This window comes from Tubulanus polymorphus, chromosome 3 (assembly GCF_964204645.1).
Source record: "Tubulanus polymorphus chromosome 3, tnTubPoly1.2, whole genome shotgun sequence".
NCBI lineage: Eukaryota > Metazoa > Nemertea > Palaeonemertea > Tubulaniformes > Tubulanidae > Tubulanus > Tubulanus polymorphus.
The window spans coordinates 25,577,706-25,866,063 of record NC_134027.1 but is presented as its reverse complement, the minus strand read 5'-3'; the positions used below and the strand labels follow the sequence as shown (position 1 = coordinate 25,866,063).

At 38.7% G+C, this 288,358-nt stretch overlaps 11 protein-coding genes, 1 long non-coding RNA gene and 2 other non-coding genes across 24 annotated transcripts in view; 8 read left to right on the top strand and 6 right to left on the bottom strand.

Moving 5' to 3' along the window:
• LOC141902644 (protein Wnt-16-like) overlaps nucleotides 1-4,361 on the bottom strand; it is a 6,598-nt gene extending 2,237 nt beyond the window's left edge. The window contains exons 1-3 of the mRNA XM_074790467.1: nucleotides 4,211-4,361; nucleotides 2,922-3,151; nucleotides 274-557 (exon numbers count right to left, since the gene is read on the bottom strand). Of these exons, the coding sequence (XP_074646568.1) occupies nucleotides 274-557; nucleotides 2,922-3,151; nucleotides 4,211-4,308 (612 nt within the window). The 5' untranslated portion in view covers nucleotides 4,309-4,361. The remainder of the gene's footprint in view (nucleotides 1-273; nucleotides 558-2,921; nucleotides 3,152-4,210) is intronic.
• A 2,407-nt stretch (nucleotides 4,362-6,768) lies between these two features.
• LOC141901959 (properdin-like) lies at nucleotides 6,769-26,801 on the top strand. The gene is made up of 11 exons (XM_074789568.1): nucleotides 6,769-6,989; nucleotides 15,413-15,540; nucleotides 17,520-17,649; nucleotides 18,124-18,270; nucleotides 19,730-19,900; nucleotides 20,820-20,990; nucleotides 22,238-22,411; nucleotides 22,806-22,985; nucleotides 23,576-23,713; nucleotides 25,228-25,556; nucleotides 25,944-26,801. Exons 1-11 carry the CDS (start codon nucleotides 6,926-6,928, stop codon nucleotides 26,013-26,015), a joined length of 1,704 nt encoding a protein of 567 aa, XP_074645669.1. The 5' UTR covers nucleotides 6,769-6,925; the 3' UTR covers nucleotides 26,016-26,801.
• Trnap-agg (transfer RNA proline (anticodon AGG)) lies at nucleotides 22,434-22,505 on the bottom strand. The gene has a single exon. It is a non-coding gene; the product is annotated as a tRNA-Pro (tRNA).
• Nucleotides 26,802-45,749: 18,948 nt separating the features above from the next.
• LOC141902250 (uncharacterized) lies at nucleotides 45,750-56,886 on the top strand. Its single transcript, XM_074789895.1, has 21 exons — nucleotides 45,750-45,771; nucleotides 45,911-46,135; nucleotides 46,597-46,787; nucleotides 47,289-47,444; nucleotides 47,851-48,007; nucleotides 48,087-48,259; nucleotides 48,549-48,798; nucleotides 49,004-49,438; nucleotides 49,792-50,080; nucleotides 50,612-50,766; nucleotides 50,845-51,012; nucleotides 51,386-51,499; nucleotides 51,586-51,705; nucleotides 51,921-52,010; nucleotides 52,100-52,279; nucleotides 52,440-52,556; nucleotides 52,639-54,207; nucleotides 54,558-54,699; nucleotides 55,174-55,238; nucleotides 55,705-55,943; nucleotides 56,449-56,886. Exons 2-21 carry the CDS (start codon nucleotides 45,922-45,924, stop codon nucleotides 56,587-56,589), a joined length of 4,965 nt encoding a protein of 1,654 aa, XP_074645996.1. The 5' UTR covers nucleotides 45,750-45,771; nucleotides 45,911-45,921; the 3' UTR covers nucleotides 56,590-56,886.
• A 630-nt stretch (nucleotides 56,887-57,516) lies between these two features.
• On the top strand, nucleotides 57,517-59,071 carry LOC141902249 (monocarboxylate transporter 14-like). Its single transcript, XM_074789893.1, has 3 exons — nucleotides 57,517-57,742; nucleotides 57,858-58,001; nucleotides 58,077-59,071. Exons 1-3 carry the CDS (start codon nucleotides 57,517-57,519, stop codon nucleotides 59,069-59,071), a joined length of 1,365 nt encoding a protein of 454 aa, XP_074645994.1.
• A 1,244-nt stretch (nucleotides 59,072-60,315) lies between these two features.
• On the top strand, nucleotides 60,316-61,865 carry LOC141902248 (monocarboxylate transporter 14-like). The gene is made up of 3 exons (XM_074789892.1): nucleotides 60,316-60,544; nucleotides 60,670-60,813; nucleotides 60,889-61,865. Exons 1-3 carry the CDS (start codon nucleotides 60,316-60,318, stop codon nucleotides 61,863-61,865), a joined length of 1,350 nt encoding a protein of 449 aa, XP_074645993.1.
• A 17,931-nt stretch (nucleotides 61,866-79,796) lies between these two features.
• LOC141901305 (glutamate receptor-interacting protein 1-like) lies at nucleotides 79,797-121,756 on the bottom strand. Of its 3 annotated transcripts, none has more exons than XM_074788460.1 (21): nucleotides 121,621-121,756; nucleotides 98,641-98,703; nucleotides 96,624-96,695; nucleotides 95,973-96,036; nucleotides 94,199-94,344; nucleotides 93,491-93,650; nucleotides 93,065-93,210; nucleotides 91,723-91,873; nucleotides 90,219-90,565; nucleotides 89,754-89,936; nucleotides 88,758-88,796; nucleotides 87,463-87,631; nucleotides 86,898-87,037; nucleotides 86,581-86,728; nucleotides 85,862-86,007; nucleotides 84,124-84,262; nucleotides 83,736-83,884; nucleotides 83,605-83,639; nucleotides 83,165-83,339; nucleotides 82,243-82,808; nucleotides 79,797-82,068 (listed from the first exon to the last, which is right to left on the bottom strand). In XM_074788460.1, the coding sequence occupies exons 1-21, from the start codon at nucleotides 121,709-121,711 to the stop codon at nucleotides 81,853-81,855; spliced, it is 3,345 nt and encodes a 1,114-aa protein (XP_074644561.1). In that variant the 5' UTR covers nucleotides 121,712-121,756; the 3' UTR covers nucleotides 79,797-81,852. The 3 variants fall into 3 exon arrangements, with proteins under 3 accessions (XP_074644561.1, XP_074644563.1, XP_074644562.1); XM_074788462.1 differs by lacking the exon at nucleotides 121,621-121,756 and adding an exon at nucleotides 103,313-103,834; XM_074788461.1 differs by lacking the exon at nucleotides 88,758-88,796.
• Nucleotides 121,757-126,845: 5,089 nt separating this feature from the next.
• On the top strand, nucleotides 126,846-129,514 carry LOC141902642 (uncharacterized). The gene is made up of 5 exons (XM_074790464.1): nucleotides 126,846-127,039; nucleotides 127,817-128,065; nucleotides 128,158-128,310; nucleotides 128,608-128,742; nucleotides 129,315-129,514. The coding sequence occupies exons 1-5, from the start codon at nucleotides 126,958-126,960 to the stop codon at nucleotides 129,389-129,391; spliced, it is 696 nt and encodes a 231-aa protein (XP_074646565.1). The 5' UTR covers nucleotides 126,846-126,957; the 3' UTR covers nucleotides 129,392-129,514.
• Nucleotides 129,515-133,918: 4,404 nt separating this feature from the next.
• On the bottom strand, nucleotides 133,919-240,125 carry LOC141901324 (plasma membrane calcium-transporting ATPase 2-like). Of its 9 annotated transcripts, none has more exons than XM_074788490.1 (27): nucleotides 240,100-240,125; nucleotides 239,101-239,156; nucleotides 236,763-236,811; nucleotides 211,332-211,379; nucleotides 188,189-188,387; nucleotides 187,440-187,637; nucleotides 179,677-179,913; nucleotides 174,597-174,722; nucleotides 173,062-173,241; nucleotides 169,742-169,756; nucleotides 166,620-166,649; nucleotides 158,679-158,912; nucleotides 158,041-158,243; nucleotides 156,674-156,809; nucleotides 156,244-156,350; nucleotides 155,501-155,742; nucleotides 154,837-154,979; nucleotides 152,359-152,394; nucleotides 150,303-150,424; nucleotides 149,512-149,691; nucleotides 148,920-149,114; nucleotides 148,276-148,467; nucleotides 147,646-147,859; nucleotides 146,831-147,042; nucleotides 146,548-146,655; nucleotides 146,137-146,319; nucleotides 133,919-135,730 (listed from the first exon to the last, which is right to left on the bottom strand). In XM_074788490.1, the coding sequence occupies exons 5-27, from the start codon at nucleotides 188,349-188,351 to the stop codon at nucleotides 135,554-135,556; spliced, it is 3,633 nt and encodes a 1,210-aa protein (XP_074644591.1). In that variant the 5' UTR covers nucleotides 188,352-188,387; nucleotides 211,332-211,379; nucleotides 236,763-236,811; nucleotides 239,101-239,156; nucleotides 240,100-240,125; the 3' UTR covers nucleotides 133,919-135,553. The 9 variants fall into 9 exon arrangements, with proteins under 9 accessions (XP_074644591.1, XP_074644595.1, XP_074644597.1 ...); XM_074788494.1 differs by having other exon boundaries at nucleotides 173,089-173,241; XM_074788493.1 differs by lacking the exon at nucleotides 133,919-135,730 and adding an exon at nucleotides 137,470-141,677.
• A 534-nt stretch (nucleotides 240,126-240,659) lies between these two features.
• Nucleotides 240,660-240,731, top strand: Trnap-cgg (transfer RNA proline (anticodon CGG)). The gene has a single exon. It is a non-coding gene; the product is annotated as a tRNA-Pro (tRNA).
• A 2,394-nt stretch (nucleotides 240,732-243,125) lies between these two features.
• Nucleotides 243,126-247,674, top strand: LOC141902247 (reelin-like). The gene is made up of 5 exons (XM_074789891.1): nucleotides 243,126-243,334; nucleotides 243,765-243,835; nucleotides 243,932-244,028; nucleotides 246,889-246,985; nucleotides 247,492-247,674. The coding sequence occupies exons 1-5, from the start codon at nucleotides 243,126-243,128 to the stop codon at nucleotides 247,672-247,674; spliced, it is 657 nt and encodes a 218-aa protein (XP_074645992.1).
• A 265-nt stretch (nucleotides 247,675-247,939) lies between these two features.
• LOC141902246 (reelin-like) lies at nucleotides 247,940-272,086 on the top strand. Its single transcript, XM_074789890.1, has 47 exons — nucleotides 247,940-248,155; nucleotides 248,638-248,789; nucleotides 248,965-249,113; nucleotides 249,365-249,480; nucleotides 249,846-250,057; nucleotides 250,559-250,668; nucleotides 251,028-251,091; nucleotides 251,194-251,427; nucleotides 251,983-252,144; nucleotides 252,466-252,705; nucleotides 253,139-253,438; nucleotides 253,768-253,905; nucleotides 254,278-254,467; nucleotides 254,835-255,058; nucleotides 255,643-255,799; nucleotides 255,872-256,048; nucleotides 256,284-256,498; nucleotides 256,737-256,888; nucleotides 257,040-257,247; nucleotides 257,478-257,719; nucleotides 257,786-257,980; nucleotides 258,402-258,675; nucleotides 258,859-258,999; nucleotides 259,069-259,243; nucleotides 259,636-259,841; nucleotides 259,928-260,004; nucleotides 260,331-260,602; nucleotides 261,073-261,296; nucleotides 261,573-261,805; nucleotides 262,055-262,205; nucleotides 262,372-262,736; nucleotides 262,808-262,918; nucleotides 263,203-263,371; nucleotides 263,769-263,903; nucleotides 264,431-264,602; nucleotides 265,123-265,316; nucleotides 265,764-266,309; nucleotides 266,677-266,860; nucleotides 267,352-267,625; nucleotides 268,232-268,623; nucleotides 268,846-268,953; nucleotides 269,034-269,167; nucleotides 269,622-269,776; nucleotides 269,860-270,076; nucleotides 270,322-270,436; nucleotides 271,080-271,258; nucleotides 271,946-272,086. The coding sequence occupies exons 1-47, from the start codon at nucleotides 247,940-247,942 to the stop codon at nucleotides 271,983-271,985; spliced, it is 9,096 nt and encodes a 3,031-aa protein (XP_074645991.1). The 3' UTR covers nucleotides 271,986-272,086.
• A 179-nt stretch (nucleotides 272,087-272,265) lies between these two features.
• LOC141901797 (uncharacterized) lies at nucleotides 272,266-281,428 on the bottom strand. The gene is made up of 7 exons (XM_074789273.1): nucleotides 281,325-281,428; nucleotides 281,057-281,162; nucleotides 279,883-280,053; nucleotides 279,365-279,458; nucleotides 279,044-279,081; nucleotides 276,629-277,920; nucleotides 272,266-276,149 (listed from the first exon to the last, which is right to left on the bottom strand). Exons 1-7 carry the CDS (start codon nucleotides 281,359-281,361, stop codon nucleotides 275,950-275,952), a joined length of 1,938 nt encoding a protein of 645 aa, XP_074645374.1. The 5' UTR covers nucleotides 281,362-281,428; the 3' UTR covers nucleotides 272,266-275,949.
• A 1,128-nt stretch (nucleotides 281,429-282,556) lies between these two features.
• Nucleotides 282,557-283,793, bottom strand: LOC141902878 (uncharacterized). The gene is made up of 3 exons (XR_012618967.1): nucleotides 283,676-283,793; nucleotides 282,971-283,041; nucleotides 282,557-282,667 (listed from the first exon to the last, which is right to left on the bottom strand). It is a non-coding gene; the product is annotated as an uncharacterized LOC141902878 (long non-coding RNA).
• Between the last annotated feature and the right edge of the window lie 4,565 nt (nucleotides 283,794-288,358).

Here is a 288,358-nt window from a genome sequence, read left to right as displayed (position 1 = left end):
AGTTAACCTTTAATGCTATATACTGTACACAATGGGAATAGCTATTAGTTGCCTCAAAGCCTTATGGATCACTTTAGATCACACTATCCACGGTGCAGTATACTGACTTAAAAGTTCATTAGAAAAATATCAGAAATATATCGGGTGGTTACTAACCACTCTTCTTCGGTCTAAAGCTAATTTCAGATTACCCGAAATATTTCTAATAATCTTTTTTTTCGTTAATTTACAATTGCGGGATTTACGTTTTAGAGTCGTATGTCCATGCATTACCTGTCGCCCGACCTCATTATTGTGTAGATTGGCCATGTTTTTGACCCCGACGCCAGTCACCGGGTCGAATATATCTGGAGCATCGACGAACGCTTTCGCGAACCAGACTCCGTAGTTGATGTTATCATTGCATCCGCCCCACTGCCAACCATCGGCGGTTCTCATGCCGGCTTTAGACATGTCGCAGGAACAGTCGGTTAGATTTCCAGCGTTACAGGATTGAGTGACGGCGTGTACGACCCCGGCGCTCGTGATCCCGTGGATAAATGCAGTTTCCCGTGTACCTGAAACAAACACCAAATAATTATCACGCAATACAGATTGAGTCAAAGATTCCCGTATCGGGACGGATCTAGGGAAATCTGAAGGCCGGGGTCCAGAAAAAAAGAAAAAGCGTTTCTCGGATAAAGCAGCCTCTATTGGGGTTCCGCGTGGTCCCACTCTCGGTTTTAAATATGTTTCAAGAAATACAAACGAAAGGTTGCAATTTATGAGAGGATCAGATTCAAATTAACAGGTTTTAACGATTTCAGTATTGACGAAAAGGGCCATCTGAATGGGAAGGGAAGGGGTCCGGACCACTGAGCGTACCGCGGGTTTGGGGGTTTGAACTAACCCTCCTGCAAAGTCAAGTACATAAGAATTTACATTCACAATTATTAGAACGAAACACGTGTAATTATCAATTCATCAAGACCTTTGTTACATTGCGCTTTGAGGCTATATCTGTGGATCAAATCTTGAGAGTTTTCAAAAATCAGACCCTCCTAGTTCCAAACGAGTTAGAAACGAGCACATCCACATACTACTCACGCTACGGGCCGTTAGAGTCAGATTTACTGACAAAACTGTTATATGGCTCGCCCCAGCATTACCCTTTCCTCTTCTTACACATAACTTACTTAAGGCAGTTATAAAAAAAGTCTCTCAGGAAGGAAACAAATAAAGATATATCATAATTACATTTAAAAGGTTTAAACGATTTGTAGACACTTCGCTGACAGAATATAGTATGATTCATAACAAAATTGCACTAATTTTCTTTTCTTAATCCAATGGGAATCGTGTTCATGTAATCTTCGAATCGGAATTCTAGCTTATTATATAAAATATCTGTATATGTGGCTGCATACGTATTAATGACTTTTTAAATATTTACATTAGAATCTTTGTCAATAAAAAAGTTGACGTTTGTTGAAACGACAGTTTAGACAAGCAAACATTTAATATACATTTTGACGTCTTTTTTTGTCTTATTAGGCAAAGAAATGAAATGTTAGTTTTTCTGTATAATAGCCGAAGTTGAATAAACGAAATTTGATTTCTGTTTTGAAAAAAATGTGGGTCGTGTAAAACGACTAACTGAAGTGCCACGGCCTGAATTACAGGTATAGTAATATCTAGAATTTGTCGATAAGTTTAAAAGCAAAATAGCAGAAGAAATTCATAATGCACAATGAAATATCGGATCTAAATAGGTGGAAATCGATTAAACAGGTAAAAAGCAATCTCCACATGTTCGCTGAAATAGAACATAAGGTGTATACAAATGACATACTTGTCTTTTATATCGCGATTGTTCGTATTTGACACTTTATTTATTGGGCTTCGCTGTGCGTGAATTGTGACGGCGAAAAAAGTGGCAAACCATAGCGAATTGTTCGCTGAAAATTGCATTACAAAGTCATGAATAAAAACAGTAGATTCGCAGCGTAGATAAAACGCTTTAGGACGTGTAAAAACTGCCCGTTTTAGGAGAGAGAGAGAGTACTTGAACACGTTATCGCGATCAGTGAACGTCTTTTTAGGCCAGTCCATATATTTCACATTTCATCCATTCATGCTCGTGGCATTGTTAAATGTAAATCGTGCAAAAACGTTAAAACGTAGCGACATTTTCTCATCAATATCAGTAACCTGCGGGTCAAAGGGATTAACTGAAAATGTTAGAACGACTTTATCTTTGTCAACCGCGATTCATAACCGCATATAGGTGGTGAGTTCACACAGCAATTTGTCAAATTTAATTGCTATTACTGACTATTGATCATTCTCAGTGAAAAACGAACTGAAAGGAACGAAAATATTTAGAAGAAAGTCTGATATTAATTTCCCAGACTTGTACGAGCTTTTTTTAAACCGCATGATTACATAATATCCGCTCGAAGTGACGCGAAGACAAATTCAGATCCGTCGAAAACAATATGAAGGAAAAATTTGTTTCTCCATTTTTTCTTTAATATTCTTTTTTGGCCGATTGGGCTGTTTTCATTTGTACAAGCTAACAGTTGCTTCAAAGCAATCCGAAACAGTCCTTCATCTATCGATAAACCACTAATGGCTAATTAGAGCAATATATACATGTACGTCGTACATTAATTTTTTGAAAATCCTTCACGAAATTAAGACTATCTTTTGCCTACGCTTCGGGAATTATTAGCTGGTTTCCCAATTGAGGGGTGGGATACCAGAGAGGAAATTCGACGACGAAACTCCGTCTCCACCCCTAGAATTCGCACCCATGAACCACGGATTGATAAGTGACCAGAACGTGAAAGATTGACAGACTGCATCCACAAGGATTCGAACCCATTAATGAAGTAAGATATCGAATAAGATCATTAATATTACCATCACCACACACATACCAGTGGTTAACATGGGACCGAATACTGAGAATTGTCTTGTAGCCGTACAGTTCCATCTTTCACCTCTGAACTGATACTGACATTCACCGATACCCTGACGCGCTCCGTACCCGATACACGGTATCGCACGAGGATTCGCCCGACATACTTCCTGTTGCTGGCGCACTAATCCGGGCACCAAATTACACGCGTCTTGGTTGGCCGAAGCTATCGAAGCAACACCGAGATATCTGAAATGATACAGAATATCAAATATTAAAAAAACTACCCTACATGGTGTATGCCTATAAGCGATGTGATGAACTCGAATCGGTAAAGATTCTGACTCGATGCATGATTCAGCATACGGTGATAAAATGAAAATAAAAACCTACAGGTAAATAGATCAATTCTACCCGCCGCATCCGGTGACTGATTCACAGGTTAAAACTACGACATAAATCTTCGGTAAAATCCGGTCGTTATCCCGACTCTCTGACTAACGCTATCAAAGCTTCATCGCGACGAATTATCGTCCTGTTAATTGTTTTTTACGACTCATTTCCGCCGTAAATGTTTGAGGACAGACGGTTTCACCGCATGGACGCATAAACTAGATACTAGTTCCTAGGTTTTTTTTTATTTTCCCATATTACTATATCAGATATGTTAGATAAGAAATGTAATGTTTGTGTGGTGTATAGGTTGAGCATGGACTCTAAATAACGAATTTGTTTTAGAGTCCATGATGAGATATTAGCATTCATCCTTGCCTGGCCATAGCACCATTATATCTGGCTTTGCCTCAGTCTCTTGTTGCGTAAATACAACTGATTGTAAAACATTGAAGAAAAAGATTACTCTTTTTTTTTGTTACTGAAACTGCAGGAATAAACGCGTATTGTAAAATGTTATCACCAACCACGATTTTAGTTCCACAGTTGTGAGTTAAGAGTTTACTCATAGGGAAAATAGTTAATTTTCAATGAGTTAACTCTGATTCGAATCTAAACTCACAACTTTGGAACTGGTCCCAGAAATCTATTGATATAAAACCACAGTGATAACCACATGATGTGAAAACTGGACATGATTTGCCATGATATCGTTTTCATTCATCAAATGGTGACTTGAATTAGAAACACAGTGAACACTTTGGAATAAACTCCAATAAAATTGAATTAGAAATACAAATTGAGACTTAGAATAGTGAATTCATTTCAATAAACTGAAATACTACAACTGAACTTTATTCGGAAATGATATTTTTCTGAATGTCCGTCATGGATAAATGAGTTTGTTGTACTTACAGCCAATTTTGTCGCGTACAGGTCAATAAAGTAGCGTAAATGATCAAACTATAGATCCGACGCAATCTTCCCATGCTAAGTATTTTCAGTGTCTTCATCCATCGTCCGGTTATTTTCCTGTATACGTCTTACAACACACGCGAGCCCAAATACTGTGTCCCGGGCTAGTCGTATCGATACGACGCGCCGATTGGTCTAGATCGTTCGGTCACGTGGTGCGCAATGTTTGAGTAGTGTCGTTCATTGATTCACGAAGAGTGATTTTTTACTATCTCTCTGTCAATATATATCTTACAAACACGTGCGCGCTGTGTTATTGAAATCCCTCTCGAGTTCGACAACTCATTTTTATACTTGTTCAGTTTCTTTTGACGATTGTACAAATTTCCGTAAAGTATACGTCTGCCAGAGGGAAGTTCATACGTAATACATAATAATCATATCATGATGAATATGAAAGAAAATTATGAAACATTTTTTTTCAACATTTAAGATAGTTTTAGAGGTTCGTCTATTGTAAGGAAACTTTTCAGATTTGTTTCTCTTTTTGTGGAATTTGGTCTTATTTAACAAACTACTACTTCATCAATCTGTAAAACCCTCATAACATAATCTTATACAATGTAATTTGTTGTTTGGAAAAGAAGAAAGACTTATAGTTTTAATAGCTGATGATAACTATGCGTCCGTTGATGGAACACTATGAGTCCGTGTTGCAAGGATGATTTACATGATAAAAACCCCACAGTCCAGAGTTTTTCCTTGAGCTATAGTTTCAACGTTTCGACTATACTCTGATAGTCATCTTCGCGATTACTAGATCCGATCTGAAGCTATCAACGAATGTTGCCTCGTACGAACTCGTAATATCTGAATGACGTTGACCGATGTTTCTGTTTGTGGGGTCGGCCAATATTCCGGGCATGTTCTCACAAAGTCAACTTTTGCGTCGATAAAAACGGTCTATATTAATATTTACCCAGTGCGTAGAATTCGATAGAAATTGAATGAATCTAAGATCGTGCTGTGAACGATATTATTAATAGTGATGATTAATCGTTCTTCACTGCGCGTATATGAATCAGTGGGATTTATAGAAGTAAAGGATATTATTCGGCGATCATGACTTATTGAATGCTTTCACGAAAGCAATAAAACCCTCTCGCGACCGAACCACGTATTTACTGTTCGGTCGCTAATTACGGTAATTATCGCCTCGTTCATTGACTCACTATCCGCCGCGTGAAAATACCGCTTTCAACGATCTCCAAAATGTGATAAATTACTTTGAATTAGAAAAATATCTTAAGGCCCCCACAAATGCTGCGGCAAGCGCGTGTTTAGTAATTTTCACTACGTTGCGGTTACATTAGTGAACTAAGCGAAAATTACCAAACATGGCACTTTCAGGGTCAGGGGTTGGCAAAAATACAAAAGATTGAAGCATCTTTAACAACTGACAGCAATGAGATAAAATGAAAAAAAAAAATTGCAGGAAATATCTACTGCGATGTGGTTTGTTGATCGATAGTCGTATGGGGGTGTGCCAGTGTGCGTAAACCTGGGAATCCGGGATTCGAAACCGATGACACCAACCGCTCCACCAGGGGCTCAGCTGATTGACTGCCGGTGACCAATCACGCATGACGTCACGCGGAGCTTGGTGAATTGTGGGACGTGTAGAGACTAACGTATTTTGGCGATTCGTGCAAAATGTGTTTTAGAATTATCATTTTACATGATGCGGCGTACGTGTGCGGTACGTGTGCGGTGTACTCCTATTTTCACTCGTGTGCGGCGGGTTGAAGAACAGACACAATAAACCACGCATTAAATGAGAAACTTTGTCACAAACAGGCAATAAACTGTATATTGTCACTTCTTGTAGCAGAGACTCGGAAATTGCTACATATCCACTTCGTGTCTTTTGCCCGATTGGCAAACCACAGTCGAATGCGCCATCTAGCGCAACGGGTGGTTGTCGACAACGATTTGATTAAGAACGACAAATAAATGAATTAAGTCACGAGAGATAGCAGCGTGCAGAACTTTGGGTATTGATATTTTCGCATGGGTATTCAATACGGATATAATATAATACGTACAATTACGTTTGTTTTGTAGAGACTGAAGCTGTATACCTGCTGCGAAATAAACTATTTAGATCTTAATTTTTGTCATAGTGGAAAATTGCGTAATTCATGAAATGAGAAAACATATTTTTCCTCACTTGAAAAAAGGGCGCTATCACTATGGCCTGAAGTGCACTATGTTGTTCGCACCCTCGCCCCGACCTCGGGGATGTCCACGATTCGGAAATTTGCTTTAAAAATACTCTAGATCGATCAAGTATTTGCAGAACAAGAAATGCCACGATGCACACACGTACAAATTCAATTTCATCTTGAAAGATGTCGCTCTTGGCATGCGAACCTCGCGGGCAAATTCATTTCCGCGCTAAATTTGGAGTTTATCGACTCAATACGAGTAGAAGAACGAATCGAGAGGAGGTTTCTCTCGACAATTCACAGAACCATCAGTTACTAAGGATACCGAGCCGTGTGTCTGCCACGCAGCGAGCGCCGAGTTGCCGCCATTATTCGTCATCCCATCAGGCGCGTAGGAATACGTCGCTAAAACCCGGATTTACTCGCGCAGACGAACTATAAGCCTTTCTACGGCAAATGTAAACAACGGTTTCAAATACAGGAAAGAATGGAACAAAAAAGTATCTGGTTCGTTTGGATTACAGTGACTGTCGTTTTTCTATCCACCATTGGTAAGTGAGTTTATTACACTTGTCGCATAAACGCAACATTATCGCGGAACCACCTTAAAAACAAATAATAAATTTGCATATCTTCTTACGAACTGAATTTCCTTTAACCATTAAGAACAATTTATTACTGATATTATGCACATGTATTTGATCCAGTATGTCAGAGTATGTACCACAGGGGCTCGTAACAGAGTTGTAGGTAATGTAAAAACGATAATCTGTTAATCCAATGTCGATAGTATACATAAAATAAATTATGTTATATATACTATATACATTGGATTAACAGATTATCGTTTTTACATTACCTACAACTCTGATACGAGCCCCTGTGGTATGTACAGTCATATGTTATTAAATGCATTTTGTGTAGAAGTATCACTTTTTGCGTAGAAATTTGATCCGTCATAAACGTTTGAATTATATTGAGGCACGTATGGATACGTTTTGAATTATGAATATATTCTCGAAAACTATTCGATGCACTGTAGAAGCATGCTTACGTATACAAGTTGGTTATCAACGTTTTCAACGGGAAACTTAGCATTTTTTAATCGTGATAAAACACTCTGAGTCCGCGTCGAAACGATAATACGGTAAAAATCCCGTTATACGAAAAAAAACTCTAGTCAGAAATGTTTCCTTGAGCTAGTAGTTTATTACGACTATATCTTGATAGTTATCATCTGTGTTTGTTCAGTACTTCTGAAGATGTCGATTAGTATATAGTCAAAACGTTGAAATAAATATTACTAGCTCAAGGAAATATTTTCTTTTTGTATTGTGGGGTATAATAGAATAAGGATTTTTTTGTCAAATTTTTTTAGAAATAAAAAGTAGCTTCTCTATTTGAGTTGGCGTTATAGCTATTTTTCCAGAAATTCAGTAATAAATCTCTTGGCAAACGGATCTAATCCTATCCTACAAAACCCGCATAGATTGCGTTGATGACGAATATTCAGATGATGTTTCGTGGTATGATGCCTACATAAGCCACCAGTATCGACCAAACTGATACAGGGGCGTACGGATAAAATGTCACACATGATTTCCACGTATAAATAACGTACAGCTCAGAAATCAATCCACACAAATCCATATATATTATACACAAGGATACCATCGAAATTAGCATAAAATAGCGTGATTTTCCTATAGTTATCCACCCGAAGATAATGACTGAAAATTGAGTATTTTTATAAAGGAATTTCATTTATGTTAGGAAATGTTTTATGAGAGCCAGCGTATAGTTTATCTATCACGTGATCAACGACGTGTCCTATCACTTGTTGAATTCCGTCCACTGAGTGACCTCATGGCGATTCAGTCCGAGTCTGAGTTTCTAGAACCATATCATGTGTTCATAAAGAGATCGAATAGATATAAAATACTCTTTCCTCCTATCTACTAATTATAATCAAGAAATAATTCATTCGAGAATGAATACGTTTAGGATGAAAAAGGCGATGAAATTGGATAAAGCGTCGTCCCCCAAATGGTTGACACAAAATGTGGAATCGTCCTATGCCACGCTATGACTCGATATTGCTGGATAAAACCAATCTTCTGACCGAAAATACACATCTCATCTATGCAAAATTCGAAATATTTTGAAAGAAACAGAATACATAATGCAATAGATAGCCGTTTAGCACCTAAGTGTTGTTGACACCCTGTGGTTGAACTGTTATCCATGTGTCTGGCAGCAACATGCGGGATATACATTACGAAACGTATACGGCTGATCTTAGATTCCATATAGTTAGGTTAAACAGAAATGTCGTAGCGTCGAAAGTCAATAATTTAGATGTTAATTTCTAGGCTGGGTCGTGTATTCTATTGTTTCATGTAACTTAAGTTTGAATTATTAATTTGATTTATCGTTTCTGCTTGAAATACAAAAACCAATGTTGCCTTCGGGAGGTCAAAGACCAAATATCTAAATTACTCTTTAGGTTTTTTTGTAGCGAGCTTATCTAGATTCTCTAACCAGACACATCAGACCATTGATCTCGGCGATCATTGATCTCGGCGTCCAGACTTAATTAAACTTCCATGTGCTACAAAACGTGACGAAACCCCGGAATGAGATCGAGTCGGCAGTGTGAAATAACACACGTTCGATTCGACGTCGCAATTTCTCTAAATCGTGATTGAAAACGGAGGCAAAATGAATCATTTTCTGATTCATGTTCAAATGTCAACAGTTTGACGAAAATAACCTTCAAAAGCAGGAAGGAACCATCGACTATAGGCGCATGTTGAAGGAAGTGAGCACACTTGAACCATTTAACGAGTCTATAGTATGCGCTGTTAAATGAAAGCGTCACTTCACATTATTTTCCCGATAGAAACTGTTGAACGATTCGGATTCCAGGTAAGGTGTATAATAGCTGATGAATATTCCGTTTAAACCGGTGTTTCACGTCTGGCCCACGACGCCAAGGCTGTCTTCAGACTGACGACGCTGTTTCTAGTGAAATTAGTCTGAAGTATTCTGGTACTTGTTTGAAGCCGTCGTGATTGGAATTCACCGTTTCATCGTTACACGAATAATGAAAATAATGTCGACAATTCTAAGGAAGAAGTCTAACGGCGCGGTGATTATAAACAACAGTCCCTCTGATTTACACACCCATTCAACTACGGTAATTAATAAAACGTAAGAATCCCATGTTGGATTCTAACCGAACGAAAAAGTTAATTTAGAAAATAGAAATATTTCGAATGGTTTCTACCACCTTTCATCAGTCTAGAAAGATATGTGAAATAAATGCAGCAAATAAGAGATATTATATTAATCTAGTAGATTGAATACTAGATCAAGCAATACATATATGATTTTCACTGGGGCTCGTCGTTGAAGTTTGGAGGTGAATAGTAACTTGGGTCATCTTATATAGTTTTCACATATATTGCTGGGATAATGGAGAATCTAAGCTACTATCCACCAGCAAACTTCAATGACAAGCCCCTGTGATTATTTCGTTTTCTCTCGTTGCTGACATGTAAATTTCGCAGCATCTACCGAATTCTCTGCGAACCGGACTGCTGTGGTCAGATGTAATGGAAATGGATGACCGCCATTAGCGGGGTTGCGACACATATATGTATATACACGAGTCTGTACACACAAAACCACCGAATACTGCGATAGCAAAACTTGAGCTTCAAATTGTATTAAAGCAGTGAATATTTCATATTCCTGCTGCTCAGCGTTCATTAAGTACTACTAATACTAATTCATACTAATGTTAAAAAGTTTTCATTGAGAGTAAAGGGTCCAAAACTTTGGAATCAAATTAGTCATAAAAACCAGTAAAAGTTTGAATATTTTCAAATCAAATATGAAACGCCATTATATATCCACTTATTAATTGATTGTCCTCTTTTGTTGATCCTTCTTAAGCTGCTTTATATCTATTTAGCATACTAGTGTATTTTCTCGTAAATCTCTGTATTTATCGCAGTTAATTTAAAACAGCAGTTTATTAGCCAACTACTACATTTTATATATTTAACATTCCTTTTCAGGGTTTCAGTTTATACAAGCCTTGCTTTTTCTGAAACCCCAGTTTTATATTACAACATTATGTACTAAATATAACATTGTACACATTGTTGCAATTTATTTCTGAAATAAATAAATAAATAAATAAGTGTTAATTATTGTTTGTCTCGTTGTCATGTCGCTATACTCCTTACTTTTAGCTTTCGTCGTCAAACGGGCAGAAAACCTCTCAAAATGGCGGCATCACCGCGAGCTTTTTTCCATTTCAAAACATCTTATCGCACGCGTAAAAATCTAACACGAATCGAGCGCTGAGCCTGTCGGCGATATCGCAATCCGAATTACGAAATCGGGAAAATTTGCTTCATTAGCGCTTAATGTTCACGCTAAGCAGGAAATGAATCTCAGCTGAGGACGTTTCATAATCATCTTCTTCTCTGATATCGAGGATGATGGTATTTTATATATAAGTACCGTTGAATTGAGTGTGATTTATAGACTCCACGGGGGACCTACAATATCCTCCTATACACTGATTGCCAGAACTCCTTATGGTAATCAATTTTATAGAAATTTTTTATTTTATACATCGTCTGGTAACCGTCTCTTGTTAGGCTGTATAGGCTGTCACACAGTCGATCGGGTAACGCATCTATTCGACGACGAAGCCCGTAAAAACCTACGCCTCGTCGGCTCAGCATTCGGGAACGACTTCATTGTCTTCATCGCACGAGGCGACGGGTAACATTTATTCGGAGATTAACCCAGCTACCAAAATACGATGTTTCATACATTCCGTAAATATCTTTTCATTTCATGCGATACTTCTGTCCCTTAGTCACATCGCTGTCACTTATATCCTGCAACTAACTATCCTGCATTCGCTGCTAAATATGTAAGTCCATAGCTCTCAGACTTTATGCTTGAAGATTCATCTTCGGCGGGAATAATTGAGTTGTAACCTGAGTATTCCTGAAAATGACAATTCTGATAATAGTCGAAACGTCGAATGAAATATCAGCTCAAGGAAACTTTTCAAAATCGTATTGCGGTAAATCTACATACATTTCATAAATGCTTGTTGTAATTCGAACTGTTCTCGTTTCGTGGGTGAGATTTTGAAATGATTTCGCTCTTGATTCACGGATTTTCGTCTCGATGATGAATATTTTTATTGTTATCGTGTTTGACGACGCTCGGTTTGAAATACGACCGTGTAATGTATTCCCCGGCATACTGCTCACACACACCGCCGACCGACTCTATATCTCCCATTCTCATTCTTCTCCTCGAACCTCGTTATTTCACTCGCAGAAATAATTCTCCTCTCCGCGATCATCGGTCTGGTGGTCTTTTGATTTTCCGTCACGCAAATCATCGCTGCAGCATTTTATGATGCTGTACAACTCGATATCCGTCGCGCATCTTCCGATTATCACACAGATTACCGTATATCGGTCTCGACTATGTGTCGTTGAATATACCGCGTCATACGTCGTCTGCGAACACGACATCCAGGGGCCGATCCAGACGGCAGCACAAGCTGCACGTGCTACCTGTTTTTTTAAGTAAAAGACAAATGTAAAAAGTGCCAATTATTATGTACGCTGCATGAACGTATTTTTATAGAATTCCTGTACATATTTCAAGGTTAGAATAAACTTTACTTACTTACTTACTTACTTACTTACTTACTTACCGTCGCAATTTTCCAGTGCCCTTTTGAAAATACAATGACACAATTTTCAGTGCACTTTTTACACCATAGCAACTAATGAGACAGCGCAAGATTTAACTTATATTCTCTTATATATACCTCATATGCCTAGAAGTTGTATGAAAATGCACTGAAATTTCAAAATTTTCCAGACCCTTATTTTGGCTGTGTGAATATTTGACTTGCCCTTTTTCATTATACCCGCCTTTTCATTTATTTGTGCTCTTGTCAAAGTCTGCCCCTAGATCCGCCCTGACACCTTGACAATATCTACCACCACAAATCGTCAGAACGATTAGGCAACAAATTATAGAAAATCAAAATTATTCAAATTGACATTTAAGTTTCATTATTGCCGGTGTTTTATATAGATTTCTTGATATAGATTCTGCTGAATTAGCATTGAAAATCATCTTCGCATAATTTCGAAATATCTTAAAATTCCTTCCAGTGCAACTTTTATCAGCATTAAGCATTATTTCGATGTATATCCTTTCTTCGATAGAAAGGCATACATCAAATTATCATATACATATTTGGACACGAAATACATAAGCCTATTTTCTAGAGTTTCCTAACTTCCTTTTGAAATCCCCCATATCGATCGCGCGTGAATCTATTTTTCGATATAAAAGCCTATTTCAAATCATCATATACCACTTATACACGGAACAGTATGTATATATTTGAATACGAAACACGCGATGCCCGGGGAAATGAATATGAAGTTTCTCGTTTTAACTATTCCAATATCGACAAGATACAAGAGTATGCGCCGTTGTTACCGAGAGCGTCGCTTTGCATCCACTCTATCGCGATCTGGCTCTACTTTGCCCGGCATTTTACGATATTCAACAAGAAATGTAATTATTCGGAAATTGAGTTGCATGCGATGTTCTGGTAAGGCTCCTCCTGAGTGGCGACGCGATTGCTCGATCGTAAATAGGTACCGTTTGGTCGTAGATTCGGCTAGAATTGACATTTATCCCTCGCCTGATTTCGCCTACTTACTACTAACGTCGTCGAATCGCTATTTGCTTCTGGACCTCTCCTCTCTGCAGACATCAGATAATATGTCATACTCGTTTAGCTAGATCGACCGATCCTTTACATTTGCGCAGAGTAGGAAGTAGATTTTTATTATTCAATTGTGTCTCGTTTCACGACGGAAAAAGAAACGTCTTATCCCACGTACGATGTATGGTATTATGTTTTATGATCGCGAAAGAAATTCGCCGAGGAAATCCTGAATTTTTGTTCGTCTTCTAATTAAAGAATTGATTGGAATCCGAAACTGGTAATCTGTGCCTCAGAGGGAAATTTATTAACAGTTTGTAGGAAATCCGATGCGCGGGTTTAGAGATTTATTGATTTTACATCATCGTGAAGCGTTTATCTTGAATTTGAAGAAGAACGGAATTTGAATAACGGTATTCTGATTCTAAAACAGTCCCCGAGTCGATATCTCACTAGAAATAACCATTACGCGTTTAGATGTACCGCATCCCGTCAATCTAAATTCTCGTTCACTCTCGTTCCTGTCGCCGAGATTTTACGAAATTCCGATAGTATTTTGTTATGAAACATCAATAAACACCATGTAATTCCAATAGACCGAGTTCAGATCAATCCAATTTTATCGTAACAAAAATATTAAAACTTTTTTTTTATATATCGGGACTACTGGGCTATCTATCTTCTGGTGATATTGCACAACTTAGGATTCATAATCAAAACGATGACTAACCAAGTGACATCAGTCGAATAAAGAAACGGTTTTAGTTGCAGGATATAAGCGACTAGTGATGTCATTTAGGGACAGAATTATCGCGTGAAATTCTAAACCTGTCGTCGACAGTAAACAAATTATGACTATTACTCATTGAATAAACAAAAATCGCTGTATTCTCGGAATGTCCAGTTAAGCCCGCGAGGAAACACGGAAACTGGAGACAGCCACATGTTTCCGAGCGTTTCCCTGTGGCGTGTCCGTTTACAGGAAACATGGTTTCGGGAAACAATGTTTCCAAGATCAAGATCTTTGATTATGTGTTTCCCTGCGTCGTGTGCGTGTGTTTGGGCTTTTAAGACGGGTTTGAATGAATAATTTGGTAATCTTTAATTTAGTCATTGTATTTGAACATTGACGTCAGGTTTATCAATTGAAATGGCGCCGGCCATGTCGACTCTGGTGTGACGAGGGATACGACTGATGAAGTAACGGTTATGGCTTTATCTGTAACGGTCTTACGAAGGCACGTACTTCATCGATCCATCAGCTTTCTTAAGCCGAGCAGAAAATATATACAGTAACCATAAAAAACCCTGGGTAATTGTCTGAATCCCCGGCGTAACACATACAAATGGTAGATAATCACACCAGAATTATACGATTAATTAGTAAATAGCGTCTCTAAAGTATCATAACCGCGGCATCCAGCTGATAGTATCTTTATCATACCATATCAACTCAGTGCATAAAACACGCCAGTTCAACAAACGAACATTTCCCTCCAAGATACAATTTCCTTATGGAAATTGCGATGTAATATCATTATCGAAACCAAAACTTTAAAAAAATGGTCCAAGCAAAACGTTTGGTATCTTAGAAAAAAAGTGTCAATATAATCCTACTGAAGTTATGATAATCCATGGTTTTACTGTTAGACTAGTAGGATGTGGTGAGTTAACTGTTTTGTACGGGAAGCAATTTGAGGCCAGCTATGCAGTTGTTTTTGTCTGAGGAATAATGACGAAAACAGATGAGTTTGTGGCGGGGAATACTGTCTATTCTCGTGGGACGTATCAGTCACAGTCAATCGATACGCCCAAACGTCGCCGCCGCCGCCGCCAGTATCGTTACAGGATCTACACGAGTAAAAACAGACATACTGTCGTCGCATTTACTTGCCTTGATACAATTCAATTTCAAACCGAATATTTGCACTCAGAGCATGTATTCCGAGTCTCAACAGTCTGCGGACCCCAGTTCCATGTTGGATTCTAGTCAAATTCAACTGTAGAGTCAGTTTAACCAATTCAAACGTGAGACTAAGCCCTGAGTTGAGTTTCACACAAATTCTAGACCGATTTGTTTTTATCATTACTTCGCTTTATTATGAATCGATTCAGGATTATGAATACTTTCATTGGAACTGGAATCTGTGGTTAATATTGCTGTATTTCTATTTTCAGATGCTGAAGTTTGTTTCAGACGATTCATTCCGAAGAAACAAGGATGTCGTAGTCGAATGAAGAAGCACTTCCGGTCTGCCGAAGCATGCTGTCGACAGAACAAGGCATCTGGTTACGCATTTGTTGAGGTAGAGACAGATTAGGAGAAGGGGAGAGAGGGAGAGGGAGAGGGAGAGGGTGAGAGGGGCAGAGGACGTCCCCATTCTCAAATACATTTCATATTCAATGATGATAAAGAGGCCGTGCAGCCATGTGTATTTGTCACGTGACAACGCCATATTGACGGCCAAACACATTAAAGCATGAAATATCCCTGAAATTCTGTAAATTTGTAAATGAACGTGTTATCATTTTTTGCATGGCACTAGCGGACAAACATACTATAACGCCAGAATTGGTGTGAGGTGCATGACCTCTACAGTGCCAAGAATACACGTGTATTTGGTGTCACCCATCTGAACAGTGTTTATATCTGTCGTGTCGTCTCTGATGTACCAGACATTGCGAGTCACTGTCATGCTGAAGTGTGAACGCACTACGACTAATATACGTATGAATAGGCCATAAGGATCACATTATCACCATTTTGCGTATTCTTCAAGTAACATTTCGCGACATGTTAACGCTGATCCAACTAGCAATACGATATACAAGATTCTATCCGCCGACGAGTACCCTGGACCATACTATTTACTGCCTATTCATCCCCGGTTACCCTGGACGGTAAAACATGCTTTTTAATTGACGAATAAACTGCTTATTTATCCGTACAAAGATTATATCCATCGATGCGAGATCTTCCGTTATTCCATGCGTGGTATATCGTGACATCTAAGAATATCTTTCGTGACCGTGAACGCGCTATCAAACTGGTTGAATAGAAGAGTGACATTGACCTTCACAATACGAGGCACGCAAGCGATCAGAGATGAAGTTTTCAGTTTTGACATTTTCTTAATATATAAATAAACGAGGACCTGGGTTCACTCTTCAGAGTTAAGATTTGACTGTAAAGGGGCTAAAAAGTGGATTTCCATGGTTTTAATATGAATTGAAAAAAATTTCCATGGTTTTAACCTGAAGGTCAAACTGTAACCGTGGAACTGGATCCGGAGGATATTAGTTTGAATGAATGGACAATGATTCAGTTCCACATTTGCGAATAAAGATTTGACTCAATAGTTAACTCATTAAAAATGAACTGATTTTAACTCAGAGTTAACTCTAACTCATTACTGCGTAAATGAATCCCCTAGATCCATTTCCACAGTTGTGAGTTAGAGTTAACTCGAAGAAGTTGAAATCAGTTCATTCTCAATGTTTTTAACCCTAGAGTCAATGTATGTTGCGAAAATCATATTAATGATATTATCAATTTCGAACAATGAATAAATTGGACAAAATGAACCATACTTCAGCTTTCGTCGCCTGTTGAAACATGTATATACCTAGGGAAGTTCGGTCACACTCTCTCATCATACGAACTGTAGCCTATAATGACTGGTATTTTTCAACAAGTGTCTTGTCGTGTGTCGTCATCTCGTTAAAAATGTATCTAATACTCGCGAATCTCGCCCGACAAATTGATGAATCATCCTTAACAATCCTGACACTTTAACAACATTACGATCGATAGCGCGGTAGGAGATAATCTTCCCTCGGTCTTTTCAACACGTGCAATGATTATCTAGAAAAAGGCGTTCGGAGACGGAACTTCAGTAAAAACTGATAGTCTAGAGATTAATGATTGTCTCATCTCAGTTCTCGTCGAGATAGCGCGGCAATGCTCGGCAATTATTTGTTCTATCCTACGATGCAACGATTTATCAAGTAAATGGTTATAGACATTGTTTGACATTTAGTTTTCTGTTAGTGATCAGATTCCGTCACGATGATACCTTAATAGAAAATTTCTGGATGATCAATAGTCGACTCATACGACAACAGATGAAAGGAGTGTCTTATGTTTCCAAAACCAATCAACGAAATGAATCCCAGATTCGTATCGGCGCATGTTTTATTCACCGATTAATCAAATTTACTTTACCTATACATGCACGCACGAGGGAACGGAGTTGTTTAAACAGCCCGGCTCTTTTTTTTTCAGGATCGAATCGGGAAGAAGTTGTTCTCGTGTAGACCGTGTACTCAACTTCCTCATCAGTCAAACGTCATTCAGAATTTCATTCCTTCGAGCGGCGTACATGAAACTACCATACGGGAACCCGTCAATCCAGGTATGAACCACTTGCCAGGGCAGGAATCGCCATTTGATTTGATTTGATTTATTGGCCATTTACCTAATCATTTTACAGAATCAGCTTGTTGGTTTTCTGCAACAGAAATTCGAATTATCTAGAAAATATTCGTTTACGCGACAAGCAGAAAAATTATGGCATAAAAAAACCCGACACCAAAATAAAGTCCGAAATATTTCATTGAGTTGGACGTTTCCGCCCATACTCTAATGGTCATCTTCGGGTCTACTGAAAAAATAAAATTAACGTTTAAAATGCGTGTTACAATATTCCATGTTTTACTGAATTTCAGTATTTATTTGCTTCATATTTCACCTAAAAAATGTGCACGGACAATTATGTCGTACAATTCACATTGCAAGGTGGCCAAAAGCTGGCAAGAAAAACAAAAATTATTTCGCAGGAGTTTTTGCAGGTATATATCAAGTATACTACAAGTTTATTTGTATTCAGAATGGGGCCCGTGGTCGGACTGGACAGCTTGCAGTGCTTCGTGCATGGCCGGAATACAAGAACGAAGGCGATCGTGTAATTTAGCCAATAGATGTAAAGGTTTATCAGTACAAACCAAATCCTGCAGCGTACTGGCTTACTGCCCAGGTAGGTAAACACACACGTCACCCCGAGGGCGATATTTTGTCTGTTATTGTCACAAGTCGCTTCGTCAATGGAACTACGACGTCGTTTGTACCCCGAGTTTTGCATCTCGCAACAAAAGAAAATGACCTACGACGCTTTGGAAATGGATTATTTCTGTAATAGTGATATGTTGTTTTATGATCAAAACGTATCGATTGTGATTGATGATGGTGTTTCTAGTATAACTCAGTCCGCGCATGCGCGACAGGAAATTAGACAAGTCTTTTAACAGCGGAGTATCTCGATATACTGCTAGACGTGATAGCAAACACGTAATAGATTGAGAACCGTAAAATGGCGTATCTAGTTAGGAAAGAAAAACATGAAAGCATTTTTCTATATCGAATCTGAGCAAATATTTAAAAATAACAGAATAGTGTTCTCGAAGTGGATCGTGATTTTATGCAATGACATTATCGTAATGTCTAGAGTTTAGTATAGGTATATTCATTAATGGGCGATCGATAGAATGTTTAATTGATCGCGTAGTTCGCTTAAGTAATTTCTCGACGCATATAAAGCTGTATCGATGTGACGTTCTAATTGACTTCCACGCGTCGCAGCAATCAGTGCTCGACGTTTAAATGTGCACCGTATTTGCATAAACCTCGATGTTATGTATATAGGCGTTAACGATTCGCTATTCGACCATAGCGACAGAAAGGATCACAATCCACCTATGACTGATGCGAAAATAAGTTTTATCGTAATGCCCGACTTTTCGCCGACTGCGTATCAAGTTTTTTCGTTCTGACAAGAAAAGAACATGATCATATTTTCTCTGATCACGATCACGAACCGATGTAAACGTTATGTTGGATGCCTTTAATAATCATCATCATTAACGAACTTAAACGTCAAAGAAGTTTTTATTCTATGACAAAATAATCATGATAAATGCATATCAGAAAGATGATGAGAAAAAAGCAATTATTGAACATTAGAAATGATAAACATTTCACGAAATTAATTTATGAGACTGTAACTATTGAGAGACGCTTAATTGCTACCTTTAACAGGAACTAGGGAAATTCATTCATATGATCAGAGGCTGATTGTTTGAAGCTTTAACCAGTAATTAAGGAGTGTTTAGCCATTCACCCTAAAACGAAGTCTCAGAGTCCATGGTTTAACTAAAAGACTGGTTAAGCAATTCAGGTGAAAATTTTCGTAATATTAAACGCTATTCAATTCTATTGCAAGTTACCTAAACAGGCAGCTGATTCGGGCCACGAAATTTCAGATTGATTACAAGAATAATTTGTGTAAAAAAGCCTTTTTTTCCACTGGTAAAGCTTTGAAGGTCGGCCCATGGTCTTCACAAATACGACGCTTTAATTGATGCAATATTTCTCACACAGTAGCGAGAACAATATTATTATTTATTGCCGTCGCCAATTTCTGTTTTTATATATTAAAGTCGATGGTAATTGGGCACCTTGGTATCCATGGAGATCGTGCAGCAAATCGTGCGGCGGAGGAATACAGACAAGATTCCGTCGCTGTAACAATCCGCCACCCATGAATGATGGCAAATACTGTCCGGGAAATTCGACCAGTACCAGGTCATGTAACGAGAGGAAATGTCCAGGTAATTGTGACCAATGCCCCGGCAGTTGCTCCGGCTAAAAACAAGACAAATCAGAAGAAAACCTGAATACTTATAACTCGATTAGCATTTCTCGGGAATTAGAATTTCAACTGATCATGAGATTTCTTAGTTTTGTACAGCAAATAAGAGACAGTAGAGATGATATACTACATATACTTCTAGTAATGCATGATAGTCCCTCATCATTAGGCAATAGTTACACTTATATTTGCCATAAATTTGCATAGAAAAGATTTAGCTTTAACTTACGCGTAAAATGCTTCGGTGACCTTGTCAGTCTGATCTCATTAGACCTGCCCGAATAAAAGATCTTTTAGAGGACTAGAATAAGTACAGAAATCCAGAGACAACGACGATGTATAATCGTTTACAGTCCTATATTCCTCCGCCATTTTGTATCATGTTTGTGTATATTTTAATCTGTATCATCAACTAATTATACGAGAAATTCATAATAAGCGTGACTCTAAACCTGTCACCGAATGAGTTATTTTCTACATGGGAAAGAATATCCGTAAACCTGATAACCAAACAAGAAAACTAATTTTAAGGTGTGGGGTTTATATTATGTTAATCATGATTTTTGGATTTGAATATATCGATTATTGAATTGAATTGACCGCCAACCAGTCTAGCCCCGATATATTGATGACGTGGTCCACGTGCTCTCAAAATCAATTATTAGATTTTATCAAATAAAGCTAAGAGTTTTGAAATATATTTGATTACACAAAATAAACGCCAAACTCACCTTGTAATTGACATTATTAAACGCCAATATTGATGACGTAGTGCACATCGACTTACACAGAACCCCTAGAATAACGCATACTAGGTATCAATGTATATAAACATTATTGTAACGGTTTTATAATCTTGTCATTTCTGATATTCGTAGTCGATGGCCATTGGACCGAATGGAATGCATTTACACAGTGTACGGCTACGTGTGGACCGGGGGTTAAAGTTAGATTGCGCCAATGTAACAACCCTCCACCTGCTTACGGCGGCCACTACTGCAAGAATGCACCGTTCGAGCATAAAAAATGCCAGGAAAGATTGTGTCCGAGTAAGTTATCGTCAGAGATGAAAACAAATATGCAATAAGTAGAAAATTCCATAATAGAAATGACGAAATGTTCAGTATAACTAAGCCGCGAGACGTTTCGGTTTTATCCCCATAGTCATCATCAGTATTCCTGAAGATGACTATTGGTATAAAACCGAAACATCGAAATAAAGCTCAACGAAACCTTTTAGACTCATTTTCTTTTCTGTATTGCGGGGTTTTCCGTATTATCAGGAGACTAAATCAGTTATTAAAAAGCTGAAAGGCGAATACAAGTTGAAGACTTTTTTTTGCGATAAAAAGTATTCAATAATGAGTGTTGACAGATAGATTGAAACTCGCCATTCATCAAATGTTCAACATCGATCATCTCTCATATTGCGATCTAACTAGTTTGTGTACGCAACGAACGCTTTACTTGAATTTCTCAGAACCGACGACGACACAAACCACGTTACGGATAAGTATGACGGCTAAACGATAGCTCAATTCATAGACATTTTATGAGACGTATTTGCTGCGGTAAAGTGTCGACTGTGTTTAATATGTATAGCCTCGTGGTAAAGATTGATTACTGTGCTTATAGAGTTTCCAATTCCAGGCGAGTGTTTGTTTTAGATGCAGTCACGATCAAACGAGTATTACTTACCGCTGAGAGCTACCTATCCGTCATAGGCATTCACTCCTGGTAACCGCAGATCTGCTCGAAGATAGACAGGAAATTAATATTCGACATTGAATTCAAATATGGTCATAGTTTTTCAAAATATAAATCATTGCAACGTCGGTTTTGAGTTATTCTGTCATACTGTTACGAATATTAGGGTTTTTTGACCATTCGCCATTGTAATCTTTTTGACATTTACAAAAGTTTTCTTGTTTAAACCACACTCAATGTGCCGCGAAAGTTCTATATCGGGGTAAACAGATAAAGTACCTGTTTGCACCTATGGAAATATCGTGTTGATGTTTTCTTTCAAGGACTAACATAGATACAGATCGTACGATAACCACACTCAAACGTGGTGAACGGATAATAGGATAAAAACCCACTATGTATAATTAAAAGAATTCGTCAGGTGTGACGTCATCGTCATCGTCACCTGACGATGATCTCTAGTGTGAGATCGAAACGTCGTGTTTTGACATTTTAGAAATAAATTCTCGATTTTAAATTCTTTTAATTGTACATAGTGGGTTTTTATCCTATAGATACAGATCATACGTGGCTACATCATTGATTTCAGTTGACGGTGGCTGGACGCTGTGGAGCAGTTGGTCTAGACTGACGGTCACGTGTGGCGAAGGCGTTTCCAAGAGGACACGAGTGTGCAACAGTCCTAAACCAAAACATAACGGGCGCCCGTGTGAAGGAGATTCAGAGCAGTTCAAAACGATCAACTCCAGCAAGCCGTGTCCAGGTTAGTCACACGAAAAAAGTCGGGGCTCGTCCGGGAGTCGAACCCGGGACCTCTCCCACCCTAAGGGAGAATCATACCACTAGACCAACGAGCCGATTACTTTAACGATCGATCATACTTTATTTTGATAAGTGACTTACTGAACGTCATTCGATCTATAAGTGACAACCTTCTTTTAAAAGTACGGAACACTGGATAAAGCGAAATGTATGAAATATGGCAGCAAAGCAGCAAAGCAGCCATATAGCGTGTGTTTGCTTCGCTTGTTTGAACGCCCGTACCATGAAGCATACAAAGTTTTATAGATATCAGTTTATGAAATACCACTATTTTAAGTGCACCACTTAAGGGTCCTAAAGAACAGTATGATAGATGTATCTGTATATCTATGCAGTTAACGGAGGATGGTCGAAATGGACAAGTTACGGAGAATGTCAGGCGGCAGCTTGTCAGAAAGGATACCAACTCAGATCGCGCACCTGCACAAACCCTCGTCCTCAACACGGTGGTAGATACTGCGCCGGTAATCAGATTGATAAACAGGAATGCGTCAACCACGTCGACTGCGTGAAAGGTTTGTTAGTTAGAAGACAGGCGTCGATCCAGTGTTGACTACCTCGCATGGGGGAAAATTCTAGAGAACTAATTAAAAGAGGACAATATAAGAATCAATCCCACGTATAATCAATCACAGTATAAGTCATTTTCCACCATTTCTATGATTAAGACTCCGTGGGCCGGTTCCACAGTCGAATCTTAAGTTCAAAAGTGGGTTTAAGTCGATTGGTCTTAAGTTGTTAGATTGGCTATAGAACTAACGTGGTCTCACACTAGTCTTAAGTCTAAGCGATGACTGTGGACTGGTCCCAAGTTAGATAATTGTTTTGGGGACAAGGGCACACACCCTCCACCTCAAACTCCAAAACTCACCGGAATTAGTGTACTTAGAAATTTACTCGAGGAATGTTGCCTCATAAAAAAGCAATTCAAACGTTCCCAAAGTTTTTTTGACTTGTGTCTACCTTTCTTCAAGAACAGCATTTCAAATTTTTGAGTGCCTCACGGGAGACATGCGAGGCACTCTGGACCCGCACCTCTTGTAAGGAAATGTATTAACGTAACTGATATTTAGAAAACACTAAATGGATTTAAATTTCATTGAAGTAAATGGAGGATGGTGTGATTGGTCAGAGTGGGGCGTCTGTTCGTTAGACTGCGGAGATATCGATGACATCAGTTTCCAGAAGAGGATCAGACATTGTGATTGTCCGGCTCCGAAAAACGGCGGTAGCGACTGCAGCGGTAAGAATGTATATAAGCCGCGAGAGCACACGGGCGTTTTTAACCCGGACCATTCGCTCACACCGGGCGAACTTCGGTTATCTGAACCAGTCGACTATATTCGAACAAAGTGAAACCGATTGTCAGTTAGTCGGAACTATATTCTGGAGATAGTTCGCAAATTAAGCGCATTCGGTTATTGGTTCCGACCACTAGTCGACTAGATACGAAAACCGAATTTGGCCCTGGTGCCAAATGTGGTCCGCGCTCATTAGCACCGGTCGATTTACAGCGTCTTATACTGGTTCTGGAAGTGATTCACCTCACTTGCTACAGCATCATTTTAGTAACGAGTGAATGAATACGGTAGAACGCGCTCTCAAATTAAGCAGGGGCCAAATTTGAACCGGGCCAGTTTGACACAAATCATCTCCGCGGGATCTTGGCAATAATGTCATCGTAATGTAACGAGTCAAAGGGTTGATTTCAATCGCTAAAGCCTCTCCTCGAAAACCAATCATCACGGTCGTCTGTCTCAGAGAGTGATCTATGAAACTATTGAACTCAAATCGCTCTTAAGAGATTAACTCTTACAACGTTACTTTACAACGTGATTCGCATTCACGATATTTACGTCCTCTTCAGGGACAATCAACGAGTAAGTGTGATAGGCCATTTTCAATGCGCTCATTCCGGAAGACGAAATATTCTTGGTCGCAGATATCTGCCGTCACGGAGACGGAAGAATCTTCTAAGTGCGGCAATCGAAAAATAAAGTAGATAATTCCTCTCCTAGAAGAGCGCACTCGAAAAGGGACTTACGATCATTAATGAAAATCCTGCCCGTGTTGTGATGATGATAAACATAATCTTACAATAATGATGAAAAATAAAGTCCGGAATGATAAGTTTATTCGATTCAACGTTTCGACTATAACCTTTGACCGTACCTTCAGGAATTCTGAGTTTACAAAAATATGAGATTTGTACATGTACATATTATCAAGAACAAAGGGACAAATTTAGTAATCAGAAATGACGTCAACTGGGGTTGTTGCAACCTTATAAGAACAACTTCGAAATAAACAAAATTAGGCAAAGCTAAGTAGAGCTATACGGCTAAACAAAAATGATACTTGTTTCTCCGCTGCGGCAGGGTCATTTTTGTAAAATATGATAGAATTTGTTAACAGTTCATTTCTACAGCGGCCGGGTCTGTTATGGTAAAATTGATCACGATTTAAAAAAAAGTAATGTATAGGGTAGATTGGCGGCCGGCCGGGTCAACTTTTAAGCTCAGCAGAGCGGAGATACAAGGTATCAATTTTTTTTAGCTTAAGTTATCTAAAACAAAAGTGCTATCCTTTAAAACAAATGAAGACTAGAGAGCGTTGAACCCAGAATCTAACAACCAAGAAATATCTCTTAAAAGCATTTGAAAGTCGAGTGATTTGAAAAGGAGCTTATGAATGAATGAATTTTATTTCGCAAAATAATTGCACCTAGGTTTATGAACTATTTCTTCTATATTCAAGGTGTAAGATTCGAGACGAGGAATTGTGAAATAAAGCCGTGTAATCACACTACGTTCGACGACAATATAAACACCGAGGAGATGAAAGATCTGGAATTCGTATTGAGATCTGACACCGAAGATGATAAGATCGTCATCGACGAAACAACTACTGGACAAATCCAACCGACAACCGCCACGCCAACTCGACCATCAGCGGGAGTACGAGTCGTTCCGGTAGGCGGCGCTGCGGCCGCTGGATCCGGAAATGGACCGACGAACAAACCGGAAACTGGTTCCGGTTGCACTTCCGCCGGATCTGGAGATGGTAGTGATGGATTATGTGATCAGGTATTGTTCATTGTTGCGAACAGAAATCGTCAGCCAATTCTGAAAATGTATTCGAAACCAACCTGGAATATTCAAGACTTTATCTCAAAACACATTTAGCCAAGTCAATTGCTCTGTTTCACGGTTCTAAGTTTAGATTGGACTCAGAGTTTAAACATTGAAACAGGACTTCTCATAGTTAACTCAAAGTCGCACGTGGAACTTGGCCCTGGACCTGATTCTAAAGTTGTTGCACAATACTTGACTTATCAGATGAAATCAGTTCATTTCCAAAATTCTGATCCTCGAAATGAAAATACATAAGCCTGGAACTGATGTGTAACTGTCTCCTGAATACTTATTTTCATTGTTTTATCATTAACTTAGACGTATTGTATTTTTCATAAGGAGCCTGAAGACAGTGAAGCCAATAAAGACGAAGATATGACGGAAATGAAGACTAACTTTTTGAATTACTGAATGTTTTAAATGGTGCGTAATTTTGCTATTGAATATCGGGAAATGTACATGGACCCAGTGCGTCGTGTATGCGGTGCGAGACCGCAGTGTTCTTGGTGGAAATTTTCAAATAGAAATCTAATTTCTGTAATTAAGATCATTGGTATAGATTAAATTGAAACTCTAATTAAGATCTGCACCAAGAACACCGGATTAAAGTCCAGATGAAAATATTATTTTCTTGGCCATATGTGTGTTGACAACGGTTATACCTGTGTTATCGTGCTAGAAACTAGAAATAACATTTTTGAAAAGGTACTTATGGTAATTCTAATTGCGTGAATACGATCTTGTAATGTGAGAATCATAAACATTTCTCGTAACCTGTCGAGTCCGTGTTATAGTGATTAAATAGCTGGCACTCAGAGATTCACCAATATCCGTGTATGTATCAATAGAAAGACGATGTTAGTATTTGTACATAAATTACCACCGAATCTATATAATGATCATTATTATTATTACTATATGTGATATGGATGTATTTAATCATACTTATATTCATCAGAATCAAATGTTTAAATATAAACTGTTATTTTGATTTGTTGTAAATGTAAATGAGGAGTAAACTACAAATCCACAAATCTTTTAGCATCGCCGACCGGTAACGCGTGCATAAAATTCAGATATACAGAGTATCAGATACGGTATCAAACGATATTCATACTATCGATTGATACCGTATCATTCGTTCAACAAATTTAACGCTTTCAGAATCAAGATTTTTCATGAGAAAATACTGAATAATTCGATGTGATAAATTTAACTGTAATAAAGTTTGTTACTTTTATTACCAAATTTCTGTTTTGTTTCTAGTATTGTCGTTACAGGATAACGTCCACGCTTATCTCTAACCCTGCTTGATTACGTCTTATATCCATAACTCTTCAATATCAGACATTTAGCGGTTAATTATCCTCAATAAAGTCATTCAACCTCGAGTTTTAATCTTTTAAGGAAACACGTTACTACACCGTCAGGTGCTGCCGCTATGATCAACGTTAGCGGATTTGTCTTACACTAACACGAGGCGAACCTGGCAATCAACCGGCAGTGGTAACGCTGATCACTAATTCAATCGCGCTATCGTTCTTAGAATAGTCTCATTTATATCAGACATAGCGCATTAGTGCGTGTGAAGGCGTAACCAGAGTTGATTTATGTTTGAAAAAATCCGCTGCACGTTACAGTGTAGCGAGGGCAGCATGGTGATTAAGACCCGTTAACGACGAGTATCTCGCGGTACGAGGCAGGACCGACTTTAGACAGCACTTAGTCGGCTTGCATCTTGTAGTTTAGAGTTCCCTTTGTGCAAAAGAGGATGTTTGAGTTGTCTGTAACTGATACTACTGTATTTAAACTTTCGATCCGCGAGTACGCTCTCATTCAAAACGAACGATTCCTACGGTATTGATTTTATGAGTATACATGCGACCTTTTTGAAGCCATACATACGAAACTCATTATAAGCGGATAAGAAACAATCCAAAATTAATGAACAGATATATACGGACAACGTAACGATCCGATCGGGTGCACTTACTTACCTACGCATTAAAAAAAATCGTTCAAACAGAAGTCATTAGAAACTTTTTCATTGTATAACCATTTTAAAAAATGAAGTAAATAATGAGTTGAAAGCCAGTGACCTGAAGAAAATTTGCTCGTTAACGGCTGGTTCTAAATCTAATAACCATCAATCGACGCTTGAACTTTGAATATAAAACCGTTTCTCTTGTGTGAATTTTATCGATTATCGGACGCGACGGTGAAAAGAAATTAGAAGAGGCAATGGCAATCGAGGATTCATTACCGCAATTAAATCAAACGGTGAAGTGTATATATATCCGTATGATAACGGTTAAACCAGTCATTAGTTTCGGAGTTGATTCTCCGTGAACTTGATGCCGATGTTAATACATTCAGTTCCGAGGTAAGTTGGACATTTTATGTAGCTGTATTACGTATTTATGACTATGCCGCTCGGAAATCATCAGAACACCTTCTTGAGAATTTCAAGAAACACTTGATGTTGTTATATTATGTTTAAATTTTCAGAACATGAAATTAATTGAAGTTCTGTTGTTTTTGATTATCCTGAAGGTAATGATATTTTCAAACAATTTTTCATTCGTTTCGTCCTTTTCGATCATGGACTTTATCGTTTTTTAGTGTTCATAATTCAATGTTTAACGGTTGGTTCTGGATGCAGGCACACCGGAAACGCTCTTGCGGCAGTGACTATTTCAATATAAAATAACCAAGAGATTTGAGACTTCCTCTGTGAATTCTTTTTTCTAATTCAACCAAATTACTTAACGTTAGTTCGTCTATTAAATTAACGTAACTTTAGTTTTATCGATATATGGATTGTTTATATCTACGTATTTTCTTATATGATATCCCGCTCCGTGAGTAATGGAAAACGACGACGAACTTTGTTTGAAGCAAAATAAATAAAAAAGACATGTAGTTGATTGATAAATTAAAGTTAATTTACGATAGAAACCTGTCGTTTGTTAACTCTTTTAACCCTTAAGGAACAACGCATTTGTAAAATTTGTCAAATTCACGTCACTTCTGTGTCCAATTTACAACGACATAAGAAGGGACCTACTCCCAAAGAGTTATTATCAAGCTCCTACTAGAATAAATTTCATTGATATCATCTCCAGCAAATCATCTAACCTTATAAATTCGCTGGGCTTATATCTCAATAAAATATTCAAACTCAGGAAATTCCTCCTTGTGACATAACGCCATAAAATACTTAATGATAATATTCGTATACCTACTATTGATTAATTATCATCTCTGTCAATATTACGTCCATCGTTGTGTAAACATCGAAGTTAAATAAACAATACAACACAATACAACACAACACAACACAACACAACACAACACAACACAACACAACACAACACAACACAACACAACACAACACAACACAACACAACACAACACAACACAACACAACACAACACAACACAACACAACACAACACAACACAACACAACAACACAACACAACACAATACAATACAATACAATACAATACATTACAATACAATATAACACAATACTTGAATAAACAACAGATGAAACTAAAGTGGTTTTCGGTAAATAAAACATATTTTGCGAAAGGTTCGGTCAAAAAATCGCCAGATATCCTATGATATCATCAACTAAGTACGATACGTGATTTATACAAATGTTTACATAAAAAAGTGTAGAAATAAGGATCGGATAAAGAAATGAAGTCGGTATCATGTTGCCATATAGTGGCTTCTTTGCTAAATCGCGAGAGAATGCTTATCCACGTTGTCGGAAGGACCGGCGGCGAAAAGTAACCGACAACTGATACGTATCACGTGACCTCACAAAACACTTATCTGCCATAATAAAACTGCATTTTTTCTCTCGATATATCTGTATTTTTTTGTGCGAAATAAACACTTTGATATTATAACTATCTGCAATACACGCAAACCTAAGAAAATGCATATTTGTTTCGTGTGCAAGAGTTATCATGAAGCGTCTATAGTGAATAAATATGTCTTGTTTGATATTAATGTTGGTCGTGTTATCATCGTAGACATTCTATCCATATAAACTTATCTATTATGTTTCTATTCTATTTGCAATGTGTGATTTTTTCACAAATAATTATATCATCTATCATTTCATTTTGTATTTTGTTTCATCGAGGGACATGTGTTTTTAAAGGCCATAGCGTGACTGGTTTTATGGGCGGTTCATTGAAGTGAGGTCTTAACGGAACTTCTTGAAACTACTCGCCGGTCTCTGGTCTCGTCAATCCAGGGTTTACGGGTTCAAACCCTGGTGGCAACAGAGTTTCTTGGTCGAACGTTCTTCTCTGGTCTCTCTCCCCGCGCTCTGTGGGTTGTGGGTATTAAAAAAAACTCGCAGGGAGTGAAAGACATCGCGTTTTGGTGGCTAATACACTCGTAATTCTAGTCTCACTATGGAATTCAATGCCAGTCAATACGACCACAGGCCTATAGGACCGGGAATACATAGGACAATTTCTAAAAATTCTTTTTTCAAAAGTAGACCTTTGTCGGATTTCGGGTGGTTCTTCGTAACCTCCCCCTTACTCTGCGGCGGCCCCGCTTTATTATAAGAACGTTTCTCCGTAAAAACTGTTCATGTCACTTATCGATACACGTCAGACTCAGACGGAAAGTAACCCGCGCTCGCGCGTGATAACGGGAAATCGAGCGCCGCAAAATCGACGCATTAATCAAATTTCACCGCGAATTCGGAATAAAGAGAAAACGTTAATGAGTGACGTTTGAAACGAAGCCGGTCTACTTCAACTATTTTCAATGTCCGAAAAAAATAACCCAATTATTTCATTTATTGATTGATACGTCAAGCTTTTAGTATTTATTAGCCATTGATTGTAGGTCTGCTTTCAACCTCTTGTTACGTGTTACATCGATAAATAAAACTCTTATAGCAATACTGCGTTTGTTAATGCTTAATCGTAGCCACGATCGCCGCAGGGGACGATTTGGCTCGGGTCAACTGGCCCGGACCAGACTCGAGGCAAATTTGGCCCGTGCTTAATCGGAGAGCGCGTTCGCACGTTTATCACTCACTTATTGATAACATTTTATCAAAATGATACTGCGGCAAGTGAGGTGAGTCACATCCAGAACCAGTTAAGCATTCACACAAAATTTGATCTGACCGATGCTAAAATTTGGCAACGGTCTGGTGTGATGCTTTAACCTAATTAGGCCCCGGGCTAAAAACGCTCGTGTCATCGCGGCTTAATTTATTGTCTTTTACATTTTTTCAACGTGTAACATAAATCAAAATAAATTTCTCAAACGAATTGAAGTGATATTAAAGGATTCTACTTAAATCAAGAAAGTATTTCCTTATTTTTTTTAATTTTTTTTTAGGAGATATTCGGGTTTTCTGGCCAGGACGAGTTCGGTAAGTCAAAGGGCTCCGTAATATGGAGATAAGAAATCCATTACTTTCTATTCTTCAAAACCTTAACTTGATATTCTTTTTATTCGCACTAGGTCTTAATGATCCACACGTAGTTGTTTTATTGTATTGTAGAATGTAGTTTCGAAAATGACTGTTCGTGGTTGACGTACGAAGGGTTTGAAATCTATTCCGGTGTCGGTCCTGGCGGTTGGCCGTCTACGGACCACAGCCTAAAAGAGTCCCAAGGTACGATACTTAATCAAAGTTTTCTTTAATTTTTCCAAATATAATCTACAGCATAGTGTACAAAAGCAGAATACAGAATACAGTAAATTAGACGGTGAATTAGAGGGGTCTGTAGAAACTAAGAAATGGTTTATATAAAACAGGTCCCTCAAAAGAGGGATTAATTTTGCTTACGAGTAGGCAAAGAAGGTAATTAGACATTATTCATTCATTTATCAATTTATTCATCTATTTACTTATTTCCTGAATAATTTACATCAATAAATACCAGATTCACAATAGATAATTAATTTGTTTTACACATACATATATAAACTTATGTAAAATAACAGCAGGGCAACCAGTATCCAAATTACTGAGTGTCGATAAAAATGAGTAACTACTTTAAAGTCTGATTATTTCTGTCACTCGGTAATTCAATATAGTTTCTGATTAGCTTAAGTCATATCTTATATAAATTTAATCACCTCGACTATTACATGAGGGGGAAAATTTAGCTCCCGAAAACATTTACGACAAGAAATTCATTTACCCGTGAGACTTTTTATACTTTTTTGCCAAATTATGGATTTCCAACTATCTGAAGATCTATTTTCGTAGCTCACAATGTGGCGAAGGATAAAGAAACGTTAGCCGTGATGATGACATCGAGTCAAAGCTCGGATTTAACCTCGAATATCGCTGTAGACGGGTTGAGCTTTCGAGATATGCACGACAGTACATGTTACCTGTCCGATAAGGGTATCGCTAATCCGTGGTTCATCGTTAATTTGGGCTCGAAATATAGAATAAGACATATTGAGATCACTGTTCCAAAAGGTAAGGTTCCGATAGGTAAGGTTTCCGCATAATCATGAATTGAAATATAGATTGTATGTTGGTAGTATGTACGTGTATATAGAAAACCCCTAATATCAACGATTAATAACTGTTAATAAAACTGTTAAACTGACCATTTCAAATGGATTACTTCTTTGATAAGATTGAAGTTACATAGATTTGTTATGGTTTTTCACGTATACCAAATACAGTGCGACTGAGACTATTTCGATATGTTGGTAAATGGTTAATCATCAAATGATCTGTTTTATCTTGTCAATACTTTATTTGTTTCGTTTCATGTTTTACAGATATGGCACTAGGATGGTTTTACGTGCTGATCGGTTCGAACAACTCTGAAATCACCTCAAACAATGCAGATCTACTAAAAGACTTCGACGTTTGTGAATATATCGAGCAAGCTGTCGGTACTTTACACGTCGACTGCGGACGCTGGATGCTGGCTGAAAAAGTAGCCATCTACGTTAAAGGCGACCCCAAGTTGAAAAAACCAAGAGGTATTTTGCCTCTGTGCGAGTTGGAGGTGTTTGGTTATAGAGGTAAGTTTGCGCACAGCTTCGCCATGAAATTACGGTTGTTATCAACATCAGTTCATTCGCGCGGAAAGATTATTGAATGTTCATCGATCATTTTAACTTGCATAACGTTGACTACATTAATCGGAATGATATTCGTAATAGTAACGTGCATTTTCTGTGGTTCTAACGTATCGTATATTAGTTTGTTATTAAGACATGTAGTTACGATGTCGTCTTATACATAGACATAGAAAAGTGCACGAATTAACCCAGCCCTTAACGAGCTTATAAGTCATCATTAAAACAAATTAAATGCGTAGATAGATCAGGTTCCATAAAAATAGAATGATGAATTCCTTTTTGTTCCGCTTTAATTCAGTAAGTGTTACAAGAATGGTTTGATATTGCACACTTTTGTCGAGAATTTCGAACGCCTTTTTCTTTCCACTTTTCTCACCAAAATGTTTTCAATTTAGGCCTGTATCTTACTGCAAAATCATTGAATGCCACGCAATCCGGCAATATGAGAATTATGATGACCAACAGCAGCGAAATCTGTTTGAAGTTTTGGTACGTGTCACCATCGGGCGGTATTACTCTCCAGATCCGTGATAGTAACGAATCTCTACTTTATAAAGATGAGCCCGCGGCATCTAAGATTTGGAGGAAAAAATCCATTCATCTCTCAACTCTAACTGGCATCACGTGGCTCGAGGTATGACCACTTTTTGCACGAACAATCGAAATGTTAAAATACTTCTTTTCTATTGCGGGATCTAATATTGAATATTTATCAAATTAACAAAACAATATTTCAGATGCGAATTACAGGAATAACGGCGAATAATGGCTTCTCAATCGACGATTTTTCGATGTCAGAAAATTGTTGTCCCAATTCAACCACAATACAACGGATCACTGGTAAACAAGATTTAATCTGTAATATACGAATTCAACTGTTGCTTTCCCTTAACTGTATAATTTGTTTATTTACAAAGGGGACTGCTGCAAGGAACTATCGCAAATATCTATAGATTTCTCAAATCAGAAAACAGGAATGATTCGACTTGACAGTTTTTACAAAGTGATCGGAATTCACGTCAAAACAACGTCAAATTTACCGATAAACGCCGAAACGAAGTTCATTGTGTCAAATAGATGCCAGAATACAACAGATAATCTGAACATCAATGAGGTAATGTAACGGACCCACAGTTGCGCAATCGTGGCTTAAATTCAAGACCAGTCTTGGACCAGCTTTAAGCCTATCAAACAACCTAATAAGTTAACTTTATATCCCATGAATAGTCTTAAGATTTAAGATCACTTTTTGGACTTAAAACACTACTGTGCAACTGGTGGATCCAGGGCCATTCCCATGCAATATAAGAATTTTTACCAGTTTTGTTCTATAGCCATCGGTCTCAAAACGCGAGACCATAAACCGGCCACTACTAAGGCCCATTATGTGACTTCATTCTGAATTTCAGACCTTTTTCCTCGTAAATGGAAAATCAGATGCGTTCGTTTACTTCCATCGAATCAGCGCCGTTCAATGTTTAGAAATCATGCAAATATCGAGCAATGAATTCAAAACGAAGTTGGACATCGTTGCGCTCGGATGCAGTAAGTGTCGTTATCGTTATCGAGAATTCCTCGCTAAGAATGGAAAAAACAAAGTCCGAAATGTTTCCTTGAGCCGAAGCTTATTAAATGTTTCGACTATATCCTAATATTCCTCTTCAAGAATACTATAAGTAACTGACCACAGTCAGGAGTTATATCTCATAGTTTTGTCATAACATGTAGGTGAGTGGGTCAAAGGATGTTATAATATAATATATGATATATTTTATTTCCACCAATTATTACAATATATCATTATACATTATAAAAATGAAGTAAAATGAAATATTCTAATATTAAGCAGGGGAGGCTTGAAGAAGCCAGTTAAGACTTATGTCAAACGTACAAGTCCCCCAACACGCAAAGAACCACACTCACACTCCTCCTTATTGGGATATTGACTATCGGAAAATAGTCAAAACTTTGCTAAAACTACTATCACCATTAACCAGATTCCAAACTGTACACCCCAATCCGGCCTATGGTAACTTATTTTGTCACTATAAACCAGATTCTCAAACCGTATACCGGGGCCTCCTATCCCAACCTAACGGGAAATTTCGGATTATATTGTTCATTCTTAGAATGGGATTTTTATGTAATCGTTACAATCTGTGTTTGGTCAATGGTTTTAACAACCAGTGTTCACGGAAAAAGCAAGTGTTTTGCCAATGTTCAGGATTAAACTCTCCTTTTGATCTGTCTTGATTGTCTGTACACTGAAGATTAGTTTTCATCGATTAATGTTGTTGTTCAATTCAGGTTTTCGGTCGTGTGGCGAAAGCGTTCAATACGGATTAGGAAACATAACGCGTTACATCAAAGTCGAAAACAAGCACAAAACGACAGTTGTTGAAGATTGTACTAAACCAACGCCGTTCATAGGTACAAATATAGATTTGTCACAAATTACTCTTCAGAGAAAATCCTTAAATAAGAAAGAACAGTGAGTGCGTGTAGTTTCCTTCAGCTAATACCTAATTCAACGTTTCGACTAAATCCTAATAGTCATCTTCAGCAATACTGATGTTGTCTACATTATAACCATTGATGAAACACTCTGAGTTCGTCTTGTGTTTCCTTGAGTTAGTGTAGTTTATTCAAAGTTCCGACTATATCCTTATAGTCATCAATTCTGAAGCTTAGTATATCAACTAAGTATTTAGTAACATCTTCAGTATTTATGAAGATGACTATTAGGATGTAGTTGAAACGTTGAATGAACCACTAGCTCAAGGAAACATCTCAGAAGCATTTTTCTTTCGTTACAACACGGACTAAGAATTTTCATCAAAGGTTACTAAAAAACTTAAGTCAAATGTTGATCGATGAGATCACGTTTTCTGAATTCTTCCCAATTATTCCCACAGGTCGGAACTGTTACAGCACGTGGAAACACTTTCCGCAACTAGACGCTTGTTATTCGGCCATCCAGCCTCCAGCAACATGGATGTCTGCTCGGGAAATATGTCGCAATTTCGGCGCTGAGTTGTTCGTACCTGATTGGTACCACGAGTTAGATTACCTATTAAGCAGAAGTCCAATTGATTTTCTGGGATACCTGTCACTTTTAGATGAGGATTATTTTACGTGAGTACATCGAGAGACCACGAGGACACCGAGAAAGCATGTGGACACCGAGAGACCACGAGGACACCGAGAGACCATGTGGATACCTGGAGACTATGAGGACACCGAGAGACCATGAGGACACCGAGAGACCATGTGGACACCGAGAGACCATGAGGACACCGAGAGACCATGAGGACACCGAGAGACCATGAGGACACCGAGAGACCATGAGGACACCGAGAGACCATGTGGACACCGAGAGACCATGAGGACACCGAGAGACCATGAGGACACCGAGAGACGATGTGGATACCGGGAGACCATGAGGACACCGAGAGACCATGAGGACACCGAGGGACCATGAGGACACCGAGAGAGCACGAGGACACCGAGAGACCATGAGGACACCGAGAGAGCACGAGGACACCGAGAGACCATGAGGACACCGAGAGACCATGAGGACACCGAGAGACCATGAGGACACCGAGAGAGCACGAGGACACCGAGAGACTATGTAAACCAGTCCGACGAACAGCACTTCTTCAGGCATATTTTGTGTATACATTTCATTTAAAAATAATTTTATGCTAAACATTTCTTTTAGCACCGAAAAAGATATAACAATATGGCTGGCCGCGACTGACACTGGCACTGAAGGCACTTGGTTAACCGAAACGGGCCGTCCTCTACCGGACTTCCTGAAATGGAAAGCAGGCTATCCCACAAGTCGAAAAAGACGAAGCAACTGCGCGGCTGTGATAGTTAACACATTCGCTAAGGAGACGCCTTCAATTGCCACTTGCGCCATCAAGAAACAGTCAGCTCAATTCAAAACCAATTTGTTTCATAAGTCTATATTCAGCGGTATTTGTTTGAATATGTCTCTGGTAGATCGACCTTGCAATGATAATGAAGTACAGTACAATTTCATCTGCAAGAAAAGTTCTGAAAGTGAGTTACGTTTTTAATGATCTTAGATCATTAGCCCACGTAGCCCCAATTTTATGTTCTGCTGTTTTTATCAGGTTAACCAGCAGTACTGCTGATGATGTTAAGGGTGCTTTAAAAATCCATTTTTTCAAAGGCATATTCAGCGCATAACAGCCTTATTTGGATGAAGCGCTTTATAATTACAGTAAAAGAATGTTCTCGTAGTAAAGGAAATATCTTTTCTTTTAGATTTCGATCCTGAATTTAGTAACTTGCTTACCGATTATTCCCAACACGCGTTCAGTGCATCGAGCGAATACAAGTATCAGTGGAAATACTGGTCATCTCATACACAGAGAATGATCTTCTACACCCAGCGAGCCGGCGCGGACGGAGCTGCTATAACCGCCGGGGACGTGGTGTCACTTAATCTCGGCCCTACGGTTTATTTCATTCACGATAAAATGGATATACAAATTAACGCTTGGATACCGAGTATGTCGGACCCCCGTCCATATCTACAGGTAAATAATCATACATAAGATGATAAAACGCCGGATCCGTATTGTGATGACAGAATCCCATAATTACAATTATTATACAGATTAAAGGCACCAGTTAACAACTAGATTTCAACGATCCCCATTTATCAAAATTATGGCTTTTAATTCAGATTGATTTGAAAGGACCTTACGTAGTGAGTGGCATCGCTGTGAAACCGCATCTGTATATGTCCTATCACTCCGTAACGCTTTTAAAAAATCTCGACATGCCCAATATCATGTTTAAGATCAGCCATTCTTCGGATACTTTAGAATGGGTTTATATAGAAGAACAGGGCAGCAATTCATCAAAGGTAAAGATAATTACGAGCTTTAAAGATAGTTACAATGTTCAACAGTGATCGGTTTCTATAGACTAAGTGACTGTCTAATTGAATTGAAGAAAAACCCATAATGACCAAGTAAAACTAATAGAGGTTTTTGTCGTTTCGATCCACAGCCATTTTCTAAACTTATTGATAAGTATTGGTAGGTGTTGATCCGAACATACGTCAAATCCTCTATTATTTTGAAGGCCTTTCCTGGATTCACTTCGTCGTAGACTCTGAAAGCTTGTGGACTTGAATCCAAAACGACTAAACGTCAGATGCGTATGAACAATTTGTGATTCAATCTCTCCAACATCTCCCGCAGGTTTGGAAGTTTATCAACCCGGCTGACAAGAAATACTGTCAAACGCATTTCTGTCGGTTCAATGATGTAGTGTATTGTCGCTATATCAGAATCAATCCCGTCACAACACTCATCGGCCATCTACAAATGTACAACGTGGATGTAATCGGCAAACCCAGTAAGTTTACATATTCAAAAACCCACTATAAGTGATGAAATATTGACTATGAATTCCATTTTCCTGACGTTTCGACCATCTTAGAAGTTTATGAAATAAAAATGTCAGGGGCCAGTTCCATAGTCAGGGCTCAGACTTATGCCAGTCGAGACCATCTTAGTTATACAGCCAATCTAAAAACCTAAGACACAATATTGAGATTTAAGACCTCTTTTGACATATGTCTCAACTATGGAACCGGCACCAGGAAATCAGAATTTATAGCTATTGTTTCAATTCTATTTTCGGTTTTTAAATGCCACTAGTCTGAACTAACTTCCAGGGGCCGGTTGCATAGTCATGGCTTAGCCTTAAGACCAGTCTAAGACCAACTAACTTCTGTAGCCAATCTAACAACTTAAGACCAGTCTTAAGATTCTAAACCACTTTTGGACTTAAGTCACGACTGTGCAACTGGCCCCAGTAGGTTCACTCTGCTTCACGGCTGCTGTGCAGATGAAACTCGAGGTTTATTGGTTGAAAATCGCTCAATATGTAATTGGCAAAATATTCTCGTTACAGCGGGTAAATTAAACGATCATCTTTGGGATGGTATAACGCCTATCAAAAGACAGAGGAACGCCTGCGAACGAGGATGGACGATGAGGAATGGACTGCGAGGTTGTGTGCGCTACTTTAGAGGCGGAATGGACTGGTTCGACGCGACGGTAAAGTGCCGCAGACTCAACGCTGAAATGTTATACCCCTCCTCGTATCTTCTTACTAAAAGCCTTGACATAATTACAAAAGGTGATGTCTTACTTTTCGATATACCAATGAATAATTGAGTTTTTATTTGAAACCTATACAAAGGTACATCGTCGCCCTATCATACTCGATATGTGATTCGAACCTTTCGAAACTAAGTGAAACCGAATATCAGTAAGTCGGATCTAAAGTCCGGAGATGGTCGACCTCGGTAGTGCCGGTAGGTGCAATGGCCGAATACCTCCGACATCGAACAGCCTGAGATCGAACATCACGTAGTAGCTACTTGAAATCTGGTTCATACTCCGATAATTCAGGATACACTGTAAATAACTATGATTGAAAAAATTGGAGTAAAAATTATTGTTATTTCAGGTGATCTGACCTGGGTCGGCGGACACTTTGATAATGGCTTTTGGCAGGACACGACAGGACGAAAACTATCGAAAAACGCGACGGAAAACAGCAAACTCGCTTTCACGGTTAGTTTCAGATATCCTTTCTCACGATTATCCAGGAAGCCTATAGAATAAACAGTTAACTATTTCTTTTCCTCATTTCCAGGAAAAGTCTGTTGATGGTATAAGTAACGAAAAATGCCTAGCTTCATCTAAAAGTGTATTCAGTCTGTTGACGATCTCTAACAAGCCTTGCAACATGAAACTGGCGTTTATATGTATTCGCTATTCGAAAGGTTAATAGTCATTTAATCATTAGGAACCAACACTTTGTCTATTTGTAATACATGTACTGTCAAATCCGCTTAATCCGGATCGGTTTAATCCGGATTTCGGTCTTATCTGGACATAACATTTGCATTCCTGTTATTTTGTATATATATAATTTAACAAAAAATAATATCCATTTTTTTTTTTTTTTATTCCAAAATTCCCTCAAACCGTACGATTTTTTATTAGTCCTAAATGATCCGAATTAAGCGGGCTCTAATGTATAAACATCTGGTATTATTTTTATTTTCAACTTTTATATTTGTGTTATTTATTCAGTGTGGCGAGAAGTGCCTAATATCGCAATTGCTAAACCGTTTTCGGCGAGCTCGTGTCTCGGTCTCAGCGGTCCTGAGCGCGCGCTGGATGGTTCGCATAACGAAGGAGCTTACTCGAAATACCGCTATAGTTTGCCTTGGAAACAGTGCTTCTTCTCAAATCCGGAAGATAGAAATCCGTGGTTCAGAGTCGACCTCGGAAATATTCACCAAATTGATATCATTTTCTTACAACTACGGAGACTCACTGGTAAAGTATACTGGAACTATAAGCATAAACCATCTTAAATGTAAAACTCCCTCGAATTCAAAGAATTCCCGTTGAACACGCCCCTCGCTCGAAACTCTAAGAATAATAAAGATGAAGAAAGATATCTGGAAGATGAGCAATATCGAGCTAAGGATAAACCTAACTGCTTAGGACATTTCCAGACCAAGGGAATTTCATGCACAAAGGCTCCATAATTACGCAGTTAATACCACAATCTACAGCCTGTAACAATCACAAATTCTTCGACTATAAATCATAAGCTTTTTGATATTTTCCAGATCTGAGAGGACCGTGCGATACGATTACCTATCCCCAAAAGAACATCGTCAATACGACACCGGTTGATATTTGGAAAGATGGCGGTAATCGAGATAATTGTACCTTAGCGTGCAAGTTACGTGAAACTTGTCGCGTATTTGTAGTGAATTCTGACACTGGTCGATGTGTATTCTACGGAATGAAAGAGTTGTTGTTTTATCGCGACACTTCGCGGTTTGTTGACGATGTTTCGAGTAATGTTTACGAGTTAGACTGTCACCAAGGTATGTATCATAACCACTTGCAGCTCATATCAACGATTTCTTCAAACTCCGATTACGGCGACAATGTATCATTCGCATTTATTTCTAGATGAAGGTTTACTTCTTGAACCGAGACAGTACTTTGAAAATATTTACAAAACGCAAGGTACTTAAGCCCAACGCTCACGATGCAGCAAAACACAGAAATCAAACGTGTTTGATCTCGGAAACATTGTTTCCCGGTCATTCGTTTCTCGAAAACGCAAACGTTCGGAAACATGTTTCTGTCTCATGTTTCCGTGTTTCCCTGCGTCGTGTGCGTTGGGCTATGAGATGTTTTCTAGGATACACATTGTATTATAGACATGTTGATTTAAAATGTAAAATCTCACAATTGTAACTGAACTAGAAAGTCTATAAATAAGTAATGAAGTAACCACCCATCTTCCAGTCTGAAAATGGTATCTTGGATTTATGTTATGAATTTGCGGGGATGCTGAATTAGTACAATATGGAATAAACCAATCATAGACAAAGTACAACATGAAAATGCACAACACGGAAATTATACGACATGAAATTGTCCTAAAAATCCAGTGTTGGACTTAAATAGAATTTTCACGTCTGGAAAATGCACAACATGGAAATTAGCTTCAGTGAACACCTTGGAAAAAGATAAAAAAATCCAGTACTGGAATTTGATAGAATAGTGACATTCAGAAATTGACCATCAGGGAAATTGATAGAAATCTATTATTTTCCATGTCGGTCAATTTCCATGTTTGTCTATTGCAATGAATAACATGCACCCTCGTTAGTAGGTTCAAAAGAGATATTTTTAACCAATATCGATACAAAATAGATACTTATACAAAATACTATCCTAATTCATACACGTCTGCGTGATTTAAATTCATCTTAATTTTTCATCAACTCATCCCTCTTCATTTGTTCTTTTCTTTAATTTGTTCTTTGTGTTCAAGGTGTCTGAACATCCTTTTGGATATACAGCCTTTATGGCTCTGTTCAGGCTCCTGTCACCTGATTGTTTGTAATTTACTATTGTTATTATTAATCTTGTACATATTGATGGTGACAAATAAACTACTAGACTATTTCAGATTGTAAAATGGAAGATGGTGGAATGTACAGGGGAAACCGTAAATGGTTCGCACATTCTAAAGCAGTGTGTGATTACTGGTTTAGGTACGATCAGATATATCCCCGCACTGGTCTAACGACAACCAACGAAACATTTAATACGGTCCGTAATCGATGTCGTCTACCCGCGAACTGGAGAAATGTAACCGATGAACTACTGGCACCACCTGCCGACAATAGCCCGAAACCGTACTGCGTCAGTCCTAGGAAAGGAATAGGAGATTGCTTTGATAATATTCCTTATTGTCAGGGTAAGTAAAGAAAAGAGGTTTAAACACTGATATTTGTTATCAAATCCGTGTACATGTGCGTTTTTGTAATTCGCAATTACTTCTCACACTCTCAATTATATCACACTCCATCCTCGCTTGCCAGGGGTCCGGTATCGCTCCCCGAACTCGCTTCCACCAGCGAACGGGGAACGACTTCAGCTTAGTGAGTTCGATTCCCTTGACGGGTGAAGATGTCCACACTAATACGTTTAGATTTTTCACACCTACGAAGTGTATCTATATATTGATAATTACTACGCGTTAATTAATGGGAGAGTGTGTACGTGAGGCGATATGTGCACTACGTCATCAATATTGATGTTTCGAAATGTGACGATTACAATTGTGCATATTATTGGCTTTCAATTTTTGATTAATTGAATTTCATGACTCTTATTCTCTATTTTTTCTAGATTACACGAGTTATTTATGTGATCTGAATCGAATGATTCCGAATTTGATCTCGGTTTCTTCCTCAGCCGATCACCTGAGTCCTATCAATCAGAGCCAAGCGATAGTAAACGCCCCCTATATTCCGGGTCTTACACCAGGTGGCTGGTGCGCGGAAACTAATGAAGTCGGCCAATTCATTCAGGTTCGAACCCGCATTTTATGTTCGTTGCGATATTCAAATAATCCGGCTGCCGAAATCGCGGATGTGTATTTCAGGTAAATCTTCCAGTGCGACGGGCAGTGGCTGGTATTCTTACGCAAGGAAGAAATAGTTCCAATAGCTGGGTGACGGCATTCGCAGCAGCCTGGAGTACAGATGGAGTTATCTGGAATAACTATACAGAGAACTCGAAACTCAAGGTAACGCGTCTATATTTCTTTTGAGAATAGATGAGAAATACTGTGAACTATTCTGTAAAATGAAACTGATTTAATTCCGCAGGTTTTCAATGGTAACTCTGATGCGGATACTATTGCCCGTCATCTGTTCTCTGATATCATACATCTCAGATATATCCGACTGTATCCGCTATCCTGGCATACTAACCTATGTATGAGAGTTGACATCCTCATTTATAAAGGTGAATAAATTTGTCAAATGTAGATAAAGAAGTCAAAAGCCGAACGCAGGTCGACTTGCGACGCGATCGGTTGCAACTGGTCGCTGATGAGTGATGGTGTGCGACTAGTCTTTGTAAATCGCTTGTACAGCTTATGTCGATCACGGAAGGTAGAAGGCTGCCCGTCGCAGCTGGTCGTACCTCAGTCACAAGGTTGCGTAGGTGCGACGGGGCTTTGCGATGCGATCGTCGCTGACAGTCTAGGTTGACATACGACCGCCTAAAAGATACACCATATAGAAACTTGTCTTTGAAATTATCAGTAATTTGCGGGAGTTTACGCTTTTTCAGACTCGGATTGCTATTTCAAACAAGTTCCCGATCATGTTATAAAAGCAGTAGTCCAGGAAGGCTCCTCGACTGGTCAGTCTTTACACAGATGTCGTTCTAGTTGTAGACGAATAAACACGTGTTTATCGTTTACCTACGAGTACGAAACGAAGACATGTAATCATTACGATATTAGACGCCGCAATACGACAGACGATGCGTTCATTTCTACACTTGGAGTCGATTACTTTGAAAAACGTTGTAAAGGTCAGGGTCATTTCAAAGGCTTGGTCGAAGATTCGATATAGTCTACACTGCTTTCTCGAAAGCAAATATGATTTTTTTTGAGATAAGAATTCCACAATACAAAAAAATTAATAGTCCTAAAATTGTCATTGAGCTAATATCGATATTGCGACCATATCCTAGTAGTCACATTCAGGAATGCTGAAAAGAATTTCTAAAAATGACTATCAGGATATTATATTATCGAAACGTCAAATAAAATATTAGCTCAAGGGACATTTCGAACTCTTTTTTGTATTGTGTTATTTCGTCATTTATCAGAGATATCGTTAAGGTTTAATATGATTTCTATTTCAGATTATCGCTGGGTAGAAATGAATGACTTCGAAATTCTGTTGCACGACGTCGTAACACCTAAAACGTATCTGACTTGTTTTACATTCAGCGGTGTTTTACCCTATAACAGGAGTATATCTTTACAATGCACGAAATCTGCTCTAAAAGCGAGATATATAACGATAAAAACAAGAGATCCCTGGAGTCCGCTTACAATCTGCGACGTGGACGTCAAAGGATTTTCTGGTAAATTATACTTATAGTTCTTATTCAGAATAATAGTTTTTACTAAAATCTTAATGATATGAATAACAATATAATCAATTAATTTCTAAATCAATTAACAAAGGTCTCCAATAAGAAAAATAACAATATTAATCAATTAACTTCTAAATCAATTAACAAGGGTCTCCAATAAGAAAAATAACAATATTAATCAATTAACTTCTAAATCAATTAACAAGGGTCTCCAATAAGAAAAATAACAATATTAATCAATTAACTTCTAAATCAATTAACAAAGGTCTCCAATAAGAAAAATAACAATATTAATCAATTAACTTCTAAATCAATTAACAAGGGTCTCCAATAAGAAAAATAACAATATTAATCAATTAACTTCTAAATCAATTAACAAGGGTCTCCAATAAGAAAAATAACAATATTAATCAATTAACTTCTAAATCAATTAACAAAGGTCTCCAATAAGAAAAATAACAATATTAATCAATTAACTTCTAAATCAATTAACAAGGGTCTCCAATAAGAAAAATAACGATATTAATCAATTTACTTAATGCATGTAAGCTTAAATAGGATCGGTTATAATTTTGATTCTGAAATAAGGATACGAAGGACCCAGTGCAAGCAAACAAAACGAACTTCGGATATCGAGTTAGTCGACTACTAACGATACTGTGAAATGCGTTAAGATCGAGAAATGCGATTATTAGTTCCTACCGCTAGTCTAGACCATCTTCACCCGTCAAGGGATTCGAACCCACTACGCTAAAGCTGTTCCCCGAACCCCTTGACCTCACGAGTCGTTGGAGTCGTTACTAGCCGACCAGAATCCGGTCGTACCAATCACAGCGCTTGTAACAAACCGTCAGCAGACTTATGTTGGTTTTCCCGTTAAATTGACCAATCAGCGAACGTTTTACCGACCAAAGAAGTATTTCGCAAATCGATATATGACGACTGGCGCAACAGCGCCAGTAATGAAATCACGCTTCGTGAGGCCAGGGGGCTGGTGGAAGCGAGTTCGGGAGTGATACCGGACCCCTGGCAAGCGAGGATGGTCTAGACTAACTACGAAATTCGCGCAGGCTTTTCTCAATTAAGGCAATGGGCCCAGGGTACACGGTGTTAATATCAATATCTTCAATTTTCTCATTCATATTTACAAACAGTTGACGTAGAAATGCAAGATTTGACTAATCAAGCCGGAGTTGATGTGAAAACCGAGGATAAATACGCGGTCAGCGACCCGAGATGGTTTTATATGATCGACGACGATCCTGAGACGTGTTACACAACCGAAGCGGTCATTCAACCGTGGATCAAACTTTCATTCAATCAGGATATGATTATCTACTATATTACGATAAATGGCGAGTTATTTCAGTTTTTATACCCCATTTTATTGAAGATACATACAATAGACTCCGCTTGCTTCGGATATCCTGGTTCGTCTTTGAAATACATACGAATTCTGGGGTAGTCGGAGCACGGGTGAGCTGTTACCACGATGAATTGGGTAAGAAAATTTGTAATATGTTGTCCGGGGCACGTGGTAATCCGAGGCAATCGACTCCAGGGTATAAATGGAGTTTGCTGTATAAGAAAGGAATATTGACGGACTATATATATGAATAGTACACGTTTTTCATTTGTAGGTTCCGCCGGCATGTTCGACATCCATGTAGCCAATTTTTACAATTTGACAAGTGATTTATCGTTGGATTCGCTTTGCCTGAGACAAATAACAGAAATACAGGAATATAGCACAGTTAAACTGGATTGCTATAAGCCGGAAACAGGATCGGCGTTATGGATCATGAAAGTCCTCGGGACACGGAAACAGATTATGACAATTTGTGATCTTAAAGTTTGGGGATTAGGTAAAATCCTTTTTGTCCCGCTTCAAGTTTTAACATATTTCATATCAACGATCATTCACCTGATAAAATTACAACGTGTATAAACACTAGCAGCGAAAGCGTGCATTTCTAATAAATCTAGTGCGCCTTCAAAATACTATCTATTTTCTCGTTTAGTTGCATGTGCAATATCTTATTCATTTTAATCAATAACAATGATATTAAAAGTAATATTGATGATAATAATAATGATCATATTTATTTGTGTGATCTATAACAATAAACGCATGTGCTGAATTTTGACGACATGTGCTACAATTGAAAGCGAACCCCCTAATCTAAAAGCTGTACCAAAAAGGTGGATGCCGTGGAAAAGAAGAAAGAATATCCAAAATTAATAAAGAATGTTAACACCAAAAACACATTACTTAGTTCTTCATCGATATTAAGTAATGATATATTTATTTGTTTCTTCACTTCAGAAGCCGGTGTGTATCCATTAGGAATGGCGTCTGGTGAGATACTATCGCGTCAGTTGACCGGCAGTTTTCACAACGGGTTACAATGTAGCGGAAACGAGTGCGTCACCCCGCACACTGATGCGCGCGCATTCGCCAAACCGTTATCCGGATTTTGTTCGATAGAGAAAGTTGAATCCCCCGTCTATATCATTGTAAGATATCCACGATATATGAATCGATAATCTTGAATTCAACCTCCTTTACTTTTTCTTCGTCACTCTTTACTGTTTACCCTCTTTACACCATGGGTTACAACGGCCTGCCGGCGTTTGCTTGGTCCTCATAAAAAAGCCTTCTCAATCTTCTTCTTATAATTGTATTTTAAATAATTTTCATCACGATGGCATATCTAAAATCTGTATACCATGCTTTCGTGTTTGACTAGACTCGTGTTTGAATCATTCATTTTTTATTTGAAGTTTATTTCTTTTAAAGTTCAGGGGCCAGTTGCACAGTCGTGTTTTAAGTCCAAAAATGGTCTTAAATCTTTAGACTGGTCTTAAGTTGTTAGATTGGCTATAGAACTAATTTGGTCTTAGACTGGTCTTAAGTCTAAGCCATGACTGTGCAACCGGCCCCTGATTCATGAATTTTTGTGCATTATGAATCGTGAGAAATGAAGTTTACGAGGCACTTGTGATTCTTTAATTCAGGCGGATCTGTTAGTCCCTCATGTGATAAGCGCATACGCTGTTATGAGCGGAACTCTAGACGGTTCTAGAGGTCGAGTTGGTGCTTTTTCCGGCAATCTACTTTATTCAAACGACCTTAAAACCATGGAATATTACGACGTTGGACTCAATATGGGGGTATGTTCAAAACGCAATTTCAGACGGATAACCAGGACCCGGTTTAATAGACTGGTATTACCTTTAACCCGAGGGCTAACTCTATTGATAATGAATTGAGTTAGCCCCCGAGTTAGAGGTAATACCAGCATATAAAACCGGTCCCTGGGGTATTGAAGATAATGAATAATTCCATAGTGATCACATATTAGATATTTTTACCGCTTCACTGAAAATTGGATTTAGAAAAATCTCAAATGATTATGGTAATATAGATCTCCACTAGAGTACAACCTCCTGGCTTGCCTATTGTCCTTTCCCTATGTTCATACACAATTTACTGTATATATCCATAAAAGATTTCAATAAAAGGATATCATCACTGAAATATCGCCACGTGTGCTTAATAAATTGTCTTTTTTCACAGGCGATGCAAACAACGGCCACGGTTTTCTACGCCACTGAAGAGTACTTTTATATAGCTCTCGATAGAAGCGTAGTAGCGCGTTACGTGAGGTTCAATAACGAATTCTGGAATATCAAACCGTGTTTCAGAGTTGAGTTCTACGGCAGGCGATTACACGGTAAAATCATACTTCTTTCTTAAACTTCTTTCTTGTCCTTGCACTTTGAATTATATACGAAGAAATCTTTTCTTTGCAGAAAGACAATGTCAGTTCACAATTACCGATTCCGGTTATATCGTCTCCCCGAACTATCCCGAGTATTACGGTCAAAATCTGAAATGTACATGGCAGATCAGAGGCCGAAATGGAAGTTATCCAGATTTAGAGTTTGAATTCTTCAAACTTGCGCCAAAACCTGAGAGTTTTAAGGTTCGTTGTGATACGATACATGTTTCAAAAATGAAAAACGAGTCAAAAAGGTTTCTTTTTAGCTACAGTTTATTTCCACATTTCTGACTAAATGTAATAGTCATCTTACGATAGTCAAATCGTCGGAATAAAACCTAACCCAAGGAAATCTTTCGAACTCGTTTTTGTCTGGTTTTTACTATCGATCATCGTCACAATCAACATGGACAGAGTGTTTCATCGAAATTATAGACCAAGATCAAATTATTACTCGTAAAATATGAAATTATTTCCGAATCGAATTCTTCAGGTCGGTGATGATAAGATAATGAAATCGTCGTTGACAAAGTTCGATCTGCCTCCGTGTCGAGATACACTTTTCATTAATGAAATGAATGATAGCGAACCCGTGTACAGCGATCCACTGTCATTCAACAGTGAATCAGTACCAGAAATAATATCTTCATCGTCTCAACTCGAATTACGACTGAACACGTGTTTCAAATACACGTTTGAAAAGTTCGCCGATTATGGTTTCAAAGTCAAGCTTAGTTTTCGGGGTAAGTAAGGTATAGTTGAGACAACTACATCATTCCATTCGGATTTACAGAATCTTTTTTTTTTAGGCTGACGAAGGATGGTAGCAAACACCCGACAAATATATCTTAAATTCTAGTAAACTTTTAGGTCAATTAATACGGGGAATTTAACGATTTATTGCTACATCACTAATATCGATTCTTATAAATGTTCATTTCTTTATAGATTGTCCTGGTTGCGGTCGTATGGGCTCGAGTCGATGCGGAACCCGGGAACCGTGTCAGGAACAGTGCGGATATCTGTTATCACCGAACTATCCGTACGCCTATCCGGCTCGTTCGGAATGCCGCTGGACGATCAAAACTAAACAATCTCACAACATCAAACTAGAAATTCTCGATTTCAACATAACCGGCGATACTTCAATATGCATCGGAGATTCGTTGGAAATATACGATTTCAACCCGTACGGCGACGACTTTACAGTGTCTAAATACTGCAACGATATCAGGCCGCCGCCAGTGATTTGGTCCGGTTTTCAGTCGATCGATATTCTATTCAGATCTGATCTCCTAAAGGAAGGAAAAGGATTCAAAATCAAATACGAAACGCAGAAATATGATCCGCCTTTGAACATCAGTCAGATCCAACCCGGGAAAGGTTCGTACATTGTCTACTTCGAGAAAAATAGTACAAACATCTTCTTCAGATTGAAATTCTAATCCTTAAATGAGTAAAGGAAAGTCCCACAATTTTAAGCGATGATATTTTGAAGAAAGACAGAATCCTAACAGAAGCTAGAAAAAAACAAACATTAGCGGGAACAGATTGTGCTAATTCGCTATGAGTCATTTTCACCTGATGATTGCTGTTTAGTCAACAGCCGAAAAGTTGTCGTTTCATTTTGCTAAATCTTTCAAATTTGATCTCATGAAATGTCGTTGAACTTTTTCTTGACATGGATAACAGTGTTCCAATCGACTGACTATTTTATATTGTTTTATTTTGGCTAGCGTTTGGATGTTTAGACGGTTGGGTCTACTATAAGAAGAGTTGTTACGGATTCTTCGCCGTCAATGACACTTTAGATTGGTTTGACGCTGAATCGATGTGTACAGATTACGGTAAAGGTTACTATAACCTGGTGGCGATAAACACCGAAGAAGAGATGATCGTTTTGCATTATTTGCTACTGTACAGATGGGCTCCTAAACGTAACGAAGTGTTCATAGGTTTAAGTAATAGAAACCTTGAAAGATCGTGGAGGTGGAGCAATGGTGAACCGATGAGTTATTCTGACTGGTAAGTTCTCGATGTCGCCACAACGAATACAACTTTTATCATTCCTCTGCAGGGGTGGATCTCGGAAAATTGTAAGGCTGGGGTCAAGAAGATAAGAAAAGGCATTTCTCGGATACAGCAACCTATATGTCAACTGCCACTAGCAGGGTCCCAACCTCGGTGTTAACATATTTCTGAAGGAATACATCCTAAAAGATGCAAATTCCTAGTGGATGAGTGTGAACTTTGCAGGTTTTAATTGGCTTTGTCTTGGCGAACATGGCAACTTCAGCGTGAAGGCAGGCGTCCAAACTCCAAGATTAGCCCAATTCCCTTAATTCGGCCCTGCTATCACTTTAAAAGTTGAATCAGTTAAATCAATGACTGATAGTTCTTTGTAGGTTAACTTTGTTTTATCAAAAATACGCGCTTTCGATACAGGTGCATAGTGGCTATTTTGATAAAATCAAGTTAACCTGTACAGTACTCCTTGTCCTCTCGTTCACTAATTTGACACCAGGTTAACACGGCTCCTCTATAACTACTTTGAAGGTCTATGAAGTCACCAGTCCAGCCTGATGGAGGTGACGCCGAGGACTGTACGGCTATTATCATCGCTGGAATTCAATCTACACAGAATTGGCATGATATTCCATGTGCGCAAAAACGTGCTCATCAATTCATTTGCGAATTCCGACCACAACAAGGTATCAATCATTAACTATCAATATGAACATATTGTGGCTTCGGTAGTGAATGTTATCGATGATTACTGTTGTTTTCAGCAGAGGTAAAAGTACCTTCCCAACTACCGGTGCTTAACAATACCGAATGTGCAGGAATCGACGGACAACTATTTCAGTGCAAAACATCGAAAGAATGTATTCTGAAAGTTTATCAATGTGATGGTTATAAACAGTGTCCTGATGGTAGTGATGAGTTCAACTGTACAGGTATGTTGTTCACTGCTAGATGAAAAGGAATATCTTCAGCTCAAAAAGTTAGGTCAAGGTCTGTAGTCCTCCTCAGGACAATTTGAAATTTTAGCGTCTTCCGAGCCATTTTCTATGCGCTCTAAAAAAGATCCTGATCATGGATCATGTGAAGATTTTCCAAAAGTGTTTGCCTTCATTTTTTGGGCATCTCAGAAGTGCTAAAAGGGCCAGGTATATTGCTTTTCCCCGTGTATCCACCCTTGAGGTAGCATTGCACCATTCAGGATCAGGCATTTTATTAATCATGTTAGAAACATGATTAAACAAAAGTTTGAAGCATGTTGTAATAATATTCCATATACACAAATTGTTCTAATATATCTTATTTCAGAATCTCATTGTCCTGTAGAGACATTTAAATGTAACAATGGACGATGCATTCCAATGTCGTTTGTTTGTGATTTCATCAATCATTGTTCTGATAATTCAGATGAAAGTTGGTGTGGTATGTTACAATCATTGGTGTTTGCGTTGATTTATGAATTCCCCTGAGAAAATGATTAAACATTCTTTCTTTTTTTTATGTTTCAGTTAATCAGAATTGTGACGTAATATCGGAATTTCAGTGTGAGAACAAGCAATGCATACCGATAGAAAAGAGATGCGATCTACGGCGAGATTGTGCGGATGGCTCCGATGAAAGGGCGTGTAGTATGTACAGCTTTTAACATCTGGAGCCAGTTGCATAGTGACGGCTTTAAGACCAAAGACCTTCTTAGTTCTTTAGCCAATGTAACAACTTAAGATAAGTCTTGAAACCTGATCCGTTTTGGACATAAGTCACGACTGAGCAACTGGGCCCAAATTGAGAGATTAATTCCATGCGATGTGATCTCCAAACTGTAACTATATATATTCTCTTGTAGTTCAATGTCGTCCTACAATTGGTTTCCAATGCTTTGATGGAACTTGTTTGCCAATCAGGACACGTTGCGACGGAATAAAAGATTGCCAAGGTAAACAAGTCAATTTCCCAGTTCTCATACCGTTAACAACGTCTACACAGTATACGAAGTATTGTTCCAATTTACTTTTTTCTATTCAGGTCTCGCTGGTGAAGATGAGTTGAACTGTTTAGCGCTTCCCTCGAATACAAGCGTTGATGGTGATAACATCAAGTGTAAAACCGGTATTACAGTGGATGACAAAGTAAGGTGTATTTACGACAAAGATTCGTCGGGATATATGCTAGGCTGTCGTGATGCTAATCATTTGATAAACTGCAGTAAGTTTCTATTCTCTAGTGCCTAGTGAACCTAATACAGATGATCATCATCTTCTTTGATCTGTTAAGGTCATCAAAATACCAATCCAAATTTCGTTACACTATGTATTTTTGTCAGGCGTAATTTCACCGTCGTTTTATCAATATTTGTTGCTTTTAGGAAATTTCAGCTGCCCGCCCGGTTACTACAAGTGTCCTAATTCCTACTGTATCCCGGTAAGAATGGTTTGTGATCGTATGTTAGACTGTCCGTACGGCCAGGACGAACAGAAATGTGGTAAATTGATATCTATGCCGCCCTTCGGAAAACAGATCTTTACAATAAAATCGTTCAGTTTCTTTTCATTTTGTTATTTTAGGAGAATTTGTGTGCCCGAACTACTACAAATGCAACACTGGTGAAAACTGTGTAACCATCGGAGATCGTTGCAACGGACGCCGAGATTGCTCTGAGGGAGATGACGAATTTTTCTGTCATTCATTTTGCCCGATTGGATGCGTTTGTTTTGGATTGAGTTATTTCTGCGGAAACAACGATTACTTTCAAATTCCGGCCAACATTTCGTCACAGTCGAGGCAACTTGTCTTCAGTCACAACCGTTTGACATTTCTAAATTCTACTCTGAACCGTTTTCACTTTCTCGTGAGTCTCAACTTGACTCATAATCTAATCGAAGATCTGTCATCATCGGCTTTTCTGTCCCAGGTAAACCTGAGGACCTTAGATCTATCGCAGAATCTGATATCATTCCTACAAAATGGTTCATTCCACGGTCTCGGAAATCTATTGAATCTTCACCTCTCCGGGAACCCGATCCAGTCGATATCTCCGGGTTCTTTCGTGGGATTGAGATCCTTACCCGAGGTTACCCTACTAGATATGCCGGTAACAACTCTATCCGAAAATGTATTCGACGGTTTAGAAACTTTGAAATTACTAAATCTATCGTCCAGCAATATCAAAACAATCGTCGGTAGGATATTTACGAGTTTATCAACGCTTCAAACGATTGATATTCGTGGAAATCGAATCATACATATAGTTACCGATCTATTCAGCGGCCTTGACCCGAGTGTCGGCGGAAGTCTGAAACGTCTTTATAGCGATGATTTTAAGTTTTGTTGTCTGGCCGATTGGTTACCCCCGGACGCCTGTCTACCTGCAGCCGATGAGTTCTCGTCGTGTACGGATCTAATGAAAAACCAAATTCTGCGTATCTGCCTCTGGGTTTTAGGATCCGTATCTCTGTTAGGTAACGGCCTCGTCGTCGTCTGGCGACTGGTTGACAAAGCGTACAAGAAAGTACACGATTTCCTCATCACGAACCTGGCAGTTTCTGACTTTTGTATGGGTATCTATCTGATCACAGTAGCAAGCGCTGACGTTCACTACCGAGGAGTTTACATCATTCACGCCGATAGTTGGAAATACAGCGCTGCTTGTAAAACGGCCGGTTTCCTGTCAACTTTAGCGACTGAAGTTTCTATGATGATTCTGGTTACTATAGCATTTGACCGATCTAGTCATATCATATTCCCGTTTAGTCGGCACCATCTGAAGACTAATTCCGTGTATATAATCGTTGCTTGTGTCTGGGGTTTAGCGATAGTTCTTGCAGGAATGCCGTTAATGGGCATCCCCTATTTCGGTGATGGATTCTACGCCCAATCCGGCGTCTGCCTCGCTTTGCCTATAACCAGTAAACGGCCTGACGGTTGGATGTATTCGGTATTCTTGTTTTTGATTCTCACATGTGTCGGGTTCTCGATGATCGCGGCCTCTTATCTGTGGATGTATCACGACATCAACGAGACCGTATCCAGTGCTGGTAACAAGGGAGGCAACGCCACCCAGGTGGCGCTAGCTAGAAAGATGACTCTGATCTTGTTTACCAACTTCTGTTGTTGGGCACCGATTATTCTACTAGGTAGGTTAAATCCCAGCCAAGGTTTATCAATCCTACAATGTAAATCAAAAATGAATCCGATAAGCTTCCTTGACCTAGTAGTTTATTCCATCGTTTCGACTATATCCTAATAGACGTCATTAGTATTCTTGAGAATGACTATAATCATGATATGGTCGATAAGTCAAATAAAACATTAACTCAAGGAAACATTTAGGATTCGAGCCAAAATGTCGAAATAAACTATTACTTCAAGGACACTTTGGACTCATTTTTCGTTTGTATCGTGGGAGATCATCGTAACAGCTCAACTCAATGTGTTTAATTAAGGTTACTGGTTTATCATGGCTTATTGATTTACTGTATTGAAGGTATTCTTGGATCGACCGGTCGGGTGACGATACCAGGTGACGTTTATGCTTGGATTGCCGTGTTTGTTCTACCAGTAAACAGTGCTACCAATCCCATATTGTACACATTGTCTTACGCTACGAATCTACGAAAAAAGAAAAAGTAAGGCCAAAAAAAATTGATGCCTTGTTTCTCCGCTCTGCTGAGCTTAAATGTTGACCCGGCCGGCCGCCTATCTACCCTATACATTACTTTTTTTAAATCGTGATCAATTTTACCATAACAGACCCGGCCGCTATGGAAATGAACTATTTATGAATTTTATCATATTTTACAAAAATGACCCGGCCGCTGCGGAGAAACAAGGTATCATTTTTGTTTAGCCTAAGCGTATAACAGGGGCGTAGTCAGGAGGCTTTTCTGAGGGGGGTTCATTTTTCGAATTAGTAGAACTGTCATCTGTCGTTGGAGTGCCAAAGTTGATTGTTTTAAGAATATTTTTGAAGCCTTGATTGACTAAAACTTCTAAAACTGCTAAATCTTTCACGTGAACCCTGTGAACCGCGGCTACGACCCTTATTATTTACTTACTATTTCTAATAACTACGAATACAAACATTTTTTATTGTTTTTAAGGAAATCCAGTACGACAGCTTCTACAGCGATCAGCGCGACCAAGACTACAAACATTGCCCAAGAAAGTACGTAATCTCTATAAGTGAACAGTCGAATCGGGCTTCGCGGTCATTCATTATTCCTCGTTTATGACAACAACCTTTATGATAATTGACATTCATATAGTGCAGGTATCCTCACCAGAGTGCGCTCCCAATTCGGTATCATTACCCCCAGCCTATAACTCTATTCCGTGTATCAGTCATCTCTCCCGAGGGAGAAGTTACACCCGAGCTACTACTAAGCGCTTCTGCAGTCATCTATCAGGCCAGGTACCCATTTACTCTGCTGGGTGGAGAGAGAGGCAATGAGCCGATAAAATGTCACTTTATGAAGCCACTGTTAGCGTAACGACATTTCTCAGAGAACAAAATCTAGAAACTCATATTCAATGAAAGTACCATTATTTAAAACGCCTATTTCGTTCTAACGCCATATTTTTGCCATCCAATTAACTGGCATTATAGAGAACTTTCACTGTAATTCATTCAGATGGGGCTGCGTCAGCAGGTGCCCGCGTTGTCGCGTGTCCTCGACTATTCTACGATACATCCACGGAGCTGCAGATGCAGAGTCTGTCGTCGTATCTGAAAGTTCACGGATCTCTGAATCCACGCGAGATGTTGGCTATTGTGAAAGACGTCGCCGAAGTGATGAAACAGTTGCATGGCTCTGGAATTATCATCCAACCGATTGAAATAAGCCATATAATGCTTCAAATTACTGACAAGGTGAGCTTTTAGTCTCGATGCAACCAGGAACTAGCCAAAACTAGTTAAAACCGGGTTCAGGTAGGCCTTGCGACGCTTGTGACACCTCTACGGCCGTCAGCGACGATCGCATCTCAACGCACCCTATTGACTGCCAGCGACACTATTGGCAACCGATCGCACATTTTCAATTTTTTTCCAGAGCCAGTCTTTCCCACCAGTCACAATCGACTTATGCTGCTCTTATGACAGTAGTCATTTTTTCAGGGACGAAGCCAGCACGTATTCCCGTCGCAATTTTCCTGAGCCCTTTTGAAAATACGATTGCAATTTTTTCAGGACACTTCTTCCAACCGCAACTCATAAGACGAAAGCACAGGATTCAGCTTACATTCTCTTTAATATTCCTCAATAGCCTGTCAAAGTCTGCCCCCATATCTACCCTTGTTTTCAAGTTAGTTTATTTCATAGAAAAGATAGATACCGTCACTATCATTCACGGCAATTTAATCTATTCCTTTTACAGGGTATCGCGGGCGCGTACTTGAGTACACCGACAACACCAGCACCCCCTAGCGACGGAGAGTTAATGTTTTGCGAAAACATGCAAGAATTGTCGGCAATATCGAAGAAACTTTTGCGAAATTATAAACCACCCAAATATTGAAGATACATGCAATGGGGTAACGAGCACTCACCAGATGGCGCAAGAATACAGTGGGTTACACTGGAAATCAGGTCATTTTTTGAATTGGATCTCTAGGCTTACAAATATGAATATCATTAGAAAGTTAACCAAAAGATGTAAGACTGACTCTCCCACGCAATGTACAAGATTGATATTTTCAATAACTTGAAAAGTTTATTCGAATTTGATTGAAATGTAAATCGATGTAACCTAGTGACCACACTTGCGACACCTGGCGGATCGTCGTGGAATCTACGCCTGTCACGGTAGCGGTGCTGTTACCCCTTGCTGTCTATGTTACAAGATTGATTTCCGTTGTGTTTTGAAATGACACGGTTAACAAATCTGGGTTACTGTGGAATTGTATCACTTTATCTTATCTTGGCATTATATATATATAATAAATTCTGAGTCGAAAAGAAATTGTTTGGGCGTTGTGGACGGATGATGGATTGGATGTCCGTATTGAAGGGAAAGTAGTTATCTGTCCACTCACAAATGGAAATTAATAAAACATTAGGACAAATAGAAACTGAAGCTAAATTCATTTGAATTACGAGCCTTCGCCACTAGCGCATAGTAGCTTCATTAGGAAAATGAGTGAAGTTTATAGAGAAACAACAGTATGTATACTTAGAATGACACTATTAAACGACACGTTTGCTGCGTCGTGTGCGTTAGACGTTGAAGGCATTAGACATAAGCCTTAAAACTAATTTAACCCCAGGTTAACTCGTCTGGAACTCGCCAAAAATCGACCCAGATGAATGTGATCAGTGTTCCGTCGCAAAAATCGTGTACAACCATAGAATGTCACATTTCAATGAAAATAAATGACACTGACGTGAAATAGTTCAATCTATTCATTTTTTACCTGGTCTCCGTTTTTAGTGGAAATCGCTGAAAATGGCTAAAGAAACTTGCGATGTGTCTGGTTCGACCAGTAAAACCTGTCCGATGCCAGAGACACGTTGGATTGTCGTCATATCAGCGTTTATTGCAGGATTCGTTACATGTGGAATCTCATACTCTACGAGTATTTATTATGTCGAATGGATTGAGTCGTTTGGTGAGAGTTATTCGTTAACGAGTATTGTAGCATCGTTAAATATCGGTTTATCAGCTTTGCTCGGTATGTTTTATTAAACTATATACAATATTTATTTATAGAACGTATTATCTGAAAAACAAATTAGTCTACTTAAACATATGTACCGTATATTACTATTGATTCGTTCACTTTGCAGGTCCATTAGCTGGTGTCCTAGTCAGTTATCTCGGCTATAGCTGGGTATTCATAATTGCCGGACTTGTTTCGTTTACCGGGATGTTGTCAGCCGTATTTGCTAACAATATCTACGTTTTAATGGTTACATTCGGTATAATAACAGGTAAGGGATGGTCATTTGAAGTTCATTTAGATCAAGAATCGGTCAATGCTGAACCTACCTATATATATTTTTCAGGATTTGGTTATGGTATCGCATTCTCACCGTTAATTGTCATGGCACCTACGTTTTTTCCTGAAAAACAGTCATTAGCGCAAGGATTTGCGATATCCGGAATAGGATTAGGAACGATTGTAATGCCGCTTATAATTGAATCAACCATTGTATCATACGGTTGGCGCGGTAGCGTGTTGATTCTAGCTGGTATTTCTCTTAATCTGACTGTATGCGGAGTAATGATTCGCCTGGTTCCTAAACTAAAACACCACGAACAACCAAAAACCAAAAAGAACGTCTTAAAACTTTCGATGTTGAAATTTGTTCCTTTCATACTATTGCTAATCAACGGAGTTCTATTTTCGATGGCAATGTCAGTAATGTTCGTGCATCTGACGGCTCTGGTGCAGTACCAAACAAACGTCAGTAAACTAGATGCCAGCCGCTTTTTAATGGGATACGGTATTGCTAATTTTACAGGCCGTATTATCCAAGGTGTGATCGCTCATATGAAGAGAGTACACATATTTTCTCAGATGCTATTATCCTATATGATAATGGCGATATGTGTAATACTAATGACTTTAACGAAAGAATTCTGGATAATGCTTATATTCGGTTGTGTAACTAGTTTTATGTCGGTACCTTATGGAGTATTATGGCCAGCTATAACGAGTGAAATTGTTGGCTACGAGCGATTAGAAATTGGATTCTGTTATACTAATTTCGCTTGTGGTATAGGACTGATCGTCGGAGCCCCGATCGCTGGCTGGATTTATTCTACCAGTGGTGATTATAGATTGTCGCTTTATTTCACTGCAGTTTCTATAGTCTGTTCCGTAATAGTTTTGTTGCCTCCGTGGTGGACGAGTTTAAATGAACACAGGCGGCGTGAAGTCGTTTCGGAGCTTAAGGAGGAAGCTCCTGATGCGGTGTATCCTACATCATCTGGTCAGTTAGAAACGCTCGTCACGAAACCGCTCATCAGTCAGCAGAATGAAACTGTAAACCATTGATGAATCATTCTGTCGTTACGGTAATGATGGAATCCTTCGATAAGAAAGATAAACGAGTCTGAAGTGTTTCCTTTAGATGATATTTAATATTCAGTCTAAAAGTTTAATAAATTACACAAACTCATGGAAACATTGAAATGTATATTTTGATTTAAAATGTTTTAATATGTAAGGTCACATCTCGTTGTTGTTGTTGTTGTTGTTGTTTTTCATTGTGTTCTGAAATAGATTTTGCAATAACGTTACATCTAAAACTTTGGTATTTTGTTCATCTTGCTTCTTGTTTCCCCTCGATTAATTCTCTTGGGTCACAAAGGAGCGGTATTCGAAGTGTTACCTGCAGAACCATCCTCCCTCGGCAGGGATTCCTACCTGATGGCATCGCTAGACTCAGCCACGACACGATCAAGCCCTGTCTAGATAGACCTAAGCTTCCATAAGCTGCTTCCTAATCCAAATAACATCAAGCAATACTTGGAATAGAGATAAGACTGACTGTCCCACTCAGTGTAGATTTCACAGAGAACATTGATTAGATAATTGGTGGAAAAGTTGATTCGAATTTGATTGAAATGTAAAGAAATCGAAGCGATTTAACCCAGTTACCACTAGCGACACCTGATGGATCGTCGCGGAGTCCTCGCATGCCACAGTAGCGGTACCGTTGCCCATTGCTGTTTATGTAACGAGGTTGATTTTAGCAGTGATTTGAAATGACGCAGTTAACAAAGCTGAGTAGCTGTGTACTGTGCCACCTTGTCTTTGCAATATTTAGCATAAATCGAAAGTCGCTAAGAAACTGCTTGTGGATGGTGTTTTGCTGGATGTCAGTATTGAAGGGAAAGTAGTAACCAGTCCACTTACAAATGGAAATACAGAAAACGTGGAGACGAATAGTAATTTGAAGGTTAATTCGATTTTATCAAAAGTCCATGAAATAACCGTTGAACTTTAAACTTTGTAGCGGGAGTTATACATGTACTATTAAGCGCAATGTTTCCCTGCGTCGAGAGCGTTAGGCAAATGCCTTTCCGTTTACTGATTTGGCTCCGGGTGAACAGGGCAAGAAATACGTACGAAAACAATCGCAAGGCGAACGGGCTCTGTGTGACGTCACTGTCACATTTCAATGTTAATACATGAAACTCACAAAAACAAGTTTGAGGATTTCAAATTGATTTTAATTCCACGTGGACTTCACTACATGTGAAAATCGTGGATATTGAACGCATATTGAAACTGCGATGGCTAAAACGACATGGAATGTGTCGAGTTTGGCCAGAAAAAAAACCTGTCCGATGCCAGATACACGCTGGATTGTCGTTATATCAGCGTTTACTGCAGGATTCATAACAGCTGGAATCTCATACTCTACGAGTATTTATTACGTCGAATGGATTGAGTCGTTTGGTGAGAGTTATTCGTTAACGAGTACTGTAGCATCGTTAAATATCGGTTTATCAGCTTTGCTGGGTATGTTTAATTATGTTTTATTAAACTATATACAATATTTATTTATAGAACGTATTATCTAAAAAACAAATTAGTCTACTTAAACATATGTACCGTATATTACTATTGATTCGTTCACTTTGCAGGTCCATTAGCTGGTGTCCTAGTCAGTTATATTGGCTATAGCTGGGTATTCATAATTGCCGGACTTGTTTCGTTAACCGGGATGTTGTCAGCCGTATTTGCAAACAATATCTATGTTTTAATAGTTACATTCGGTATAATCACAGGTAAGGGATGGATGGTCATTTGAAGTTCATTTAGATCAAGAATCGGTCAATGCTGAACCTATATATATTTTTCAGGATTTGGTTATGGTATCGCATTCTCGCCGTTAGTTGTCATGGCACCTACGTTTTTTCCTGAAAAACAGGCATTAGCGCAGGGATTTGCAATTTCCGGAATAGGATTAGGAACGATTGTTATGCCGCTTTTAATTGAATCTACCTTTGTATCATACGGTTGGCGCGGTAGCGTGTTGATTCTAGCTGGTATTTCTCTTAATCTGACTGTATGCGGAGTAATGATTCGCCTGGTTCCTAAACTAAAACACCACGAACAGCCAAAAACCAAAAAGAACGTCTTAGAACTTTCGATTTTGAAATTCGTACCTTTTATACTATTGCTGATCCACGGGTTTCTATTTTCGATGGCAATGTCAGTAATGTTCGTGCATCTGACGGCTCTGGTGCAGTACCTCACGAACGTCAGTAAACTAGATGCCAGCCGCTTTTTAATGGGATACGGTATAGCTAATTTCACAGGCCGTGTAATCCAAGGTGTTATTGCTCATATAGAGAAAATACACATATTTTCTCAGATGCTATTATCCTATATGATAATGGCGATATGTGTAATACTAATGACTTTAACGAAAGAATTCTGGATAATGCTTATATTCGGTTGTGTAACTAGTTTTATGTCGGTACCTAATGGAATATTATGGCCAGCTATAACGAGTGAAATTGTTGGCTACGAACGATTAGAGATTGGATTCTGTTATACTAATTTCGCCTGTGGTATAGGACTGATCGTCGGAGCCCCGATCGCTGGCTGGATTTATTCTACCAGTGATGATTATAAATGGTCGCTTTATTTCACTGCAGTTTCTATAGTCTGTTCCGTAATAGTTCTGTTGCCTCCGTGGTGGACGAGTTTTAATGAACACAGGCGGCGTGAAGTCGTTTCAGACTTTGAGATGGAAGCTCCTCATACAATATCTCCTATAATATCGCCGACGAAACCGCTCATCAGTCAGCAGAATGAAACTGTAAACCATTGATGAAACACTCTGTCGTTACGATGATATTGAATCCCAAAATAACGAAACACGAGTCTAAAATGTTTTCTTGAGCTAACATCCAGTATTCCTGAAGTTGGCTATTAGGATGTTGTAGTCGAAATATAAAATTAGATAATAGTTCAAGGAAACATTTCGAACTCGTTATGACTCAATGAAACTGCATTTTGATTTAAAATGTTTGAGTATTTTAGGCCACAGCTCGTTCTCAATGTATTCTGAAATAAATTTTGCAATTCTGTTACATCTAAGACTTGACCTTGGTGTTATGTCTATCTTGCTTCTTGTTTTTCCACGACTCACTTTATTGTTGGATCAAAACGGGACTGAAGTGTTACCTACACAGCCAGCACACGAACCTGCTTGTCACTGGGCCCTGATAGTGAATGGTGGTAGTGATCACGTTCCGATTGAGCGATTTTTTAAAATACTAAAAGTTACTGGGTTTGAACCCAGGACACCCCTGTCCATCCACAGAATATTGTGCATCAGCATCAAACAATCAGCATCAGAGTATCAGTTACTACATTCTGGGTTCGAACCTTGGACACCCCTACCCATCATCTATTCGTCATCAAAACTACATAGATTCAGTATCAATGGGTTCGATACTCGCGCATTTGTACTGAGTAACTGGTATAGATACGATAATTAAGATAGATACGTAAACTATTTTGTCGTTCTTGGCCCTGATAACACCATTTACGCACAGTGCGTCGTGGAACTGACTAATACAAAGAAAAATATTTCGAACACACCAGTATTCGATCTCTTGTACTAGTATGTCTGATATTCGGAAACTTCCAACGAAACCACGTCACGGCGACAAATAACGGTTTGTTTTATACTTTGCTAAGAATGCCGAAGAACAGTGACCTACCGGGCTATATTGCAAAACGGTTCACTGATGGTGCAGATGGTGCAACTGGTGATAGTGAACATGGTGGTGATGGTTGAAATGGTGTTAATGGTGCAGATGGTGGTGATCGTGGTTGAGGATAGTGATGCCGGAGATGGTGATGCTGGTGATGCTGGGGATGGTTTGATACTGGAGAAGGTAATGATGGTGATGGTAGAGATGATGGTAATTGTGGTAACGCTGAAGAAGGTGATTGTGGAGGTGATGGAGATGATGGTGATGGGTAAGATGATGTAAATGGTGCGGATGGTGGTGATGATGGTAGCGATGCTGGAGAAGGTGATTGTAGAGATGGTGGAGATGGGGATGATGGTTATGTCATCCAGTCGACTAATCACCCAGTCTTCCATTCGACCAGTCGCCCAGTGTTCCAGTCACATAGTCATCTAGTCGACCAGTCGTCTAGTCATCCAGTCATCCAGTCGTTCAGTCGTCCAGTCATCCAGTCTTCAAGTCATTCGGTCGACCAGTACACCATACCACCTGTTTAAAGTGGGTAGATCTTTGAATCACGTGAAATATTGAAGAACCGAATCACTACCAACGTATGGAATGTGTTCCTTCACCCTTGCACTATTGCCCCACTTGGGCCCACATTGCTACATGAATAGAGCGCGCTCGACGGCTTTATTTCTGTATAAATAAAAACTCGATTTCTAACCTACTTAAACCTAGAATAAATCTTTAGTCGGAAAGAAACTATTTGTGGATGGTGACGAACGGGCTCATAAAGCATCGTGTTAACTAGTTTAATTATAATACGTGCGCTGTCACATTTTGATGTTAGCAAATGACACTGGCGAGAACTAGTTTTTAAAACTGAATAGATTGTACCTGAACTTCACTATTTTTGAAAATTGTGGATATTGAAGCATATTGAAACTACGATGGCTATATTGAAAACAACTTGGAATGTGTCTAGTTCGGTCAGTAGAAAAACCTGTCCGGTGCCAGAATCACGTTGGATTGTCGTTATATCAGCGTTTATTGCAGGATTCATAACAGCTGGAATCTCATACTCTACGAGTATTTATTACGTCGAATGGATTGAGTCGTTTGGTGAGAGTTATTCGTTAACGAGTACTGTAGCATCGTTAAATATCGGTCTGTCGTGTTTGCTGGGTATGTAATTCTCCAAGTGTTTTAAATTACTATTTTCTCAGCTCGTTTTTATTTCATACTGATGTTTATTTTATACCTATTATTATTATCATCCACTTTGCAGGTCCATTAGCAGGAGTCCTAGTCAGTTATATCGGCTATAGCTGGGTATTTATAATTTCCGGATTTGTTTCGTTTACCGGGATGTTGTCAGCCGTATTTGCTAATAATATCTACGTTTTAATGGTTACATTCGGTATAATAACAGGTAAGGGATGGTCATTTGAAGTTCATTTAGATCAAGAATCGGTCACCGATCGGCTGAACCTATGTATGTTTTTCAGGATTTGGTTATGGTATTTCATTCTCGCCGTTAATTGTCATGGCACCTACATTTTTCCCTGAAAAACAGGCATTGGCGCAAGGATTTGCAATCTCCGGAATAGGATTAGGAACGATTGTAATGCCGCTTATAATTGAATCTACCATTGTATCATACGGTTGGCGCGGTAGCCTGTTGATTCTAGCTGGTATTTCTCTTAATCTGACTGTATGCGGAGTAATGATTCGCCTGGTTCCTAAACTAAAACACCACGAACAGCCAAAAACCAAAAAGAACGTCTTAAAACTTTCGATTTTGAAATGCGTACCTTTTATACTATTGCTCATCAATGGGCTTCTATTCACGATGGCATTGTCAGTAATGTTCGTGCATCTGACGGCTCTGGTGCAGTACCAAACAAACGTCAGTAAACTAGATGCCAGCCGCTTTTTAATGGGATACGGTATTGCTAATTTTACAGGCCGTATTATCCAAGGTGTTTTCGCTCATATGAAGAAAGTGCACATGTTTTCTCAGGCGCTATTATCGTATATGATAATGGCGATATGTGTAATACTAATGACTTTAACGAAAGAATTCTGGATAATGCTTATATTCGGTTGTGCATCTAGTTTTATGTCGGTACCTTATGGAGTATTACTGCCAGCTATAACGAGTGATGTTCTTGGCTACGAGCGATTAGAAATTGGATTCTGTTATACTTGTTTCGCCTGCGGTATAGGACTGATCATCGGAGCCCCGATCGCTGGCTGGATTTATTCTACCAGTGGTGATTATAGATTGTCGCTTTATTTTACTGCAGTTTCTATAGTCTGTTCCGTAATAGTTTTGTTGCCTCCGTGGTGGAAGAGTTTTAATGAACACAGGCGGTGTAAAGTCGTTTCAGAGCTTGGGGAAGAAATACGAGTGTATGTTATATCACCTGGTCAGCTGGAAATGCCTGTCATAACCGCTCACCAGTCAGCAGAATGACACTGTAAACCATTGATGATTACGATAGCACGGTGTCCCACAATAAGAAAGATAAACGAGTCCTTGAGCTAATATTCTGTATTCTGGAAGTTTGCTATTAGGATATATAGCCGTAACATCGAATTAGATATTAGTTCAAGGAAACATTTCGAACCCGTTACGACTCAATGAATTTGATTTAAAGTGTTCGAATATATAAGGCCACAATTGTTTTTTAATGTGTTTTGAAATAAATTTTGCAATTCTGTTTACATCTAAGCTTTGGTATTATATGTGTCTTGCTAGTAATTACAGTTTGGGTTCCAACCATGGACATCACTCCATCAAAACCGTATTAACTCACTGCGCCTCCGATGCGGGCAACCGTTGAACGCAAGCGATCGGAATTTTTTACTCGATAAACAATAAACTAAAAAATTAACCGAGGAATCAAGCTGAACAAACAAGGCCGCCACATAGTAGAAATTAAGATTTGGGATAAAACCTCTGAATTTGAAAAGATTATTAAGCAATTTGTGCAAAGCCATCGGCATTTCGAATAAAGCAAATGCTGTTATTACTGATAGCGCTAGTATTACGGCTTGGTTGTCATTAATTTTTTGAGCGCTGATTTCCGAGCGCCTTTTAGAAGCTTGATGCAATGATATGACTATAATTATATTTGCAAGACCTAGACCGATAAATGGTACAAATATTCCTGATATGTGTATCAAGCTTATTGGTTTTGATAATCGGGGCGGAGGGCGCACCAAGACCCACAGCTTTCTTCTAAAAGGGCAAAGAACATTTATTTGTTTAATATCTCTGGCAAAATACTGCCAGACTTGAGTGGCAAGACTCATAATAACCATGATCAATAAACAAATGTTACAATTGCGTCTAGTGCACAGCATTTTAGATTTTAATGGAAAGAACACGACAGTCAGTCGTTCCAGACTAATCAGCATCGTCAGTAGATTTCTAATCATTTTGAAAATTTCTTGCACAATAGCTGTATGGCGTACGAGGAACGCTCCAATTGAGTCTTTCGTGTCAAAATAATGAATGTCGTTACCAAACTTAAGCAGTCCGTCGAAAAATTGTCCAGACTTTGTAACAGCAAAACCCAGTAGGAACATATTGTCCGCTATTGTCAACAGACGTAGAATGTAATACGTGGTTACTTCTGATTTGAAACGATAGAGAACGAAATACGTGTAAACATTGAGGAAAAATCCAGTGGTCCAAATTACAGGTAAACAATAAACAAACACGATTATAATATTTAATGTTTCCTTATTCAGTGGACAATCTTTTCCAACTGTAGAATTTTCCGTCGACCGGTTTGAGTAGCTTCTAATCGTCGTTACTGACAGCGACATGCCGAGAGAGTGAGGGGGGAGAGAGAGTGAGGGGAGAATCAAATCTAAGAGCAATTATCTCATTGCACGTAGGTCAAATCCACCTTCGAGATTCAGCATCATGAATAATGTGTGCACAAGTTTCCAGTCTCGACAACGAAACCGACGACCCCAGAAGAATAGCGCTCGTGGCGTAAATCAAATCATTCTAATTCAATTTACTCCTTACAGCAGTGGAGAAAATGAAATAATCGCTAACCATTGTCTGTTAACAGAATAATACACCGATTATGATGATATACATGTGGCAAATAGATGAATGTAAAATGAGTTTTGTTGGAAAAGCTTTCATATTTTTCATATCATTTTCCATTGTATATAAATCTATAAAGCTCGTGCGTCAAATAAAATGTTTAACATTTAAAGCACTACTCATCTCGTTGTATATAAATCTATTAAGCTCGTGCGTCAAATAAAATGTTTCACAATAAGTTAAAAACCCACTATCTACAGATTAAAAGAATTTAAAAACAAGAATCCATTTATTCAATCTAAAATATATAGAATACACGACGTTTCGATCTGACCCTTAAGATCATCGTCAGGTGTGAGGTATATATACAGAGGAGAACAGGTTAATTGAGTAAATTGGTGAGTGAGTAAATTATTAGTGTTTGGCAAGGCATGAAGTAATATACTTAGAAAGAAGGGACTTGTGCGGAGAAAAGCCATTATTCAAATTGGTACTAATATCTGAGTGACGAGTAATTAAGGCAGACTCAAACTATGTGGCGTTTATTGTAACTGCTGGAAGTATAAATAATTTCGGCTTCATCAAAATTAAAACTATGACCAGTGTTCCAAACGTGATTGGCTACGCCACTAGCTGGTTGTTAATTTATAATATCCTTTTTTGTGTTCCGAAATTCGAGTATTTGATTCACGAAAAGTTTCTCCAAAGTAAATTTTATCACAGCCAAAACAAGGAATTTTGTAAACTCCGCAGTCCAAAGGTTTAGATTGATTGTTTTTAACCAAAGTCTTACTAATTTTGTTTTCATACGTGAAAATGATTTGTTTATCCAATAAAGGGAGAGAGTGACGAAACTTTTCCAAAACAGGTATATATGGAACTACAATGAACTCTGAAATGTGTTTTTTATTTTCTGGAGGTTTAGAATTGAAGAAAGTACGTTTAGCCTTAGAAATAGCGATTTTCAAAATGTGATCAGAGTAAGCCAATTTTTGAGAGAGTTGGATATATGGTCAAATTCAGCCGAAAGGAAGGTTTCATCGTAGATCCGTAGTGCACGGAGAAAGAGGCCTTGAGCGAGACCAATTTTGATTGATTTAGCCGTAAACGAAAAGAAGTGAAGGTATGCCTCAGCGTTGATAGGTTTACGGTAGACTGAGAAAATCAAATGAGAAAATCAAATGAGATTACAATTTGAAAATATAGCTGCAAAGCAGCGATAATGGGTTTTCTGGATGCATGTGATCGAAAGGAAAAATTAATTACCGGGTATTCGAGATGATTTGGATATTATCGGAGCAATCCTCTTTTTGGTTGAATGGTCTAACCCCAGTATAGTCCCCCGTGATTTGGAAATTCTCGGAGCCCCCTTTATTTACTTACTAAATGACTTCACAACTGTTATTTCGCCGGTGCTTGTTGTCTAACAATTCAATTCAATTCTTTATTTACAGTAACCTAATAAGTAATTTTAAGTTTCAAATAGGATGGAAAGTACATTCAGACAATCTGTTGGTTCAGAGAGACCGTTATTACAGTATCAATTTATACATTTCGTTTCGAAGCTGTCAGTTGCCGAATCTGAATGAAGATGAATTTTATTTGACGAAATCGGCGGAAAATATATAATAATAATAATAATCAACAGAATTTCAAGAGGGTTTTCGACGAAAGTCAGAAAACCCTAATGAAAAACATTCACTAATTTTATATCAAACGCATTGTTTAAATGTAAGACCATTTTAGATTATGATCATTTTAGATTATTTATGCTGGAAAAATTATCTGATCTTCGATTGCCAGAGGAAGAACCTTGACTGCCACAGACCCATTCTCAGCTCATTCGTCCAACACAGAAACTTCAGTCGCACGCTCACAAAGGTTCTATTGTGATTTTAGTTCACCGAAAAACCGCTAGATGGGGTTCAACGTAGAAAAACTTTTTCGACCCCGGATTCATTTATAGAAATTCCCCGAAATGAAACTAGATCAGTAATGAGAAGCGTCTGTGAATTCAAAACCTGTTCGAATTACTGGAAAAATTACCCAATTAGGCAACGTAATTAATGGCTTACGTTATTGAACTTATTTAGAAACGACCATTATGTTTCCAATTGTCAATCTAGACATTTATTCTTAAATACGATAGATGGCGCTTGTGAAATTTGAGTCAATGCAAAATCATGCTATTCTGATGGCGGTACTGATCACGTTCAGATGTAGCAAATATTGTTTCATTTTTAATCAGGTACTAACAATTGTTGGGTTCGAACCATGGACATCACTCAAACAGCTATTCGTCATCAAAATCAGTTGTTGCTACTCCTACGATTCCAATGCGGGCAACTGTTGAACGCAAGCGATCGGAATTTTTTACTCGATAAACAATAAACTAAAAAATTAACCGAGGAATCAATCTGTACAAACAAGGCCGCTACAAAGTAGAAATCAAGATTTGGGATAAAACCGCTGAATTTGAAAAATTGATTAAGCAACTTGTGCAAAGCCATTGGCATTTCGAATAAAGAAAATGCTATTATTACTGAAATCGCTAGTATTACGGCTTGGTTGTCATTCGTTTTTTTGGTACTAATTTCCGAGCGCTTTTTAGAAGCTTGATGCAATGAAATTACTAGAATTATATTTGCAAGACCTATACCGAAAAATGGTACGAATATGCCTAATACGTGTATCAAGCTTGTTGGTTTTGAAAATCGGGGCGGAGCGCGCACTAAAGCCCACAGCTTTCTTTTAAAAGGGCAAAGAACATCAATTCGTTTAATATCTCTAGTGAAATACTGCCAGCCTTGAGTCGTAAGACTCATAATAACTATGATCAATAAACAAATTTTACAATTGCGTTTAGTACAAATGAATTTAGATTTAAACGGGAAAAACACGACGGTCAGTCGTTCCAGACTAATCAACATCGTAATCAGATTTCTAACCATTTTGAAAATTTCTTGAACGATACCTGTATGGCGTACGAGGACCGGACCGATGAATTCTCTCTTGTCAAAATAATGAATGTCTTTACCAAACTTACGCAGTCCGTCGAAATATCGTCCAGACTTTGTAACAGCAAAACCCAGTAGGAAAATATTGTCTGCTATTGTCAACAGACGTAGAATGTAATACGTGGTTACTTCTGATTTGAAACGATAGAGTACGAAATACGTGTAAACATTGAGGACAAATCCAGTGGTCCAAATTACTGGTAAACAATAAACAAACACGATTATAATGTTTAAAGTTTCCTTATTCAGTGGACAATCTTGCTCATCATGCGTCGAATTTCCCCACGACCCGTTTGAGTCGTTCCTAATCGTCGTTACTGGCATTGACGTGCCGAGCAAGAGAGGAAAGAGAGAGGAGAGAGAGATGGAGAGTCAATCCACCTCAGAGATTTAATTACAGCGTGATGAATAATGGTTGCACAAGTTTTCAGTCTTGACTACGAAACCGACCACAGAAGAATAGCGCTCGTGGCGTAAATAAAATTATCCAAAATGAATTCGCCTCCGAGATTTACTTGCAGCGGTGGAGATAATGAAATAATCGGCTCAAATACTGTCTATTAAATCATAATGGAATATGATATGTATGATATACGTGTGGCGAATAGATGAATGAATAATAAATCTATAAAGCTGTTTTACCATTTACTGATTTTCGTTGTTGATGAAACTTGATGAACCTTTCATATTTTCATATCATTTTCCATTGTATATAAATCTATTAAGCTCGTGCGTCAGATTAAAATGTTTTGCATTTAAAGCACTACTCCTCTAGATGTATATAAATCTATGTGACGCAACTGATTTCATTTTTCATTCTTATCTCGGCATTTACAATCAGTTACAGTAGAATGGGTTCGAACATGGGACACTCCTGTTCATCCTCTATTTGACCTTCGGATCTCTAGGAATTAGGGACAACTTCATATTCATGAAAAAAAAGATGTATATCAAACGCATTGTTGTAATGTAAGACCAATGATCACTTTAGATTATTTACACTTTTGCTGGGAAAATGCTCTAATCCTCGATTGCCAGAGAAAGAACCCTCGACTGTCACAGAACCATTCTCAGCTCATTTGTCCAACACAGAAACTTCAGTCGCACGCTCACAAATGATCTATTGTGATTTTAGTTCACCGAAAAACCGCTAGATGGGGTTCAAGGTAGAAAAACTTTTTCGACCCCGGATACATTTATAGAAATTCCCCGAAATGAAACTAGATCAGTATAGAGAAGCGTCTGTGAATTCAAAACCTGTTCGAATTACTGGAAAAATGAGCTAATTAGGCAACGTAATTAATGTCTAACGTTATTGAACTTATCTAGAAACGACCATTATGTTTCCAATTGTCAATCTAGACATTTATTCTTAAATACGATAGATGGCGCTTGTGAAATTTGAGTCAATGTAAAATCATGCTATTCTGATGGCGGTATTGATCACGTTCCGATGGAGCGAATATTGTTTCATTTTTAATCAGGTACTAACAATTGTTGGGTTCGAACCATGGACATCACTCAAACAGCTATTCGTCATCAAAACCAGTTGTAGCTACTCCTACGATTCCAATGCGGGCAACTGTTGAACGCAAGCGATCGGAATTTTTTACTCGATAAACAATAAACTAAAAAATTAACCGAGGAATCAATCTGTACAAACAAGGCCGCTACAAAGTAGAAATCAAGATTTGGGATAAAACCGCTGAATTTGAAAAATTGATTAAGCAACTTGTGCAAAGCCATTGGCATTTCGAATAAAGAAAATGCTGTTATTACTGAAATCGCTAGTATTACGGCTTGATTGTCATTCGTTTTTTTGGTACTAATTTCCGAGCGCTTTTTAGAAGCTTGATGCAATGAAATTACTAGAATTATATTTGCAAGACCTATACCGAAAAATGGTACGAATATGCCTAATACGTGTATCAAGCTTGTTGGTTTTGAAAATCGGGGCGGAGGGCGCACTGAGACCCACAGCTTTCTTCTAAAAGGGCAAAGAACATCAATTCGTTTAATATCTCTAGTGAAATACTGCCAGCCTTGAGTCGTAATACTCATAATAACTATGATCAATAAACAAATTTTACAATTGCGTTTAGTACATATGAATTTAGATTTAAACGGGAAAAACACGACAGTCAGTCGTTCCAGACTAATCAACATCGTAATCAGATTTCTAACCATTTTGAAAATTTCTTGCACAATACCTGTATGGCGTTTGAGAACCGGACCAATAAACCCCCTGCTCTCAAAATATTGAATGTTCCTACCAAACTTAAGCAGGCTGTCGAAATATCGTCCAGACTTTGTAACAGCAAAGCCCAGTAGGAAAATATTGTCCGCTATTGTCAACAGACGTAGAATGTAATACGTGGTTACTTCTGATTTGAAACGATAGAGAACGAAATACGTGTAAACATTGAGGAAAAATCCAGTGGTCCAAATTACTGGTAAACAGTAAACAAACACGATTATAATGTTTAAAGTTTCCTTATTCAGTGGACAATCTTGCTCATCATGCGTCGAATTTCCCCACGACCCGTTTGAGTCGTTCCTAATCGTCGTTACTGGCATTGACGTGCCGAGCAAGAGAGGAAAGAGAGAGGAGAGAGAGATGGAGAGTCAATCCACCTCAGAGATTTAATTACAGCGTGATGAATAATGGTTGCACAAGTTTTCAGTCTTGACTACGAAACCGACCACAGAAGAATAGCGCTCGTGGCGTAAATAAAATTATCCAAAATGAATTCGCCTCCGAGATTTACTTGCAGCGGTGGAGATAATGAAATAATCGGCTCAAATACTGTCTATTAAATCATAATGGAATATGATATGTATGATATACGTGTGGCGAATAGATGAATGAATAATAAATCTATAAAGCTGTTTTACCATTTACTGATTTTCGTTGTTGATGAAACTTGATGAACCTTTCATATTTTCATATCATTTTCCATTGTATATAAATCTATTAAGCTCGTGCGTCAGATTAAAATGTTTTGCATTTCATTTAAAGCACTATTCATCTCGTTGTATATAAATCTATGTGACGCAACTGATTTCATTTTTGATTCTTATCTCGGCATTTACAATCAGTTACAGTAGAATGGGTTCAAACTTGGGACACCCCTGTTCATCCTCTATTTGACCTTCGGATCTCTAGGAATTAGGGACAGCTTTAATTGTAATGTTGTAATGTAAGACCAATGATCACTTTAGGTTATTTACACTTGTGCTGGGAAAATGCTCTAATCCTCGATTGCCAGAGAAAGAACCCTCGACTGCCACAGAACCATTCTCAGCTCATTTGTCCAACACAGAAACTTCAGTCGCACGCTCACAAATGATCTATTGTGATTTTAGTTCACCGGAAAACCGCTAGATGGGGTTCAACGTAGAAAAACTTTTTCGACCCCGGATACATTTATAGAAATTCCCCGAAATGAAACTAGATCAGTAATGAGAAGCGTCTGTGAATTCAAAACATGTTCGAATTACTGGAAATATTAGCAAATTAGGCAACGTAATTAATGTCTAACGTTATTGAACTTATTTAGAAACGACTATCCTGTTTCCAATTGTCAATCTAGACATTTATTCTTAAATACGATAGATGGCGCTTGTGAAATTTGAGTCAATGTAAAATCATGCTATTCACAATTCCAAAGTCTTTGGAATTGTGAATAGCAATAGTTCAACAAAATTCCAATAGAGGGCGAATGAGGCAGAAGACATGAGCTGAAGTAACCTGATAAACAGTAAAAGTCATGTTGCAAAAATTGATGATTTTGGGCTGAAAAATTTCATTTTTCCATCATCAAAATTATTATAATGATACGATAATGATGGATCCCACAATAAGAAAGATAAACGAGTCTGAAATGTTTCCTTGAGCTAATATTCAGCATTCCTGGAGATGACTATTAGAGTCTTAACGTTGAATAAACTACAAGCTAAAAGGAAACATTGATGTATTTTGATTTAAAATGTTTGAATATATTAGGGCACATCCCACTGCTTGTCGATGTGTTTTGAAATAGATTTTGCAATACTGTTACATCTAAGCTTTGGCTTTGGTATTATATGTGTCTTGCTTCTTGTTTTCCCACGACTCATTTTATTATTGGATCACGACGGGACTGCATCTGAAGCGTAACGTGCACTACTCGAACCCGCTTGTTACTGGGCACTGATAGTGAATGGCGGTACTGATCACGTTCAGATGTAGCTAATATTGTTTCATTTTTAATCAGGTACTAACAATTGTTGGGTTCGAACCATGGACATCACTCAATCAGCTATTCGTCATCAAAACTATATTTACTCAGTGAGTTGTACCTACTACGATTCACGGGCTATAAATCACTCTCTGCTGCGCCTCCGATGCGGGCAACTGTTGAACGCAAGCGATCGGAATTTTTTACTCGATAAACAATAAACTAAAAAATTGACCGAGGAATCAATCTGTACAAACATGGCCGCCACGTGGTAGAAACCAAGATTTGGGATAAAACCTCTGAATTTAAAAAAATGATTAAGCAACTTGTGCAAAGCCATTGGCATTTCGAATAAAGCAAATGCTGTTATTACTGAAATCGCTAGTATTACGGCTTGGTTGTCATTTATTTTTTGAGCGCTGATTTCCGAGCGCCTTTTAGAAGCTTGATGCAATGAAATTACAAGAATCATATTTGCAAGACCTATACCGAAAAATGGTACAAATATGCCTAATATGTGTATCAAGTTTATTGGTTTTGATATTCGGGGTGGAGGGCGCACCAAGACCCACAGCTTTCTTCTAAAAGGGCAAAGAACATTTATTTGTTTAATATCTCTGACAAAATACTGCCAGCCTTGAGTGGTAAGACTCAGAATAACTATGATCAATAAACATATGTTACAATTGCGTCTAGTGCACAGCATTTTAGATTTTAATGGAAAGAACACGACAGTCAGTCGTTCCAAACTGATCAACATCGTGAGTAGATTTCTAATCATTTTGGAAATTTCTTGCACAATACCTGTATGGCGTACGAGGACCGGACCAATAAATTCTCTCTTGTCAAAATAATGAATGTCGTTCCCAAACTTAAGCAGGCCGTCGAAATATTGTCCAGACTTTGTGACAGCAAAACCCAGTAGGAACGTATTGTCCGCTATTGTCAACATACGTAGAATATAGTACGTGGTTATATCTGATTTGAAACGATAAAGAACAAAATACGTGTAAACATTGAGGACAAATCCAGTGGTCCAAATTACTGGTAAACAGTAAACAAACACGATTGTAATGTTGAAGGTTTCCTTATTGAGTAGACAATCTTTTCCAAATGTAGAATTTTCCATCGACTCGTATGATTCGTTTCTAATCGTCGTTACTGGCAGCGCCATACCGAGCGAGAGAGGAGAGAGAGAAAGAGAGTCAAATCTAAGAGCAATTATCTCATTGCTCGTAGGTCAAATCCACCTTCGGGATTCAGCATAATGAATAATGTTTGCACAAGTTTTCAGTCTTGACTACGAAACCGACGGCCGCAGAAGAATAGCGCTCGTGGCGTAAATCAAATCACTCTCATTTAATTTACTTGCAGCAGTGGAGAAAATGAAATAATCGCTAACCGGTGTCTGTTAACAGAATAATACACCCATTGTGATGATATACATGTGGCAAATAGATGAATGTAAAATTAGTTTTGTTAGAGAAGCTTTCTTATTTTTCATATCATTTTCCATTGTATATAAATCTATTAAGCACGTGCGTCAAATAAAATGTTTCACCTTTAAAGCACTATTCATCTCGTTGTTTATAAATCTATTAAGCTCGTGCGTCAGATTAAAATGTTTTGCATTTCATTTAAAGCATTACTCATCTCGTTGTATATTAATCTATGCGACGCAACTGATTTCATTTTTCATTCTCACTTACATTCATAACCAGTTTCAGTAAAATGGCTTCAAACCTGGGATACCTCTGCATCCTCTATTTGAACTTCAGATCGAATTAGTGACGATTTGATTCATATGAAAAACATTCACTAATTCTATATCAAAAGCATTGTTTTAATGTAAGACCACTTTTAATTTAGATAATTTTAGATTATTTATGCTGGAGAATTCTCTGATCCTCGATTGCCAGAGGAAGAACCTTGACTGCCACAGAACCATTCTCAGCTCATTCGTTCAACACAGAAACTTCAGTCGCACGCTCACAAAGGATCTATTGTGATTTTAGTTCACCGAAAAACTGCTAGATGGGGTTCAACGTAGAAAAACTTTTTCGACCCCGGATACATTTATAGAAATCCCCCGAAATGAAACTAGATCAGTATAGAGAAGCGTCTGTGAATTCAAAACATGTTCGAATTACTGGAAATATTAGTCAATTAGGCAACGTAATTAATGTCTAACGTTATTGAACTTATTTAGAAACGACCATTATGTTTCTAATCGTAAATCTAGACATTTATTCTTAAATACGATAGATGGCGCTTGTGAAATTTGGTTCATTGTAAAATTTCACCGTTGACAATTCCTAAAATTCAATAGTTCAGCACAATTCCAATATATGGCGAAAATATCGTGACGAGTTATCCATATATAACTCAATTCCCATTTAACATCTAGGTAATTCTGAATCAATAAGTCAAAGATCGAAACTGAAACACCTCCTGTATAGAATATGAGGCCCACAATCGAAAGTTTGAAAAAGATTTTAAAACATCAAAACTATAAAGAATTTATTAAAAACTCGAATTTTTGGTTTTATCCTAAAACCATTCTCAAGAGTGATGAGAATGGTTCTCTCTTGAGAATGGTTTTTAGGATAAAACCGAAAATTCGAGTTTTTGATAAATTCTTTATAGTTTTGATGTTCTAAAATCTTTTATCGAACTTGTGATTGTGGGTCTCATATTGCATTCGTCTCTCGCGATTTATTGCGTAGTTTTATCACGTTACCTCGTCTATATTAGCGGAATACTTACTCATAATGAGTTTCAATAGATCGGGTTCGAACCTGGGACACCTCTATTGAGCCCAATCCTCTATTCACCGTCCGAATCAACACTAAATGATATTCCGATATAATCAAAGGCAAAAGTTTTGGGTGCATAGCTTTATTGACGAGAAGCAAAAAACAAAGACAACATGCACATAAACAGATATAAATAAATGACTAGTCAAATTACAAAATACATATACACAAAAATAAACTGAGAACGGCAATAAAAATACAGCAGAAAAACCCTACGAGATCACGGACATCGTTCTTGTAATTACAAACAAATCAAAAAACTTATTTCGTATATAAATCTATTAAGCTCGTGTGTCAGATAAAATGTTTTGCATTTAAAGCACTACTCATCTCGTTGTATGTAAATCTATGTGACGCAACTGTTTTCATTTGTCATTCTTATCTCGGCATTTACAATCAGTTACAGTAGAATGGGTTCGAACATGGGACACTCCTGTTCATCCTCTATTTGACCTTCGGATCTCTAGGAATTAGGGACAGCTTCATATTCATGAAAAAAGAAGTATATCAAACGCATTGTTGTAATGTAAGACCAATGATCACTTTAGATTATTTACACTTGTGCTGGGAAAATGCTCTAATCCTCGATTGCCAGAGAAAGAACCCTCGACTGCCACAGAACCATTCTCAGCTCATTTGTCCAACACAGAAACTTCAGTCGCACGCTCACAAATGATCTATTGTGATTTTAGTTCACCGGAAAACCGCTAGATGGGGTTCAACGTAGAAAAACTTTTTCGACCCCGGATACATTTATAGAAATTCCCCGAAATGAAACAAGATCTGTATAGAGAAGCGTCTGTGAATTCAAAACCTGTTCGAATTACTGGAAAAATTAACAAATTAGGCAACGTAATTAATGTCTAACGTTATTGAACTTATTTAGAAACGACCATTATGTTTCCAATTGTAAATCTAGACATTTATTCTTAAATACGATAGATGGCACTTGTGAAATTTGGTTCATTGTAAAATTTCACCGTTGACAATTCCCGAAATTCAATAGTTCAGCACAATTCCAATAGATGGCGAAAATATCGTGACGAGTTATCCATATATAACTCAATTCCCATTTAACATCTAGGTTATTCTGAATCAGTAAGTCAAAGATCGAAACTGGACCATCTCCTCTACATTAGCGGAATACTTACTCATAATGAGTTTCGATAGATCGGGTTCGAACCTGGGACACCTCTATTGAGCCCAATCCTCTATTCACCGTCCGAATCAACACTAAATGATATTCCGATATAATCAAAGGCAAACGTTTTGGGTGCATAGCTTTATTGACGAGAAGCAAAAAACAAAGACAAAATGCAAATAAACAGATATAAATAAATGATTAGTCAAATTACAAAATATATATACACAAAAATAAACTGAGAACGGCAATAAAAATACAGCAGAAAAACCCTACGAGATCACGGACATCGTTCTTGTAATTACAAACAAATCAAAAAACTTATTTCGATTCATGATTTCGTGTTTTATAGCACCAGAGATTGACTTACAAGAAATTATAGTTCGCTGTATATTCGCAGCTACCGAAAGGTCACAAGTTCGCAGTAAAATTACCGAGAATACCCGAGAAATTCTTAAATATACAATATTCTGTGTTTTGGGAATCAACGATCATATTCAGAACAAAGTTGGTTTAACATTCAAACAATGCTGTTTTGCAAGATAACAAGCGCCCAGAATTCAATGCTACAGATATCGAAGTTAAAACTCACACGAGCTCAAAACTTGAGTATCATTTCTGGATCCGATTCCACAGTCGTCGGTTTAGAGTTTGATTCCGCAGAATTAAGATATTGAAAATGAACGCTAATTTTTTTTGACTCAGCGGAGTCAACTCGTAAGCCGCTGAACTCTATCCGTCATCCCCGAATGAAATATCACATGCGGTTAGCATTTTAGATCGAAACTTATGTGGAAGAAAGAAACACGATCCCATAGCTTCGAACTAACTACTAGGGTCACATTCAAGCATTACCAGAGGTTATGGGTATGTTTACATTCAAATATGGAACTATGGAATGGGGCACGATTTAACAGGACTAATGCGGCCAAGTTACAGAATGCTATCTATATAAACTGAGAAAGACCCTGGGTTTAAAATTCTATTTCACAGTCCAGCAGTAAGAAGATTGTATATTCATATATCTATCATTTGAGTATATTTAAAACCAGTGAAAATTTTAGATTATTTATGCTGGAAAATTCTCTAATCCTCGATTGCCAGAGGAAGAACCTTGACTGCCACAGAACCATTCTCAGCTCATTCGTTCAACACAGAAACTTCAGTCGCACGCTCACAAAGGATCTATTGTGATTTTAGTTCACCGAAAAACCGCTAGATGGGGTTCAACGTAGAAAAACTTTTTCGACCCCGGATACATTTATAGAAATTCCCCGAAATGAAACTAGATCAGTATAGAGAAGCGTCTGTGAATTCAAAACCTGTTCGAATTACTGGAAATATTAGTCAATTAGTTAACGTAATTAATGGCTTACGTTATTGAACTTATTTAGAAACGACCATTATGTTCCCAATTGTCAATCTAGACATTTATTCTTAAATGCGATAGATGGCGCTTGTGAAATTTGGTTCATTGTAAAATTTCACCGTTGACAACTTCCGAAATTCAATAGTTCAGCACAATTCCAATAGATGGCGAAAATATCGTGACGAGTTATCCATATATAACTCAATTCCCCATTTAACATCTAGGTCATTCTGAATCAGCAAGTCAAAGATCGAAACTGGACCATCTCCTCTACATTAGCGGAATACTTACTCATAATGAGTTTCGATAGATCGGGTTCGAACCTGGGACACCTCTATTGAGCCCAATCCTCTATTCACCGTCCGAATCAACACTAAATGATATTCCGATATAATCAAAGGCAAAAGTTTTGGGTGCATAGCTTTATTGACGAGAAGCAAAAAACAAAGACAAAATGCAAATAAACAGATATAAATAAATGACTAGTCAAATTACAAAATATATATATACACAAAAATAAACTGAGAACGGCAATAAAAATACAGCAGAAAAAAACCTACGAGATCACGGACATCGTTCTTGTAATTACAAACAAATCAAAAACTTATTTCGATTCATGATTTCGTGTTTTATAGCACCAGAGATTGACTTACAAGAAATTATAGTTTGCTGTATATTCGCAGCTACCGAAAGATCACAAGTTCGCAGTAAAATTACCGAGAATACCCGAGAAATTCTTAAATATACAATATTCTGTGATTTGGGTATCAACGATCATATTCAGAACAAAGTTGGTTTAATATTCAAACAATGCTATGATAACAAGCGCCCAGAATTCAATGCTACAGATATCGAAGTTAAAACTCACACGAGCTCCAAACTTGAGTATCATTTCTGGATCCAATTCCACAGTCGTCGGTTTAGAGTTTGACTCCGCAGAATTGAGATACTGAAAATGATCGCTAATTTTGTTGACTCTGCGGAGTCAACTCGTAAGCCGCTGAACTCTATCCGTCATCACCGAATGAAATATCACACGCGGTTAGCATTTTAGATCGAGACTTATGTGGAAGAAAGAAACACGATCCCATAGCTTCGAACTAACTACTAGGGTCACATTAAAGCATTACCAGAGGTTATGGGTATGTTTACATTCAAATATGGAACTATGGAATGGGGCACGATTTAACAGGACTAATGCGGCCAAGTTACAGAATGCTATCTATATAAACTGAGAAAGACCCTGGGTTTAAAATTCTTTTTCACAATCCAGCAGTAAGAAGATTGTATATTCATATATCTATCATTTAAATATATTTACAACCGATCGAAATTTTATCCACGCAAGTTATAGATATGATACGATGAGTTTAAAATTCTTCGAAGATTTAACCATCGCGATACAGCGATACTCGAGCGATACTCAGCGTATTAGACTTATTTTCACATATCTGAATTGCTTAATCTAAATAAATCTCAAACCAAACTCATGAAAAACGAAATCAGAATGAAGAAAACTGGCACTCGCTATTCGCACAAGTTCAGTTAAATCTTATCCAGGCCTGGAGTCGAAAATATGAAATCACCAGCAAGTAACTAAGAGTTAAAATATTTTTTCATGAAATTGTGCCCATGATCAACTTGATCGTGGAGTTAATCGTTCTTTCAAAATCTGGGCCCTGGGCCGGGATTCATGAAGAGAGATTGAAATACAGGATACATTTCCAGAGTTTTGAGTTTAAGATATTACTCAGAGTTAACTCATCGAAAATTAACTAACTTTAACTAAAGAGTTAACTCTTACTCATAACTGAGGGACTGGATCGTGTTGTGTTTACATTACAACAAATAAGGCAAAAAACACGAGTTGAAGACGGCTCATAAACAGTAAAAGTCATGTCGCAAAAATTGATATTTTTTTGGGCTGAAAAATTTCATTTCATTTTTCCATCATCAAAAATTAACATCGGATTTACACACAATTTAAAATCTTTTTTAACGAATATATACATAACTTACTTATAATAATGATAATAATAATTCAACAGTTTTGAAAACAAGTTCGTGATCAATGCTAGATAGATTTGTACGGGGGAGGGGGGGCTAGTTTACACATTTTTATGTACAAAAAAATTCTATCATAAACTCCAAGTATCTGACGTCCACCCACCGGTTAATGAACAATGTCAAAAAGAAAAACAGAATAAATGTTATTTTCGAGTTCGTATTTACAGAAGTTTATCTACAAGTCTCGATGTAAACGTTTTTTTTTTCGTCGGAGGATATTTACAATAATAAACCGTATCTTACAAGAATCGATCGAAGAACCAGAACTCCAGAGAGGGAAGGTGGGGGAATTCCGTTTCGTTAAAACAAGGACCGGGAAATCTGGTCGCTGGACGCTGCCCTCGAGGATGCACTCGGTCGTTATTTCATCGTTTCTAAAAGAATCCGAAGATTTCATCCTCGGCCATTCGTTCATATTTGTCGATATTTCGTTTTCGAATGTCGGGAAGTTTTCGAACCCTGACTGTCGGCCGAATGAGACGAACTGACCGATCGCATCGACTGAGTATCCGAGTAATCGCCGGCCGCCGGATTCCGACTGACGACCAGGTCGATCTGGTTACCGGACGCGGCGATCAACGGCACGACCAAACAACAATCGAAATCTCGTGTTTTCACGTGGTTTACCTGAAAAAAAAAAATTACAAAAAAATTCAAATATATATCACTCATTCATCACTCGATGTTTCAGTTCAGTTGCTGGTCATTTCAAGACCAATATCAAGTACGATCAAAACTGATTGAGTTATGGCACTCAACGTCCTTTTCAAACATAGTTGAAATAGACGTTGATGCTGGTACCTGTAATATCCTATCAAATGGCCTTAAAACTCCGCACTTCTCCGCCGGACCGCCGGGCCGTATCGCGCTGATATAAACACCCTTCTCCAACAAACCGTCCGATAATCCGAAACCGAAATTATCCGTTTCCGAATTCTTGTAAAGAGTCACTTTCAGCAGTTCGGTCGGAGTCGGGGCCGATATCGACTGGATTTGAGTGTGTAATTTCATAATATCGACGTCGCCGTAGCGACTACTGTTCGGCATACTCTTCAAATTCTCGTCTTTCAGTTTTAATTGTCGTAGTTTATTCAAAAACGTGTCGTCGAAACTGACGCGTTCTTTGCCGCCCTTTTTCGACTTCAACGCCGCCTCGAGAATGTTGTGCAGGTCGGAGTTGTCCTGCAGGTCGCCGATACGACGTAGCCAGTCGTCGTGGTCGGCCTGGTCGGTGCTGGCGCTGTTACGACAGCTCGCCGACGCCGAATCCCACTGCGTGTCGCTGCTATCAGCGCTGTTCGCGCTGAGAGCCGAATCGCGCTGTGGAATGTGTGGTCTGTTATTATGAACCTGGATGCGGACATTTCCTACAATATACAGTAACAATCCATTACAGTGCAACTATTGAATCAAAATATGGCGATATAAAGAATAGTATTACCATTGCATTTGAGTTTAATTGGGCAAAATTGCACTCTGAAAAATGTTGGCATTAAAATGAGCTGCGACATTAAAAAGCATAAAAACGGACCTTGACTGTAAATTCAATTTTTCTCTTTCTCCATGTCTGATTTCTAAATCTAAGCTCCCCGTTTAGTTCCCAACAGGTGGCTGGATGTTTTTAAGCCCAACGCACAAGGAAACACGGAAACAGAAAACAGAAACGTGTTTCCCAGAGATTCATGCGCCTTTACGAGAATAAATGTTTTATCAAACATTTTACCTGATTCATAAACGTCTTGTAGTCTTGGTTTCGGTCGCTGAATGACCGGCATAGGAACGACATCAAACGCTTGACTGCTGTCCCACGAGTCGAGAGCGCTATCAACGCTCGTTATAGGAGTACTGACCTTCTCATCGTGGTCGCTGTACGCTGCCGTATGCAGTTTACTCAATATCTGATTAAAAGAAAAAATACCATAAAATGTAACATATATAGTAGACTTGCCTCAAGTCTGATCTTTTGGCCCTAATTCGAGAAAACTGGGACCAGAAAAATAAATTCGGGTTAAGTGTAGGTCCACAGGTTTAGGAAATTATGGATAGCAATTAACCATACAAGACAAAGGAATATAGCAAAAAGGATATTAACATATATAGGATAGATAAGCTTCTAGACCGAGAATAAACCAGTCTATCTCAGTTATAAGTAAAATATTTTACCTCTTTCCTGCCGGTTGAACTGTTATTTTGACCGCCTGAAAATCGTAAACGTAAAATCGATTAAAAATTTTTCCACAGTGAACTTTTTAATTTAGAACTTGTCACAGTTTTTGGGGACGGAGTGTCGGTACCTGAAGCCGGTTCGGCAGTCCGAGCGACGCGTAAACTGATGAAATCACCGGCCGTCTGCAGCATCGACATCGCGTCGGATAGAGGGCGTCCTCGTAGACTCTTATCATTGATAGCGAGCAGACGATCACCGATAAACAGAGAACCAGAACTACAAGTAGAAAAGTAGAGAATAAAGAGAATAGCTCGTATACTCTGGACCCCACAGAGTTAACTCAATGAAAATGAACTAACATGAAATCAGAATTAACTCCAACTCACTACTGTGGAACTGGGTCCAGTTGTTCAAAGTTAAACTCTAAGTTACCAGCAAAATCAGTTCATTTCCAACGTTTTGACTTTTTGAGGTCAAATCTTCACAAATTCAAGACGTAGAAATCAGATAATTACCGTTCTGCTAATCCACCTTCAGTTAGACCGGAGATGATAATCGGATCAAACGGTTCTTCAGTTCCCGAAAGTGTTATACCAAGCGGTCCTCCGTGTCGTTGTAATTCTACTGTACATATGATCGCGTTATCCATATCATCTACAAATCAAACAAAAATCTATCAAGTGATAACTGTCTTTATCATTTCGAAGAGGTAGTTTCTAGAATCTTAAATCCTTTGGTGGACGTAGCTTCCAATGTATTGCTCAAACTCTGTGGAACTCTCTCGATGCAAATATACAGAATATAACTGAAATCAATACTTTCAAACAGAGAGTAAACCATTTGCTTTTCTGCAAAGCCTATGCTCTGTGATTTCAGCACTACTACCATACAAAGCGCTGGTGAACATTAGCGAAAAGGCGCTATATAAATGTGACATTATTATTATTATTATTATTATTATTATTATTATTATTATTATTATTATTATTATTATTATTATTATTATTTTTATTATTATTATTATTATTATTATTATTATTATTATTATTATTATTATTATTATTATTATTATTAACGTAGTGTGAATAGATAAACAGATACTACATTACTGTAGTGTCCCTGGGCATGACAATTACCGTCATTGCCTCTCTCCACCCAGGAATATATGGATACCTGGGTTGAAAGGTGACTCCTGTGCGCTAGAAGTAGCTCGGATGTTACTTCTCCCCAGGATGGTGCATGGTTAAGAGTTATAGGCTGGGGGTAATAATATCAATAAATGGAAAGCACCACTGAAAATTCTATCACAGTTAAAGAGCGCTACTATAGAAATCAAACTATGTACTATAATTACTATTATCATGAAGCGTTTTTATTAGGAGTGATGACTGATGCATGGTTAGAGTAAAGAGTTATAGGCTGGGCGTAATGATGGAAAGCGCCGTTGAAAATTCTTTCACAATGAAAGAGCGCTATAGAAATCAAATAACTATTATTACTATTATCATGAAGCGTTTTTATTAGGAGTGATGACTGATGCATGGTTACAGTAAAGAGTTATAGGCTGGGCGTAATGATGGAAAGCGCCGTTGAAAATTGTTTCAAAATGAAAGAGCGCTATAGAGATCAAATAACTATAATTACTATTATCATGAAGCGTTTTTATTAGGAGTGATGACTGATGCATGGTTACAGTAAAGAGTTATAGGCTGGGCGTAATGATGGAAAGCGCCGTTGAAAATTATTTCACAATGAAAGAGCGCTATAGAAATCAAATAACTATTATTACTATTATCATGAAGCGTTTTTATTAGGAGTGATGACTGATGCATGGTTAGAGTAAAGAGTTATAGGCTGGGCGTAATGATGGAAAGCGCCGTTGAAAATTGTTTCAAAATGAAAGAGCGCTATAGAGATCAAATAACTATAATTACTATTATCATGAAGCGTTTTTATTAGGAGTGATGACTGATGCATGGTTACAGTAAAGAGTTATAGGCTGGGCGTAATGATGGAAAGCGCCGTTGAAAATTATTTCACAATGAAAGAGCGCTATAGAGATCAAATAACTATAATTACTATTATCATGAAGCGTTTTTATTAGGAGTGATGACTGATGCATGGTTACAGTAAAGAGTTATAGGCTGGGCGTAATGATGGAAAGCGCCGTTGAAAATTGTTTCACAGTGAAAGAGCGCTATAGAGATCAAATTACTATTATTACTATAACTAGGAAGCGTTTTTATTACTCACCAGTAAAGTTTTCTTCTTTCTTGATTTTAAGGCTTACGATGTCTTCGACGTTCTGTAGTATTTGTGCAGCGTTTTCGATACCGAGATCGTGCGTGCGTAACGCGTCGATCGCTAACAGTTTATCACCGGGTTGAATTATACCAGACCTGAAATAACGTCATCAAAACACTATTTGAAAACACGGGGCGTTTTTACGGCTTGGTCGAATTATGATTAAGATTGTGAATTTCGTTCGATGGTCAGTTAATTAAGAGGGTGGACACTTTTATTCGATTTGCTTTCTTCTGACTATTCCCCGATACGTCGGTTGTTTTCAGTGCGGGCGACTGGGCCCTTCAGGTTATAAGTATATGTTAACTTCACCTATTTTACAATATTTTGTACTAATTCCTACTACTTCGTATTGTAATTTAATTCGTAAATAAAACATTATTAATATTATTATTATTAATGTTTTCCTTGACGTGTTAGTTGTGACGTGTAAGTTACCCCGATATCTCTGACTCGATCTGCTAAAGATCCAATCATTTATCACAGTCAAACATGGACGGAAACTATTTGATTATACGCACGATCTAACTATCTCATAACTATCAAATTCACCTGACCTTTCCCGGATTTTTAGCTTCTTAACACAATCGCCCGACTATTCCCTAACTATCCTGATTTCAAAACTAGAAACCATGATAAAGTCTTTAAAACTGATCGCTGATACGGACCTGTGAGCGACGCTGCCTCGTTTGATGCTACAGATCATCAATGGTTCACCGGCTTGACGGTTTTTATGAGCCGATATAGTGATACCTAACGTACCGCCTCTTTTCGCTAGTTTCACATTGAACGTTCCGGCAGACGGAATCACTGAATCTGAAATATATAATCAAAACTGCTCGCAAATTGCCATTAATCGTCGCGTATAGGTTGACCTGTGTTTCAGGTTTTTGGGAAAGTGTGTCAAATTTTCCCCAATTCCTTTCTAGATTTTTCTCAGGTTTTCTAGGTCAGGGGCGCTGCCCTGCTAGTGTTCACTACTTACCGGCTACTTCGAATTCGATTTCGAGAACCAGCTTACGATTTGGTTCTTTAAGGAATCGTTGCACTTCGTCGAGTGGTCGACCTTCGACTGATTGACCGTTTATCGATATCAACCGGTCGTTTTCCTGTATCAAACCACACCTGAAAATAAATTTACAGAATGTGATCAAGTGTTGATCACATTCCCCTCCAAAATCATTTTATCAAAATTGCAGGGTGGCCATTTTCCACCCATTTACAAATCTTCCTTGATTTACTTTCTCAGATTTTCCAATGTGATTACACAAAATTCCCAGAGTGAGTCAGATGAATTTCAAGGTTTAAAAAGTTACTTTAAAAATTATTCATTTTTCCTTGAATCACATATTGATAAAGAAACACGTGGTCGATAGCATTATCTTATTTCCCTTAGTTTTCCAGGTTTCTGTTAAAATTTGTCAAATTCCCTGAGTTTTCTCTGATTTTTTCTAGATTTCTTTGATTGCCTGAGTTTTCCAGGTTTTCCAGGTCAGTGGCCACCCCGAATTGGACCATGCATCCGCCCCTGAAGTAGACATTATAAATACCTGTCAGCAGCACGTCCAGCATCGATATAGTCAATAACCGGAGCATCGGTGACGATATCCTTACAGAAAACTCCTCCGTGTAAAGCGATACCAACCCCGCGATCATCACCGACTAACGTGATTTCCGTAACTTCCGGGTGACTTATCTGACCGGGCGTTCCGCCTGAACCTACAAAATGTCATCAAATTCATTCAGAAAAAAAAACAGCACAGAAAAACTACAGATTCACAGACGTTGAATTTATAAAATCCTCCATAGTTATTGGTTTGGAGTTAAGATTAGTTCGTTTTCAATGTTTTTACCCAAGAGTCAAAGTTTTTGATCTTCCAAAGGGTTTATGTGTAATACTTTTGAATCATCAGCCAAATTTTAGTTATGAGCAGACTTCAAACGGCAGAAGATCAAGTTTTACGTTACTTCATTTTTCTAGATCCCAGTATATTTTAGAACATACATTTAAAATCATGCATGTGCAATACTTCTAGACACATAATCTAACTAATAAATTCAGTGACGACACAACACTATTAGTATTCGAAATACATCTCAATTGATGCCGGACAATGTTGAGTATCAACACCTATGCACGCTATACAGTATTTGGTACATGAAACATCATAAATGTCAAGTTAAAAGATATAAAAGATATTTTCTATAATTGCCAAACTGAAACTAACGGAACTTGCTCATTGTGTATCTGTTTAAAATCATTCTGAAGTAATAAAGATGATACAGTCAAACTCGGTTCAGTCCTAACCAGATAGATTGTTACATTGCTTATATCGTCACTATTTTGAGTTCCAATTCGTATTTATAATTCAATTTACTGAGCGCAAGTAGTCATTTGCAAGGCTGCCAACTTCTGTGAACTGCTGTCAGTAACGAGTTAAATTGTATGTAATAAAATCTCATCGAGATATGAAAGTTATCAATAGTTCAAGTCATGAGTTACCCTCAGTAACATTTTTCACATTACTGTATGCAGAAAATAAATCACATCACTAGTTTTTGGGATAAAATAGTAACAAAATACTGAAAATCAGAAACAGTTAGCAGCTCTGCATTTGGATAAGTTGTACATAACTGTCTCTAAGTTGTCTCTACTTTTCAGCCCAAATTTGAATTTGCAATTCATTCTAAGTTTAAGTGATAATTTGGATAGTTCTCAACATAATGATCGCCACAAGTAAGTTTGACTGTATTTGGCAAAAGCCAAGCCACTAATTTTAGGCAGTAAAACAAAACAAAAGCTACATCTATGCTATCAAATTATTGGGATATTTGTTCTTGTCACCTGCTAAACCGTATTCATCTCGTTCATCCAACAGTGTATCTGTGGAGAAAGTAGCAAATCTCCGTGAAACGCGGACAATAGGGGGCGGGGTTGTTATCAGAAGCAAGCGAAATATTCTTTATGGAGTTAGATTCACAGCGAAAGCACAAAGGAATTTCAAAGGATCAAGAAGTTGAATATGTATGAAAAAGCGCGCTATACACAAGAACCCTTTGTCAAACTGGAATCTACACAAAATATTGTGTCATCCTCTAAACTTTTGGAGAGGGAATTCATATTGAAAATAGCGCCGGCTTTTTCATACGTACAAAAAAAGACCAAATATGACAGGTTATCAAACATTTTAGAAAAACCTCCTGTAAATATTTTGCCAGATGATTTTAAAACGTTCGCTGCCAACTACAAGTTATCTTATAATTCCTGTTCTGCCATCATATTCACTACGAGATATCTTGTAGTTCTGGTTCAGCCATCATTGCTTCTATGGTTTATCTCATAGTTCTGTATCTTCTAGTTCCAGTTCAACTATCATTGCCACTTCGAGATATCTTCTAGTTCCAGTTCAGCCACCATTGTCACTACGAGTTATCTCATAGTTCCAGTTCAGCCACCATTGTCACTACGAGTTATCTCATAGTTCCAGTTCAGCCACCATTGTCACTTCGAGTTATCTCATAGTTCCAGTTCAGCCACCATTGTCACTACGAGTTATCTCATAGTTCCAGTTCAGCCACCATTGTCACTACGAGTTATCTCGTAGCTGATCTTTCTTATTCACTGTTTGATATTTGCGTTCTTGCATTGAATGACATAGTTCCTGATTGGCTCTGCTTCAATCTCAATGCTCATTGGTCAATTTTGAACAAAGTCTGATCGTAATAACTCTTTTGCCGACTACGAGATAACTTGTAGTAGCATCTGGTAAGAATTGCAGTGGCAGCGAACATGTTAAGAAGACAAGAATTAAAATTTCGAACGAATTTCGTCGAATCTTACCGACGGATCCGCGTCGCGGCCGTATGAACGCCGCTCGTTCACGGTAACTGTGCAGTTTACCGAACGTGCCGAACGTCATGTACGTACTCTGCGAGCTGTTCGTGTGATGTGAACTGGCGAGGCTCGTGCTACTGGCGTACGTACTGCTTACCGGCGACGACGATACCACAGGAATGGATACAACTACAAAACAAGTCGAGAAGATTCACAATATTTGTGTCGGATGAATAAACGAGAGAAATCCCGCAATAATCAGCCAAAGTTAGATGTTCTTGACTAAAAGGTTTGAATATTTGGAGCAATGTTTCGGCTAAAGACTATTAGCCATAATAAGGCTTACTCTTTTACTCAAGAACTTTACATCTTTGAGGCTGAATTATTGCAGGATTTCTCTCAATCTTATTCAAGTGAATGTTGTTCAAACAGAATTACTCAGAATACAGAATAACTTAGAATAATTCTTACATTTTCCGGAGCTGCTCGATTTGCCGGAGCTCGATCTGGGTGGCGGTGGCGGCGGCGGAGGGGGTGGTGAAGGAGGAGGGGGGAGATGATGAGGAGGGGGTATGGGCGGTAACGGCGGCTCTGTTAACGGCGGCGGAGGCATCGATGTTTGACCCTGCCACGACGGAGTCATACTCTGTACGGTCGACATTTGACGAGTTCTCATTTTACTGAGAGGTAGAATCTCGAGTTTCATTTGTTCCCCGACGCTTGATTTCAATAATTGCGTCGCTTCGTTTAGAGTCATGTGTTCTAAACTAGTTTCGTCGATTGCGAGGATTTGATCCCCGCTGTGTAGGGCACCGCATCTACAAATAAAAGAACAAATATCTAAATAAATACAACATCATAAAAGTACTGGGGCCAGTTACTTAAAAGTAGTTAAGGATGACTAGTGGATAAAATCTGTGGTAACAATGAACTTTTAATTGTGGCATTTTCAATCATCCACAGGTTAAGTTTAACCAACTTTTGAGCTACTGACCCCAGCTGGTTGGGTCAGACGTGAATTTCTATCCAACAGTGGAGAAAAAATTCCAAACTTGCACAAAAGGCAAACCCAACAAATACAAATCTAAATGGTAGAGTTTTAATAACTTTGGGGTTAGTTCCAGTCATGGTTTAGATTTCAAACCAGTCTACGCTGATTTGATTCCATAACCAATCTAAAAACTTATGACCTGTCTGAGCTCATTGGTTCTACAACCAATCTAACAACTTAAGACCAATCTCATGAATTAAGACCTGTCATGACTGTGCAACTCTGTGCCACGAGCTAGAAAGAACATTTAACTGAATGGTAGAAGCTATTTCTAAGTATCATTTGAGAATTTTAGAGAAAAGCTTTGTACTGGCATCTGATTTTTGGCAGGTAAATGAATGATTTTTACAAGAATTGAAAGAATTTGGGGGAAGACATTTTCAATGCACTACAACCAACGTCTATTGCAGAATGTTTACCTCATACTGGTAAACCTGTTGTTGCCAGTAACCTATCAACTAGATTCAACTCAACGCAGTAAGAAAATTTTTTACTACTGAAACTGAATCGATATCGATGTACAGAGTTCAGATCAAAAATTCAGTACAGTAGACTGCTCTAAATATCCAATTTTACATAATATAACCACTAAATTAGGAATGAGCTTCAACTCAGTGATGCAGAATTGAAAGTTTATGAAAACAGTACGAAAACCGCAAGGAAAACTTATGCACACCACATTAAAATTTCATAGCCTCAAAAAAAAACTTTTAGAACTTATCCAAGGCAGGTATCGAAAAAATAATGACAAATTTCTAGAAATTTTCCACGATTTTTTAGGACTGGAACGAACCCCGAGATCACGCGCAGCAGAAGTTTTTTACCCTCATTAGAATTTCTTACTCAAATAATATTTGTTTTACGCAAGAACCGATGTTACATATATATGTTTAACACACACACACGGCGCGCGCTCATACACACCTGTCTGCTATGCTGGCTTCTTTTACATTCTCGACCAAAATGGCCGTTTTATTGTTCCTCGAGGTCGAACTCGTAAGCGTTATACCGAGGCTGGCGCCTGGGTTTTTGTCGATCTCGATCAGCAACGGTCCGCAAACGTTTTTTACGTCGTCTATGAAAGAAAAAGGTTAAAAACGTACCGTTGATTATAAAACGGTAACGAAACCGGCGTTCGGAGATAACAGACCGTTTATATCTGTTTAATCGTGATACCGTTCGTTCGGCAGCGGAAGATTGAAGGTTCGGAAATTAAATTTGCAGCCGCCGGTGCCACTGGTTAACCCCCCCAACCAACCTCCAGTTACGCGGCTCAATTACACAGCGAGCGATCATTAACTTCGTACAATAGAATTTCAGACTGCGGCTTCATGGGAAAACCACATCACTGGCAGTCGTCCAAATTGATTGGTAAGTTTGTCTGATAAAAATTTCAAATCTTTCACTTAAGTTAATGAGCCAAATATCTTCAATCAAAGAGGGCAAAACAAGATGTCAAACCCAAAATGATAAATCACTGATAAATCACAAATAAATTAAGAATTGATGTTCTGAAAATACAGTCAAACTCGCTTAAGTCATCGTAGTTGGGACAATCATTTTGTTGATGACTTATCCAAATGACGACTTACACTTAAAGTAAATTGAATTAGAAATATAAATTGGGACTGAAAAATAGAGACGACTTCTACAATGATATTCATTCATTCAATGTGACGACTAAATCAAATGACGACTTAAGATTTAGTTGATTGAATTGCAAATTCAAATTGCGATAAAAGAACAGACAACATGACTTCAGTAATGTAGCAACTTAACTGAGTTTGATTGTGTTTTCAGTTTTGTAGGCATGGCCGTGTATCATTTCAAAAATGGAGTTTCTTTTCTCTGATTCAACTTGAGTAAAAGAAGACGTTTTGGTCTTTGAACACGGTTCAAAAAAAATTAGAAATCAATGGTTTTGTTCAGCAGCCCAATTTGTCCATTCTGTCTAAGACCTATTTCAGGTACCTGGTGTATTAATTATCTGACTTATTGCTGCCGAAGTTGTCTTTACTCTGGAATTTTCAGTTTTGTTTCTGTTGAGAAATAGAGAGCACCAGGTACCAAATACGAACCATGTGAAAAACACTATCGCCGCTGCTAGACATTTTTTTCATTCGAAATACAAATTGCTTCGTTAAAGTCATTAAAAAGTAAAAGTATGCGTAGACTAGAACAACCGTGTTAGGTTGTACGGATGGATGGATGGATGTATGGGGAGGGGAGTGAGGGGGGTGAGGGGAGCACGGGGAGCTACTCTTACCCATAACGGAGACGTCATACTCGACGAGTATTACGGCTTCCTCGTCGGAACGTTTTAATAGTAAAAGAGCTTCTTCCAGTTTCATATTGATCACGTTGATTCCGTTTATAGCCAGAATACGATCTCCGACCTTCAGACTGCTTTCTCTGGTAATAAAATGATTGAGCATTCAATATCTACTTCAAGTCTATTAAACAGGACTCATTTCCGTCGATTCAAATTCAATGCAGGGCTCAGATCCAGTTTTGCAGTTTAAAATGTTGAAAATGAGCACATTTTAACTGTTCATAATCAAACTTAAGAACTTTGAAACTGGGTCCTGAGTTCAATTTGACAAGTTAATCGATTCATGAGTACACTATCTACATTTCAGAATTTTTCAATCGTGTGGTACTAGATGCCTAATTTTGATTTCGGCAGACATACCTATCAGCAGCACTACCGGGTCGGATTTGAGTGACAGTTAATGGGCGGGATTTAGATTTGTCGTTATTGTCTCCTCCACGGATTGTAAAACCGAACGTCAGACCATCTTTCTCCAGCAATACCTCCACTGTTTTACTCATCACATTACGAGAATTGGTGGCTACAAAAAAAGAATTGAAATCATCAAATAATCACCAATCAGGTACCAAAATCCCAGAAACAACAACATTAACGATATAATCATGTTTTTTTGTAGTGCGGGTTAGTTTCATAATTCATAATGTACAGGGGCCGGTTGCATAGTCACGGCTTTGACTCTAGACTAGTCTAAGTCCAACTTAGTTCTGTAGACAATCTAACAACTTAAGGCATTCTAAAACCATTTTAGTTTTATAACCAATCAAACAACTTGAGACCAGACTAAGATCATATAGTTATATAGCCAATCTAACAACTTAAGGCCAGTCTTCAGATTTTAAGACCACTTTTGGACATAAGATGTCATAACAGTGCAACAGGCCCAAGGTGGTTAGGTCAGCCTTGCGACTACATTCTCTGTGACCACCAGCAATGATCAAGTCACTGACATCAAGTCACTGAATGTTACTGACAGTCATGTCATAGGCAACCTATGCGCCCATTTGCGACCTGTTGCAATCTATCACATTGTATCACAAGTAGATGGAGAAGGGATGAGTTGAGACTTACGCATATCAGGCAGCACATACTCGAGTTCCAGAAGAACTCGCTCTTCGACATTCTTCAAGAGATTAATCACTTCTTCATGGCGTAAATTTGATGTTCTGATTCCGTTGACGGACACAATCACGTCACCACCCTGAACTACATCACTCCTAGTAACAAAAACAAAAATGGGAAAATTATCAATTTTTCAGTTCAGGGTTCTGATAGATGAACCCTGGAATTTTCACATTTTTCATATCCTAACACATCCTTACACATGTAGTTGGCTTTTTTTCATATCAAAATACCAAGTATTCATACATTTTTCATAATACACTTTTTGAACATAATTTTTCCAAATTCTAACATTTTTCATCAAGATACAATAACAAAAGCGGTTACTGATCACGATCTCGACAGTCTAACACACAACTTGTGCATACATTCTCAGCTCCAAGGTATATGGCATAAAAATGGCATTGAAATATTTTTCAAAAATACTTTTTCAAACTATGGACAGATCAAAATAAAGTTTCTCAAACTTTAATACAGCTTGTGCTTGAATTTTGATCCGAGCTCCACTGCGCATGACATGAAAAAGGATCTTTACAAACACTTTCACAAATTTTTCACCCTTTTACATGATTTTTCCATTACGAAGGAATCTAAAATTTTTCTCAATATTTGAATAAGCAGTTTGACCGCTGTGTGTTTAACAGAACTAGGTCCTGAACTAAGGAACTGGGATCTGTTGGTTAAAAAGCAAAAAACATTGGAAAATCTTATGGAAACAAAATCTCTTTTTCTTGAATGAATTAAAGAATCTATTTTCTCTCTCTCTCTCTTGAGTCTAGAGCAGCTGTTTTTTTCTCAACAGGTTAGAAAGATATCGTAGTGTCATCAGACGAAACAACATTTAACCGGGTGAGCTCTCAGTTCTCGGGTTGGATACCGCTGGTGATTCCTAATTCATCGCAAATGTCGGGACTGACTCAACCTTTACAACTGTAACATCGAAACTATTTCAACTATTTCAACATTTGCGGCGCAATATCGAACTCATTCCCAGTGAATTCCCGATAGATTCTGCAGTCGACTTAATTTCGGCTAAATTCGACACACGCGATAATATTTCCATACACAAAAAATACCCCCAACCCCGACCCTAGAACCTAGCGCTGGCTAAACAAAGTTCAAACAGGGCAATATTATCCAACGATACCAACGCATATTTCTAGGTATATATTGCCAACTGTAACATTTACAGCGAAGCGAATAAAAGTAATGTTAATAGGTAATATCGCTGTTAATATAATACAGTACGGGATAGGCATATGTACAGAAGTCAGAGAAGGAATGTTCAAATGATATGAGTTATCATATATCTATAAACTCTTCACGAAGTTTCCGCGACCGAGGATGGGGTTTAGGAAGGGGTTTATGTACTGTACTCGCACCCGGTAGTAAACATCAACAACGTGATTTATTATATTTTGAGATGATTTAATGAGCAAAACAGCTGATGATCGTAACAATGAACTGGCATATTAATTTTAAGAAGGAGCTTTGTTGCGTTATTTTGTGTATCTTTTGAATATTATATACCTCAATATATTGAATTAAACAAACTAGTGATAAAACGTTGAAACTACAGCGGCCAGTTGCTCAAAAGTTGGTATATATATATATATATATATATATATATATATATATATATATATATATATATATATATATATATATATATATATATATATATATATATATATATATATATATATATATATAATTTACGTACCTGTGAGCAAGACCACCCGGTCTGATTGCCGTTATCTTCGGTCTGTCACCCTTATCCACCCCACCTGAAATAGATTAACGCGGTATTATTATGAAACTCTTTCGTATGCCTTCGTCGAAAAACTAACAAATACGATCAGAATTGCCGTCTAAATTGAAAAACAAATTTTAAGTCATCTCGTTACTGAGGTCGTCTCTACTTTTGAGTTCCAAATTGTATTTCCAATTCAAGTGTCATGATTTTACTAAGTGTCATGATTTTAATAAGTGTCATGATTTTACTAAGTGACATGACTTACAGAATGATCGTCCCCAGTTTCACTGTACATCAAGTTACAATGTATATAAGATGAGGTAATGTCTGAGGTATACCTGTCACTGTAGAATCAATGTGCATTTTGTTATAGATGATATTCTAATATCCGGTGAGGAGGATGTAAAAGTCACTTGTAAATCTTATATCAGGTCTCATCTCCAAATTTGTGTATTTGCATTTCAAATTACTCAATTTACGCTTTTCAACTTATTTAGCATAAGTTGCCATTTGGACAAATGATCGACATACTGATCATCCCAGCTATGATCCCAACTACGACGATTTAAGCAAGTTTAACTGTACCGGTATTTTGAACTTTTTTTCGGAAATACTTACCCGTCAACGTCAGACCTAACCCACACCCTTCTTTTTTGACGAGCTCGACAACTGCGATGCCTTTATTCTCATCTGAAAATATAAAACTCAACCGTCTAAAGTATTTAAAGTATTAAGAAAAAAACTTTATGATCTAGTGCGCATTGTACACTTCAGTTCAAAATACAATACAGTACGTCTGAGCTTTTGTTCATGCTCTATCATACCCTCTCCCCGCTAGCTCTCGGGGGCCCATTTTTTATTTTCACAGTATATCCAGGCTCTCTTTGTATACATTCTGTGCTTCCCGTGAAGTTTTGTATATAAACAGCGCTTCATACTTTTACGTCATTGCAGAATTCGAGGAGTAGTCAAGAAGAAAATATCAAAATTACAATACTTTGGTGCACATAATGCCTCGTAATGATATGAAACCATTTCTATATCGGAATACAATCAGCATGATCATCAAAGAAACTATTACTTAGTTGGTCATACCAGAGGTTCAGACATTAGCAAGTAGAAAATATCAAAATTACAATACTTTGGTGCACGTATTGCCTCATAATGATATGAAGCCATTTCTATATCGGAATACAATCAGCATGATCATCAAAGAAACTATTACTTAGTTGGTCATTCCAGAGGTTCAGACGTTAGCAAGTAGAACATATCAAAAGTCTAAGAGGTTTACGTCATATAGCAAATGCATGTATTCCTACAAAGCATTTAAGCTATGATACTTCAACCAATACAGCACGCTCAACTTTCAGAAAAAAAGAGATTCAATCAAATTACCAGTAATTTAGGGGCGTTTTCAAGGGGTACAGTTTGAACCTGGCTGGTTGGAAGATCGTTTGAGTGAACCAGAACCGAAATTTCCAATTATGCATTTCGATTCGAACAAAAAATTCTTTAAATTCGACCGCCGATCACACAACTATATCTGTACTGCGATAAACCCCCTGTTTTACTCCCGGCAGGTGTGGTGGGTTTGTAAGGGACACCAAATCATAACAAATCAATCCAAATCTATACCAATCATACAAATAAGAGGGGCATGCAATCCCAATTTTAAGACAAACCCCGGTAAAGATCTGTGTTTGGGTTTCTAGAAATTACTTATTCACGCACACTGTTCTCCATCTATATATAGTTTTACTAATTTACGAGAGATTCGCGGTCTTCAATTTAGATATAAACAAGTTTTCAAGGAATCAGAAAGTGGTATAAACCCAGATAGAATAATAATACGTATATTGTTCAGTTGATTGACGTCATTTGACGTATGATTTATTTCTCGTACTGTGGTATTACTCCTCTCTATATAGCTCTTCTTGTTCCATCAGAAATAGTTGGCAACAAGTTGTTACTACACATCAAAAACAACATCATATATATATATATATATATATATATATATATATATATATATATATATATATATATATATAGATATATATATATATATTAGAACCAGCTTTCGCTCAGTGCGAACGCTTGGTCCGTTCTAAATTGGAAAGGACTTAATTCGGAGCGTTCCGAATAACGTAGTATGATATCGACTCTCGCGGTTCGAAGTACGATTTGGTTTTACTCCGGGGGTTTCTAACGGAACTTCTACTAATCTCTCGTGGCAGAGATATAAAGCGACCTTGACCTTCTGTTATGGGAAAATATCTACCCAGTCAGTGGTTTATCCACGGAAATCTCTAGAAACGCGATACTTTTTTCCACATATACTCAGATTCCGAATATTTCCGATGGTGAGCGCTTTTCAGAATCTTTCAGACTCGCTACAAAGCCTGCTACATGCATATAGACCTCGATACATATATATTTCCTAAGTAAATTAATCGGAAAAGTAAAAGTGTTCTTCTTATCTGTAAATAACTGAGACGTGCTAAGTTTCAAAGGCAAATATGAGAAACACTTTTGCACCGTGTACCTTCTTCACATTCGATTTCTACATCTATCCCCCCCTCTCAACCACCCCCCCCCCCCCGGGAAATATAGAGTGTATGTATACATTACTAACCATCGACATGTCTGGCTCTGGAGATCGTGTCTGTCGTGGCCTGTCTATATTCAATCTCATAATCTGAAATTATACCATACAACAAAACATTCAGTAAAACATATCATTTAAGAGAATACAGAATAATACAATAAGGGGGCAGGGCCAGGGGTCCGGGGGCCGGGGGTCTGGGAGTCTGATCTACAGCGTTGGGATTACGATTTGTCGATTGGTTTAAGAAATGAAAAGTAAAACTTCATTAGAATCTAGATTCACAATTCATCCACAACAAACGCGTGGAACTCTTAAAAAGATTATTAATCCTTTTTTGAAACATTTATCGGGTTTATCTTGAGAGCAAAATTACCGATAAAATCCAATCTTATAATAATGGTAATCATAATAATATGAGGATGATAATGGTGAAATGAAACATTGCCATTACAATTATAATCGATAAAAAATAATGAAAACCAATAAACAATAAAATAATGATATATAATAATTAACAATCATTATCGACTGTTTAAGTTTTTAAGAAATACTGATCTGAGCATATCTTAGAAGCTTAAAAACCCTCGTATAAACTTCATCATCAACGAAACGAACACAAAACGTTTTTTGTCGATGTTTCTGAAGACGAAGTTTAAGTCAAAACTTCGAAACTGTCGGAATAAACTGTTTTATAATCAGTGGGTTTTGCTAATTTGGCTTCACTTCGACTTCATCATCAAAGAAATGAAAATATCATAATCGCGATATGACGACAAAGTTGGTAAAAACTTCGAAACGGTCGGAAAATAAATTTTCAAATCATCAACTGTGGGTTTTGTTCATTAACAATTATCATATAATAGCAATGATGATAGTAATGATTACAGTAATAGTGATAATTCAGAGACCAGCAAAACAGAGTCCTGATTCGAAACGAGGTATGCAGCAGTTATTTGAAAATCGGACGATAACGAATAGAAAAGCGTGCAGCTCCGCCAGCAGTGATTTCAATCTGAAGCGATGTTTCATCGGAGAAAACTTTGATAAATGTAAGTTGAAGTTGATTGAGTGGTTTATTCATCGGTAGTAAGAGCTATGAGAAAGTGGTTGTTGGACGCGCGGGGAAATTAATAGTTCTTTATTGCCTTCGAAAAACCGAACCCCAGATAAAAACTGCGTACGCATAAAACATGTGTTTACCCACGTAATAAATGTCGATTCTAAAAATTGATTGTTTGTTTGTTTGTTTTTACGCTTGGCTGCAGTGTGAAAATAAAAAATGATTTTCTCAGAATCAAATCTCAGAAATTCCGAAATACGCATCTCAAAATGAATTCATTCTTGTTTACTACGGAACTGACGGATTCAAAGAAACTTCCAGAATTGTGTTCCATTGTGGGTTAAAAATTCGTTCTTGACTTACTTTTGATTAAATTCAAAATGAAATTCAATTTTAAGCTCTTCCTTTCCACCAATTTACAAATCCTTTGGAGCCGGCTTTATAGACTGGTATAACCTTGAACCCGAGGGTTAACTCAATTGAAATTGAGTTGAGTTAGCCCTCGGGTAAAAGGTAGTACCAGTCTATAAAACCGGGCCCTGAGTTTTCCCTGATTTTTCGATGTTATTACACAAAACTCCCTGAGCGAATCAGAGAAATTTAAAATGTTACAATTCATTCATTTTTCAGTGAATCAAGTATCGATAAAGAAACACATGGTCAATAAAATAATCCAAGTTTTCCAGGTTTTTGGTAAAATTTGTGAAATTCCCTGATCTTTTTCTGATTCCCGAAGTGCCCAACCTGCTTAGACTAAATATAACTGGACCGAATTCCAGATATTGAGTCTACCATCCATTTACTTTAATCATTTCTTGTACCGAAAAAAAAATTGTTTTTCTGAATTTGACTTTTTGATCGACATTTTCTTACCTTCGTCTCCGAGACCGATATCGAACGTAACTAAATAAAATACATTGAATTGATGCTGCTCTAGACTGTGATCCTCGCCGTATAAACACAAATAACTAGCCATTTAAAACCGCGAGATCGATTTAATACCATCCGATAAACCGTCGTTTAATGACGAACGCTCGTTAACGATTCCGTTTTAACGAACATTATCCGATGATCATCGGCTTCGAGTAGTAATAAAATTTACCACATCCCGGGTTACGGTTTGCGGAATTAGTGAAGCGTGTGAGCGCGCGCGGAGAACTTCGGTTCACCTGAACAAGGAGAGTTCGTCCCGATAGGAACTCCTCTCTCCCTCTCTCTCGTCCGTCTGTCCGCCTGCCTGCCTGCCTGCCCGTAACACTTGTTTTGATAAGGTGCAGCGTGTTCTAATTATTATCAATACAAGGAGAATATCTGCCGATATCTGAACAGACGGGAACGGAACGAGCGAGAAGAACAAGCTGGAGGAGGACCACCGAGTACAACAGAAGTCAGATCAACAATTCTAATTAGAAATAGCCCCGACTCAAGACCTTATCTTCAGAGCGCGCGATAATCTTCACGAACTCAAGAGTTACATCAGGTGGCTCAATAAACCCCGTGTTAGAACTTATGATGAACTATTTTCCAGGAAACAACAGCAGCTCCGCTTTCAAAATAGAAAACGATACCTGTAAATTTTCTATTTGTAAAAGTGGACCGAGTAAATGAACTGTTAATTTTGAACCTTGCGTTTAAAGTTAAGTCATTTTCCGATCATTGTACAACTTATACTTATTTTGTAACTGTTGTGAAGTTGGCTGACAAAAAAATGTACTCGTAACTTTTTGGCATCGATTAAAACTAAAAACATTCTTGAAGGTTGAACTTCGTTTGCGAAAAACTTTGTCCGTGTTGCAGCAATATCACAGAAAATGCCAACCACACTCAGGAGGAAAAACTAGTCACAAAATAAGATAAAATCCCACTATTTACAGATTAAAAGAATTTAAAAACCAGAATTTATTTATCAAATCTAAAATATATAAAAGACACGACGTTTCGATCTCACCCTAGAGATTATCGTCAGGTGTGAGATCGAAACGTCGTGTCTTTTATATATTTTTGATTGAATAAATAAATTCTGGTTTTTAAATTCTTTTAATCTGTAAATAGTTGGATTTTATCTTATTATCCGTTCACCACGTTAGAGTGTGGTTATCGTTCTACAGTCACAAAATGTTTACTTTAAGTAAATGATTTATTTCTGTAGTATTCCTGTGGATATAGTCGAAATATCGAAAATAAATCCTAAAAGCAAATCTTTTCAGACTCATTTTTCTTTCCGAGTGTGGAATATTTTCTGTATTACTACTAATCTTATCGATTTCATGTCTTTGACTGAATTCTGCCACAGTAACTACTAGGGAAACATTCTTATGTTCTACCTATAGAACGAGAATACTGCTAGCACTCCTTAAAGTTTCAGCAGAACTCTCATCTCGATCATTAGATACAGCGCAGTGGCAGTACGTGTATTAGCTCAATAGAACGAACGAGAGACCGTAGCGAAATACCAACATTATCTTATGATAACTGAGTTTCAATCGACTCAGAGACGAAGGGAGAGGAAAAATAGACGTTTAATAACTTCATATAGAAACAACAGAATAACATTACGTAACTACTTGTACTGCAATGTGAGGGGGCGGGTTGGGGAGAGAGAGTGAGTCAAACAGTACCATCAACTAAAGCCACTTGATCAGCGACTGGGTTTGTTTCATCAATACCTATTTGTTCCATTCAAAAATGTTTCGACATTGAGAGAAAACCACAATATCAATCTAAACAACTGTTTTTGTTTCTTTTTCTTGCGTTTCCGGCTGGAATCCTTCGACCCATCTTCAGACTTTATTTGAATAAGTCTAAAGGTGAGACTTTATTGTTTCTTGTTTCTTACGTTTGTTTACCAACATGTTAAGCAATGTTTTGTAATACCCATTTTGTAGACTATTCTCTATTAAATAGTTGGAAGAGACCATTCTTCATCTTGCCTCCCGAGCATAGAAAGTGTTGAAACATCTACCGTATCCATATCTATCCATCTATCTAACACCATTTTCATGAAGTGGTTCAATACCTCCAAATACCTACCTGCCGACCTTCTTCTATGCCCAAAACCATTTCATTTCACATTCATCTTTACAAAATCAATAGATTGAGTCTTAACTACTTCCGATATATCCTATGATTTATCTACCAAAACCTGATTCTATCTGAATGCACTCAGTTTTGATGACTTTTCAAATTTTTCTAGTTCACAGAGATTTCAACATTTCAGGTGCCCACGACAGTAGATCTCTCATAGGTTCTCATCATCGAGTCATACAAATTTTGTGGTAGTCTGAGCAGGGATGGGTCATTATTACGAAGAATATGAGTAAGAAACTTTGCAATATGTTGTGTCAGGCATAAGAGGTAAATACAGTTTACTGCACTCCCGATCATCATCCAACATCTTACATTCAGTATCAATAACCACCAACACAATACCAATGTTTATCCACAAAATATCCATTTTCCCACTAAACAAAACACTTTTGTTCACCATAATACGATCAACCCCTTCCCGGATGATCCAGTTCCATAGTTTGACTCCGAGATAGTTCAAATAGTTCATTTTAATGTCGTAACCTATGGAATCAGAATCAACCGAAGACCCGTAGAACAGGGTCCAAACCTTCGGACGAGACCAATACATACCTTGGTCCAAAATGCATGACAACATGTTTATACTTTCCACGCATTAAAATCCTGGTGAGTTTTTTTTACGAATTATTTTTCTTAACTTCTGCTCCTCGTTAATCATAAACGCACACAATAACACTACATATAATTACATATATACATCCATAGACTCCCGAGGTCTCAGTATCCGGTAAAACTATTCCCGATGAATCCAGTTACGTTTATTTTTTCACGAAACGCGATCAGAAAAATTTAAGAAACCGAATTCGACTTCATCCACGATTTCCAATCAAAATAATTCATCGTCGAAAATAACGACGATTTTCTTTTTTGCTAACGCGAAAAAATTCTCGAGTTTTAAACGCGAAATTCTACCTCTCCGTAATAAACGGCGTCGAAGGCGTTTGACGTTACGCGTCGAATGACTTCCGACTGAATATTCTTATCTAATACGAGATTCGTGAAATTCGTGTTTTAGGTTCTCGCGCTCGCGCTCAAGAGAGCAGCAGATAAACATACAACGACGAGTTTCTTTCTTGCTGCGTATGATGCAACCAGGGTAAGACCTACGGAGAGAAAACCACTTTCTAGTTCTCCGTTCGTTGCGCCGCTACCCGAGCTATAATTCTTTACATTCTGCCGCATCAGGTAAAAATACAACAGCCTCCCCGTGAAGAACAACAACAAGAAGTTATTTTCAAACGGCGGTTAATTTCGCTGATCGGATCAAAGCATATTTCTGCTGACCATGGTGCGGCGAATGGTTATCTCTTCATGTACCGAAGAAGTAATTAGTCGGATATAGATAGCCGAGATACAAGTATTTCTAAATTACCGGGGATCGACCGTAGTACTTATGTCGAAGCGGAAATTTAATTCACAGACTCTGAGGTAATATCTTCTCCTATCGCTGAAAGATGAACGCGATACGTTCAGAACGCGATGAATATCGGCAAGGTTTTAGTTGTTTTTCAGATCGAGGGGGTTAAAAATGTTTCGTACGTGGATTAAGTCGGCTTCGAAACCACCACCGACTGTGATTCATCATAGCCCGTTAATACGCCCCTGTAACACACCGTCGTCGGTACCCGTCGAAGAAACTAGAAATCATCGCACAAAAAAGAAAAATAGTTTCAACGCATTGCGGCGAAAAACAGTTACAAACTCTACGTGAATGAATTTCGTTGGTTTGAAAAAAGTAAATTCTATTTCTCCAATTTCGATGCTTAATACACAAATGTTGGGGTTGAAAATTGGCCGGTTCAAGTTTGAACCCAGTTTTTAAACTCCAGTAATGTATGAAACTCAATTCAACATGTGTCGCACAGTCACGTGAAACAGGATCTTCGATCACACTCAGGAAGCAGGTCACATTTGATATCAAATTTTACTCCATAACTGTGGAACCAGGTCAGGTCCTGAACTGGTGGAAGCAGGTCGGGTCCTGAACTGTGAAACCAGGTCAGGTCCTGAACTGGTGGAAGCAGGTCGGGTCCTGAACTGTGAAACCAGGTCAGGTCCTGAACTGGTGGAAGCAGGTCGGGTCCTGAACTGGTGGAAGCAGGTCAGGTCCTGAACTGTGGAACCAGGTCGGGTCCTGAACTTGTGGAAGCAGGTCAGGTCCTGAACTGTGGAACCAGGTCAGATCCTGAACTGGTGGAAGCAGGTCGGGTCCTGAACTGTGAAACCAGGTCAGGTCCTGAACTGGTGGAAGCAGGTCGGGTCCTGAACTGGTGGAAGCAGGTCGGGTCCTGAACTGTGAAACCAGGTCAGGTCCTGAACTGGTGGAAGCAGGTCGGGTCCTGAACTGGTGGAAGCAGGTCAGGTCCTGAACTGTGAAACCAGGTCAGGTCCTGAACTGGTGGAAGCAGGTCAGGTCCTGAACTGTGGAACCAGGTCGGGTCCTGAACTTGTGGAAGCAGGTCAGGTCCTGAACTGTGGAACCAGGTCAGATTTTGAACTGGTGGAAGCAGGTCGGGTCCTGAACTGGTGGAAGCAGGTCAGGTCCTGAACTGATGGAAGCAGGTCAGGTCCTGAACTGGTGGAAGCAGGTCGGGTCCTGAACTGTGGAACCAGGTCAGGTCCTGAACTGGTGAAAGCAGGTCAGGTCCTGAACTGTGGAACCAGGTCAGGTCCTGAACTGGTGGAAGCAGGTCAGGTCCTGAACTGGTGGAAGTAGGTCGGGTCCTGAACTGTGAAACCAGGTCAGGTCCTGAACTGGTGGAAGCAGGTCAGGTCCTGAACTGGTGGAAGTAGGTCAGGTCCTGAACTGTGGAAGCAAGTCCAGAGAAGATGATGATGATGTTCTATTTGCCACTGAACGATGAAAACGGGAAACTGGAGTGATATTGAAGTTTCTGAGGTGTAGACTAAACGTTCTACAGTTGTTGCTACGTTGTTGGGATAAAGGTGTGGTTTATAGCGTAATTAGCTAATTGTAGTTTCAATATTGAGATTACTGAGAAGCTGATCAGTGCAAGAGAGGAAAGAGGAGAGAGGAGAGGAGGAGAGAGAGGAAAGAGAGGAGAGAAAATTGAGCTTCTAAACGCTGTACACTAAATATACATTCCGCATAACAAATACCACCGCAGAGGAACTAATACATCTATCACTACACCACCTGATACAAATATATACCTGGATATGAGAGAAGAGGGGAATGAAGAGAAGAAGAGAGGAGAAAAGAGGAGAGATACGGGAAGACAGCGAGAGAGAGAAGAAGAGGGCAAGGGAAGAAGAGCAGGAGAGAGCGCAGAGAACCACTGCCTTCACAGTAACCTTTCTAATCTGTGTATGTGTTTTATCTGAAAATTTGCTGCCCGAATAAATTGCAATAAAAAGTGAATGTGTGATAAATCTTAACACTTACCGGAAAATAATCTCGTTAAAATCGCGACTGATTATAGGATGAAAACAAGAGTTTACAAGTACAAACTTGATATAAAGAGAACCTCACAATAATAACAGAAAATAGTCCGGAAATGTTTCCTTGAGTTAGTGTAGTTTATTTGACGTTTCGACTTTATCCTAATGATGCTCAAGTCATTTTCAAAACTTAATCTGAATTAATGAAGAAATTAACGTAATTTTATACCAACCTGTTTCATCAATTCATCAAAAATGTTGCTAATTCATGCTTCACCGATATCGTCATTTAAAGGATTATCAAAATATGTCTTTGTTTATTGTTTTTATTTCTGATCTAAAATAGCGAGAACTTTAAAAACCCATCCCGATACTTTTTAGCTGAACCTCGAGTAATAAATACGGATCCCAAAAAAAATATTATTCTTTCAGGAAATCAACTCAGTGGATCATGAAATAAATATTTACATCATAAACTAGAAGAGATGCTCATCGCGCTGTAGCGGATGGCTGCCGGAACCCGATCCCTATTCAGTGGCTCCACCTATCAGTAAAACTGGGAAACACGATTAGAATCGACGAACACCATCTAACGGAAAACACCAGTAGCTTGATAATCATTCAGCAGAACCAGTTCAACTTGAACTGGTTCGGCTGAATGATTATAACACTTCTCACAGGTTTGAAATCTACGGTTAAAATTAATCCAAAGTTTCAGATCTTGAAATATGTGAATTTATCTGATTGGTTGATTCGATTTGATTTGGTCTGTCCATTACAAACCAGTTACATCTGCCAGGAACAAATCACGGGGCGGAACAAAAATCTCCACCCAGTTCCACAGTTGTAAGTCAACTGAGTAAGTCGACCCATTTTCAATTAATTTATTGTGAATCAAATGTATTAAATCTTATCTGAAAACTGTGTAACTGGGTTAAATGTGTATTTCACTAATTTCAACTCTATCAGTCAAACTTATGAAACTGGATCCTAATCAAAAATAAAGCATCAGTAATTAACAATTGATAAGGAATTATGGAGTCGACAGCTCCCAATAAGGATTATCTTACCCTGAAAGAATATTATCTTGAGGGATCTTTTTACTGGAGTACCATCCTACAAAATAAGCCCCAAAAAAAATTCATGTCTTATCTTCCATCGGGCCCCATTTTTATATTTCTAGTTCCGTCCCTGAGCCGTATGGGTTTGTAGCTAACTTATCAGTTGTTTCACGTAACCGAAACATAAATTCCTGAGTAGAACTCATTAAATAGTTAAACAGCCTTAACTAATAAACAAAACTCGTGTCAGAAATTCGTTAATAACTTAACCATATAAACCAGTTGTTACGTCGTAAATCAGTACGATTCTCGTAAATCCGAGCCTAGAATATCACGTTTTAGCGCAATTTCTAATTTTCTGATGTAAAAACCCACAAGTTTAAACAAGAAATGCAGACAAAATGTTTGTTACTTTGAATTCATGAATTTTGCGAACAGGTAAAATATATCATAACAAAAATACCACCCTTTACAAGAACTTAGTTTGACGGTGGACAATTTTTCATACAATTTCATGATTTTTAACATCTTGTTCTCAATCTTTTATCAAGCATCAATTTTTCACACGAATGTTTCACATTTTTCACGGCAATCCGCTCGCGCTGCGACGACGCAAATTGCGTAAGAAAATGATAAGAATTGATTTTTTCTGAAACGAACAATATTTACCGACCTGGTTCCGTATGCGTGTTATAAGATTCAGAAGCCGACCGACAGCAGAAGATATATCTCTTCACGAAAAATCCTTTTAATCGAACGAATATTCCAACATAAGCAGCAGACATCGCGGGCGCCCTACAACCCTCTTAACACTAACACTTTACACTAAATACACATGATCATCATGAATGAGGAGCCGAGCTGAGGCTATAGTCGTTTACACAACATGAAAACAGGGGCTGATCTAATAATGATGAATCTTCCTCGTATAAAAACAACACTGATCAACACTGATTAACACACTTATAACATCCCCAAGTTTCAACAAGTTGGGCCTTTTATTTGACTCTGTATCTAGTTCCACAGTTGTATGGGAATAATATGACTCTGGACCCAGTTCCACAATTGTGGGTTTAATTTGACTTTGTCTCCATCCGCAGTTCCACAGTTATGTGAATTTAATTTTTCTCAGGATTCAGTTCCACAGTTGTGTTGGCTTCATTTGACTCAGGACCCAGTTCCCACAAATGTTGGGACTTTGACTTTGGTGCCATTGCCACAGATCTAGTTGGTTTCAGGGCACAATATCTCACCGATAGTGGGCCTAATTTGGCATCGAATCCAGATCTTGATCCAGTTCCACAGTCTTATGAGTTAACTTTGAGTCAAATCTAAACTCAGAACTGTGGAGCCAAGTCCTAGTGTTTTAACACTAAGGAGTCAAATCTAGAATATTTACCAACTGCACCGAGGTATGGACACCCGCACATAGAACAACCAACGAAATACGTCGATTTTGGCTGAAATTCAAAAACAGAACGAACTAAAGAGCAGGGACGCCCGCTGAGTAAAACGAAATCTGTTTAACGCGCCGGAAAATTTTACAGAGAAATAACCACACGATAAACTCACTTCATAAAGAGAGGAAATAAACCCGCGGTAAAAACTCGTCAATGAGAATCACCTGTTCCGCAATAAGACAGAATACACAGAAAAAATGGCATCAAAACTAAAAATTCATCAATGACCAAACATTACAGGCTGATAATGTGGGGTTTATTTCAGGGGTCCCCCGCATTAGAAAATCTTAAAACATTTCTTTTTAAACGCACCTATTTCCCATGATCTTACTATAAATTGTGCCTTTTTTAAACTCTTAATCGATATTTCTGTATTGTCTTAATTTCATTGTAAACATTGTAAAAGCGCAATGATTATTTTATAGTATTGCGCTATAAAAGGAAATGAATTATTATTATATTATTATCATTAGAATTCAGTTCCGCTCATTTCTAATCAGAACAATCACCTTTCAAAAACTATTACAACATAGGCTAATACATGTATATTGAATTTGTCAACAGGAATCAGCCATAATATCTGAACATTAAATTTTCAAAATTTTTCCAGGGGAGGGCCCTCAGACCCCTGTTCAGTTCAAACCAAGTTAAAAATGAAACCGCATAGGCTTGGCGCAGACGGGGCAATTTTTATTCACCGGCTACTGCAAGCAATTTTTGAGCAATCGATCGCGCACATTGGAGACGGAGAGGTGATTATCTTTCTGTATCACGTGACTTGTCAAGATGGCCACGGAGGTCACCGTTTTGGAAGTATCACGTGATGATTATTCGCTCTCTCTAGTTGATGGGTTGCTTGTCAATTGGTGTTGTGTTTTATTCTAGCTAACATTCATATCATTTAATGATGTGCAGAATTCAGTGATGTACAGAAATGTTAAAACAGTCTCCTGAAGCTCGGCTGATTTCTACATGATCATTGGTGACATTAGCCAGTCATTTTATTTGCATAGTTACCGAGTATTGAGTTTAGAATGTCAAAAGCTGCTTTCCGGAATTTGTCATTTGTCGCGCAATACACAATAAAATTTACTGATGAATCAATGATAGAAAATCCCAACGCTATCAGTCTTACGGGTATATCCTTAAATTTATGGAGAATTCCCAAACGATCAAGAAAACCAAAACCTTCACAAATAATAAACACTAGAACAACCGATAAAACCATCCTTAAAACCCGCATTTCTCTTCTAGATGATTCATCAGTTATACCAAGCTCTGAACGTCGAGTAACCCGACGGTAAAATGTCACCAATATGAGGATAAAATTTATGACAACTAAAAAGCAAATTGGGATCATGACAGTAAGATACATGAAAAGAAAAATCTCAGAAACTCTAAAGCGCCATGCGTATAAATTGTTGTTCCAATATTGATATTTTTCACCCCGGATCACAATATACGGCCAATTGGCAGGACATTTCATAAACACAAGTTTTTTTTCTGGTATTATTTGGGAAAAATGACCACAAAAACTTAACAGTGAAATGAACGCCACCGCCCAAACTGATATTAACTTCTTGGGAATTTTACGAGATTTTATCGGAAACAATACGACGATTAACCGCTCTAAACTGAGCAGTACAGTGCACCAGTTACGAGTCATCTGAAATATGTAGAAAAATGGCAAGGCGACTGAGATGAAAATCCAACCGAAATTCCAGTCACTCGTGCGAAATACAAGATCTCCCAAAACGGTGTAAACGTACGCAGTTCTCAGCGGAAACAGAATGAATGTAGCGATCATAAACAAAAGATCTTCTACGGCGAGAATTTTGATGAGAAAATAATTATCAGATTTAAACTGTTTTAGAACTAACAACGTGAATGCGTTGAATACTAAACCCAGCACTGACGCCGGTAGATACCAGCATAAATATGTTAAAACATACAATTTGTTCATCCACTGAACAGGATGAGTTTGGTAACTCTGACACCGGTTGAGTTGAGATGTTGTCATTGCGGTAGTTGTGCTAGTAATGTTGTGACTGAACATCTCATAAACTGTAAGCAGCTGATTATTCTATTGCGATACATTTGAATGAATTCGTGAATGAGTCTTAAATTTAATTTAGAATCATCTCCCTGTTCAATTTGTTTGAATTTTGCTAAGCTGCCCATTGTCAATAGTATCAATTTGAAAAATATTGTTCCTACTGAAATCATCAAGTTTACAGAATTTGCATTATTGAATCTATCATATTTCCCCACAAATACTACTGCTTGACTTTTAGAAGTAGTGTGCACGAATATCTGATTTTCTATCAACACTCTTCCAATTTCTTATTCATCACATACATTTCACATGTCTACAAGTTTTGGATAAAGATTACAACACAACAGCATATATTAACACTGCATGTACTTCAATAACATCACTTTCCACTATGAATCCCTGGGTTCGCACGGATATGGACATCCAAAGTTCCCTGGCGCTAGAAATAAGCTTCACACATTCCTGACACAACAGCCCTGCATTATTATCATTTTGTTGATTATAAGTTCCTTGTTTTTGTTCAGAAATGGAAATCTATTCGAGGGTTCTCTAAGGTTAATGAGGTTAGTGTCGTTATCATTTTTCAAGCCAATGGAACAATAATTAAACAGATTCATCAAACTGGGATTCATCAGGGAAATGAATTAAAATCTCAGGTGAAGTGATGGGGTTATCTCAAACTGTGCATCAGGGAAGCGAATTAAACCTCTGATGAGGTTGAGGGGTATCGTCTTATACCGATGTTTACAGAAGATCCCACTGCTCGGTGTTGATGAAGTGAGTTTATATAACAGCTCGTTAAATCAACACGACCCTGAACGGTTCTCTCTCTCTTCCTCCCGCCGCCACCGCGGCTGATGCCCTCTGAAATACCGCAGATACCAACAGACGGTGGAAGCAGCAGCAGTTATAACCAGGACGCCATCTATAGGTAATCAAGAACATTAGTAGAAACGTTTACAGCATATTACAGGAAAATGCTGAAATATCAAACCAGGAAAATCATCACTAAATACTAGTGTTTTATTAGAATATTTCATTGAGTAAAGATAACCCTGCATGTATGCCACCAGCTATCCCAGCTATGCTATGCTATGGTATGCATTTCAATAAGACAACTTCGTCAAAACCTACTTCATTTTCAATGAACTTTCATCCAGATTTTCTATGCAGGTCAGAGTCAAATTTGGCCCATGCTTAAATAGAGAGCGCTTTCAAACGTAAATCACTCACTCGTTATTAAAATGCTATCAAAATGATGCTGTGGCAAGTGAGGTGAGTCATTTCCACAATCAGTTAGTAATTTACACACAATGATTAGACCGGTACTAAAATTTGGCACAGATCTCTGGTGCAATGTTTTTGGGAGGGCCAAACTTAGCCCATGTCAAACAGATATATGTCCCGAGTCAAATACACTCGTGTGACCTCAGCTTACAACTCAAAATTCTGATGCTCCTTTTCAGGATTAACACGGTCAATTCAAAACAAGAACTCGGGATTTTTTCCTTTTCGCTCCACGATAAAAGTGCAAACAAATGAATGACGAAGAAAATGAAAAAATGCACCCGGGGAAAACTAGAGAGGAGGAGCAGGAAGAGGAAGAGAAGAAGGAGTAGAGTTGATGAAAGCTCTAATGAACGAGAATATAACATCAGTAACTTGAAATAGCTGATTGAAAACTAAAAATAGAGAGAGAACATTTGTGAAGATTTGGATCGTGTTCTGAGTCCAACAGAGTTTATTGGCATCCAACCGAGTTGTGTACGTGTATACATCAACCAATACAGAAAACACTGACTGAATTTAATCATCAGACTCCGTGAAACTATAGTTAATACATGTGTATTAAACAGTTCCCTCAGTACTTCAACCCAATCTCACAGGTGTGACTATCAATTCTGTTCCACAGTTGTGTGGGTTTAATTGGACTCAGGATCCAGTTCCACAATTCTGTGGGTTTAATTTGACTCTGGATCCAGTTCCACAATTCTGTGGGTTTAAGTTGACTCTGGATCCAGTTCCACAATTCTGTGGGTTTAAGTTGACTCTGGATCCAGTTCCACAGTTGTGTGGGTTTAAGTTGACTCTGGATCCAGTTCCACAGTTGTGTGGGTTTAATTGACTCTTAACCTCCACAGTTGTGTGGGTTTGACTCTCAACTTAGTTCCACAGTTGTGTAGGTTTAATTTGACTCTGGATCCAGTTCCACAGTTCTGTGGGTTTAAGTTGACTCTGGATCCAGTTCCACAGTTGTGTGGGTTTAATTGACCCTTAACCTCCACAGTTGTGTGGGTTTGACTCTCAACCTAGTTCCACAGTTGTGTGGGTTTAATTTGACTCTTAATATCTACAGTTGTGAGGGTTTGACTCTCAACCTAGTTCCACAGTTGTGTGGGTTTGACTCCGAATCCAGTTCCAGTTGTGTGGGCTTAATTAGACTCTTAACCTCCACAGTTGTGAGGGTTTGACTCTCAACCTAGTTCCACAGTTGTGTGGGTTTGACTCCGAATCCAGTTCCAGTTGTGTGGGCTTAATTTGACTCTCAATCTAGTTCCAGTGAGTTTGAGTGGGTTTGAGTTCATAAGCAATATATATGTACAAAAAACAGCAATTTGCTTAGATTTTGGCATATTTTTTTCTATTTCACTAAAATTCAAGATCAGGTTTATAAGAAATTTTCAGATCGTAAAATAGACACTATATGACCCCTCTGTTGAAAAAACCTGATCTAAGGACCTTATAGGTATAAAGTGTGCCACATGTTTTACGGAAATTTTTCGCAATAGGCAAACGAATTGGAAGTATGACATCATCAGCTACAAACATTGTACTTCTTGAAAACTCCTGACAACGCCCTGAATGAGACCGATGAAATCAGTGATTGATAGCGGGTGTGAATAGAGTCACCACACCTGACTGGTCACCACGGCTAACTCGATCGCCACACTGACCAGACAAACTTACAGAGAAAACCACCAGAACTCGGTGGTCGAGTGGGTAGATACAAAGCTGACTGGCGAGAGGCACGGTTCAAATCCCAAGTTCCTGTTCCATGTTGTTGGCTTATTGATGAAATGGAAATATTTTATTCTAAGAATGAGAACTGCCTTAAGTATTCCCGGTTACTGTCCAGTGTATTCATGTATTTGAATGAAGAACTGATGCTGTGTTTGCCCTGTATGGAACTGATAGACATTTTCCAACCTGTTCAGATGTTTTACTATAACATATATTCCACCATTTACAATGAATTCTTGTACAACGAATATTCATTTTTAATCTAGTTGCATTTATATTCTACACAATAATAAACAGTCACAAAATCTGAGTAAATTGCGTTAGATTTCTGAGAATTCATTTTATATTTACAGTTAACAATACATTTTACAAATGGATTGTAGCTATAAATATACATATATAATAGACTTAGTGATATCTTTATAGTAAATTAATTTTCCGATATGTGAGAAGACCCTGTCAGTTCCAGAACATTCTCAGACATTCAGTGCACACTCAGAGTCAGGACACTCAGATAGTCGGTGCACTCTCAGACAGGACACTCTCAGACACTCGCACTTTCAGACAGTCAGGACACTCTCAGATAGTCGGTGCACGCTCAGACAGGACACTCTCAGACACTCGCACTTTCAGACAGTCAGGACACTCTCAGATAGTCGGTGCACGCTCAGACAGGACACTCTCAGACACTCGCACTTTCAGACAGTCAGGACACTCTCAGATAGTAGTACACTATGGGATAGTTGGTACACTCTCAGCTACGAGCAAGATTATTGCTTGTAGCTCTCGAACACTCTCATTTGATCATCAGGAGTCATGAATTCTACTCAGATGCAAATCGGTCGAACTTATAACAGTTACATGGTTATCATGTCCGTGGTGAACAGGTCTGGAATCTACCGTACTGTGACACTGATCATTCTGCCTATCTTATTCCTGTTTGGAGCCTTTGGAAATTCGACTACTTTCCTAATAATGATAAGTCACAGATTCCGCAGTTTATCTTACGCGAACTATCTGATCATTTTGTGTCTCAGTGATTTCACGTTCTGTATCAATTTCACACTGATGCCTGTTTTACAGTTTGTTCTTTTACATGTTAAAGATGATCCTATATTCTTGATGAATTCAGTGATTAGTTGTCAAATATATGAATTTACAATGACACTCGCGTGCAGCAATAGTTCGTGGTTGATAGTAGCGATAACTCTGGAGCGAGCGGCAGTTGTGCTCTTCCCGTTCTCATCTCGTTTGATATGTACACCGAGATTCGCTAGGTTTGCTATATTGATAATTATTGCGGTAAATGCACTAGTTCTAAACCTTATTCCTACTTTTTCGATACATACGACTGACCAGTTTTTCGGATGTTACCACACATTATGCGACCAAATATTCTATTTCGGCTTAATCGTAGTCTACGTGTTTGTCCTACCGCTAATTTTGATCATGATATCGAATTCTGTTATAATAATTCAGTTATTCAGAGGTTCGAAACTGGTTTCGTCCGACCAGAAAACTACAAAATCGAAACGTACGACAATAATGCTCGTAACAGTTTCACTAGCATTTGCAATATTTACAATTCCAAATACTTTCATTTCATTTTTACCGGTCTCACCGGAGCAGAGAAATTTTCTATATGACATTTCCACTCACTTTGTTACGTGTAACTTTGTCGTAAATTTCTATATATATCTTTTACTGGGACGAGAAATTCGCGAATATTTCTGCATGAAAATCCGCTGTAGAAATTCAGTCAAATAACTGTTGACTTAAACTTTGATACGACATTTCCGATTATTCAGTATAAAGGAGTCTGCTTTCCAGTTCTGTCTCGATAATCTTAAACAAATAGTGATCAGTATTCGATCTAATCTATAAGGAGAAATTGAACACTTACAGAACCTACCATTTTACAAGCAATTCAATTCGATATAAACATGTATCATTCCAGCTAACAGACGTAAACCTAATCCTTTGCTAAAACGACCGGTTTAAAATGTGCCGTGCTTTTATTTTCCTTCACAGCAATTACCAATATACACAGCTTGATTTTTTGACGCTGTTAAAACCGTTATAATAATGTTTAAATACATTGATACTGCATTATCTTAAGGGGTTCTGTGTGATGTGCGCTACATCATCAATATTGGCGTTTCAAAATAACAATTACAATTGTGAATTTTGGTGTTTATTTTTTTATTAAACACATTTCATATCTGATGAATCTTGATAACTATTTTTGAGAGGACGTGCATTACGTCGATCAATATATCGAGGCTGGACTGTTTGCCGGTCAATTCAATTCAATTATCGATATATTCAAATCCAAAAAAATATTTCTTCATCCTTGATATTACATAATTCATATTATATTATTAATTGTTGACAATATTTGGCAATATACATGTACTTTTTCTAAGGTGTCAATAAGTTTGTTTTCTTGTTACCAAATGCCTAAATAATTGCAGATCTATTTTAGTGAGGATTCACCTGTCATTTTACATACTGTTATGCGCATGCTACTGAATATTAATGACTGAATATTAATGAAATGTCGGCTTTTTGATGAAATGGAAAGATTATATTCTAAGAATGAGAACTGCCTTGAGTATTCCTGGCTACTGTCCAGTGTATTTATGTATTTGAATGATGAACTGATGCTGTGTTTGCCCTGTATGGAACTGATAGACATTTTCCAACCTGTTCAGATGTTTTACTATAACATATATTACACCATTTACAATGAATTCTTGTACAACGAATATTCATTTTTAATCTAGTTGCATTTATATTCTACACGATAATAAACAGTCACAAAATCTGAGTAAATTGTGTTAGATTTCTGAGAATTCATTTTCTATTTACAGTTAACAATACATTTTACAAATGGATTGTAGCTGTAAATATACATATATAATAGACTTAGTGATATCTTTATAGTAAATTAATTTTCCAATATGTGAGAAGACTCGGTCAGTTCCAGAACATTCTCAGACATTCAGTGAACACTCAGACAGTCAGGACACTCAGATAGTCGGTGCACGCTCAGACAGGACACTCTCAGACACTCGCACTTTCAGACAGTCAGGACACTCTCAGATAGTAGTACACTATGGGATAGTTGGTACACTCTCAGCTACGAGCAAGATGATTGCTTGTAGCTCTCGAACACTCTCATTTCATCATCAGCAATCATGAATTCTACTCAGATCCAAATCGGTCGAACTTACAACAGTTACATTGTTATTATGTCTATCGTAAACAGGTCTGGAATCTACCGTACTGTTACATTGGTCATTCTAACTATCTTGTTCCTCCTAGGAGCCTTCGGGAATTCAGCTACTTTCCTGATAATGATAAGTCACAGATTCCGCAGTTTATCTTACGCAAACTATCTTATCGTTTTGTCTGTAAGTGATTTCACGTTCTGTATCAATTTTACACTGATGCCTGTTTTGCAGTTTGTTCTTTTACATGTTAAAGATGATCCTATATTCTTGATGAATTCAGTGATTAGTTGTCAAATATATGAATTTACAATGACACTTGCGTGCAGCTATAGTACATGGTTAATAGTAGCGATATCTATAGAACGTGTGGCAGTTGTTCTCTTCCTGTTCTCATCTCGTTTGATATGTACACCTAGATTCGCTAGATTAGCTATATTGTTAATTACTGCAGTGAGTGCACTGATCCTGTACCTTCTACCAACTTTATCGATACATACGACTGACCAGTTCTTCGGATGTTACTATGAATTACTCGACCAAATCAAATTTTTCTCCTCATATGTAACCTATGTTTTCCTCCTACCGCTAAGTTTGATCGTGATATCAAATTCTGTAATTATAATTCAGTTATTTGGAGGTTCAAAAATAGTTTCGTCCGATCAGAAAACTACAAAATCGAAACGTACAACAATAATGCTCGTAACAGTTTCACTAGCATTTGCAATATTTACACTTCCAAATACTTTTATTTCATTTTTACCGGTCTCACCGGAGCAGAGAAATTTTCTATATGATATTTCCACTCACTTTCTTGCGTGTAACTTTGTCGTAAATTTCTACATATATCTTTTACTGGGACGAGAAATTCGCGAATATTTCTGCATGAAAATCCGCTTTAGAAATTAAAATTACCGTTGACTTATACTTTGATACGACATTTCCGATTATTCAGCGTATAGGAGTCTGCTTTCCAGTTCTGTCTCGATAATCTTAAACAAATAGTGATCAGTATTCGATGCATTAAATAAATCTATAAGGAGAAATTGAACACTTACAGAACCTAACCTTTTACAAGCAATTCAATTCGATATAAACATGTATCATTCCAGCTAACAGACGTAAACCTAATCTCTCGCTAAAACGACCGGTTTAAAATGTGCCGAGCATTTTTTTCCTTCACAGCAATCACCAATATACACAGCTTGATTTTCTGACGCTGTGAAACCCGTTATAATAATGTTTATATACATTGATACTGCATTATCTTAAGGGGTTCTGTGTGATGTGCGCTACATCATCAATATTGGCGTTTCGAAGTAACAATTACAATTGTGAATTTTGGTGTTTATTTTTTCATTAAACACATTCCACATCTGATGAATCTTGATAACTATTTTTGAGAGGACGTGCATTACGTCGATCAATATATCGGGGCTGGACTGGTTGCCGGTCAATTCAATTCAATTATCGATATATTCAAATCCAAAAAACTTTCTTGATCCTTAATATTATATAATTCATATTATATTATTAATTGTTGACAATATTAAGCAATATACGAATTCTTAAAGGTGTCAATAAACTTTTAAGTTTGTTTTCTTGTTACCAAATGCCTAAATAATTGCAGATCTATTTTAGCGAGGATTCACCTGTCATTTTACATACTGTTATGCGCATGCTACTGAATATTAATGACTTCAGGTCATGTCAAAATATATGAAAGCTAAGAAGATATTTCATTTTCTAAAAGATTTTACAGCTTAGATCAGTAACATCATAGGCCTAACGAAATTCACATAATAACAAGTGTTTGATGAACTGAATCATCTGCAATAAAAAATACGACCAGTGCTATTACTCTTTCAAAATATAACTTGTTAACGCCACATTTTTGCAATATTGGCCTTGAGCTGGACCGTATAGCTTAATTGGACAGTTAGCTTAAGAACCGTTGGCTCAAAACCCAATGAACCATCCATCATGAAAAATGCTTTTGAACTACATTTAACCACCACAACAGCTAAAAATAAATTTCATCCTTTAAAAACGTATTGAAAAGTTTGCAAAAGAAAATTGAAAGAAAGCGAAAAAGCGAAAGAAAATTGAGCTTAAACAACTGTTTGCCTGAAGCCCTGTCACCTTACCGCGAATACTAGTGAACCATACAGGTAGAAGTGATTTTTAAATGTCAGGTGTTGGAAGTGAATATAAAAAGAAAAGAGAGAGAAAAATATGTTGATGAACTATAACAAATATGAATGCTAGCTACAAAAATACGACGTATTCAACTCTGGCTGGCTTCTGCTACAAACGAGCTTTACAGTTATCCAGGGAGGTCTTCTGATACATGTAATTATACAGATTGAATAAGAAATACTATAAGCATCAATTGGAAAGAAATGTTAAATAAATAAAGTGTTTTGCTTCTAGAAGTTGCAAGCGAGGCTTGCACAGTCGAGGCCTAGATTCAAAATCGTAGTCTAAAAGACCATCTTAGTTCTATATAGCTAATCATACAAAGATTTTTAATAGCACTTCTAGACTTGGGTCGTAACTGTGGGACTGGACCAATGAAATTTGGGAACAGGGAGCATTGTGTAGCCTATCAAGACCAGTCACATCCAAAAATGGGTATCATGGTAATGAAAACTAGTCCTACAACCAAGAAGGCTCGAATATTAGTATATCCAACAGAACATAGGGTGCTGGAGCACATCAGATTTATTACACTGGGGCCAGTTTCATTCTGACCAGTCTAAGACTAACTTATTTCTATAGCCAATCTAACTTAAGACTATTCCTGGGATCTAAGACCACTAATGGAGTTAAGTCTGCCCAGGGCCCAGTTTCACAAAAAAGGTTAACTGAATTTGTTGGTGTAATTGCCATTGGTTTACTTCATGTTTTCAAAGAGGACAACAGTTCAAACTTAACCGCTTTAGGTTTAAACTTTTCGTGAAACTGGTCCCAGTTCCTTAGTTTATCTAAATAAAAATTCCAATGAGAAATGCAGAAAAGCTGGGTTACTGCACATCCTTAAACTCCGACCCCTGAACTCAAATCTAGAGTATATACCGTAGAGTTGATTTGTTGATTCAACTTCAGTTGAATGTTTTGACGATTTGCTTAAGTTCTTAAACGAAACTATCTGCCGGCAGTGATATCCGTACAAGTTACAGTAAGAACAAGCTTTGATTGATACCAACAGAAACAAGTAAACTTATTTATACAAGTTAGGTAAGCATTCATCGCAATAAATGAAATGACAAGAGAATACAGCTGTAGCTATCAGTACCATCCTAAAACTCTATCCTCATATACCCCCGATCAACATAGTAGAACATCTATCAACTTCTTTCAAATGCAGGAATCAATCTCAACTTCGATTTTTGCAACTTTCACAGTTCGGGCAAAAACCGAGTTAGTAAAACAAAAAACTTTGAAAAAAATTTTCGTTCATACTTTCTGACAGAAATACGCGTTTAAAGCGGGATAAGCAGAATGGAGAATGCCGAACTTTCAACTGCAGGAAAAAATTCTGATGTTTGAACTTGAAATAGGGATTGACCCTGTTGTTATCTATTTGATTGGTAGATTTCGTTTGCTATTTTGATTTGGTGTCCCTTACAGACCCACCACACCAGCCGGGAATAATACAAAGGTTTTGATTTTGAAATCGGAAATCAAAGTACAGATATAGTTGTGTGATCGGCGGTCGAGTTTACAGAATTTTTTGTTTACATGAAAGTACATAATTGGGAAATTCGGTTCCGATGTTAGCGGGACGTTAAGAACCGGCCATATACAGTTTCTTTTTAAAGAAAAAAACCCCAAATATCTTTTTTATACCGATCATTGACCAAAATACGTGATGTGAATGAAACATTTTTTCTCAGCTCAGAGAAAAATGTTCTTCTAAAAAGAAGAAGGTTATGCATCGTATCTTCACAATTATCGGCATAGCGCGAATTTCGAGGCATCAGATTTTCGTGAGCAAAATAAAGAAGAAGTGCTCTTGGTCGGTTATAGTTCACAGTGAAGGCGGAGATGGATGAAAAATCTCGCATAAATAGGCGCTGACACTGTACAAATGTATAACAAGGTTGAAACCTAATCACAGTTACATGAGCGCATATATCAACACCATCATTTATACAAGTGGTTTACCTGAGGGGGCACGGGGGTGGGGAGGAAGGGGGTAAAGCAGGGGAGGGGGATGTTGTTTCACTATCAAACATGTGGGCCCCAGTAATCTCCAACACCAGTAGCAACAGTGTGGTGATTTTACTATTCATGGCTGAGGGCTAGCAATATCCGTATTTCAAAAGCAGTGCAGGCAGGGTTTGGATCGGCGTCAAAATGATCTGATTCAAATTAAACCTACACAACTGTGGAACTTGGTCCAGAGTCAAATGAAACCCACACAACTGTGGAACTGGATCCAGAGTCAAATTAAACCCACACAACTGTGGAACTGGATCCAGAGTCAAATTAAACCCACACAACTGTGGAACTGGATCCACAGTCAGGGTAATCCCAAACTGTCTGACTGGACCCAGAGTCAAGTTAGGAAAAACCCACGTAGGGTCCATGATGCTCGAGAGTTGAAGCATGCAGCACTCACCGATTCTATCCTGATCTGCGAACGATCCCGTATTCTCAGCACGTTTATTCTTCTTGGAAAAACAAGGAAAACAGCTATCAATGATTTTCATCGTTTTTCTTTTTATGAAACGAATTCACACCATTTCACGATCATCAACATCAACGAACGAAACGAAGCACCAGATAAATATACATATATACATATAGTGTCAAGAGCTGTTGTTTAGAGAGAGAGAGAGAAATGGAGAGAACTGCAACACTAGAACTCTCACACTTGAAACACTTATCAGTGAGTAAGAGCGTCGTTTTTTTCACTCGTTAAAATCCGAGCATTTTTCCGGCGGAAAAATAAGAAATTTCGATTCGACTAAAAAAAAAACGCCGCGCGAATTTCCGCCGATGAAATGTCCTCGAACGCGCGTTCGTTTAACGCGATCATCCTCAAAAACGCTGCGAACCGGCTAGCGTTAGTCCGTACGAACGAATTAACGAAAATCTTTTTCAAAAACGTTTATGTAAAAATTCACTTTTCACGGTACACTTACGGCTTATGTACAATACAAATGGTCGAAAGCTATCGATTTGTCGAAAGCTATCGATTTTTCCAAAGCTTTCGACGTTAAATCCTCGCAACACTGAAACGTTCTAGTAGATCAAAACACAGACTTTCAAATCGAAATCATCAGTTCCTCGTATTATCGGCGCATCTGGAGGATTGTAACAAACTTCTGATCATCGACGGACGGCCTGCGATCCGTTTACTATCGGTATCGGAATCATCAATCCAACGATTAACAACACGTACGCGGACAGACGGACAACCGTTAATGATTTTATCGCTGTTAGCGCAACGTTAGCTTTTACATACAGATCGTGGCTGAAGCGATAGACGAAAACGTTCTCCTTCAATTAGGACGAAGGAAGAAGAAAGAAGAAGAATCTTCTCGCGAAGATTCTGCATCGAATCTCAAAGAGTCCCGAAATCTCGCGACGCGGCGGCAAGAGGCTGATCCTACCCTACATTATCCGCGTTCAACTAATATCCGCTTAGTTTATACCTCCCTCTCCCCCTCGCAGAAAACTAACTCCGCTAATTAAATCATTCATAAGCGCACGGCAGAGTAAACTAAACCGACGAATAGATGATGATCTAATATGCCAGCGTGCGCCCGGGATAGAGAGAGCACTCACCGCTGTTCTTTCAAATCAAACTTTCCTCTTTGGCGCTGAGTATCGAATTTTTTTTTCGAATCACAAAAAGAGCAGATATTTCGGCGAAGAGGTCAAATTCCGTCCCACTACTAGATTCATCCAACAACTTGTCGATAAATAGTATCGTTCCGGAGCACTAAACTTCGATCACCGTTCTTCTTTCAGAAAAGTACGGAGATTTTTCCGTCGAAAAATGTTCTTTTAAAACAAAATCTCAAACAGCTTGTTGAAACTAACGTTTTAGTGAATGTATTCCATTTTTCAGAAATAAGTTAAAGCACGTGCACCGACTCTTAGTCCAGATACAATTCAGACGCAAAAATAGCGGCGAAAAATCCCTTCTTTACGGTTCAAAGAACTTGAGATACCAGAAAAATTGTTCTAAAAAGTTGTTTTTCAGCAATTTCCCGGCATTTATACACATCCGGTCACCGCAAAAAAAGCAAATTAGATTTGAGTAAAATTAGACGGAAGTATCAAAGAGTTGCGATTTTCGAGTTCATTTTTCCGGAGTGCAAAAATAGCGGATTTCGAAATCGCTGACAATAACTAAATGCCTGTCTCTGTTCGTTAAGCCAAGTGCCGAGGTCGCGCGCGAAAACTTACATTTATAAGCGCGTTAATTTTTTCCTACGAGCGGAGGTGGTGGTGGTGGTAGTATTGACATAAGAGAACAAAATCCTGGCCTCCAATGTAAAACATTAGATATTTCGAAACACCTGAATCAACTTGATATTAATATTATAAAATGAATACATGAAAAATATGTCTACAAAAAATGATGTTTTAAAAATATCTCGGTGCACAAAGTACCAACAATTTTATGGTTACAATTTTTTTACTTTAACTATGAACTACTTTACCTACTTGGTTTCAAAGATTTTTTCAACTCAGAAAATTAGAGATAAGCACTTTAGCAGTAGGAAAAACTCATCAAGAATTAGATCATTAATCGGTATCAAAGATTTCTTTACATTGGTGGATTACGACTCTGGAAAACAGCTAGGAATAAAGGCGTCAAAACTAATTTTAACCACACAAAAAACTGAATCTTAATTCAATGGATTCTTGGTTCAGTTTTTTATGATGTTCAATCTCTAAGCAGTTGTTAAGTTTACTCATTAAAAACATGAACTACTATTTAAATAACTAAACGTACAATTTGAGATAAATCTTTTCTCTAAAATGGGCTCACAACACTATTACCCAAAAAAGTTCAGAAATCAATCCACCATATCTTGTCATCGGCGTTTATGAGATACCTAGGTCGATCGAATGTGAATTCTTTCGCGGCGCAAAATCTTCATAACAACTAAACCAGTTCACTGTAGAGCGCGTACGGGTAGAGCTTCGGCGGAACGCAGGCGTAGCTCACAAACAACACAGCAGCGGATAATCCGGTTTAATCCGGACCAATACGGTCGAGTAATCCTACTAATCCTACTGATAGCGAGAGAGAGTTTATAGATAAAACAAACAGTGTATCGAAGCTACTGCCGGCGTTTGAGGTGAGAGAGAGCCACTGCTGAACCGGGAGAGCAGTCGGCACCGACACTAGTCTGAACCCCTCTCATTCTGATTCTTTTGTTTTACCCCCATCCATCAAACTGTAGTTTAAACACGGGGAATGTATTTGGCAGCATTTTCGGTATTTCCGCTGCATGAACTAATGAATCGCTTTCAATTGACGCGTTGTTTGATGTGGGGAAAAAATAACGAAGTTTATAAAAAGTTCACGCGCTTTTTTTTATGGAAGAATTTAGCAAAAATCAATTCATTATACATTAGAAAACGAAGTAATTTAACTCAAATAGAGTTATGCCTAAACTGAGGGTTTAGGCTTGATGTTATTCCTGTTTAGGAATGGACCAATGATTACAAACTCACTCTGAGTGGCCACTTTTATTTCACCACATCGCTTGCTTTTACCCTGACTATTCCCCGACATGTAGGTCTAGGCTACAGTTTTCCCTGACTCAATCTGCTAAGAATCCAATAAATAAAAACAGTCAAATACTATCAGAATTTTCTGACTGTTTTCTGTTTCCTGACTATTACCTGAAATCCAGGTAAGCGGCCAACCTGTCTCTCTCAGGCCACTTCTATCAGGTTTTTGGGATTTCCGGGTAGAGCGTATTCTGGTTGAAAAGAACGCGCAAGAGATTTCTAGAATATGTAGGCACTGAATGATAAATCGGGAATAGAAAAGGATAGGCATTGAACAATCGAACCTACCCCTGGCGCCTGCGTCACCAATACGCATCATCAACAACCATCAACATCAGCACGCGGTGATGATTTAAGCCAACATAGGCATCCCCAAGGGGGGTGCAGGGGTAGCAGACGTACTCCCTTTTCGAGATAGCTAACTTCTCAAGTTACTTTGTAATAAATGTTCAAGATTTTTCTTGCCAATTTGACTAGTTTTTTACCTCTAAGTTATTCATTTAGAGCCTTGAAAAACGTCTCTTAAGTCTCCAATTTTAAAACAGTTTTTGGGGGAGGCCCACCCAACTCCAGACATTGTGCTTGGATGCTGGATTGATGCTTATTCGAACCCCCTATGAAAATTCCTGGGGACGCCTAGGCTATGGCTATGGCCAACAATATTGACAAGATCAAGATCAAGATTACTATCTAACTTACCGGAAAAACGAAAATCTGTGCTGTTTGAAAATCTAAAACACTCCGGAGTCCAATTAGAAGGCTTCCTCCTGGGCATTGTGTTTGATTCCTTTATTTTTCTCGAGTTAATACGCGATGAAACGAACATTTAAATCAAATCACGTTGTCATTTTAAATAATTGCAAAAATCAACGACCTTGAGCGAAAAGCGTACTGATCATCGCCCAAAACACATTGAATTGGTGGTACTAATTATCAGCCGGAACCGATTGGCATTGAAAGTGTTTGCGGTCCGACGAGTGTACCGGACGTTTCGAAATCTATTTTTCTGCATCTTCAATTCCGAAAGATCGTGAATTTGTGCGAGGTTTAAGCTTAACAAGCCCTGGGCCAAGTTTCACAAAAAGTTTAACTCAAATTTTTGGTGTAATTGCTATTGGTTACTTCATGTTTTCAATGAGGACAACAATTCAAACTTAACCGTTTTAGGCTTAAACTTTTTCGTGAAACTGGGTCCTGGTTAAAATTATTTCCTATTTTCTTTGATTACTGAGACATAATATTTCCCTGGACACTGTGAAGTTGGTCCCAAAGCCAACGTAGGTGGCCACAGATCCATTACCTGTGTGAATTTACCTTGATGCAGAGCCTGTATACGAATGTAATCTTTTGAAAATGTACGTTTTTGTTTCTTGTGGAAAATAAATTGATCCATTTGCTTAATGTCATCACTTATCACTGATTTTACGACACGATCACGATTATCTCCACTGACCACTACGTGGTCCAGCGCTCCGCTGTCTCTGAATTTTGTAGGCCCGGGTTCGGATCATGGGATATACCAAGCTTATAAATTTATCATTCATATTCTGTTTCTTTAACATTCTTTTGTGATTCTCGTGAATTTCTACAGATGTCTTTTTTGAAAGAAATCCTTTTTGGAATAAGACTAACTGCATGCCCTTTGAAATTTCTTTCCAAGACGAGCTCTACTCAATTCAATCGAAATAAACAGACGTTGGATACATTGGAGAACGGACCTGAAATAATTTTCTAAATCTATCCTTAATCAATAAATAATTTTCTGTATATTTTGTTGACAATAAAATAGATACTGAAATGTCGTTTTTGATTCGAGAGTGTTTACTATTGTTTTAACGCTTGAGCGCTGCAATCAGATTTACTATTAAAAGTGTTTGTTTGTTACGTATGAAACGTTAAATTACCGTTAAATCAAAATCGCCATTAACGACAGGCGAGGCGTACCCATTGTTAAACCAGTACACGCGCTGAGTGGAGAGTCGTAGAAAACACGTCAGGCAGGTTTGGTACTTGTAGTTATAAAATCCAAGTACGACCTAATTGAATGACAGAAAAGAATTCCAAGTTAAACGCGCTGTCATTACAACTGTGTATAGGTATTAGTCCTGTCTGAGCACTGTGAGAAATTAGTATTGTGACCGTGTGCCAGCAAGGGATAGAATCGAGCTGGAGGGGCGGAGATATTTCAGTACGGACCATGGCCCGGTTTTCTCTGATGCAGTTCCTAACGGTGTTCGTATTTCTTCCCGTCTCAGTACTGTCGAATAAGTATGCGCAAGGTAAGTTAATATAGGACTTCATCCTTCATCATACAATCTGAAAAACCCCAATTATGAAGAAAAACTAAGAGAGTAGTGACGTTTAGACTCAATTCTGTAAGCCATTTTCAGAAGAATTGAACGTCACTGCTCTTAGTTTTTCTTCATAAATCATGGGTTTTTTTCTCAAGCAGTGGTTCTCAGAAACTAGTAGGCCCCTATGTATAGCAATTCTTGATTTGTCCTTGATTTTCTAAAAGCCTTTTATACTCAGATCCGAACTTATGATTTAAGACCAGTCTTCAGACGTTACATGTACATATTACAAGTTTAGAACCTAATTCTAGCGAAAGATCTGTATTTTCTTTTTTACACACAAATTCTAATTATTTTAACCATCAAACTTTTACAAAACATACGGTTATCACACCACGCGCTGCAATCAGCATTATGGACGTGATCAAAGATCTGTATGGCAAGACTAGTAGTACATGAGAAGTATAGACTTCCCCTGTCTCAGATCTCACAGGACCAATAAATCCTCTCCTCTGAGGTACCCGAACTACGGAACATTCCGAGCAGGAGATAGGTTGGTGTCACAATGAACTGGAGTAGGAAAACTTGTAATGTTTTTTTTTTTTTCGGGGCACGTGATAATCCGGGCAATCGACTTCGGGTTAAACGCAGTCTATCTACTGTATAACAATCTAAACTCATTTTGGCCAAGATTGGGTTCTTGGTAACTGGAGATGTTTATTAATCTATCATTCGCTGACCTTTTTGTTGATTACATTTCAGTTTATATGGATAGAAATTGTACGAAAACGATCGATGTATCAAGTCAAATGGCGGGTATAATTCACTATACGCAGTCTGCGTATTACCCGAAACTAGCTTACTGTTACCTGACTCTCGATGCTGGAACCAATAAATTCCTAATACTCACCGTCAAAATGCTGGATATTGAATACCACGCCAGTTGTTCCAAAGATAAACTCACTATCTACGACGGACGTGGTAAAAATCCGGCAAAAAGTTTATCGGGAAGTAAGTATTAAAAGAATCACTGAAATTCCGAAAGAAACACTTATTAATACTAGCGAAATTCGATGAACGACTGTTGTATTATTTCGTTGCAGGGCACGGACTCTGCGGTCCGACGAAGAAATTGAAACAGACCGCCATGTTTTCGACGCAGAATTCGGTAACGTTTGAATTTGAAAGTAACTCCGGCGACGACCAGGGCAAAACGCACGAAGGATTTGAAATAGTTTACACTATATTTGAATACAGTAAGAATATGATAGGCTCATGAAAAGAAAATCTATGGAAGTCAAATAATTGGAAATAAACTAGTTTTAACTATGGGCTGGGGTCGTTCATTAAGTAGGCCTACCTTCGTGCAAAATGTTTGGCGATTTTCAACCAAGTCGATAGTAAAATTCGTCGTCTATATGGAAATGGTTTTACTCAACGTTTCGACTGTATCATAATCAGGAATACTATAAACTTACATGAAATTAGTAAGTAGTGTCAGCATTAAACGTAATGAGTTTTTGAAGTGTTATGATCTTGTTGATATTTGACAGAAGCGTGTGATGACGGATTATCGTGTCCTGATGGTGGTCGCTGTATTAGTAAAACGCTTCAATGCGATGGTTATGATAATTGTGGTAAAAGAGCCGATGAAATCGTCCCGGGAAGAGAGTGTCCAGTAAACTCAGGTATCCGCAATCAAAACCCTCTAGGCCGGTTATACAGACACCATTGCAGCCAGTACAGTAGAATTAGTTCATTTTCAATTGGTTGAATCTACTTAAGTTGTCAATCTGGACTTAGAACAGTGGAACAAGTCATCTTGCTTCAGCATAAAATTAATTTATTTGAAAGATTTCGATGATAAATGTATCGCCAAGGCCGATCGCCTCCCACCCATTGATAAGCATGAAAAAGAAATGTTCGCACCGGTCGGGTATCGTGCCCGGGACCTATTGGGCGGAAGGCATAGCCGTTACCACCAAGCCAATCACTACGACATGGCGACTTAACTGGATTTATTTGGTAAATTTAACCGTTAAGCCGTGACAGTTCGTGACGTCACGGCAGCTGCCGTGTGGATTGGAGAATATTTCTATAGATGAATATTCGATGAACAAACACAATAAACCGCTTAAACAATTAGATACGTATTGTTCCAATCCCTGTGGAGGCAGTTTGATCTATGGCATAAGAATTTCAAGCTTCACTTTCGGGATTTCAAAAACATTGTTGATAATGTACTTGTTTTCTGTTAAAGGAAATCGCCTCGGCAGAATCCACGTGTTAATGATTCTGATCTTCGCTCTAACCGGAAGATGTGTTCATTGGTTGTAAGGTGTTAGAGACGAACAGTCGGATCCAGGAATGATTTACCGGATGATGTTGCTGTTACGACTGGGCACTAGCACGTGTTAGATATCAAAATTGTACAGTTTCGACATCTTAGTATTTGTAAATATATACGATATATTTCATGAAATGAATTGATTGTATTTTCGTTTTTTCCGTGTCAAATACGTCATGTTGAAACTCGCTTTTAGGTTGCCGAAGTTGGGACTGGATCATAACGGATGGTAACAGTCGATTCAATCTATTCATCTACTATGTATTCGTACTGTAAATTTTTGCGAGTTGACTATGTCATATACTGGTCGTGGTTATTATCAGGGGCGGGTGAAGGGTCTGATTGAGGCCGGGGCACCATCCCCCTTGGGTTCAGCCGATGACGTGTTAATACTGTTCTGTTGCTTACCTCTGGCAGGACATCACGTCGTGTGAGACCTGTATACCGGTATTGAGGTGGATTTGGGGGGGGGGGGGTCACGAGTTCCATCCACACAAAACAAACATCAAACGCCAAATATTCCACTTTTTAAAGTATTTATTTCATAAAAAAACCATTCATGGCATTAACAGAACAAAACCTCAATGAAGGTACAAAACCTAAAATCATCATTATTATTATTATTAGTATTAATATTATTGTCCTCTACAAGTTGTTGTTATGATAACAATTAATTATTATTAATATTTATTATAATTATTATTATACCTCATTGTACAAACCCAGTTATGATTATTTTAGAAATATCTGGTGTGGTAAGATCTCTTTTTGCGCCCGCGTTAAGGTGGATTCAATGTCATCAAATTTAGTTTTAGCACCAAACATTTCAGTCGAATTAATGAGCGAAATTAAATAAGCTAGATTTATTCAGATTGCGTTGTTTTGATTTTGAAAAGAAATTTTCTCGGTGAAAAGTCTAGACGTTTTACAAAGCAGTTTTCAACTACTCAAATTATTGTCATTAACCAATTCTCAGCTAAGGTTATCTATGCTGAGAATTGGTTAATGACCAAAGATAACCTTAGCACGTTTTAAGATCTTCGAAGTATTTCGAAATTTCCTTCGCTCGTCTGAGCTGGGCTGAGACTGCTTTGAAAAACGTAGCCTCCGATAAGAAAAAAAGGACATTTTCTATTGCGATAGATCTTTGAAATTTTGGGCAAAACTCACACTTTCCGCGATGAATTGAATCATCGCCAAACACTCGTCGTCTTTCCGCCAGATATTTCCTAATTATTTCAACATCAAGATTCGCGCGTTTCCTCATATAGATATAAACACCGTTTTTCTCATTATCATCATCATCAATGATTAATTCGTTTAATTAATAAATTAATAAGGTAATTAGTAGTAATTCTGTAAACAAGATATATATATTCATATATTCATTTATTTATATTAAATATGACGCATTTGAATATATAATATATATATATTCCATAGTTTATCAATATGCGGAGATAGCGAGGGCAAAAATGTACAGCTACTGAAAACAACCAGATTTTATAATATCTATCTATCTATCTATCTATCTATCTATTTCGTTATCTATCTCTATTAACAAATAATTTGTCAAAAGATTAAAATCGGATTTTCTCCCTTTTTTTTTAATCGACAATGTACAGTTAGACGAATGTACAACCGAGCGCAGTACAGTACGGGGACATCCTTCCTCCTCGCAGCCGGAATTCCGGAGCGACGCCTAACGACAGGTTCCGGATGCCGATCGGATCGGGAATCATAGAATTTCTATCTGAGATTTAAAAACGGATCGAAGGAAAAAAGGATGGATTTTCGTACGTCTAGTATTTTACGCAAACGATTACAGAATCTTATCTAATTATCAGTACAAACAGTAAAGATGAGCACAGCTCAGCATTAAATATAGCAATAAATACATTATCTTTAATACTACTACTAACTACAACCTTAACGAATTAGTAATAAATCAACGTCACATTTCAAGCGTAGCTGTTCGGGTGAAGTTTTCTCATTTCTATATCATACATCGTCAAAACTTTAATCGAACAAACTCAAAAATTAAAACGTTCTCGCATTTATAGCATTTTACTATTCATCGTAAATAAATCATTTAATTAAAACCTTTTACCTACAGATACTGATTAATCACGCGAGACCTACTAAAATCAAAATATGTTAATCAATTCATTGACCAATAATAACGATTTAATACACAGCAGAATTTTGCTATAATATATATATTTATATGTCGATATACATAGATTCAGTTATTTTTTTATATATATATATATTATGTATATAAGTAAGAATGAATGCTCAAATTAAGAAAACCTCGGCAAAAAACGTCTTAAATACTTTCTAAATATCATATACTGCTGAAATATCACTGCATCTCTACATAATATCATATTTGAAACCTACTGGATGATGATATATCAAACTCTGGTAAATTATGGTATACACGATATCTGCATGGACTTGCGACACAAAACAGATGAATGAAAAGAAATCGAACTATAACAACGATGTACTCGGATGTTTGTATGTGTGTGTGTATATGCGGTGCATCTAAACCTATCTTTACCGACGAGGAATTTATCGTTAAAATACAGTAGTTGTCGATCGTCGTTAAACACACGTAATTAAAATGATTTCTCGTTAATTAAAACTCGACGACGACGACGACGACGCTAACGAATATTACATTCGATAATCAACTCGTTTTGGAAAAACATCACACTCAAAGACAGACGAAGAATAGTCACAACGAAGATCGATACATAATAGCCCAGACAAAAACGCGAACGCAGAATAAAGGGTTAACACTCGTAAAACAACGCGATTAGCGGCGAAAAGTGCGCTCTGTATCTAACCTCATCTTCAAGCGACAATTTACGAATCAAAATCTTATTTCAAACTTCGTTTAACTATTTGCTGGGGGAATCAAATTTCATTTAGAAAGTCGAGATAAATTCGATCATTTTCAAAATTTTACACTTCCCGATTGACCAAAAGGCCGCTTGATTTTGCCGTAATGCAGTGCCACCTCTTACCCGCAGTTTGACGCTATAAACATCGTTTGGAAGACTAAATTCTACAGGGCTGCAACTACGAAGTTAAGGATATTTTTGGCAACGTCCCGATTTTCAGGATTGAAAACGGATATTTTGTGCGAGCATGCCGTTAACTCGATAGTTCACCGCAAACAGGAACTGATGTTTTTTTTTTGTTGTTGATAATATGACTGTCAAACTGCACATAGGTGGTAGCATTGAGCACCGTCTGACCGGTCCTTGTTGGCCCACTTCGAATCAAGTCTGGACTCTTTTCCGCCCTGAGTTTCTTTTCTATGGTTGAAATTACAGTTAAATCTGGATTTTAATAAAATGTTGACATTATTTATGTTTATGATAAACTATAGTCTGAGTGTACCAGATGACATACGGGTTCCTCTACAATGGCTCGGTACTAGACTAGGCCAAACTATACGTTAATATGATCTTTACCACGGATTTCTCATGAATCAAATGAATTTCATCGGTCCCAAATCAGGGGCGGATCCAGGGGGATGGGTAGACAGTATTGGAAGGATATTTAAGGGCACCTTTCTGATCTTAGGGTACACCCAGTATCCAGGTCAATGTGAGTGCCGAAGGCGCGAAGTCCTTCGAAGGGGGTATGGGAGCCCTCCCCCAGAAAATTTTGAAAATATGGTACCATTTAAAGGCTTTTAGAGGGCTTCTAGAGACTAATTCAGAGCAATCCAGAATAAACGACCCGGACACGGAATTAGCGGTTGCTGAAATAATGCCTTTAAAAATATTGCCGGTGAAATTTGGAAGGGCACTTAAAAATTCTAGACCGTGTTGGGCAATACGGCTAATACGGTCTGGATCCGCCTCTGCAAATCATCCAAATTAAGCGGGTCCTGCTCGCAGGGGCTCGTCGCTTTTCATAATGTATCATTCATCTCTCAATGACCACAATCCCTACATATCTATACAAATAATTAATATAGAAATATTGGCCATCGGGAGCGGACCGATACATTACGAAATGTGACCAGCCCCTGTTGTGATTCTACATATTGTTCATTTCCAAATATCAGTCGAATTCTAACTCAGGACTGCGGAACAGGGCCCAGGACTAATATCCACTTTCTCGACTTCAACGCGCGCCCAACACAACGACGACTACAATACACTGAACAAATCATAGAGATTAAACGCTATCGCGAAATCAACGACCGCCGATGGCGATATTCTTTATACAAGATGCTAAGATAGCGCGACGTTTACACACAGGTTTTTTACTTATCATAACCGTGCAAAATTTCCACCAATCAACACATCAATCAGATATACATATACATACAAATAATCAGATTAATATTTATAATATTATATATAATAATATATAATATATATATACATGTATATATATTATACATATATATATATATATATATATAATATTTATACTCATATATATATATATATATAACTTTTAGATAAAAATCCATGATGAATTATTATAAGTGTTTTGTTGTTTGATATTTTACACATGAACGTTTTGTTTTTTTTTTGTCGATGAAGTGGAAAATGTTGTTCTCCTCCCTGCCCGTAACGCAGCTGCACAGATACCGGTATGCAGATGCAGATGCAGATGCATATAGGGATATATTCTACACGATAAACACCAGGGCCCGGTTTCATAGACTGGTTTCAAAGTAATCCCTAGGGGTAAATCCACAATTTGGGTGACAACCACCATAGTAACAATGAGAAACCATGGTTATAACTGACAAATTTCAAAATGTTCCCAGGGACTATCTTTCTTCCACATCTATGAAACCCAGCCCTGAATCACAAAAATTACAATAGGGGAACTCGGTTTACATCGACCGGAAATTACTAATCACCTGAATCTGATTGATAATGATAAAGATGAAAATGATTGTTTCTCTGTAATCGGTATCGTAGACCAATATGTTAGTATTCAAAATTGGAAAATCTTTCTACGACTATTGAAATACTGCGTGCAATTAAATACGTTTACCGGTAATCGTTTTATGCGTAAGAATCGTTCCAAATCTAATTTAGAACATTCAGTTCTTAAATCTCAATGGAATATGTATCATCTGCGATAGTGACTGAGGGCTGTTCGAGGGGAGAGATTACAGAAAGTGCGCACCCAGAACCCATCATTTGCATAGGTGAACTACACAAACGCATCTCATCGTAGCCGCGATCACACGCAGACGATTTGGCCCGGACCAGACCCCAGTCAAATTTGGCCCGTGCTTAATTAGAGAGCGCGATTACACGTAAACCACTTATGCTATCAAAATGATGCTGCGGCAAGTGAGGTGAGTCACTTCCACAACCAGTTGGGATAATTTGACTTGTGCTAAAATTGGGCACAGGCCTCCTCGTCTGACGTTAAGGTCGGGCCAAATGTCAAACAGGCACGGACCCATCTAGCACCGCTGTGAACATTAGACTCGGCCCTATGTGCTACAAGCCAAATCTGGTTCGGATCTACAAGACTCGTGTGTGATCGCGGTTAACGATTTCCATTTTTTTACACGATGCCAAAAACTCGATTAACACTACTGAACAAGGCTATCTATAGGTCACCATGTTAGCCATATACATACATATACAATATATATATATATACAGTCCAAAAATCTTACAACGCGTCTCGATTTAATGGCAGGTTCCTATTCATTCCGGTTCTCGATTCGTCGGCCATCTCGATCGGTCGTAAACTTCCGATAACTTGTTTCTCTTCGCGTTTAGATATAGATAAGGTTTCGAATATATATATATATATATATATGTGTGCTTACCGAGAGAATATACACGCATATGAAATTGACGATGATCGAGTGATAAAAACTTGTGGCTAAAAAGAGAAATTCTCTTCTTCGTTTCCGCGCGTCTCGGTTTTTTTTGTTGTTGTCGCGGCCCCTAAAACTACCCGCGTCAAAAAAACGGTAATTCCAAACGGGACTCGAAAACCGAATCTTACTAGTCGTCCGTTGCGTCGGTATTTTTGATATAGACAGTTTTTGCGTTCGGCGATCATCGCGACTTAAAAGGTTTTTTTTTCTCAAAGCGTTCCCTCATGGATTTACAAGTCAATAAAATACACATGCGGGTAGTTCATAGTGCGGTTTCTACATTGCTGGAGTTTTCGGGATGTTCAGGCATTGCCGAGGGCTTTTTGTACATAAGTCGGCTGAGATTTTGAAGTGAGTGGTCCGAAGAGAGACTCATTCGTTTGTCAAGACCGTCATATCGTGTATCTAAGCCCGTGCGGAAAGCATTTACAACACAAATCTGAAAACAAGAGAAAACATAAAATCATCACAGGTACTAGAAATACACAACGAACTGAGAGTCCATCACGCGAGTCGAGACGCCAGCCACGATTTATCTTCTAAATATCAGCACCCATCAGGCAGTTGCTCAGAAGTTGGTTAAGACTTAACCTAACCAACTTTTGAGTTAATGGCCCCAGTGCTACATTTGTGAGTTTAAATTCACTCCTAAACAGTTTCATTCATTCATTTTCGATTGATTGCTTTAACTCTTAACTCGAAACAGTGCAAACTAGCTTCCAGATCCAGTTCAAATTTGACCCTCAAGACTTAAAATTTGTTCAATTCTAATTACAGTCAAAGTCCGTTATAATGCCATCTTTTCCAACATTTTTTTTCGAGAACAAATTTGCTCAATGTGACTCAAATTCAATGAAAATGTCATTCTTTATAACGCTAAATTTGTTTTAATGCCATGTTTTTTCATTGGTCCCATTCGGTGGCATTATTAAGGACTTTTACTGCAGTTGACTCTCAAATCGAATCTAAAATCACAAGAACTGGAAAGAGTTAAAAGCTATTGAAAATAAAACGATTTCGACCCGGAGTTGAACTGTAGAACTCAGGTTCTGAGAATTTAATGCAAGAAATCAGTTGGTGGCATCTCGGCGCTCGACGGATGAATGAATCAATTCATATCAACACGAAAATCTCGACAGTTTCAGTTAGTAATTCTTCTTTCAAATAATCTATAGCCTGTATATAAAAATATATCGTATTCAAGGGTTAATTATGTATGCAAATTTATGCACGGTAATCATTCCATATTTGGTAATTACGGCGAGCACGCATGACAAATTTGTCGTATATGTTCAAGAAGCCAAGCTCATAATAATATGCGACGTTTTCTCGGCACGTGATACAAGAAAAGCAAACTATAGTTAATAACTAAATTAGTTCTATCGGTAACATCTTACGCGTCATCGGTTTCAATGACGCTATTTACTTTACAAAAGCAGGCTATATTTTCTAAGAAGAATATACTAAGAAAGCCAACACGGAGACAATGCAGTTCGACTTTTTATTACCAGCAGGGGGTTCGTCTCCGTAACTCATCATCGAAAGCGGAAACTTTCTCACGAGTGTCGGAAACGGTGAATGTGCGCGTGTATGATGTCATCACAATGCGTGTATCGTCTATCGAAACATTGGCAGACGGAGAGAGAATATAGGCCGTTACTAATAACGACGCTAAAATTCAAGGCTATTTCGAACTTAAAAACGATACGAAATAATACGAACATGCAATTTCTAGTTATGAAATAAATAAAACTGAAGAAGAAATAAAAAACTAATCTACCTCATACCCGGAGTGTCCAGAAGGTGATGCAAGGTCCGTAGTAGGAGTGGTGAGTAGTGGTTGCTACAATACTAACAGAAATGCACGACGACTACGACCGCCAAAACAAAAACACGAAAAGCACGTGATACAGAAAATAAACACTAGAAGCACTGGGAACTGAAGGCTTCGGTCGTCTGGTAAAGAATGTCATAAAAGGCAGGACGGGAATGCCACCGAATTCGGATCCATGTTCGTCAGTCTGTAGAGAGTCATCGCGGCGATAGTCCGGTCGTCTCGTCCCCGGCGGAACGCCGAACGAATCCGCGCCATTCGTAAAAACGACGATAATATCTTTTTGTTTTGTTTTTTTTGTTTTTGAAGATGTTAAAAAGTTTTATTCGTTTCAATAAAAACCATTCATTTCGAGTAATAATAACAAAACATAATCGAACCAAAAAAATTTACGATGAAATTTACACAAACTCTTTCACTCTTTTTCTCTTTTATTTCTACAAATCGTTTCAAGCAAAAAATCATAAAGACCTTTTAAAGTCTTTAAGAATTTTCTGTTTATGGGTATTGTTGGTTTGGTATTTTTTCAACTATCCCCGATCTTTTTTCGAACTTTTTTCCAAGATGGCAAAAACGGCTACCACTAGAAACCGATGTATAATAATAATAATAATAATAATAATGTAATATATCTCTCATATCTAATATCAATATTAATAATAATATTAATAATAATAATAATATTTATTCAAATCTAATTATCATAAGTATTGTATGCATATACACAAAGCACTTAATATACAGAATATTATTACTATTCATATATTTATACAATCTATTTTACTTCTGTCTATTTTTCTATTGTATTTTTTTGAGTGTTTGAGTTTTCATTTGAAAACCACGCTTTTCTTTTCGTCGACAACAACGATTTCGTAGCCGCCGGAAACGAAAAAAATAAAAAATCGATTTGCAAAAAATTAAAAGCGATTCGAAAAAAAAACTCTGTTGCTGATTATATGAAATATCAATCCGATTCCGTCTCGATTGACTTCGAAACCCTAGCATTCACGCTCAACTGACTACAATCGAGGTCTTCAATGATTAGCGAACAATTTTAGTTCAGCGTCGCCCCACTAGGCGGCGTTACACGAGTACAATTGAGATGAAGAGATCTCTTATGCTATATATAGTAAACCTCGGATGGGTATGCTTAAATTCGCTAGATTTGCAACTCAAATAATTTACGGCCGACCAGCTGCTGACTTACATCGCAGGTTTGGTGTGATTGGCATAAACTGAAGTCCATTGGATAAGTCATTGCATAAATTAAGACTTTTTCTCTGCAATTTGCATAATCCAATCTACTGAGCGTAATTCATCATTCGGATAAGTCATCACAACGCTGAAGTTGTCTCTATTTTTGACTTACAATTTGTATTTCCGATTCAATGCACTATCTATGATAATTCATCATCTACAAACAGGGGGGGGGGGGGGGTAAGTCATCAATTTGATGATCACCTCAACTATGATGAGTTTGACTGCTTAGCATAAATCTAAACTTTGTATCACTCAAGTTTGATGCCGTAAAGTCGAAATAAAGTTTAAATCCATGAATTCGAAAGCAACTGACCAAGTTTCTTTCAACATCCAAGACATTTTTGCGGTAAGGTTAGAAGTAACTTAAGGAGTAGTCAAATATAGAAATACTACCGTGACCTGGAGGAGCATGAGTTGCAATTACGAGCGGACTTAACGAGCATTCCCGGTTTGTGTAAAAACGAACAAAACATCATGCAAAAATATAATCATCTAAACAAAGGTGAGGAGTTCATCGTGCTGCTAACAAAATAATATCGAGGAAACAAATGGTTGTGACAACACTTCCAAAACAAATCCGTCTCCAATCAAATTCTTCGCATAGTGCAGAGTTTGAAGAAAGTACGGAGACAGACGAGCGATTTGAGGAAGTTTGAAATAGCGTCGAAACTACGGGCGCAGATCTCGGGGAAACTCTCAATGAAATTTCTCTGGAAAATATTTCCCTCAATACTTCGTGACAGATATCCTAGAGCAGGAGCTTTTTCCTGAAAAATCTCGATTGAAGTCCCTCCAGATCCACTCCTGAATCTCAACAGTATAATATCGACCAATGAAAATGGCAGTGTCTAGGTTTTAAAGATGGATAATGAAATAAAACCGCGATGATTATTATCAACTTTTGCGCGGAGAATTTGAATTGCGCCGAACTGTGCGTTAAACGAAGGAATTATCGGATATCTCGTTCCAACACGATTCCAATATCAAAACATCATCCAAATGATTCGTAGTCAACTAAATAATGGATTTCCAAGAATTCAGATTAATATCGAAAGGAACAAACAGGCATACCGCAATAATAATCATCATAAGGGTTCAGGGAACAATTCTTTCTTATCTACAAATGTACAGTGAATAACGACAGTATCTACAGCAAGCACCAGAAATATGAAACTAAAATTTCTTCTCAGATGTCGCATAGTCTGTGACATTTCCATATAAGGATATAGGTAATCAGAATTTCTATTTCGGATCAGAAGTTTAAGGCTTCTAAATGTCAATGCGATGCATAAGATATATGAAGTAACCAATCAACGAGTACGTATTTCAAACCGGAATTATGTACAAATGTAAAAGCCACTGTGATTGGTCCATAGCTCGCATAATTAACCAATCAGAATTGAAAGCACTTATTTAGTCTGTACTGGCTCTTTGACTTCTACTCCAAAATAGAATATTCTGAAAACTTTTATCAAATACAAAACTAAAGTAACATGCTCTAACAAACACATGATTTTGTACATCTATCTACAATCGGTTCTGTAATTTTGAGCGAGGTCTCTGTAAGATTCTTCATGTTTAAGAATCCAAATCACTTTGGAAATCTAAGATTCGTTTCTGATCAGGATCATCACCTAGCCCCACGGGGTTCGAATGAGGTCCCGGTTTGCTTTTTTCAAATTATTTCTCATATTCTTTTATAACTTATAGATCTTGGAGTGGCTTTGATGCCACAATTCAAAGAGTTCTGATCCACTGGTAACGTAAATCTTAAAAAGACCCCCGTATTCTATGTACAAACAGCCAAGACATGCATAGACAAAAAACCAGAGAAAGGATGACAATTTTCTTCAGAGCAACTTCAAAAAATTCCTTAAATAGCAAACTAATTTCTTTCTAATCAAACATAGTAAATTTGAATATATATCCCCTAAAGAAAACTCTCACCAACAACATGTTTTTGGGTGTTTTTTTTGTGTATAACATCGGTAGATCAAGAGCTAAGGAAAAATTGAAATGAACGTTTGTCCGATTCAACCCCCAACACGCGCACATAGGACTTGTCTTCGAGAAAAAACAAATTATATTTTACTCTCCACTGGCATTATAAAGTAATTCATCTAATGATTAATACAGTTCGTTATTATTAGGAACTACGTCACATTAGCTCGACTTCAAAATATCTTTCTTCTTTCGAGTAAAAAACCCAGTCACCAATGTGTTATTGCATTATGAACGCGTTATGAACTAGTAGCTGAACCTCGATAGGTAAACCTTGTCTAACTCAAATCTTTGATTTCGAAATATTTCGAGATTCAGAGTTACCCCATTGAAATTTAATTAATTTTTAATTGGAGTTAACTCTTACTTACTACTGTGGAACTGGATCCTGAACTCTGATTCGTCCTACTCCGGTCTCGTGGATCCAAGAAAAACAAGATTAACTTTATAGCGAACTGCACGTGTTGAAAATCCTGCTCAACAAGACGCGACACTAATGATTTCGTTTTCACCTAAATCATCATCGACAGGACTCATACTTTGGTCCACCCTTTCACTAACCACAAACCAGTTCTACAGTTTCGTGGGTTAGAATTAGATTTCGATTTTCCTAAAACTAGCTTTAACTCTGATTTTAATCGAAAAAACTGTAAAAAACCTCTGCAAACCGTAAAACCAGGTCCACGTTTCGTATGAGCAGCATGCCGAGCAAAATTCCAGCGGCAACTTAAAAAGCGCTAGCGATCAGGGGCCAGTTGCACAGTCACCGCATGGCTTCCATCTAAGACCAGTCTAAGACCAATTCAGCTCAAAAACCGATCTAACAATTTAAGATTACAAGCAACGTCTGCACAACTTGGCCTAGATTTTTTAAGAACTGATTCGAAACGAAACTGATTAAGCAAGATTTCGAACACATGCAGCCAGCTAAAAAATATAGACTTTTTTTTAGATCTTTTTAGAAAAGCCTTAAGTGTTTTTTCGCTAGTCGTAACAATTCATTATTTCTCTGTATAAAGAAAAGAACTACAAGTGACAAGTGAAGGAACATAGCGGTAATACTGTCTTCTTTGTACGCTGAAATGAGGGTCATTTTAAGCCTAACAGCGGTTTTGATGCGAATCGCTAGTCATTAAGGAGGTCAAATCGCGGTTTCTGCCATGTTTTCGGGATAATTAGGCTTTTTGGACATTCGGCTTATGTTTTGTAGTGATTGTATGGAGGCTAGGCTACGTTTGTCAAGGTCGTAACGCGAATCTAAACCCATGCGAAAAGCATTGACTACACGAATCTGAAATATGAGAAAAAAACAAAAACTACATGGTCAGACATGGACGCGGAAAACCGAATAAAAATTAAATGAAAAAACAAAAACAAAATGGCCGCATCGACAGATGCTACGCGTGACTATATGGAGAACGAAACAAAGAACATGAACGTTGAGACTAGGCAACAGACGGTTTGTGTTTTTGTGTGCAAACAGTTTTCAAAATGCGATAATGCAATTCGTGATTTTTTTTCGGACTGTAAATAGAATATGGAACGATCAACGCGACCCCGACAAGGTTTCACAGTCGCAGGTTATTTACATTTTACTCTTCCGAGGTCAAATGCGACTCTATAAGGTCATCAAATTATTGATAATGACATCATTTCCTCGACCCAGTTCTGGGTCTAGAGTCAAATAAGACCCACGCAATTTGCAAACCTGACTACTTTGGTGTCAACCATCGTTTTGTACATCTAAAATTAAGTCTAATTGAAAATGAACTAGAAATTATTCTGATTTTGAGCATATTTCAATGTTCCAATGGAGTAATTGAGCTACTACTAATAGTGGTAGTGGTAGTCAGGTCTAACTGTGGAACTGGGTCCAGAGTCGAATGAAACCAAATTAAACCTAAGCAACTGTGAAATGCAGTGTTCGACCGAGGATTCTTTGTAACAGTTTTTGAACATGCGCAAAATATCGGCGGAGAGTTTTCATTTGTGACAGACGTAAACATGCACGGTAGCGATGTACGAACGATCGGGCAGACGCAGGAACGATAAGGATAACGACGATGACGACAGTGATGATAAGGATGGGGATGATGAAAGGAAGAATGTGACCGAGGTGAACGATGAATTGAAGAACACAATCGCAGTCAATGAGCAGCAACCGTTTTAAGAGGCGGCGGCAAAATCCATCAATATCGCGCGGAAAACAACACGCACGCCATCTACCGGCGTATTATCGTACTACTATTATTTACAATATCCAGATCTTAATTACTAATTCTACTCCAACACGAACTAATTTCAAAAACAACAATCAATTAGTTATCAATAGTAATCAATTATTCAATTAATCGCGTACACAATAAAACATTGAATTGATCTTTACACTCACATGCCAGTGGTAGATGAATCTAAGAGGCATTTATATTATTCTTAGTACGTATAAAAAATATATATTCATATATATCTATATATTCATATATAAAATAAAATAAAATGATAATCAAACGACTTTCAATCGAGAGAGACTCTAGTCTCATTTTAAAGTGATCGAAACGTATTTACAATTTTTCAGTGCTTCGACGAGTTGCTTTTTTTGTCAATATTTGTCTTATTCGCGACGGAACCACTATATTTCATCATCATCAGTTCATAGATTAGATAAGGTGCCCGCAATTGACGTATATCTTGTTTCTAAACTGCAGTTTTCGCAGTGGTTAAAACCGCGACACCAGCTATCCCACCAGATGGCGTGACGAGCACGTAGTAAAAATTAGTTCATTTAGGCTCCTCCATACATCGTCACAGAATTTACAAATATACATCAAATCATTTCAATGTGTTTGGTATAGTTTTCATTAATGATTGATTATTCTTATTGTCATGGGGATGCTAGGTTTGACTGTGGCTAGTAAGGATCCACTAGGTGTCACTAATGTGCAATAAAATCTCAAATATGCTGCAATAGAGGATTCCCCCTGTGGCAAGTGAGGATCCACCAGGCGTTGCTGGTGTTAAGTAGGACATGAACCATTCTCTTAATGGCAATTGAGAATCCACTAGGTGTCGCTAGTGTCTAGTAGGACATAAACTAATGTGACAAGTGAAGAACCACCAGGTGTCGCTTTTGGACAATGATGCCGTCTTTCTTTTCAGATTCGATTAAATGAATTCTATCGAAGTCTAATTCAAATTCTATTGATACGCGTGCCATATATGGGGATAGCTGGTACAGCACGACAAGGTCCTCCTCGTGAAACTTAATAATAAAACCACAACTTCGTCTTCAATACAAACTCATCGCGTTAAAAACATAATTCAAATCACATGCACACACACGCAAATATTAACCATATCTAGATATCAATAGTCTATATGAGAGAGAGAGAGCGAGGGGTGGGGGGTAAAATGAGAAGTAGCCTTCGATCAAAATATTTTACAAGGTCGTCTCGTGAATTTTGGCGTCGCTGCCACCGCCGCCGCCACCAACGCCAACTCCGATTAGCTTCGGGACGGGTATGAACACCGACCGGCTCGTACCGGAGCTGTCCAATATCAGGGCCACGTTATCGACCGAGTGGCTCTTGTTTTTCGACCGTCGGTCCTGGTTTAGCAAGTACGACGCGGCCGTGCTGTTCAGAGGGGGGTCAGTCGGCGTCACGGTCGCCGAGTTGACGTCCTCGAATAGAGGTTTGTGGCTTTGACTACGCGAACTGCGGATACTATGCAGGCTGTGGAAACTGTGCACGCTACGTCGTTCTTCAAGGTCCTCCAACGTGCTCTTAAACGCTCGCACCACTCGTAACTGTTGGCACAATAAAACACAAAGCGCTGTTGGTTAGTTTGAGAGAAAAAATAAATAAATAAACGATAGCGTGTGCGTTTGTCGGGTGCACGCGAAAATAAACTCGATAATCAAAACGTCGCTGCATGTGTGCCAACTAAATAAATTAATATTAATCATAATTATAATAATAGTAATAATGATAATGATAATAATTCTGAGTGATTTAATAGTAGAAATAGCAGAAAATAACGTAGTTTAGTAAACCTAGTCGTTTGAGGCTTGGAATCGCCGCTGGGAGTTGTCGTTAGAAAGGAAGGTTTCGAAAATACGAAATCAAATTGATATAATACCGCATGCGAGTTAGAGAGAAAATCGTTTAACAAATTCCAACACCGGAGTTAGAAATAGGGGAGAGAAAAAGTTGTTAGAAATTAGAGAATGAATTCGGTTTTTTTTTCTCAATGTTATAATCACAGCGTAAAATACAACATCGAATTCAGTTCCAACACCTGCGAAAGAAGAATTTCGTTTTCTTCGAAGAAATATTTTTTTCCATACTCTTATATCGATAGCCTCAGAAAACACGGACTAAACTCGAGTTATAAGTCGACTTCTTCAAAAAAAATCAGCAAACTTAACCCTTTCTGGCCATTTTCAAGTATACTCAGGAAAATTTTTGATTTAATTAAAGGGTCAGTCAGGCCACATTGAACACCTCAATACAGCCCCACAGTAATGAAGTCGAAAGGTCAGTCAGGAAAGGGTTAAGGAGGATGAAATTTTGCCGAAATTTGAAAAAAAAACATCTGATTATAAAGAATGGCGACACAATATCGATGATTACAACAATTATATTCAAACGATAGTCAACAATTTTTTCAGTCATGTTCTTTATTTCGAAAAAAAAAAACGACTTTTATTTTGAGAAAGCATTAAGAAACGGCACCGATAACCGATAATATCTTTCTACGCAATAAATCGTGTATATTTCTGCCGTTATATTCGAAAAGCTTAGAGCGTTGTTTTAATATTTCGTTTTGAGAAAATGTTGCGAGTAATTTAAGAATTGAATTGAAAACTATAGATCAAATTTCTAGCCATATCCTCTTACTGTATCCTTCCAGGGACGAGACCCTTTCCGGAAAATAACCCCCCTCCCCAAGGCTCAAATCCTCACTATCAATTTTAGAATGAGTAATTAAACAACATAGCCCAGAAAAATCGAAATCAACCCTAATTTTTCGATTTTTTCAGGAATTTTGATTTGAATAATGAAAAATTTAGAATCAAGTAAAATAGTGGAACTGGATCCCTGATAAACCTAAACCCTCTATGAGCATCTGTTCCCATGAAATCAGAAAGTTGAAAAAGATAGTCCAGATTGCCATGGGAAAAATTAAATCCCCCTATACTAATCTACTAAGTTTATTGAAGGTTGATATCAGGGGGTCTCGCATCCGCAAGAATACAGTAAAAACACAACAAATACTTACAACATCAACCATCTGAATTCAGGAACCCTGTAGGGGCACTATAGGAACCTATCAGGAGCACTGTAGGAACCTAGTAGGAGCCTAGCACACTGGAACCTCGTTATAACCAACTCAGATACAAACCATCAGTTATTACAAACCTACAATTTTGTCCCAAATTTCTAATAAAGGACTATCGGTTATAACGAACAGATGGTCTCTGAAAGTTTGTTATAACGAGGTTCTACTGTAGCAGCCTAAATAGAGCCCTGTAGGGAAGCCTAACCCAGGATCCTAGTATGAGGCTATCCTAGTATAAACCTCATAGGTGACTCGTTAAGAGCCCTGTAGTACGTAGGATCGCTGGTAGGTGTCTCTCGTCGCATAAGTCGTGAAAGCTCGGCTTGTTTTAATTTACGACGAAAGTAAAAAAACCACGAACGAAGCGACGACAACGACGGCGACATTACTACAGGCCGTTCCACACTTACCTGATGCTGTAAACGAGTTAAACCTCGAACCCATAATATCTGACCACGTCGTCCGTCTGCATCTTGATCCTGGTCTGCATCGGGGGCTGCTAGTTTATCTTCGAGAGCTTCAATTTCTTCTTCAGTCGCGGAGCCCCAACTCAGCATACGAGGAAGTTTATTAGTTGGAATTGTGGTTACAACCTGCAGATGATGAATATTGCCACAAGGTTAACAATTTCAATCTAAGATCGTTTACACAAAATTTCAGGGGCCACTTAATCAAAAATCGGTTTCAAGTTAACCAGTGGTATAGTTGACGATAATTAACCCCCGGCTATCTTTAACTAACTTTTGAGCAACTGGCCCGAGTTATCTGTCAAGAAACTTGCATCTCTGAGATAAAGCCCTCATTTAATGAATGCTACTAACCTGTCCCCACAATAGTTCTCCGACACCAAAGAACAATGACCACATCCAATGTTCAAGTGTTAGTTTTGCAGTACTGAATGCTACACCTCCAATTTGTACAATTATAACCTGTTAATTAGAACAAATCATTAATAAAGATAATTGTGAATGCAAGCACATTGGGGTATGAATGAAGATGTAGAAACTACTGCAATTCATCATAATGGTGATATAGAAACACTATAGGACATTAACATAATGGGGATATAGAAACCAAGAACTTGAAATGAGGTAATGCTTTTACCTGAGCAATCATGGTGCCAATCCAGATGCCAATGAAGACAGGATTCCTATGTAGTCCAGATATAACATTTCTCTGTCCATGGATCTTGCGTGCGTTGATCTCATTGAACAGTGTCATCATGACAAATGTGTTAAAAATGATGGTGAAATGTTGAGATGGCGGCGCATGCATCGCAGCGTACCGGCCATCATCAATATCCAGCCATCTATGACCTAGGAAAAAAAAACAAGACAAGATGAACTTACTTTATCCACGACACCAGACCAAATTTGTTCTAAAGAATGGAATGCTGAACAAAATTCACAGCCATAAATTACCGCAGTACACTGCGCACTGTCAACAGATCCAATTGCCTCTGATTATCAGGTACTCCAGATGACAAAATGGTAAAAAAATTATCCTATTCAGAATACTGGAGAACTTCAAACAGGAAGATGTTGATTTCTGTCTGTAATTTTGACGTCTTGGGTGTCTAGTTTATCCTAAGCTAATGGGTTTGAATCCCACTGTAACCGTTTTTGTTTATCAGATGAAAAAGAGTCAGGCGGATTGAAGACTAATAGGCAGGGCAGACACAGGCCGCTTGAGGAGCAGGTAGCTTGAGGAGCAATACTAGGCAGGGCAGATTCAGGTGGCTTGAGGAGAAACAGGCAGGGCAGAGTCAGGTGGAGCAATAGGCAGGGCGGGTGAGGGTGGCTTGAGGAGCAATAGATAGGACGATGAGGGTGGCTTGATGAGCAACAAGCAGGGTGGATGAGGGTGGCTTGAGGGCTAATAGTTTAACTCATATACAACTCTATCATGAAGAAACTTACCTACGAATAAGAGAATACAAATAACAATTAATTGATATATCGAATGACCGAGAATATTTTTCGTCATAGTTCTCGATATAAGTGCTTTCGTTCGTCCATATGGTTTTCGTTCTAACAGCTCTGGCGTTGGTAGTTCGGTTGCTAACGCTAACGAGGCAAGGGTATCCATAATTAGATTCACCCACAACATTTGTATAGCTTTCAATGGACTGTCCTGTAATGTAGAGATAGAGGAATAAGTTTCATCGGAATTAACTCATTCTTGTTCGAGAGACGAAAAGGTTGCATCCACTTGACGCTTACGACCATAGTATCCAAAATATAGGCAGGTTATGATTGGTCTCTACCGATTCTGGAACTCTCTTCTGGAATATTCATGTCGACTAGAATATGCTCTACCTATTCCAGAACAGCACAACCCACAATTCATATAATCCACAATTCATATTCCTTCACAAATACGTTCAAAGATACGCTTCAAAGTCCAGTATTATGCTGGAACTATGGGATACCTCTTGGGAACTGGTAAGGACTGGAACTACGAGTAGTAACTGAACTATAGTGGAAACTGGCATAGCACAACCAATATAGATAAATGGCAAGCATTTGAAACCTTTAAGATATGCTTACTTTGATAGCACAAGCTCCAAGGAAGGCAACTAACACAGCTACGACGTTGACAGTCAACTGGAACTGTAAGAATTTGGCGATGCTGTCGTAAACATTACGACCCCACATCACAGCTTTTACTATACTGGTAAAGTTATCATCAGTGAGAATAATATCGGACGCTTCTTTTGCAACATCCGTTCCTGCAATGCCCTGTAAAATATAGATAAATAGATTAGATTGGGTTTGATTTTACCACTCCTCCGGAAAAATAAGAATGAAAAATAATTTGGAAATGTTCTGCTGGGCATGTAGTTTACCAGTATTGAGTATTCCTGAAGCTGACTATTAGGATATAGTTGTAATTTTTAAAAAGAAACTTCTCAGATTTTAATTTCCGATCTCAGTGTGGGATTTTAGATTTTCAATAGACTTTGTAGAAATGTAAGTGTCTGTTATATAGTTCTGTTCCAATGGTTATGCCTTGCCTTGTTCACAGCATTCTCTCCAAATCTTTATGTAATTGTAGCAATTCACTTACAATGGGGATGTACGAACTACAGTCTTAGGTAAAGCAAAGTTTTGCCAGAGGAACCAATGACTCGAGGGTCTTTATTCCATTCAAAACCACCCATAACATTAATAAGGGTGTCCCGCATACATACCATAGCAAATCCAACATCAGCCTTTTTAAGAGCTGGACCATCGTTAGTTCCATCGCCAGTGACTGCTACTACTTCACGATTACTCGTAAGTTTACTGTCGATTATGCCTTTAACTAGTGTATATTTATCCTGCGGTGATGATCTAGCTAGCACTCGTAACTGCGGCCATACTTTATCTAATAAATGCTGCTGGACCTGCGTGAAGAAACAATTCGAGTTTTGCTATAAAAACGCGGTGATCCCCGAGGAGGTATAAGAAAAAATCTTAGAATACAAACAACAAACAAATCCAATGATTCTTATGATTCATTTGATGTTTTGACTATGAGCCATTCATAAAATGACAAATAGAATAGAGTCAAAATATCAATACTAGGATAGTTTTTCTTTTCAATCGTGGGTTTCTCTTCCACTCAACATAAAGACAGTTTCTCTCAATGATATTCATCAAGACTGGAAATCGTCTTAACTACTTACAAATAGTCTATGGAAATAGTCTCTTGTCTATGGAAACCACTGCGGAATGGGCACATGTACCATCATTGAGGGATGATAGGTAAACGTCATTCGACTGAATGAACCTCTTTCTTACCTCATCATTTTCATCGCGAATTCTCCTATTGAATTCTTTTCCTTCTAAAACTAAGAAATCCGATCCAGGATTTATGATTCCACATTTCGTGGCGATCGATCGCGCTGTGTTTACGTTGTCGCCGGTTACCATACGAACTGTGATTCCGGCGTGCTGACATTTTTTGATGGCGTCGGGTACCTGCGAAAATAAATCAATCGAATTCCTCTATAGGAAAAATGTGCAACTCGTTTGTAGAAGTGAGTGCCTCGAGTGATGATGATGTGGCATTCGAAAATATAAATAAGTCTCGTATTTTTAAACCCTGAGGATAGTCGCGCAGTGATGTGATAGAGAGTTCAGTGATGGTCTTCGCTCATAATACTAGTTAAAAGTTGTTTCTAGAACCAAAATGATCATAGACAGGTCTTAAGGTGTGAGATTGAATTAGAACCGAGCGGCTAGTTGCATAGTCCAGATCTAACACCAAAAGTGGTCTGATAATCTCTAGACTGATCTTAAGTAGTTAGTTAGATTGGGTAAGTAGTTTGATTGGGTATAGAACTAAGTTGGTCTAAGACTGGTCTTAAGTGTCAACTGTGACTATACAACTAGCCCTAAGCTTTGGCCGGTCTTAAGCAGTAAGATTGGTTGTAGAACCATTATGAGCTAAGACTGGACTCAAAAGCATTGACTGAGCAATAACCTTGAAGTTTATCATTGAAAAAATCTTCCAGAATCGCTAGAAGCTAACTGATGTTTTTATCATACAGTATTTTACGAAGAACATGAATTTCGGAGATGAAATGTACCTCTGGTCGGACCGGATCTTCAATACCGGTCACGCAAATACATGTTAAGTTGCATACAATGTTGTCCTCTTCTTCCCAGTTTGGTTCAAACTCGAAATGGACCTGATTCGGCGCAGACGGACCTAAAATAAACGCAACAAACTCAATGAAATTCGAGGAAACAGATTTTCCAAATCCAACTCGTATTACACATGATGAATACATTAAACTCACAACATGGAACGTTAAGACGGACAAAGCTTTCCTGAATAGGGATACACATATATTTCTTGGTTCAGGTTTGAGGGGTGATCGTAAGAATGTGAAAATATAAAAGTTCAGATGTCCATATTTGACATTTTGGGAAGTTTACCATCTGACAATCAGTGACTAGAAAGTAACCTTCACTGAGCAGTTATAATGGAAGATTCTTACAAACCATTTACCAAGTTAGTTAAAATTGGGGGGAAAGTTGGGGTCCAATTTCTTTTTCTGTTCATTATTTTTAAACTCTGCGATATGAAATTAAGTTAGGAATTGGCAAATTCAAAGATGAGACAGTGTGGTGCTTGAGTGCAACTGTGCATCAAAAAATCCCTATACCAGATATGAGGTAATTGTTTTAGAGGAGCGAAAAAGTGAATACTGTGCGAATAAAAAACTTATACCGGCGTTACCCCGGGGCAAAACTTCAAACAATACAAAAACCCGTAGTGAGCCTTTATGGCTGGAGGCAGCTCTGGCAGGTGTGGAAGATGTATATTCAAAAGTGATGATAACAATAATTTGAGACTTCAAATAACTATCAACAGCGTAGGGTAGAGAGAGGAAGAGAGAGAGAGAGGAAGAGAGAGGAAACAAAGAGAGGGGAAAACTATAGGTTTCAGAACTCTATCTACGCCATACAATATAAAACTAATTCCTACAATCATCTGGTTTTTTTTTAGATTAGTTACTGCTATACATTATATTGATCTTATTCTGAACAAGCGAAATATTTAAAGCCCATATAAAAATACAAAATGTAGATATCGAAAATGTTGTGTTCCAAAAATTGATTCTATTAAAATCTCCTGGTACTTGTACTGAGGGTAGAAGATAGATTTTTCCAAGTACTATCGCCTATCTTTTGATTTAGGTTTGAAATTTTATCAAAATTTGCTGCTTCATTAGAATTCTGAATATCCAGGTCGGGTCACGATATTGTAATTGAATGTTTTTGAACGGCAGAGGAGGGGATATTTTTGGAGCTTTTTGTACAATTTTTGTTTTTACATTTCGATGTCTTCATAGGAATCTAAACTACGGAGAGAAAAATATTAAGTCGTTTTTGCGATCAGATTTCACTGTTAAAAGCTACATGAACTACAAATGGAAAAACAATTTTAAAAAACATCCGAGAATTACATAACAACTTTGTTTATGATATAAAGTTCTGATCTAGGCCAAATTGTTTGAAGAGTGTTTAATGTAAAACAGGACCCAGTTCTGCATTTGGCGGTAAAGTTAGACTTCGCCCAAATTTGGGTAGTTTTTAAACACTGGTCTAAACATAATGAGTAACTGGACTCCCTTCGATCGATGAAGTGGGATTTGAAGTGGTGGTTAAGTTAAAAACAGGTAATTTCTCATCTTATGAGCAAAATATAATCTGCTTCATAAAATATAACAACAGCCATTTTGAATTATTTTCATAAGAGCTATTGGTCGACATAATATTCATATTTAGAGTTTGGCAATCGACCAATTAGAACTGAGAACATTCTAATTGATTCACAGCGAGCATGTTAAAAGATTACTGATTGGTCAATGTACTGTGAGGTGTTACAGCTTACTTGTTATATGTTAATTTATCTCTAATTGGTCAACATACATTGATAAACCAATCAGAAACAAAAATTGAGTTCTGATTCACATCCAATTCAAAATAAACCGGATAATCTATATTCAAATTTGTGAGTAAAATATGCAAATTTATTCAAAATGGCCGCCGTTATTCGAAGGAAATATTTAAGAAAGAATTCATAAATAATCGCATTAGCTCAGTGCACAACATTACTCATTATATAGTTGTTACCTTCTTCATCTTCAGGTGGGTTCGAGCCCTTTTCCACTGGAAAAATAGACCATAACTTTTTTGCTTAGACTACATCCTTTTGGCTTTGGCTACTATCGAAACCCAAAGCTATTCCATGCTGCAGCGGCGAGCTATACCCGGTCTACATGCACCCCTAACCACCGACAAGGGAGAATTTTATCGGGAATCGTAAGCAGACGGAAAAGTCTGCTCAAGGGATCGTCCCGAAAACGTAAATCTACCAAGGCCGATGATGCATTTAATCCAACATACTCAAAAATCAAAGATTACCTTTAGAATTGTCCTGTCGAGTGTATTTGTGACGAACTTTTGAAAAAAATATCAAACAATTATTAAAAATACTTCTAAACTCCTGTTTATTCATATTATACGCAGCATTTGAATTAAAGCTCTTGCGCTTTAAAAACAATAATAAATATTGTAATTATCAACTTTTTTTTCGAAAAATCAAATATCGATATAACGAATATAGCAATGATATAAAATGATGAATTTATTTACAAGACACCAAACATTCACAAAAAGAACATCAATGCATATATTTAAGGGGTAACTGCACGACATGAGGGAGTGTGCTCTTCACTAGCGCAAAAGATCCCTTTCTAAAGTTCATTTCGCGTACATCAATATTTCAGATTTGAAAATGATTTTTTTTAGATTGCAGAAGTGAGGCAATCAAAAATTAAAGCCCTATTTCTATTTCTAAATCTAAAAGTTAATTCTCCAACCACTGACCACTCGAGCGAGTGTGATGCTGGCCTCTTGGTGTCGGCATTTTCTCCGCCAAAATTTCACTACGATAATGATATAAGATCCCACACAAAAAAGGCAAAAACAGAGTTCGAACATTTCTTTGAGCTAGTAGTTTTTTTCAACATTCCAACTTCATCCTAATAGTTATTATCTTCCAGAATACATGAAATGTTGAATAAACTACTTGCTCAAGGAAACTTTTCACCATTTTTAATGTGCGATTTTATAGTATTGTCACAATATGGACTCAGAATGTTTCATCAATGGTTTTCGCTAAGACTAATCTACCTAATGCAGTCTGTTGTATCAAAGCCAAATATAAGCTTATATTTTCATAAAACTTTTCAAACAATTTCAGCCACCAAAACCTATGTGCTTGTTGTTGGATCAAAGCAAATCAGCCTTGAAGAAGTTTTTTTCGAATGCTTAAGTTTTTCTCAATTCCACGGTAGTTAGTAGTCAATAACATCTACGAGGCTCGCGGGGCGCAGGTGCGAGGGGAACGTACACTCAGCTCTGCAGCATAGTTATAGAATCGAGAATCGGTGAATATTCAAAACAAGCGCAAAAAACAAACTCGACAAGTGTGTAATTTCTTTCTGACTAAATTAACGCCACGTTCGACGAGAAAGTGAGAAATTTTCACAGCAATCAACGACGCAGTGATCTATATTTTTGATTATCAATTATCAATTATCGATTAGTAAAATGCAGCCACTAACATGACAACCTTGGGCCTCAGTTGCTCTAAAGTTGGTAAAAGAGAACTGGCGGATAAATACCATAGTAACAACGAACTTCGAATTGTCACTTTGTCAACTATCCATTGGTTAACTTTAACCAACTTCTCAGCAACTGGTCCCTTCATGCAAAAACACAGCAGTGGTTTTAAATGTCACAAGTTTAGGAGACACTTTTTGGTTGGTTTTTTTCAAGCAGCCCGTCTTAAAGACGGATGCGTCTGTTGAGTGCACGTCGGTCATGAAAAACAATGATCGCGGTTTTTCGAGAAATTAAAACGGAACCTCAATCTTAAAATACTGAACCCGGTTCGGCAGTTCTGAGGAGAACCGTGGAACTGGATCCAATATTTGAATTGGTGTTCGTTGTTTCATTTCTCTAACCACATGTGATGACTGCCATAAACTACACACAAATAATCGGTCGGTACTTTTCAAAGCAGTGGTCACTGAAATCCTAGTGGTGAATGAATGTACAATTCAAAACGTAAAACTTTATTGTGTACATGTACAATAAGAGTTGTAATGTAAATTTTGCTTTTTCCAGAGAGAATTTTAGTTAGGTCTTAATTTTTTTGTGCGCAAGGTTTACTGCTCATTGTGGCTTCATACCAAAAATAAAATCAAGATCATCAGCAATTAAAGTTAAAATTTAGAACTTTAAATAAAATCACTACTTTTAGTAAATATCCACGTCACTATTTTGAGAAATAACTATCATATTAATGGGAAACATTTATACACAAATTGAATATAACATTGACAAGTTAATTTATCCGATGCTAGACAAATAACTGCAATTTTCTAAAATAATAATCTCTTAATAAGAACATGTCACGCTCTAAATTCACAAGGATGAACTGGCACTGCTTTGAAAAATGTCGCCATGGTGACCAACTGACGAACATTAATTTTTTTTTGCGCGTAAAATATATATTAACAAACGAATATTTCAATTTCTCACCTTTGACGAAATCTTTGTACGCCAAACAGATCGTACGTAATCCGTCTGAGGCCATCGGCTCGATGACGTTCTGTATCATATCCTCTAAGTGATGATGGGTGAAAGGTCGTGGACGTCCGTCTGGCCCGAGTATAAACGAACATCTGGAGACGACGACGAGAAAAGAATCGAAATATTACACGAAAATGAAAAGATGACATTTTTTCGTAATTAAGGTGCCCGCTAAGTCTTCGTAAATCTAAGATTTCAATTTAAGTTGGGCATAGGTCGGCCTTGCGACTATCAGTGACTATTGACGTTATTCTCTGTGATCGCCAGTGACAATCGTGATGCAAAGGCCCGTCAACCCATATACCCTACCAGCATCACAAATAACAATGAGTCGCAAATCTTCTGTAATGCAATCATGTCACAGTCAACCTGTGTCCATTTGTGACCAGTTTTCTCCCCACAACGTTATACAATATAGACAGCTCAGCTGTTCTTGATGTATGTATAAGTGAATCTTGATTTTCTAAGTCGAATTTTCTCAGTAAAATGTCTCAAAATCCGACTTAATCATCGTCCAAATAGTCAATTTTGCCAATCCAAACCTTTCTGAATTAGTTTTTATCAAATAGTAAAATTTTCTACGCGGTAAAGTTCTCAATGTCTGATGACTTACTTTTTTAGTACGATTTCAGAAGCACCTTTAGTATATAACCGATAGTTATTTCCGTCGAGAGGCACGACCGTACTCATTGACTTTCTCACAGAGTTGAACGTGTAAACTTTATGTAACCGTTCCTCGGGCATCTCTTCTCGGATGGCGTGGTAATCCTGACCGAGTTCCATCACGAATCCGAGAAGGGCGCATTCAGTTTTGTTGCCGAGCTGTTTTGGTAGGTCTCCTTCAACTGCAGGTTTCTGAAATAGAGAGAAACAACAGAAATAGTAATTTATAATTGTAGTTCCAGTTCGGCCATCATTGTCACTATGAGTTATCTCGTAGTTACAGTTCAGCCATCATTGTCACTATGAGTTATATCATAGTTCCAGATCAGCCATCATATGTCACTACAAGTTATCTCATAGTTCCTGACCAACCATCATTGCCTCTATGAGTTATCTCATAGTTCCGGACCAGCCATCATTGTCACTTCGAGTTATCTAATAGCTGATCCGCCTGCAATGATTTTCAGAAAGAATGAAGGATATCATCTCATCGCAAGCTGGGACAAGCCGTACGGAGTGGACAACTTGTACAGTCAGAGCAGACAAGTTGTAGGCCTACAGAGCTGACAAGTCGTAGGCCTACAGAGCAGACAAGTTGTAGGCCTACAGAGCGGACAAGTTGTAGGCCTACAGAGCGGACAAGTTGTAGGCCTACAGAGCGGACAAGGCGTGAGGAGTTTACAGATCACTTACCATTACACGTGATGTATATCCGCTATTAATCGCTATTGATCTAATCAGAATTTGTCCGACTTCTTGCGGAATGCTGCTATAACTGGGCACTTCTTTATAATGCTTCGCTGCAAAGGAAAAATCGAAATATCATTAATAAATTTAAGTTTCCGATGAATTCCAATCAAATCCTTTAATCTTTAGGAGCCAGTTGCACAGTCGTGACTTAAGTCCAAAAGTGGTCTTAAATCTTAAGACCGGTCTCAATTTGTTAGAATAGCTATAGAACAAAGTTGGTCTTAGACTGGTCTTAAGTCTAAGCCATGACTATGCAACCGGTCCTAGGATCTAAGTTTTCAGAAAATGGTTACTCTAATCTATTTATCTATCTTTATCTAATACACATTTACACATTTATTTTATCCAAAAAAAAATAAGTTTGATGGATTACCTGCGATGTAGCATTGCACAACAGTCATTCTATTCGTGGTGAGAGTTCCAGTTTTATCAGAACAAATCGCTGTAGCGTTACCCATCGTTTCACAAGCGTCTAAATGTCGCACCAAGTTATTATCGTACATCATTTTCTACAAGAGTCAATTTATAAAATACATGTACAGTAGAACAGTGTGATGATACATGTACAGCAGAACTGTGTGATAGTACATGTTCAGTAGAACTGTGCGATAATACATGTACAGTAGAACAGTGTGATGATACATGTACAATAGAACTGTATGATAATACATGTACAGTAGAACTGTGTGATAATACATGAACAGTAGAACTGTATGATAATACATGTACAGTAGAACTGTATGATAATACATGTACAGTAGAACTGTATGATAATACATGTACAGTAGAACTGTATGATAATACATGTTCAGTAGAACAGTGTGATGATACATGTACAGTAGAACTGTATGATAATACATGTACAGTAGAACTGTGTGATAATACATGAACAGTAGAACTGTATGATAATACATGTACAGTAGAACTGTATGATAATACATGTACAGTAGAACTGTATGATAATACATGTACAGTAGAACTGTATGATAATACATGTTCAGTAGAACAGTGTGATGATACATGTACAGTAGAACTGTATGATAATACATGTGCAGTAGAACAGTGTGATGATACATGTACAGTAGAACTGTATGATAATACATGTGCAGTAGAACAGTGTGATGATACATGTACAGTAGAACTGTGCGATAGTACATTTATACCGTATAAACAGGTACAGTAGGAGTAAATTGTACAATGATATGATCATCCATGACAAAATGTGTGAAATTCAGTTAATAAGTAATTTTATAGTAATACTTGTAGAGTAAAAATTTAAGATATAAATGTATTTTTAGTTGTGCACAGTTAATTTGGTATGGCGGTGATAACAAATATACAAAGGCGATTATTTCTTGTAATATACATTTTATGAAGTATCTGCCAATATTGATAAGGACAAAGAACATTTTGTGAGGGTAGAACAAATACAAAGTAAAGTCAACAAGAGCTAAACTCATCGTCTTGTCACGGGCAAAATAGTAATAGTCATGTACATGCGGTCATGTAAATACAATTGCATACATGCGGTGTATTTACGATAGCGTTGTTGATTTTCGGAAGTAAAATTCCTGCATTTAATGATTCACTGCCCTCAGAGAGAGAGAGAGAGAGAGAGTGGTACACACTTTACTGAGAACTGAACAAACTAACAATAATCACAAGGCTGAATGTATTTACACAATAAGATTGCGACACTCTCGTAGTTAATGGCAGACGTCCACCTCGATATATACATACCCTAACTGAGTACGCGAGCGCTAATGTGACAGCTAGTGGAAGCCCTTCTGGCACCGCTACGACGAGAACTGTAACACCGATAATGAAATATTTCACAAACTCCTGGATGTAGCGAGCGCTCCATTCTTTTTTACCGATGGCGAATTCAGTGACGCAAAAACCGACGATCAGAATAATGACGGTCAAAACAGCCACGGCGGTTCCTGTAATAATAATAATAATAATAATAATAATAATAATAATAGTAATAATAATAATTTATTTCTGAAAAGCTCATCACTTTGAAAAAATCTCAAAGATCTTGACAACAATTTTAATTAAAATTGACACAATTCGTAGAACACTTTGTTACTTCATTTGTCTCACGATCTTAAACGCACTCAGGTCGACTACGACTTGATCATCGCCGAGTCTATAGGTCATGTGACGCAATACTCGTTGCTGATTGGATACGACAAGGTAAAGATCAATCGTAGGGAATAGAACTTGTTCTATCTTACGAACGGTCCATCGCGGCAGTTTTTAGAAAATCACAGGCTTGACTGTTTACGATCCAACGATCTGGTCGGATGTTGAGTTAACCTGAGTTAAGCTTTAAGTAGACGAGTAACCTGAATGAGACCACAATATCAACTTACCTCCATAACCGATTTGAATCGCTAATTTTGTCAGTTTCGCTTGTAGAACTGATTTCTCTTTACGTCCGGACGATTTCTTCACGACCGGTTCCGGCACTTCCGTTTCCGCGATTTCCTCTTTGTTGTTTTCGTCGATGTCTTTTTTGCCGTCGTTGATTTTGACTTCGATTTCGTCGTTATTGACGGCTTTGTTTGTCCCGGGCGCATGCGAGTTACCGGTCGGTCCATCGGCGTCTAGAAAAAACACCGACAAAAAAAAAAAATGAAAAACAAAATTTCATTTATTTCATATCAGTTCTTGATCTAAAGTATTACTATAGCTCATCTATACTATTTAAGATATCTACGATTTCGGCATGCAACTATTTTACTTCGTAATTAAGAAATATCGATTATCGAAATTAATATTTGCAAGAAAAAGATTAGGAATTTTTTTTAAAAAAAGATGAAAATTTTCGACGAATAATCAATCATATATAAAACGAATAACTACTAACAGAGATGAATATACAGCTAGAAAGTGAATTTCTCGAAAAAATTTTCAGTGAAAAATTTCTATACTATACAAGTCAAGTGTCGGTTTCCGTAGACAAATATTTTGGACCTGGTTCCACAGACAAGAGACTACTTAATTCAATTGACGAAAGGCCACAATATGAAGAAAAACTAAGAGAGTATTTTGTGTTTCATCTCAGTTCTATAAACCTTTTTCATAACTGATAGAGTTTTGAAAAATTTTTCCAAAAATCAATTTCAAAAATGGCTCGTATAATTGAGTCAAACCGTCAAATACTCTCTTAGCTTTTTCTTCATGTTGTAGATTTTTTCTTCCAACCAATTCAACAGTTCTGGGTAAAAATTTAATTCTTTAACAGTCGAAACATTGAAAATTAACTTATCTCACCTCGAACTAGTGGAACCAGCTCCTGTTGTCTGTCTAAAACCCACGAAGACAAATCATGAAATTTCGACTCAGAATTTAAGAGCCAATTTTCTTAACTGATTCACATCCGAAATAGTTGTGACAATAACAGAGGTTTAAGAGAGAAAGTAGGTAAGAGAGCGTTTTCGGAAATGAAGCAGTTTTGAAAATGGCTAATTACATCTCAGTCGAAACTTCAAGACAACTCTTAAACTTTCGTATAGTGGGTATTTTGAGATATAAAACACAAGTGCCTTGAATTGTATAGCGCGCGATTTTAGCAGTCAATCAATTTTCATGGATATTTCTTTACTCTTTCCATAGTTTAACATGCATGACCTGGACGAGGCATTGAATCATTTGCAATCGAAATGGAACAGTTTGAAAACATATCGGAAATGGCTGGCGTTGTAAGCAATAATGGACACTCATCACACGAAGCAAGTGTAGGACATGGTAAAACCTGAACTTTTTTCATATATGCCCACATCAGGTCGGATGTACTTAATCATAGACCAAACTGGACTGTTTACTAATTTGAGGGGTCTGGCCCGAATTGTATTCTATTGGGCAATATATATACCATGCAGCTCACAAATAAAGCTGATGCGTACAGAGTGCTCCAAAAATATCGGGGAAGCCAAATATATCTTCGGATTATGATATAAAACATACATCGTTTAATGGTAGTGGACATTTTTTGTTGTTTGGTTTTGTTTAGTTGTTTTGCTAGCTCATTGACTAATACAGATATCTAGTTCTAATACACTTTGTGGTATGCTCATATATATCATTCATTCATATCAAAAGTCTTCAAATTGATCAGATTTAAACCCGCTTTATACAAAATTCAAAAGACTGAAAATGAAAATTATTTATCGTGACATAGTTATTTTTCATAACTGATGATGGCTTCTATAGAGCGCTCCAAACGTCATGTCTTTTCTTTATATCAATTTTTGATGAATAAATTTTATTTTCAATCGTTTGAATTTACATTTATCGGGTTTTAATCTTATATATTCTTTATATCTGAGCGTAGGTACACTTCAAATCAAAATTCAAATTGATCTATGTTTTTTTTGGGGGGGAATCCGTGTGATTTGTGATTGTGAGTAAATTATCGGCTTATGATGTGACTTTCTGAGGGTCGGTTCAGTTCAGTTCAGTTCAGTTTAATGCATGAATAAAGATCATCATCTATAATATTCAAATTAGTTCAATATCAATTCGTTTGAAGTTAAGTCTTAATTCACAATCGTGAATTCAACTGTGAGGGTTAGAATTGGGTCAAGGTCAGTTAGAAGTTCCAAACTGGTTAACTCCCAGTTAGTGGCAGTCTGTTGAACACTCAAGTTAGCTACCTCCAAAATGGATCTCCCCAGGTAGTGGCAGTTCAGCTAGCTCCAAAATGGACCTCCCAAGTTAGTGGCAGTATGTTGGGCACTCAAATGAGCTAGCTCCAGACTGGACCTCCCTAGTTAGTGGCAGTCAGTTGAGCACTCAAGTCAGCTAGCTCCAAAATGGATCTCCCCAGGTAGTGGCAGTTCAGCTAGCTCCAAAATGGACCTCCCAAGTTAGTGGCAGTATGTCGGGCACTCAAATGAGCTAGCTCCAGACTGGACCTCCCTAGTTAGTGGCAGTCAGTTGGTGGATTCAGGTCAGATAGCTCTACACTGGACATCCAATTTAGTGAGCTCGGGCCCAACACCAGACTTCCCCAGTTAATGACAAGTCTGCTGAGACCCAACCAGTTTTGGGTTTTGACAATGATATTGAGTAAATTGAAAATGAACCAATTCAACTAAAGATTCAAAATGGGGACCGACTCCAAGCGACACATCATAAACCGGATGGATATTTGATATTTGATATTTGATATTAGTAAAGTTTTTGATATGAATGGACAAAATGGTGAAGTAGCAACTATAATTATAATGAAGGACAGTCTAGTACCGAAGTCCAGCCATCTGGACGGGTAAATAATCTCGTCTGAAATGATAATAGAGATAGTTGCTATTTTTAAGAAATTCCACACAAATTTTCGACAGTTTTACGAAGGACATTTTGAGCCGTAGAGGAACCGTTAACTTGGTATCAAATGAAACATGAAAACAGTCAGTACTGAGACGGCTAACTGTGATTACGCATATACCTGACGAAGCTACTAAACACTAGCAGCTTGTATTTCGAATAAAATCAGTTCACCTACGCGGTACTATCTGTTTTGATGTTTAAAAATGATATCTCGATATAATCGATAAAAAGGCTGAATATTGTTTGATATTGAGATTATCTCGTGAAACTTGCCTTTCCATTTCATACACATTAAAAACATGGAATGAACAACATTCGTGAGAAACATTGAGAATTGTGTTTCGTCGTCCAAAACTTTATCGAAATTTCTAAATTCACATTTCACATTATTTCTTTATCCATACATGGTCATTTTGTCTCGAGTTTTTTTTGTTTTGCGGAAAAAAAGAAATAGTATATCATTCATCGAGTTCACTAACGTCTAATTAAAACAGATCTAAATTTCTAACGTCTGTTTCAACTTGTTTGAACAGACGTCTTGTGCCATGATTCAGTCAGTTTTAGTTGTACACACCTGATATAAGTGTTAAAATGATCAATACAGCTGGACAGCTGAACTAAAACATTGATTTTTAATCCATTTTACGCTGTATTGAAGGATTGATAAAAAGTCTCCTTTTACTGACTGACAAGTTGATTCCGAAAAAAGAGACTCCAGTTTTTAGATAAATCAACTTACGCAATATGTTTTTCACGAACTGAAGTTATTTTCAAATCATCAAAAACTATGGTCTGTAGATGTAGACATTGGAAATAGTTATGGAGTCACTTTTCTCCGATTCAAGTGATTTGAGTAAAGGGAGACTTTTTGATAATCCTTCAATGCAGAAGTGAAAACGGATTGAATATCAATGTTTTATTCAAGCTACCCGTCTGTGCTGGTTGAAGTAACACCAAATATCAGGTATGTACTATTAAAACTGATTGAGTAATGGCATCCGACGTCAAATCAAGTAGAAATAGACATTACAAAACGAGGACATCTTTTTTTGAGTAGCGAAATATGATAGATGAAGAGGAAGTATATAATAGCGTTGTCATCATCATCATCATCATCATCATCGTCGTCGTCGTAAAAAGCATCGATTTGGAAAAAATCACGACAGTCGAGAGCGTTTGAAATTATCGTCACGACAACGACGACAAAAGCGGCCGTCATTGTTCGCGATGATCGAAAAACGACGGATGTGTTTTAAAAAAAAGTGAATTTCTGTGCTTTTATTTCTCCCACCGCGAGAATCGAACATCATCGATATCGGGATAGTTAAAAAACAATGTGATTGAGTACCGTGAGTATCCCGATACCGTGAGTACCCCGATACCGTGAGTGCAATCACAATTCAAGTGCACCACTCGATTTCACTCGAGATGGATTTCATTTTTTAGAGATATATCCGTTCGCAGAAGAGCAAATAAGAATACGAGCGTCAAAACGCACCATGAAAAATATTTAAAAAGGTTTAAAACATCAAAAAATCTGTAAAAAATCTTCAAGAACTCAGAATTTTCTGTGTATCAATAGTAATTAAGGTTTCTTATCCAATGAGAAACTTTTATCGCTGTTCATCGGATTTTTTGGTCGAAAATAGTTGTGTGCAATAGTTAAGCATGGCTGAAGGGTAGGAGGACAATGGCCTTCAGATCATATCTTCGAAAAGGTGGCCGAAGATCTGAGGTCAACCCACTTAAACATATCATGTTCATCTGCCAGAACATATAATAAACATGTCATATATCGTAGGTAGTCATTCCTTGAAAACGGTTTTCAGTTAAAAAACCGTAAAATCATGAGTTCTAAATAGATTTTTCGACGTTTTAAAAATTTTTCTAGTTTTTTCGTTGCGAGTTTCGACAAAAGAGAAAAAGATGATTAGTGAAAAGCATGTTAACACGAATACATATATGACATATAAAAAACATGAATTCACAAACAGTGCAAAACACATAGATCTAAACAAAAATGATTAAAATCAAGATAATCATGTTTATCGGTGCGTGTGGAAATGGTTTGATGTTTGTGTCATGAATCAGTCCTGCACTGAATTCCAAATTTCCGATTTTTTTTTCCACATACAGAAATACTTATTCCAGCTACGTACGAACTACAGTCGACTCTGCCTTATTCAAAATTTATTCGGGAAAAACCTTCTATTTCGCTAATTCTCAGCATCCTGTCGACCCAGTGGAATATATTCCAAGTACGGCAGAGTTAATTAGCAGCCATCATCAAGTGGACAGCCACAATATTTCAGCTTCGAACTTGTTGACATCATCACCTCTTTACCAAACTCAATTTTTCACTCCTCAACCCACCGAGTGCTGCCACTCAGGCGTACAAAAGCGATAACATTTGGGATTTTCTTTTTCCCGATTTAGGGGAGAGGTCAAAGAGGAACCTGCAACCAAAACATTCCACTATCACCACCATTTGAACCAACGAACACCGAGTAAATGAAAGACCGATGATCCAAACAAACCGTTCGTCCGGTCAGTGCACATCTGTTTACTACACAGAAATTCACTACTGAGATACCAAATATCAAAATTCTATACTCAAATCAATGCAGGACTGCTTTATTTTGTAGATATTGTTTTTTATAATTTTTTTCTTTTTGTGCGAGAATGTGAAGATAAGATCAGAGAAAATTTTATGTATTTCAATCTTCAGTACAATTAATAATAGAAAACAGCAGCAACAGCAGCAGCAGCAGCAGCAGCAGTACGGAGGATTAGAGGACAGAGATTCGAAACTTTATAGCGAGATAAACATTAACGAACATGCAAACATCGAACATAATAAGATCAAAAAACAGACTTAAGATTTTCTTCACAAAATGTTTCATGAAAAATATGAAATAATGGAAATAATTTTTCCCACCACAAAGAAGCTGTCAAGATACAGCGCCGAGTAACAAGTATTTCAAAGTGAAAATAGATGTTATTTCCTCATGTTTTTCTATCAAGATCACATGGATTACGTCTCGAGTGCGCGAAACAAAGAAACAAAATAATAAAGAAGGATGAAATTGACACGTAGAATGAACTGAAGGCTAAAAAATGAAGATAATTTTCTGTCACTTCCGCCGAGGGAGAGATGAACAGAGATTTCAAACCTGGTAGATTCGTAGAAATGATTTTCACATGAGAAAGAATGTTAATAGAAACAGAAAACGAAGAGTTTCATGTTTAGAAAGATCGATCGAATGCATGTTTGTCTCGATCTCGTTTTAATTTTCATCTTTTTCAATACGAAATCCCGGCTTAATCCGGTTCAATTCAATTCAATTCAATTAATTCAATTCATAGGATTGAATGTGTTCTCAGTTCATTTATACTTTATAAAGCCTAGAGCACACAACATCCTGAAACATGAAACAGAAACACTTTTCTAGGTTGCTCCCAAACACATTCCCAAAAACCGTTGTTTCTTGTTTCAGAGCGATGCACATAGTCGCGAAACAAGTCAGAAAAGTATTTTCTGCTTAGTGTTTCTTGTCTCGCAAACGTGCTTTAACCAGGGCATGGATTAATTCCAAAAATGTCTTAAATCATTGGACTAGTTTTAAGACATTTTAAAAATGTCTTAAATCATTGGGCTAGTTTTAAGACATTTTAAAAATGTCTTAAATCATTGGGCTAGTTTTAAGACATTTTAAAAATGTCTTAAATCATTGGACTGGTTTTAAGTTGTTACATTGGCTATAAAACTAAAATGAGCTTAGGACTGTCTGAAGTAGCTAGACATTTTAAAAATGTCTTAAATCATTGGACTGGTTTTAAGTTGTTACATTGGCTATAAAACTAAAATGAGCTTAGGACTGTCTGAAGTAGCTAGATTGGCTATAGAACCAAAATCAGCTTAGAACGGACTTAAGTTGTTAGATTGGTTATAAAATCAAACTCAGCTTAGACTGGTCTTTAAGTTGTTATATTGACTACAGAACCATTCTAACAACTTAAGACCAATCTCAGCTCATTTTGGTACAATAACCAATTAAACAATTTAAGACCAGTCTAAGCTTATTTCGGTTCTATAACCAAAATAAGTTAAAAACCAACAACGAGTAACTACCAACTATTTCGATTGGTAGCAAGTCGTTTAAACTTTGATTTACATTAAGCTAGATTCAGATTAAGCTCATAATACAATATGATCCGGATTAAGCAGGATTAACGCTCAGTGAGTACGGTGCATCGGTTCGAAGCTAGTGTGTGTATTATATGTGTGTGGGTGTATTGATTTTTCGAAATCATAATTATATTTTTCAAAATAAACGATAATGAAAATAATAACATTCAACGATGATTATCCGCATTATATCGATAATTAATTATTAATCAATAATTAATAGTTATAGTGAGTGCAACATTACACCAAAAAACATGACAAAAACCGAAGAAGCTAATAATAATAATTATAATATCTTACAAACGTTATAATATATATAGATATATATATATATATATATAAACTACGGCAACATTTTGACGACAATTATATCTATCTTTGTTTTTTGTAGCTCCCAGAAACATCATAACAATTTCAATGAAAAATTCATTTTCCATGTCAAAATAACTCACTCATAAAAATAATTTTCAAGTAGATTTATCATTCTTTTTGACAGCCGCTGATTTTCTGAGGGAAAAATTTTCAGAAAAGTAATTACTATTTACGTTTATTATTCTTCGTGATGGCGGCTTGTTTCACCGAATGATGAAACCGCAAGTCAAGATAGCCGATAGAAAAAGAATTATTCTCGAGCGCGAAAATGATCGTCTACATTTCCGGGTGCTAGGAAAAATGTAGATACAATTGTCGTCAGGATGGCGCCGCGATAAACAGCCAACCAGATGCAGTGTTGGTGCACGTGCGCCGGTTGTTGCTCGGTTAAAAAATATATATACGTCACAGGTAAACCCACCAGGTTTTGTATCAACTTCGCTAGAAAGTACTATTAATGAAGAGAAAAAAGAAAAAAGAAAAAATATCGTTGTTGGACATATGATCGAAACTAAAAATGTCAGTGCGTCGCGCGACAAGCTTTTCTATAATAGAATATACGTATCAATAATAATATAGACAAACCACTACTAAATTGTGTTAATGGGGCGTATAATGAATTGAGGGGTCTATTTCATTGAAATTAGTCAGGAACCAGGGGGTACACAAGTTTCACAGTTATGGTATATGATCAATTTGACAATGAAATATTTGGAAATAATCAGATCTTGTCTTCTAACTTTAGGGTGGCCACTTTCCACCCATTTACAAATTCGCTGAATATTCCCTGATTTTTACATGTGATAACACAAAATTCCCCGAGTGAATCGGAGAAATTTCTAGGTTCTTAAAATGTTACGATTCAATTATCTTTCATTGAATCATGTACTGATAAGGAAACATGTGGTCAATAGCATTATCCGAATTCCCTGAGATTTCCATGATTTTGGTAAAATTTGTCAAATTCCTTGAGTTAACCTGATTTTTTTTCGAATCTTTTTTATTTCCTGATTTTTCCCGGTTTTGCAGGTCAGTGGCCACCCTGAACTTGGTCTAACATCAGAAGTAGCCTACACATCCAAAATAGGTCATAAATGACCTATGTACTGGACACATGGTCTGAAGAATCTGCGGTGAAGGCTAAGGGTCTCAAATCATGACGAATAACGTTAGCCAATTTTCAATGAAACAGACCCTCGAATTATAAATACATCAGAATAGACAATTCTAGGGGTGTTTTCCGATGGTAGGGTGCGAATTTCCTCTTTAAATAGGGCACCATGCATGGAAACTGAAGTATCCTGCGGCATGCTATTATAGGAACCAAGAGATCGGACAGACGCGTGTACCATACACAGTAGAACAATAATCCCACAATACAGATATTCGTAATCCTACTGGCCGAAAATACATTTCAAAATTCTAAAATCTTTACTTCAATTGTCTTATTTTTCTATCATTCATATTTTGCTTCAGTACTGCTATTGTGGGGTTATTACTTCATTATTGTTCACATAGATAAAAGGAATTTATTATGACCTTCATTTCAACTTTTAAATCACTATATTTGTGCCTTGGTCTATTACTATGTCGTATATAACTGCCAGCAAATTTGTTTAAGTACTGAATGAATAGAAGTCTTAATTCAAACAGGTTAATTTAGTATTCGTTCTGCTGGACAGAATTCGTATTTTCAATTTGAGCGCTATGACCCAAACATACTTTTCATAAACTCCGGGTAGGGGGGTTGTTTAACAAATTAAAAGTCAGAGAAAATTTCGAGTTAAGAATTTTCAAGCCACGCAATCACTGGATGGGAATGTTTTTTCGAAATCGAACTAGCAGAATTTCAAAATTGTCAAAGCGCGAACCAGCATTCGCGATCAGGTGAATTCTGACTCTAATCTCTACACGTAAATCTTTATTACGATCTCACCGGACAATGAATGTCCAATTTTGGACCGGGATTATGAGATAAATTTCATAATCTATAAACGGAAGCGATAAAGGGCCTCGAGATGTCGCGTTCAAACTCGACAAGTCGTCATATTTATGTCGATATACCGCGATATATCGCGTCAAGTCGACACGAATAAGTCGACATATCGTGACGTTTTCACGACAAATTTCGCTTTTTCGCCCATTTTCCACGGGACAAACCGTCATTTGAAGACATGTCTAAATGTAAGATGAGTACACCAGTAATATGACGACTGAGTTTCAAGTCGTCATGTATATGTCGACTTGTCGCGAGGAAAGTGGTCGAGAAAGCGAAATTTGTCGTGAAAACGTCACGATATGACGACATATTCATGTCGACTTGACGCGATATATCGCGATAGGTCGACATAAATATGGCGACTTGTCAAGTTGGAACGCGACAACTCGAGGCCCCTTATCGCTTCCGTAGATATATTTCAAAACTCGGCTGAACTTGATGAATTTTTTCTTTTTAAGGCCTATTCAGTATCGAACGAATAACGAAGGCTTGGGCATCGGTAAAACGAAAGCAAAGAAATTATTTGAAAAAATAAATAAAAATAAAACACAACTAGAAGATAGTCAGCTTTGAAGAATTTACAAACAAAAGCCCCGGGTTTGAATTCAATATTCACCACATGTCAAACTACAATACAGGGGCCGAATCACCAGTTTATATAATCCACATACCTAGAGCCCGATCTAGAACGCATGACATATGATAATAATCGTTGTTGCAGTTTTATTCTTTATCTTTATGAAATTCTCTCGATTTTTTATTTTCTTTCCTTTTTTTGGAAAATCAGAAATACTCGGGTCGCAGAAAATTTTACTTTCAACGGAAAAAATCTCACACGTTGAAAGATTTAGCAAATCTTATTTTCATTTCCGGAAATCATTCTTTTCGAAATTGAAAAAATAAATAAATACATATGACAAATGTATGAAATCGCGAAAAAAAAATTTAAACTTTAAGTTCAAATGAGAAATTAGGTATCAAAAATTTTTTCAAACAATTTACTTGACCAGAATTCATCGAAATGCAATAAATTTTCAAAACATTTTTCGTAAGCTAAACATATGAAAATTTCAGGCTAACAACTCAAATGGTTAAAAAAAATTGGGTCGCAATTTAAAGAAACAAAATTTGTCAAAAATGGAACGGATTTTCAAAAATGGAAATATCGTTTAAAGTTTCAATGTATAATTGGGTCAATAGCTCGTTTCCAAAATCAGAAATAACCGAGTCACGGAATATTTCCGCGTCGAAAACCTCAGCGAAACAGTTAGCAATTTTTGTCGATTTTAATTTTCGTTTTCCAGAAATCTTTTCTTTATAAGCGTTCTCTGTGGCAGAAACATTTACATCGACGTTCGATAAATATAAAAAATACACCGAATAAAAATAATCATAATAATAATAATAATAATAATAATAATGATAATTATTAGAAATCATCGCCGCCATTTTCATCATCGTTTTCATCGCGAGCGAGAAAAACGATGATGAAGAATGGCGAGATGACGAAAATAAGGAAGGCATGAAAATGAGTAAAGACTTACATGGTACACTTTGTCCTGTTTGTTTTAAAGGTTGTTGTTGATGCATGCATGAAATGAGATATAATAATATACACACATTGCATTAGTCATTATATCATATTAAATAAATAAAACTCAACAAATTATCATTCGTAAATAAATTAACGGATAAATAAGATGAAATAAATTATGACTTAAATTCATTTTGTTTCATAGTTCTTAATCATAGAACTAGTAAAGTTTTTAAAATTGCAGACCACACGCCTTAAAGTTCCATTAGTTAGGTTCACCGCATCATCACGACTAATAGAACTTTAAGTCATTCTACGGAAAAGGACCAAGTTCCACAGTTCTAACTGGTGCTTGCCGAGTAAGACTAATTTATTTTATCTGAAATCTACAAACTTTAATAACTGTGGACCTTGGTCTATGGTCGAGTTTCATGAAAAAGCTTAACTCATCCAAATCAAAAAAGTTCAAAAAGGTGCTTAGTTGGTTGATTGGCCATGGAACCAAAATGAACTTTCACCAGTTTTAAAATCTAATTGACTGCACTGAACCAGCCTCTAGTACGACTTATTATAACTATTGCAATTCAATTCAATTAATTAAATTAAGTTACTCGCATAAAATGACGGTTAAATATCTAAATGTTATGAATTCAATTTCAATTCAACTTTATTGAAATACGACGTAAACATATAGAACCAGACACCACAATGAAAACATACGACAACGAACAACAAATAAATATCAATGAATATTGGTGTGAAAGAAAGCTTGAGGAATACAGATTTCGATAAAATAATTTGCAGGGGCAGACCCAGACCATAGGAAAGGTAGTATGTACTATCGTAGTCAAGACATCGCTGCCTTTATTTAAACGATCACAGAATTTCTATACGTTTTGAGCCATTCGTCAGAGAAATGGGGAATAATTAGAGGGTATTTTGAGTCATTTAAAATCACAACCCGTGAGGTGAAACGTCAAACGTGTGTCAACATATCACGAATCGAACCGAAAAGTCTAGTGCTTGCTACCACTCTTCATCAGTCTAAAATGGCAAGTGAAATTTCACGTATCATTTAAGACTGAAGACCACAAAAATGGCTAGTGTGCAGTAGAATAGAATAGACAAAAGTCATGTGCAGTGGGTTTAACCCTTTCAGTGCGTTTACACTGTAGTGCGGTGTATAAATCGGTGATGGACTTTGGACTTTTCTAGTACACCGCATTACAGTGTATCCATGTAATAAGTGATTTCATATCTATCGAAAGATGGCAGCATCTGTCAAAGATAGTGAAATATTCGCAACTAACAATACATCGCACTACGGTGTAGAAGCACTAGAGCGGTATGTCCATCATTCAACAAAACGGGAGGAAATTTCTTAGATTTTCAAACCATCTTCCGCACTTTTGGATATCGCTTTAGGCAGCACTGAAAGGTTTAAGAAGTTCAGAAAAGCGATAGATTCAATGATCAGATTGTTTGGTTTTCAGGTATTCGCGTATTTGAATAATCGGCGGCTGATTTATAATGAAATACGACGCTCGTTATTTTTCGGATTATTTTTCCGGATTCCGCTGAAAAGATTCATTACGCTCGCGTTGTCACGGCGACAAAATAGCTATTTTAGATCGGTAACGGCAATTGTGGATGAATCGAGCGGATGGACGGATAATTAATAACGTCGCCGCGGATACCGGCAGACGGACGGTCGACCGTCGAACCATCGATGTTTAATAGGGATGTCATGTCATCAGGTATTTGTGACATATCGCGCGCATCACCGCAATACCGGGCGGCCAAACAGGCGGCCAACTGGAAAATGAGCTTCTAATAATAAACAGCCAGATTCACTAACTGACATGCAGAGAGAGTAGAGAGTAGAGAGAGAGGGAGAGAGAGCGAGAGAGGGTTGAAGTATCGTGCAAAAAGAAATGACACGGGAAAAGAGCTGTGTTAGCATGACAGGAGAAGGCAGTATTGCTTATAGGGAGAGGGGGGAGAGGGTGGGAGGGAGAGAACAGAGGAAAGAGAGAGGAGACAAAGAGGAAAGGGTGAAAGCGAGGAGGGAGAGGGTGAGAGGGAGCAGGAGAGAGGGATAGAATGAAGAGAACAGGGGGAGATGGTAAGGTAGAGGAGGTGAGAGGGTGAAAGATAGTGAAGATGAGAGATAGAGAGACAAAGAGAGAGAGAGGCTGAGAGCGGGGAAAGAAAGAGGTAAAGAGGTGAGAGGAAGAGAGGTAAAGAGAGAGGGAGAGCTATAATCAATGCTTGATCAAATGTTCAGAAAATCAATAATGAGACTGTGAATGTTTTTCAGGTGTAAAACGAATCATCAATCAATTAATTAATTACTAATCTAAAAACACGCGAAGATCATTACCGCCGCATTGAATTCATGGTAAACGATGTTTTTTTCAATTATGGCGCAGTGCGCGGAGGAGCTAGACGGGAGGAGGGCTGGAACGGGAGGAAAGCTTGACGAGAGCCGCTAGAAAAAACGGTTTCATAATCGATGAAATACGTACGAACATCATCAAAATTTCAAATTCGATTCAACTTCGACGAGATGGAAATTCAAGTGGCAGTTTCTCAGACATCGTTGGATCGAGTTTTAAAACACGACATTCAATAATGACGACACCGATGAGAGAAGCACAAATAGAGAAATGAAGTCATTTCGACCACATTTACACCAAAGATGAAAAGGGAGTCATTAGAAACCTTGGCCTGATTACACTTCTGTGACAGAAGTGATCTTAAGACTGGTTTCAAGTTGTTAGATCAGTTATAGAACTAAGTTGGTCTTAAACAAGTCTTAAGACTGAGCAACTGGTTTTTGTTGCACAGTTACAAGCGACTTTGAAACTGGTTCCAAGACACGGTTCAATATTGTCGAGATATATTGAGTTCAATTCATTAGAAATACCCGTAAACCTAACTGGTAACTGTTGAAGTAAGTGTAGATTTCATATCAAATCCAGTTCAATAGTGATCAGTCCAATTTAGATCTTGTAGAGTCAAATATAACTGATCACCGCCAAACCGGGTCTAAATATGGTAATTTTGTAGAGTTAGTTGAAGGTAGGATTTCGATTGGTCTCTACCGATGCCGGAATGCATAATCCATTAAACAGTTAAGCAGCAGCCAGTAGAGAGTTCGTAATTCGGAATTGATATTCTCACAATCGAAACCTGCCTAATTTGAAGCATTACGCGGGGAGTGAGGCGAGGAGGTGCATTGCTCCCTTTTCATATATACATTCAGTAGACTGTACACCGATATAAGCAGAGTTGTAATAAAAGCTACTAGCGCTGTGCCGAACCCACCAGGGTTGTTAGGTGTTGTTTTCTCACCTCCACCTTCTTCACTCTTCTTCTTCTTTTTCTTTTTGTCTTTTTCGCCCTCGTTTTGCGACGCGCCGAGCAACGCGAAAATGATACCGGTCTGCGAGTTGATACCGACCGCAGTTACGAGCATTTTACCGCTGCCCTCCATCACATGAGTACCTGTTCAATGGAAAATAGAAATTGACATCAACATTTAGGAAGATTCTTTGTTCATGTATTGTCTGAAATTTGACCATAACTTCTGTATAATAGACTGCACTGATGTCTGAACCTTTCACACTATAAAGATGTTAAACTTGAGGGTGGATGGTCAGTAAACTCGACTCAAGCTGTATCTTTTGACCTGAGGGAGTTGGATGGTACAGTAGACTCCGCTCAAGCCGTACCTTTTGACTTGAGAGAGTTGGATGGTGCAGAAGACTCCGCTCAAGCCGTACCTTTTGACTTGAGGGAGTTGGATGGCGCAGTAGACTCCACTCAAGTCGTATCTTTTGAATTGAGAGCAACATCAGAGTTGGATGGTACAGTAGACTCCACTCAAGTCGTATCTTTTGACTTGAGAACAACATCTTAGTTGGATGGTACAGTAGACTTGGTTCAAATGGATCTTTCTGTTCGACATGATAGTGCAATCATGAGAGTTGGTGGTATCATAAATAGGGTCAGAAAGATGTGAGTTAAATATCTCCAGGGAGTTATATATTAAATATCTTCAGAGGTTTATTTAGAATCCCAGCTGGCATTATTCATAAACAATTCTTTTTTATAGCTGTTTCTAGTAGGATATTTAACTGGTTCTAGTGGGTCAGTCAACTTTTTAACAGAATTAACTTTAATATAATATAAATAATTCTTGATAGAGTTAAAGTAATTTGAAATGCTGTGGAATAAGGTTTTATTCATGTATTCTATTCAGACAGAAACAGGGCGACATGTCTGAGTGGTTGTTAGTAATAGGTCAATGCTTGAGTTGCTCATTACAAGTCACAGGTGGTCAGGTGACCTGGCAATTGGCTGTCTACTGTTTCATGTCACAGGTGTTCAGATCACAGTGTCTGGTTACATGTCACAGGTGGCCAGGTGATATAAGGTTATGAATTGATTGGCTGCTGCAGTTATGATGTCACAGGTGGTCAGGTGATCTAGGGTCAGGGCTCAGATTGGCTGCTAGCGGAATGATGTCACTAGCTAGCAGGTTTTGGAGAGTGTGAATAAGGCTGATCCCTCATCAAAGCTTTCTTATTTCCTTAACTTTTCCAGGATTTTCAGGACTAGAACGAACCCTGAAATGAAGAGTTTTACTCAGGTCTGGGTCTAACTGCAGTTAAGGTCAAGGTCACCTTTTCAATGTGTGGCGCTAGTGTTATTAAAGAATAGTGTTTCAAATTTCATTTCAAATTTCGAACATACATGAAATACATAATCTGTATGTATTTTTGCCATTAGGGAAACGTAAACTGCAGTTGCTCCTGGGATACTACAGGATGCTGCAGGATTGGAAGTTGTTTGTTTACCTGATAATAACATTGGGTCGAGATTCTCGCCTTTTTTCACGTGATCCGATTCTCCGGTCAACGAACTCTCGTCAATCTTTAGATCGTTACTCTGTAGAATGATACCATCGGCCGGTAAAAGATCACCTGAAATTAGACGAATAAAAACAAATATAAGCACTGAGAAGTAACAGCAGAAACAGAGATTGATGAATTCTGGAGTTTTCACATTTTTTCATATCCTTAAGTTACAATTGGCTTTTCCCCACCTTATTTCACAACAAAATACCAGGGACCAGTTGCTGAAAAGTTGTTTAGAGTTAACCAGTGGATAGTTGACATAGCAGCAATTAAAAGTTTATTGTTACTATGGTATTTATCCGCCAGTTATCATATTTTGAGCTACTGGTTTCAGGATTTTTCCAATTTCTCATACATTTTCTCTTGGTAAAACATAAGGGGTTGCATAACATAAACAGTTACTGATCATAAACTGGACTAATTCAGCCTAATTTCTTTAACTTCAGCACAGCTTGTGCATAAATTCTGAGTCTCGGCAGATATTCATTTTCACATCAACCTAACCCCTGTTTGTCGTAAATAAGGATGTTAGAATATGGTTTTGGGCAAGACTCGATGATGAGTTTTATATTTCCAAAGCAGGTGCCGACCTGATTTTATTCGCGTAGAATTCCTCCGCTATAAAAGATATATCGAATAAAACTCGAGAATCAATATCATCATCATCGTGAAAACGGCCACACGTGGATGACAGAGAAGACACATGTGGAAGTGGAAGCACGCCGGTTTTACAACCGTGGAGCCAGCTGTTTAAACTGTACCGAGGTTAAGATTCACGAGGATAGAGAGAGAGAAAGAGTGTAGGAGTAGGAACAGTAAACATATCGATCTCTAATATTGATTACAACTGATCAATACATTCACTCACTCACTCACTCACTATATACGGCTATTAAATTACCACGTATCAAATTGAATGGCAATCGCAGAGAATGGGGCTATAACTGCTGCTACTGCTGCTGCTGGTATGATTTTTACGAGCTATCAACACAGATACCGACCACTGGCGCGGCAGCAAAGTCCAACAGATAGCTAGTTAGTTACTGGGAGCCACGGGGAATGAAGCTACGATCCTCGATCGCCGGAGCGTATGATATTGGTATTACACTCGAATGAGTATAACTTAAGACGAGTGACATAGCCGGCAGTGCCGCGCAACCCACGCATATACGACATTCAATATGAACTTCTAATAACGCATACCCTGGCAAGTGAGCATCCACCAGGTGTGTATGTACTGTTAGGGTACATTACAACATCTATGCTGGATTTCTTCTTAAAATCAATTAAAATCTACCCATAAATTTCGCAGTTTTGAATCTAGATCCAGTTCCACATCTGTGTGGGTTTGTTTGACTCTGGAAACAGGTCCACAGTTATGTAGGTTTAATTTGACTCTGGATCCAGTTCCACAGGTGTGTGGTGTAAAAATGACTCTGGATCCAGTTTCACGGTTATGTGGGTTTCGTTTGAATGACCCCATTCTAAAGTTTCAGTTTTGTGGCTCTCATTCGAATGCAGACATGAAATTTCAATTAAAAGTACTGATCATCTAGAGTTTATCTTAACGCCTGATTTGCATAATCAGTGTATTATTCAAAAGGCTAGAAATCTAGATGAAAGCCGATGAACAAATTCAATTTCGAAACATGTCGATACGCCACATGTTGTGAGGTTTGTGAAGGGTTAATAACGCAGCTACGCATTGACCAACAGCACTGTTACAACAATCAACATCACCATCGAAATTAAGGGATGTTACAGCAATCAGTAGCAAGATCGATGTAACAGCATGCCGCGCCGCGCTGCCTGCGCCATCACGAGAATCATTCAATAGCAGCTGATTCAATAGGAAACAGAAGAACCTATTACCATGACAACGCATCCCGCACTGACCCTCAACGTCTAGTCTTGCACTATATCAGCTGTATAACAGTGATTTACACCAGCACCGGCCTTTACTGTACCAGCCTTACCAGCTGTACCAACCATACCGGCTAAACCAACTGTACCAACTATATGAGCTATACCAGCTATACCAACTATACCAACTGTACCATACCAGCTGTACCAACTGTACCAGCGTATAGCAACTATACCGGCTTTACCAATGTATACCAGCTATACCAACTGTACCAGCTTTACTAAGCTTTACCAGCTATACCAACTGTACCAGCTTTACTAAGCTATACCAGCTATACCAACTGTACCAGCTTTACTAAGCTATACCAGCTACTCCATCTGTACAAGCTTTACCAAGCTAAACTGGCTATACCAACTGTACCAACTATATGAGCTATACCAGCTATACCAACTAAACCGACTCTACCAACTGTACCAGCTGTACCAACTGTACCAGCGTATAGCAACTATACTGGCTTTACCAATGTATACCAGCTATACCAACTGTACCAGCTTTACTAAGCTATACCAGCCACTCCATCTGTACAAGCTTTACCAAGCTAAACTGGCTATACCAACTGTACCAACTATATGAGCTATACCAGCTATACCAACTAAACCGACTCTACCAACTGTACCAGCTGTACCAACTGTACCAGCGTATAGCAACTATACTGGCTTTACCAATGTATACCAGCTATACCAACTGTACCAGCTTTACTAAGCTATACCAGCTATACCAACTGTACCAGCTTTACCAACGTATACCAGCTATACCAGCTATACCATCTGTACCAGCTTTACTAACCTATACCAGCTATACCATCTGTACCAGCTTTACTAAGCTATACCAGCTATACCAACTGTACCAGCTTTACTAAGCTATACCAGCTATACCAACTGCACCAGCTTTACTAAGCTATACCAGCTACTCCATCTGTACCAGGTTTACTAAGCTATACCAGCTATACCAACTGCACCAGCTTTACTAAGCTATACCAGCTATACCATCTGTACCAGCTTTACTAAGCTATACCAGCTACTCCATCTGTACAAGCTTTACCAAGCTAAACTGGCTATACCAACTGTACCAGCCTAAACCCGATGTACCAGCTTTACCAACTACACCGGTTATACCAGCAGTGCTATTACTGAGAGACTGGCTGACTGAGTGCCCAGTGGTATTTTACTACACGCTGTAGTGGCTCACTGATCACTGCAGTGATAACACTGGCCACTCTCTGTCCTCTCTATCTCTCTCCTCTCTCAGATATGGACAGATTTATCTCGGTTTTATTACATTGTGATTAATGTTTGCAGCTACAGTCTGCGAACCGGTGCTTCTCGTCATGAATATCAATTTTTATTCTCGTTTTAGCACCGACATATTCTACCATTCGCGGGGCGACGAGGATTATTAAATAAGTATCATTCGCGCGCAGTCACTAACTAATACCACTGTACTCATAAATATTATAGCTACGAAAAATATCGGATCTAACTGAAGTTATTCCAGCGAAAGTGAGGGCTTAAGACTCTATCCTTGTCGTAGCCAATATGAGACCAGTATTGAGAAGTCAGAACCATGAAATAGTAACAAATACTGAAAATCAGGAACAGTTGTCAGCTCTGAAATAATGAAACAAATAGGGCCACACAAAACACCTCAATATGGCACCAGTCATCAAGGGAAATAGGTTAAGAAGTCCCTTTGATTTTCGCTTGAAAGTTTTGGAATGCAGATGAACACCTGAAAATCTTCAATTATAAGACTGGTTTTGTTATATAGGAAAAAACCACATGTACTATCGGCTGGGCTTACTAGTGCTGAAACCGAACACAGTAAAGATAATGAAATAATCAAAGTTTTCAACTGGCTTGCAATGTGTCGCCGCGGCCGTTGACATTATAAACTATCGACGTTTTAATCACGACGAACAGAGTTTAGAATGAATTAATGTCACGTCGTTTCATGTGCGTGAATCTAAAATCAATCGTAACGTACGCGTTCAACTTATCAATCATCGATTTAAACGATGGTTTATTCATACCGCCTCCCTCCTACTGCTGCTGCTGCTGCTGCTGCTGCTGCTGCTGCTGCTGCTGCTGCTGCTGCAGAGATTCGAGATCGATGTCCTTCATGCCAGCTCACGACGCTTTCGTCATCGTCGTCGTCGTCGAATGCAAATGTGAAAACATTTTATCTCCTTTCGTTATTAGCAGACGTAAAATCACTGCAGCTCGACTGACTTTCATTGAGATACTTAATCTTTCCTGTCATTATACCCGTCATCATCCGGGTTATTACAGTTCACGGTTGTTGAAACGTTGGAAACAACGAACTGATATTCGGCGTTAAAGTCGTCGAACTAAACCGACAGCTTTGGAACTCGCTCGCAATTGCTTGGGATTCGTCGCGACTTTTTTGGGTCGCGAAGACCCATCGACCTACACGCCCCATGCGATGTGGAGGTATTTACAGACGCCATTTTATGGCATACAGCCCCGTCTAGTGGCCCTCAAGTGACCACAATCGACAAATCACAGTAGTGCCAATGATACCAGTCGCACATGTTCTCCTTTCTGTGATCCGACGCGACGCGACTGTCTGGTCCGCTCTTGCAACTGCAAGACTGGTTATTCTGTCGCTGACAGTCCAATCGCCGTCATTTGCGACCGGCTACAACCGATTGCATATCGCAAGCAACCTACGCTTGTTTTTAGAACCAGATTTTTCGGGAGCAGTTGTCAGTTGACCTTAACCCACTTTTAGAACCGGATTTCCTAGCGAGCAGTAGAATTTAACCCTTTCAGTGTCTACACCACAGTGCGGTGTATAAATCAGTCATGGATTTTGCTAGAAGTTGATAGTTTTATCTGTACTGAAAGATGGCAGCTGATAGTGTTATCTGTACTGAAAGATGGCAGCACCTATCAAACAGCGAAATATACCAGTAACCAACCAGTAATACCAGTAACTAACAATACACCGCACCGCAGTGTAGATGCACTAGAGCAGTTATTCGACGTACTGGGCTGGATTTTTTTTTAATTTTCAAACCTCAACACTTCCCGGTATTAATGAGTCAACAATGAAAGGGTTTAATAGTAAACGTACCGTATTTAACCTGCGCAATATCACCGACTATGATATCACCGACCACCAGTTGTATGACCTCTCCGCCTCGGATCACCGCTATTTTGTGTTCCTGTTCGATTTTATTTTGCAGACCGCGGAACTGACGTTCTTTCCTCCAATCGTTGAACGCCGTCACCAACACGACGACGAACACGGCTATTAGAATGGCGAGACCTTCGATCCATCCGGCCTCCGACTCCGTCGCATCTCCTCCGACTGAAATAAGACAAAATTACGCTTAAAATTCACTAAATCTACACCAGGGGGCGCATCGGTTACCATGAATGTTTATCCAATGTTGATTTTTTTGGGGGTAAATTCCTAAATATTTTTAAATTCCATCCCAGCTACGACACTGGACCTGGTCCTACAGTTCTGGGTCGAAATTTGATTCCAATGATGCCAACCATTTCCACTGAAAGCATTGAAATCAGTTTCAACTAGTTAAATCTTAACTCAGAACTGTGGAACCAGGCCCCGGTGAAAAAATTAGCTATTTCTAAAACGGATCATAGACATTTTCCAAATGTCATTTATTCGTTCTAGCCATTTCAGGACTCAAGTTTTCTGAAGATCGTTCATGTATGCTCACCACCATTTTCAAGTCAATTATAACAAATTTTCTTCAGTTTTCTTCGTTTTCTTTTCTATTCATTCAGAATAGAGAACCCGATCTAATTCATACTATCGCCACCTGGTGGTTGGTTAGCCCCCGCGACCGGCAGACAGTGAGCGAATCCTCTATCGCCGCAGTAAGCGACGAGACATCGCTTCCATTGAAGCAAACACCTTATGACATTTACACCACACACACGGGAACAATATAGCTAAACTAAATCGATACTGTCTATCAGTTCCCCCTAGACTATCATCGCTAGTAAATGTCAAAATTAATTTCCATACACGCAAAAATACCCGCTTTACTTTTTTCCGGTAAAACGTTAAAACGTTTCTTCGGGGGAAAAATAATCAGCAGATCATTTTAAAACGAATACAGGAGTATCAGTATTCAGACTATATATATACATATATATATTTTACGTCAACGTTGCTAGTTTTTTTTACCATACTTCAAATCGATTATTTTACATAAAAGCCCCCCTGAGGCGCCTGTACTACTAATAGTAATACAGCGCGCTGAGCTATCTCTTTACGGTTTTGATTCAAAGTTTATACGCGCAACCAGACACTATTCAAAAAATACACGTCGTCGTCGTCGGGGTCTGATCAAACCCGGTTTATTATCGGAAATATAATATAGAGACTTTTGAACGCGTAGAAATTAAGATACAAACAGTGTCGAGAACGTTTTTTGTTATCAAACAGCGAGTTTTGACAGTAAATAGTGACGTAATAACCAGAACCTACAGTCCTCGTTTGTGAGTTAATTCATCACGAATTCATCAATGAAAATGAACTCATTTTCGCTTAATTAACAGCAGTGAAATATGGCCCTAAAATTAGACCTAAATTGATAAAGCACAACAGCAAAGTAGGGCCGAATTTTTGGTTCTTACTCAACCACTTCATCCAATTTTCCTATAGTTGTAAGTTTTGAGAATTCTTAATTGATAGAATTATGAGCATGTACAGATACATGCACATGGGCTTATTTTGAAAACACCTGAAACAAACTTTACTCTTATGAGAGGCCCATTCCAAGTATCAAGGTTATCTCAACATATCGACGAGGGTTTGTCGACATAAAAGGTTTCGGCTCATTCCTAACAGCCATCATCGGGCGGAATGTAATATTCATTTCAAATCTACAGGTGCAATATCATAGGTTTTTTTCCCTGTGCAAGTGTATAGGGCTGACTGGCAGCCATATTGGTTACGAATGTACCTACAATAAACACAACACACTGAACTAAAAGCTGAGACGACCGATAGGATACCTGCCGAAACTAAAACTAATAACAGAACTGATACGGATTACACTAAACCCTGCCTAACTAAAAACCACAATCACTATATCTTAACATTTCTTATTGGGCTGAAGTTTGGCAGTGTGCCAAAGGTACTACTAGATTTTTCGTCGGGATGCTAATAAATGAGATGAATAGAAGAAGTATCTGAAAGAACCGATAGAAGATGTTTGATTCCATTCGATTCCGAGTTTTCTTGATGATAAACTTTTGGTAGTATCCAGGGGCCAGTTGCATAGTCATGGCTTAGACTTAAGACCAGTCTAAGACCAACTTAGTTCTATAGCCAATCTAACAACTTAAGACCAGTCTTAAGATTTAAGACCAATTTTGGACTTAAGTCAAGACTGTGCAACTGGCCCCTGAGGTACTAGATCTTCCGTTGGGATACTAAAAGATGAAAAAGAAATTTCTGAAGATGTTATGATTTCACCATTTTTTTTCGCCACAATGTAGAAGATGTTTGATTCAATTCATTTCCATGTTTTCCTGATTAGAAACTTCAAAAGGCGAACTGCGATACCACCGACCTTCGACGGCGGGGGGACACTGATCGAAACTGGCTCTAGAAAATACTCTCTAGAAACGTCTAAATCAAGATGCAGAAACTCGCGAGACTTTTCCTCAGACTTGAAGTACAAAAATCGTTGACTCTTAGGAGTTATATAAGATTTATACCGCATTTGCATACTGCTCAGCTTTGGAGCACTTCAGAATCTACGCATATTCCACGTATAGAAAATCATCAAAAAGAACCTCGACGCAAAAAGCAACTAGGGGCCGAGATATCGTCGGTTATCATCGTGGTTGAATACTTGAACGCCGCGTTCGATGGGGGAATGTTCGTATCTTGTTTCTTCAGAACGCGCGTTCAGATGGGAACAATAGAGCGTCTGAAGAAAATCATCTAGAGAGAAAAACAACGTCTGAATGATTGAAACGAACTGATAAACAACCGACGAACAAACGAACGAAATAGCAGGGAAGAAAAACTGAATCAATACACGTCGGTCGTCGACTGCGTTTTAAAAAGGGTGAACTCGTTCGAAATTGTTGAAATATAAACAGAATTTGCAGGGGGCCAGGTACTGAACTGAGGTGAGCACGGTATGAAGAGGTAGACACTTAAGTGAAAGAGGTAGAATGAGGCAGACACTAGGGTAAGAGAGGTAGGGCCAGATAAGACAACACAGGCACTTAGATAAAAGAGGTATGGCCCGGTAGACACTAGGGTAAGAGAGGTAGGGCCAGGTAGACACTAGGGTAAGAGAGGTAGGGCCAGGTAGACACTAGGGTAAGAGAGGTAGGGCCAGGCAGACAGTAGGGTAAGAGAGGTAGGGCCAGGTAGACACTAGGGTAAGAGAGGTAGGGCCAGGTAGACAGTAGGGTAAGAGAGGTAGGGCCAGGTAGACACTAGGGTAAGAGAGGTAGGGCCAGGTAGACAGTAGGGTAAGAGAGGTAGGGCCAGGTAGACACTAGGGTAAGAGAGGTAGGGCCAGGCAGACAGTAGGGTAAGAGAGGTAGGGCCAGGTAGACACTAGGGTAAGAGAGGTAGGGCCAGGTAGACACTAGGGTAAGAGAGGTAGGGCCAGGCAGACACTAGGGTAAGAGAGGTATGGCCAGGTAGACACTAGGGTAAGGGAGGTAGGGCCAGGCAGACAGTAGGGTAAGAGAGGTAGGGCCAGGTAGACACTAGGGTAAGAGAGGTAGGGCCAGGCAGACAGTAGGGTAAGAGAGGTAGGGCCAGGCAGACACTAGGGTAAGAGAGGTAGGGCCAGGTAGACACTAGGGTAAGGGAGGTAGGGCCAGGCAGACACTAGGGTGAGAGGTATGGCCAGGCAGACACTAGGGTAAGAGAGGTAGGGCCAGGTAGACACTAGGGTAAGGGAGGTAGGGCCAGGCAGACACTAGGGTAAGAGAGGTAGGGCCAGGCAGACACTAGGGTAAGAGAGGTATGGCCAGGTAGACACTAGGGTAAGGGAGGTAGGGCCAGGCAGACAGTAGGGTAAGAGAGGTATGGCCAGGTAGACACTAGGGTAAGGGAGGTAGGGCCAGGCAGACAGTAGGGTAAGGGAGGTAGGGCCAGGTAGACACTAGGGTAAGAGAGGTAGGGCCAGGCAGACAGTAGGGTAAGAGAGGTAGGGCCAGGCAGACACTAGGGTAAGAGAGGTAGGGCCAGGTAGACACTAGGGTAAGGGAGGTAGGGCCAGGCAGACACTAGGGTAAGAGAGGTATGGCCAGGTAGACACTAGGGTAAGGGAGGTAGGGCCAGGCAGACACTAGGGTAAGAGAGGTAGGGCCAGGTAGACACTAGGGTAAGGGAGGTAGGGCCAGGCAGACACTAGGGTAAGAGAGGTAGGGCCAGGCAGACACTAGGATAAGAGAGGTATGGCCAGGTAGACACTAGGGTAAGGGAGGTAGGGCCAGGCAGACAGTAGGGTAAGAGAGGTAGGGCCAGGTAGACACTAGGGTAAGAGAGGTAGGGCCAGGCAGACACTAGGGTAAGAGAGGTATGGCCAGGTAGACACTAGAGTAAGGGAGGTAGGGCCAGGCAGACAGTAGGGTAAGAGAGGTAGGGCCAGGTAGACACTAGGGTAAGGGAGGTAGGGCCAGGCAGACAGTAGGGTAAGAGAGGTAGGGCCAGGTAGACACTAGGATAAGAGAGGTATGGCCAGGTAGACAGTAAGAGGAGAGGTATAGCCACGCAGACACTAGGATAAGGAGAGGTATGGCCAGGTAGACAGATATGTCAGTAACAGACTGTTGGACGCTTTACTGATCATACGTACAAAGATAATCAACCACCACACAAACTAACCGCATGTACGAACTAACCGTGTAGATAATCTTCATATACAGCACGGTTTAAACCTGTTGGTTATGAAATAACATTTGTTGCGCATTATCTTTGATAATTAGCTGGGGGAAACATTAAGTGAAGGAGTTGAGAGAGAGAGGTGAGTGTGGAGAGAATGTAAGAGCTGTTTCTGTCGTTCAACAGCTGAAGAGATGCATAGAGAACCTGTGTGTTTAAAACCGGCAGTAAACTCCTGTTTAACAGTATTTCCCAGAGAAAGTTTTCTCTCGATAAAGTTACCCAACTAGATCCAGACTGTGTAATAAGTGGCCGAGCTGTGAAACCCCCGTGGGAAATTCCGTAAACTATATCACAGGGTTGAATATTGATAATGCGCGGCGCCATTCAGAATCTGAAGATAACGCTCAGTTTTCTGGTAAACCATCCACGAGAGATAAAGCTCCAGTTAGAAAAACAGGCAGTTGAAGACGTGACGATCTGCCGTGAAGTCAAGGGTTCAGCTACTAATAATTCACATCTTCTCTTAGCCGGGATTTGAACCCGATGGTATCAAGAAACTGTCACGTAGTACGAATCCCTGCCCTAGTAGACACACCCTCTCTCAGCGGGGGTTTGAACCCGGTGACATCATACAACTATGTCACAGTATAAACCCCACCCTAGTAAACATCCTTGGTGTATGTGATGGTGTATGTGAAACCATGACACTTTTTCTGTTTTGCTTCACAAAACAACTATATGCCCGATGGGTCTATTAAGGCAGGGTTTGATGCTGTGGTTGAGTCTTGTTGCGATGCTATCAGATTTCCGTACGGGAACTGAAGTCGACTATGCAAACAATATTCTGAAGCTATTCAAGGGGACACAAACGAAAGGAAATTTTTTACCTACATCTAAAACATCATCAACAAAACACACGTATCTATTTAATCCACTAAAAACTATATACATCTTACCTTCGTGATCTGTGCGTACGCAAAGTTTATATAAACAAACATCAGTCATTTTTGCATGGATTCTATATTTATAGTGCATTTTTTTGTTTTTATAAGTCTTACGGATGTCGGCCACATTGCCAAGTTCATCTACAAAGTGCTATCACTAACAACTTTCGTTTTAAGGGGGGGTTAAGACCCTCAGTCACACCTTTCATATTTCTGTTCGAATTTATCTGTCAGTTATCACAGGGGTTAGACCCTAAAATGAATCGGTAATCAACGGGTAAGACCCTCGATTCTATCAGTTATCAGGAGTAAGACCCTCAATTTGTCAGTTATCAAGGGGTAAGACCCTCAAATTAATTGGTAAGCGAGAAGTAAGACCCTAAAATCAATCAATAATCAAGGGGGTAAGACTTATGAATTAACAAGTAATTTAGGGGGTGAAGACTCTCGGTAACAAACACCTTTCAAATTTCATCTAACAAATGGTATCAGTATTTCTAGTCTGGAGGAGTCACACATTTCAAATTCAGTAACGGCTGATGTACTCGGAGACAGCAGGACTCTTGTTGACGTTGTTCTAATTGTAAATGAATTCAGTGACTCTCAATACTGACCACCGGAAACATTGTTACATCATTGATAGTCAGCCAATAGAGACCAATACAGCCGGCTTGATTAACCCACAGCAATCACCGTCATGGGACTCACTCTCTCCAAAACGCAACCTAATCCAATCTAGATTACATTTCATACATATATGGATAAATGTGAGATATAAAATCAACACGAATAGATGGATAGACGGATAGAGTGGGTCGACGGTGATTGGCCGGGAAATAGTGGCGTCGCGTGATCGCAATAAACGATGATTTTTGAGCACGCGTCGGGTATATATCATTTGATATCGGTGCTCGTCGTCGTCACTGATGCAGAATATGATATTAGTCCCCGTTAGTAAAGAGGCTAGTCGATCGACGCACATGGCACGAGATCGGTCGCTCGATATGAAATCCGACGCTAGGGTAACTAAAGACGTGCGATCGAAAACGTCAGACTGGGCCAGAGTTAAATTTCGGCAAATTTTTATTAAGTATCGAGTGAGTGGTTTATGTATGAACGCACTCTCTAATTAGATACAATGGTTTGATCTGATCCAGGTTTAACATCGTCTCACGGTTACCGTGGCTTTAGTCAGTTATCCACTTCGGAACTAAGGCAAGTTTTGATCGGTGTCTACCGATTGAGAAATTCTCTTCTGGCGCGCTTGTTTCGATCAGAATACACGCTTTACCTATTCCGGGACAGCGTAATCTGTAAACCTGATAGAAGCTGCCGGTAGAGAATTCGTTATCGGGAATTGATATTCCTAAACCAGAATATGTTCAATCGAAACCTAGCTCAGTTTCTGAGTACATAGTCACGTAGGTGTGTTAGAATGTCGTCGTACCAGAATTACTGAATTCAAAACATGTCAATAAAGAACAAGGGTGTTTGAACTTCATTATAAAATATTGTTCAATTCCAAATGTTATGGGCTATTTAAATGCTGTTGAATATTGACCAGATGCACAGCTGTGATTTAACTCCGTTTAATTCTCATCGGGTTAAAAATAAGTTCAACTTGGAAATGATGGATTTAGATTGTTGTGGATATAGATTCAACCCGGAGTTGGATAATTGAATCCGAGTCCGTGGTCTCATCAGGTATGAAGCGATACGCATACCACAAACCCAGGTCTAGTGAAAGGATAGGAGTTAGCGTGGAAAGGGTTAATGAAATTGCAACACATCAGTGGTCACTCAGTTATGCACACAAATCTTGTGCTTGTGGAACGGGCTTTAGGGGCAATAAACTGAGCTTATAGAGATCACGGATATGACTGACTGCCGAAATTTGTAAATTCCCCGATTATCTTTTGTCGTCATGTATGGCAAGTCTCCAATTCTGACCAGACATAAAACTATGACTTAACATGCAAGACCTCTCCAAACCAGAGGTGAAGACCTTCGAACCCAGAGGCGAAGGCAATCAACTGATAAGTCGAATCTTACCTTCTTCTCCATCCGACTCTGGTTGATAAAATGATAATCCCAGTGAAATGATAGCGGCAACGATAAGAATGATAAGCGTGATATCTTGCAACGCTTCCCATACTAGTTTTAAAAAAGACTTTGGAGGTTTCGGAGGTATGATATTTGATCCAAATTCAGCGACCCGCTGTTGTATATCAACGGCAGTTCCCGGTAATCCTGCAACAGAGAAAAATGGAAAAACAAATCAGTGTGATTGATTGGATTCAACATTACCCTTAGGATGGACTGGGTCGAAATATGTGATTCATGCGAAAATAACAACTTATTAGAATTAGGAGTTAACTCTAACTCACAACCGCGAAACTGGATCCTGAGTTCAGTGTTAACTCTAACTCACAGCTGCGAAACTGGATCCTGAGCTCACAGTTAACTCTAACTCACAGCTGCGAAACTGGATCCTGAGTTCAGAGTTAACTAACTCACAACTGCAGACCAGACTACTCTCTAATTGTAGTATTTCTTTACCAATATGAGGATAATTTTATATCGAAAATAACAGTTCAATAGAAAATGAACTAGAAATTATTCTCATTTTGAGATTATTTGGATACATTTGAGAGTAGTTGAGCTCTTTATAAGACTAATAGAAACTATTCTCAAATAGTAGGAAGTCAGATCTGCAACTGTATAACTAAAACTCAAGAGTTACCAGTTCCGCATTGAAATTATGGAGGTTTTGGGAACAGATTAACAGAAGTCTCCCTTACCATCGGTTGGTGATGTCTTTAGCTTTTTACAAATTTCAAAAATACCGCCGTACGTGCTATTGATTTTTCGCAAGGCCTCCGCACCGCGTATTTCCATCAACTCGCGCAGTTCCTTGACCGTCAAGCCGAACTCGGACGGTCGCCAGTCCATCGCTTGAGTCATTTTGGCTCATCTACCCTAACGACCTCGTCAAACAGCCTGCAAAATAATAACAACAGAAACTGTTATTGATTCAAACACTCAACGGGTTTATTACATAAAATCAGCCGCGTAATTTAACCTGATTATAGATATAGTGTATATTGCGCAGACAGACAACATGGTTCCGCACTTAAAAATTGCCGCAATCGCACGAGCGTTTTTGATGATGATAATAAAAATAATCGAAATGATAGAAACTTAAACTAATTTTAACGAATTCATATATTTACTGAAAAAGGGTTTTATCTGCAATTTAACCCATTGTGATATACATGTATATTGTTAGAACAGAATGAAATTTTTTAAACTTCGACACAGCTTGTGAACATATTCAGAGCAGGGCGCTTCACAGTATAGAGCGCTTCACGGTATAGGGCGCTTCACGGTATAGAGCGCTTCACAGTATAGAGCGCTTCACGGTATAGAGCGCTTCACGGTATAGAGCGCTTCACGGTATAGAGCGCTTCACGGTATAGAGCGCTTCACGGTATAGAGCGCTTCACGGTATAGAGCGCTTCACGGTATAGAGCGCTTCACGGTAAAGGGCATCAAAATTGTATCAAAATATTAAGACAGAACTTTTAACAGATTTTTGATGATTTTTCAGATTTTTCACAATTGTTCATATTTGTTCAAAATTTCTTTTAGGATATATCAATTTTTCACAATATTGTTCACATCTTTCACATTGTTCTGCCTCCCATTTAAACGACCTGGTTCCACAGTCAGGAAAAATGAAATTTTAATATCTCAACTTTAAGTCTTCAATTTTATGCAGTTCTGTCAAGATCGGATGTTGAAAAAAGCGAATTCTCGAAAATCGACAGCTCTTGAGTTCCGTCATTTTTCTTCGCGTCGACTAATATAAGAATCAAAACCGAATTTTCAGTAGCGACATAAATCACAATCCTCGCGAGAAGAAACATTTAAAACCATTTACACCGATATAAGCGATGATGATCAGTGATTTATGTTGTTAATGTTGTAAATGTCGGACGAGGACACGAGTTTAATGGTCGTACAGTCCATCGAGCTAATATACCCAAAAGACCGCCGCGAACCTCTGACAGCGTCGGCTAATTACTTCACGCTACTGAACGCTGCTAGTTTTAATGGTTCCTCTTGGTTATAAAGTGCGTCGATAAAATCATGGATTTCACAGTTTTTAGAGAACAATCTTCATTTCATATGCAACGCTTTTTTTAAAGGGGTTTAAGATAAAGACGGCATACGCTAGGCGGGGTCGCTAGTTGGGGTGGCTAACGTGAACCTCCGAAGACCTAAAAAAGTTTGAGTTTTTTAATACAATTGTCTCCGTTATCCCAAAATCGAAATTGTCCCGCTTAATTATACGGCTTGAAGATTTGGTTAGATTAGATTTGATTTGGCGTCCCTTATAAACCCGCTAGACCTGCCAGGAGCAAAACAGGGGGCTTGCAATTGCTTTATTTTGCACTTGTTAAAGCTCTAGCTAAAACCAAATAAATAACAGGGACAATCCCTATTTTAAGATAAAGAAAAAAAAAACTCTAGCTAAAAGGTTCCACCCGAGAATTTTGGCTGCGGGTACCCTTTACAAGAGGGATAGACAGAGCCAGGGGAAGCAAGAAATTCTGGAGGAAGGGAAAAGGGAATAAGAGAACAGGCTGTGGGCGGGAAGATAGTTGGAGATGGAGACTGTGGGAAAGCTGATAAACACAGTTATGTAGTAACGCAGCGTGCGCAGATCAGCTACTGATAAACAAAACTATGTTGTAGTCGAGAGATTACAAAACCCCCCTAGACTTATCAGAGGATGAAAAATAATACATTCAGTTGATGTTTTGTTTCTATAAATCGGTTACAGATGAAGATAATGCAACAACCACAATCCGTCTGCTCCCGTAGACTGCGCCAAAAATAACTCCAGACAAACCGTCCGTTGTTTTAATATATCATATCACCTTTCACTTCACCACACGTGCGACGATAACGATTCAAACTTGAAATAAACAATTTTCGGGAATTTTCGAATAAACGCTTTATCGCAACCTGCTATGTCCTGTCAAGGTTTCGTGCGGTAATTAGTATGACTAGTTAAATTCGCGCCACCGATGGCTGTAAAGTGACGGATATTTCAATGAACGCACCAGGAAATGTCAATTTAATGAAAATGGCCGACTGTGTACGACAGGAAGAGTTTCTAATCAGTCACCTATCCTAATATACAATATACTCATATCATCAAACTAAAACGAGTTAAAACGAGTTCATTTTCAATGAGTTCACTCCCAGTCAAATCTGAACTCAGTTCTGAGGAACTGGGTTCATTCTGAACAACTATCGCTGTTTTAAGATTTGAATGGCACGACCCGTGAGCCAAGTAAGCTTATATACACGAGAAGAATCTGACATTGTGTAAGATATCTACGCGCAGGTTTCCAGAACCAGGAAGTCTTTGAAGTTTTAAGTATAAAACCAATATCGTCAGAGAGTTAAAATGCTTAGATATCTAGAAGAAAATAAAATCCTCATTTTGATACATTTGTTCTACATTTACAACATAAAACAAACTACAAAAACTAAAATAAATACACGTTCAATCTTAAATGGCGGTTATTCTACTAATAGTACGTTTTGATAACTGCCCCTTGTCTTGAATGAAACGCAGTGTTATTTTTTATTTCCGAAGGTTTGTCACATTTTGAAGCTTTAGCTGCGGCTGCAGCGAACAAAGGGTTAAAGTATCAAGACGCACTGATGGGAATACGATATCATTTCGAACATACTCGAAATAGCGTATTTATCTTCTACAATACTCTTATTGCGGTTGAAGCCAATCAAAAATTGTCTCGTTGAATTGATGCGAAATGCGATTTTCAATTAGTTTTCTCCGCGAGGTTGCGTCAACATCACTCGATAAAATGAAAGAAAAATAAGCGCACCACCCGTAACCTGAGTGGTTTATACTATCAGTCATATGTCAAATGGGTTTGAATCCTGATGGTAGTAGTCAGTCTTTGACTGGCCACTCGTCAATCCAGGGTTTATGTGTTTGAATCCTGGTGGTAGCAGTCAGTCAGTCTTTCACTGGTCTCTCATCAATCCAGGATTCATGTGTTTGAATCCTGGTGGTAGCAGTCAGTCAGTCTTTCACTGGTCTCTCATCAATCCAGGGTTCATGTGTTTGAATCCTGGTGGTAGCAGTCAGTCAGTCTTTCGCTGGTCTCTCATCAATCCAGGATTCATGTGTTTGAATCCTGGTGGTAGCAGTCAGTCAGTCTTTCACTGGTCTTTCATCAGTCCAGGGTTCATGTGTTTGAATCCTGGTGGTAGCAGTCAGTCAGTCTTTCGCTGGTCTCTCATCAATCCAGGATTCATGTGTTTGAATCCTGGTGGTAGCAGTCAGTCAGTCAGTCTTTCACTGTTCTCTCATCACTCCAGGATTCATGTGTTTGAATCCTGGTGGTAGCAGTCAGTCAGTCTTTCACTGGTCTTTCATCAGTCCAGGGTTCATGTGTTTGAATCCTGGTGGTAGCAGTCAGTCAGTCTTTCACTGGTCTCTCGTCAATCCAGGGTTCATGTGTTTGAATCCTGGTGTTAGCAGTCAGTCGGTCAGTCTTTCTCTCTCATCAAACCAGGGTTTATGTGTTTGAATCCTAGTGTTAGCAGTCAGTCAGTCTTCCACTAGTTTCCGGTCTGGTGTCGAATGGGTCTGAATGCTGGCGGTAGCAACTGTTTTCTCATTTTGGTACGCAGCCCCCCAGCGCCCCCTTTTCCGATCAATAAGCAAAAGGCCGAGGGATACAATTTTTTCTGACCCAACACTCACAAGTCTGCGGTTACATTATGACGTTATTAATAGTGATATGACACATATATTTTTTCATCATTTCCAGCGAAAAAGTGCATCTGTTGCCATCGCATATCCTACTACACAACATACGTATATATACACTGAAAACTGCACCCTTTTTACAAACAATACTTGAATAATAAACTTAAACATCTGTTTCTCAATTCTTCCTGATCCAACTACCTCTAACACACAGGTATATTTATGGGCAGTCGGATTCTAATTTCCTCTTGGGGGGGGGGGGCAGATTCAAGGGGAGGCTGCGGTAGCAAGTGCCAAGCCCCTCTTCAAAAAGTCGAGTGGCCCTGAAATTTTATTAAACTGATAGCTAAAAAAGTTTAAATTCATAAGCTCTGTATTTCCAAAAATGAGGTAATATGTTTTTCGATGAGTTTCTTTCTTTTGAATTATATGATGCGCCCCTATTTTGGGGGTACGGCCCTCCCCGATCCTAGATCCGGTCCTGTGTAATGGTGAATTACGAATACCTGCAAAACCCGCGTCATCAGTGCAAAAGCAACGAATCGAATGTCAACAAAGCGAAATTCGATCGGAAGCCGTAGGTCGGAAGGATCAACTGAGTCAACCCTGATTTATACACACATTATCGAAACCCTTGAAGCCTACTATATCTCAAACATAACCCGCGCTCGTGTCAAGGGCTATCGTTATGTATTTGCAGTACACAATGTCGATAACCTCTCGAAGCAGTCATAATTCAGAATATTCAAACAAAATCTATAGCATCCGGTGCGATTCAAGAATAGGGGACTATAGCAATATATATGTAGTGATAGTAATCAATTAAGTAATAATATTAGTAATTGATAATGATGATATATAATGATAGTAATGTATATAGTAATTAATGATGATTAGGGAACTAAACCTAAGCCTAACCCTAAACCTAACCCTAATCCTAACCACTAGTCCCCTATTCTTGAATCTTACCTAGTATCCTTCACTAGGTTCGCCTACCTTATATACGGATATATTCCGGTAGCTTCGGTCTAAATGTCCGTTAAAATATTCCGATTCTCTCGATTAAAATTCAGCGAATCCGATTAGTTAAATCCCTCGTTAGAATCCGTCTGCGCTGATATTCCCGGCTCGCCGCGGCGAAAAACAGCAACGAGATATTCCGCAGTAAGCAGTAATTCTACTGGCTATGTTATTATTCCACACGTTACTGCAGTAGTCAGTCAGTACGGTTGCCTGCACAAGTACTATATATAAAACGCCTAGCGCCCGTCCGGCTGTATGATAATACATGTATTTAGTATCTATTTGAATAGACATGTATATCGCTATAGTACTACTATATACGTCATAGTAAAGACAATCGTGGGCGCCGGCGATGAGAATTTTCGCAATTAACGCCGAAAGAGAATCGAACAAACGAAGGAACACTTACGTTCGCTGCTCGGAGAACACGTTCTGTTCTATTGCGCTTGGTTACTTGTTTGTATACGTAATTGCCTACGTCAAATAATAATATAAGGTTAAGAGCCATAATTATACATGAATAATGATAGCACTACGCGCGCGGTATGTGCTCATCCGAAATAGCGAATTTTGGCTCATCTAAACTAGCGAATTTTGGCTCATCTGAACTGGTGAATTTTGGCTCATCCGAACTAGCGAATTTTGGCTCATCCGAACTAGCGAATTTTGGCTCATCTAAACTAGCGAATTTTTGCTCATCTAAACTAGCGAATTTTGGCTCATCCGAACTAGCGAATTTTGGCTCATCTGAACTTTGCTTTTTCCGCATTCCCTGACATGCGCGTCGTTTTTCCCTGACTTGATCTGTTAATAATACAACGCACTCAAATACATAAATCTCAACAAATTTCCCTGATTTTTCCCCGATTTCTAGCTTTTTCACAAAATTCCCCGACTATTCCATGACGTTTTTAAAGAAAAGAAAAATCACCGACTTTTCCCTGATTTCCGAGTACACGACATTTTTCGAATCTTTCCAAAACGAAACAGATCGTCATAACGGCTTTGAAATTAGTTACACGTAAATGGCGAAAATACCCCCCCCCCCCTAAAAAAATAGAAATTCCTGGTCTCGAGACTCTGATTCCTAAAACGAATATTTTTTCGCATATAATTACCTACACTGATGATATTCAGCAGGCCCGGTATCTAACATATACCTAGTATTTGATTTCCAGGAAGAATAAATAATAGCAACCATTCTTAGCAACCAGTCAACCCCATCCTTAACCTAGCATTCAACTTATGATAAATTTGAATCGTTTTTTTCAAGCCGTTAACCGCTGGTCCGCTAAAAAAACCGGAATTCATTGTAACATTATTGCGACGGTTTTGACGGCGTCAAAAAACGTTTGCATACCGGTTCATAACGAACCGAGACCCGTCGAAAACCAACGCGACGCAAACATACGATGACGATGACGACGACTTACCCGCAGCCTACCTTCATACGACTCGAAATCAGAAACTCGTTATTACACTTTTCGACCGAGGTGCGTTTATAATAACTACTTCCTCGTCGTGATGATTAATCATAAAACCACGACGCCCGATTATTACGCGTTTATAAATAAAATCGGCGCATCAATTCAGATCTAAATTTAGAACGAAATCGTCACGAGGGACCTATTTCCATCGCATGTGATGTATACAACTTGTTCGTGCGTTCGTACGGACGTTGATTCTATATCATTCCATTTAATCAAACAAATTGGGTTAAAAATATTACATATGCGGTGAAAATAGCAGCCATCAGCCGCAATCCCGCGCGCGCGCGTTAGTATTCTATTTTACGACGCGCGACTATTTATAGAATTAAAAACAGTTGAAAATAGATCAGCGATTCCAAAAGACGTCATCGCCGCCATTCGAGAGCGCGATGTTTTTTATAATAACCGAACCGATTGTCCTTCGACGCACACGGGCTAATTTATAGAGCTAAAAATAAACCCGTCGACCCTCTACGTACGTACACAGCTTAAAAGGCTAGAAAAATCGATACCTCATTTCAGCCGAGCTTAAAAGTTGACCCAGCTGGCTGGCCAACTATCTACCCTGTACATAACTCATTTCTAAAATCATGATCGCGTTAACCATAACAGAGCCAGCATCGATAGAAGAGAACTGATTGAAATCCAGCTCGTGTTGGAAATTACAAATTCAGCGAATCCAATTAGTTAAATCCCTCGTTAGAATCCGTCTGCCCTAAATTACAGTACAGCTGAAAGACATCAAAAACTACTCATCAACAAAAGGAAGCTTTTCGGACTTGTCTTTTTATCCGAATGTGGGATATTTTCAGCGTAAAACCCTCATTTACATAGTTTCCACTGTATAGGTTTAGATATATCTGATTTATGTAGTAGCCCTTTTATCTCATGTACGTAGATCACTATCTGCCACTAGATTACTGAATTTCAGTCACAGTTCCCGGGCCGAACGTGTCATCGAGTCCAAAAATAGATCAGTAAATGATGTTAACATATCTAATCATGAATTTCATTCATCATTTCCTTATCTTATATTCAATGTTTTATGGACAATCAATGACTTTACGATGATGAACGAAGAACTGAATTGAATTGAATTGAATGAACAGCGCAGCGCTGTCACTAAACCCAGGCAACTGTAGAACTGTATTCAGAGTCAACTTTACCCCAACCGTGGAACTGTATTCAGAAATCAACTTAAACCCACACAACTGAGGAACTGGACCAGACTCAAATCAAACCGGGAACGAGATCCAGTGACAAATTAAACCCACACAACCGCGGAACTGGGTCCAGAATCAATCAATTTAAACCCACAGAACCGGAACTGGATCCCACACAGTCAAATTAAACCAACACAACTGTGGAACTGGGTCCAGAATCAATCAATTTAAACCCACACAACTGTGGAACTGGATCCACACAGTCAATTTAAACCCACACAACTGTGGAACTGGATCCCACACAGTCAATTTAAACCAACACAACTGTGGAACTGGATCCACACAGTCAATTTAAACCCACACAACTGTGGAACTGGATCCCACAGTCAATTTAAACCTACACAACTGTGGAACTGGATCCTACACAGTAAAATTAAACCCACACAACTGTGGAATTGTACCCTGACCATTGACCAGCCCTGCTTACCTCAGCTGATAGAATATTCCAACGAGAATGAATCACTGATAAACGTGAGAATGAGTTATTCCTGTGCGAGTATCACTGTATACGTACGTATATATCAGTATCACTGATTAAACAACGGTCTCATTAAAAATCTAACAACGTTCTCAACAACTCACTGCAGCTATCCCGTAAACTCGACACACTGCTATACTCCTGCTCTCGTTCAACTCGCCGCCGCCGTTGTTGTTGTCATAATTAGTCACACGATTAGTAATAATTTCATTCCGATTTTAGACGCGAGAATTGATATTAAATCCAGCGGCGTCCGTCGGTACGGGAGGGCTGTCTAATACCGTCAGTACGGGAGGGCTGTCTAATACCGTCAGTACGGGAGGGCTATCTAATACCGCTACTGCATCATCGGTCTCTCAAACAGTTCGCAGCGTTCAGCTTATTTGCAGCAGCAGCAGCAGCAGCGTTGTACGGATGGTGCGTGTATAGTACTGTATACAGCAGCGCTGTTAGATCAGTACCGATTGCTACAATAGACACACACACGCACATACACACTGTGCGAATACTGATCAGAACCAGTGGAGACACCTCGCCTCGCTACTGAAATCTAAATTCCCTTTCATCATTCTCATCATCATCATCATCATCATCATCGTTAGTTTATCGTTATCATCTTCGATAGACAATCGACACCCTATTCAATTCAGTTTCGTATAGGTTTATAACGAAGGTTATATTTAGGGGTAGGTTACGCGGTGGACCCTGGGAATAGGGTTTGTAATGAAGTATCGCGCAGATGCTCGAGGCAATTACGCATTACAATTCAGCGAAAAAACACAGGAAAAATCGAAATTGAATGTCGTTGAAATTGAAAAATAGTAATTCGCGCAACTTTACATGAATTCAACAATGGAAAATATTTCCTTACATCTGTTACACGAATGATTGATTCGAAGACGTTGAGTCAGAGTGGATGGAGTGGATAGAGTGGAACGATTTCATAACAGTGCGGAACCTCGTTATAACAACCTTGGATTTATCGGTTAAAGCAAATCTAAAATTTTGTCCCAAATAGGAACATTTTAATAATTCTATACTGGATATAACAGTCACAGTGAACTATCGGTTATAACAGATTTTCTGATCTCCTAAAGTTCGTTGTAACGAGGTTCCACTGTAATTTCATACCGGATATAACAGTGAACTATCAGTTATAACGAACAGATTTTCTGGTCTCCTGAAGTTCGTTGTAACGAGGTTCCACTGTAATTTCTTACTGGATATAACAGTGAACTATCGGTTATAACGAACAGATTTTCTGGTCTCCTGAAATTCGTTGTAACGAGGTTCCACTGTAATTTCATACTGGATATAACAGTGAACTATCAGTTATAACGAACAGATTTTCTGATCTCCTGAAGTTCGTTGTAACGAGGTTTCACTGTAATTTCATACTGGATATAACAGTGAACTATCGGTTATAACGAACAGATTTTCTGATCTCCTGAAGTTCGTTGTAACGAGGTTCCACTGTAATTTCATACTGGATATAACAGTGAACTATCGGTTATAACGAACAGATTTTCTGGTCTCCTGAAGTTCGTTGTAACGAGGTTCCACTGTAATTTCATACTGGATATAACAGTGAACTATCGGTTATAACAGATTTTCTGGTCTCCTGAAGTTCGTTGTATATAGAACTATCAGTTATAAAAAAAAGTTCATAAAGAGGATGCATTATTGTTTATAACAGTAAAAGTAAAAGTAGAGTAACCACTATAGTGATTTTACACTGGTTGACATAACACAGTTGTTATCAATATCGTTTCACAAAGCTATAATTCTGAAAATTTCGAGATTAAATTTCATAGCATAGTCAGATTTGAAGATTGTTTTCAAATCTAAAAACAGTTGAAGTAACCTTTGAAATGATATCTGCTGTAAATACCACGAATGTGGGAAACGATAATAATGTCACAAGTGAACTTTTAAAAACCTCTGACGTCAAATAGTGATAAATGTGGGAAATATCAACGCATATAATGAGAATAAAATTCAACGGCTCTTTGAAAAACAAGTTCGCCGTAAAATTCAATGAATGCCAAAAACGTTATATTGCATTTAATTAATTTTTCTTCACTTTCTGAATAGAGGTGCAGTATTTTAACATTTGAAACGCAAATAGATAAATGTCAGCCATAGGTAGGGGTTCAAACCTGTAAGTTGTGTGGGTTCAATTTGACTCTGGATCCAGTTCGACAGTTTTATGGGTTTTATTTTGCTATGGACCCAGTTCCGCATCTGTGCCAGTTTATTGGATTCAGAATCCAGTCTCACAGTTGTGTGGGTTTAAATTGACTGTGGGATCCAGTCTCACAGTTGTGTGGGTTTAAATTGACTGTGGGATCCAGTCTCACAGTTGTGTGGGTTTAAATTGACTGTAGGATCCAGTCTCACAGTTGTGTGGGTTTAAATTGACTGTAGGATCCAGTCTCACAGTTGTATGGGTTTAAATTGACTGTGGGATCCAGTCTCACAGTTGTATGGGTTTAAATTGACTGAGGGATCCAGTCTCACAGTTGTGTGGGTTTAAATTGACTGTGGGATCCAGTCTCACAGTTGTGTGGGTTTAAATTGACTGTGGGATCCAGTCTCACAGTTGTATGGGTTTAAATTGACTGTAGGATCCACGTCAGTCACTTCTGGAACCAGTCAGCGTTCACATGCATTGTGACCGATGCTTAATTATGGCATGGGCCCGGTCCATTTTTGGGCGGGCAAAATATGGGTCGCGTCATCCCAATTAGATACGGACCTGGCACCAATGATTCGCCCGGGCTAAATTTGACTTCGATATAGTTGCAAAGTTCAGTAGCTAATCGCTGAAAATAATTGAGTCAGCTTCAATTAACGAGTACTACTACTTGTGACTCGACTGAGAGAGATAAAACCCCATCATCAGATCAAATCATTATAAATATCTCTCAACAAATTGAAAATTCCTATTAGATGATTAGATCATCAAAAGCAGCCGTCTACGCTTCAATTTATTTCAAAGCGTCGCTCGGAAAAAACGGTCGTTGTTTTTTTTTTAACCGATCGTTATATCATCAATTTCATGATGGGGAAACAGGGAATGGAGAGCAGTAGCAGAGGACGAGGGGATGGGGAGCAGCAGGGGGCGAGGGGATGGGGAGTAGCAGGGGGATTGTGGGATGGGGAGTAGCAGGGGGACAATGGGATAGGGAGTAGCAGGGGAGGAGGGATGGGGAGTAGCAGGGGGTCGAGGGGATGGGGAGTAGCAGGGGGACGAGGGGATGGGGAGTAGCAGGGGGGCGAGGGGATGGGGAGTAGCAGGGGGACGAGGGGATGGGGAGCAGCAGGGGACGAGGGGATGGGCACCAGTGGAATGAGAGATCAGGGAATGGGGGAATGGGGACCAGTAGCAGTTTAAGACAGAGCAATGTAATGGGGCAGGGGAGCAAACCAAGAAACGAAGCCTGAAAACACATGAAGGGAAAAGAGTGCAGCCTGTATTACGAGTAATCAGTACAATTTGCAATAGTTTTAGCAGTAAGGGGAGTATGGGGGAGTACGGGGAGTAGGGGGGAGTACGGGGAGTATGGGGGGAGTACTGTAAAGAGTATACATCCAATGATGAGTAGCTTTTAGGCAGATATTTTTACCGCTGACGACGCTGATGACGCGTGATAAGTGACGATAATTCCCGGGAAATCTACTAATGAAAACGATAGCGGTTACTATTAACACGAAGAGCTTCGAGCCTTCGAGGGGTTCCAGGGAGACGCATGCACCGTCACCGGCGGGAGTTCAACGTTAAACGTATACCGACGCTAAATATAGATTCGTAACGAACGAATCGCACAAAAAGATTAATTCGTATGTGAATGAAATAGCCCCGTATTGTATATCCGGGGCCCGCGGAGAATCCGGGGCTCGGTTATATATTAATAAACTAAACATCGTCTAAAAATAGCAACCACAACCAACCAGCGGGTAGTTCCGCAATTGTAGACTTGACTCACTCAAACCCAGTTCCACAGTTGTAGACTTGACTCGACTCACTCAAACCCAGTTCCACAGTTGTAGACTTGACTCACTCAAACCCAGTTCCACAGTTGTAGACTTGACTCACTCAAACCCAGTTCCACAGTTGTAGACTTGACTCGACTCACTCAAACCCAGTTCCACAGTTGTAGACTTGACTCACTCAAACCCAGTTCCACAGTTGAAGATTTTACTCTAAACCTAGTTCCACAGTTCCACGGAAGATTTGACTCTGGATTTATTCCACACATTTGCGGGTTTAACTCAGGATCCAGTTCCACAGGTGGGTAAAATTTGACTCTGGATCCAGTTGCACAGGTGGGTAAAATTTGACTCTGGATCCAGTTGCACAGTTGCGTGGGTTTACTTTGACTCTGGACCCAATTGCACAGTTGTGTGGGTTTAATTTGACTCTGGATCCAGTTCCACAGTTGTGCGGGTTTAATTTGACTCTGAATCCAGTTCCACAGTTGTGTGGGTTTAATTTGACGCTGGACCCAGTTCCACAGTTGTGTGGGTTTAATTTGACTCTGGATCCAGTTCCACAGTTGTGTGGGTTTAATTTGACTCTGGATCCAGTTCCACAGTTGTGTGGGTTTAATTTGACTCTGGACCCAGTTGCACAGTTGTGTGGGTTTAATTTGACTCTGGACCCAGTTCCACAGTTGTGTGGGTTTAATTTGGCTCTATATCCAGTTCTACAGTTGTGTTGGTTTAATTTGACGCTGGATCCAGTTCCACAGTTGCGCATTAAATATTTGCAGTTCGTTAATTGAAAACAAACTGAAATGTAAACCCTGAACGCAGTTGAATAACTGCTGCGTCAATTGAACGTGAATTTCTAGTTACTTATCGTCGCTAAAAAGATGTCAACAGCTCGTTATGTACACTTTCGTAATTCGCTCCCCGAGTGTCAAAAATCAATTCAAAAATACCCCCAGGTCATCTATTATTCAGAAACTAGCGCGAGTCGCGGCGAAAAAGGTCCGCGCGGCCTAATTATCGATGAAATAAGTTTTAAAAAAATTTCGTCCCGCCCAATCCGATGAACAAGGGAACTGGAGCTGTTTTGACTCTTCAAGCCGCATTATTACGATACGCCCGGCATAAACCATCAGTCACAATATCGGACGCACGCTGACTATGCGCCGCATGAACAAATTACACGCGGTAGTTCGTACAGAACTGCAGCTAGTGACGAATTTCGGGAAAACCTTAAGCCTAGCGCACATCGACAGTGCGATTGGAGACAACTAGTTGCAAGGCAGTTTTCGGCGCATGAGAGGAACTGGCTGGATACGATCAGTTGCTTGAATGTGTCGATGTGAGCGAGCTTACGATTGGTAAGCGTCCATCTATCTCCAGTTCCAGCCAGTTGCCCATGTTCTACTTTTGAGCAACTGCTTGTACTCAATCGCAGTCATATCCGTCGATGTGCGCGCTCTGGATTTCGACGATCGACACGCGCCATGCAGTTGCTGCAACTGACCGGTTGTAACTAGATTTCGATGTGCGCGGGGTAATCGTTCGGTAGCAACTATCTCCAATCGCAGTGTCGATGTGCGCTAGGCTTTAGGTCACTATAATCAAGTTTTTTCTGTATTTGAAAAATTGTCATCAGATAAATCCAGCGATTCAAATACTGATAGTGATAGTAGAAATCAAGTTCTGAAAGGTTTCCTGAATACATTTGTCAACAAATTCGTCAGTGTCTATGTGGTACGTATGTGGTGTGTATGTGGTGTGTATGTGGTGTGTATGTGGTGCGTATGTGGTGTGTATGTGGTGCGTATGTGGTACGTATGTGGTGTGTATGTGGTGCGTATGTGGTGCGTATGTGGTGTGTATGTGGTGCGTATGTGGTGTGTATGTGGTGCGTATGTGGTGCGTATGTGGTGTGTATGTGGTGTGTATGTGGTGCGTATGTGGTGTGTATGTGGTGCGTATGTGGTGTGTATATGGTGCGTATGTGGTGTGTATGTGGTGCGTATGTGGTGTGTGTGGTGCGTATGTGGTGTGTATGTGGTGCGTATGCGGTGTATATGTGGTGCGTATGTGGCGTATATGTGGTGTGTATGTGGTGTATATGTGGTGTGTATGTGGTGCCTATATAGCTCATATGTGGTGTGTATGTGGTGCGTACGTGGTGCGTACGTGGTGTGTATGTGGTGCGTATATAGCTCGTATGTGATGTGTATGTGGTGCGTACGTGGTGTGTGAGTGTGTATGTGGATAAGAACCCGTATAAGCTTCTCCTTATTCCTCTCACTTTACATTGTTACATCTACATATATATTAATATGTATGTATGTAAGTATGGTATATGCATATTGTAATTTCATTCTATGATTTTGTAATCATGTAACAATAAAATTCATTCATTCATTCAGTCAATTTTTTTCCTGAAGGGGGGCAGTTTCAGTTGTGTAAGGGAACCCTACACCAGGGCTCACTCATCGCCCGCGGTGGCCACTTTTTCACGTACAATCTTTATGAGTCATACGTCGATAAAAAAACTTTTGGCCAAATTCACAAATTCAGTTTTCCAGATTTTTTTTGGTAAAATTTGTGAAATTCTCAAAGTTCTCCATGTTTTTTTCTAGATTTTTCTAATTCCTTTAGTTTTGCAGGTTTTCCAGGTCAGTGGGCACCCTGTAGTAGTTGAGCAGAGTTAAGAGCTATTATCATCACATGTGTATCCAGTTCTATTCTATCTGTAATGCATTTTTCAGCGATGATCCACTTAAATTTTCAATTTACACAAAGCCTTTCATCTAAATTAACCGCGTAATATGTTCAGTCGTAATTACAGGTTGTCATCGTCAGGATGCGAGAAGCTGCTCTCCTGCTGCTGCTGCTGCTGCTAGGGCCCACAGCTATATCACAAATAACGTTACAGTAACCCGCAGTATCCCAGGCACCTGAACAACTCAACCAAACAACAAGCGATCATAATATACATTAGAAATTATTACGACGATTTCAATCATTCAAGAAAAAAAAATGCAATATCAGAACTGACTTCATCATTTGATACAGCTGATAATCAATAACACGGACTGCAACCAGTTTTTCTCTTGAGTTCAAACCAAGGCTACGTTTTACGAGAAAAGGTGAATTTCTAAAATCGATCTAGTTTCATTCGAGTTCAGTTTTTATGAAACCAGGCTCAGATCAAACTAAACCGGAATCACGTCCTCGTAGCGGCATCTGGTTCCGCGACTGAGAGACAAAAACTTGTCGGTCGATGACAGGTAATATTTGTATAAGTGTCCACGACTCATCTGTGGTGTAGATGTACAGCAATGTGCTGTCAGTCGCGAGGATTACTGAAGGTATGGGAGACAGTGAACGCAGCAGCGCCAGCGACAACTTCACTCATACACAGCAGGCGTACGAATGATCGTTACTATGGAAACTGTATTCACCTGCATATTGAGTAGTTAATCGGATCTGCTCGGACCCAGTTACAAGACTCAGTCACAGTCAGTCCCTCAGTCAGTCTGTCAGTCAGTCAGTCCCTCAGTCAGTCAGCCAGTCAGTCAGTCCCTCAGTCAGTCAGTCAGTCCCTCAGTCAGTCATACAGTCACAATCAGTCAGTCCCTCAGTCAGTCAGTCAGCCAGTCAGTCACAGTCAGTCAGAATCAGTCAGCGAATCAGTCAGTCAGTCACAATCAGTCAGTCCCTCAGTAAGTCAGTCAGTCAGTCAGTCCCTCAGTCAGCCAGTCAGTCACAGTCAGTCAGAATCAGTCAGCCAATCAGTCAGTCAGTCAGTCCCTCAGTCAGTCAGTCACAATCAGTCAATCCCTCAGTCAGTCAGTCAACATAACTTCAAACAGGCCTTCATTAGGATATTCAGGACTAAGACGAATCCTGACTACTAAATTGCGCATGCTGGTAGACTGCCACATCCTATATTCATTCGTAAAGATCCATCTCAGATTCCACACAGTCTAATCCTTAGACAATTGATAATTCTCAGATCGAGATTCTCAGAATCCTGTTCAATATAAACCGATAGCGTCGTAATCTGTATAATCTCACCAGAGATCCACGAATACCGATTATACTTAATTCAAAACCCACTGTAATCAAGTGTACCTGCCACCTATATAAAGGTTTCACTGCACTTTACCTAGACAAGGTTTGCCAGCAGCCAACCTTGCCAGCTGCCTTAATCGATATGGTTTTTTGGTTTGGCTTGAGTAGGTTGACCTGATAGCCTTTGAAGAGGTTTACCTTCAGCGTTCTTAGATAAGGTTTACTTGCAACATTCCTGGAAAAGGATTACCTGAAAACTTCATAGACAGGCATATGCAGTAGTGTGAAGTCAAATTTACAGGTTTACCCGCACCTTTCCATGGGAAAGTTTACCAGCACCTTCCTTTGAGGTTTACGTGTACCATTCTTTAAGAAGGTTGTTAACCAGCATCTTTCCTTTGGAAGGTTAATCTGCACCTTTCCTTATGAAGTTTAACCTGCAGCCTTCCGTGAGAAAGTTAACCTGCAGCCTTCCTTGAGAAGGTTAACCTGCAGCCTTCCGTGAGAAAGTTAACCCATAGCCTTCCTTGAGAAGGTTAACCTACAGCCTTCCTTGAGGTTAACCTGCCACCTACCGTGAGAAGTTTAACCTACAGCCTTCCTTGAGGTTAGCATGCAGCCTTCCTTGAGAAGGTTAACCTGCAGCCTTCCTTGAGAAGTTTAACCTACAGCCTTCCTTGAGAAGGTTAACATGCAGCCTTCCTTGAGAAGTTTAACCTACAGCCTTCCTAGAGAAGGTTAACATGCAGCCTTCCTTGAGAAGGTTAACATGCAGCCTTCCTTGAGAAGGTTAACCTGCAGCCTTCCTTGAGAAGGTTAACCTGCAGCCTTCCTTGAGAAGGTTAACATGCAGCCCTCCTTGAGAAGGTTAACATGCAGCCCTCCTTGAGAAGGTTAACCAGCAGCCGTCCTGAGGTAATATATTGCGAAAATCCGCGCTATCACGTCACGATAATAAATACATAGCTGATCGGCAGCGACTATGACAGCATCTATCTCTACTTCTTCGACAAGACGATATTAACAAAAACACCGCACTCATCCACCCGCTCGCCACAGGCGGTTAATTTATTCGCGCAAAAATTCCCGTAATGCAATTTAATGCATAACAAAATTTCTTCGATTAGATTTACGACGACGATGTTGGCGGGCGGATGAGTCCGTTGTTTTTTCATAACGAACAGACTGAGAGGTAGAGCGATGACGGAACATAAATAAACCAGTTTCAAACCACCAGGCGACTGTCGTCATCAATAAGGGGTGAAGGTTACACGCGTACAGACATATAAATGCGAGTTTAAGGTGACTAATACCAACGTCTGTTCGCATGAAGTGGAAGCTTTAACAAGCCGACGTTACTAAAGCTTCAATCAATAAATGGGTTTAGAGTTGAGCTAACACCTTTAAAGCCCAACGCTTGAAATTAATGGTCAGTGCATTAAAAGCGAATGATAGCATTCCACGTACTCGAGGTTGTGGGTATTCATGCTACGGAATAATTTACCATTTCCCGATCTGGTGTTTAGGTTTTAAGTCATGTCTCCACCCACGCGCTTTAAAATCACCCCGACCTATTGCTGCCAAATTCTGCAAACTGCTATCAGTAACAAGCTGAATCTTTTTCAGTAACATTTCATTGAGATATAAAAGAAATGTTCAAATTATCAGTACCTCATGACCCTCAGTAACATCTTTCAAAGCATCAAATATATATCACATTAATACTTTTTGGGACAAAATAGTAACAAAATACTGAGTATCAGTAACGGTTGGCAGCTCTGCGGACCCAACCACAAGTAAAAGGGTTAACTCCATATGATATTACTGAAAGAGGTCCTAACGCCATTCTTAGACCAGTGCAAATACTCATGAGACAGTGTTGTACTATTTTCTCTCTAAGAAATGGTTCCTTGAATCATGTCTAAGTTTGCCTTATATAGTAGACGTCTTTTGTGGTTGGAAAATTGCCCAATGTTTGCAATTAAGAATTGTCAGGTAATAAGAGAATGATCGGGTCAATGTTAGTGTATTATTGACAACCAGCCACCATATCTGACTGGTCACCAATGACCACACCTGAGTGGTCACGAAAGACTACTGGTCTGATTCAACACCAACATTTTTACTCACATCATTCACCACGACCGATTGGCCAAGTGGTTAGGATAATAAGCTGACAAGCGAGAGGCCCAGGTTCAAATCCCGCTTGGGGTTAGAGGAGGAATATTGAGGATGGGTTGAGATAAGGGAATTTTTTTGGTAAATGAATAAAGAATTTTTACGAAAAAAAGTGTATTCTTTAAACACATGACCTTTTGTTATTTACTGATGATTGAAGATTAGTCTAAATGTCTTAGACGCAGACAAAACATGCTCAACCCAGTCTCACTGCTGTCACTGGTGTCAATGTTCTAGTTGCCGGACAGTAAGATGAATGTCGATTACTAATTCACAGTCAGCAACACTTCATTGATCTGAATCTTAGACAAAATTCTTCATACGAACGCACATCAATCATAGCCACGCTCGATTCAACAATCACACACCGTTAATCACATGCCAGGGCTGGCATTTCATGTCGAGCGTGTAATACGCGTGCAATCAAAGATGGCCACCACTGGTAAACGATATGACAAATATATATATATAAATATATATGTATATGTACGTGCCTGGCAATCTGATGAGCCGTACTCAATCAGCGCCCTCTACTGACAAACTTGAGGATGAGAAGATTGTATATCCATTTTTCTGCAGTAATATTTTCTCACAGTCTAATGTTCCTCATGTTGGTATTACGTGTAATGCTCCTCGTGTTGGTATTACGTGTAATGCTCCTCGTGTTGGTATTACGAGTAATATTCCTCGTGTTGGTATTACGTGTAATGTTCCTCTTGTTGGTATTATGTGTAATGCTCCTCATGTTGATATTACGTGTAATGTTCGTCATGTTGGTATTACATGTAATGTTCGTCATGTTGGTATTACGTATAATGCTCCTCATGTTGGTATTACGTGTAATGTTCCTCATGTTGGTATTACGTGTAATGTTCCTCATGTTGGTATTACGTGTAATGCTCCTCTTGTTGGTATTACCTGAAATGTTCCTCGTGTTGGTATTACGTGTAATGTTCCTCATGTTGGTATTACATGTAATGTTCGTCATGTTGGTATTACGTGTAATGTTTCTCGTGTTGGTATTACGTATAATGCTCCTCATGTTGGTATTACCTGAAATGTTCCTTGTGTTGGTATTACGTGTAATGTTCCTCGTGTTGGTATTACGTATAATGCTCATGTTGGTATTACGTGTAATGTTCCTCGTGTTGGTATTACGTGTAATGTTCCTCGTGTTGGTATTACCTGTAATTCATCGTGTGATAAATGATTGTAAATCGCCGGTTAACGTCACATGATGGTTTCATTGTAAATAACTATACCAAGGAGGGAACCGCACCCATCATTAATATCATCATCAGATAGCGCTGCTCTGCGAGCTGTAGATACCACAAACCATCACAGAGAGAGAGAGAGATTAACGACATTATGTCTGTCATCGATACAAACTTTTAGTGTTTGGTTGATTGAAGGTTGGAGACCCATTAGCCACTGACGTTACAAAGTGCCTTCCTTCTCAGATACTGCAAGGTACACGGCCCAGTTCCACAAAGCAAACCGGATTGATTCTCATCAGTAACTATTCCTAATTTTACTGAATCATTTGCAGTTTAGCGCCAGTCCATCAGTCTGCCAATATGTCCTCTTTTGTCCGCCTGTCAGTTTGTGCATCTCAGTCTGTCCTTCTCTGTCCATCCGTTTGTCCTCTGCCAGATCGTCTGTCCTGTCTTCTATCTATTTATCCGTCTGCCCGTCCATGATCTTTCCGCTGTCTGCCCTTTGTCTGTCTGCCCTATGTTTGTACCACATAAAAATAATATATAACAAACAAACCCACGCAGCAGCAGCAGTTTCCGTATACAAATAGACAAGACTAATTTATAAACCACGTGTAGGGATTATTTTCAAATCGTTGTCAGTTAATTTCCCCCTCCCACGTTCGATCCTCGCAGCGGCGACGGATTCTGATGTGTTTTACCGATGTCAACGACAATGAGTATTTATTGAGATTGATGACCTCGCGGGCGCCATCTAGTCACTAAATCCTCGCCGCTGTTAACCGGCGCTACCGCGTTACGCAAATTACCAACAAACGCGTGGCGTCAAATCCCTCGCAATAAAACTAATGAAAAGCCACACATCACGAGTTAAACTGATTGAAATTACAGTATTTGGTTTTAACCCTTTTGCCACCAGTCCCTATTGTCTTCGGACGCGAAAAAACGCTGGCACAAAAATATTGAACTCGAGTTGAAGAACTGATTGCCTTGAAAATTCTAGGCTGGAACATAAGAATCTATGAATCAGGAGCCAGTTGTAAAGTTCTACGTTCAAAACTGAACCTACTAGAAGGAAAGGGGGTCACTTTATTATTCAGCTCCAGCTTTGGGATGAACTGCCTCATATAAAGGAGTCTCCATCTGTCTCAGCGTTCAAACCCGGAGTGAAAACATTTATTTCTATCAGAATCTCTGTGATTAATTTCAACTTGTTGTTTTAGTATCAAAAGCGTGGTGCTTTAGATTTTATAACTGCACTACCTACGAACATCCATAACTGATAGAGTAATCGGAAATAGGCTCAATCTGAGTCTAGGTTCGAAATCAACCCTGAATTCATTTTCAGCCAGAATTTCTATATGTTTCCGACATAAATTTCATTTGGGAATGAGGGATTTTAAAGGAAAAAGCTTCAAATTTAAAGTAGCTTTCATATCAGGTGTTATAGGTATTTTGCTGAAATCAACGGAGTTTCAAACACCTCTGAAAGCATTTTCAGCTGAGAATGAGTTTTTAAGGAATCAAGGAGTCGTCGCGACCCTGCATGCACGCGATGATGCATTATGCAATGATGTCTTTCGCCCACTCTGGAGAATCAGTCACAACGAAATCACTTTTCCCCCGCGCTAGTCGCCTCTAATCAGACACTATCTTCCCCCGTATTGGAAATCAGTCACCGAGCTCCCATATGGGAAATCGGTCAGTTTCATATCGCGAAGTCGAACATACATCAGTCATTCCGGCGTCCGTAAAATCATCGGCCGGGGAATAGACAATGTATCGCGCTGTATATCCATACATCTTATGCAATACGCAAATCTCATCTAAGAAATGTCATACGAGTTTGATAAATATGCCCCTCAACCCCTCGCCACAAACCTCTCATCCTGTACTCCATCTAAATAAATGTTATCGGCCTATGAATACGTTATCATTTTTTACAACGGTCAGTTCCTTAAGTCAAATACCAACGCGATTTTTTTCCTCTCATCCGGAGCTGCTTAGCAGACATACAGAAACTTTTCTATCACCATTAAACCTATCATTGCACTTGATCTAAAATGATAGTGTGCGATGCAATTTTTTTCTCTCATTTTATCTCTCTGTGCAAAGTTTCTATAAAAAAACTTATGTCAATACTGAAAATTTAGAACAAACTTTCGATGAACGACTAATATCTTCAGAAACAAAGTTCAAAATCTTATATGAAAATCACTGCGGTGTATTAATCGATGATTTACTATTGCTAGTACACCGCATCATGGTGTATTGATGTTATTAGTAATAAGCTTTTATCTCTATTGAAAGATGGCAGCACCGGTCAAAAACGTAGTTGAATATTAGTTACTCACAATACACCGCACTGTGGTGCAGATGCACTAAAGCGGTCTGCCCATTATTCAACACAATGAGGTGGAATTTCTTCAATCATCTCTAACTCTTATTGCCTTTTCTATTCAATATTGTACTATTTGTTTCATTATATCATCTTTCTTCTTTATGGCTGCTTTCTTGTACACAAGGTAACTGTTGCATCAAAGCAGTTCTTCGTCCTAATATCATCATATTTTAATGTTTATCGTTTATTCATTAATTCAGTGAAAATTCGATATAAAAAATGAAAAATAAATCATATTATATCATAAATTAAATGAGTGGTGAGATACGAGATCCTCGCGGGATTTGACAACAGGCGGTTAATCGCCCGATGTTTCGCTAGAAACAACACGAGCGTGTTGGGCATCGCGCTCGGTGGCGTGTCCTGTCTCGTGCTCGCGGTGAGCGCATCAACGTCCAAATTGATAATCCATCGATTTTCGATCAGTCGCCGGCGACGACGAACGACGCGGTTTACAATTCAATTTTTACCGACGATCGCATGATCCGCCGCGCTGAATTTCGAATCGCTCGAAATTTTTTCGGAAAACTTTCGTCGATAAATTTGATTCCGTCCAGAATTTTGTCCGCGCTTCGAGGTAAAATTGTACAAGTCATGAAATAGGAAAATGCGTTTGCAATCAAATTACACATAAGACGTAAAGACTGCAATAAAATTTGTCGGTCGAAAATTCCTGCCATGACATAGAGTCGTAAGTCATGACTTTCAGTATCCAGTTCCACAGTCATGAGTTATAGTTAACTGTGAGTTAAAATTAGTTCATTTTCAATGAGTTAACTCAAATCCTAACTCACAACTGTGAAACAGGGTACAGTAGTTAAGCGGGAAAATAAGCTTCTAACTTATCGGCGCCTTTCTAAAAACTTTCCGAAAATAAGCACTTTTCAGACTTGCTGCAAGCCTGGGGTCAATAGTGTCAACTAATGAAAGAATGAATGATGATTTATTGTGAAGTTTTATCACAGTGTCAACTTATTTCTGATTCATTTCCAATATTTTCTAATAGCGATTGAAAAGGACTGAGAACCACAATGGAAAAAATAGTTAATAATATATACTTACGATATACATATAGGCCAATCTAGATGTCAATGTTTATAGTCCCTTGATCTGAAAAAGAGGAAAATAAATAAAGCTTTATTAACAGGAGCACAAATCACGAGAGTTTGCTTAGTCTGAAGAGCTTAGCTATACAGAATGTCAAAATGTCTCTCATCACCGTCAAATATTGGTATAAACTCATCAGATCTTATTTACTAATAGCCAAACTGAGTATCCACCAGGTGTCACTAGTGTGCAGTAAAATATCAAATATGCCGCAATTGAGGATTCCACCTGCGGCATGTGAGGATCCACCAGGTGCGCTAGCGTGCAGTAGGAAATCGACCATGGCAAGAGGATTCCACTATTGGCAAGTGAGCAACCACCAGGTGTCGCTAGTGTTTTGATTGAACGGTTTCATTTCGTCGTATCGCGTTCTTTTCCAACAGATCGTAGAATATCATATTACTTCGGTAAAGAATATTTCCCGGTAACGCGAAACCCGCATCGATACATTCATATCATATTCGTATTTACAGAGCTGTAGCCGTTTGGCGCTACGCTCCGTTCCGAGGAGAGACAACACGCTTCAATGATTCATATACACTCTATACACGTACGGAAGTGGTGGCATTTAAACAACGCCTGAAACCAAGATATCCATCATCGCTTACAACCGCATACAGAATTCAATTCTTCTCTCCTCGGGGTTGATGTCTTAACGCGTGCGCGTGCAGAATTTGAAATATCTAAATGGAATTCTCTTAAGAAAACTCGCATTGTCCTTGGGATCAGCGCCGGTTTATATCATCTATGCTCTTAACGATCGGAAATATCATTGAAAATCCACTCACAAACCAACATTAAAAATTCAATCCTAACGGTTCTTCATAAATAGTTTATAAGAAAGATCAATAGGGATTCAGGATTCAGACCAGTCAACTAACAATGGAAGTAAGCAAAAGAGCAACTTAGTAAAATTAAACTCACAATGTGGGAACTGTCAGGGCTTAGACTTAAGACCAGTCCGAGACCATCATAGACCTAGAGCCAATCAGTCTTAAAGATCCAAGGCGATACTAAGCAGCACAGTCGTGATTTAAGTGAACTCTAAGTGAACCCAGTATCCGTGTAATAAAATGATTTACTTTTATACAAACCTCACGAATACTTAACCTCGAAGCTCACGACTATAATCACAATCAGAAACCATGGAAATGATTGACAAACTTTCGACGAAATATACGTCGCCCCCGGGTTATAGTAAAACAGAGACAATAAACAGTGCCCTGAAGGGGCTACGTCGATTTCACATAAATTGTTAGAATGAGTTGCTATTAACAAAATGAGTCAATATAATAGAAAAACTGGAATATTGTCTTCATCACGAAATATAAGATTATTTCATATCGAATATTTCTCAGATAAGGTCAGGCAGGACCTCCCTGATCAGTGTCAGGGAGGCAGGACCTCCACGGTCAGTGTCAGGGAGGCAGGACCTCCACGGTCAGTGTCAGGGAGGCAGGACCTCCACGGTCAGTGTCAGGGAGGCAGGACCTCCACGGTCAGCGTCAGGGAGGCAAGAACTCCCTGATCAGCGTCAGGGAGGCAAGAACTCCCTGATCAGTGTCAGGGAGGCAGGACCTCCACTATCAGTGTCAGGGAGGCAGGACCTCCCTGACGCTGATCAGGAAGGCAAGACCTCCCTGATCAGTGTCAGGGAGACAGGACCTCCACGGTCAGTGTCAGGGAGGCAGGACCTCCCTGACGCTGATCAGGGAGGCAAGACCTCCCTGAACAGTGTCAGGGAGGCAGGACCTCCACGGTCAGTGTCAGGGAGGCAGGACCTCCACGGTCAGTGTCAGGGAGGCAGGACCTCCACAGTCAGTGTCAGGGAGGCAGGACCTTCCTGATCAGGTCCTCCCAATAAATAAGCTGATTTAAGTCATGTCACGCAGCAGCTGCAGCTACTCTTAGGGATTTATATGCATACGGTATGTACAGTCACGTATACTGAGAAATTACTAAACTGGTCAACAGCAGTAGCCAGTGGTCAGTGATGTCAATAGCAGTAGCCAGTGGTCAGTGGTGATCAGCTTTGTTCAGTAAGGGTCAGCTATGGTCAGTGATGGCACTATACAGGAGGCACACAGGCAGGCAATCATTGATGCTGATTGCTACAGACACGACGATGATTCTAATGATGTTATATTCATCACATTCTGACTATGTATGTATTAATCACATCACTTGTCAACACCAATCAACACAGTCTGAAATTTTGATATAAATAAAGAAGAGAAATCTGCCTTTAGCCTCGAAACTAATTAATCAGAATAATATTATTCGAGTCACAGTTCCCCAGATAGCTGTCATTAAGCATTCGAATGCGGACGGATGCAAGCTCATTTTAATTCTCGACCCAGTACCACTACGAACCATGAACCAAACTATGAACCATCTGGTACATGTACCATTCAGTGCATGTACCATCCAGCACACTCAGGCACACAGCATACACACCATCCGGCACACAGCACACACCATCCAGCACACAGCATACACACCATCCGGCACACAGCACACACCATCCAGCACACAGCACACACACCATCCGGCACACAGCATACACACCATCCGGCACACACCATCCACCACCCAGCACACACACATCCAACACGCATACCAACCGCCACACGGCGCACATACCACCCAGCACACAGCACACACCATCCGGCACACGGCATACACGCCATCCGGCACATAGCATACACGCCATCCAGCTCACGGCACACACAATCCGGCACACGGCATACACACCATCCACCACCCAGCACACACACATCCAACACGCATACCAACCGGCACACGGCGCACATACCACCCAGCACACAGCACACACATACCATCCAGCACACACACCATCCAGCAAACCGCACACATGCCATGCGGCACACACATACCAGCTCAATACATGAGCCATTATTTCAACAACACCATCTTATTTCAGACACAATCTCAAATATTCTCAACCCTGCAGAGAATCGAGAAGGCCACAGAAATACGCAGTGACATTTTCACAGTAATCCAGGACAGGTTTGTAGTAATCTAGGATAGACACGATCTTGGATGGTCTCTCTGTAATCGGGGCAGTCCCAAAATACAGAAAGGCTGACAGTAATCTGGTATGGTCTCACAGTAATCAGGGCAGTCCCTGATACAAAAAGGCCGACAGTAATCTGGGATGGTCTCTCAGTAATTTGGGTAGTCCCAAATACGAGGCTCATAGAAAAAAAGGTTATCTTGGATGGTCTCACAGCAATCAGGGCAGTCTGAAATACAGTAAGGCTGACGGTAATCTGGGATGTTCTCTCATAATCTGGTCAGTCCCAGATACAGCAATCTTGGACAACCGTCAGTTGAACAGTATTTCGTATTAACGAATCTATAATTCCTGCGCTGATTTTGTATCGGTAACGGTTTCGATTATCGGTAAAAAACAATGTGAGCCCCATTGTTTCACCCTACAACACACCATCATCCAGCGACAACGTTCAGACACCGTACGACGACACGACGCGAAATCATCGGAAACTTTCTCACATACACGGCGAAAAAATCTCTCGAAAAACTCGATGATGCGCGGTATAACAACTTATTGACACGTAGTCGTCGGCGTCGTCGTCGGCGTCGTCGTCGCAGGAGTTCACGCTACGATAAACTCACATACTCTTAAACAAGTCATAGACATCTGGACGCTTCCCAAACAGATACATCAACATACACACGGCTGACTGGAATTTCAACGAACGCCGAGAAATCACTGACTTCTACTTTCCATCAATTACCTAATTCCCTTCAGTCTTCCCGCATTTTCCCACAGGAATTTCTCCGTGTTATGACTCAAAATTGTCCGAATGAGTCTGTCGAAGGTGAATGGAGATATTTTTTGGTCAATTCAATCATTTATCATTGAATCATGTATTGATAAAGATACGTGTGGTCAATAGCATCATCCGAATTCCCCGAGATTTCCGGGTTTTTGGATGAATTTGTTTTTCTTTTAGGAGTCAGATTTACAAGTTTTTAGGTTTCCCGTGTCAATGGTGCCAGATCCTATTCTAGGAGTCATTTTCGTTTTTGCGAGTTCCACCGAATGCACATGGCCAAAGCAAAAACATTAACGCATTTGTTCCATTGTCGAAACTTTTCCAACTATCATTTCTTCTTATCGGCAATAAAAATGAATTTAGGTAATAATATCCGATTAGAGAGAGAGAGAGAGAGAGAGAGAGATGTTTTAGTTCGTTTAGAAACAGTCGCATAAACGCTGTAACTGTATTTGGGGATATTAATGAAAGCACGTTTTAATACCGAACCAACGACAACGCTACAAATCACATTGTTACCATGGTAACAGAAACTCGAATCCAACATCGACGGGCAGAAAGAGGGGAAGAGCAGCGAGGAAAGGAGAGTTAGAGGAGAGAGGGAGAAGATCTCAGAATGAAGTAATTCAACTCAACCTATTTTCACAACTCAAGATTTCAAAAACTTTGGAAACCAGCTCAGGGTGGTGCGACTATCCGCTAATTTATAAATTTCCCGAGTTTTCCCTAATTCTTTTCTAGATTTTTCTGATTCATGTCAGCGCCCACTCTGCAGATTTCGGAAACGTGCACAGGTTAAGGAATAAGGTTGAGTCTTAAGATGAGCTTAGACCGATCTTAATCTAAGTCATGCCTGTGTAAAGGGTGTCTGATGTATGTTCTATGAACTCTGTGAACCTATTTAAACTGATCCCTCTCAATCACTGAGCAGGAAGTCACGACAGCCAGAGTCATTGATCAACTCATCTACAGCAACACTTTTACTACTTGAAAGGAATTCGTGCAAACCCTCACTCTGACATACGCGGCACCCGCGGGTTAGCGTGTGAGCTTCTAGAGTGGAATTAAAAACAAGACCTATTCTCAGGCTGAGAGAGGGTGAGAGAAGAGAAGGGGAGAAGAAAGAAGAGAGCGGAGATAGAGAGAAGAATCAGAGAGACCGGTCGGATGTCTCTACATCTCTCCGCATCTTTGATACCGATACGAAAAGGGTCAGCTCGCTTGACAAGAATTGCCGATGACAGATTTAGCAAAGTGCGGACAATCCTTACATCAGCGACGCTAACAACATAATTAGATCAGCATTAACACGAGATTTCGCTCCATACATCAATACTTCATACACGGTTCAGTTGTAACGAATCCTAAACGCGATCGGAGCAGACCCTCGTGTCACTCAAACTGTAACCTTTCACCAAATCGACAGAAACATAGAACAATATTCTATCCGACTTCCACCTACCGCTATTTCCTGATGCAAATTACACTAGGGAATGAGCCAAATTTGGTAATTCGAATTGAAGAGTCCCCTGGTGTCAGTGTAACACACTATCATATCAAAAATTCAATGATATAGTAACACTTCCGTCTAGTTCGATTAACTGCTCACAGAGGGCGAATTTGTAGACATTTCGGATATCTAAACATTCAAAGCTTACTTATATGACTCTAGCAATCACCAGTGACTCCAGTAATTGATCAGTTTACTGATGACTCCAGCAGACAATCAGATTTCCAATGACTCCAGTAACCATTAGTTTACTGATTGGCTCAAGGAGCTGGTTGCATAGTTATGACTGAAGTCTATATGTTTGTCTAAAATCTTAAGACTTATGATTTAAGACTGGTCTTAAGTTGTTAGATTGGCTATGCAACTAAGATGGTCTTAGACAGGTCTTGAGTCTAAGCCGTGATTATGCAACCGGCCCCAGCAGACAATCAGTTCACCAATGGCTCCAGCAGTCAATGATCAATCCGATATTCATAATCCACAAGAAAAATTCATATACCATCAGAACCGGCAGATGAGAAGGGGTACGAAAAAACCGAGGGTAAATCAGGAATTCAATAAATCCAAGACAACATCAGTAACGTAAAGATACACAGGGCATTGTTCGTTCGGTAAAAACTCTCTCCTCGCGAGAATGAAAGAGAAGTGTTGACGAAACACGTCAGAAAACAGAGGATTCCTGGGATAACTTTCTCCGTGAGAACAGAGAGAGAGGGAGAGAGGGAGAGAGAACAGGGCTTCTCATATTACATACACAATACTACATACATAATATTTATAACAGTAGAGAGAATGTGGGTACCTGAACCACGTACCAACACAAATACATACCACTCTGTCTAATACCAGGGTACCTGAACCACGTACCAACACAAATACATACCGCTCTGTCTAGTACCCGGGTACCTGAACCACGTACCAACACAAATACATACCACTCTGTCTAGTACCCGGGTACCTGAACCACGTACCAACACAAATACATACCACTCTGTCTAGTACCAGGGTACCTGAACCACGTACCAACACAAATACATACCACTCTGTCTAGTACCAGGGTACCTGAACCACGTACCAACACAAATACATACCGCTCTGTCTAGTACCCGGGTACCTGAACCACGTACCAACACAAATACATACCACTCTGTCTAGTACCAGGGTACCTGAACCACGTACCAACACAAATACATACCACTCTGTCTAATACCAGGGTACCTGAACCACGTACCAACACAAATACATACCACTCTGTCTAATACCCGGGTACCTGAACCACGTACCAACACAAATACATACCACTCTGTCTAATACCCGGGTACCTCAACACACATATAATACCAATACATACCACTCTATTTAGCTACGTATATACATCGTTTATGTCTATTCGTTTATATAGTAAACCTATCTGCATTAATTCCTTAAATTCTTACTTATTCATACCCTATAACTCTTACCCTCGCACTCTAGTACGCTATACCTGCGATCACGCGCAGACTATCAAATCGGTTTTTATCGTTATGAAATAGGGACGAATTCTGAAAATCGCGAGCAGTTGGCAGCTCTGATCGACTGTGGCAATCGAGGATCAACCGGTTCACAGGGGTGACGGCCACTTTCCACCAATTTACAAATCCCCTGAGAATCCCTTGATTTTTTAAATTGCGAGTGAATCCGAAGAATTTCAAGGCTCAAAATTTTACAATTCACTCATTTTGTTATGAATCGCGTATTGATATAGAAACTCGTGGAATACATTGTTCCCACAGATAAATGAATTGAAAATTCCCAAGTTTTTCCCACGTATTTCATGGGTGATTTTTCAATTTTCCCAAATGCAAATGAACACATATCGTCATGCTACAATCAACATTTTAGCGGTGACTGGTTGATAAAGGTAATTTTCAAGAGAAATCGCCGAGAAAAGTTGCCCTCGGCAAATGCGATATGTGAAATGTAATGAATTTCCCAAATATTTCCCTGATTTGAGGACAATTTTTCAAATTCCCAAATATTTCTAAACCGGGAATTATTATCTCAAAATTCCCAAGTTTTTCCCAATTTCCCTGTTCTGTGGGAACTACGGGAATAATCTGAATTCCCCGAGTTTTCCTGGAGTTTTGTAAAACTTGTCAAATTCCCAGATTTTTCATGATTTTTCCGATTCCTTGAGTTTTCCCACCCAGCAGGTGGCGACAGCGTGCAGTAGGACACACTAATGCTGGATTTAATTAACATAGATATGTTCTAATTTATCTGTAATTTCTCGAATTCGACGAAATGAATCGCAGATCAATCCGAATCCGGCAACATCTGCACGATCGTCATTGTGCGCGTTTGATAAACCGTGGTTCGTGTTTTCACTTTAACCGATTCGATGAATTCCAACGACAGCCGAACAATTAACGACAAACTTTGACATATAATCAAATAATGAACACTTACTGATCCAACCTTTGACATTAACTATAAATAAACTGAACACAATGAACCTACATTACAAATTGCAAAACAGTTCCAAGCAAAAACTCGAAAAAGCAACTTCTTAACCCTTTGCTGACTGACCGAGTTTTTCTACGCGACTGGGGACCATATTTGGATATCTTGGAAGCCGCTTTTGGACTAACTGCAGTTTAGGTAACCTTTCCACCATAATTTGGCGCTAGTGTTATCAACGAATAGCGTTATGGTTAGCTAATTTTTATCATTAAATCATCAGTTGAATACTTTGATGAAATTGCAATCTTTGACCGGAATACCACTTACAGGTTAGCAAGTAGAGGGCAGCACGTAACTGCGTGAAAAGTTCCAGTGCCCGGTTTTACAGACTGGTATTAGCTTTAACCCGAGGGCTAACTCAATTCATTATCAATTGAGTTAACCCCCGCGTTAAAGGTAACACCAGTCGATAAAACCGGGCCCAGGAGTTTTTTGGAAAATACGATACCGTCGTTACTGCTGTATCAGACAGAAATAACGGATTTCTCTACGGCAGGAAAGGGTTAATCACGATATTTCAAAATTTTTCCCGACTATCTCCCGTCAATAAAATATCGAACGGGCTTTTATTTCGAAAAATTTCGATAAACTCATTGTCGCGTGAAAGCCCTATCGACCGTCTGTCTGCGATCTGTTTTTTTTTTCGCTCTGCGCTATAAAATGATTTCCACCGATCGCCGAGACCATACTGTCACACAATACCCATAGGATAGAAATAATAGCCGTCTCTTCAGACTAACGGTTTTACGAGTCATCGACTATATTCAAAACAACAACGCTTCATTTTTTACTCAAAAGTTTCAAATCCTCATTATATAACTAATCGCGATTCCAGCCATGCGTATAATACCGATCGAATATGTCAAGTCCACAACTCCGACGAGAAAAAAAATATTAATCAGGACCCAGTTCCACAGTTGTGAGTTAACATTTGACTCAGAGTTAACTCATTGAAAATGAATTGATTTTAACTCAGATTTTACTCTAACTCACAACTGTGGAACTGGACCCAGGTAGCTAAAATTCCCATAAAAAGGAGAACTGTTTCGACTCGATTGCTATGAGCCATTTTCAAAAAATTCCACATTCTTATGTTAAGTCATTTTTTTCACAAAAACAGGCAATTTTGCGTGTGTGGAATATCAATTCTCAGGAAATTCAAGTTGTAGCATTTCTTTTAACTAGCCCCGCTCTCCCGTAAAGTAAAACCCCAACTGGTTCATAAGACTTGCCCATATCATCAAAAGTTATCCCACTATAATGTTATCTTTATCACCTTAATTATCTTATCTCAATTATCCTTATCTTGCTAGTATAAGCCCCTTGTTGAAATAAAGCATGAAATCATGAACCAAAAGTTTGTCACGTAACAGCTAAAAACAGTGTCTAAAAAACTGGCCCTCATCAGCTATATACCTATTACCAAAAATAAACCATTATCTTAAATTATCTTTTCTATATTATCCTTATCTTCTTTATCGAATGAAAATGATAAAACAAAAGTTTAAAGTTATATCGACGCCTTTTAAAATCAGAAAAACTGGCTACATACATATTATACCTAAATCATATTCCTATCACTTACGATATCTCATTCCTATCATGTCATCTCAATAATCTGTATCTTTTCCGTCGAATTAAATCGGCGAAAATGATAAACCGAAAGTTTGAAAGTCGGTGTCAGAAACGCTGGCCTTCATGAAACGACATAATTCTTATCTTATCTTGATTAACTGATTTCGATATTCCACCTTTTATTGAATCAACGCAGCAACAACGATAAACAAAAAGTCCGAAGTAAAATTGACTTCCTCGTTGACGAGCTACACATACCTTCAGTGTTTGATATCATTAATATTCCCCGACGAGTAACAGCCACCATACGAGAACATGAACCGCGCGACGAAAATAGTCGATACAAATAAATATAATTTCGTTAATCCGGGTTGTTAATGAATATTCACGATGCTCGTCCACCGCTAGCCGCTGCAATGGTAAATCAAGTCCGGAATGCAGATATTTGATTCATATATGAAACATTGAAGCAGCAGCAGCAGTAGCAGCACTAGCTAGGATCATTTGAGAAACGCCACCACACACTCACTCCGGTTCACAACACCAGAAATCTAACAGCTCATCACGACAAACGTGTCGCCATGGCAACTCGTGTATATTTTCGAATCTTTAACGAAGAGAAGTCGTCGTCGGCGGCGGCCATGCCGCGATATAACCGTCGTCGTCGTGGCGACCGGTTCGTTCTGTTCTATAAGTAGAAATCTCGAGATTCTGTCAACGTCCGTCGCGATAATCTCGAGATTCACGATCGTCAGTTCATTTCCACGTTCTCAATTTTGTGATAACATCAAGTTTCTTCGCGATAATCTTAAGAATACTCACAGTCTGAAGGTTCTCAATCTAGAGGTTCAGATCTCGTGGTTATCTCGAGATCTAGATCTCATGATAATCTCTATGTGCTCATTCTCGTGATAATCTAGAGGTTCTTGGTTTCGTGATAATCTAGAGGTTCTTGATCTCGTGATAATCTAGAGGTCCTTGATCTCGTGATAATCTAGAGGTTCTTGATCTCGTGATAATCTAAAGGTTCTTGATATCGTGATAATCTAGAGGTTCTTGATCTCGTGATAATCTAAAGGTCCTAGATCTCGTGATAATCTTTAGGTTCTTGATCTCGTGATAATCTTTAGGTTCTTGATCTCGTGATAATCTTTAGGTTCTAGATCTCGTGATAATCTAGAGGTTCTTGATCTCGTGATAATCTAAAGGTCCTAGATCTCGTGATAATCTTTAGGTTCTTGATCTCGTGATAATCTTTAGGTTCTAGATCTCATGATAATCTAGAGGTTCTTGATCTCGTGATAATCTAAAGGTCCTAGATCTCGTGATAATCTTTAGGTTCTTGATCTCGTGATAATCTTTAGGTTCTAGATCTCATGATAATCTAAAGGTCCTAGATCTCATGATAATCTAGAGGTTCTTGATCTCGTGATAATCTAAAGGTCCTAGATCTCATGATAATCTTTAGGTTCTTGATCTCGTGATAATCTAGAGGCTCTAGATCTCATGATAATCTAGAGGTTCTAGATCTCATGATAATCTTTAGGTTCTAGATCTCATGATAATCTAGAGGTTCTCGATCTCGTGATAATCTAGAGGTTCTTGGTTTCGTGATAATATAAATGTGCTCAATCTTATGATAATCTCGAGGTTCTAGGATCGTACGATATTTTTATCTTTACGTAAGTATTAGAAAAAATGATTTATCTAATATTGATGATGACAGGGGGTTTGACCTGAATGAAATATGATGAGCTACAGCTACAAATTCTGTCAAGATTTTTTAACCGAGTACCTTATCACGTTGTTAATCCCGCATTGAATCAAAACTGAGTATCATTTCTATTTTTAACATACATTTAGAACGTTACTAAATATATATAAATATATATATATATATATATATATATATATATATATATATATATATATATATATATATATATATATATATATATATCGAAAGAAGAAATGATGAAAAGAATTTGAAAGAAATGATATTTATATACTTTTCAAAAAAAATATGTATATATATCGAAAGAAATGATATATATGTATATATATATATATACATATATATATATATATATATACATATATATCATTTCTTTCGATATATATACATATTTTTTTTTGAAAAGTATATATTTATATATATAAATATCATTTCTTTCAAATTCTTTTTAGCATACATCTATACATATATATCCCTTTCGAAAAATCGAACAAGAATAGAATCAGAAAAACCGTCGCCCGCGCGCGTTTGTGTCAGTCGGTTCTCAAATACCATCAACTCGTTATCGCCGAAAATACCCGACTTATAATAAGCAATTTTCCGTCGCAGTTCGCTGAAGGCAAACGTATCTTCCGCGAAAATTGCAATAAAATCGGTATCATCGCGACCGGCGTCTCGTCGACGACGTAACAACGTTCTCCGATTGGAGTTAGACGTTTATCGATAGACGCCGCTTTAAGAAATGATATTTCGGCGGAGTTCTCCAGGAACGCGACTGAGAGAGAACACCTCGCTCTACACCTGTCAACGGCACAAAATTCAGGGCTATGTATAAATATGATATTTTCCAAACAATCAAGGAGAAAAAGTTCTTATGTTAGAAACCGAGCTTTTATGAAGTGGAAAATGAAATATTTCGTAAACAAACCCGGCAGGCCTGCCCAGTAGCACGGCCAAGCCTTACATTCTAGACGAGCCTAAGCTCATTTTTAATTCTATAACCAATCTAACAATTCAATATTAGCATTCAGAACAAGCCACTTATAGATTATTAGTGACAATAGTGCAATTGGGCCCTGAATGCAAATAACATAAGTTATAATATTAATTACAGTCAACCCCCTGATTTACCGCCCACATCGGTGCAGAGCGTTTTTGGCGGTATAGAGAGTATGGCGGTATATCAGGGGTGTTTTACTAATTTGTATCAAAATTTACATTGAGAAAACCTGGCGGTAGGCGGCGGTGCCGGTGTATGGGAGGGCAGTATATCGGGGGTTGACTGTATTCTATTCGCATGGGAACAGTTTTTTATGAATATTTGATTGAAACTTCGAAAATTTGGTTCAATTTAAATCGATACGTGTAGAAGAAATCGAACGAGGATCTTTACGAACACCTCAGCTGCCGCAGCTGAACTTGCGGAACCCGCATTAAGTGCGTTTGAATATACGGTTTAGAAGATGATGATTTGCAGCTGAAATGAAAACGACAAGCCGTAGTCGACGCGCGCGTGTACATCTCAAATACACTGAGATCGCTGTTAATAATTCAAACACAAATTTCAAGCAATGATTTCGCCGGCCGATATTCGCAATGTTTGTCGTGATGTTTCCACGTTGAAATGTCACGCATGACGTTAAAGTTTTATTTCGTTTTTATGCACAGAGAGAGAGAGATGTCGAGATGAATTCGAATCCAGGGTCCAGTTACGCAGTTGTACAACTTCATCAGTCAGAAGGTTCTTGGTTGATGGTCTTAAACTGGTATTAAGTTGTTAGATTGGCTATAGAACTAAGATGGTCTTAGACTGGTCTTAAGTTGTTACATTGGCTATTATATATTCTATAATAGAACTAAGATGGTCTTAAACTGGTCTTAAGTTGTTAGATTGGCTATAAAACTAAGATGGTCTAAAGACTGGTCTTAAATTGTTAGATTGGCTATAAAACTAAGATGGTCTTAAGACTGGTTTTAAGTTGTTAGATTGGCTATCGAACTAAGATGATCTTAAACTGGTCTTAAATTGTTAGATTGGCTATTGAACTAACACAAGACTGATCTTCAATTGAATTGTTTAAAGAGCCAAAATGAGCTTTGAATGGACTATTATTATTTCATAAGTAAGATATTTAAAAAAAAAGATTATTTGCAGTGCCATCTGGTGCAATCTGGAAACATGAAGTCATTATTAATCGATGTTTGAGAACGGTTGAAATTCTTGAATCAAAAGATTCAATCTCTAACGTTGAATCTAATGGGTGAATGAAGGGGTAACAATCCACAGCCGCGCCAAAATCACAGTGAACAATACTGAAACAATTATTACACAATAGATCAGACAACGTTGCTGTGAACAGACTATAACAGTTAACAGCCATCAATTCTTATTTTCAAACAGAAGTTAGACTTCTCTTTCAATCTTTCTCCGCGTGAGTCTCATTATTCTAAATAGCGTCTGAATTAAAAGAGGAGAGACCCGTTCTTTCACCGAATTTACCGCGCGAGCAAAAACAAGATTTACCGATTTTCTGTTGATAAAAAACGCGAGACCGAATCGATACAGGTATCTGTCAGCACGTTTAGACGCAGCAGCAGCAGCAGCATCGCGATTAGATAACATGACACTAAACTAAACGACAATTACAAGACAGCTGCAGATCTGAGCTGACAACATGTAACACTGTCGGTTTCCATCTCTTCATAATTCGATTGTAGAAAGAGAAACCTACGACTAACCGACTAACCGCGGTAAAACTTATACAGGATTTTGACATGTCATGCTACGGGTTACCTTCTATGTTAAGCTATCCCTGATTGGCCCCCATTCGCACGACAAGATCTTACACTTTCCCTGATTGGCCCACATATGACAAGGTGATGTTACACTCTCCTTAATTGGCCCAAATATGACAAGTTGTAACACTGTCCCTGATTGGCCCCCATACAACAAGAAGATGTAACACTTTCCCTGATTGGCCCACATACAACAAGAAGATGTAACACTGTCCCTGATTGGCCCACGTATAACAGAAGTAAAAATGCTCAAATCGCCTGATAACCCTGGTATTTTATCTGTACTACTACAGAAGAATGCAACTCCGTGATAAAAGCTGGAAACCAGATACAACAACCATCTTAATCTAGCTCCTCTTCAAACCCCTGTGTATAAATATAAATATATCAGGCAATACTCTTGAGAATGAAGTTACATTTAACCCGAGAATCCCTAACTTGTTAGATCGGTTATAGAACAAAAATGAGCTTAGGCTGATCTGAAGTTGTTAGATCGGTTATAAAATCCAAAATGAGCTTAGGCTGATCTAAAGTTGTTAGATCGGTTACAGAACCAAAATGTGCTTAGACTGGTCTCAAGTTGTTAGATCGGTTACAGAACCAAAATGTGCTTAAACTGGTCTTAAGTTGTTAGATTGGTTATAGAACCAAAATGAACTTAGACTTGTCTGAAGTTGTTAGATCGGCTATAGAACCAAAATGAGCTTAGACTGGTCTGAAGTTGTTAGATCGGTTACAGAACCAAAATGTGCTTAAACTGGTCTTAAGTTGTTAGATTGGTTATAGAACCAAAATGAACTTAGACTTGTCTGAAGTTGTTAGATCGGCTATAGAACCAAAATGAGCTTAGACTGGTCTGAAGTTGTTAGATCGGTTATAGAACCAAAATGAACTTAGAGAAAATGAACTAAGACTGGTCTTAAATCTAAGCCGTGACTGTGCAACTAACCCCGTAAGATCGAAAACTTAAAGCCCGCTAAATCCGTCATAGTATTTTCTTGTAATCACTACATATCGTTGAAAAAAACTGCGAAAAACTTTAAATCCAAATTTTCGTCGACGGGATGAATTTTGTCAGTGCGAACTGATGGCGAGGATTACACTATAGATTGATGACTGCCGCCGAATAAAATTGGTTAAGCGGGTCGCATATCATTAGTAGCAGCTCGGTGTCTACTGTAATAACCGTAAATCGATTCGTATTAATAGATTCACAGCAACTTCAACTCGGAACGAAGACGACGACGACTACGACGACGGGACGAGATAATTGACAAATATCGAATGTTAGAATTCGCGATTTAATATCAAAGAGTAACTTTATACGAGCAATTACCGCGGAGTATCTCTTCGACTGTAACCAGCTCGGGCTTTAACTGGAGAACTAACTCCAACCGTACAGGATTCCATCCACAAGAAACGACAACGCAGTAAAACCGTTTGTTCTATTCGCGGTCTTGGATTTTCTACGCCTTTTCCATAGTTTCTAGGGTTGAATATCCGAATTTTCGTAGCTACTAAAGCCTAGCGCACATCGACACTGCGATTGGAGAAAACTAGTTGCCGGGCAGTCTTCGGCGCATGAGAGCGACTGGCTGGATACAATCAGTTGCTCGAATTTGTCGATGTGAGCTAGCTTACGATTGGTTAGCGTCCATCCAGTTCTACCCAGTTGCTCGTGTTCTACTTTTGAGCAACTAGTTGTACTCAGTTGCTGTCATATCCGTCGATGTGAGCGCTCCATAATCAACAACACATGGTTGTAACTGACTAAAACAAAGCAATTTGTCACGTGACTTGCCATGCCCTCAAGAATATTTGCTAAAACACATCTCAGTTGCTGTCGATGTGTGCGCTATGGACCTAGCGACCGGCATGAGCCACGCAGTTGCTGGTTTTTACTAAATTTTCGATCTGAGCAGGGTACTCGCTCACTAGCAACTAGTTGTCTCCAGTCGCTTTGTCGATGTATGCTTAGCTTAAGATTGAGAGACGAACTTATACTCACTGACGCAGAATTGAAAGTTTATAAAAAACAAATACTAGGCCTACGCTACTAGAACAGCACGAAAAAATCATCGAGACCACATTTCTAAAAAAATTCCATCGCCTTATCATAGCTTCAGACGCTTAAATTAAAATTACATGACTTCTTCAAGCTTTGAAACTGTTACCAATAAATCTTCACTCTTTATAGTAATTTGAAATTAAAATGAGGTTTTTAATATAGTCTGCAGAAGTGCTCGCATATATCAACAGCCTCGAATAATAACGAAATCCATGATGATAAATCTTTTAAATTGTAATCAAATAAACAATAAACATGTTTCAAAATTGACACGTTGTGTTTGTCCTAAGACTGGAGCATGAAATCTATGATCAGGACACTCCGTCATAAATTAAAAACATATACGAGACGCAGTTGCAAATTCCGTCGAAAATTTGGTATCGTCCTCACAAACAAATCGATCTGTCGTTAAAAAGGCCATGATCTAGTGGTATATATAAGTCAGTTGCGCGATGTCGTTGCTGAAGTTGTTATGAAATGCGAACTGCACGCTCGAGTTTTGCTCGAAGCAAAATATAGCGCTAAACAGCTAAATATACCATATGAAAAATGTAAACGCGAAAAAATATCAAATTCACCATTTTAGCTTCGATAATGAATCCTGAAATACAGTCGTGGCTTCCTGAAATCTTACAACTGGTCTGATGTTGTTAAATATAGGTTACAGAACTAAAATGAGCGTAGACTGTTCTCAAGTTGTTAGGTCAAACCAAAATGAGCTTAGACTGCCCTGAAGTTATTAGATTGAACTAAAATAAGCATAGACTGTTCTTAAGTTGTTAGGTTGAACCAAAATGAGCTTAGACTGCCCTGAAGTTATTAGATTGAACTAAAATGAGCATAGACTGTTCTTAAGTTGTTAGGTTGAACCAAAATGAGCTTAGACTGCTCTGAAGTTATTAGATTGAACTAAAATGAGCATAGACTGTTCTTAAGTTGTTAGGTTGAACCAAAATGAGCTTAGACTGCTCTGAAGTTATTAGATTGAACCAAAATGAGCAAAGAATGTTTTTTAAGTTGTTAGATATTGGTTCTAGAACCAAAATCAGCTTAGACTGGTCTTAAGTTGTTAGGTTGAATTAAAATGAGCTTAGACTGCTCTGAAGTTATTAGATTGAACCAAAATGAGCATAGACTGTTTTTAAAGTGTTAGATATTGGTTCTAGAACCAAAATCAGCTTAGACTGGTCTTAAGTTGTTAGGTTGAATCAAAATGAGCTTAGACTGGTCTGAAATTATTAGATTGAACCAAAATGAGCAAAGAATGTTTTTATTAAGTTGTTAGACATTGGTTCTAGAACCAAAATCAGCTTAGACTGGTCTTAAGTTGGCAATTGAACTAAGATGGTCTTAACCCATCTAAGATGGTCTTAAGTGTATAAATCGGTGATGGATTTTGCTAGTACACCGCACTGCGGGGTATCGATGTAATTAATAATTAGTTTTTATCTCTATTGAAAGATGGCAGCACCTGTCAAACATAGTGAAATATCAGTAACTAACGATACACTGCACCACAGTGTAGATGCACTAAAGTGATATATGCCAGCCATTCAACGCAGTGGGTCGGGATTTTTATAAATATTCAAATTATCCATAACACTTTCGGAACTTAATCAGTCAGCACAAAATAGTTCAAAATAACCTTTGGCAACATATTTACAGACCAAAAATTAAACACCAAAAAATGTGACCCGCGGCCTCCACGATAGTGAACCCGATTAAAGACATTTTCATTATCATTCCTGAGGAGGAATCGACGTTATGACGTCATGTGACATCATCAGACCAATGATTGATCACCCGTCGGCCGATGTAAGATGATGTATATATCTCTCCCTAGTGATCTCTACGAGCGAGCAGAAGATATTGATTCATTCGGACACATTTTATCCTACATCCTTCTAGACCCGCTGTATATTACAGCGTCTGTGCATGGATCACACTTCCATTAACCTTGTTACATTACCGAACTCTTTGAAAGCCCTTAATAGAAATACGGAGTCGTCAAGAAAGAATCTTTTTAACCCTTACTCGGTATTTGATACCAAATCGATAGAATGTTTCCTATTTCCACTTCACTTCATCTAGTATCGAGACATAGTCTACAAATTCGTATCAAGTATTTGATCAATAATGAAATTGCCAGCCTTGAAACAGTCTACTTCTTTTTAAACTCAAATACAGTATTTGACCCCGATCTTACCGCAGTAAGAGACAGAGTCTACTGTATTCCTCAATCGCTTACTCAATATTTGACACCAACTCGGGGTAGAATTTTACCGGTCTCAACTTTAACGCAGTAAGAGACAGAGTCTATTGCATTCCTCAATCGCTTACTCAGTATTTGACACCAACTCGCGATAGAATTTTACCGGTCTCAACTTTACCACAGTAAGAGACAGAGTCTATTGTATTTCACAAACTCTTACTCAGTATTTGACACCAACTCGTGATAGAATTTTACCGGTCTCAACCTTACCACAGTAAGAGACAGAGTCTATTGTATTTCACAAACTCTTACTCAGTATTTGACACCAACTCGTGGTACTATTTCAATAGTCTCAAGAGACAGAGACTACGCTCGAACTCGAAATCTAACAAATAATTTTACCAGTCTCTACTTAACCGCAGCGAGATAATTTCTTAAATCTTATCCAGCATTTGACAACAACTTAGCAGTAGAATTCTTTTACCAGCCTGAATCTAAGACACAGAATCTTACGTGTATATATACATTCAAATCACTTACCACGATATAATTTCGAATATTAATCTACGCATAAATCCTGATGATATATATATATATATTATATATATTTCTTTGCACACGCCGCTACCACAACAAGAGAGAGGGAGAGAGAGAGGGAGTAACTAATGTCGCGCGCACAAGAATACACAGTAGCAGCAGAGCTCAGACAGCAGCAAGCAGTATACCGCATATAACCACTTCACGTCGATAACTTCAACTTGCTTTTAGTCAAAGGCGGCTTCTCTCCCGCGCTCTCTATCTACCAGCGCAAAACCCGCTTGATTAGATAACACGTTACCGGCTACCAACGGCGAGTACCAACCGGCAATTAATACCACGTCGTTACACGTTAAACGCGATAGCGCGCCCATTTCAAAATCAATGTCGGTAATGATGAACCCGGTGCAGTTATTATAAATACTCAGTTTAGTGATGATCTCGATGACTGCAGCAATTACACATTTCACCCTGTTAAATGCTCTCGATGTCAATGTCAATCTTTCAAACTCGGTATTCGACATTTTTGCCGATACTTTCCACCTAAACTTCAACTCAAAGTATCAAGACATAGTCAATACAATCTCTTATACAAGATTTGTTCCTGAATTTATCTTCCCAGCCAAACAACGAAGTCTACTGCCTCTCTTAAAACTTTTACTCAGTACCCAGTTCCACAGTTCTGTGTTAAGATTTGACTCTGAGTTAACTAATTGAAAATGAACTATAATTCTAACTCAGAATTAACTCTAAGAACTCACATCTGCGGAACTGGAGCGAGTATTTCATCCAAACTCGGTTAGAATTTCATCAGTGTCAACTTAACCCCAGGACCCAGTTTCACAAAAAGGATTAAGGCCTAAATCGATTTAAGACAAAACTGAATTAACAAAGAAATTGAATCGATTTAAGAAGTAAACCTTTTTGTGAAACTGAGCCCATTAAGAGACAGAGTCTACTGTATTTCTCAAACTCTTACGCAGTATTTGACACAAACTCGGGGTAGAATTTTACCAGTCTCCTCAACTTTGCCACAGATTTATCTCAACCACTCCCAAAATTCTAACTCGGTATTTAACGGGGATCTCCGAATTGGATGAATAATAGATTTAATGGAGCATTATTACCCACAAATAACATTTAACTTCTACCACCATTCCATCGAAGCTTATCACTCAACAGAGCTGAACAGGGTGCAGGTCGTGTCTGTTAAAAGGTGCCTTGATACCCGGTTTTGGAGCCTAATCTCGATACAAGGACATTACACTATTTCTATTATACAGCATCCACTTCCACGGTTTAGATTCAATTCGTCAAATCTCTATATAGCCGGGTCGCGGTTTTTCATACACATATGCTTCTCGAGATCTCAGAAGCTTTGACCACATGAAAACAAACTTCTGTCAGCAAGAAAAGGCAGTTTTACTTAGTAGTGATAGAGAGGCTTATATCGTTAGCATAGGTATACACATGTATGAGTGTTATACGTCTAGATGATGACAGGCGTTGTGTCTGTGTGTCCATTGACAGAAGACTCGAACGTCCATCGGAAATCTATAAATCGTAGCATTTACCGACAGTTGAGGATATTATACAGTATAGGAGGGTTAATACTCAGCGAGCACCAGCGGCCGAGGCTTTTACAACATCATTAGGTGACAGTGCTGTGCTTTTAATATACACATCAAACACCCCCTTCCGCCACTCGGCCCTTCAGCTCCCCTCTCACCCATCTAGCTCCCCTCTCACCCCTTCTAGCCCCTCTCAACCCCTCCCCTCCAGCCCTCTCTCCCGCCAGCCTCGTCTCACCCCCTTCTAGCCCCTCTCAGCCCTTCTAGCTCCTTTCAACCCTTCAGCCTCCTCCCAACCCCTAGCCTCCTCCCAACCCCTACTAGCCCTGTTTCACCCCCTTCTAGCCCTGTTTCACCCCCTTCTAGCCCTGTCTCACCCCCTTCTAGCCCTGTTTCACCCCCTTCTAATCCTGTTTCACCCCCTTCTAGCCCCTCTCAACCCCTCATCTCCAGCCCTGTCTCACCCTCTTCTAGCCCTGTGCCTCTCGCCAGCCTCGTCTCACCCCGTTCAGCCCTGTGTCACCCCTCCAGACCTGTGTCATCCTGTCCAGCTTTGTGTCACCCCGTCCAGCCCTGTGTCACCACTCCAGACCGGTGTCACCCCTCCAGACCTGTGTCACCCCGTCCAGCCTCGTCTCACCCCGTCCAGCCCTGTGTCACCCCGTCCAGATCCCTACTCACCCCACTCTGCATACACTCAATATATTCACGATTTATTGCTAGTTCTGTAACGAGACAATTGCACTGGGTTTATGATTATTTGTAGAGACCGGAATGTGGAACGACACTACAGAATTGCCTCTTTAATGCGTAAGAGAGAGAGAATTGGAAAGAGAAGAGGGGGACCAAGAGTGGAGAGGAGAGAGAAGAGGAGGGGAGAGAGAAGAGGCGAGAGGGAGAGGAGGGGAGAGAGAGGAGGGGAGAGAGAACAGAGAAAGAATGAGTGAAGACATGATTGCATTCCTCAGTTTAATGGGGATTTGCACACGATCAGGAGGGGCGATGGCTGCCCAATTTCTGCAAAGTGGCATCGATTCATTATGAATGTTTTCAGAATTCAATACGGCAGTCGATCCCATTATTAACACCTATTCACATCTCAGTACATTAAACAAATTAAATCAGCACTCGTCGCGACAATAGACGAACAAATTAGGAAAATAGTTGGCAGGGGGGACGGGGAGTGGGGGGGATGGGGGGTTAGCTCAAAGAGAATGTACTGTATAATTCTAGACACGTACTCGCATCGCGTCGAGTAATTCTTCCTATTTGATCTTTCATCGTCAGTCGCTGACGGAATGACGAGACATCTCTCGCCGCGGGGAGAGGGGACGTGAAGGAGAGAGGTTGAGGGGGAGAGGTTGAGGGGGATGTGGAGCGAAGAGGGGGAATACCCGCCATCATCACTGAAAACCCTATTCATCCAATAGACAAAGACAGAATGACATAATGAACTAAACCCAGGTTCCCGACGGTTCAGTCATTCCGGGATATACGGAGTTATAAAGGGGAAAATTCGAAAAATTTAAAGGAAATGTCTGCATCACTTTCATATCCTAATTACAGTAACACTCATCCTAAATAAATCGATGCTGTTTAGGCTAAACAAAAATGATACATTGTTTCTCCGCAGCGGCCGGGTCATATTTGTAAAATATGATAAAATTTATAAACAGTTCATTTCTATAGCGGCCGGGTCTGTTATGGTTAAATTGATCATGATTTTTAAAAAAGTAATGTATAGGGTAGATAGGCGGCCGGCCGGGTCAACATTTAAGCTCAGCAGAGCGGAGAAACAAGTTATCAATTTTTTTTAGCCTTATCTCTATTTCATTAGCTAATTCCTATCCTTCCTGAATCAGTAACCGCAAAATTGGGTAAAGAATAAAATCCCGGTCCGGACTTAGGTCTTGATTTAGGCGTAGTCTATTCACTCAACCACTTCTAGAATTTCTTATCGCCTTTTCCTCAAAATGAAAGGAGTTTCAGGAATTTTGCTCAAATTAAAGAAGTTTCAAGCATCTTTTAGAGCAGTTATCATTAAGGAATCAAGGAAGGTTCCCTGTTACGACGACGACGAAGTAATTTAAATCGAGACTCTTTTTTTTAAACTCAAACGACTCGAGATTTGTAGCGCGAAGCTGATAAACGTTCTGATCACTAATTAACAACACGTCTCAGACAAGACACGAGACGACGAGAAAAACCAAAAAATAAACGAAGATTCGTCGATAATTCCAATAATGACCTTCTCAACGCTATCTCCGCACCCTGAACACGGGGTACCTATACTGAAGAAAATTAGGACCAGACCGTGCTGCCGTCTACAGAGAAACACTAGAACTACACTAACCCCCATGAAACGCATGGAATATAGCGTCACTGAAGATGACAAATAAACTCAATTCAGCTCAAGGAAAAATTTCCGAGATCTTACATTATCTTGAACTATGTTCCATAACGAATGCTACCTGGTCATAGGACGTTTAGAACCAGGTCACAAATAGCCGCAATATGGCTCAGCGCATAGCGGTGCTGAAGGTGCAGTCAGTTACCGGAAACATATCGAACACAGAAACAATGAAACAAGCATCAATCAGCAGATTGTATTCTATGATTTGTTTCTTTGTTATGATATCATAAATCTGTACGACCGGGGCGAGAGAGAGAGAGAGAGAGAGAGAGAGAGAGAGAGAGAGAGAGAGAGAGAGAGAGAGAGAGAGAGAGAGAGGGGGAGAGGGAGATGGAGACGTTGGAGACGATGGATGGAGACGATGGATGGAGACGATGGATGGAGACAATGGATGGAGACGATGGATGGAGACGATGGAGAGAGAGAGAGAGAGAGGGGAGAGGGAGACGATGGGGACGATGGATGGGGACGATGGATGGGGACGAGAGAGAGAGAGAGAGAGAACGCCTTGGCGACTTATCTGAACGTGAATCAGCAATAAAACACAGAACAAAGAAAAACCAGTGACAAAGAAAACCATAAACAATAAACCCCTACACAACATCATCGTAGCAGTAGCAGTCTTATCGGTGGTCCATACCGCAACATAATTCTGTTTAAGTATCAACAGGGATTTCAGCAACAACAGGTAGGGAGGAGAGGGAGGGTAGGTAGGGAGAGGGAGGAGAGGGATGGGGTGGGGGTAGGGAGAGAGGAGGGATAGGGAAAGAGGTAGAGAAAACAATAGGGAGAGGGAGGGGAAGGGTAGGGAGAAGGGGAGGGGTGGAGAGGGAGTGGGAAAAGGGAAGAGGTAGGGAGAGGGATAGGGGAGGGGTGGAGAGGGAGTGGGATAGCAGGGAAGGAAGGAGAGAGGGGGTGGGGAGAGGGATAGGGGAGAGGTTAGGGAGATGGAGAAAGGGAGAAGCAGATTTAGGGGTTAAAGGGATGTATAATAGATGTTGAATCTCGTGACCACCAGTACACATGTCCCTAAACGCACTAATCATAATCATTTCTTCTTCGCCATGTAATGTTTCGTTTTTCTATGATGCAGATCCACCAGCCCATCGACCGACGACCGTACGATAGTAAAATAAACAGCCTTTTAGATAATGGACGGCCAGTGAGTGCGCCGTGTGGCGAAATCAAATCTATCTCCCAAATACAAACTCATAAAACACCGGCATAATGAAATTACGCAACAATGATTTGCTCTAAAAGCCTCGGAGAGAAGAGAGACAGAGAACAGAGAGAGAGAGAAGAGAGAGAGCAAATCATTTGAAATACATTACTGGTATAGATCCAGGAGCACAAATAAATATATACTGAAATAGAGTAGTATAAAGTTAAGTGTACCACGCAGCCAAAACAGGAGTCTGGAAAATATTGAAATTTCACTGCTTTTTCAGACAATTTCTAGGCACTTAGAAGGACATTTAGCAGAATATGAAATAAATCTTGTGCCGCGAACTGCCGTCTTTTTTGTTATGAGTGGAAAAAGTGCCCTGAAAAATATATTGCCATCGTATTTTCAAAAGGGCACGGGAGAATATTCGACGGGAGCTTGTCTCTGGATCTATCTGGATCCGCCCCTAACCGGTACCTTACAGCAATCGACTCCAAACAATGAAAGCGGATCCTTTCATATTTCCTTCCAGTTCCATGGCTATTAGAGTTAACTTACTCTAAGTTAAATACAGTCAAAGTCCGTTAAAACGCTGCCATACTTTATAACGCCACTGTTCACTTAACGCCAACGTTTTTTGGAGAAAAAATGTACCCAATCTAATGAAAAATTCAATGTAAAATACCATTCGTTATAACAATGCCAAATTTTTTATGATGCCGTTTTGGTCGGTCCCAATGGCGTCATTATAAAAGACTTTAAATGTAGTCCATATTAAATCAGTCAGAAATGTGTAACTGTGTCCTGAGGACTATTGCGATTAAAATTGCATGAAAGATCGGCAGAATGTGTAAAATACTGTCACTCTCCAACTCCCTCTCCTTACACAGGTAAGTTCAGTTTACGTGTTAGCATATGAATATAGCACGGGCTCCTGTAACATCTGTGATCATACGAGATACAAATGAATGATAGATCATTTCTTTAAACATCTCAAGGTAAATATTACAATAGAAAACAACGTTTGACAGCTGTGAATTCAAATATACATCGAACAGTTATTCTATAACACTGCGAAGAGACTGTATTACATCAAACCAAAAATACTTTAAGAGGATGTATTTTTGATCAAACGCATAGACTCCTCAAGTCAAAACCTATACCGGTAGGCCCTATTCAAAATTCTGAGAATAAAATTCATCCCTAGCTTTCATGGAGAGTATCATGGGGCAAGTTATACTGGGCCCCGGTTCCACAGTTGCAAGTTAGAGTAAACTCTAAGTTAAAATCAGTTCATTTTGAATGTTTTAATTCTAAAGAGTCAAATTCAACTCAGAACTGTGGAACTGGATCCTGGGCATTAAAGTTCCTCCTAACAGATAAGTCAAACACTTGGACCTGGTTTTTACAGACAGGGTAGATAGGGTATCAAAGTTACCTAGTACGTCCGTTAAACTGGTTGATTGAAGGTCACTTACTTTGTGAAATGATCAGCTATTTCTAATGAACGACTTCAAAGCAAAAAATCTAAAAGAGAAATTGAAAATAAACGCACTTTAGAATGAAATTGTATCGACAAGTGAAGGGTAGGGGTTTTACAGTTGGAGAACCTCATAAAATAAACCTCAGGGCACGAGAAAATTTGTTCGTTATAAGCGATAGTTCTATATACAGTGGAACCTCGTTACAATGAACTAACGAGGTTCCACCGCAATTCACAACGCCGCCTGCTAATAACTCGGACAGATTTTAGAACGGGTAATACCAGGTAATACCGGTCTCCACGGTGAACTAATTCTTTTACATCGACAAACGACACAACAGCGCTACAGTTGCCATAGTTACACAATCACACGCGATCAAATGACAGCGACGTTAATCAATACCTTTATCTTCAAAAAACCAAACGACCAATAGCGGTATCTAATTCGTATTCAACCGGAGCGAATCAGTGTTTAGTTAATAGTAACTACAGTTACAGACACCAGAATTTAACTCGATAATGGTTGCATAGGGTCAAATAACTCACCTTGTGGTACCCCGATATACTGAGATCTGCCGGGTCAAATACACTGAGATCTACATGGTCAAATACCTCGTCTTGTGGTACCCTGATACACTGAGATTTACAGGGTCAAATAACTCACCCTGTGGTACCCCGATATACTGAGACCTACCGGGTCAAATACGCTGAGATCTACATGGTCAAATACCTCGCCTTGTGGTACCCTGATACACTGAGATTTACAGGGTCAAATAACTCACCCTGTGGTACCCCGATATACTGAGATCTACAGGGACCAATACCTTGCCTTGTGGTACCCTGATACACTGAGCTTTACAGGGTCAAACACCTCGTGGTAGCCCGATACACTGGGATCTACTGGATGAAATACCTCGCCTAGCAGTACCCTGATACCTGGTCAAATACTAAGCCTTATAGTACCCTGATACCTGGTCAAATACTTTGCCTTATAGTACCCTGATACCTGGTCAAATACTTTGCCTTGTGGTACCCTGATACCTGGTCAAATACTTTGCCTTATAGTACCCTGATACCTGGTCAAATACTTTGCCTTGTGGTACCCTGATACCTGGTCAAATACCTTGCCTTATAGTACCCTGATACCTGGTCAAATACTTCGCCTTGTGGTACCCTGATACCTGGTCAAATACTTAGCCTTGTGGTACCCTGATACCCAGGTCAAATGCCTTGCCTTGTGGAACCCCCACAGGAAACTATGCCCACTTGCACTGGACTTGCCAATCAAACAACTCAGATTTAAGAACACTTAGCCTATATATGTAAGTCACGACTGTGTAACTGGGCCCAGTCCTGTGAATTATGATCTAAGACTATTTCTGTATGTAAGTCACGATAGTACAACTGAGCTCTGCTGGTTCTTATTATTACCACAAATTCTGTTCAATGTTTACAGGAATGATCCGCTTAAATCCATCCATAAGCCATCTATATATAGAGAGAGATTTGAGAGTGCAGTCATCCGTCCCAAGAGACAGAGCAAACTCTGCTGAATCACAATCCAATGACCAATGCGTATTGATTATGTCCAACGCTTCGAAAGATTTCAGCAATACATTTATGAAAATGCCCTGCAGCGACTGAGGGCTTAACATATCTTACCTACCTACTTCACACAATATCTGGGAGGAAGTAAATTCAACAATGACGCGCTGGTAGGATATCAGAAATTTTTTGGATTTCCCCATGAATCGACGTAACAACAGGAAATCATGTATTTCTTTCATACAGAGAACACGGATAAAAAAAACTTAAAAAGTCGATCTGATATTTGTTATCTTTCTAGGGTACCTATCTCATAGAAAACAAGTGCAAGTAGCTAGGTATATCATGATATGAACATTATCATGCAGATAACTTTTTGAATTAGGCCTATTTAATTACCAACAACATTAAATAATTTCTTATTCTTGGTACTATTCAAGTATTTCACAGTTCAATAATGTCCTTTCTGAAACTATTCAATATTTTGCAGTTAAATATTGTCATACATTCAGTGCTAGCCGATATTTGGCGTTCTGGTTTCCGCTGAAAAGCAATTATTCATCAAAATATCCTATAACAGAAATCATCATCGAGAAGACCGAATTATGAGAAATGCCAGAAATCTAAGAAGCTCAACGTCAGCGCTCAATATAATATCAAATACCATCAATGAATAACTAATGATGTAGCATCGTTTTCGATCATCGCCAGTAGATGGCGCGCTAGTCTGGACTCCGCTCAGAGACATACATTATGATGATTTTAGTCAGTATATATTTCGAACTTACCTGATGTTATTGCGATGTTTTCAGTCTCGAGAAATGATGAAATTTCGTTTTCGAAGCTGAAATGAAAAACACATAAATTGAAATGGCTGTAAAACGAAAGTCACTTCGACAGGCCTATCGATATAAGCAACCGAACTGTTAGGCCCTATTGGGATATGATAAGAGAATAAACAAGGGGTCCACGGACACCGTGCTCACAAGTCAAAATGCTTGATAATCTGACGATTTCAATATTCAATACCCCTGGTGAACAAAACGGCAATAGCCCACTGGGACCAAAAGTGGGCTAATTATATGCTTCTCTTATTGCAGAGATCCGAGTATTGCTTATTTGATGTGTCCCTGTTGGGAACTAAAACGCGGGTTTGGTTTTGAAATCAGGTATTGAAGATACAGATAGCTGCCTACAGGCCGAACTAAGTTGGATGGATAGTCAAAGGATGTGGGTAGGGATGTTGCCATGCTAGGTCAGGATGTTGGTCCGCACTGGACGTCTGAGATGGACATTGGAGAGTGCGTGCCATAAGTTTACAGTTTTCTTGTTGCAACTGATAAAGGCAGGGGTGAAGCGCAGTGTCTCAGCGCCACAGTAAAACTAACCGCGGGCTCAGTTCGCAGGGCCAGGGCCCAAGGCAAGGAGGGTGGAACGTTAATAAAATCCGACAACATTCACGTTAATTACGATGAGGATGGGACTGGGTTCTGGTAAAGAAAAGGTTGGATTGTAGGGTGACAGCAACATTACGAGGCATGCAACCAATTTTCTAGAGATCAGTTTTCCGGTTGAATTCAAATTTTCGAGACGAAGACCCGAGGAAATCCCAGGGATGCGCCATTTTCACGGGGTATTCTGACAGTATTTGCGGGTTTATCCGGAGCCACAACGGTTCTAACCGAACCGCCCGGTCGCCGAGTAAGTATGGAGAACTGACGGTCAGTTGGACACGGCGTGACGCGTCCTTACCGGGCTAAAACTGCCAGAAAACTGGGCGTATTTACCTCGTAGAAAACAGCTGAGATTAACACACACCTCATAAACCGGTCGACGTCATCGATCACGTGTTTACAACACGCGTTTTCATAGGTCATCGGTGCAGTCGCCATAGAAACTGACGTCATTCGCTGTATGGGGAAGCACGTGCGTTTATTGACATCATCGACCGGCGCGCGCACTGCTAGTCGCGAGTCAGCAGGCTCGAATCCTGCATCACGTCCCGAAAGCAGCTCCAATAAAAATACCCATATTGATACAAAATACGGAATACGAAACACGATTTATATTCATTGATCAATCAACATATTTTGTGAGGTTTTATTTTTAAGAATTTTGGACCCAAATCCAGTTCCGTACGAGATCAGTAAACAACCAACGGCCTGTGGGGTCTACCCTCAAAAATGATAATTTAACAAACAGGACTGTCCAGCACCAGATTTAGCCAACCTAATAGCGGGTAGCCCTATCGCGTTATCTCGCCGACAAAACCAGAACGAAAATGACATCATCTACGGCATCCAAGGTTTGCCGTTTATAAATTGTATTTGTCGGCCACGTTTGTATCGGCTCGTTGGTCTAGAGGTATGATTCTCGCTTCGGGTGCGAGAGGTCCCGGGTTCGATTCCCGGACGAGCCCCACGCATATTTTATTTTTATCTCAGTCGATTGACTCCGACGTTTTTTTCATATTAATAAGAGGTTGAACGAAAATTCATATCACTGTTTTCTAAAACGTTATTTATTGACAGAAGGCCTCAGTGCGCTGTTAGCAATCAGTGTTATTATGATCAGCTGTGTGTGTGTAATCATGCGAACTGATAGTACTGATATTGCTACTCAACTATCCTAACAGGTAGGTGATGAGATCTTGACTTTATCCGAATTATTTCAAAAAGCTTGCTAAATATTCTAATACGGGCTTTAGGGAGGGGTGCAATAATCATTTTTTTCTACGACTTTCATTCCCCGAAACTCTGAGCCTGGATTTTTGACAGGCATCGACTCGTTTTATAATCTATCACGAATTGTTTAGCGTAACGAATTCGTTTATTCATTTGTTTCATAGAAGAAAAAAGAAACGCGTAGGCCTTCGTGTTATGTTATATTCAACTTTATTGAAAATGCAAAATCGTTCAAAAAGTGAATCATTTGCAAAAAGAGCCTACCGGTACCTGAAATAGTTAGAAAACTGAAAATAGTAACACGGACTGGTTTTTTATCAATTACTGCGAATCAAATCTATGGACTTGAGATTTTATGTATTCATTCCTAGACAAGGATTGAGATGAAGTCATCTTTTCTTTTCCATTTGGCCCACTACAGTAATGGGGGGCAGGTGTGGACCCAGGGGGCTTGTGGGCCTTAGATCGAGTTGCGTCCCGGGGGTGTTGATGGTGAAGGGGAATTCGTCGATGTACAATGCTAGAGCAGAGATGTCGATGATGAGTAGGGTTCACGGAGAAAGCAATTGGATTTGTCAACTTTTCACCCCTGTAAATGTGTTATATAATTACATACCCCTATAACCAGTGCACAAAGAGCGCTATAGATATTCATCTTTCTCCGTATTTTTTTCGTCTGATTCATGCTCGAAAACTTTAACCTGTTTTCGAGACGAGAGATGAATGTTGGTTCCGATGAGAGTGAATTCATTACGCGTTAACCGTCATTATTATTAGAGCGCTAATAATCATCAAGAATAACCGCAACCTTTGTTTCCATATGGGTCAGAAAATGAGTTTGCATAAGGGGTATAAATGGTCCCAGGTATAGTCGAATTATAGAATAGAGATCAGAGGGTCTGCTCCTGAAGTATTCGAGTGTTGCCTGAAGTTAATCCGTTGGGCCTAAAACGATTTCGAAGATATCCCGAGTTAATCCATCTACCACGGAGGCAAGGGATGAATTTTCCAGGAATTAGCAGCATCTGAGAACTGTAACTACGTAGAAATTAGGTGATTTTGAAATTCGCTATAACGCGCTGTTAGAGACAACAGTTTGGCAAAACTTTTCAAGTAAAACTAATTTCGATTAAAAACCTAGCGCATTATGCTGAATACATATCTAAAAACAATTTGAAAAGAATTGAATATCTATTTTGACCCGAGGGCCAGTAACATGAAACGGGTATCGGTTTTCCTCAATTGTTGCATAAATATTTTCGTAAGCGTAGGTTTGAATGCTTGCGTTCCCGGGTTCAAATCCCGGCAAGGGTTAGCGACGTTGTAGATGCCGCATAAAGTAATGTCGTTGTGAGAAGTTGCTGTATTTCTAGCCTGTTTTAAATAAATTTCATTTTGTATTTTTCAAGCGATTGCGATGTTGAAGTTACTACATTTAGCAGCGCTAGTTTCTGCGATGGCAGTGAACGGAAACAGGCGGGACCTGTCTCCGTTCCTGTTCTTATGTCATTTTAATCGTAATGCCGGTGAACAACTTACAACCGCAGATATAGAAGATCAACTCGCTATTTCTGTCTCTATAGACGGTGATCCTAACAGCTTCATCCCAGGGAATTTTTATGTAGGTGAGAAGATTTGCAGTCCTCCTTCGTGTTTTCATCACATCTAAAAAATAGTGTGCGTCTTGCTTTTCAATCTAGCAACTTGTAAATATCATGTTTATACAATTTTCAATCTTGTGATTATTTTTAGTTCTTTTTCATTTCTTGCATCATTTAAATATAAATTCATCGCAATTTTCACTCCTTTTTTATTTCTTCCGAAATTCTAAGCGGAAAATTCTCAAATAATGAAAAAAAATATTTCATTCCTCTTCCGTTTTCCTTCCATTTTGAAGCCTATTAGGGCCTATAATAAAAAGACATTTCGCATCGTCCTCCCATTTTTTATTGAAAAAAATCAAGTAATTAGAAAAGGTCTAATATTCTTGGTCTGCTATTAGTCTGAATATAACTCGTGAAAAATAGTATCTCAGATAAACGAAAATAACATACACACGGTAATTGTTTGTTTGTTCGGTATTTTTTTCAGTACGAATCGAGTCAAATTTGAAATTCGATGGATTCGTCATGACGGCTTTGTATTCGATCAGTGAAAACGGAGGTGAACGATCTTCAGTTCACGACGCGTCAAATCGACTACAATCAACGGCTTCAGATAGCGACGATGTAAACTATATGTGTAACATCATCTTATCTCATAGTAGTAAACGACCGATAAAACAATTGGGATTCACATGGATGGCTCCGCCTCGTGGATACGGATGTGTGACGTTCATGTGAGTGAAAAACACAGTCAACCCCTTGAATATCTGCACCTTCGGTTTGTGCCCAAATTTTAAATTCATGATTTGAAAAAATCAATTCGTCGTCATTTAAAATGGTTTTCAGTTATCTGTACCCCTCCATGATCTATTTCTGATCTTAAAATAGGGATTGACCCTGTTGTTATATACTCGATTGGCAGATATTTCGTTTGATTTGTTATGATTTGGTGTCCCTTACAAACCCACCACACCTGCCGGGAACGAAACAGGGGGTTTGATTTTGAAATCGGAAATTGAAGTACACAGTTGTGTGTGTGTGATCGGTGGTTGAATTTTACTGAATTTCAATCACTGATTACAGAAATCTTTTTGATTGAAATGATGAAATGTTCAGGTGTAGAAGATGAATTAAGCAACACTGATTTATCTCAAATCGTTTCAGAGCTACTGCTGTTGTGGGTGACAAGGTTTTATTCAAAGATCGATACATTACGGAGCTTTGTGAAGCCGGGGGTCAGTATCCCGCTGGATTCGGGGTTTCAATTTCCTATCATTCATTACATATCCTTTTCTAAAAAGAAAAACATTTTGAATCGATTGTAATTGCAGCGTCAGTTTCACCCAGACCGGTACTGAGTGGTTTATACCAAACTGGAGTCATACTCAGAGAGGATTTCGAATCTTTAGAATCCAGTCGAAACATCTGGTAAGAATTGGACCTTTTTTGATGAGGCTTTTTACGGTATCAATTTTTCAGAAAATGATATGCAGTTCCACAGCGTAAAGTTGTAAAATTAAGATATCCAAATCCAGTCCTCGGTGAAACAATAAATGATATCTGGACCCATTTGTAAGTAAGAGCTAACGTCGTAAGACTAGCTCATTTTCGATGATTTCAGTCAAATGTCGAACTTAGAACTGTGCAACTGGGTCTGGGTCCCTTAGTGTTCTCGATAGATTATTGTCTTAATATCTCGTAATTAATAATGGCTGATGTATCCTTGGTATCTATATGTTGGAGATAGATAGCAAGAGAGATACCAAGCCAATTCAACTCAATGGTTTCTGTACGCATCAAGACTTTTGGCTCCTTGATATTTATATCTACATGAAAGTCTAGTACAAAAGAGACCGTATATTCAGTGACGGAGATGCGACTTTATCCTTGATGAAAAGAGTTTCTCTTGTTGGTAATTACCAATATTTCGTATGAATGGGAGAAATAGGAAGTATGAAGTTATTACTAATATGACGGTTTCCATTATCTTGTATATAAAGATAAGTGATCAACAACATTCCTGTTGTTATGTATGATATTTTCTCATATCTTCACCTGATGTTACACGCGTGTCTGTAAAGTGTAGATAACCGTGTGAATGCTGCTGCAGTTTTTCCTAATACAAGAACTGTTTACGCCGCGTTATTACATAGATTGTAGCGCAGTCATAACAATAAAAACGTATATACATAATATTTTGAAGACCCCTCTTTGTACTGCGTTATCAAGAAATGCTCCGACGAGGTTGGTTGATAAAATGATTCTTTTTTTCCGATGTTCGATCAAAGAAGTTGTTTGGAAAAGTTCTCCTTTGAACTGCATTCAATAGTTGCCCATCAGCCGACATGAGCTATTAGTATCGAGTCTTATTCTCCGAAGTTGATTAACTTTTCTTAATAACTTAATTCGTAGAAATGCACACTATTTTCAACATAAACCGTCAGACTCTTAGGCTTAGGTTTTGGTATTTTCGTACTTGTTGTCGTAGCAACTAGTTGTCGTTAGGAATTTGACTCTATGGGAAAGTAGCACAGTCGAGTCCTAGATTTAAGACCAGCATGTCTATTGGTTCTAGAGGCCAATCAAACTAGTTATAACCAATCTAAAGATTTGTGACCATTTCTGCACTCGCGACCGGACAACGTGTCCATTAGAGTGTAACTCACTGGCCATGGACTCCAATACGAGTCCACCCTTAAAAAAAAACGAACGCTAGTATCAGGGTGCTTCTACTCCTGGCTTCTATCAACTTTTCAGAAATACAATAATCCACAAGTTCTTACAGTAATTTCCGGGGTATTTACAGTTCGGTTTATGATGGTAAACGCATTTAAAGGTGAAAAGGTTACCCCGCATCGCAAACAAATCCCGGATATTTTTTCTTTACGTCAATCTTACCACGGGACTTTATACAAGGCCGTTCTACTTCATGCGTTCATATTTTATCTGACTAACTATTCTAATTCTTTGATCTTAAAATAGGGAATTTCCCTGTTATTTATTTGGCTGGTAAATGTTTGATTGAGTGTCCCATACAGACCCACCACACCTGCCGGGAGCGAAACAGGGGGTTTGATTTTGAAATCGGAAATCGAAGTACAAATATAGTTGTGTGATCGGCGGTCGAGTTAACAGAATTTTTTTTATAAATCGAAGCACATAATTGGGAAATTCGGTTCCGGTTCATTCAAACAATCTTCCATTCAGTCTGAACCGGCAAGCGACTAATTCGGGTGAATTTTCTTGGCTGCCTAATTTAATACATCGAGATTTTGGAAATAGCAAAATTACAAGGTTGGAGATCATTTTGTCCATTTTTGTACTTTTTTTTGTCGTTTTCTGCGTGTAAATAGTCCGATAGTTTATTGTAGTTATTTTTTCGGGTAGATGTTGATGTAAATTCTTCACCAGTGAAGTTTTCGAAGAACAAGTGTTTAATTTAGTACCGCGTTGGAATTTACCCCCGACGAATCAATTTTTGGCATTTGTACAAGAGTTATACGTAACACGGAAATATAAACACCTGTACATCTGTCCAAGATGAAGAACAATTCTGAAAGTTTTTCGTCTACATTTCTTTGGCAGATGCTTTACATCTTACGGAATAATAGCAACAAAAACAGCGAATCACCTATAGATTCTAGATTACTTCACGGAATAGATTTGATAATTTCATAGATGATGTCGCATTCAAATACGGAAGAAAATGGGAATCTAAGATTTTTATTCCCGTATAACATTGGCTATTCTTCTAAAAGCGCACTGTGGTAGAAATGAAGATTTCGTACGGAGATGAAATGGCCCGCACCTTCGCGCAGTTGTGGCCAAATTGTCTGCAAAATAATTCGCTCTATAAATGAACGCGAAGAAAAAAAAACTAAGACGTTTGATCGTCATGAGGTGCCTGAGTGGGCGGAGGAGGCACCTGACTGTTCTCGCTAATGGATTGTTTTGTTCCGACATTCTCCGGCATTAACTTTCTTACATTCCACCGACTGCGCACGGCGTTATCGGCGTCATAGAAAAAAACGTGAAATTCAGAGAAAAAGAATAAGTTTTGTATTTGCATTCTGTAAACTGATGCCAAAATTCTCTTCGGTTAACTGACATATCTCGTGTATAAATGAAGAACTTACAGAAATACAATAGTTGCGTAATGTTCTTTTTCTAACGCTATTGTGACGTAGGTTCACGAGAAGCCTCAATAAAGAACGATACTTTCACTGAATTCTAGTAAAGCTCTTCTCAGAAAGATAACGGCATCGTTTGATTCTTCATTTTATTTCAGGTCGAAAACGAGTGGTCTAGAATTTAGTAAAATCTGCGGACACATCGCCACCGGCAAATCGGCTGTCTTCTGTCAGTCGTCCGTTCGAAGAGAACTGGTGAGGGATTCCATCCAACCTATGGAGAAAACTATAGTTCCCAAATACTGATAAATCTTTCTTGATTACGGAATCTATTTTGAGTGTAACAGAAACAGCATGGTGTATATATCATATTCGAAAATAAAAGCAATTTAGTAACAAACCTGATACCCCTTCTCCCACCCCCATAGTTACAGTTCCTTGAAAGAACATTATTCACACATAAAGCAATTTATGTCTATTGCGAGTAAGATTATATACGTTTGCTTCCATTGACAATGACTGTCTGCAGAAAAATCCCACGCATGATGAAAGATTAATGGAGTAGTGATGAGCCATTTTCGAAAACGAAACAGGCGCATAGTCAAAACGTCACTACTGTCTTTGTTTTTCTTAATGATTTTGGGTTTTCTTCAAAGGTCATAAATTCGTTCCGAGAAGACATTCACCTTCAAGCTTTCTCCTTTTCATCAATAGCCTTTGAATGCACAATTTACGAAATTCTGATGTATATTTTCTAACAGGTAACGACAGTTTTAAACACGACATCAGCCGCCAGTTTACAGTTCACTTTAGGAACGGGAATCTGCGCTAAACCGTTCAACGATTCAGACATACTAGTGGAGTATTCCGCGGACTCGTCGTGTTCGTCGTGGAACACATTGAAACAGATCAGGTCAGACTTCAAGACAAGTGACTGTCCATAATTGAATTGAAGAAAAAAGAAAAATTATCATGAATATTCTGCCATAACTTGTATTCCTGAAGATGACTATTTGAATATAATAGTTGAACCAATAATCAAACTCTCAACTCACGGAAAAGTTTTGACAATATTTTCCATTCTAAGCGTATTTTCCATAATATTGTCGTAATATTATTGTATTTTTCAATATCATTCATATTATTGTGCAATTCTGTAATCTTTTCTACGTTTGGATTTCTAGGGCGCCTTCAGCTTCTAAGTCCACAATGCATATCATTCACTTACCGGAGGCCGGTAAAACGCAGTCTACGTGCGTGCGATGGTATCAGAATGTTTCAGCTGGAAGGACGGGTTATTCGGGCTGCTGGGTGATGGATAATGTCGTTATAACGAACCTCGCTCATCCGTTAACTTTATTAGAAGATAATTTCGATCCTGTTAATTCTAATAACTGGCTGTTTTTCCCCGGAGCCGCATTTCAGGTATATATCTTAACTTCTATGTATGTTAACTGGTAAAGAAAGCATTCCATTCTCCGAGCTAGCATTCTGAGAGTGTCAGGAAGCCCAAACAACTCTAACAATTCTGATGTTGTTTGATTTATCATTCGTCTGCTTTGACTTTATGTATGACCTTGGGACCATTTTTGATGGTTAGATATCGTTAGATTGGTTCTTTAAATGGTCAAAGACTGGGCTCATTTCAAAGAAGGGACAACTAGCTTTTAGATTGGATAATGAAGATACTGCTCAAGGATCCAAATGCACAGATGGATTTGATCCAAGACCGGTCTCAGACGAGTTCTGTTGCCAATCTGATAATCTGATACTAGTTTTAAGATTTAAGATCACTTTTGGACTTATATCATTACTATGCAACTAGGCTCTGAACTTGTATGGTCTATCTGAGGTGATACTAATGGTAATAGAAATTTCTAATGGAAATCTCAAATCCTTATACACAGAGGAAATGCCGATCGGATGGCATGGCCGCTGTCTTCACGAACCGATCACTAAGCACCCGGTATATAACGACTCGAGATTTGGACCTGCGCGTGCCTTACAACGAAGCAGATTACATCATCAACGTTAACCTGGAGGAATCATTACCCGCGGGGTTAGTGTACATTAACTAAATCATTCAAATGATAAAATTAGAATTGGGTTTTGAGGTTTGTACGTGATTTTACAACTCACAATTACTATACGTATAACTACTTAACAATCAATCAATAAAAGAAAACTTAACTTCAATAGATTTTCATAGTTTCAGAACTATTTCTGACTTTCAGATGGATCAAATTCGGTGGTGATTTCGCCCACCTTTGCGGCTCATCGAACCAAAGATCTTTAGTTTACAATCAAAATGATCTCCGACTGTTGTGTTCACCGTGGATAGATTTGAGAAAAGTATCCACTATTCGTTTTCAATTCACTATGGGTAAGAGATAAACTGACATAGAAGTCTATTATCATCATTATACTATGATTATTTGAATTATCTATGAAGTACGATGCGGCAAACAGGCACGGGCTCATTTGGCACCAGTGTGATCATCAGTTGTTCCGTGCCAGATTTGGCCGGGGTCAAAAACGCTCGCGGCTAGTAAATTCCTAGGGAGAGAATTACATATTGAGACTCTTGATTATTACTGTTAAACAATGAGAATGAATTGATGCGCTATTTTAAAGGTACGGAGACCTGTGTCTACAGCCCGGAATCGATGCAATCCGTAGTTTACATGTATGTCGAAGACTGGAATGGAAACACGAATATTATGGAAAGTCTGAAGCGTCAGAGATATCAGGTAATCTGGGTTTGCCATCCTTATAGGCAGGAAATCTGGTTTGCCAGTCATATAGGCAGGTAATCTGGTTTGCCCTTATTTCCATATAGGTAATCTGGTTTGCCACCCATATAGGCGTGATATTCTTAATCCAAGGGTTATTTCTTCTTAGTACTGGTTTAGATTTTTACTCTTGTTAGAATTCAACTCTTGCCTTCTGCTTGTCTCCAATCGAATAAAGTAATTCTAACACCGAATTGTGTTTCCGGGCTTGCTTCGTTTATATACGGTCAACCATGGACTCCCGTTGAATCATTGGTTCAAGGAATTAATTTTTGAATCAAGAATTTCCGCTCCAGATCATGTACTAGTTGTTTCTTATTCAGACGATGAAGGAGGTCTCTACCGTTATTCCACCCGTCTACCGCAAAAAGCAATCACGTATCTGTTGGCGACAAGATCAACACAGCGGTCCTGGGCACGATACGTGGGCCATTTCTTCAATTAGAATGATGCCGAATTTACCGGTCTATGAAGTCGTTCACTATATACAGTTCAGTTTAAATCTTCAATGTGGCCGCGTGAAGAATAGCACGAGGTATTTGAAAAAAATGGAATTCCATTTTAGTTCAAGCTTAAGAGAAATAATTCCATTGATAAGAAAAAAAGATACTTAAACGGTAGAATCCACTTGCCTTGAATCTCACGGGCCCAATGAATTTTGCGAATTCTGGGGCAGTCGGAGCTTTAGGGGATTTTATTATATTTTTTTCCTTTAGTGACCGTGTCAAATTGGAATTTTCCACAAACCATGGAGCAAAGTGGCAGCCGTTATACAAACCGTGTCTACCTGAAGTTTGCGATGGGGAACATCAAACATTGAATTCCGAAATAAAATCTCTTGATTTCAAAGGGTATGTACTACCAATTCCACAGGTGTGGGATTAGTTATCAGGTACGATTTTTGGGCTCTTAGAGTTAGGATATTGCCAATTCTAACTTTGTGGTCAAACTTTATTGACGACACTTCAAGAGCATTTCATGAAATCAAAGATAGTTTGATTTGAAATACTTACGCCCTAGATTTTCTATCGTTTAGATGGATGCGTTTTACATTTCCAATACCGAACGCTGCTTTGATGCCATTTACCAGATTCAGATGGTCTCAAGCTAGCAACGATGGACAAGATCCGTGGGCTCTTGACAACGGTAACGACGCTCTGGCAGCTGTCAAATTTCAACTATTTGTTATATATTTGAAAATGAACTGAATTCATAAATAAAAACACTTTTTAACTGATAAGATGGCGTTATGATCCACAGAGATAATCTTAATTCCCATAATCATACCAGAAAGAGAATGAAGCCAGAAAAGGGTTCTATATTTTCATCGTTTCACTGATATCCTTATAGCCATCTTCAGAAATAATGTTCAGAATACTATATAACGGGTATAGTCGAAATGTTGAAAATGAATCATTATGTCGAAGAAACCTTTTCTATGTGTATGGGATTTTATATCATCATTTACAACATTGTTCATCAATGGATAAACCACTATGTTACAGTTTACATCGGTCCATGCAAGAAAGGCTGTAATGGGCATGGAAAATGTGAACCACATGTTTGCAGGTAAGTCATCTACCGTTCACGGCAAGTACCTGGTCCATGACCATACGTATAAAGTCCAGTTCATTATGTCCATACCTGATGATATTTCCAAATATCCTACAGATGTGATAAAGGCTACAGTGGATCGAGTTGTGAACGGAGCGAAAATCGACTTCCAGATTCAATGGTGGCTTCGTTTTCTTCGGCATCGATTCGCCATACACCCGGTCTAGCTGTTTTAGACGGAGCTGATTACTGCTATAAATGCGGAGTTATAAGCAGCGGGAAAGCGCTCGTTTTCAATAGGAACGGTCAGAGGCAACTGGTGACCGCTGACTTCAATACTTCAGCTGAAAGGTAATAGTTTCAACATTCAGACTAAAAAATTGGATCCATATGAAGCAGTATAAGTTGTATAGTCCTCAATACGATAAAATCCCACTATTTACAGATTAAAAGAATTTAAAAACCAGAATTTATTTATCAAATCTAAAATATTTAAAAGACACGACGTTTCGATCTCACCCTAGAGATCATCGTCAGGTGACGATGATCTCTAGGGTGAGATCGAAACGTAATAAATAAATTCTGGTTTTTAAATTCTTTTAATCTGTAAATAGTGGGATTTTATCTTATTATCCGTTCACCACGTTTGAGTGTGGTCATCGTTCTGTATAGTCCTCCTTAGGATAATTCCAGTCTCAGCCATCTCATATCATCAAGTTGACTCATGATCACATGGAGCTTATGTTTCTCAAGTCCCATTTCAAAAACTCTAAGCATAGTGGTAGACTTGAAATATGTCAGGTCCGAGGACCAAGGTCTAAGCCCACCTTGTCATCACAAGACAATGTGAACCTGGACCTATAGAAGGTTATCTCTAATCTCATAGATATTTCTCTTTTGTTCTAGTTATTTGCAGTTTAGTTTACGAGTTGGTAGTAATTCAGCCAGTGACTCGTGCCCGTGTCCCGATCACCAGGGCGAAGATGTTATATTACAGTATTCCTGCGACGGAGGAATTATTTGGAAAATGTTGGAAACTTTTTCCGCGGTCAAAATGCAAAATCCAAGGTGCGATATCCTCCGATTCCGGGGGACCTACATCGTGGGATGGCATGGTGACGTTGTAAAATGAATATTTTTCTGAGGTAGAAGTCCAAGACCATTTTAAAACTACGAAACGGCCAACTTTCAAAATTCTCATGGCAGATCCTGCTCTATCCACCTCTTTATAAAGATATAGAAAACATGATCGATGAAATTAAACCTCTTCCAAAACCTTGCGGGACGGCTTGTCCTCTGTGTAAATAAACCTCTTTTTTTGGTAGTTTCTTCACAAAATTTCTGTTTAAATCGAGGTAATTAATCTCTATTTCTTTGCGCATATTTCAGAGTACTTTCTGTGAAACTTCCATCCGCAGCTAGGAAGGAAATGTGTCGTTTTCGTTGGTGGCAGCCGAATCATTCCGGCCCGAATCACGACGTCTGGGCTCTGGACGATATATCAATAACCAACACAATGTACAGTACTGTATCTCTGAATTTCTCGGATGTGAATCTAGTTCGTTCTCAAGTCGAAACGCAGATGGGGACAATCGGAACTTATTGCGGAGGATCGGAGAATGTCATGGTGTACGTAATCTATACTCATTGTCACATACAAAGAGTCAAAATAGATTCATCTCCAATATTCTAACCGGAAGTCAAAGTCCAGGGGGCCAGTTGCACAGTCATTGCTTAGACTTAAGGCCAGTCTACGATCAACTTAGTTCTATAGCAAATCTAACAACTTAAGAGCAGTCTCAAGATTAAAGACCAAAGTCTCGACTTTGGAACTGGCCCCAGGGGGCCAGTTGCACAGTCATGGCATTGATTTAGGACCATGGGAAATTTCATCGATTCCATAGGCTATCCAACAAAACAGCTATAGCCAATCTGTGCCACTGGGCGTTAAGTTTTACCATGTTAATTAGTGATCTTTCAAATTCAGTGACAAGTAGGGCAGAGATTACTGTATTCCAGGTTTCTTTACTGATAGTAGTATAAAATGTGGTTATCGTTTCAGATTCTCAAGTCCTATCGGTTACAGGGGACCAATTCATATCATAACTAACGACCTGAAGATAGGTCCGTCTTATGTTGTTCAATTTGATTTGGCTATGACGTGTAGTAGAAACGCGCAGAATCAGATGGAATACGAGATTGTACTGGAATATTCAACCGATAGCGGAATCACGTGGAGTCTTGTAGAAGATCATTGTTTACCGCCTGCTATCTGTGAACAGTACAGTCTGGGAACATCTTATACATCGATTCTTTATCAACGCTGGAAACACGTGATAGTCATTCTTCCTGAACATACATGGTATGTATGATTATAATACATGTGCACCTATATTACTTATGTTGGCATGAACATGTATGTAAACAGAGCGGATGGGATGTTTGGGTCCAGACCCCTGCCTTCCCACTGAGCAGGTTGCCCTATTTGTCAAGAGAGTTATCACCAAAATCTGCAAATTTCGCACCGATCTTCTCGGATATTGCATTCAGATGAATTCGTCAAACGACGAGGGGTTCCTACTTGCGGCCTCTCGGCCATAGCTGCCTCATCCGAGAGATGGCCTTTTTTTCCAATTAAGGTACACTAATTCCATGAGGTCAAAATATTTTAAGTCATCATTTATCCAACAGGTCTAGTGCGACACAGTTCCGCATTGCTCAAAAGAACGCGCGAGTTTCTGAGACTTGGGCTGTTGATAATCTGTACATCGGACCTCAGTGTCGTCATCTATGCAGTGGACATGGTTACTGCGAAAACGGCGTCTGTATGTAAGTAAAACGGCGAGACTGATCAAACACGATGAAGATTTAGATTTTTTAGAAAGACGGTGCTCCTTAAATTCATCCCAGGACCAGGTCTGAGTATAAAGATTCACTCATTGAAGATAAATTAGTTTTAACTCAAAGTTAACACAAACCATATAACAGAGGAACTGGATCCAGAATTTTAACCTTGGGATTGTGGGCTATTGAAATAGTCTACCTTTGTTGGTCAGTAATCACTTAGCAAGTTTCCGTTCTAGATGAAGATTTAAAATTTGAAATTCTTTTTCTCCAACATCTCTGTGCTGATTTAATTTCCGAAACATCGTAGGTAAATATTTGTCTTTTCCCGTGACTATTTCAAACATCTCTGCGCAGATGTGATGTCGGATATGATGGACCGTCTTGTACATTAGCACGGAAAATCAGATCTACGATGCACGAAGATTTCTCACGATTCCAACCTGGAAGAACTGACGGTGATTGGTTGGAAATGATCGGAGGAAAAGTTGCGAATAGAAATCCCTGTGGAGCCGTTGTTTCCGGAGAATGGCTACAATTTAACGGGGTTAGTTTATCGTTTATCGTCCTTTTCTTTCAACTATTAACATAACGTTTTCAAAACTCTAATCTCACGATGCATTGCCCGAATTATTCAACAACCCCGAGGTCACTAAGATTTCATCGAACTCATTCCTTTTGGAGAGGGAAAAGGTTGAAAAAGTCAAGATTTAAGAATCAAGAACTGAATGATTTAAGTTGACTGATAGATGACTGAGTTGTTTTCAAACATTTCTTCCAAGAAATCACATCCAAAACGTCGTACCTAACACACTTTATGGGCCACCTTCTTTGGCCCTTACCTTATGAGGTAATAACAGCCCTTCAGGTACCTAGTACTCACTCTCCTAATCAACAGCATCCGTTTCTATTAGGCTGGTTTAAGAATGTTAGTCAGCAACGATTTCGATACAACGAGAAATGATTACATCGATTTCTACGTAAATGCCGGTATAAAAATCAGATCAGGAGAACTATGCAAGTCATCAATTTCTACTAACGATCAATCAGCAGTTGTATTAGTGGAATACTCTCGTAATGGAGGCATTCATTGGAAAACATTACATCAAATTACGAACTCACTCGATAACGCGTCCAGGTAAATTTGTTTTTGCTTCTATTTCTAATCAACGCCTAGCAATCAATATTCTTCTACAGTTAATCATCTATATTTCGTGTTTTTATGATTCTTGCTGTTCATTATTTCATCTATGCGGCCAAATTATGAAAACATTACGTCAATTTTGTTTCGAAATCTCTGATAGAAATTAGCTTCCAGTCCGCTTTAAGCCGTCTCTGTTGATCGCAAGAGCAATCAACTTGACGCTTTGAAATATCAAGACGTTTAAAAGATTATTTGGTAACATGCGAATGAATTTCAACTTCATAGAACTCTACTGAGAGTACCAACAAAAAATTATGCCAATAAGCCTTTTTCATATTATCAAAAGCCCAATTCATAACAACTTAATGATTAGAAAACGAAATTCATTATCGAAAACTTAATTCCTCTGTATGAAGAACTCATTTTCAAAACAAATCTCTCACAAAACTATGAATCTGTTTTGAAAATGACTCGTAGCATTTGAGTTGAAATCCTCTATTCGTTTTTCTCTATTGTGTGGGGGGTTTTCTTTGTTTCGCCTGTCAATGGAACCCACAATGAATGAGTTTGTTTCGTAGATACGTTCACGTCAGATTACCGGATGATGCTAGATTTGAGAGCACGAGATTCCGATGGTGGCAGCCGTACCATCATCGGGGCCACCATCACTGGGCTATTGATGAGATACATCTGAATCAGTACCAAGCACTGCGAACCGCGCAAGATGAATTTGAGGTATTTCAAAAATTAAGATTCTCGGAATTTGATGTTCCAATTTGAAAAATAAAAACCCTATTCATAATTTAGAGAGGTGAGCTGTATGATAACGCTATGTGGAAGACCGTGACTGGGGGTATCTTAACAAAGTATTGTCAGTCAAAAAGCAGCAAGGCACTAGTCATAAGACATGTTGATGATGCTGCTGCTAAAATGGTGATCACTCACGATTTCATGTTGAAAGAGGGAAACGTCATCCAATTCCAGGTAAACAGAATTCAGACACCAGTTACAGAGCAGAGAAAGAAAAATTAGATAAACGTAATTGAAGATTAATTGTCAAAAGACAAGTCTCCAAAGCTGAATCAAAACAACAACGACAATATACTATAGATGAAAGATCAGGACTGGTCCAACGTCGTAATTACTGATTACTGATTACTGATTACAGGGTCAGTCTATTTCTATTCTTAGTCAAAGATTTGAGCCCACTCATTTTCAGATAAGCGTTGGCTGTAGTGAAAGTTTCTCCTATCGTTTCCCTGTGTTTTTGGAATATTCTCACGATAACGGTCAGACGTGGCAGTTAGTAGAAACGGCTTGTTATCAGAGCAATGACTGTAAACTCGGGCATCGTGAAGGCAGCGTCTTTCATTCTGGAACCTACGGAAAGTGGCGAACAGTTTTGATACCAGTTTCTGCCAGATTGGCTGCGCAGTAAGTTTGTGTACATGTGTGTGTACATGTGCATTATTAGATTGAATGTGTGCTTCAGAAACCGGCAGAAATAGAAATTTGAGTCAAATTTCAGGATTCGATCAAGAATTTTTTAGATTGGTTTAAGACAAACACGAGAAAATGACCTTTCTGTACCAATCTTTAATCTGAATGTGGAGTTGTATGTCTTGGAACTGCTCGATATTTCTACGGATTGAATAAAGTTTACTGTTTTCAGTCGTATGAGTTTACGTTGGTATCAAGACGGTGGTTCATCGTCCAGTTTTGCGTTGGATAATATCTATGTGGGCGTGGCTTGTCCTGATATGTGTAATGGTAATGGACTGTGTAGAATGTCCGGCAAGTGTCTATGCGATAACTTAAATCTCGGTATGATACATCAATTCAAAAGTGTTTCTGAAATAATCTTTTCTCAGTTCGGCGGCTTTGACTCCAAAGTCAAACTTAATTCATTTTCAATAACTTTACCCACAATATTGTATTGTTGAAGTATTTTTTTCTTATTTTTACGGCTTTTTAGATGTGAATTGTGCAAGCGATGATATAAACCCGAATAATATGACTGATTTGTTTGATAACACTTATAAACCGAGTAGTAATTGGAAGTCAGTGAGAGGAGGTCAGCTCAGTATAAGTTGTGGAGTTTTAGCTGGTGGAAAATCTTTATATTTCGGTGAAGACGGAACTAGAGAGGCTGTAACTAAAGAAATAAACACTACCTCGACCAAGTAGGTGCACATTATCAGAGCAGTATTTCAATATACAAGACAATATTGTAAATCGACCAAAATGTTGATGAAATATATGTTAGAAATACTTGGAAGGTTGGTAGTAACCACCGTCATTAACTTCTGAAGGAATTTCATATAAACGTAATCTATAAACGATCAAATCTATAAACATATCTATCTTACATCGTTTTTCTTCATACAAGATCAAATAATGCTGTAATTTTCAGGTATTTACAGTTCCACATCAAAATTGGCGATTCAAAACTAAGCGAGTGCCGACGACCTGAAAGACAAGACGAAGGAGTTATTGTACAATATTCCACAAACCGCGGAATGACATGGAACGACCTGCGCATTCTAGATCCGTTTCAACTGAGTGAAAAACCTCGACAAATCATCATTCTTCTACCAGCAAATTCTAAATCACCAGCTACTATTTTCCGGTGGTGGCAGCCGATACTGACAGAAGGTAATGCTTGAAATCGGTTCATCAAAGAAAGTGAATACTTTAGCTTGATGTCTATGATGATTTCAGGTATTCTAAGAGCGCAGTGGGCGATTGATAACGTCGTTATCGGTGGTAAAGATATAAATCAAATAGAATTCGAAGATACGTTCGCCGTTGGTAGACCTGTGTACGGAGGCTGGTTTAGAATTTCTGGTGGTGATATCGGCTCCAAACCGTGCAACGCTAGTTCCGATGCGTTGCTATTTAACAGTCATTCAACAGGTATGCTGGATTCTGGTGGTCTGGTGCAAGAATCAGCGATAGATTTTCAATACTAGAAGAAAAATTCAGAAATATATATTTTGAAAGCTTTATGATGAGAAGATTTTATAAGGACAGGATTCCATTCCACTTACTCAACAGTCAAGTCTCAACCCAAACCAGTGAAACTGGATCCACTGGGTTCAGTGCCATAGAAATTGAACTCAGATTTTTATTTTCATAATTAGTTACTTCATGTTTTCAATGGCACCAACAATTCAAACTTAAGCTCTGGGGCCTGTCGCTCAGTAAGAATTAAGAAGACCAGCCTAATACCATCTACGTTCTAAGACTAGCCTTAGATTTCTTCTTATCCGTGAAATATGGTAGATGGAAATGTAAGGAAAAAACATCATCGTTATTTTGCTATTGTGAGTTTCAGAGCAGTACGCAGAAACTTGGGATCTAAATGTCAACTCGGATTCGTTTCTACAATTCGATTTGAGAATGGGATGTGGAAGGATACTAAAATCTGAAACGTTCACCGTTGGCTTATACTATTCAATTGATACTGGGATTACGTGGTACCTCTTGATGGACGAATGTTTGCCACCTGATTCTCAGTGCGGTAAATATAAAATGGGCACGATATATCATTCTGAGATCTACAATGATGACTGGAAAAGGGTGACATTGAAAATTCCTTTACAAGCAGTGTAAGTTAAATAATTTTTATCTTGGAGCATTTTCAATATCTCGTGAATTGTCGAAATTCAATGTACAGCAAAGATTCTTAATGAATTTGACGTAACATTGCAACCAAATAATAATCTATATTTTGTTCACCGAATCTATAGTTTTCGTTGATATTTCGCAAAAATGATACCCGTTTATTTTAGGTCGTCGTCAACACGTTTCAAATGGAAACTCATCGAAGATAAATCTCGCGGTAATTCGTGGGCGATTGATAATATCTACATCGGCAGCGGTTGTGAATGGATGTGTTCCGGGCATGGAACCTGTCTCAATGGAATTTGCACGTATGTACATGTACATTGTTTATGTACATCTGAGAATATATGTGAAAATAGATGTGCTCTTTCTTGTAGATGTGATTCGGGATTTGTTGGTGAATTCTGCGCACATTCTCGAATGAACATTGCCGGTTTCAAAGAGACATTTGAACGAACATTCTCAAAACGTTTATGGTCTGTAGTGATTGGTGGCTCTGTGACTAATAGATGTGGTACTGTTGTAAATGGACAATCACTAACAGTGTTTGGGGTAAAGTAAATAATGGGTTACTTAGGTCGTACATAACGTAGAGGGGGATGCACGAGTGCCCTTTTGCCCGAAAAAATTCAAATGCCAGGTACAGCCCCTGTTACCTCAATTAGGTTTACGTGTGTTCATTAACAGACATTAGTTCATTTCATATACATGTATGAAATTTGATCGAAGCCCTTAAAAATATTGAGCAATTGTTTGATTTTCAATTATTTAAAATGTCTGGGGCATATATTTGTGGGATTACAGTTCCTGTACATCAGGTGCATTCAGTTCATTTATTTAAACTTTAATGAGACCCTGACAATATCGTTTCCCCCATATCTTAATCCCCAAAATCTAATTTGAGAGTAGAGTCATTGAAACGCAGTATCTTTGTCGTTTTGAAGGATGGATTGAGGCTTCTAGAAACACAAGAACTGGATACAAGTCATTTATTGTACACACAGTTCTATATACAGTACGGATGTCGACAGGTTCCCGACTCGTGGCCAGTTTCGCATAGCGTTTTATTACAGTTTTCCACAAATGCCGGAGTCGATTGGGTAACTGTAAAAGAAATCCATCACGATGAATCGAAACGTCAGTTCAGAAGGTAAAGTAATAAAGATGTATTTATTGGAATAAATGTTGCGAATCCTTGCAGGTTTTGATGATGATTCACGATTCTTTTGATTGTAGATTCTATCACGTTGCGTTACCTGTTGCTGCGAAGTCAACATCGACTAAGTTTCGTTTTTGGCAGCCAAAGCATGGAGGTATAAGTTTATAACGCATCGGGCGCCAGATCTACAGACATTAGAAATATTGGGAATTCGAGGAAGTCTGTAAAACTAATGATTTTGAATGTGTCTCAGGACCCAGTTCCAGAATTGAGATATGATTCAAGACTTGAATCACAGAAAATGAAATTTGAACTAACTCTATAACTTACAGCTGTTGAATTGGAACTGTCTGTCAAGGAAAATCCTGATTAAGCGCACATTCCCAGATTAGCTTTGTGAAACGTGGGCCCTGGGTTCGAAGTTTAGTTTACTCGCCCAAAAGCATTTTTGCCACATTTTTACTTGCAATTAATTTTTAGGGTCAAGATCTGTTTGGTCAATTGATAATTTAGTGATCGGAGGTCACGCGATACCATTTGATAGTATATACGACACATTCGACACTGAACCGCATCCTCAAAGCTGGTTGTTCTGGCCTGGAGGAGAAGTAATCGACTACTGCACTCGGCATCGAGAAACTCGAAATCAACCGTTAAACGTTTTGAGTCTGGCGTTTCTAGATCGGCCTGGTTATCGGTACATCACCACCGAGGATCTGACTGTACATGAACGCACTATCGTACAATTCGATGTAAGTAGTGTCCAGCTCTCTGTAAACTTAGCGATAGAGAAGAAAGGATACTCCTAAACAGGAGAGAGTCCAAAATGTGGTTTTAAGCTCTTGGTTTTAATTCTTCATGAATTATTTCATTTTCAGTCTTTTTAATTTGTATTTAGTGAGTTTTGATATCATTTCCGATGGACGCTTCTGAATCATTGATATATTCTGACAATAAAATGTGGGATAATATCCATAATAAAGTTATAGGTTTGTCAGTCAAGTTTTGTCCACAGCTGCAACTCTTCCTGTAATGACATGATGACAAATTGTTCATTTTCACATTCTCTTGAGTCAAGTTACAAGACCTGTATAAAATCACGACAATCAATCCAACAACTTACTTAACGACCCATCATTAGATTCAAACACCACTTTTAGACCCCGAGTTTTAAGCGGCACGAAGTGATGTTGATTCGAGTTGTTACGTCGTCCTGTTGTAGATAAATGTCGGTTGTTCGACGAGACCCAGCATTGGAAATCCAGTCTATCTTCAATACTCGATTGATTTCGGGAAAACGTGGACGATTCTGATGGATAATGAGAAAATTCGACTGGATGAAGACAATCTAAGCGACGGTTACCATGATTCTACAATCTATTACAGCGGGTTGACCGACCGGTGGAGGAGGGTCGTCTTCCCTTTAAAAACAGTGAAACTCAGTGGGTCAGTTTTTATTGTAGATTTGATTACTCTATCTGGCATATTTTGTCGGCATATTCTGCATGGGATATTATTGGCATGTCTGGCATATTCATGTTCGTTACGTACGTAGCACAAATGTCTCAACATTTCTACTGACCCGTCGACGTGTGGGTACCAGTTTGATTCTGTGATAAAAATTTCTTGAAACTTAAAACTCAGACTATGGGACCACTTTTTTGATTTTCATCTAGTTTAAAACAAAGAAGGATCCTACAAGTCTGTTTTCTGGATTTGTAGATTGATGCGTTTCCGCTGGTATCAAGGATTTTTTACACGCTCTGAGTTGAGAAGCGGTCTTGTACCTCAATGGGCGATTGATAATGTTTACATCGGAACTGCTTGTTCGGAGAACTGTTACGGTCATGGTACTTGTATTAATGGACAACACTGTAAATGTGACAAAGGATACTCGGGAGATGATTGCGCAATAATTGACTCATTACCGACGTTTTTGAAGGAGGAATTCTCAGGTAAAAGATCAGACCCAATTCCACGTTTCTTGTTCGGTGAAATTGAACCTGCTGCACTGATTTCAGGAGCCACAATTCTGAAATGATGGGCGGGTCATATAACTTTGAAATAGAAGTTGTAGAACCGTGGCCTGTATTACAAACAAAAATTTTAAAAATCAATTTCTATAATTATTTCTCCGAGCATCCTTTTGGACTCAAATTAAAAAGAAATTCTGATATACAATTGGATTATATATTGTATTTTAGGTGACCGTTTTAATGACGATATTTGGTTGGTTCACGGCAGTGGTGAAATTAATGAAAAATGCGGGAAAGTGTTTTCAGGCAAATCTGCTGTTTTTCTTCAAGAAGGCAAACGCGTACTTGAAACACAAGACTTGGACCTTTCAACTGCTAGGTATATATGTGCATGGAAAAATGAAACATCATTGCAAAACATTCTCACGTTCACTTGCATCATAATGATAATACAATCAAAATTCCTTTAGAAAATCTAAATACTTTTAAACCGATGTTATAAGTATTTGAATTCTCATTTTTTTCAAGAATTCTTTTTTCTATAGTTTTCTACAGTTTCATCTCAAGTTCGGGTGCGTCCAGTCATCACTCAACGCCAGTTCAACGCTCTTCCTCCAGTATTCAACAGATGGAGCTATAACCTGGAAAATCTTGAGCAAATATACAAAATTGGGCGCGCAAAGAATAGCGGCAAAACTTCCATCTTCAGTTCGGAAACAGTCAGTTCGGTTCCGTTGGTTCCAACCTTTGGTCCCCGGAAAAAAATCAACATCATGGGCGATAGACCAGGTCTACATAGGCGGTCATGTGCAGGGTTTTACAGTGATTACTGATACAAGTTTGGCCGCTTCGAATAAACTCTGGATTACTGCACCTCACCGAGATTTACAGGAATTGTCAGGAGCCTCAGGTAGAGTTTTCATATGAAATCAAAGATTTCGAAATTATTGCAATTCATTTCATGTTTACTTTACGTTTTAGAAAGTGGAAGAATTGTAGCAGAAACTATTGATATTGTCGTGTCGAAGCATACTTATATCGATTTCGAATTGGTCATGAAATCGAAATTTCAATACAGCAGGAAATCTTTTGGTCAGTGTGGAATTCATTTTTCATTCAATTATAAGTCCCAACAGAATATTAAAGAAAACCTCAAGATTATCATGTACACCTATATATGACACAATTCTATGCGCTATTTTCAAAACTAAGAAAGTTGAGAGTAGTGGTGTATGAGCCATTTACAAAACTGAAAATGAATCATAGAATTGAGTCTAGATGTCAAAACTCTTTTGGGATTTTCTTAATTTGAATTATAAACACTCACTATTTATCTATGGAAACTGAAACATCGAAGGTATTGAAATTGTTTGTAGGAATTGAGTTGCAGTATTCGATGGATATGGGTAAAACATGGAAACGAGTAAAATCTCGATGTCTGCCGTCGATGGTCGATTGCGTTCATTACGATGAAGGAAGTATTTACGAATCAGATCGGCATTCGACGTGGAAAAGACACGTGCTTCATATGCCGGAGTATAGCTGGTAAAAATGAATACTAATTCCAATGTATCCTCCATTTGAAGGCAGCTGGGAGCTTAGTTGGTTCCACAAGGGCGGAGCAAGGGGTGGTTTTGGGAGTCCAGACCCCTAACTGCATTCCAATTGTATTTGCCTTCCCATTGTGGTTGCTCAAATATCCAGGGGGGTTTAGGTGATGAACTGTAATTGTACAACCCCCATCTAAGTGTATTTATATAGATTTAAGCTTGTTAGAGGAGAGTGTCATTAATGAGTTGAAGTTGAAGGCAGAACCCTGCCACAGCATATCCATGGCCCAGTACCACAGTTTAGATTTAGAGTTTTGAATTAACTCCGAGTCAGACCTCTGGGACTGGATGCAGTCACTCCGAAGATTTTATGTTCGCTTTTAATATCTCAGGAGAAAAGAAGTCAGATTTCGTTGGTTTCAACCCGATGAACTATCCGGATCCTGGGCTCTTCAAAATGTATACATAGGTGATGAATGTGACAGCGCGTGTTCCAGTAGGGGGCGCTGCGTGAAAGGACAATGCAAGTATGTGCATGGTTTCTATGTATGCATGACAGTAGATTTAAAAGGTAATTTGTTCATTCTAAAAAACAACACTAAGTATATGGGATATCAAATGTATTCTAAGTGTACATGTAGCCAGCAAGTGTACGTACATTATCAGGATATGTATGTACATACATTAGGTACATACCGTTACATATCGTTTCCTTGTCATATTAAAAATGATGCATTCTGACTATGATTGATCCACTGGGGCTGGTTCCGTGGTTACGGCTTATACTACAAATGAGTCTAAGACCAACACGGTTTTTAAACCAATCTAACAACCTAAGACCAGTCTTAAGATCTGAGATCACTTTTGGACCTCATGATAATACCGTCCCCTGAAGTTTCATAGACAAGGCATCGAAGTTACCCCTGAGGTAAAACACTCAACCTGGGTGACACCACTGTAGTGTAAAATGATGGTAACATCAAAATGAACCCAGCGATTATTTTGCCCCCCCCCCCACATCTATGAAACTCATTCCTGTTTATTATGATTGAAGGTGTTATACTGGTTACGACGGATCATCGTGTGAACGCGCGCGTAAACCATTGCAGACCGGTATCAAATTTAGTTTCGATAATCATCACGAAACCGGATTGAACTGGATCGGAGGCGTCATATCAAATGAGTGTGGAGTATTAGCATCAGGACTAGCGCTTTATTTCAGTGGTGTAAGTATATCATAAGAATAATGTTGTACGTACAAATTTCAAAAATTTGAAAATGGCGCATCATTGGAGATGTACGCATTCTTTAGCATCTACTGGAGGGAAGCTCTGTTTACTGACATCGGTCCCAAACAAACAAAGGTGGATACAGCGTCCAATTTTGACTAACTTAATGAAGGAAGGGCACCATAAGGCCTATATTAGGAGTTGACTCCAATTCATAGGCATGATGCATTACTAGCAGAATTTCTGTGAAACACCCATGTTCGGGGGACCTCAACTGCCCTACAACATCTCATCAAAATTGGAACTGGGAAATTTTGCCACCATAAATCATTTCAAAAGTCTTCAAAGTCATTTCGACTTTGTATAGACCTTTTTCAAGAAAGGCATTTCAGATTTTTTGAGTGACTCGCATGATGCATGGTGGGTTGCTCTCGATCCGCTCTGGGGCCAGATTTATCAACCAACAAATTGTTCTATCATAAAAGTAAATAACCCATGTTCCGTAATCAAATTTCAGGAAAATTCTCGCATTCTGGAAACTGAGGACCTCGATTTAACCAATAGTCGCCACGTACAGTTCCGTTTCAAACTTGGTTGCAATGCCGTTGCTACGGAACGTAACCAAGGAGTTTTAGTGCAGTTCACCATCGATAAAGGTTCCACCTGGTGGCTGTTACAGGAACTATATTTCAACCAATACCAAGAGAAAAGGTATGCGTGGACCTAACTGCTGGATCTGTTATTGTTAGCTAGATCATCATTTTAAAATAAGTGATGTATAGGGTATATATAGGTGGCCAGCCTGGGTCAACCTTTACGCTGAGCAAGGTATCAATCTTTCAAAGCCTTAAGTTGGATCTTTTCGGCCAGGAAATTTTGTATCCCAATAGAGTGAAAATCTAACCTAGGCACCAAATTCAAAATTGCAACTATGAGAAATGAACCAAAAACATTAAATATGACTTATGCAGAAATTTATTAAGCTTTAAGAATCTGAGTTAAGCGTGCTTGACTGTAACTATAGACATGGACCCAGTTCCACAGTTATGAGTTAGAACTCTTGAGTTAAAGTTAGTTCATTTTCAATGAGTTAACTCAGAGTTAAACTCTTAACTCGGAACTGAGGAACTGGACCCTGAATACTGTTGACTTTTACAGATTTGTATCGATTCCGCTGCCATCGAAGGCAAAGACGTCTGGCGTACAGATTCGCTGGTGGCAGCCTCATAATCAACGACTCCGAACAACAGCAGATTGGGCTATAGATGATGTACTGGTGACGGGTATGTCATCGAACCCAGCCGTGTTGAAAGAAGAATTCGCCGCCGGAAGTCTTCATAACTGGCTCGGTACGGATAACGCGATAATCGGACCGTATTGCGGTTCCTCGCACGCGTTAGTCGGCCACGCTCCGGACGAAAATGAAATTGTATCGATGACGACTATTGATCTAGACATGCGTAAAGGATACATGCTACAGTTTGATATAAGCGTCGGTTGTAACGCGTCGTGGGATGTGAATATATCGCCGATTCATTTACAATATTCGGTGGATAGCGGCGTCGACTGGAAATATTTGTATACGGACTGCTTGCTTAGTTCGGAAGGTTGTCGCAATGGTGACGTCTCGCCGGCAACGGTTTATCACAACAACAATAGATGGCATCGCGTGACCGTTAAACTTCCCTGGCAGACAGCATCCGAGTACGAGTATTAATTAGACTTTTTGAGGGTTAGATTGCAGCAACAAACTTTGTGAAGTTTATTGATGAAAGCCTGTGAATTCTGTCCATTGAAAAGAAGCTGAAAAGCTCAATTTGAAATCATAGTCATCGTTGATATATTCCAAAGTTCCAATTAGAAACCTAGTTGGTTTCAATAGACAAGTGATGTCTATAATTCAAATTAATGATAAATCCACATTACTGAAGAGAGAGATTTAGTGACATTTCAACTCATTTCTACGAGCCCTTTTCAAAACTGACAGTCACTTATGGAAACCAACATTCCTGATTGGCCGGCAGTGTTAATCATCGATGCTCATTGGTCCTCGGTATCTTTCTTTTCGTAGGGCAACACGATTTCGCTGGTATCAAGAACTAGACAAACAGCAACATCACTGGGGTATAGATAGTGTGTATATAGGACCTGCTTGTGAGAGGTACTGCGGCGGGCATGGATGGTGCGATTATCCGAATTGTATTTGTGAACTGGAATATTCTGGGCATAGTTGTGAACAAGGATCAGGATTACCGGTAAGTAAACCTTCTTTAATTCAGGATATGCACTATGTTGAAGACAGAGACTGTCGACCGATTTAGAAACCATTTAGTGATAGCTGAGTTGTGATACATCAAAAAATTTGTCAGTTATAACCATGGGGCCAGTTGCACAGTCGTGACTTAAGTCCAAAAGCGGTCTTAAATCTTAAGACTGGTCTTAAATTGTTGGATTGGCTATAGAACTAAGTTGGTCTTAGACAGGTCTTAAGTCTAAGCCATGACTATGCAACCGGCCCATGGTTTCTGATTGTTTTCTGATTTTTCTGAAGCGGTCAATTTGATACTTTAACCATGAAACCGAACGCGAAGTTTATTTCGTATTCCATCATGTTTCGTAATCAGGTAGACGGCCAGTTTGGCTTAAAAGTATAGAGTAAAAGCTATTTTATCACTTGGGATCAGTTGAATATCTATGATCATTTTGATTATTCCAACTAATGAAGCAAATCCTGCTACACTTCTAGAATACGCTAATCGATGACTTTGAAAATGTCCATGTGGATATCACTAAATGGCTGTTAGTACAAGGTGGACATATCAGTAATAAACCCTGCCATACGCAGAGTCGACATAGATCCGACGATAGGATGCTAGTATTCAGTGGAACCACGTATCAACAAGCTGTAACCGTCGACTTAGATTTGAGGAACGCTCGATTTATACAAGTCACCACTCGTCTGTGCAATAATAAGACAAACATTGCCGGAGAAATATACCTGCAATATTCCATAACAGGAGGTCAGTATATATTCAGTGAGGTATTTTGTAGATATTCAGCTGTATGTTCCATACAACTACATTTGTGATGTTAGAAACGCATGTGCATTTACTTGCAGATGATAAAGATGTTCGGAATCTCTTTTATCGACTCATTTATCTTAAAACCTTTCCACTTAAACTTGAAAACTTTCCTTGCTTTAATGTTTCTGGAAGGAAAATCAGGAACAGCCAACAGTTCAAATTGAATTACAGGGGTAAACACAGATCAATAACGATTCTTAGTTTAATTTGACTCTTTAAGTTAAAACTTGTTTGAATTAGAAATCAAGGGCCAAATCTTAACTAACACCCATGAGCCCTGCCCTGGATTAAGCCCTGGCTTAGTCAGTATCTATACTATTTAGTTCCACAAGTTTAGAACTTGCAGAAGAAGAGAAGAAGGTTATATTCAAAATCTTTTCATACAAAGATGATATATATATATATATATATATATATATATATATATATATATATATATATATATATATATATATATATATATATATATATATATATATATATATATATATATATATATATATATATATATATATATATATTTTGTGATATTATTATGTTTAGGTATGGAATGGCGAACACTTCATATTTTCTCACCGGTTTTATACACGCGACATAAACAACAACGACAACAATCGAATTACATCAATTTGCCGTCAGTCGCGAAGGATTACGGCGTACGTCTGCGGTGGTTTTCAAGCGATCCGTCGAATATGACCTGGTCGATCGATCAGATTTACATCGGTGGATCGGATATCAATCCTAGCAGTCTGCACGATACATTTCATTCGAACCTGGCTTCGAATTGGGAGTTTCATCCCGGCGGGAGCGTCCGTAATGGTGTTTGCGGATACGAAGGGACGTCCATGATGTGGCAGAGCGGGCACAACCACAGACCTAGCTCTCTAACCACTAGACAACTCATTGTACAGAATAACTATATCATACAATTTAAGGTAGGATATATAAATTAATATCCAATCCATCTTTCCCAAAAGAAAAACTTGGAGAGAGTTTGATAAATTCTTTAACTGAACTAGCTTGAACAATTTTCCAAGGCACAAGATAAGCGTTGGAACTTTAATAGGCGTAGGTTCGCTATCAACCTTAAGTGCTCATTTGCAACCTGGCTTTATACCGAAATGGATTCATCATTTAAAGTATTGTACACTTTGTAGTTAGTGATAGGATGCGAAGAGAAACGAAGATGTGGCAAAAATTCCGGACAACTGCATTTAGAATACAACACGAACCCTGCCAATAATCAGTGGAAAATTCTAAAACCCGTAAGAACAAATAGATACAATTAACTAGATTCTCGGTCCTCGGATATTTTCGCGATATTTTCTGTTTCTGTTTTGTCTAGACTTGTCTTCCGAGTGGAGCCACTCAACGCAGATGTCAACCATTTAACTATGATTTGGGCAGTGTTTTTACGAGTGACCGATATCACAAATGGAGCAGAGTGACTTTAACTCTCCCGTTGGAAGTGCACTCAACGTACGTTACCAAATTTATATGATAATGAACTAATTTGACTCCTTGAATGACTAAAACACATTTTACACAGCTTGAATCCAAACCCTTCAGTAATTCAACAATGTTGTGTTGTATTTTTTGTCCATTTTCAACCAAAAATAATGTCTCAGATGAAGTTCCGAAACCATGTGAAATATAGGCGATCAGTTTTTGGAAGTGTTCTGTTAAAATTTATAATTCCTTTGAAATTCATTTTTGAGCAAAAATGTCTATGGTGAAGTTCTGATGTGAAGCCTGGACATGATGAATTGAAAGATGGTGATAAGGTTTTGAATTTCTGAGGGGGCTGCAGGGTCCAGGTTGAGAGGACGCAGGAGCCAGTAGATTGATGATAACTTCATTTGTTTCAAGAACAAGCTGATTGCGGAACTCAGCATTGAGTTTGAAGTTCTGACAATTTTCATATTGTTTGTAGGCACACACGTTTCAGATGGACAATGAAGAGAGGATTAGAAATGTCTCCTAGTTGGGCGATAACCGATATCTATGTAGGTGAACAGTGTCCAGAACTGTGTAACAGTCACGGAGTTTGTGTCAATGAGAAATGTATCTGTGATGAAGGATATTCAGGTATACAAGTGAATAATTATCTAGCAGCTGATTCCCAAGCCGCATCCAGTCTCTAAATCATCTATTTCATCGAATTGTTACAGGTAGAACTTGTAAACCTCAGAGACCTCATTTATTATCGCGTATGAAAGATAAATTCGAGGCCGGAATATCCCCGTCCTATTGGCAGACGGTTACCGGTGGTAACATAGGTCAAGGTTGCGGCACATTGTTACCTCACGCTCACGGTAAAACGTTGTATTTCAACGGTTGCGCCGACCGTCTGGCCGTCACTCAAGAAATAGACACTACAAACGCGCTGTAAGTTACTAAGTTTAAGGCAAGATTTGATTGAACGTATTTCGATTTTGAAATAGAAATCCCAGATTACAAACTTTTTATCAGCAATTTCTATCGCGTTTTAGTAGATTATGCTATTTCAGAATAGGTAGAGTGTATTCCGGTCAAAATGACTGCACCAGAAGAGAATGCAAGAGAACAGACACCAATCAAAATCTGCCCAGTTTTCACTAGTTCGAACTAAAACTATTCAGTTTCTTTTTCAGAAAGTTGATGTTCGTTCTACAAATAGGAAGCATTCAACAAACATCGATGTGTAACTTGGATTTCGCGCGAAACGTCTCGTCGAAATTAGTCCTTCTACAATATTCGAAGATACAGGTAGTAGAAATTATTAATTTTCTACGAAAACGGAAAAGCTTGTTACAATATCATGCTGAGCCAGTTCTACATTCCTTGGGTAGAATTTTACTCTCAGATTCAAACAACCATCCAACTACATGTATATCTGTACTTCAATTTCCGATTTCAAAATCAACCACCCTGTTTAGCATCATTTCTAAAGTATTTGAGAGTGGTCACCAGATCCGCATCATCAAAGCAACCCCCTGTTTTGGTATTTCTCCCTGTTTCGTTTCTGGCAGGTGTGGTGGGTTTATAAGGGACACCGAATCAAAATAAATCAAATAAATAAGAGGGACAACTTCCCATTTCAGCATCTAACAACATTTTCAGAGTTTAGATTATATTATAATCTAAACTCTGAAGTGTCTAACTTAACCTAAACCTGAGAACTGGATCCAGGAAGAAAGCCACTAAATATTTGGATGGATATATGAAAGCTGTGGGTACTGGAGTGTGTAATGGGTATTGTAGTGTGATCTGTGTGCATTTGTGGCCAGCACACAGATCACATTGTTCAATGGGGTTTGATCCAGGTGGCGCCACCGAGCGGAGTGGGGCCGATACGTCTAGGGATTTCGAGTTTTTTTATGAGCTAACGAAATTGTATCTATAATCGAAGGAAAACATTTGGCATCTACTGGCTTCGCACAATCCACTAGATTTCATCCGTCCAAGACGAGTGTCTTATTCGCTGCCCCCGGATGCTCGAGCGGCCGGTACGCAGTTCCGTTGGTGGCAACCGCATCACGATGGACGAGGCTATGACCAGTGGGCTTTAGATCGAGTAGAAATCGTCATGTAAGAACAAAAATACTCTTTAACTCGAATCCTGTCAAGTCTAACAATTATCGCTTAATTTGAACCATCGCGAGAGATTTAGACTCACAAATTATCACTTCGGTTAAACCGGTTCATTTTGGTTCAAAGTCTATTTTCGATATCTCATATTCCGTAGTACATGTGCGGTGAAAAGACGAGAAGATACACGATATTCGCGTATGATGATAACGAGAGAAATCCCACAATAACGAAGCAAAGATTGAAAAGTTCTATATCGGAATGATTATATTTGAGGAGCGACGTTTCGACTAACAACTGTTAGCCATCATCAGGCGTACTGAGAACAAAATAAAATAACAGGATTCTTTATTTTGTTCTCGGTATGCCTGATGATGGCTAACAGTTGTTAGCCGAAACGTCGCTCCTCAAATATAATCATTCTGATATAGAATTTTTCAATCTTGGCTTCGTTATTGTGGGATTTCTCTTGTGATGTATGGTGAAACTCGCTGTTCTGACCTGCATGTCGACGCCTTTTCTAAATGATGACTTGCAATCATCGTAAATCGAATTCGAAATACAAAATAGACACGACTTAAGTAATTTGATGACTTAACAGACGATGACTTCAGCGAGTTTAGCTGTACTCGAGGATGCTCGAATGAAATGCGTGTAGATTTTGAAATATTATTTTGAATGTTGTAGGAAACAAGTTGATGGTCTACAATACAGGAATAGTGGTTAGAGACAGAGAGATGTCACCAGAATAAGCCGTTCATTGAAGTAAATCTGTTTATCTGTTATGTCCTGGTGCTGATGATGCCATGTGCCAGCCCTCCTCTATATAATGAGAATAAATCTGAGTATAGTCACTCATACTGTCTACTTCAAAGTGAAGTCATATCTTTCATTGTTTGTCCCCCAACTCAACTACGTAGACAAAAAAATCACACCATAAAAGCAGAATTTTGGCCTCTGAGGCAACAATATTTCTTCTAGAAAACAGAGAACAGAATCAATTACTGTTTAAACCTATTTTTATTGCTGAATATAACAGTTAAGATTCAATAATTTTTCCCCGATAAATTCTTCCTAAATTCAAGTTCTATTTATATCCAGCAGTTCTTTCTTTACAATGTTTTTATTTTTCTTTAAATCTTTTACAAATTGCGCAACTGGCTCAATACGTAAATTATACTAATAATACCAGACAACAGATATATCAATAGATTGATAAATTGCGAGATATTTCGACTGAAAAGAAAAAACTAGCTGTTCAGGCTGGGGATACGAAACCAGGGGCCATATGCGCAGTCATTGCTTCCATTCAAAATCAACCAAGTTCTTTAGCAAATCCAATAATCTTAATCAAGACCAGTGTTAATATCTAAGATCACTTAAGTCACCACTGCTCGATTTGACCCAGGATCCGACTACTGTTAGTTTAGTTTTTACTATTGAGTTTAAAGTCATGGAATAGCGAATTCGAACTCGATTTGAGTCGCGCAACTTGAACCCGCCAACCGCGTCCAGTAAATTTAATAAAAATAATTTCACCAAAGAAATTGATATCGATATTTGCACGATGACGACGCACTATGATTCTCCGTTGTACATTAATGATAAAACATATCTTGTAGTTTATGTAGCAGTGGGATAAAATCAGTCCATACGATATTTGAGATCATCCAGGCACAGTTCCACAGTTTCCAGGATAGATTCAACTTTATCGAGTTCACTAAGTGTTTTAATGATGATGATTATGATGATGAACTGTATCAACTCTCAAAAGTTGAACTCAAGATCTGTGGAAGAAAGGTTAAAAAAATTTGGCTTCGGGATTTCGGGCGTTTTGCTGCACTGATAAGTTACAGGCGCTTAAAGACATTTTCACCACCGTTTTCAAGTACAACATGCATTGTGCGTTTGAACACGAGTTTTTTCATTATTTCCATCACTAGACAACAAACATCATGCATTCATGCGAACCCGCGACAGACAAATTTACACATTAATATTACTAATAATTATTTACACGTACAATAATAATTTATCATTAACTTAAAAAAACATATCATAAATTTACACTACACGGTCAAGCCTGCTGAAGTCACGTTCAGTCATGATAAATGTTTCGGATTTTTTTCTATACTTGCTATATTAAATTTGTTCCATAAATTCTAGCTCAGGTCGATTTACAATCCGACTAGACCATCGTAAGGACAGCGGTGGTTCACCGCTGATTGCTGATTCATTTGTCTTAACGAGCTTAAGCGAACTCAAGTCGATTACAACTCAAATTGCCGAGTCTAGAGGTCATGTGACGCAATACTCGTCGCTGATTGGCTATGCCGTCAAGGTCAGTCGTAAGAAATAGAACTTGCTCTATCCTTATTCGGATTCGGCTTACGATAGATCTGCGATCAATCCATCGCGGTCATAAGTAAACTCACGTCGGCGAAAAGGTTCCCGCAGACCTGACTGTTAACCATGCGACAATCTGATCGGATCTTAGTCGAGTTGGGCATAAGTAACATTTCTATTAGTCCGACAAAAATCGATGGCGTAAAAGGTACAACTTAAACAGGCTTTACTAAGAGTCAGCCCTCTATATTCTGAACATCACCTTTGATTTTTATGCACACAGCCACCTGAAGATGACAAATGTTTGTTAAAAAGTGTTCTTTTTTTTCAAAACGATTCAATTACAGCACTAACAACACGGATTAGACGACTAAATAAAAAACTTTTAATCTTTCAGAATTCACGAAACGAAATTCATCAGATATTCACGAGGGGGTAAAGTTTAATCTTACGAATCTGACATAGGGTTTATAGCAGTTTATAGAAGCTAAAGGCAGCTCTTTCTTCCTGGTTGCTAACACGGGTTTCCAACATTTTCATAAAATCATGACCAAACCATGAGATAAGAAAATGCACTACTTCCAGGATTTTACCTGGAACTAATCCTAGCCTATTCTAAATCATTCCAAAAACGAAGACTTTGTCAGACTTGCGAAATACCCATCTGATGGCCAGATCAGTAAAGACTGCAGCCTGCTGGCAATTACAAGTTCATATTCCAAAACCCCATAAGCAAAGTCTAACGATCAAAGTATGAACATAAATTACGAAAATAACTGATGCCATTTTGAAAATGCTCACAACTTTTGATGCATAGGATCCATTTCCACAGTTGCGTGGGTTTTATTAAACTCTGGATCTAGTTCCACAAGTTTGATTTGACTATGGATCCATTTCCACAGTTGCGTGGGTTTTATTTAACTCTGGATCCAGTTCCACAAGATTGATTTGACTATGGATCCAGTTCCACAGTTGTGTGGATTTTATTCAGCTCTGGATCCAGTTCCACTGAAGTTTGGGTTTGATTTGACTCTGGATCCAGTTCCACAGTTGTGTGGGCTTAAATTTAGCTCTGCATTCAGTTCCAGAGTTGTCTGGGTTTAAAATTTAGCTCTGATTCTGCTGGTTGTACCCTAGGTTCAATGGCGATGGAATCAATTCCATGCCCACATACAAGAGTTTTTCATGAATTTGATGGACTACACGAACCCTGTGACTCGACTGACAACTGTAGAACTTGGTGTAGATTTCCGTCGATAAATACAATAATAAACTGTACATAAAATACATTTCTTCGAATAAATAAAACTGATGTGACACTCATTCATAGAATATGCTACATTTTTAGGGCATTTTGACGAACCCGTTTTTGTTATTCTTTTCACGCCAATGCTCAAATTCAAAGCTCGAAGGATCCAGTCCCGATTAACTCATACCCTTTCAGTGCATCTACGTTCAATAAGCGCAGTCTTATTATCCCCATTATTACAATTATCACCAGCACTTAACAGGTATTTAATTGGTCAGCACTGAAATGGTCTTAAAGAGTCGAGTTTGAACAGAAACCGTAGAACCGGATCCTGAAACTCAATTTAGCTTTAACCGCGATGAAATAAAGAATTGTGATGTGTTAGATGAACAAGTATGGTACAATAAAACCCTGTAATATTTGACAATAATTCAGGAGAGGTGATGACCGACGATATTTAAACAGCTGTCAATCAACTCTCTGTAACCACACCCCCTCAGACAATCTGCTACTACCTCGACCTTGCAACCCTCGCAGACGATCTATTATCTGTATCCACCACCGTTAGACAACTGACAGAGTTTTCCTATCCTCAGGCACATATTTCATACACACAAGGTCAGATCTGACATTCCTGGATGTACAGAGTTTTCAAGGAATTCTCAAGGAAAAAATTTCAAATTTTGTGGAAGTGTCTGCATCACTTTCATACCCTACAGTAGACTCACTACTAAATTAGTACTGTTTATCTCGGTAAACCATTAATTCGGTGGTTTTGTAAGAAAAATTTTATCCTTGACACTAACTAAACTTTCTAATTGGATAAAAACAAATCTTGGTGCCAACTGTATCGATACAGGGTGTAGTCTACTGGGGGAAACATTTCTAATTACCTATTTCTCAAAATTGAAGGAGTTTCAGGCACCTTAAACGGGTTTTCTATTATTTAGAATTGAGTTTTTAAGGAAACGAGGAGTTGTAGGAACCCTGCCAGACTTTGATTGATCTGCGGAGGGCGTGGTTACCGATAGCTGTATCAAAACCGACCTAAAAATCTGGACGACTATCCGACCTGTAGCGATATAGCAAAACCATATTATGCACTGTTTGACTCAGTGGAAGCCGGTTCCGAAACCTCCTCATCAGCTGCTGTCTCCTTCTCGCTAGTCTGTGATATAGACTCCTCTGCGCGAACTAACGACGTAGATTCCTCTGATTCCGTATTGTCCGCGCGTTGATGAATCGACGACGAATCGAACGAATCATCCGTACGTAAACGTTTCATAGGAGGTTCGTCTAAAAAACACAATCGATCAACAAAAACTGATTTATAAACATTTCACTCGATACTAATTAGTAACTATGATCATTAAGATGTAGAGAAACAATTAAAAGGTTGAGCCGGGAAAAGCCAACCAGATCAAATCATACCACCCCCTCACAAAGACATTCAAGCAACATAATTTCTCAATTTCAATTGAAACCATTTTCGAAATAATCAAGACTTTTTGATAATTTAGCCGAGAAGCTGCAGGTTCAGCAAATTTTACTTGGGGCTATCCCTTTTTGTGCCACCACAACAAGACAACAATTGATCAGGAGGGAGATGGAGAATGAGATCAGGGTCCAGTTTCACTGATAATAAGTGTTTGGTGGTTTTATTGCTATTGGTCATTTCCTTGAGGACAATAACTCAAACTTAACCGTTTAAAACTTGAACTGTTTCATGAAATTGGACGCGGGTAATAATGTCGCGCTACGATGATGAGTCTTACCTGATGATACAGTATTTGATTGTGAAGTATGTTCCTCTGTGTTACTATCGGTCTCCCTGTCGCTGTTTGAAGTTTCAGCAGTCATTTCAACGGTTCCCGCGTCTGATAGAAATGTCTGCTGCGGTTGATATGAAGGCTTGTCGACTGTCCGCTCGGATTGCGTTGATTCGTCGACTGTCTGCTCGGATTGCGTCTGCTCGGATTGCGTCTGCTCTGATTCTGACGCTGAATTTTCCGCAGATTCGTTAAAATCCATTCGTTCGTGATTTGAATCGTTGCTAGTTGTAACCGATGACGATGATTCCGTAGTCGTAACCACGGCGAGATTATCAGACAAACTGTCAGTATCCATGGCAACTACGACGGATGAACTGTCAGTATCCATAGCAACAACAGCAGTTGAACTGTCTGTTTCCGTGGCGACAATGGTAGATGAATTGTCCGTATCCGTGACAAAAGTTGAATTGTTTGTAACCGTGGTGATGGATGAATCGTTGCTATGCTGCTGCAAAGACTCATGAATTCCTGAGATATCATTTTTTTCCTCTACAGATGAGGAGGAATGATCATCCTTCCTCTCCTCTACTGCTGAGGATTGATCGTCCTTCTCTTCTACTGATGAGGAAGACAGGTCATCCTTACTCTCCTCTACTGTTGAGGAGGACTGATCATCCTTCTTTTCCTCTACTGCTGAGGACTGATCATCATCATCCTTCCTCCCCTCTACTGCCGAAGAGGACGGATCATCCTTTCTCTCCTCTACAGATGATGATGATGAAGATGAAGAAGTAGAGGACGATGATGATGAATCCTGATCGAGTTTTTGTTGTTCGTCTTTCATGTCCGCGTCGTCGCTAGTAGCGTCACCTGTAGGCTGCGAGGAATCCATCTGCTTGTCGCCTAACGGCACAAACACCGATTCGTCCTCGGTTTTCGCGACGGGCTCGCTGCCGTCGTCGCGTGGCTCCGCGTCGTTGCTACGCGACCGATCGTTAACGCTATTATCCGCTATCGTATTGTTGTACATACGCTGTAGATTACCGATAAACGACATGTGACCGCCGCTGTCGCTACGGTTACGATGGTGATCGCCGCCCCCGATGTCGACGATATCGTCCAGCTCGTCGTCGGACGGCGGTGAAATGTAACTAGTCGTTCCGTCGGTAGGGGGCGTTGTTTTGTCGACGGGTTGCTCGTCGGAGCCGGGAAGCGTCATCGTCGTAGAGTTGTTGTTGTGACCGTTAGAATCGATTCCGTTAAACAACATCTTTTTCATGACGGTCGGAATTTTCCTGTAAACAAATAAAACATCGCGATAGAGAAAACGGAATGCAGTTTCGTAAAATAGCATTTCTTAATAAATCTGATGAAATCTAGATCTTGGCCCAGTTTCACGAAGGCCAGGTTTCCTGTTAGCCTACTGGCCCATTAAAGATTGTTACCTCCATAGGGGTGGATTTTAGGGGTGGATTTTAGGGGTGATCTTGGGGGCTGGACCCCTGCCTTCCCATTCAGGTTACCTTTTTGTCAAGATGGAGACATCATTGCCAGAATACTTTTTAATGAGACTTCACACACACGCGTGTAAAAATGTGAAAAGGTCGTTAAGTTTGTGGTTTTGATGGTTGATTACTTTCATTTCTCAACCTACCTTTTAGTTATATCGGGCAAGTAACGTATATTTGGAGTGGATAAACAGGTGAACACATATCGGGATCTGTGAGGGCAAAAAAATGAAAACTTTCATCCGTTTTTTATCTTCTCCCATTGTGACTCACAAAAACAGGTCAGAACTTTAGCTCTGCTCAAATACAGAAATCAGGATTTCCTGATGTTCCCTGCCGGCAATTCGGAATCCAGTATTCCTTGTTCGAGCGTTAACGTGTTTATCCTCGGGATTCAACACCAAAGTGTGTTTCGAAATTTGTTTCGTCTTACCGAGGCACTTAGAAGAATGGATGAATATTTTAACAAACTCAATCCGCATAAATCTAGGTTCTTCCCATGAGCGTTGACCAAAGATTGTCTGATCAAATTATAAGATATTATCAGTGGGGGCTGTTTCTTCTCGAGAGGGTTTCCTACGCCACTTTGTTCCAAGCAAGAATGACAAGACACCAAAAATAAAGTTTCCTAAATTTTCAAGAAATTAGTCAGAATTCCCTGCGGAGAAATGTAAATCTGGTATTTCCAGATATTCCTTGCTATGTTACTACCCTGCCTGCAAAAAAAGGAATTCCAGCTTGACGGAATCAGGGCCAGGTGATATATCGATCTCTGAATATGAGGTTAGGATCTCGCTTAAAGGTTTCAGCTTACAGATCCATCAAAAAATTATTTCACTCATCACCAGAAACATATACAAACACATCTACGAAGAATCACATTTCTAAGAAAAAAGTTTTCGATACAAACCTTCCCTCCGGATCAACTGTACCAACTACCATTACATTCTGAAAGTAAGAAGTGAATTTTTGTTTAAAAAAAAAAAATCAAGACTTCAAGAATTAAGTATTTAGTTAGAACAGTGAATGGATCGAGCTTTTATGAAAACCATTCAGGGTGGCAAGCTTTTCTTATCCAATCAATTAACACAGTCAAAGTAAGAGGCAAAGCCGCAAGGTTTTGAACAACTGAGAAGCATTAATGGCCCTGAAAATATGGGAATATCCAAACTCTACACACACTGAGCTGAACGCTCAATTATCTATTTGAATAAAATGGAAGTATTCAAACCTTTTCGATGCCGCGCAGGAATTTGTCAGTGCGTCTGTAATGTCTCTTCGGTTCCGTTACCAACTCGCACAATCTCTGAATCGTAAATGGAGCCCTGCAATTAATTGATAGAAAATATGTAATATGGGGTAAGTAGACCCTGCACTTATTGATAAAAAAAGTAACTACTTTTACAAGGCAAAAAGTGACATTTTTCATATCGGTTTAGACCACAGCCCTAATCTACAATATAAATCATTTTTAGCCCGAAGTAAATTTTTTCAAATACTGGTATAAATATTGGAATAACACATGTTTGTAAAAAAAAAAAACCAATTTGGGATACCAAAAGCAATAACTCTTTGAAACTCTTTGAAAAGAATAAGCACTTTTCAAGGGCTTCATTAAATATTTTCAAAAGTAAGCACTTTTAAGCACTTAAGAGCCTCGCGTTGAACCCGGACTGTAGTTAAGATGAACCCCGATTGTAAGGGGGGAATCAATATCGTTGATTCATCTAATCCGATTCTAATCCTTACTCCGTAAACGAATCGAGCGCTTCTAAAATCCTCGTCGACATTTCAGCGAATTTGACATTTTCTACGTTCGGATACGGCGCCAGTTCATCGGTGTTACTCTCCTCGAAGAACTTACGCATCGATAGTTCAAATTTCTGCAGAAACAACGGTTTCAACTTCGACCACGGAAAACTGAAACAATAATTATACAGAGTTGCCACTTATGTGAAGCTAAAAATCCGGAAAATAAGTCGGGGCTCTGAGGGCCCTCCCCCAAAAAATTTTTGAAATTAGAACGCCAGGAGATGCGTTTTGGCGCAATACGCGTTATAGGCCTCACTTTCATTACCGCCTATAGATCTTTTTTTCAAATAGCGATTGGTTCCGTCAAATACACTGCATATATAAACCAGAGAGTCAAAAAACAAATGAAGCGTCAGTCGATTTCGATCGTCGCGTCATCTTGGTTTAATCATAGAACTATGTTCTAGGGTTTAATCGTGTACTGCGGGGTTATCGCCACTACGTGGCAGCACAATACGGCTTTTTCGAACCCACTACGGAGCCGTCACGTTTTGATGTTTAGGGTCGAATCCCGTATTGATTTTATTTTTTTCGCGAAGTTTTCTTTTGTGGTTATTTGACTTCTCCCGAAAATCCGGAAATGAAATTGTATTTTTGTAAAATCCGGAATTCCGGAGAAATCCGGAGAAGTGGCAACACTGATTATATGAATAGAGGACTATTTCGACAGGAGGGGGAGTTATTTTGGAAAGGCAGGGGATGGAGGTAGATTAGAATGGTAAGATGAAGGAACCTATGGATAGGGTATGGAACAGGGGGAAGGTTTGAATAAGGGAGTATTTGAATGGGGCGGGTAGCATTTGATGAACAGGATGGAGCGCTTCTGAATCTGAAATGAAGGTACGCCGACATGAACCGATTCTGACGCGTGGTTAACAAGTGAGAGAGGGTTACTGTACAGGGCAAGCAGTGTAACAGCATTTGGATCGGGAAGAGAATAGGGGAGCGTTGGCTGCATGGGGCAGGGAATGGGAACGTTTGGAACAATTGAATTAGCCCGAGTGGAGAGGATTATCAAGGGCTAAGGAGGGGCCTTTATAATGGGAAAATATCTCTCAATATTTGGCCACGATCAGTTGAATTATATTGTCTCAGCTCATTTAATACTCACAGACTTTGGCCAGTTTTCGCGATGTTACACAAAAATTGTTCTAAAACGTGCGGAATTTCTCCTTTATTTTTCTCCTCGTCGTCAGTGGAAGAGGAACGGTCGAATTCTGTGTACGAGCGCAGCGCAAGTCGGCAGCAGAGGAGTTGAGAGAAGAGAATAAAGAACGACATACTGAATTAAACAACCCAAAAATATCCGATTAATCGATGAAAAACCGAGTTGAAAATATCAGAAATATCGAATACGACTCGGAATACGATCGACTTACGATTTAAAGCGTCTAAAACATTTTGTTTGTCGTCCATTTCAGAGATTTTCAATGAAAATTGGGTCCGAATTTCCCCGAATTTCAGAGCGAGAATCGAAATAATGGCGAGCCCTGGCGGAAGTGTTAACAGTCACTTACCGCTGTTCAGTTTGGGTGGCTCCAAATCGGAGCCATCCTCGATCGAGCGGATGTTATTAGTCGCATACCACAGTAGGAAAATCAGAACATGGATCTAACCTTGAATGATAAATAATCCGCAAAAAATCACAAAAATAACAAAATTCATCTATTCTATCGTGACTGATCTTTAATTGTTTTTGTGTACGATTTGATAGACTCTGTATGTTGGCAAATTACTTGATCTGACCACGACTCAAGCGTAGCGACTTTCGATAGTGATGGCGGGGTCTACACTTTTTGAAATTCTCATTTGTCACACAATATGCAATAAAATCTACTGAAAGAAATTGCCTCACTGTCGTCACGGGTTGAGCTGCAATGTCGAGCCATTCCACGCGGTACTGACACTAGAAATAACATTTAATCAGCATTGTGTAAGACTGTTTCTATAGTCTATTGTGTGAATCTGTTTTAACTGTCTCTTGGCGATGAGTAAATTGAGGTGTTTGTCAAGTCTTCATTTTGTAGAGGCTGGTTCTCTATAGAATTGTCTCCGGGCTGTGGATATTTTCGACGATCCAGTTTTAGTAACCCCGTAAGTCGAAGAGCGTCCAAGTGGTGGACACTCTAGGCTAACGTGTATAAGGCCCCGGACTCGAGTCCCGGCAGCGCTAGGGCGAGGGATGACATCTTTTGAAGTTACATCAAACAACTTGAATAGCTAGTCGACCTTATTCGCTAACGTCACGCCACGCAATTTTCGTCGCAAATTCTCCCGTAACTCCAAATTTGCAAAAATCTCCACATCATTCATTGAAATCCACGCAAATACTTTCCTCGCAAATTTCATCGATTTTCCTCGTAGATCTGCGTGAATGTAAAGGTTCTAGATACTAGGTTATGAACTATATAGAAATACAGATGGACGGAAAGAAATAAGAACGCAATAGCCCACTGGGGCTACACCCAAAGTGGGCTAAAATAGAAACCTGCTAAAAACTAGAAAAGATGTCATACATTAGATCTGTTTCTGTTTATTATTCAACTAGAATAAACCGATATTTTTATGTATCATAGCGAAATATCAGAAACAAAATCTTAGTAATTGATACAACAGCTTCCCGCGAAGGCAGAACAACACAAAGGATTATGATTCCCCAACCAATATGTACCAGCTCGCCCACGACAAGTACACGGAAGTCCTCTCTTTTCGGTCTGAATTTCTGTAAATAGATAAAACGCCTCGTTGATTGAACTTGTTAAACAAAATGAAAACTGTATGTAACGAAAAAGTCCGCGAAAATGTAACTTCGAGATAGTAGTTTATTTCATTGTTTCGACTATATCCTAATAGTCATCTTCAGGATATAGTCGAAACGTTGAAATAAACTACTATCTCGAAGTTACATTTTCGGACTTTTTCGTTATAATTGTGGGATTCTCTCTACATCGCGTCAACACGGATATAGTGTTCTATCAATCGCGAAAATGAAAACTCTCTGTTAGAACCTAACAAAATACGGTACCTTCAGTTGCCGCGACAGCTCCAACGACCATAAACAAGGCCAACGCGATGAACAGAGTTTTAGTAAACATTCTGAAAGTGAATTAGAAAAGTTTAGATTCGGTTAAACAGCTACTGAGTTACTATAATATTGTAATATTCTGATTTAATCATTTAGTTATTTGCACTAGGTCCGCTTATTTTATATCGCAGATAATCCCAAAATCAGAGTTAGAATAGTGTAAAATAATAAATTAGCAGTGAATAATTCGAGAACAATGGATGTTTTAACCCAACGAAAAAGTTGATGGTCGTGTTATGTTAGGAATTGGGGATATGTTATGAATACGTAGGTAGTATAACACCATGGAAGAGAATCAAATGGTGAAATAGCAAGGAAGATCACGAAAGAGCATCCGAACTGAGGGAACTTATAACAAATTAAAGCGGGTTTATCAATATTGTCGTTATTTCGATTGCCAGGGTTTGATTGCCTCCGACCGACGGCCAACTTAAGCGGGACTGTTTTGGAGTCCATAGTTTTATCGTTCAAGTCGCACACATTTTATACACTTAACACTCATTCATTCATAATGACTCAGAAAACGGTTCGGAAACATCTTATAACCAAAGCACGGACCAAGATAAAACTATCAAGATAAAACTATTATTGAGACTTTAAGAAAAAAAGACTGAAAGCATTTAAAACCGAAGTTTATGCGCTTACCTGAGTTTATAATCAGCTTCAGAACAATTATCCACCGGTGAAATTCTATCAGTTATATAGCCTGATAAGCGGGTTTCAAGATTAAAACTTTTAGATTGAAATACATTTTAAACCCGTCCACGTGTGCTGATATTTGCAATCTGTTTCACCGATTTAGTTGAAAAGTACTTATTCGAGTTAATTTACACCTGAATATCCTGAGGGGTCTGGTGCTGGAAAGTCATATGAACCGTAAGAAATGTGTACATTTTATTCATATTCGTTCAAGCGAATTTATATAGATGATCATCTATAGAATTTCAGAAATAGGGTAGAGATTGAAATATGTCCTACTGCACACTGTTGCCACCTGGCGAATCCTCGCTTGCAACAAGCGGAATCCTCGATTGCCACAGTCGACAGCGGAATTCTCAGTTCGATTTTTTTCGAGATCCTTTATGCAACATCCATTCCACTCATGGGCGGTATCCTGGGTCACAATCCTCATCCTCTATTCAAAAACAAGTCCATTTATAATCGGTAACACGTAACAAAGCCGGGTTCAAACCTATGATAGCCTTGTTCTATCTAGATGGCAAACAATTTTTAGTTCAATTAATTTTTTCATTTTTTAAACATCGTTATCATTTTAGCTGTTTCGAAATTTCGGCTAGATATTTGCGCGAAATTCTCCAATGACGCCTCTAGCTGGGGAGACCTGAAATAGCTGCAACATTTCGCATGCTAATCTTACCACGTTATACTGACACAAAAATGATATTGATATCATATTCCATTCATTAACCCGAATTAGATCTTAGATGTCTGAAAAAAAATCAAAATTCATGTAAGGCTTAAATCGAGTCAATATAAGGATGACGATATGTTATTGAATTTGTAAATAGTGTAAACTTATGTGACAGTAATCCAAATGTAAATAGAAATATCGTTGGCTCGCATGTAAATTCTCTAGATACATACCCTGATGTAAATAGTAACAATCATGTACCTGATGTAACTCCTAACATTGTCATTTCTGATGTAAATATACGAAATATTGACACTTCTGATTTAAATAAGCAAAATTTAACTAGTACAGCAAACGCAGCAAACATAAGTGAAATGCCTTGTATCAAATCATCATTAAAGTTTTCTACGCTGAATGTGGCCTTATAGATACTCCGTGACCAGCACCTTCAAGAAACCGTATCTGCCATAAATACTAATCCGATATACACTAACTTTAGGCAATATAAAAATGATATTAGGTTAGAGAAGTATATAATAGAACTTGGTGATGACTTAGGAACTAGTTTATTTGAATTTAGGGTCGGGTCCTATATTTTACCAGTGAACAAATTTTCAAACCTGCATTTAGACAGAGCCGATAGAATACGCCCCACTTGTAATACTTAAGGTGACGAATCCCATTTTCTGTTTGACTGTACCTTACTTAACGAACCCCGCAAAAACTATTTGAATACCTTAAATACCCTTGATATTCTGAAAAACCCAACGGTCAACTCGGCTTAGATGTATATAGATCCCTCCAATAGTATATATAGTATTGTGAATAGTTGATGTATATATATTTTGTTACGTTTTCATTCTTCAAATTTTAATCACTTCAGTGTTGCTTTGTAACTATTTGTATTCAAATGTGTAATAGTTCTCCTCCATATACCATCACCCCGCCTACCGCCAGGTTTTCTCAATGTACATCTCTATACAAATACATGCTAAATACCCCCGATATACCGCCATACTCTCTATACCGCCAACATAGTTCTGCACCGATGTGGGCGGTATATCAAGGCTTGACGGTATAATTCAATTTCTGTATAAGCTCTGGCTGTAAATAGACGGACTTAGAAATTATGTCTTAAACTTTGTAATAAAGTTATTTTACCATTTGATTTCTCTGTGCGTATATTAGTTAATGATTCTTTTTATATTTTGTATACTTTTATATTTCATATTTTGTATTCAATCTTACTTTTATGGTTGGAATGAAATGTATATTACGTTGTCAAAATTACATTGTAGTTCATTTTCAATGAACTTTAAAAACTGAATTTTTAGACTCCCAAATATAAAGCTATCGTATACATAGAGTTAATCACATCCGAAAACTGCGATTCGAAATAAGGACAATTAATACCAATTTTCAAGCAGCTTATTACTAGTTTCTGACAGAAAATTCTCGCATTTTAATCTTCACTAATGTAAAGTATACCTTTTATGAACTCAGATCCGACGCATTGTTAAATTTTGATAAAATGTGAATATGTTCTTCTGCAGAAAACAGCCGTTACATGATTTGTGCAAAATCTAATGCGTGTGATAGATTTGCTCTGTTTACAATTCAAGCTTGATGAATGTATAAAGCCACGTGTTGATCAATTCAAATCCGTTGCATGACAAAGTTTGATAAACAGGAGCTCGGATCCAGGGACCAATGTCAAGGGCGGCACAACTTAAACTATTACAAAAAGGGCATTTCGAAATAGATAGGACATTCTGAAATTTTGAAAATCCGCTTTTTGCTGCAAATTCCAAACAATTTAAGTCTTGATGGGTAGCTTTCTTAATTGTAGCATTTTTAACTGCATTGAGATGTAGATTCCAGGTAATAAAGACGAAATCTTATGTGCTTTTTGTTTAAAAATTATCTACCTCTCGTCCTGTAAAAAAGTGCCATTTTTCTCCCTTGGGCATGAAAAAAAAGGCACGAGATTTTCGCGACGTTAGCACGTGCAGGTACGGTGCTGCCGTCTGAATCTGCGCCTATGTAACCTTTCTCAACTGAAAACACCAGTTACAATATGTTAATAATGATGATAATAACATTTATTTTGATACCTTTTCCACTGCATTTTAGAGCGGTTTACATAAAATACATTTATATGTATATTGTTATTTCATTCCATGATCTTTAATTGTAATGATGCAACAATTTATTTTGCAATTGAATTCAATTGAAAAATGTAAATCTTGACGAAAATCTTATACGTGTAACTTATTCGAATTCTCAGAATTGGTTCCTATTTATTGCCAGTAAATAAACGTACGAATATCCATTATAGACAGAAGTTAAAGACTGTGTCCTGCCTGTAACACTGTAGGAGATGAGCTGCATTTCATTTATGAATGCACTTTGTTAACTGATCTGCGTGATAATTCTATTCATTGAAGTACATCTAGAAACTTTGAAATATTATTAAGAAATCCAACCCACATAGCTAAATTCATCCAGCTAGGTTTTAGTTTATATGAATCCCTCTGGAATTGTATGTGTGTTATATTTTGCTGTATTTATATAGAATCAACCCCCGATATACCGCCCTCCCAATTACCACCACACCCGCCTACCGCCTATTAATATTCTGTTTATACTTTGTACACTTTTACATTTCGTATTCTTTTTTTCAATCTTGACCCCACTATTTTTATGGTTGGAGTGAAATGAATATATTACGTTGTCAAAATTACATTGTAGTTCATTTTCAATGAACTCTAAGAACTGAATTTTTTAACTCCCAAATATAGAGCAGTCATATACATAGAGTTAATCACATCCGAAATCTTATTACTAGTTTCTGACAGAAAATTCTCGCATTTTAATCTTTACGGAAGTAAAGTATACCTTTATGAACTCAGATTCGACGCGTTGTTTTAGTTTGATAAACGGTAAAACTGTTCTTCTGCTGAAAACAGCCGTTACATGATTTGTGAAAAATATAATCTAGCGTGTGAGGAATTTACCCTGTTTACCAAGCTTGATGAATGTAAAGTCACGTTTTTATAAATTAAAATCCGTTGAGTTTGATATAATGTAAATCTAACCTGTTTTTAACTGAAAACACCCGTTACAATATGTTACAATATATATTACAACACTATTGCCTGAGATACAATCCGTACACTCGAGTAAAATATATGTTTAAATCATGCTTCGACTTGGAGATCGTACTTATCCTCTTCGGGGATAGTCAGTAACCTGTCTGTGGTTTAGTTGAACTGAACCTTGGCCACATATATCTGGGTTCACAGATAGGTCGTTTTCCCTGTGAGACCAGGGCTATACCGATTCTCTACTGAAGTAAACTGAAATCATTTTTAAAACAAAATAGCTGATAATTTATTTGATTATCTGAACTACAATTTATATCACAATGTCAACAACGTACATGGAACATAATTAGCGTAATATCAATCAGTTTCCTCGATTCGTGTTATGTGGAAATCTATGGACAATCGATGACAAAACCTCACTCTCATTCCCGCATTTCATAACAGTATAAAACAATCGTACAACAAAATTACCACAATTAACAAAATACACATGTTCCGGTTCAGTCTAATTGGTTTCTTCACGGAGAGCCGAAACATCGGCCAAGTTTTCCATACAATCGCAGCAAAACTTTCTATAAAATTCACCATTACAGTATATATATATATATAATATAATATTATTATTACATACGATCAATGAAAGTAAATCATAATTTCCACAGTAAAACACTTTTCTTTACTGTAGTGAGATATTTTTGAAATGATAGCTAATTAGAGATGTCCGGCACCGGCAACTTATAGATTAAGACACACCAGTTGAAATGACTAGAATGAACGAAATGAATATTATTAAGTAGTGTCTTTAAAGAAATGTCTCCAGCCCAACACAGTCGTACAGCCTTTAAGTCA

What these genes read in the sequence shown, in the direction of transcription:
- LOC141901959 (XM_074789568.1), top strand. Translation starts at nt 6,926, where the DNA reads ATGGAACAAAAAAGTATCTGGTTCGTTTGGATTACAGTGACTGTCGTT. An exon ending in CGTTTTTCTATCCACCATTG is followed by an intron (nt 6,990 to 15,412) that starts GTAAGTGAGTTT and finishes TTCTATTTTCAG; the next exon opens with ATGCTGAAGTTTGTTTCAGA. An exon ending in CTCCAGCAAGCCGTGTCCAG is followed by an intron (nt 22,412 to 22,805) that starts GTTAGTCACACG and finishes ATATCTATGCAG; the next exon opens with TTAACGGAGGATGGTCGAAA.
- LOC141902250 (XM_074789895.1), top strand. Translation starts at nt 45,922, where the DNA reads ATGTTCGACATCCATGTAGCCAATTTTTACAATTTGACAAGTGATTTA. An exon ending in AATCCCCCGTCTATATCATT is followed by an intron (nt 46,788 to 47,288) that starts GTAAGATATCCA and finishes TCTTTAATTCAG; the next exon opens with GCGGATCTGTTAGTCCCTCA. An exon ending in TGATGAGTTCAACTGTACAG is followed by an intron (nt 51,013 to 51,385) that starts GTATGTTGTTCA and finishes ATCTTATTTCAG; the next exon opens with AATCTCATTGTCCTGTAGAG.
- LOC141902249 (XM_074789893.1), top strand. Translation starts at nt 57,517, where the DNA reads ATGGCTAAAGAAACTTGCGATGTGTCTGGTTCGACCAGTAAAACCTGT. An exon ending in CGGTTTATCAGCTTTGCTCG is followed by an intron (nt 57,743 to 57,857) that starts GTATGTTTTATT and finishes TTCACTTTGCAG; the next exon opens with GTCCATTAGCTGGTGTCCTA. An exon ending in TACATTCGGTATAATAACAG is followed by an intron (nt 58,002 to 58,076) that starts GTAAGGGATGGT and finishes TATATTTTTCAG; the next exon opens with GATTTGGTTATGGTATCGCA.
- LOC141902248 (XM_074789892.1), top strand. Translation starts at nt 60,316, where the DNA reads ATGGCTAAAACGACATGGAATGTGTCGAGTTTGGCCAGAAAAAAAACC. An exon ending in CGGTTTATCAGCTTTGCTGG is followed by an intron (nt 60,545 to 60,669) that starts GTATGTTTAATT and finishes TTCACTTTGCAG; the next exon opens with GTCCATTAGCTGGTGTCCTA. An exon ending in TACATTCGGTATAATCACAG is followed by an intron (nt 60,814 to 60,888) that starts GTAAGGGATGGA and finishes TATATTTTTCAG; the next exon opens with GATTTGGTTATGGTATCGCA.
- LOC141901305 (XM_074788460.1), bottom strand. Translation starts at nt 121,711, where the DNA reads ATGAAAATCATTGATAGCTGTTTTCCTTGTTTTTCCAAGAAGAATAAA. An exon ending in CAGAGCCAGACATGTCGATG is followed by an intron (nt 96,696 to 98,640) that starts GTTAGTAATGTA and finishes TTATATTTTCAG; the next exon opens with ATGAGAATAAAGGCATCGCA. An exon ending in GTATGTGCTGCCTGATATGC is followed by an intron (nt 93,651 to 94,198) that starts GTAAGTCTCAAC and finishes CTTTTTTTGTAG; the next exon opens with CCACCAATTCTCGTAATGTG.
- LOC141902642 (XM_074790464.1), top strand. Translation starts at nt 126,958, where the DNA reads ATGGCCCGGTTTTCTCTGATGCAGTTCCTAACGGTGTTCGTATTTCTT. An exon ending in TTACACTATATTTGAATACA is followed by an intron (nt 128,311 to 128,607) that starts GTAAGAATATGA and finishes GATATTTGACAG; the next exon opens with AAGCGTGTGATGACGGATTA. An exon ending in AGAGTGTCCAGTAAACTCAG is followed by an intron (nt 128,743 to 129,314) that starts GTATCCGCAATC and finishes TTTCTGTTAAAG; the next exon opens with GAAATCGCCTCGGCAGAATC.
- LOC141901324 (XM_074788490.1), bottom strand. Translation starts at nt 188,351, where the DNA reads ATGACTCAAGCGATGGACTGGCGACCGTCCGAGTTCGGCTTGACGGTC. An exon ending in GTACAAAGATTTCGTCAAAG is followed by an intron (nt 152,395 to 154,836) that starts GTGAGAAATTGA and finishes CTATTTTTCCAG; the next exon opens with TGGAAAAGGGCTCGAACCCA. An exon ending in CCCACCTGAAGATGAAGAAG is followed by an intron (nt 150,425 to 152,358) that starts GTAACAACTATA and finishes CGTTTATTTTAG; the next exon opens with GTCCGTCTGCGCCGAATCAG.
- LOC141902247 (XM_074789891.1), top strand. Translation starts at nt 243,126, where the DNA reads ATGACGGCTTTGTATTCGATCAGTGAAAACGGAGGTGAACGATCTTCA. An exon ending in TACGGATGTGTGACGTTCAT is followed by an intron (nt 243,335 to 243,764) that starts GTGAGTGAAAAA and finishes AAATCGTTTCAG; the next exon opens with AGCTACTGCTGTTGTGGGTG. An exon ending in GAATCCAGTCGAAACATCTG is followed by an intron (nt 244,029 to 246,888) that starts GTAAGAATTGGA and finishes ATTTTATTTCAG; the next exon opens with GTCGAAAACGAGTGGTCTAG.
- LOC141902246 (XM_074789890.1), top strand. Translation starts at nt 247,940, where the DNA reads ATGCATATCATTCACTTACCGGAGGCCGGTAAAACGCAGTCTACGTGC. An exon ending in TCCGTGGGCTCTTGACAACG is followed by an intron (nt 250,669 to 251,027) that starts GTAACGACGCTC and finishes ACTATGTTACAG; the next exon opens with TTTACATCGGTCCATGCAAG. An exon ending in ATTCTTCCTGAACATACATG is followed by an intron (nt 253,439 to 253,767) that starts GTATGTATGATT and finishes TTTATCCAACAG; the next exon opens with GTCTAGTGCGACACAGTTCC.
- LOC141901797 (XM_074789273.1), bottom strand. Translation starts at nt 281,361, where the DNA reads ATGGACGACAAACAAAATGTTTTAGACGCTTTAAATC. An exon ending in GCGCTCGATTCGTTTACGGA is followed by an intron (nt 279,459 to 279,882) that starts GTAAGGATTAGA and finishes AATTAATTGCAG; the next exon opens with GGCTCCATTTACGATTCAGA. An exon ending in TCCTGCGCGGCATCGAAAAG is followed by an intron (nt 279,082 to 279,364) that starts GTTTGAATACTT and finishes TCTTACTTTCAG; the next exon opens with AATGTAATGGTAGTTGGTAC.